Consider the following 288,358-nt stretch of genomic DNA (forward strand, 5'->3'; position numbering starts at 1 on the left):
ATTGTTAATGTAATCTTGACTGTGTATATCATATATACTTACTGGATATAATTTTTCTTGTATTAGTTATAAGCTTTTTTAAATTTTAGACAAAAAGAGAGGAAATGTGGTATTGTATTCCCCCAAATATTGTGCATTCTAATAAACTTATCTGGGGTCAGAGACAGAGCAGCCACAATATTAAACATAAAGGATAGGCAGTGGTAGCACACGCCTTTAATCCTAGCATTCCAGAGGCAGAAATCCATGTATTCAAGGATACAGACAGGCATGGTGACTCATCACGCCTTTAATCCCAGAAAGCAAGCCTTTAATCCCAGGGAGTGGTGGTAGAAAGCAGAAAGGTATATAAGGCGTGAGGACCAGAAACTAGAAGCATTTGGCCTGGTTAAGCTGGTTAGCTTCAGGCTTTTGAGCAGCAGTTCAGCTGAGACCCATTGGGATGAGGACACAGAAGCTTCCAGTCTGAGAAAATAGGACCAGCTGAGAAGTTGGCCAGGTGAGGTTAGCTGTGGCTTGTTCTGTCTCTCTGATCTTCCAGTGTTCACCCCAATAACTGGCCCCGGGTTTGATCTTATTAATAAGAACTGTTAAGATTCATGCTACAGTTTTGTATCAATGTGTTAGCAGCAAAAGTGTGTAAGTATTCTGCACTTAACCTGTAATTTGGAAGGCATGAACAGCCTACCTTTACTAAATCAGAGATTTTACTGATGATATTTGGAGGTAAACTACTGAACAATCGCCATAACTTAATTGTTGGGGTTTAAGTTTTTGTTGGTGTGTGGCTTGTTTGTGTGAGACAAGGTCTCACCGTGTAGTCAAGGATAACCTCTAACTCTAACTTGTGATCATTCAGCTTTAGCCTCCTGAGTGCTAGGAGCATTGGTGTGCACCACCACAATTAGGGTGGTGCATCTCTCTCTCTCTCTCTCTCTCTCTCTCTCTCTCTCTCTCTCTCTCTCTCTCTCTCTCTCTCTGTCTGTCTCTCTCTTTCCCCCCTCTCTCCCTCTCTCTCTTGTAGGTGTATCTTATTTTTTTATTTTTAAATTTTGAGATAGAGTCTTGTTAAATTGACCATGCTGGCCTTAAACATTCTATAGCCAGACAGGGCATGAAATAGAAATCCCCCTGCCTCAGATTCTCAAGTAATTGGGATTACAGGCCTATATCAAGTCTGATTTTTTGAGGGAGGGAAAAAGGGAAGGAGAGAGAGAGAGAGAGAGAGAGAGAGAGAGAGAGAGAGAGAGAGAGAGCTGCTGTGTAGTTCTGGGCCTTCCTACAACTACGTAGCTTAGGCTCACAACAAACTCAAGGCAATTCTCTGGCCTCATCCTTGCCAATGCTGAGATTATAGGCCCAAACTGGGGCCATGCTAAGATTTAGACTCAAATAATGAAACCCTTGTCATTAATTTCTTTGTAGGAAATACACACGTGTCAGTGAGGATAAAACAGTGGAAAAGGAGACAACCATAAGCAGAAAATGTAGCATCACAGACATTCAGAGAAGGAAGAGGGAACAGAGATGGAGATGGGAAACAAATATTCAGAAAGTATCTCTGTTTCAAACTTCCTCGGTACTTAAAGCCAAAGTTGCATGTATCCACTGAGTTCTAGATGAAGAGAAGAGGTTAATAATTTTTCAGGAAGAAACCATTACCTAATCCACATATCATACTTTTATTTATTCTTCCATTGTGAAGGATACATATTTGTTAGCTTCAGTGAGGTCTCCGGCCTTCCACTTACATTTTTTCCCTGTGGAAAAAATAATATTGACGAAACCACAGATCCTGCCTGACATGAAATTGATACACACTCAGAATCATGGAAAATTCTGCTGGAAAGTACCTTTGGGTGGAATGTAGAGGCATTAAAACCAATTGTGACCTTCACATCAGTTATCATTTATAGGAAACGGTGATAAATGCATTGAAGAGAGAATGTTTAAACTGTTACATAGATCGACAGCATGAATGGGGTCCCAGGGGACGTGCCCCAGATGGCAGTCTGGTTACAGGATTTTGCCCTGTAGGGAACTGAGGCTAAGAAGGGATTGCTGGCAGCACAGAGATTTTGAAGTCCTTTGGTAACACAGCCAAGTTCAGCACACACACACACACACACACACACACACACACACACACACACACACACACAGAGAGAGAGACACACACGATAAGTCTTCTGCAAACAGGACATCAAGGCCTCATTTCAGAGAAACAGATGTCTGCCATAGATCAGTAGGGCCCCAGAGGAAGGTGAGAGGAAGGATTGGAAAATACTGAGGTAAAGAATCCAGACCAGATCTGGCTCCATTTTGAAAGACTCCATGGAGGACCAGAATACTGAAGAATGATGCCAGACAGCTGTCTCACCCTCCTCCACCTCTGTGCAAAAGCGAGACGCTGATTTTTTAGAGACAAAATCTGCCCCTTCCTGTCCTCCAGTATGTACGCACTACCAAAGAGAACAAAGCTTAACATGAAGACACCTTGAAGCTGGGTCTGCTGGCCCTCATCTGCAGTCTCAGCAGCTGCAACATCATCCACAGACGACACGTGGGGTTTAAGGCCAGCCTGAGCTACAGGAGACCCTGTCTTAAAAAAACCAAACAAACAGAACTGAAAAAAAGACAGCTTGAAGAAAGATATAAATTCACCAACTTTGCTAAGTTTATCTGACATTTGTTCTCTTTCCCCACGTAACTTCTCGTAGGTGTGCAAGATCCTTTTCCTCTGTATTATCGTACCAGTGAAAACGCAGTGCTTGTTGTTAAAGATGCTGTAGAAGCTGGAATTCAAAGTCATCACTCTGAAAACCACTCACTCCCTAGGAGTCTTCTGTGTATATATGAAACAGGTATGCAGGCACATGCCTATCATCCTAACACTCCAGCAGCTGAGACAGGAGGATTGACATGAGCTCAAGGCTAGCCTGGGCTACACAGTGACAGTGAGTTCCAGGACAGCCAGTACTGCATAGTCAGGTCCTGTCGCTAAAAGAAAAGAACAGCAGCAAGCCAATAATCAGCAGCTGACACTTGAATTGAGCTTCATATCTGTTATTCCCTGAATGCTAAAAATACAAACCACGATGGCTGCAGTTCGAATATGCTCCTAGGATTCATGTGTCTGAAACTCAGTTCCTGTGGTGGTTTGAGTGAAGATGGTCCCCAGAGGCTAATGTATTTGAATGTTTGGTCCCCAGTTGGTGGAACTGTTTAGGAAGGATTAGGAGGTGGGGCTCTATTGGCAGAAGTGTGTCTCTGGGGGTGGGCTTGAGGTTTTCAAAGCTTCCTGCCATTCCCAGGGTTCTCTCTGTCTCCTACTTGTGGATTGAGATGTCAGCTCTCAGCGGCTGCTCCAAACACCTGCTGCCAGGCCTTTGCTCTGCCATCATAAACCCTGACCCTCTGGAACAAAAATTATAAGTTGTCTTGGCTATGGTGTTTTGTCACAGCAACAGAAAACTAACTAATACAGTGTGTGGTGCAGCAGTGTGAAAATGTGGGCTTAGCTCATTCACAGATTTTATGGCTTAGCGTGTTATTGTCGAAATGGCTTTGTTATTAAGTTGTGGTAGTTTGAATGCAATTGGCCCCCATAAGCTCATAGGGAGTGGCCCTATTAGTAGGTGTGACCTTGCTGAAGGAAGTGTGTCACTGTGGGGGCCGGCTTTGAGGTCTCCTTTGCTCAAGCTATGTACAGTATGGCAGACAGTTCACTTCCTGTTGCCTGTCGCTCAAGGTATTCACTCTCAGCTCCTTCTCCAGCACCATGTCCACCTGCATGCCACCATGTCCCACCATGATGATAATGGTCTAAACCTCTGATACTGTAAGCCAGCCCCAGTTAAATGTTTTCCTTTATAAGAGTTGCTGTGGTCATGGTGTCTCTTCACAGCAATGGAAACCCTGACTAAGACAGAAGTCAAGCTCTGTCTTGCACACTTTCTCCATCACCGTGCTACCATGCAGGGAAAGGATCCTCACTCGAGGCTGGCACCAGACCCTTTGGCTTTCCAGCTTAAAAAACAAAACCAAGCCGGGCGGTGGTGGCGCACGCCTTTAATCCCAGCACTCGGGAGGCAGAGCCAGGCGGATCTCTGTGAGTTCGAGGCCAGCCTGGACTACCAAGTGAGTTCCAGGAAAGGCGCAAAGCTACACAGAGAAACCCTGTCTCAAAAAAACAAAACAAAACAAAACAAAACAAAACAAAACCAAACAGACCAATAAAACTTTGTTGATGTACTACCTGGCCTCACAGCTTTTGTCATGGTAACAGAAAACAGACCAAGACAACAGCAAACTTACATTGAGGGAAGACTTCCCCAACTTGGCCCTTGAGGGTTGATAAGATCAGGCCAGTTCCTGAATCTGATTCTCACAGCTGCTCAGAGCTTAGAACCTTCTCCGGGCTCACTATCAAATCCAGGCTCTCAACATGGCCATCACAACCCTTCAGAACATGGTCTTTCTGTCCTGTCCATGTAGTTTCACCAGCCCTGGCTTGTTCTTATTGCCAGATCAGCAACTGACTCTCCCGGGCTGGTCTTCCTCCTTCACGCCCAGTGTGTCCTCCAACCTGCGCCTCCACTCAGGTGCTCGCTCTGCCCTTTCTGGCACATGTGACTTTTGTTTACCGGGAAGTGTCCTTGAATGTCTCTAAGGAATCCTTGCCCTTCAAGTCTACCTCCACAGATGATGATACAGTCTCTGGCTCCTCCTTGTTAACTCTGAGCTTTGTCCCTATTGCGTCCAGTGTCTACCTTATAAAATCTGTCATTGTCATGAGTGAGTCCTTTGAGCTATGTCTCAGGGTCTACGAGCTTTCAGGGTCTACGAGCTTTTTTTTTTTTTTTTTTTTTTGCAAAATTCCCCAAGTCTTGCTCTGAGTTCTATGTACCACTTGTGTTGCTGTGTGTTTCATTACTTGTTTAGGTCTTCTGCATGAGCAAACAAAGGCTTATACATCTCCTTGGCCCAATAGCCTCAAACTCTCATATGTGGAGGTACTTGACGCATAGTGGTCAGGGATAAAGATGCTGAGTTCTGTCTTCTCTAGGTCCTATCCTCTTCCCACCAAATCCCACTCATCCTTAAGGTCCGCCTCTTCCATGAGGTCCTGAAGTGTTTGCTGTACACGTACACACATGTGTGCTTGTGCTTGTGTGTGTGTGTGCATGCATATACACACACACACTCACATATACAGTCATGCCATTTAAACTGTTCTATGTATATACATTTTTAGTACGTAAGGTTTTTTTTAATCAAAAAATTGTCTATGCCGGGTGCAGCGCACACACACACACACACATACACTCACACTCACACACACAGAGTCATGCCATTTAAGCGGTTCTATGTATGTATATTTTTATTATGTGAATTTTTTTATATCAAAAAATTGTCTACGCCAGGTGTGGCAGCTCATGCCTGCATTCCTAACAGCATTTGGGAGGCAGAAGCAGGAGCATTGCAGTGAGTCCAAGGCCAGCCTTGGCTGTATAGCAAGATCCTGACTCAGATGAGGAAAACAAAACGAAGCATCGTTTGTGCCTCATATTCTTTTAAATACACCCTTCCCCTGAGGAGGAAAGTCGTCTCCATCTTACACGTATCGGGTTCAAACAGTGTTGTCTGGACAGCGACAAGACAAAAACACTCTGCATCCGAATGTAAGGGAGAACTCGTCAAGTAATTATGATAGCTATTGTCTTAATGAAAACCCTTCAGGAAACTGATATAACATTAGTTAAAGGTAGGAACAGCAGAACATCCCTTTTCCCGGTGAAGGCAGTGATGTGTGTGATGGTTAGAACTGCGGCGTCAAATCATTGTCTCTTCCTTGTCACCCTAACCACTAAGGGAGCCAGGCAACACAGAATCCTGTCAAACCTCAGCTCTTGGAGCAAGGAGTCTGAGAGCACTTACCACCTAGGATTACTGTCGTGGCAGCAAAGGTCAGAAGCTAGCCCGGTTAAATCAAGGCTGCGGTAAACCAGCAATCAATGATGATAATGATACAAAGCAAGGATTAAGATGCCTAAGGGTAAAGGGTCAAATTCCCCAGGACTGAATGGAAGTAATCCCCCTGCCCCACCCTTCTGACTGTTGTGCTGGCAAGAGTGTGCCAGTGCACTCAGCTGAATTTTTCTTTCAGTTCCTGGACACGCCTAAAGAGATCCACCCGGTGGAACTGAGCTAGTAGCTTTCAGATTAGCTAAGGGTAGCCTTGACAGTTCAGCTTGCAGTTTTCAACAAATGACTTTGGAATTGACCTTCCAACCTGCATCATTTCCTGAGCCTCACCTTCATTCCCTGTGGCCTGGTAGGCAGCTTTAGTGGAATGTCCTACTAACACTCAAAATTCAGTTACGTCTACACGGAAACGCCCTGTCTTCTGGTGCTTCACCAGAGAGAGCACAGTGATGACCTGCTGGCCTAAGCTGTGGAGGCAGAGGCATGAAAAACCATGTGTCTGAGGGCAGCCTGAGCTACATTAAGACTGTATCAAACACACAACACACACACACACACACACACACACACACACACACACACACAATGGAATAATCTTTATGTACACTGTGAGGATGCATCATAGGCAAGGCACCTTCTGATTGGTCTAATAAAAGAGCTGACTGGCCAGTAGCTAAGCAGGAGGTATAAGCAGGACAGCCAGACACAGAGAACACTGGGAAGAAGAAAGGAGGAAATGCCACGAGAGGTGAGTAAATGAGGTAAGCAAGCCTCGGGGCAGCACATAGATTGATGGAAATGGGTTAATTTTAAATTATAGGAGCTAGCTAAAAACAAGCCTAGGCTATCAGCCAATCATTTATAATTAATAATAAGTCTCTGTGTGGTTATTTAGGAGCTGACTGCCGGGCCATAGAGAAATTCCACCTACACACACACACACACACACACACACACACACACACACACACACACACATAAAATTGGGATCTAGTTTTCAATCTCATTTCTGCTCTTTACTAAACACACCCCAGGAAAGCCCACTTTTCACAGTTATAAAATGCTGGGTGTTTGTACTTAACAGAACTACTGGGAAAGGTAAGAAATGCAATAGTACCAAACATACAGCATAGCATCCTTTGTACAGTACTTGTTATGAATTATTGCACAGGGGGACCCCTGAGGGTATCCCGTGCACGCAGGGAAACATGCTGGGCAGATGCAGCAGAGGGCTGAGCAGATGCATGCCATGCAGTCATGGCGGCAGCAGCAGTGGTCAGTCATTCACAACCCAGATGCTGCATCCACGTGGAGAGTTTATTATAATAGAGAGACGAAGAGAAATATAGGAAAGAGAGACAGAGGGGCAAAGATGGGCGGGGAGAGAGGTCAAGAGTGCACACCTTGTGGGAGGAAAAGCGGAAGAGAGAGAGAGAGAGAGGAAGGGCAGTTTTTCCTTAGAATGAAGCTTTTATGTCAGGACAAGGGCGGAGCCAAGGGGTGGGATTTCAAGGGTCGGGTCAGCATATTGACAGTCCTTAGTGTTATTAACAAAATCACTTAATGTCGTTTCCCATGCTTTCCTCCTTTCTTTTTTCCTCCCCTTCCTTTCTTTCTGTCTGTCTTTTGAGATGGCACCATGTGGCCCAGGCTAGCCCCAACCTTGATTTGTAGCTGAGGATGACCCTGAATTTCTGATTCTCCGCTCTCCCTCCTCCATGCTGGGATTAGAGGTGCGGACCACTGCACTCAGCATCTCTTCTTTCTTGCTCCTCAGATTCAACCAGTTGCTCATCTCTGAGGGACGTGGCACCACCACCCGTGCAGGATCCCTTGCCCTCAGCTGCTCCTCTCCCTGTCCTGCCACCAAATAGAGGGCAGTGGCTAATAATTTATGACCTCCAGGTGCAAATACCTCGACGGCCACAAAAATAGTTCCCCTCCCCTTCTCTCCCCTCCTGAGCTCTGAGGGAAACAGGATTCCCTCTGGTGGAGTCATCTGGATGGCATATCATTCAAATCGTTCCCCAGACAGCGCAGTGACGTATCTGCACATGGTGAGATGAGTCAGACCCACTTTTCTGCAAGATTCCGTTTGCAGTGCTAACGTCCACATTTAATTTGTTGCCTGATTTAACACAATCGTCTGCTTTCAGCCCAACAAACTCAAAAGAGAACATTTCCAGTGGGGAGAAAAAAAAAAACCCGCCAGCTAAATTGGTTTTGCTTCCCCAATCCCAGGTTGCACGTCCGTTTTTAGCTCATGTTTGCTTATTTGCAGAGGGGCTGCGGGTGGAAGATGTCCAGAATATTGTCCTGGTTATGAGCTCTCAGTTGCTAGAGTCCCTGTAATGTGATTTTCCACAGCGGTGCTGTTCGGGGAAAGGCTCCCAGATCAGCAACTCGACGATTTTGCCGCCTCGGCACTCAGTGCTCCATCTCCACCGCAAGCAATTTCCTGGTGGGAAAAAAAAGCACCGAGTCCAGCATTGAGGCTTTGAACAAATGGCTGGCAGTGAGTTTCCGAGATGATTTCATCTACCCTGGTTTTGGAAACAATCCTGCTTAGACTATTTCAGATAAATAAAAATGTATGCTGTTGGAGTGGCCTTAATCAGTGACAGTCTTCAAAAAATATTCCAACCCTTTAGACGAGGGTCGATCGCTTCCCAAGAAACCTGTGCAATATCTATCTAAGTCTCCACTCACTTTCTCTGTGTGGGAAAGATCTAAATTTAAGGACTTGCCCATCTTTCCCCTATATAGCTCAGAGATTGAATATGCATCTATCTTAGCTTGCTGGTGATTGGCTGGCAGAGGGCAGATTTATTTGTAGCTCTAATTTGGTGACACCATGGCTTGAACTCAGGCTTTGCACATGCTAGGCAGATGCTTGAACACTGAACTGTATCCCCATCCTGGTTTGAGGGGTTTCTGCCATAAAATATAGTGTGTGTGGGGGGGGGGTGGGTGGGCAGGGAGGGCTTCCGGAAAGGTTTCCTCACTCTTGAAAGACTTAGCCAAGTGTGCTGGTGCATACCTTTAATCCTAGTACTCAGGAGGCTGAGGCAGGTGAGCTCTGTGAGTTCAAGGGCAGCTTGGTCTACATAGTGAGTTCCTGGACACTCAGGGCCAGAGAGACCCTGTCACCAAACAAACAAGCAAACAAACAAAAACTCAACAGAAAAATCGGTACTTACTTTTACTTGGGCCCAATCCTAGAGACGAAGCAGCTTCCTTGAATCCAGGACATAGTTACTATGGTAACTAAAAGATTTTTTTTTTTATCCTGCTCCCCCCTGAGCCCCTAATAGGTTTCTGTGTCTATGAAGTAAGCCAGATCAAGCAGAATTGAAAAAGTATAACAACATTTATTTGAGCAAAACTGCTCCTGAGCAGGGTCTCCAGTCCCAGAGAACAAGGCTGGAGAAACCACGCCCACAAATGAAAGCAGGGAGACTTTCTAGGCTGTAGGCAAGGGGTGATGACGTGTCCACTGCAAGCTGGGTTTGTGCCCAAGTTTGGCCGAAATCTGAGTGCTTTAGGTGGGAGGAAGGTACAGTAGCTGTGGAACTGGGCTTTTTGGTGTCTTCCCTTTGTTCAGAGATTCTGAGCCAGTGGGGTTTGGGGCGGGGGAGGGGGAGAGAGAGAGAGAGAGAGAGAGAGAGAGGAATGGGCTTCCCCAGACTGTGCAGGGGTGAGCCAGAGGTTCCAACTGAGCAGCTGAGGTTAGGATATAGATCTTTGATAATAACATTGAGCTGTGGAATCTGTCCCCCCTGAAGCCACCCCCCATTTCCTGTAGTAGTAAAATTCTCTTATTTTTAATAGATTGGTGGCTACATTGGTGCGTTTTCATCCATTTTTCTTTTCTAAAGACGAATATTGAACATCTCCATAACCAGGTAAAGCCATCCCGGGTAGTGGAACAGTATCCCACAGGCAAGCACACGGTGCGAAGAAAACAGTAGCATTTGCTTTGTAATCAGTAACACCACCCACGCCAAGACACCCACATTTTATTCCAGAGGATTAGTAGATTCCATGTTAGGGGAAGTAGACATCAAATGTCAGGCGTGAGCCAACATCCGATTAAATCACTTGTGATGTTTTCAGTCAACACGATGAGAAACTGTTGAAGAGAAGACGTAGGGACGAAGAAAACCAAGAAGCTGGGGGACGATGGAACTGACTGACAAGCGTGGCATTTTAAAGGTTCTGTGACAACCTTGGGAAGAATTCTGTCGTGTGTGACAATGTGGATGGAACTGGAGACTGTGTGAGAAGTGAGAGAAGCCAGGCGTCTGAAGACGGTGTATGAGGAACCGAGTACCATCCACTGTATACATCCACTGAGAGGAGAGGGGTGCTTACAAGAGGCCAAGAGTTCAATGGGGAGAAAAAGTTAAACATGCAAATAAGGCTTGTTCTTTGTTTTTTAAGTCTGTGTTGCAGGGTAAGGCTACAGGAACCCTGGCATTGCCCGTTGTCATGGTTTATCTTGGTTGTCAACTCAGTGGGAGCTGGGATCAATTGAATGTCATATTTCTGGGTGCATGTAAGGGTATTTCCTGGAAGGATTAACTGAGAGAGGAAACACCCCTCCCCAGAGTGGGCAACACCTCCCGGGGAGCGGGGGGGGGGGGGGCAGTCCAGACAGGAAGGCAGCTGAGGGAACAGCTGTGGCTTCTGCTTGCCCGCCTTTCTCCCTTCTGGGGTTCATAATCTACTCCATTCCTGACACCACCAGCGCCACCAGATTTGGCTGTCATCGAAACCCAGCTCGTTCAGCCTTCTAGTGTGGACCAAATCCTCCAGGCCTTCGTCACCACACTGGGGGCTGCTGGAGCCTCAGGGACTGAGCACCGGTCAGTTCTTAGCTTCTCTGGTGTATGGAGGGATGTTGTCACAGTACTCAGTGCATACGGTGTAAGCTGATCTGCTACATCGCCTCTGTAGTTCCGTCCTTCGTTCCATCCGTTCTGTTCTCTAGAGAACCTGACTAAATACACGTGTGATCCCAGCCCCTGTGGAAGCAGGAAGATCGCAAGTTCAAGGACAGCCTTAGTTATACGGCAAGTTCGGCAAGGAAGAGGTCAGCACAAGACCCTGTCTCAACAGTGAATGAATGAATGAATGGATGGATAAATAAATAAACGGCTAGGTAAGAATAAATGCCAGATATTGTTCTCTAGAAAAAGAGCACATATCAGAGTTGATAACTGTGACAATTAACTTAGCTCTTCTACATCGTATTCATAAATTATGATGACACTTTGTACTGCATAAATACATGTAATTACAAATTGTTATAAATGTTATAATAAAGATATTGTGACAGATCCCACTAGGTAGTGGACCACAAAACAAGGAGGATGGAGGGAAGGGCCTAACAAAAACACGGATGGTGTGCCTAGAGTCGGGTGCAAATGATTGTGAGAGGCCAGGGCACGCCAGTTGACAGTGTGGGAAAATCAGCAACTACCAGCTTCTAAGGTTCTCAACCTCCCTGACGCTGCAACCCTTTAATACAGTTCCTCATGTGGTGGTGACCCCGAACCATAAAATTATTTTCCTTGCTACTTCATAATTTCAATTTGGCTACTGTTATGAATCTTAAATGATATAAATATCTGTGTTTTCTGAGGCTCTTGGGCGACCCTGTGAAAGGATCATTTGACGTGCCCCCAAGGGGTCGCGACCCACAGGTTGAGGAACCGCTGTTCTAATGGTTGTCTTGTGACCTAGAGGGTTTCAATGAAAATATATATTAAAAGACCTCAAGCTTGAACACCTTTCAGTGTGCTCCAGCTGAAAGAGAAGGGGATTAAAGGGGAAAGTTTACGGGTAAGGCAATTTAAAGGAGGGCTTCGTGGCAAGAATCTGGTTGCTAGCTCTTACACGAGGGCCAGTGCTGTCTGGGAGGGGTCATGACCCAAGGCTGAGTTCCAGAGCTGTGTGTGCGGACCTTCAAATGCCTAGTATTGTTCCTGCACGCATGTGAGGCCAAGTCCATACATGGAGGGTAGGTGACTCCTGCCGCAAAGCAGGGATAGCAACGGGAGGAGTCAGGAAAGTGTCTTACCGAAACATGGTGGGCTAATCAGGGAGGCTGGGTCAGCTCAGTGGAAAAACTCTGAACTATTTGTGTGGGGGCTTTCTTCACGACCCTGACGTAGTCAAACATTTTCACATTGAACTTGAACGAAAACAAAACTACACTAACGAAATTCGCCAACAACTGACTTAGGGGAAAACAGGCTTAATAATAATAATAATAATAATAATAATAATAATAATAATAATAATAATAATAATAATACATTGGATGTAGTTAAGCTTGAGCATGGTTATCATGCCCTGAGTGGCTTTTCCTAACTTCGTAATAAAATACCTAGAAAGAAATAAAAAGCCTTGTCAGTTCACACACCCTATACTGGGACCATATGCAAAGGCTGTTCTATCATGAGAGCCTCGGAGAAGTTTTTAATGGATGACTAAGAGACAGTAATAGAAGAGGAAAACGTGGCCTTGTGTTCCATGTAGGAAGCCAGCCTGCTCTACTGGGTGTCTGGTTCCTCTGCTTTCTACCTGGATTAGCATCAATCCCATGAGAAACAGACCACACTGCAAACGTCTCTCCCCTTACCCCCGGGTTACTGGGGACTGAACCAAGGACTTAGTGGTTACTAGACACTAGGCAGGCGCAGGACCACTGCGCTACACCCCCAGCCTTCCTTTCGCTATTGGCTTTCGCTGAGTTTGTTGCCTGGCCTTAAACTCAACTCCGTGGCCCACACAGACTTTGACTTCCGACCCTCCTGTCTGCGTCTCCAGAGTGGCTGGGATGACAGGTCTGTGTTTTCCTGGTAGATGAGGGTCAGAGGCCGCTGAACTTCTTTGGATACCCTTGTTTTAGTTCTTCTCCTGATCTGTCACCAGATGACAGTGTCAACGGGGGATGCTCCCCCCTCCTTTAGATAAAATGTCTGTCAAAAGACAAATTACGACAAATGTAGTCTGAACTGTCTTTCATCGGCAGTTCCAAGCATCAAGCAACACACAGTACAAGATGAAGTGTATTCTGATGGCCTGAATGGAGGTAGGCTTTTACTGAAGGAAAGAGACTAAGGAATGGAGGTAGGCTTTTACTGAAGGAAAGAGACTAAGGAATGGAGGTAGGCTTTTACTGAAGGAAAGAGACTAAGGAAGGCGGAAAGAACAAAACTGGCCCTTAACAAAGGTTAAGGGCGCTGACTGCTCTTCCAGAGGCCCCGAGTTCAACTCCCAGCAACAACATGCTGGCTCACAACCATCTTCAGTGAGCTCTGGTGCCCTCTTCTGGCATGCAGGGATATGTGCAGGCAGAACACTATACATAATAAATAAATAAATCTTTTAAACAAATGGGCCTTTTAAACTTATTTTGCCCTTAAGATTAAAGAAGAGACTTCCTCATTCTGGCCATAACACTGCCTCCTGAGGCTTTGGCTGCTGACACTCGCTCTCTTTGTTTCTCAGAAGGTCAGATAAAGGGCTTGGTTGGGACTTGGTGTTGTGGGACTTCTGTGCCAGTAGCCCCACTCTGCTTCTGTCTGTTGAGGCTGGGGCATGAGCTCGGTTCAAACTAATGGCTCCTATAAATTTCAACTACTGTGTCTTAATATATGTGGTAGTTTGAAAGTGATTGGCCCCCAAAATCTCATAGGGAGTAGCACTATTAGGAGGTGTGGCTTTGTTGGAGTGGGTGTGGCCTTGTTGGAGGAAGTGCATCCCTGTGGGGGCGGGCTTTGAGGTTTCCTATGCTCAGGATACCGCCCAGTGTCTCAGCCAATTTCCTGCATCCTGCATATCAAGATGTAGCACTCTCAGTTCCAGCATCACGTCTGCCTGTATACCATCATGCTCCCTGGACCTCTGAAACTATCAGCAAGTCACTCCAATTAAATGTTTTCTTTATAAGAGTTGCCATGGTCATGGTGTCTCTTCAGAGCAATAAAAGCCCTAACTAAGACAATATGTGACCACAGACCACAAGATTTCCCTTCAGCCTGCTTAGGTTCTTTTTTTCTGAAAGTTCCCACTGTGTGTGTGTGTGTGTGTGTGTGTGTGTGTGTGTGTGTGTGTGTGTGTGTGTGTGTATGTGTGTGTATGCAAATTCAGCAAATATCCTTCACTTCCATTTTGCAGGGGGTTGATGTGTGAGTTATATTACAATCACAGAATAGTTTGGAGAGAAACAGAATCTTTAAAACAGGCAGGTCCGTCCACATGAACAAGCTTACATCTCCATCTACTTTTCATTCAGACCCATGCCATTCAGAGTGGTTCGTGGACCAGTTGCCTCACTGGGAGGTGTTTTGATGTTAGGTGTTGGTTTGTATTTATGTGTTTTGGGACAGGCTTTCTCATTGTAGTCCAGGTTGGCTTCAAACTTTCAGCAACCCTCCCGCTTCTACCTTCTACCTATGTCCACCCTTGGGCTCTGCCCTGCCCTAGAACCACTGAACCAACATTTGCCTGTAAACAGCATCCCTGGGTGATTTGTGTATATGCTAAAATTGGGGAAATACTATAGAATTTATTTCATTTTTTTTGTTGCTTGCTTGTTCTTTGTGATGGGGTCTTAGTAGATAACCCACACCCCGCCTTTGAATTTTCTATGCAGCCCATGATGACTTTGAACTTGCAATCATCCCTTCAGAGTACAGGGATGATAGATGTCCACACAGAACCATGCCTGTTTTTTCCCACAGAACTTTACAGAATCCCCCCCCCACACACAAGAATTTGGCACATTTTTTTTTTTATTCTTTTAATCCCTAGGTTAATAGAACCCATCCAAGCTCTCAATCCCCTTGCTAAGCTCTATTCCAAACAACTTTTCTGTTAAATCTCTTTTGAGCTTTCTGGGAATATAAACATCATCCATAAATAATAACTTCTGGGGTTGAGGCAGGCAAGGACAGGGAATAGCTTAGCAACCTGGGGCACTGATGGACAAGTGGGCATGCATATGATTAAACTTAGATGCATCAAGGAAGGCACATGTACAGTAGAAAAGGGACTTATGAAATCTACACTTGACAGTCAAAACAGAAAACCACCCAGGCTACACCTCTTAGCAACCAAACTCCTCCATCTCTTGAACCCTATACCAGGAAGCCTCAAACAATACTCAGAGCCCTTATGTACCCTCACTCGGGTGGCCCAATGTCACTCCTGACAATGTATTTCTCTCCGGTCTGTACTACCGCCTTGGTTTTGAAAAGTCTTCTTGCCACTCTGCAATCTGTTCGCACTTATCCCAGTTGCTTGAATCGGATGCCAAGAACCTGGAAATGCACAGCCCAGCCCCTGACCATGGCTAGCAGGCTTTCTTCCTCCTCTCCGATATCCTGATAGCTGTGCTTCTTCCTTCTCTTCCTTTGCTTTGTGGTACAGACTTCTAACATCACACGGAAACGAGGTTATTTAAAGGCATCCTCGTTTATGTTCAACCTTAAAGGAAGGGTTTTTCATTGTTCTCCTGTAAAGATCACATTCTTTTCTCATTTTAATCAAGTTAAGAAAAATGTTCCTCTCTTCCTCTTTTCCTTTCCTTTCCTCTCCTCTCCTCTCCTCTCCTTTCCTTTCCTCCCCTCCCCTCCCCTCCCCTCCCCTCCCCTCCCCTCCCCTCCCCTCCCCTCCCCTCTCCTCTCCTCTCCTCTCCTTTCTTCCAATACTGGGAAGAGAATCTCTTGTAAGTGGCAGGCAGGCAAGCACTCTACCAAGGGGCTACATTCTCCGCCCCCACCCCTTGTCTTTAGATAGGGTTTTCCTACATTGCCAAGGTTGGCCTGGGACTGGAGATCCTCCTGCCTCAAGCTCCCCTGCAGCAAGTACACACCACTGCATACTCAGCTTTTTAGAGTCTGTGATTGGTGCAAGTATGATTTCCTGCGTGTGTCAGAGAAAACCGTGGGATTTTCATCCTCTGGCTCATTAGTGTCGTGGATCGGATGGATCCACTTCGCAATTGTGAATGCATCTCACACCCCTGAAATAAATTGGATGCCGTCCTCATCTCCCTACAATGCTGTCTCTTTTATTAGATGGTGTGGCATAAAAGCATGCAGCTGATTATACTCATCTAATCATGAAAGCAAAAGTGCAGCTGAATTTTACTCAAAAGGCAATCTGGGATCCGTGAGATGGCCCAGCAGATAAAGGCAACTCAAGTCAAGGCTGCTGACGTGAGTTCAATCCCCAGGCCCCACATGACGGAATGACAGAACTATTTACTGCAAGTTGTTCTGACGTCAACACATGTGGCAAAGGGAAGGTTTGCTCCTCCCAACCCCCAATTAGGAGAGATAGTGATGGCGTTTTCAAAAGCCAAGCACAAAGACACTTGAGGAAAGTCTGGCCCTTTTCTGATGCTCTGGAGCACCCAAGATTGTAAAAGTGAGATGTTATAACCAATTAAAGATAATCATTGCTGTGGTGGTTTGAAAGAAAATGGCCCCCAAAGGGAGTGGCACTATTAGGAGGTATGGCCTTGTTGGAGTAGGTGTGGTCTTGTTGGAGGAAGTGTGTCACTGTGGGGGTGGACTTTGAGGTCTCATGTATGCTCAAGATACCCCCTAGTATCTCAGACCACTTCCTATTGTCTGCCTATCAAGGTGTCAGACTCTGAGCTCCAGCATCATGCCTACCTGCATACCATCATGTTGCACCATGATGATAAAACCTCTGAAAATGTAAGCCATCCCAATTAAATGCTTTTCCTTTATAAGAGTTGCTGTGGTCATGGTGTCTCTTCACAGCAATAGAAACTCTAAGACAGTTGCTAAAATGTTAACACTGCCTTTGTTGAGTTTCTGCAACCATGCAAGTACTGGGCAGACCAAAAAAACACTTTAATGGCAGGGAGGCACACAGTCTTTATTAATATTTACCTGCTTAAGTACTTCATTTAAAGAAATTAAATTTGAGGAGGCATTTGGGAATGGGGACTTACATATTATTTTAACAAAGAAAAAGAAATTTTGGCTTCAAGGGATGTTAACTTAGAGAAGTTACCAAGAAACAGATGGGGAACTAATAAAAGATGAGGCTGATTCAGAAAGGGCTGCTCAAACTTTTCTCAGGGTTGACTGCATATCTGTGATTATAAGATACAGTCTTCTCTTCCCGGTGTTGGGAGGGGGAGAGGACCCAGACCTTCACAAGAGAAAATGGAGCTTCTGTTTTTAGATAAATAAGGGGAGCATCACCTGTCGATTCTCAATGGTCTTCAGCTCAAAACAACCCTTATTCCAAAGTGACATGTTTGGGAGGGGTGCAAACTGCTTCCTTTCAATGACAAGTCCAAATTAAGATATGCTATAAGCACACACAAAACGTGAGCATAATTATTGTGGAGGAGTGTGAATGAGATGTCCCTCAATAGTTTTGGGCATTTGAATATTTGGCCCCCAGTTTTTGGTGCTCTTTGGGAGAGGCTTAGGAGGTATAGTCTTGCTGGAGGAAGCATGTCACTGGGGGCAGGCTTTGAGGTTTCAAAAGCCACATGCCCTTCCTAGTTTCAATCTCCGCTCCTGTTTGTGGTTTGACATGTGCTCTTAGCTGCTGCTTCAGCCACCTGCTGCTTACTATCCCTCTGCTGTCGTGGACTCTAATCCTCTGGTACCGTAAGCCCAAATAACGTTTCTTTCTTCTGTAAGTTGCCTTGGTCTTGATTCTTTATCACAGCAATAGAAAAATCACTACTATAGTTATGAATACTTTGAAGGAAAAAAGAATACAAAACATCTCGGTTCTGTATAATTCTATGTAACGTGTTACTTTTGATATACTGAGTTAAATCAAACACTTCACTAAATTAATTTTATGTGATTCTATTTATTTATTTTTAAATTGCATGTGTGTGTGTGTGTGTGTGTGTGTGTGTGTGTGTGTGTGTGTGCATGTGTGCACATGTCATAATGTGTGTGAGAATTTGAGTACCACCTGTAGGAACTGATTATTTTGAGCTTTCAAGAGTCTGTTGGTCAGTTGCTTGGTACGGTACTTTTCGCATTCTCTTCAAAGTCGGCCTCCAGTTGTTTAGAATGTAAGAAAGGGACAACCAATTCTGAGATGATATGACAGAAATAAGGTCAAGTTCAACCAAAGGAGGGTCTGATGAGATGGGAAGGTCAGAGCAGTCCCTCTTGTGACCAGCGTCCATACACAGAATGCCAGCACTGATGTAAACATAACCAATATTACCCCACAGGTCACATCCACCTAACAATTAAAATGGGAGTCCCAAGCAGCTAACAATGAAGAAAAGCTATTATTTCCCCCTCGCTTAGAGCTGCTGAGTTTTGGAACTTTTCATTGTTTTCTACATGATTTGAAATGGCCATGAACACGACTAAGTGAAACCCAAGGGATCTTTGGTCCCACGTTTTTTTTCTCTGCTCCCTCATCCTGAACTGGTCCCATTCCTTTCCAGGGTCTTTGGGGACCACAGATGGCCAGCCTCTGACCTTAAGTTAAACTCGCTCCCTTGACCTGGGTGGGGTTCAGGTCAGTCTTCAGAGTTGCATCCAGTAAACCAGGCCCACCTCTGAATACCCAGTGCAGCCCAGGCCTTCCCTCCGGGAAACCAGACCTTGCGGGTTTCTTGGCTTCCCTCTTTCCTCTGATGTAAACCTCGCTGTTGTTTTAAAAAAATATAAGCAGCGCTGGTTACTGTGCGGAAAGGTCATGAGCCATGACAAAACCCAGATCAGGGCTTTATTAGGAGGAAGTTGGAGGGGGGGCGGGAAATGACAGAAAAGAGTAACGAGGCCTGGGAAGAGGCATGTGCAGAAAGAGAGAGAGTTGGGGGGGGGGGGGGGGGTAGAGCAGAAGGAGGAGTCTGTGTCTGGCTTTTTAAGGATTCCCCTTCACATGCGCAGGTGGGCTTACAGAGCTACGCCATGCATGCACTGATTGCATGACCACGCTGTGCATTTGGGCAATCACGCAGTGCACTGATGATGTAATCGTAAGACCCCTTGCTTAGCTACTGAACTGCGCATGTGCAGTCATGCAGCTGGAGGAGCGGCAGAATCCTAACACACACTATCTCAGGTTTATGTTTTTGGTGTGTGTGTGTGTGTGTGTGTGTGTGTGTGTGTGTGTGTGTGTGTGTGTGTGTTTCCTGAAGGTTAAGAAAAACCCACAACCCTTTTGTGTTCTGGAAGATTCCCCATATGACTTAACGTCCCCGTACTTTACTGATGATAACGGCCAGACCAAGACTGTTGAACATCCATTCTTGGCCCTCTGCATGGCTATCTGAACAGCTTGTTCTAAATGATCAAACAAAATGTCTTGTCAATCATATTAGTCAGCTTCCAGCTTCCCCAGGGGGTGCAGCGTGGGCACACCCTGAGCCAGCATGCGGCCCTGAAGGACCCTCCCTGTAAACAACCTGACCTTCAGTAAAACATTCTTGGATCTTCCCTCCCATCAGGTGACTCCCTCATCCCACCTCTCCACACCCATTTCTTGTTTATTCAGCTCTCTGAAAGAAGGCGAAGAAGCTCTCGCCCTTTTCTCTCTCTCTTGCTCTCGCTCACTCTCTCTCTTTCTTACGTGTGCATGTATATTGAGACCAGAAGTCAGTGTTGAGTGTCTTCCTTTACCACACTCTCCATCTTAATTTGTGAACCAGAGTCTTACCCTGAATCGGAGTTCACTGTTTACACTAGACTGGCTTCCCAACGAGCTGCCAGGATCTCCCTGTCTCCATCTCCTGTTCTGGGGTTTCAGATGTGCACTGCCCTCAGCTTGCACACGGGTGCTGGGGATTTGAACTCAGCTCCTCATACGTGTGCATCAAGCAGTTGATCCATCGAGCCCCTTCTTGAGCTCCTGTTTTGTTCTGTTTTTTGAAGGTCGTTTGGCTTTGTAGATTTTGACCCAGGGTCTTACTCTGTACCCAAGCTGGCTTAGAACTCACTGTGTAATCCAGCCTGGCTTCAAATTCATGTTTGTGTTCCTGCCTGAGGTTTATGGCTTCTGAGATTCCAGGTACAACAGGACCAGCCAGGAATCTGTTTGTTTTACTTTTAAATGCTTACAGACTCAGGTGGCGATGCTTCCACCGTGCCGCGGGAGTACTCCCTTACCCTTTGTGACCCTTCTACTCTTTGTGACTATCCTTTTGGATGGTCTGGAGTTTGTGTTCGACAATTCCTTCAGGTATTTTCAAGGATCCCGTAGAGGAGTTCCAGCCCAGTCTAACTTGCAAAAAGTGGCACTTTTTATTTTGGTTTTTCGAGACAGGGTTTCTCCATGTAGTTTTGGTGCCCTGGATCTCACTCTGTAGCCCAGGCTGGCCTTGAACTCACAGAGATCCGTCTGGCTCTGCCTCCCGAGTGCTGGGATTAAAGGCGTGTGCCACCACTGCCTGGCTAGGAAGTGGCACTTTTGTGCCTGCCTCATACTAAGTTACAGCAGTGAGATTTATCTAAGAAAAAAAAGAATATTTTTATGTATACACTTGCATACATTAAAAGGATCTATTGATGTTGTTCCTCAGCAGCATGTATCAGCATATATGAACTGTGAACGTGGGGCATGCTAAACGCTGTGGAGCATGTGCTTCCTGTCACCCACCAGCCATGCAGCACGATGATGTCACCTTGTTGAGCTTTGCTTTCATCCCACTTCCAGACATTGCCAAGAGCATCTCTTGGAGCCTCAGTCTACATGTATTGAAACCATTTCTCTTAATTAGTCACCCCCACTTTTCAAATCACTAGGAGACATTTCTTAAGCCTTCTGGCTTCTCTTGGCCAAGTAGGGCCCAGGAACATGGTTTCATCTCCCGGTAAGGGGATGGTCCTCAGAACTTGCCTCCCTTGTTGCCTGCCCCATCTGCAGCCTCATGTTGGCTCTGGTCCATGGCGGACAGCACACAGTTCTCCTCGTGTGGCTGTTGTGCCTGGTAGAGGCAGAAAAATAGGGTAGCTGTCCCCGCTGTGGTGCGGCATGGTGGCAGACATGCCTATAACAGAAAGAAGTCTGCTGTGGATGATTGATTGATAAATAAAACACTGATTGGCCAGTAGCGAGGCAGGAAGTATAGGCGGGACTAGCCGAGAGGAAAACTGAGAGAACAGAAAGGTGGAGAGGAGGAGATGCCAGCCTGCCATCCAGGGAGCGTGATGTAAAGGCAGTAGGTAAAGCCATGGAACACATGGCGACATATAGATTAACAGAAATGGGCTGAGTATAAGAGTAAGAGCTAGGGAATGGTAAGCCTGAGCTAATGACTGAGCAGTTTAAATAATATAAGCATCTGTATGTTTATTTTATAAGTGGGCTACGGGACTGCCGGGGCTTGGCGGGACCCAGCGAGAAACACTCCAGCTACAGAAGTCATTAGCATTTCTCATTACACAAGGGCTTTCAGAACTGAAGATTCAAGACCTAGAGAAAATTTCCTCTGTGCCTAGATCATACATGTTCATATGCACATGAATGTGTGAGCGTGCGCACACACGCACACACACACACACACACACACACACACACACGAGGTTTACCGCAGAATTGACAGCAGTGTAGAAATGTATTGGTCTGACCTGGAGGAAACCCAGGAAGGCCTGTCCATTCTGACTCTCCTTGGTCCCTTTGGGTGGTATTCCTTGCTCCTGGGTGTAGGGCAGGATCCCTTTGGGACCCACTCTCAGACAAGGTAGGTTGGAGATTTCTCTTATTTAGTTTCTATGCAGGAAGGTCCAAGTTGCTCTTCTGTGCTTCGTGGCTGCCTTGAGGGAGAGATTTCTTTCAGTGTCTGTGGCCTACCTTAGTAAGAAGGAAGGAAAAGGGAAGGTGAAGGGGAAGCCTTTGAGGCCTTTTTTGGGAGGCCTGAAGTTCCAGGTACTCAGCAAGCCAAACCAAGGGCCTTACTTTGCGGTATTGTTCTTTTGAGTATTAATGTTATTCAAAGACAATAAAATGCAACGTGGCTCCAAGTAGATCTGAGAGATTCTACAGTTAGTATTTGGGCTTGTGGGCTACTATGGACTCAAGCATTTCAGTTTAACATTTTGAGTCCTTTGATAGTGGTTTAAAATACACAAGGAAGATGAGCTGAACACCTGAAATGAAGTGAATCCTTAAGGGAAAGAAGCAGAGAAATCTCAAGGGAAAAAAAAACCTTGAAAACGTGTTTGAAAGATAAATCCTGGTGTATGGGGTGTGGTATATGTCCATGTATGACTAGAAAGAAGAACTTTGGTGTCTCGCTCTACCTTCTGATTCCTTTGGTGCAGCTTCTCTCACTGTAGCTAGTCTGGATGTCTGTGAACCTGGCGGTCCTTCTGTCTCTGTCACCCACAGTGTTGGAGTTACAGATGTACACAGTCAGACTTGGCTTTTGTTGTTGCTGCTGGGACCCACACTTAGGTATTCATGCTTACACAGCAAATGCTCTTATTCACTGAGCCATCTCTCCAGCCCTGAAAGAGAACATTTTTTTTTGTAGGAATAAAATTTTAGGCTGTTATTTTGTTTTCAAACAATCAGTTTAATCAAGGCAATTCATTGGGAAAAGAGATGTTTTCCTACTCTGTAACAAAAAAAATGTGTTTTGTTGATTTTACAGGTAGTCGAGGGAGGTGGCTGATAGTTTTAACGAAAACATTCTTTGACCTTTGCTGAGTTTTTACATACCCATCTATTTATTCTGGGGGTGGAGTAGGGTGTCGTGGGTGTGTGCATGCCTGTGGAAGTCAGAGGACAATTTTGTGAGAAATGCTCCCCTCCATCTGCCGTGTGCATTCCGGGGCTTCAGTTCAGGTTGTCGGGTTTGGCAGCAAATCCCTTTACCCGTGAGGCCCTTCTATTTCCTCACCTGCAATTTACTGATTTTTGTTTAAAGTTCAGCCACTGAGCATTACAACAAGGTGACTGCCACCTGGAACTGACACAGAGGTTAGCAGGTGACAGTTCTGTGTGATGATAAGCTATGTCACAGCTTTAGGAATACTTGCCTCCAACTTTGAGAGGTGTGAATGTCACCCTGCACTGTGACGGCGGGAGTACATTTCCTGGTGACTTATTTGCTTCATTTCCTCTATGAGAGGTGTTCTTTCACCCTTGTAGACCTAGACATTATTAGAGCCAGTTTGTCCACGATCACAAGCCCCCTTGTCCCTTCTGTGACAAACTGCTCAACTAATCCTCCCCCTTTGTCCCAACGGTGGTCGAGGCACAAAACGTATCAGAACGAAAAAGTCAAGAGTTGGTTTCAGGGTTTCAGGGATGATATTCTTGTCTGAGCTGCAGCTGGGACACTCCCTGGTGACAGAGTCCACAGGCATCTCACACTTGGTCTTGAAGTTCCCGAGGTCCCCATTTCCCAGCATGACATCAGGACGGAATGTATATCACAGAGGCTTGTCAACCTTCTCTCCCTCCAGAACCTGCAACTTCTTGGGCCTCAGTCTCCTTGTTCACGGAGTGCTCCCCTCCCACCTCTCCCGAGACTTCTCTTCATCTGGCTTCTCCTTGCACTGAAAGACCCAGACCCGATGCGATTGCTTTTCCTTGGAGAGGGCTTCGTGTGTCTCTAATATCTTCACAAACTGCTTTATTATTTTAGTCTTTCATTCACTTTGGTTTTAAAGCAAAAAATGTGAAACTGTAAACCTCCCTTCTGTTGTTACATCTCTCTGATTGTCTTGCTCTTTCTTCCCAGGCTCCAGGGACAGCACCTCAACTTTTAGGGGTTTTTTTCGAAGGGGGCTAGCACCCTCTGTAGGCCAATCTTTATAAAACACCTCCAACCAAGTCAGGGTGGTGTTTCTAATTCCAAGAGTCTCCAGCCAACTGATCCCATTTATCGAAACTCTCCAGGAGAATCCATTCAGTTACTGAGGGACATAAAAGCCGAGACTTGGCTCTTTTGGTTCAGTTGTTGCATCCTTCTTGGAACGGTGGACCATTAACAGGAAAGAAGACTGACTAAATGAATAGCCTCCCCCTCTACCGTTCTGTCTCTGCTCACTTAATGCTCATGTTCTTCATTCCACCTGTGAGAAATTTATTCAGCACTTGTTTGTACTAGGGTGCCAGCCTCCCCCAGAAGTTCTGCTATGGAGAAATAGGTCCTGTTTGCATTCTAATGAACAACAACAACAACAAAAAGCAATGCTTGGTTGGAGACATTTTCACAGTAAAACTCTTTCCTAGCATGGACAAGTGTAGCTAGAGTTTTTCTCTCTGGGTCCTGCCAAGTCCCAGCAGTCCCGTAGCCCACTTATAAAATAAACATACAGACGCTTATATTATTTAAACTGCTCAGCCATTAGCTCAGGCCTACCACTGACTAGCTCTTACTCTTAAACTCAGTCCATTTCTGTTCATCTATATGTTGCCACGTGTTCTGTAGCTTTACCTGCTGCCTCTACATAATGCTCCCTGGATGGCAGGCTGGCGTCTCCTCCTCTCTGTCTTCCTGTCCTTTCCTTTCTCCTCTCTGCTAGTCCCACCTATATACTTCCTGCCTGGCTACTGGCCAATCAGTATTTTATTTATCAAACAATCATCCACAGCAGACGAGGCCCTAGATTTGATCTGTAATTTCACACACACACACACACACACACACACACACACACACACACACACACACATTTTATAAATAAAATTAGTAAGTACTCTGGAAATCGGAAGCAGGTGATGTGGAGAAAGCGAGTCATCAGAGTAGCTATGGTGGGACTCTGGAGGGTGATGCTGAGCAGAGATCCGGATGAAGGAGGGACAAAGTTATCAGCAACATGCAGTCCTGGGACCATGAGGAGTCCAGCCGCCTCCAACTTCTAATCTCTGTGCTTACTCAGCTGCATCCCATATGTTGTGTGCTGAGCTACACACGGACTCTAAAGGAGGAGTAAGCTGTTGCAGCTGCCCAGCCTGGCTTCTTTAATACTCTGGGGATGGCAGGCTGGAAATCTGATCAACTGGAGGCCTTATAGTGTCACGCGGTGGTGGGGTTTTGTATTGTCTCCTCATTATGCGGAAGAGTTCCTGCTGTTCACGATCGACTATAGAAGAAAGGAAATGGATTCCACTGTGTGAACAGTTCTGGGGGGAGGATCAGGCCCAGGGCTTTGCACATGTTAAGAGATAGTTCTGTCACTGGGCTAAAAACCTTGCCTGTCACCGTAGAACAACTGATGGTGGATTTGTTCCTTGTATTGTGAAAGGAATTTGGGTATATATTTCTATATAAATGCATACCTTTAAACTTGTTTATTTATTTCTACTATTGCTTATTTAATCTTGTTTCGTTTTGTTTTGTGACAGTATCTTATTTTGTAGCTCAATCTGGCCTGGAACTCTCTATGCAATGCAGGCTGGTCTGAACTAAAACTACAGTCTTCTCACTTCAGCCTCATGTAGATCTATCATGCCTACCTGTCTCTCTGTCTGTTCACACAACTACCCATTGATCTGTTTATCCACCATCTTTCTACCTATTATCTAATATCTATCTATCTATCTATCTATCTATCTATCTATCTATCTATATATCATCCATCCATCCATCCATCCATCTATCTGCTGTGGGATGGTCTGTATGTCAAGTGTGTTGCTGACTGGTCAATAAATAAATCACTGATTGGCCAGTGGCCAGGCAGGAAGTATAGGCGGGACAAGGAGGAGAATAAAGCTGGGAAGTGGAAGACTGAGAGAGAGACACTGCCAGCCGCCACGATGAGAAACAGCATGTGAAGATGCCGGTAAGCCACGAGCCACGTGGCAAGGTATAGATTTATAGAAATGGATTAATTTAAGCTGTAAGAACAGTTAGCAAGAAGCCTGCCACAGCCATACAGTTTGTAACCAATATAAGTCTCTGTGTTTACTTGGTCGGGTCTAGTTGCTGTGGGACTGGCGGGTGACAGAGATTTGTCCTGACTGTGGGCCAGGCAGGAAAACTCTACCTACCTACAATCTATCTATCTATCTACCTACCTATCTATCTATCTATCTATCTATCTATCTATCTATCTATCTATCTGCCATCTATTTATCTAGTCTCCTCAATAGCTCAGGCTGGCCTCATTCATGATCTTCTATCCTTAGTCTCCCAAGTGCTGAGCGTACATATATGTACTACCATGCCTGGCGTGGTTAACTTTTGAATAGAAGGAACGGCTTTGATTATTAGGGAAGAGACTCAGAATATCTTTCCCTACAGTCTCATTCTGCTTGAACTGCTGTTTAAAAGATAATATGATACTCCTGAACACAAATGGGACTGGGCGGTGTGAAGAACACTTCAAACCAGGTTCCTCCAAGATACTGCTGGTCCTATGACAGTAGATGGGGGCAGTGTTTCAAAGAGACATTGCTATCAGTTGGATGTTAACTGTCCCCCAAGACTTTATCAGCCCCCCAGTGCCTATGTGTTAAAGATTTGATCCCCACAGTGGCTCTGATGGGAGGTGGGATCTGGTAGAAAATCCTTAGGTCATTGTGAGCTTGAAGGGGATTGTGGAACCCTAGCTCCTTCCTGCCTTTCTGGCTTCCACTGAGAAAATTTTGCTTCAAGCATTCTCTATGCATACCATCCATCAAGTCCAATGGCTTTACCAGATCTTGCACCAGAACCTTCATATAAACTTTATTAGTTAATTATCTCTTCTCAAGTTACTTATTACAGTAATGGAAAGCTGAGTAACATTGGGGTAATCATTTGGGCATAAGGGGTACAGAGAGATCAGAGAGAGAAAACACTGGGAAGATCAAATGGAGTCTTTGAGAGCTTACTTCCATGCTCACACTTGTCCATTGCTGTTATATGATAGCATTAATGACTGTTGCCTACAGTCTGAAAAGACAGAGCAATGCTAGATACATGATAGATCACTAAAATAAGGCAAACTAAAATGATGGAAGGCAATGGGTTAGAAATAGTATCCGAGTCATTCTAGGCTGTGGATCCCAATTTCCGAAGGGTGTTTTGAAGTCATTCTTTGTTTTTTTGTTTTTTTTTTTTTGGTTTTTCGAGACAGGGTTTCTCTGTGTAGCTTTGCGCCTTTCCTGGGACTCACTTGGTAGCCCAGGCTGGCCTCGAACTCACAGAGATCCGCCTGGCTCTGCCTCCCGAGTGCTGGGATTAAAGGCGTGCGCCACCGCCGCCCGGCTTGAAGTCATTCTTTAATGTTCGTCAAATTAAGAGCATTGTGCTGGGTTGAAATTGTGTTCCTGGGGGCAGACAGCTGCTTCTGAGGCCCAGAGAGCATCTTCAATGCGTTATCTATGCCTGGAAGGTGTTTTGGTATTTTTCCATACTTCACAACACAGTTTTGAGATTATTTTTATCTGAGGATTTCTTGAACTTCTGGTGACTATATTCCAAATGAGCCCTGCCCTCATGTGAATCAGTATAATAATTGATTGCTGCTAGTGACAAATAAATTCTATGTTGTGGAACAAACTATATTGTAGTACTTAACTACAGTACCTAAATTATCCATTATCTTTCTATCTATCTATCTATCTATCTATCTATCTATCTATCTATCTATCTATTTATCTATCTATCTATCTTTTATCTATCAATCTATCTATCTATCTTTTATCTATCTTCTATCTATCTATCTATCTATCTATCTATCTATCTATCTATCTATCTTTTATCTATCTTCTATCTATCTATCTATCTATCTATCTTTTATCTATCTTCTATCTATCTATCTATCTATCTATCTATCTATCTACCTTTCTCTCTAGTGTTTGATTTCACTGATTATGCATATATTTTCCTGATTTCATTATTTTGAATTTGTGCAATATTTTCCTGAGCATATCTGATCTGTATTTGGATTTTTCCAGCAATTGAACTGAACTTTAAACCCTGGTTGTCCAGAGTGTGAATTGTGGTTAGTATTCATAAGGAGGCCATATTATTGCTGACTGTATGAAAAATATAGGTAGGATTGTCACCATGGCAAATTAGCAAATCTTAAAATTAGTTATCCTTTATAGACTTAAAAAAAGGACTTCAATGGTATTTATTTATTTGTTTGTTGTTGTTTATTGGTTCTGGAGATTGAATTTAGGGCCTTGCTTGTGCTAGGCAAGCTCTCTATCACAGAGTTACAACCTAACTATTCAATGGTAGTTTAATAGCAAAGAATATAAAGTATGCCATTGAGTCATCTAAGAATGTCCTTACTGTTAGGATCCTGCTCTCACTCTTCCAGATCAAACATCTTACATCATCAGGGGGTGAGGGTGACTGCATCCCCACCCTAAAAAGCTGGACTTGGACCCCCACCCCTCCCTTTCTGTTTCCTCTCTGCTCTCTACTCTCTGCTCTGCCCCTCTTCCCTCCCTCCACCAGGCCTGGCCTCTCTGTCCTATGTCCCCTTCTTTCTAATAAAGCCCATTCTAACTCTGGTAGCCATGGCCCGTGACTCTTCTGCCGACCAACCAGCACCTGTCCTATCACTTACCTATCATTTTTTAATTTACAATTTACTTAAAACTGGATTTCTAGATAAGATAAATTACTAGATACCCAGTTGAATTTGAATTTCAAAATAAAAACATATGAGATGTATTCATGCAAAACATTAGTTTTGTTAACTGAATTAACATACACTCCAGTTGAGTGTATGCAGTTCATGATTTCTAATCTAGCAACTCTACCTAAAAAGCTACTTGGTTGTGGGTAAAGGCACTTGCCACCAAGTCCGGTGACCTGAGTTGGCCATGTTGTCTTCTGACTTTTGCATACACCACAGCCTTCTCTCCACATACATAAAATAAACAAATGTCAGAACCTAAGAGGCAGAAGCAAGCTAATCTCTGTGAGTTTTAGGCCAATTAGTCTATATAGTGAATTCTAGGTTGTCTTAGTTGGGGTTTCTATTGCTGTGAAGAGACACCATGACCACAGCAACTCTTATAAAGGAAAACATTTCATTGGGACTGGCTTATAGTTCGGAGGTTTAGTCCATTATCATCATGGTGGGAAGCATGGCTGTGTGCAGGCAGACATGGTGCTGGAGAAGGAGCTGAGAGTTCTACATCTTGATCTGCAGGCAGCAGAAGCAACTGTGTTACACTGCATGAAGTTTGAGCAAAGGAGACCTCAAAGCCCGCCCCCATATAGTGACACATTTCCTCCAACAAGACCACACCTCCTAATAGTGCCACTCCCTATGGGGGCCACTTTCTTTCAAACCACCACATCCCACTCCTTGGTCCCCATAGGCTTGTAGCCATATCATAATGCAAAAATAAATTCAGTCCAACTTCAAAAGTCCCCATCGTCTATAATAATCTCAAACTTATTTAAAAGTCCACAGTTTCGAGTCTCTTTGAGATTCATGCCATTTCAACTATAATTTCCTATAAAATCAAAATCAAAAAGCAGATCACATACTTCTAACATCTGATGGCACAGGATATACATTACCATTCCTAAAGGGAGGAAAGGGAGCATAGTGAGGAAACACTGGACCAAAGCAAGACCAAAAACCAGTTGGGCAAACTCCGAAGTCTGCAGCTCCATGCCTGATGTCAAAGCGTTCTTCAGATCTCCAACTCCATTTGGCTTTGCTGACTGCAACACATTTCTTTCTCTTAGGCTGGTTCCACTCCCTGTTAGCCTCACTCCTTGGCCTGTATACCACGGCTCTGGCATTTCTAACATCTTGGGTTCTCCAAGGCAATCCAGGCTTCAACTTCACAGCTTCACTCAATGGCTTCTCTACTAGGCCTCCATTCAAGGACACCTTCGACACATGCCTGGCCTCATCTTCCACCTGATCTGAAAAAGTGTCCTTTAAGACTGTGCATGGCAGGGTAGCTGGCTTATCAACCTCTGGGTATTTTCTCTGTAGTTTTGGTGCTTGTCCTGGATCTCACTCTGTAGACCAGGCTGGTCTCGCACTCACAGAGATCCACCTGGCTCTGTCTCCCGAGTGCTGGGACTAAAGGCGTGCGCCACCACCACTTGGCTTCTGGGGATTTTCTTGCTTCTGCCTCCCATCTAGGAGCACAGACGTTATAAACATATGCTACTGCATCTAGCTTTCAGTAGGTGGGGATCTGAATGTATGTCCTCATGCTTACACGGCCAGTATTTCATCCTATGAGACATTTTCCTAGCCCTGACTTCTTTTTATTAAACATTATCCTTAGGCTTCAGGTGGTCCTTCCTGAGTATGGCTCTGGACATTCACGTTTGTTTACTTTCTTTTCAGAAGGTCGGGCCTTTAGTAAGATAAGCTGTAATATAAACTATACTGCAAGTTGTTATAGAGTTGTTATAGCCTTTTTTGAGCTTGTCAAAAACAGTCCCCAAGAGGGAAAGGAGTCCCCTTGTCCCAGACTTCAGCATGTTTAAGTGAAATATCCTCCAAGACACCCTGTTCTGTGTCAGACTGGGCCCCACCTCTGTACCTGGGAGAAAGGAGAACAGCAAACAGCTAGAGGTTTTTAGCTGGAGCTAAGAATGTTGCACCTTGAGAACTCAGAGAGACTGGTTCCACTACCCCGGTCATTTCTGCTGGACCTTGCAAGCCCGTAATGGCTGATATTGCTTTTGCTTGCTCTCTCAATCAGGCTACTGGGGTTGTTTCTGAGGATGTCGTAAGTGCCCGCTTTGATGTTTCACTCTCTGCTGCTTCTGTCTATCTGACACCTGCTCTTTGTTCTCTGACTTTTGCTTACTATATACTTAATAGATTCACTCATTTGAAATGGGAAAAAAAAGGCCACTATAGATCATTCTCCATATAGAAATGTGCACATGCAGTCCTCCACCTAGGAAGAAATCAATCCCACAGACCCTCTAGGAACGGCCCTCCACAGCTTGTACTCACTTTGAAAAATACATCAATTTTGTTTTCAGTCAGGCAGCTGGTCATCTAGGGCATTTTAAAGTCCCCAACACCCTCCCTTCCAACACAGCCAAATAAAAACCCTATGACACAAGCCAGGCACATGAATCTAGAACATAAAGACACACAGAGCTAAGGGCTGGGCTGAGTCACGCTGCTGGCAGCCTCCAAAGGGTGCGTACCAGTCCAGGAATCCCCAGGACCGAGATCCCTGGAGATCCTCTAGCAGGGCTCTTCCTGGGATGAGTTAATCCATTTATTTCTTTTTAGTTTTGCATTTTTTGGTATCATTCCAATCACTACTTTAAAAAAAAATTCTTACATTAGTTCTTTGACAATTCCATGCAATGTATTTTGATCGGATTCTCTCCCGATCCCCCCAACTCCTTCCAGATCCTCTCTCAACACCACAGTCCCCTAATTCCATGTCATCTCTCTCACACTTGCTTGCCCTGCTTCCCCAATCTAACTTGTGTGGCCCATGTGTACATGGCTGTGGCACCATCCACTGGAGTGTGTTCAACCTATAAGGGCCACACCCTTAAAGAAAAGAGACTTTACTCTCCCTAGAGGGCATCAGTTCTCAATAATAGCTCCTCAGCTAGGGGTGAGGAGCTTGTGAGGCCCCTCTTCTCCATGCTGAAATATTGATCGGCTTGTGTGGTGGTTTGAATGAAAATGGCCCCCGTAGACCCATAGGAAGTGGCACTATTAGGAGTTGTAGCCTTGCTGGAATAGGTGTGGCCTTGCTGGAGTGGGTGTGGCTTTGTTGGATGAAGTGTGTCACTGGGGGAGGCGGGGTAGCTGGGCTTTGAGGTCTCAAAAGCTCAAGCCAGGCCCAGTGGCTAACAGATTCTTCTTGCTGCTTGCTGATCCAGATGTAGAACTCTCAGATACCTCTCCTGCAGTATATCTGCCTGTATACCACCATGCTTCCCACCATGATGATAATGGACTAAACTACTCTGAACTGTAAGCCAGCCACCATTAAATGTTTTTCCTTTATAAGAGTTGCCATGGTCATGGTGTCTCTTCACAGCAATAGAAACCCTAACTAAGACAGCTTGATCGTGTGTGAGCAACCACAGCTGCTGCTAAGTTCATGAGTGCCGTGGGCCTGTCATGTCCAGAAGATAGCTTTCCCTCAGACTGCCCCAACCTCTGCCTGCTTTTCTTCAATGTTCCCTGAGCGCCAATGTACTTCGTTATTGATTAACACCGGAATATTGATTACTATGAAATTCCGGTGGTTATTAATTATGGGACTGCAGCTACTTCCTGAAGTGCAAGGAGGCTCTGTGGGATCTTGTACCTGATGTTGGATACTGTTACAGTCCAGGCAAGAAAGTTACAGACACCACACCTATAAAGATAAATTAGAATCCTTTACTGGCCGGGCGGTGGCGGCGGCGGCGGCTCACGCCTTCAATCCCAGCACTCCGGAGGCAGAGGCAGGTGGATCTCTGTGAGTTCAAGGTTAGCCTGGTCTACAGAGCGAGATTCAGGACAGGTTCCAAAACTACACAGAGAAACCCTGTCTCGAAAAACCAAAAAAAAAAAAAAAAAAAAAAAATCCTTTACTAGAGCTGGCCACTAAGAGCAGGCTTTTGCCATGACAGACTCTGAACCCTGAAGCTCAGAAGTACATTGTTTATAAAAGGAAAAGACACAAAACCTCCAAGATAGCCTAGGGCAATGGTGGTACAGAACTTGTGGGAGTAACTATATATATGTAACCCATGTCTGATGTGACTTAAGCCCCACTCCACAAGGTGGAGCCCATACCTAATACAGCTTGGGTGATGAACCAGAGACTAGATGGTCCAGAAACCTAGGGTAAAACCCAACACTACTGACTGGTATTTTTTTTAAAAAAAAAAGTATCAATAAAATGACTCCTAATGATATTCTGCTATATCCAGATCAGTGCCTTATTCAGTCATCGTCAGAGAAGCTTCCTCCTGCATCAGTCAAGAACAGATGCAGAAACCAACAGCCAGAAATGACACGAAGAGAGAGTCCTTGGAAATGTGATGTTTCCTTCAAATCCCTCCCCTCAGAACTCTGAGAGCCCCCACAGAAGAGGAGGCAGAAAGAATGTAAGAGCCAGAGGGGATGGAGGATACCAGGAGAGCAAGGCCTTCTGAACTGACTAAGCAAGGCTCCTAAGACCTCACAGAGATTGAAGCAGCAAGCACAGGGCCAACACAGGTCTGCACAAGGTCCTCTGTGTGTGTGTATGTGTGTGTGTGTGTGTGTGTGTGTGTGTGTGTATCCGCTTTCAGCTTAGTATTTTTATGGGGCTCCTGAGTGTATGAATGAGTGGGTCTTATGCTTGCTCTCAGGCCTCTGTTCCTTCTGTTGGGGTTACCTTATCCAGATTTGATGTGATGGTTTCTATTTTATCTTATTATATTTTATGTTGTCATGTTTGGTTGCTGTCTCTTGGAAGTCTGTTCTTTTCTAATGAGAGACAGAAAGGGAGTGGATCTGGAGAGGAGGGAGGGGAGGAGGACCTGGGAGGAGTAGAGGGAGGAGAAATTATCAGGATATACTGTATGAGAAAAGAATCTATTTTCAATAAAAGGAAAATTGAAAAAAAATCCATGTGTGATTGATTAAAAAAATGATTTCCCCTTTCCTGTGTTTGTGTGTATACACATATATGTTTGGTTGTGCATATGCCAAGAAATACATGAATATGGTGAGCTTTCCCACTCTGACGTCACTCTTAATTTAGAACAACTAAAAAGATATGTAACTGAAGCATATAAAACAATTGAAGTACAGTTAGTGTGGCCACTTTCAGAGCATGCTGACAGGCCTTTAGGAGACACTTCAAGATGTATACCCAGGCAAAATCCCAAAGGACAGCATGTGCTGAAAGAGACTGACACCCTTAAAGACTCCTCAGAGAATAACTAGGAAAGTTCATGGTACATTTGAAGGAGGAGCTATGATCGTGAGTACCACCCCACTGCTAAAGGGACGCAATGCCCCCAGTGACAGGAAGCAATGCCCCCAGTGACAGGAAGCAATGCCCCCAGTGACAGGAAGCAATGCCCCCAGTGACAGGAAGCAATGCCCCCAGTGACAGGAAGCACAGAGAAAGTTGGGGAGAATCCCACTCTTCTTCTTCCCTCAGCCTTCAAAAGCAACACTATCCACATGAGTTCTACAAAACATTAGATAGTCTTTGTTTGAGGTAGGGTCGCATTGTGAAGCTCGGTGTGGCTTTGAACTCATGGCTCCTCTTGCTTCTGCCTGTCCACTGATGGCATTAAAGGCAAGTGCCACAACCTCCTCACTTACAATGTTAGATTTGGCAAGGGGAGGGGTTGTCATGAGGAGAAACATGGAGGAAACACACTGGTCTCCTTGGAAGGACTCTTTCCTGTAGGTCCCTTATGCTTTATGACAAGATGTTGTTCTCTGAAACCCTAAGAGAAGGGGAAGCCTTTGATACCTTGTGTAATAATAACTGACATTTGGGGGATAGGGAGATGGCTGAGTCAGTAAAGTGCTAACCCCCCTATATATATATATATATATATATATATATATACACACACACACACACACACACACACACATACATATACCTACATATACACATATATGCATATACACATACACACATATACATATACCCACAAACATATATATGCATATACACACACACATATATATATATATATACCTATATATGTACACACACATACACACACACACACACACACACACACATACACATACACACACAATTATCCAACCCCCCAAATAACACTTTTTATTAGCAAGTATTTCGTAGACCAATATTCTACAAAACACACCTTGGAAGCCATATTTGGAAAAAGGGAGGACGTTCTGTTGTCAACAGAAAAATCATCACAACTCAGTGAAAATCAACATAACATATCTAAAGAGGGGGCTTTTGAAAAACCCAGCAGCCAAAGGTGAGTGCCACGTAGAGTTAAAGTAGATTTTCATTGAGTCGTGATGCTCTTCCTGCTGAAGCAGCAGAGACAGGCACCTGGCTTTCAAAGGAAAAAATAAGAATCTCCTGCAGAGCCTTTCACAGGGATGAAGGAAGACAGTTGTAGGCTGGAGACTCTGATTTGAAACCACGGCAGGAATTACCAAGCAGGACTCCAGAGCTCCATGTGCCTATTGGCCATGTAAATTTCCACAGCTGTAACTGGCTTACTGAAATACATCCCCCGCCCGTAAGTACGCCACAAAGGGCAAGTCCCTCTGGAGCAAGTTGATTCTCACGTCTGCCTCCTGGCCAAGGGAGAGGCTAACAACCACGAATGTACACAACAGGGAGACATATGTCCTCTAGAGTAACAGAACCGGTAAGCCGTGTTAACATAAAAGAGGAGATTTATTGTGGGTGTTGCCTCAATGATCATGGAGGCCGAGAAGCCCCACTGTGACCAGTGTTCTGGGCTGAGTGTTTATAGGCGCTTGGTCATCTTCTTTAAAACAATGGAAAGAAACTCACACAGAATGCAAAGTAGTAAGGAAATTTTATTTCAGAGCTAATCAGTAGTAGAGATCAGGAAGAAATATGTTGTCAAGAGTGAACAGCAGTCCTCAAGAGTAAGGCTATTCAAGGGTGCCAATTATTGTTTGGGGCTTCCTTTTATGGGCTTCAAGAAGAGGAAGTGTCTTGTTATTAGGGGATTTATTTGGATGTTTGTTTTTTTTTTAATTTTGGTTGACAGACTAAGTTATATAATCTCTTTATACTATGCATGTCTCTTCCCATAATGCATCTGATTTTAATCATATGCATCAGCAAAAGATGGTAAGTAGAGGCTTTCCCTTAAACTTCACGTTGAGGCCCTGGTTTGCCTTCTTGTGCATGCACAGCCTCTAACCAGTTCAGTCTGGGCCAGCCTCCCTACTCTTGTACTAGGACATACCTAGAGCATGATTGACCAGACATGTCTACATGTGATGGTTGCTAAGGGGAGGAGAAACTTATTCCATTACTCAGAGTGGGGTGTGTATGCAGCTTAATGCAGGTAGCCATCCTAGGTTTGCTTAACAGGGTGCTAGGTGTTCGGAGTAGGGTATGCATGAATAGTATGTACCGGTTAAGGGTCCTCAGGTCCCAAGGACTGTGTACACAGCCCATACCAAGTGGATTCCCAGGTTGCTAACTATACCCTATGCTTGTCTGTCTCAGTACCATACACTGTCTGTTAAGCAGAAAACCAGGAAATAGTGCCATTACTATAAGGACAGAGGATTGGGGGTGGTTAGGACCTTCAAAATTCAAGGACAAGAGAAGTGGAATGTCCCAGCTCGGCAAAAGAAAGTCAATTTTCTTTTCTTGTTTGTTTGTTTTCTGTTCCCTTCACTACACTGGCTTCACCACATTGGTGAAGGCAGGTCCTCTGTAACAGTCTATGGATTCCAATGCTAATCTCTTGCAGAATCATCCAGAAAAAAAAATATCTAGAAGCAATGTTTTAGAGCTATCTGGGCACCCCTTAGATCAGTCAAGATGATACATAAAACTCACAATCATAACGTATTACCTAAAATAAAATGGAAGATGGTAGAATGGGAAAACGGTGATTACAAATCACCAAACGCCTAGTTCATGATCAGTAAGAATAGGCATGTCCAACGAATTCAACTGCCTGGGGAAGCAAAGGCCAGAAGCGGCTTCAGTGAATTATATCATTGCTTCGTTATGTTTCTGTCATCTTTTTATCTTTAAAACTTCAGTACCAGCCTAGAAACATAAGGCACAGTATACAGTTCACCACGTTCAGTGGTCGGTACTTAGGACAAATATACACTCTTGTTTTCATCACCGTTTTTCTACTGCTGTGAAGAGACACCATGACCAAGGTGACTCTTATACAAGAAAGCATTTAATTGGGGGCTCACTTACAGTTTTAGAGGCTTTGTCCATTATCATCATGGCAGAGATCATGGCAGCATGTAGCTGCAGTGCTGAAGAAGTAACTGAGATCTACCTCCTGCTCCGTAAGCAGAGAGAATGAGACACTGGGCCTGGTGTGAGCTTTTAAAGCCTCCAAGCCCACCCCGAGTGATACACATCCTCCAACAAGGCCACACCTCTTAATCTTTCTAACGTTTTCAAGCAGTTCCACTCCCTAGTGACGAAGCATTCAAATACATGAGCCTATGAGGGCCGTTCTCATTCAAACCACCACTGCTCTTTAATGTGGCATTTAAGGTCCCACAGCATCTGGACCCCAGACCCTTCTGTTCTGCTTCTCTTGTCCAATCCACTCCACTTACCCTGTCCTATCTGATAGGCACATCCCTCTTTTCCTTCAAACAAGAATAACCTAAATGACTTCTCATCATGGGGCTCAATTAAACCTTCTCTGGCTCATCAGAGAAGCCCCCTAATCTCAATCCCCCCTATGAATCTGGTCTTCTTTCATAACATTTGCAACCTCCTGTTTGTCAAGTTACAAAACGATTTCCTTTCTCAGAAGATAGAACCTCTCCCAAATTTGAATCATACCTATTTTTCAATTCTTTTATAATGTAAAATACAGATCTTAAATGGTGTCAATACACAAGAAAGACTATCAATGATGATTCCTAAGTGTCTTGGTTAGGGTTTCTATTGCTGTGACGAAACATGATTACCAAAAGGCAAGTTGGGGAGAAAGGATTTATTTGACTTATACTTCAGCATTGTTGTTCATCACTGAAGGAAGTCAGGACAGGAACTCAAACAGGTCAGGATCCTGGAGACAGGAGTTGATGCAGAGGCCATGCAGGGGTGTTACTCACTGGCTTGTTTACAGTTTCAGAGGTTCAGCCCATTATCATCATGATGGGGAGTGTGGTGATGTGCAGGCAGACATGGTGCTGGAGCAGCTGCGAGTCCTACATCTTGCAGGCATCAGGAAGTCAATTGACTATCACACTGAGTGAGGCTTGAGAAAAAGAGACCTCAAAGCCCACCCCCACAGTGACACACTTCCTCCAACAAGGCCACACCTCCTAATAGTGCCACTCCCTTTGGGGGCCGTTTTCTTTCAAACTACGACACTGAGAGAATCTGAAATCTATTTCTATGGAGTCTGTGTTCTGTGCATAAGAAATTATATTCATCATGTTGTAAGCACAGCAATGAGGGGTATATAATGTGTGAAGAACCTGAAGGGAAAGGTGACTTTGGCCTGGAGGCAGTTTTGTGATATCTCTCTTCATGCCTATGTAGATGTCTCCAAGAGGGTGGGTGGGATGATAATATCACGTTGGTGTGATGGTCAACATTATTAATTTGACAGGATCTAGAATCGTCTAGGAGGTAAAGCTCTGGGCATGTCTATGATGTAGTTTTTGTTTCTGCTTAATTGGGGTAAGAAGGCCCACTCTAAACATGAGTCATATCATTCTACAGGCTGGGATAGCAGACTTGATAAAGAGGAAAGGGTGAACTGAGACCTGGCTTCCATCTCGCGCTGCTTCCTGGATGCAGATGAAGTATGAGTGCTGCATCAGGGTCCTGCCACCCGATGTCCTCTTCATGGCAGAATGTGCATTTGACTATGAGCCAAAAGGAAACACCTTTCTGAAGTTGCTTCTTTATTTGGGTATTTTGTAATGGCGACAAGAAAAGCAACAAACACCAGGGGCAGGAACAGCAGGTTGGTGAATGGTCCCATGCCAAGATGGATGGAAGTCTGAAGGACCTAGCCTCTTGGTGACCACAGGACCATAGCTGTGACCTCTGCTCAGGATTTTTCACCCAAGTCTCACCTGAAGACAAGGAATGATGTTAAAATATGCACATGAAGAATTATGAAGGATGATATTCTGTCTTGGGAAATTATGTCTTATGAAGTTTCTTTTAAACATGTATTCTATAGTATATTTCCCAATGGGCTGTCTGTGATCGATATGTGAATGTATTTGTGGTTAAACAAATTTGTAATTAAATCCAAATAACTTGGTATCTTAGCTAGGGTTTCTATTGCTGTGATGAAACACCATGACCAAAAAGTAAGCTGGAGAGGAAAGGGTTTATTTGGTTTACACTTCCATATTACTGTTCATCACTGAAGGAAGTCAGGACAGAAACTCAAGCAGGGTAGGAACCTGGAGGTAGGAGCTGATGCAGAGGCCATGGAGAGGAGCTGCTTACTGGCTTGTTCCCCCTGGCTTGCTCAGCTTTCTTTCTTATAGAGCCCAGAACCACCAACCCAGGGATGGCACCACCCACAATGGGCTGGGTCCTCTTTGATCAATTACTAATTAAGAAAATGCCACACGCCGGGTGGTGGTGGTGCATGCCTTTAATCCCAGCACTCAGGAGGCAAAGCCAGGCGATCTCTGTGAGTTCGAGGCCAGCCTGGTCTACAGAGCGAGATTCAGGACAGGCACCAAAACTACACAAAGAAACCCTGTCTCAAAAAACAAAAAACAAAAAACAAAAAAAAAAAAAAAAAGAAAATGCCTTAGAGCTGGATCCTATGGAGGCATCTCCTCCATTGAGGTTCCCTCCTTTCAGATAACTCTGTGTGTCAAGTTGACATAAGACTAGCCAGCACACTTGAAAAATATGATTTTTATAGGAAAGAATCAAGGGTTTGCTATTCTGCAATGTTACAACATTAATTCATAATGCCAGCATTAAAGACAAAACCAACACCAAATGCTCAGCATTCCTTTTCAAATGCTTATTAAGCTGCTATCTTTCCAGCTATTACCATAACATGTTTTTTAAATTAAATGCTCATTTTTACTTAATTTGCACAATTAGGCTGAAAGTCAATGTTTTAACCACACCATGAAAAGGCTATTAGCCGATTTATACTTACTCAGTTGTTGAAATTAGCACTAAAACCAATCTGCCTTTCCTCTCTCTATTTCGCTCTTATTTTTCTTTTCTCTCCTTTCCTTCCTTCATTTCTTCCGAGAGTATGTGGTGTGAACTGGAAACTGTAACAGGTGCACACAGTTTGAATGTACCACCCTTAACCTCAGGCCTGTGTAACCAGCCATGTGCAGAGTAAGTTCAGTGTGACCCAGGTGATTCATGATCACGCATGTCTGGAAGGAGAAACCAACACACTTACACATTTATTATGTATGTACATGCAAGCACACGCACGTCTCCATGGCCCTAGATCAGGATGGCCTCGGCAGCGGCATGGCTCTAGGACACCATCATGGTCTCAGGTGGCTGACCAGATCCCAGGCGTTTGCACCGCCCTCGGTGGCAACAAGAGCCACGGATATCAACTTAGACCCAGGCAGCTATAGTGCCACTGACCCAGACACCGCCCTCTGCAGCAGCCCTGGAATGGACAACACCATGGCCCCAGACAGCAGTGCGAGCCATTCAGATCCAGTGGAGGCATGGCCCTCAGGCACCAACATAGCTGTAGGTGTGTGGCCTAGATCCCTGGTATCCATGTGGCCTTTGGTGGCAACATAGGCCACAGACATCAATACAAAACCCCGCTGTGGTAGGACCATGGACCCAGACATGGTCCTAGGAAGGAGCCTGGGCTCAGGTGTCACCATGGCCCAGGTGGCAGTGCTGGCCACCCGGATAGGCATGGCCTCTGGGGCAGCCTGTCCCTTGGACAGCGACATGGCCCCAGGTGGTGGCTCAGACTACTGGTCTCTGCTTGGCTCTCAGTAGTGATAGGGGTCATAGATTTCATCTCAGGCCCCTTCGGTTGCTTCATGGCCTTGGGCCAAGACTTGGCTCTTGGCTATAATCACCTTGAACTTGGGTGGCAAGCAGGCCATTCATGTTGGCCCATTCCTAAGCATCCTTACCTCTTCAGATCTGTCTCTTTCCTGAGACTATGAACTGCTCCTCCGTCTCTCTCCCACCTCCCAACCCTTACTCATTCACCATAATGGGGCCCAGCTGTCTGGTGCCAGGCACCAGACTGGCTACTGGTTGGCACTCTGTAGCTGTAGAATTCTCACAGTCCCGGGGCAGCAAGGGTTCTCAAACACTGAGTCAACTCTCCAGTCCTCCACACATTTTTGCATTCTTTCGTTGGGCCCAATAAACTCAACTCCTCCTCATCCAGGTCTCTGGTTATTTATCTAAGTAGACTGTTTCATCACCTGGAGCTCTCGGTTTATTGTTTCTTCCCTCTCTGGCTGAGAACCAAATACAAATGTTTCCTGTCAACTCTTCAGTGAGTCCGTAGACTCCCTTGCCATTTCCTTACCCTGGTTCTCCTTAAGACCCCAGCAAGCAGCTCTTGACTCAGTCATTTTTGTTAAAACCGTCCGTTAAAGAACACATGCAGACCTTAACATATCAAATCTTAACATATTACAAATCTTTTAGGTTGTAGCCGACAAAACACAGAGGTAAACAAGTTTGCAGTCTTCCACACACATCTGGAATATTAAAGGACACAGCGATCTCATTTCATCCACGTTTGTGAAGAGTTAGCTGCTGTGCCACCACGGTCTGCTTCTTTGTCTTGTTTTGGGAAATGTTTTCTATGTCTTGCTTCTATTGGTGGTAGAATTTTCTAGGCCAGGTAGGCCTTCTTGAGAAGCACAGAGGATGGGAATCTTTTAGATAACATCCCACTGTTACCTGGCAAAGACTCCTACGGAGTTTTATGTCAGTTCGAGTTTCTCTAAGCTCTTTGCTTGAAAACAAACCAGGAAATTCTGTGTAATTTTCCAAACTGAGAGGTGAAGTCAGGATTATTTGTGTTTGGTTTGTCTTTTGTGTTTCTATGGTGCTGGGGATAGAATGCAGACCTTGCCCATGCTAGACAGTCTTTCTACCTACAATCATTCTATCTCAGCCACACCCAGAGGCCCCCAGGTCTTACTAGACTTATGTGGATATAAATTAGAATTTTCCAAGAATTTAGACTCCATCTCTGGTCATGACAACAGCCTGTAAGAATTAACCCATGTTTCAAAGAGGGATACCTTCTGGGCTGCATTTGGATTACTACAGCAGGCGAGAGAGTTTGGGGAAGAAGCAGAAAAGGATTCCCTGGACATTAAAGGCTCTAGAGAAACCTGAAGAACAGGTCGGAACTCCTCCTGCTGCCGGGGCGGGATGAGGGGTTGACATAAGGGCAGGTTACCACCTCTGGGCAGAACAGACACAATGTTTCCTGTGGGTCAAGAAGACATCATCATAGGGTTTGCTCAATAACTGGAATAAATGCAGGCAGGTCCCTTTCCTCCGTGTTGACCCCTGCCTACCGTCTGCAGCGTAACAGGGAGGAAGGACAGATCAAGTGAGGTGGCTGAAAAATTAAAGTTTAATTTGGACGGAACAGAAATGTTCCTCAGCTGAAAGCGAGAGTCTTCTTACATTTGAGAGTGATACCACAGTAGAAGGATGGGGCTGAAACACCATCCAGGAGTTTTAAAAGGGAGATCTGTCTGTGACAGGGTAGATGAAGAGAAGAAAAACAGTATACGGCCAGGACAGATTCAGCATGTTTAATGAACCACTTATAGTTTGTTTAAAACTAAGCGGTTGTAGCAACCCTAGCCTATCCGTGCCCTCCCCCAAGTTTATAAAATCGGAACCTGAACTGAATGAAGCCTCATACACCACCCACGCTGTTGTGTGGAGGCAAGATACAAATATACAAAGAACAAACCGGAAGTAGAGCCAGGGCCAGGCTCTAGAGCAGCGGTTCTCAACCTTCCCAACGCTGCGACCCTTTAACACAGTTGCTCATGTGGTGGGGACCCCCAGCTGTAAAATTATTTTCGTTGCTGCTTCATAACTCTAGTTTTGCTACTGTTACGAATCCTATGTAAACATCTGGTATGCAGATGGTCTTAGTCGACCCTTGTAAAAGGGTTGTTTGACCCGCCCCCCCAAGGTGTCGTGACCCACAGGTCGAGAACCAACGTTCTAAACCTTCATGGGTCACCCCCTTGTGACCCACTTCCTCCCACAAGGCTTCACTCCTAAAGGTTCCATGATCTTCCGAAACAGTGCCACTCTCTGGGAAACAAGTGTTCAGGTACAGGAGCCCACGAGGGACACTTTACATCCAAATCACAAGTGATAAATTGAGAGACTTATATGGTCTATATTTTGGGACATATACACCATGTTTTTTTTTTTATTTGAGCAACTCTAAAATGATACATTTTCAATAATCCAGGAAAGTTGAAAGTCAATTGCATACCTGTAATCCCAGCATTCAAGAAGCAAGTCTGGGTTACATCGTGAGATCCTGTTTCAAACGAGTAAAAAATGAAAAGCATAAAAAGGAAAGAAAACTTGAACTTGAATATTAACTATATTAAGGAACTGCTCATTTTAGGGACATGATGTTATTATTGTCTTGTTTCCTTTAAATTTGGATGCATTAAAGAAACATTGAATTTTTTTACTTGTAACTAATAAAATATGTCTCTGGATTAAAAAAAATACTCCAGGACAAAAATATTATGAATTTCAGGGAAGAATTCATGAAAAGAAAATAGCAAAGTATAAATAATTACTGAAGTGAGTTTGTAGGTATGTGAGTCATTTTATATTTTTTCTATAATTACATGTGGAAATTTTCACATTAAAAAGTTAAAGATGCATGAAAATAATAAAGCTGCTCAGATACTAGATATCTTTGTTTGCTTTTGAAGAGCGTCGCGTATGATGCAGTATGATGTCAAACTTAGTCAGAATGCTGTCTTCATGGCTTGCTATTTATGTAACCGTAGGAAACTCACTCAGTTCCATGTCTAGTAATAAGAATGGCCTCCACTGTTACCAGGAGGAACAGGAGGCGATGGGTGAAGACATTTAGAGAGGCGTGTGGCTCAAACAAGCGAGACAGCGTATTGGAATCCAACTTTCTTTTTTCTGCTGTTTCTATCTCAAGTGATTATTTTTGATGTTAGTTTGTCTTATGTTAAGTTTGAAATCTATAATTCAGAAGTGAAAAGGTACTGTATTAGGGATATCACAATTTTGTCTAACCCATATTTTATAACTATTTCTCACATTTGTATGTATTTATCTTTTGTCTTTTCATAGTCCTTCCAAATACACTGAATTTTTCCTATTCCTCGAAAGGCAAATACACCAGTTTTTCCTATGAACATATTTCAATAATATATGATTAGAAAATAAAAATCTCACTGGACAGTGGTGGTACATGCCTTTAATCTCAGCACTCAGGAGGCAGAGGCAGGCAGATCTCTGTGAGTTCAAGGCCAGCCTGGTCTACAGAGTGAGATCCAGGACAGGTACCAAAAATTACACAGAGAAACCCTGTCTTGAAAAATCAAAAAAAAAAAAAAAAAAGAAAAAAGAAAAAGAAAAATCCAAATATTTGTATATCCTTTCACCCTTTGAAAACAGTTGATAACAATTTGACGTGTCATTACACAAATGTATCAATAGTTGATGTATCTTCTGTTGCCTACTGTTCTCAGTCTTAAGTCTCATTTTGATCCATTCCTCTGTTCCTTTTTGCTGCAGCTCTTGCTGTACAGTCCAGTGTGGTGGTTTGAATGGGGTACCCTCCATACTCTCAAGCATTTGAATACTTGGTCTCTAGTTGGTAGAGGTCTCTCGACCAAACCATGGTCTCTGGGTAGGTTTAGGAGGTATGGCCTTGCTGGAGGCAGTAGGTCACTGGGGGCAGGCTTTGAAGTTTCAAAAGACCTTGGCCATTCCCAGGTAACTCTCTTGACATCTTGCTTGTGGTTCAGGATGTGAACTCTCAGCCTCCTCTTCCTGCCGCCATGGCTGTCTGATGACAACCATCCCCCTCTCTACCGTGATGGTGACAGACTCCTATCCCTCTGGAACGGTAAAGCCCAAATATACCCTTCCTTCTCTAAGTTTCTTTGGTCATGATGTTTTATAACAGCAGCAGGAATGTAACATAGGTTGGTCTCAAATACTCTCTCTTCCACAGCTTAATCTTAATGCATTTATTTACTTATTGATTTTGGATTTTTGAGACAGGGTTTTTCTGTGTAGCCCTGGCTGTCCTGGAAAGTGCTGTATGGACCAGGCTGGCCTTGAACTCACAGAGATCTGCCTGCCTCTGCCTCCTGAGTGCTGGGATTAAAGGCATGTACCACCATGCCTGACCCTCTTTTTTTTTTTTTTTTTCTCATTGAGACATAGTCTCATGTAGCCCAGGCTGGCTTAAACTCTTCAGGTAGCAAAGAAAGACCTTGAGCTTCTGGTCTTCCTGTCGTCTCCACCTACACAGGGATTATAGGCATGACTCACTGGGCTGGTTGAATGCATTTTAACTGCAACCTTAAAACAGAAACAGCAGCCAGCATAAAAGATAGTGTTCAAAAATGTGCGTGCATGTAGGAAACCCCACATTATAGTGAGCGGACAGGATTTACCACACTGAGGCTGTTGACTTTTCTTATCTTGGGTTCCTGTCTTGCACTAAGAACAAGTGCACAGACAGCACAAGAAAAACAAAGGGAACTTTTGTTTCCCATGTGGGAGAAATTGTAATGGGAAAGTATAAACTTTAACAGGAAACTAGAAATAAGCTGCCAACTGACTGAGAGATGGGGAGTGTTACAGACCTACATCCTCAGTAGACTTTGGGCTGCCTAGGTGAGAGACCATCAGGAAGTGTTACAGCTCTATGCTCTCAGGATTCTCAGCAGCAGCCCATGGCAGACCCTATCAACTCTGTAGATAGCAGCTCCCCAATAAAAGTAGTGAGAGTGGTAGGTAGTGGTGGTTGGGGGTGTCTCCTGTCTCTGGCAGGTCTCAAAGGCCAAGAAGGCAGGAATGGCACATAAAAGAGCAGGGACAGTCATCCTTTGATGTGGAGGCAAATTCTCTGCCTGGAAGGAAGAGCAGTGTCTCTTGGGGGCAGGAGTTGTGGGCACTTGAGTGAATTCCCCTGCTTGTGGATGGTGTCCAGCAGGTCTGTCTTTGGTGGGTCTTAGGAGCAATCTTCTTTCTCCTAGGAATACCTAGAACCAACCCCAGAGCTAGGTGCTGGCTGGGAGCACCAATCTTGCCAGGAGACTGATTGAAATCTTCAAGCATCTTCCTCTGAAGACAGCAGGAACATCCAGAGTGGTTCCCATCAAAGAGTGCCAGAGAAGCTCTTTAGATAGTCTCAAGTGGGTCATGATTGGCTCTGTGTGTGTGTGTGTGTGTGTGTGTGTGTGTGTGTGTGTGTAAATAAGGCATAGGATAAGAACAGATTAGGAGACAGCTCTGAGTCCAGAAAGGAAAAGCAATAGCCCACCAAGACCACAAAATGTCCTCAATCAAGACCACTGTCCTGTTCCTCATCAGGTTATCACAGAAATGTGGGGGGGGGGGCAAAGAGAGATGGGACATTCCTCCTGTACCCCACTCCCACAAGCTTTTTACATTCCTTCCAGCTGTGGTCGTACTGCAAAAGCAGCCTGTTTTTCTTGTGTGGGTTTAGCACCTGTTGTATTGTTAGTTCTTGTGTGGGTTCGGTGCCTGGCTGTCAGTTTTAACCATCCTTGTGACCATCCAATGGATTCTGGTGGCAGGCTCTCAAGTGCAGCCCCCTACCTTCATCTTCTGCCCTTGGGTCATGAGTTCTTGATCCCTATAAAGGTCCAAACCTGGAGCTCCTTCTATCACATTATTCTTGCCTCTGAAGATGTAACCCTAAAATTCAGAGGGAAGTGTGAGAAACTCAAGATATCTGAAGTAATTAGGAAAAAGGAGCAATACCAGAGGGAATCACAATACCTGCTTTTAAATTATACCACATAGCTGTGTTAACAAAACCATTTAGTGCTTGTAGGCAGACTTTTATGTCCCATCAGCCAGTACCACACTGAAACTTATTATTAATTATAAATGCTTGGCCACTAGCTTAGGCTTGTCTCTAACTATAGTCAACAACCATTACTATGTTGATAGGATTGGAAAGAAATGTGCCTAGAGTAATAATCTTTATTTCAATAATGCAAGAGGGCAAGGAATAGATGTAGTAGTGTTTGTTTCTTTTTTAGACAAGGTCTAACATTGTAGTTCAGTTTGGCCTCAAAGTCATAACCCTTCTGCCTCAGCCTCCTGAGTGCTGGGATTACAGGATTGTGGTACCCTATTTGCTTTGAGCTGGGTTTTGATGGAAATAAGCAGGCCAAAGAAATCACTATAGTAGGAAAGTAAGAGAAGTTATTGGGTTGGAGGTCTTGATGGTTATCTAAGATGTGTTTGGGGGAATGTTAATGTAAGAAAAGTGAATGGATAGGAATTAGTGGTCACATAGGATAAACAACTGTTATGTGTAGGATTACTGAAGGCTATTCTTACCTGACTATGTACTTATTATACTTATTTTCATCTGGAGCAACTAAACTCTGTACTGTATTATTCCACTGATGGAATTATAAACCATGAAAAAATACAGAGATTTTTGAATGACCAATCTAGCTAAACACTAGACACAAGCCTATTAATAAAAGATTCTACCTAAGAATTATTAGCAAATTTAAATTAATTTTTTATCCTTAAGTCATTTTTATCACCCTGTGTCATCAGGAATGTTTCTTGTATTGTCTGAAATACAATGTGGATAAGGAGATGGAAGTGTGCTTGGCACATGTGTTATCAATAATGATTAATAATGTGTTCGTTATAAGCATGACTGTTCTGAAGCACTAATACATGGTTATAAAGGGAGGGGGACAAACATATATCTTGTTCCACCTTACTAAATACTTTGTCACTAGTATTTGAAAATAATAGTTTCCTGCATTTTTAAAAGTTCTGCACTTAATTTCCAATAAGCATTCTAGTTATTGCTTGGTATAATTTAAGGTTGGTGTGTCTCCCTGAATTCCCACCAAGGATGAGGTTAATTTTGTGATTTCCCAATCCTTCCCTACTTAAGCATTATTAAATAGTTTCCACCCAGGGTGAAAGCTGAGCCTCTTGGCTAGTGAATATTGGCAAAATAGTAGGACAGAGGATTGCTGACTTTCAAATTTAAATAATGACATTATGCCTGGAGGCCAGTTCCAGGTTCACATCTTGTGTAGAAACACAGCATTAAGGAAGAGCTATTACTTCATTTATGTATTAATCAGAATCAGACTTAACACTTTTTAGCACAAGATAAGGCTTTACAAAGTGCAACATGTAAATGACGTCAATTCATGAAATAAGGTTAGGCTCCAAAGTGTCGAGGGTAGAGACCCAAAGACCACCCAGCATGACAAAAGTCTGAATTGAGGGTCTTTATTAAGCCAGCCTGTGACTGCCTGGATGGAAACACTTCTCAAAGAGCCATCTCAAATGTATATTACAGGAGTTTTTAGAGACAAAGAACACAGAAAAACTACCTCGTGGTTGGCAGTTGCAGGGGGAAGCAAGCAAGCGGTTTAACAGAAGCCAAGAACCAGCATTTAGCTTGGGCATTTCAACCCCAAATTTCTAGCTGGAACAAGATGCAGAAATATTTGCCCTGTCACATTCCTCACTGGTCTTAGGGAACGAGTCAAATCATAGACTTTTCCTACTCTAAGGAGGTGTTGTTGGTCTAAGTATCATTGATTTGACTGAATTAACCTTTGTTTTACATAATTGGCCATGAAATTTATAATGCAAAGCCCCACTCAATCCAATCAAAATGAGATTTAGAGGCCCAGCCAGTGCTGATAGCAGAATAGTTAGCCAGGGGGGTCAAGAGAATAGAGGCTGTCTTAGTTAGGGTTTCTGTTGCTGTGATGAAACATGATGAGCAAGAATCAAGTTGGGGAGAAAAGGGTTTATTTGACTCACACTTCAGCATTGCTGTTCATCACTGAAGGAAGTCAGGACAGGAGCTCAGACAGGACAGGATCATGAAGGCAGGAGCTGATGCAGAAGCCATGGAAGGGAGCTGCTTGTTTGCTTACTTCCCATGGCTTGCTAGGCCTTCCTTATTATAGAACCCAGGACCACCAGCCTAGGGAGGGCACCACCCACCATGGGCTGGGCCCTCCCCTATTGATCACTAAATGAGAAAATGCCTTACAGCTGGATCTCAAGGGGGCATTTCCTCAAGTGGGGTTCCTTCTGATCACTCTATAGCTTGTGTCAAGATGACACACAAGACCACCCAGTACAGAGGCTAATACCAATTGCCTGATTTATATCTTTCTCTCTCTCTCTCGTTTAAGTTTTCCCCAACCATGCAAGACTTTCTCTAATTACTCCTGATCGATTAACATAGAAACAAGATTTCTCTCAAAGTCATGCAAAGTCCTCCTTGTTTCATGAGAAGTCTAAGCCTCTTGGACTTTGTAGGACCACTTCTGCAAGTGAGTCTGTTGTTTTAATTCAGAAATGGAAACTTTTAATACCTCTAGGTCCTGATCAACATGTCTACTTAGGTCCTTAAAGTTTTAATTTCCCATGATAAAGGCTAGTGTGCTTATAGCGGTTAAGCCAGCTTTGCTTGCTCCAAACAAGAGTGGAATGAGGACTGGTGAGCTCTTTTTTTTTTTCTTTATACTCCAGGGGCCATATTAAAATATATTTCCCCTTCTTCCCTATTCTATACCTGTACCCAGGGCAGAATGTGTACAGAGATACATAAGGAGGGTCTCTTAGTTTGGAAGCACCAGAAAAGGCTGATTCAGTCAAACTGTTAGTACATGCCCACCAACTAGTCTCAGGGGCTCGGTAACATGGCTGTTTTCCAGATGAATTAACCTGGAAGGCAGAATAGCAGGCATCACAGCCAGGGTAAGTGCAAGGCTAAAGGTTTTGGATATTAGTTCTATTCCCTTGAAAGTCCCCTCATGATTGAGCTGTCCCCAGTCACAATGGGTTTTGTAAGTCAATGGGCTCATGGTCTGGTTCGTTCTTATCACTATGTAGTATGGGGGTCAGGGGTTTAAGTACAACCAGAAATCCTTGCTCATTTCTGGCTGGAAATGATTAACAAGTGCTGGATCTTTCCAAGAGTGGGAAATAGGGGTGGGGATTTCCCAGCTCCCTGGACAGCAGGAGGTGAGACTCTGGCCCTGGATTTGAACTCTCCATCCCTTCTTTTTGCATCCTCTATTTCCTCTTGGTGGTACCATGGAATCTCAGGCAGCACTGGATCAAGGTCTGTCACCAGAGTATCAGGTCACTTTTGGGGCAGCCAGGTCAGCAGCTCAGTTACCTCTTGCCTCGGGGGAGTAATCTTTTTGATGTCCTCAGAAGTGGAGGATGGCAACTTTTAGGGGAAGCCAAATAGCCTCTCGGAGGGCCAAGATTTCCTCTTTGTTTTTAGCGTCCTTTCTCCTAGCAGTGAGGAGCCGCCTTTCCCTATAGGTCATACCATGCATATGTGCAATAGCAAAAGCATAGAGACTGTGAACATAGAGATGGACTTTCCTTTTCCTCATCTGAAGGCCTCGGTTAAAATGATCAGTTCTGCTTTCTAGGCTGAGGTACCTGTCCCTAAGGCTTGGGTCCAAATCGTTGCAGTTGAAGTCACTCCTGCAGCCCCTGAATACCAGGCTCCATCTTTAGTGAAACTGCCCCCATCCGTGCAGAGTACTACTCATCAGGATCCTTCAGGAGGGTGTCCACTAGGTATGGATGGATGCCCTAGACCACCGTGGTTACCTCAAGACAGTCATGGACGAGCACCTGCAGGTCGTCCTCAGGCAAGAGGGTGGCAGGATGGAGGTGGCTTTCTCAAACTGGACTTGAGGGTGGTACAAGAGCAGGGCCTGTTACTGAGTCACACGGGCAAGACAGCTAGCAGTCTGGTGTTCCTGGGAGAAGGGCCTCAACTGTGTGAGGTGCTGTGAGTCTAGGATTCTGATCAGAGCTGACTTGTTGGCTTCTTTCACAAGACTAGCAGTAAGTAGGCACTGCAGCTCTTAGGTAAGTGGGCCATCCTGAGGCCACAGGGTCCAATCATTTGGACAGCTACGCCACAGGGAGTTTCCATGTCCTGAAGCTTGGGTTAAAATTCCTTTTGCGGTACCTTTAGTTTTGTGGACAGATAAAAAGGTTTTGAGACATCTGGAAGGGCTAGGGCTGGAGCCAAAGACAGTGCTGTTTTTAAAGTGTTAAATGCTTTTTTGTTCAATCTCAGTCCCAATTAGGGGCTTGGTGTCCCCCCACCCCACCCCCGCACACACACACTTTGTGCTGGTGTATAGAGGCTTTGCTATTTCTGCAAACCCTCGTATTCAGAGGTGGCACACCTAACCACAGCTAAGAACTCTCGAACCTGTCTCTTGGTCTTTTGGAGTTGGGATCTGAAGGATGGCAGCAACCCTACTCAGAGACAGGATCCTTTTGCCTCCCCTCAGCTGGTAGCCAAGATAGGCAGCTTCTGAAGCAGGAAGTTGGGCTTTCTTAGCTGGCACCCTGTAGCCTAAGGTCAGTCACCCTTGCAGTGGTCCCCCAGTGGCCTCTTTACAATCTATTGCAGTTTCAGAGGCTAAGAAGAGCTCACGTACATACCGTAAAAGTACGATCTCGGAAAACTTCTGATAGAAGGACAAGAGCTCAGTACTTAGTGACTCATCAAACAGGGTTGGAGAGTTTTGAAATCTTTGGGGCAACTGGTTCCAGATGAGTTCCCCACCATAACCTCTCACTGGGTCTGGCCATTCCAAAGCAAAGTTGGGTTGACTCACGTCTCATTTTCCAGGTCCAAGACAGTGTGAATCTGTTTTTTTCTGGAGGAATCAGCCATGCGAGTGTATGGGTTTGGGACTGTATGGGTGGATGGTATCGACACTCTTACTCACTTCTTTCAGATCTTGGACTGGTATATAATCAGAGGTCCCAGGTTAAGCCACAGGCAGGAGAGGTGTATTCCAGGGTGAACGATGGCACCAGGATGCCTGTCTCTCTAAGCTGGGTAAAATGGGCATTTTCCCCCTTTGTTCCTAGAGTCACTGGGTATCTGGATGGGGGTAGCTGAACTAGTGAACAATTATGGGAACCTGGTGTTGGGCCAGTCCCAGGGGTGGGGATGGGGGTGGGTTTTTGCCCAAGCCCTGGGAATCTTCGTTGCAAATCTGAGAGGGAGTGTGACTGTTTGGGGGTAGGCCTTTCAGTTAGAAGATACTTTTCTGACTAACGGCAAGACACCAAAATTTTGCTGGGTATTTATAAGTCTCTGTCTCATCATCAGAAGTGACCGCGGCTTTCAGTTTTTGCAAGCGGAGGTTGAGTCCATCAGGCATGACCAAGAATAAGTGTGTTACCTTCCCCTTTCCTAGTGTTATGGGTCTGGGGTTGTTCAGAGAATCACCAGTTCGGCCACGAGCAAATTTAACAAAGAAGAGGCTTTATTCAGATATTGGGCTAGGACTATGCCTGAGATTCGGGATTCTCATGATGTAACCCCAAGTCACATTAGTCAGGAGTTTATAAATGCAAAACCCACAAGGTGCATTCTGGTCACCTGTCAGCACATACCTGGCCTATGTGCAAGCATCCTGTGTGTGTAAGCTGGAGCTCAATTTAGCAAACTTTGGTTATCTTGAACAAGAAAAGCTGGTTTACAGAAGTGTAATACGTGGTAAGCATTGTGACCTGTTATCTTGCAAGAACAATAGTTTCTGTTCAATTGTACAAGACCAGCAATTACAGGAATAGCCCTTAACATTCTGGGAAGTTATTTGTTTTTGAGCAAGCTGGCTGAGTACAGCTTCTACAGGCTAGAGGCTTACAGGCTGGAGGTATTTTTATTTTTCAAATACCTTAAGCACAGTAATTTTTTTTAAAACATAAGCAATCACATTTCCCCTTTGAGTTGTATCCTGAGTCAAACTCTTGACCCTGTGGTGGGTACTTGTTCATATTGGGATCAAATGTTCCACCAGTACAACAGAGCAGAAGGGCTATGGGTCCTGTGATGGTTGACAGTAATGTTGTTAGCCAGGAGGACCCTGAAAGTGAGAAGGGGAACCATTTGTTTTTCCGTTTCAGGCCCTTTCTCTTTCTGCAACGTTTTCAGAGTGTAGTCAAATTATCTCTAATGACTCCTGGTTTGCATAGAAACATTTTTTTTTCTAAAACCATACAATAACCTCCTTGATCTGCACAAAGTAGGTCAAGTGCCCTGCCATGATGTAAAACCACTTCAGCTAATGTTTCCACTTGTTCTTCCAACTTGTTAATAGATTTTCTAATATTGAATGGCTCTGGTTAGTTTGAAGTCTTAGGTTTTGAGTTAATATCTGCCATCGCTGTACCCGATGGCAGATATTAATTCCTGAGCTTATTAGGGGAGGTATTGGGGGTGCTGCATGTATCTTTCTGAATAGGGAGGCTGGAAGAGTTTGTGAATACAAGTGCTGTCTTCCTCCTGGACCATCATAAACACACATCCAGGGAAACATAGATACCAGGATGCAAAATTTCAGGCTTTATGCATATGCCAGATAGATAAGCAAGGAGACAACCAGTTAGCAATGCAAGCCCAACAACTTCTGCTGGGCAGTAAAGGATGAAACTGTCACCTCAGAGTGGTTCCTGGGAGGTTTGAAACCGTGATGGTGGATCTGCATTTACTTTTAAAAGGGGAACTAGACTTATCATAGCTCTTTGAGTAAAAGCAGGTCCCTTCACTGTGGATCCAATCTAGGTCAAGGGATTTGATAGTTGAGTGAACTATCCCCATGGGCAATTTTCCCAGGCCGAGGGAATGATGGAAGCTGGGTCCTGATATACACATAAAAGGTAAGTCCTACATAGGTCGTGGTTCTTTTTTTTTGGGGGGGGGGCAATGCAGAACCAGCAGCCAAGTGTAATATTTGGGTTAGCAGTGTTTAGGAGTTGGTATACCGATGCTGTCATCGTCATTAGGGATTCTGGGGAGGTCAGAAGAGGAGGGTTAGTGAGAAAAGGGAGAGGCGGTGCCTTGGTGGGAAGTTCCCTGAACTGGTGAGTTCTGCTGATGGGGGCTGGAACAGGAAACACGGCAGCCATGGTGGAAGCAGGTCTGGGGCAGAAGAGTGCTGGTGAGAGGAATTGTGGGTAAGAGGGGCTGGGGAGGAAAGGGGTAGGATCAAAGAAAGGCATACACTTAACCAGGTTCTAAAGCTCAGTATTTTGGATCCTTCCAGAGGCCTATTCCCATCTCTATCAGAAACACCAATGACCCATTTCCCATCTGTTGTCTTAGGGGTCAAGAACTTCATCGGTAACTCTATTACATCCATCAACCAAGGGAGGGTGGACTTTCTCCCCGCCAAGTGAGGGGGCAGGTACTACGGTACTTACAGCCCCAGTGTGGACACCCCTTGAAATTAGGGTCCTTGTAATCTGGGTGAGTTTGTTCATACATGAAATCGACACATAAAAGGTAAGTTTCAGTACTTTAAGTTTTGGGGTCGGATATACATTTCTGAGGACAAGCGTCCCTGATATTAGAAGTGAGGTGTATAATTTCCACACAGCCTGCTACAGGACAGAAGGTACAATTATAGTCTTGTGGTTTCCTACAGCATTTAGATGAAACTGCCATGCTATATGGGTCAGCTTTGTTGGTATAGGGACTGAGGATGGTTATTCGGATCCCAGGAAAAAATAGGAAATATAGTCAGATAAAACAACATCATTAGGTTAAAACCCATGTCAGTCTTATCCTTAGTGGATCCTAACAGGTCTTGGTGATGGTCCATTTCTCTGGAGCTGTGTCATCATTTCCTGTGACATGCTTGACCTGGGAGTGATGTATCCAGGTATGGATGCCATCTACCTTGACAGCAATGAGGGTAGTCAGGATGATGAGATGTGGTTCCTTGCAGCTGGATCCCAATGTCTCAGCTCGATGTCTCTGGATCTGCATCTTATTTCCTGGCAGAAAGGGGTGTGGATGAGGCAGTGGAGTCTGGAAAGCAGCCTTTATTGGAGGGAGCCATGGCCTCCAGCTTCTGCTGCAGAGCCTGCATGAACTGAAGTAGTTGATGGTTTACTAATTTCAGTGGCTAGTTCTAACCCTTTTAGAGGGAGAATGGGAGGAGGTCTCTCAAAAAGAATTTCAAATGAAGTGAAACCTTTTACATACAGAGTACACTGAGCTCATCTTTCTCCAGACTCCAAGGTTAATTCAGTCAAGGTTTCCTTGAGGGTCTGATTTATCCTCTCTTTACCTGTCCTGGATTTTGGGGACGATAGCTACAATGCAATTTCCAATTGATCCTCAGAATGGCAGAAAGGCTCTCAGTAATTCTAGATATAAGGGTTGGTCCATGTCTGACTACTGCTACGGACAGTAGCAGTCCAAACCTAGGTATTATGTCTTCAAAGTTTCCTGTCTGTGATCTCAGCAGTCTCTTAGTGGGAAACCTCCCACCCATCCAGGAAATGCATCCACAAAGACAAATGAATACCTGTATCCACACTGTCCTGTCTTCATCTCTGTACATTTCAGCATCTACCTGGTCCTGAGCCTCACTCCCTGACCCTTGGGGGGTGTTTGTCTGTCGACAGGTTTGACATCTGGAAACAATTTCCTGTATTGTCTGATCCATTTCCGTGAAAAAGAATCTTTTCCTTGTGAGTTCAGTTCACTGGGTTTCCCTAGGTGAGTCTCTTCATGGCACGGACATGCCAATAGTCTTACTATGTTTGTGGGAGCACTGTTCTCTCATCAGTTAGTTTGAGCCATGCTTTGGTGCTCAGTTTTTCAGCTGCCTTTAAGCCATCTTCCGAGTGTTAGGGACTGTCAGGTAACATGGGTTCTGGGATGGAAGGCAGGCATTTTACTGCTTATGGGGCAGGCTTCTTGGCTGCCTTACTGGCCATCCCGCTTCCAACGACCTCATCTCCTAGCTGATGTCTGGGACAGTGGATGATAGCCACAGATTGCAGCTAGTAAGTCCAGGATTTGAGTTTTGTGTTAAAGAGCTTTGCCCTCTGTTGTCAGAGGGCCCCTCTCCCTGTAGTTGGCTCCATGCTTATGTGTGGTGGCAAAGATGTATCTAATGCCAGTATGCACAGTTATCGTCTTTTCATTCTCCAATTTGAGAGCTTCATCGAGGGCAATTAGTTTAGCTCTTTGAGCCAAGGTCCCTGGGGGCAGGGCTTCCACCCAGAGGCCATGTTCTACAGTTACTACAGCTGTCCCAGTATACCTGGTGCCTTCCTGGATAAAACTGCTACTGTCTGAGAACATTACCAAGTCTGGTTGTACCCACCGGTTATCTGTCAGGTCTGGCCTCAATCCTCAGAATGTGGTGGTAATCTTGAGGCAGTCATGTTGGATGGTAGAGTCACTGGTCTCTGGTAACAAAGTGGCTGGACTTAGGGCAACTATTTGAAGAATCTTGACTCTCAGATGGTCTAAGAGCAAGGCTCGATAATGAGTTATACTGAAGTTAGTCATCCATATATCTGGCGTGGTCTTCAAGAGAGTTTCAACTGAGTGTGGGGCCATGATCAATAGATCTTGCCCCAGAGTCAATTCATCAGCTTCCTTTGTTAAGAGGGCTGTGGCCACTATAGCCTTTAAGCATGCTGGCCACCCAAGCTGCCACAGGATCCAGTTTTTTGAAAGGTAGGCAACAGGCCGCTGCCAGGGCAGAAGTCTTTGTGTTAGGACCCCCTGGGAAATGTGTTTCACCTCATCCACAAACAAGTGAAATGGCTTGGTAATGTCAGCTAAGGCTAATGCTAGAGCTGAGGCCAGGGCCTGCTCCAACTCCTGGAAAGTGTATTCCTTTGTTAGAGACCAGTTGAAGTCTTGTTCAGTGTGCTGGGTAGCTGGGTATAGGGGCTTGGCCAGCTCCAAAAACCTGGGTATCCAAAGCCTACAATAACCTGCAGCTCCAAGAAATTCTGGGAGCTGTCTTTTTGTCTTGGGGTTGGGATCTGGATAATCACCTGGATTCTCTGAACTTCCTCCAGGTATGTTGCTTTACAGGCGCAGAACTGAACTTTCTTGGCACAGACTCAATATCCCTGATGTTGTAGTGTCTCTACTAGTTGCTCTGTGACATGGAGACCATCTTCCTGTTTCAGCTGCCAGCAGGTCATCCACATACATTCTCAGCTGTGAATGCCTACAAATCTCTGTGGAGTGCCCATCAAATAAGGTTGGGGGGGGGGGTTGAAACCCTGAGGCAGTCTAGTTCAGGTTAATTGGCCACTGGTCTCTTTGTCACCCATTCAATACTGAGTACCAGCTGACTTGATCTGGCCAGGAGCATGCTGAAGAAAGCATCTTTTAGATCTAACACAGTATAAACCTGATTCTTGGGAAGGACTGGAACACAGGAGGGTATATGTGTACTGGCTGGTTTTGTGTCAACTTGACACAAGCTGGAGTCATCAGAAAGGAAGGAGCCTCAGTTGAGAAATGCCTCCATGAGACCCAGCTCAGCTAGTGATCAATGGGGGAGGGCCCTGCCCATGGTAGGTGATGCCATCCCTGGGCTGGTGGTCCTGGGTTCTAGAGGAGAGCAAGCTGAGCAAGCCAGTAAGCAGCCATGCCTCCAGAATCCTGTCATTTGAGTTCCTTCCTGACTTCTTTGGTGATGAATAGCAATGTGGAAGTGTAAGAAAATAAACCCTTTCCTCCATGACTTGCTTTTCGGTCATGGTGTTTTGTTGGAGCAATAGAAATGCTAAGACAATGTGGGTTTGGAACGTTAGAGCGGCAAGGGACTAATATGCCAGCTTCAAGTAGCCTATCAATTCGAACTTTAATTCCCTGTTTTGCTACCAATGTCATGGTGTTTACCTTGAAAGTAGTGTTTTTCAGTTCCACTATTACTGGGGAGACTAGTGGGCTCCAAGTCCTGGGGTGGGTTTGTCTGTGCCCAACAAAAGGAAATGTCTGTTGTAGATCTTGTAAAAGACTTAAATTTCTTCTCCAAAGGAGGACTGTTTAATAGAATATATTCCCCTAATGGGACAGTCAGTAAAATTTTGTCCATAATTTTAGGGCTTTTAAAATCCCATGTAATGTCATCCTTTCCAAAACATTTTTCTGCCCTTAGTCTGTGTAGTAGGTCATGCCTCAGCAGAAGGCATGGGCTTTAGGCATGAGTAGGAGAGAGTGGGTCACAGTACACTTAGTGGTAGATCTGTGACCAGGAGTAGATATGGGAACCAGTAGCTCCTTACATCACAGTCTGTTTCTTACTCCGTGGCCCTTATGTCTGATTTACAACCAAGTGGCCCCTTATCCACAATGGAATTGATGGGAACACCCCCTCTTCCCCTTTAGAGTAATCCTGGGCTGGGGTGGTGGCTGAGGTCAGACGCCATCAGTCTGTGTCTATCTGGAGCACTGACGCTCCTCTTGCTTTTTGGTTTGGGTATTCATCTTTCCAATGGCCAGTCCCTTTGGAGTGGACACGTTCATCGTGGATGTTTGTCTCTCCTGTGGCCAGTCACTTTACAGTGGGCACACTCATCTTTGTACAAGAGGGTCCTTTTCTTGGTATCTGTGTCTCTTGGCTTCTTTCCTTCTTTTACAAATCCTGTACTCCGAGGTCTCTCTTCCTGGAAGGCTGCCACCATTATCTTAGCTAATTTCTTGGTCTGCCTATCCTCCCGGGTATTTCTATTGTACACACGGGAGGCAATTTCAACTTCAAATCCTCCTATGTTTCCAAATCTTTGTTTTCCAGAGTGTAAGTCTGATTAGTCCTGAAGGCATTCCAAAAAAAGCAGACAGGTCTCATTTGAACCTTGGATTACCAGACTTACCTTACTCAGACAAATTTGTAGGGCACTTAGCAACAGCCAGGAGATCTGTCAACAGTCTGGTGAAAGAGATTAAGAGACTCCCTACCTTGTACTGGGCTCCAATCTGGTTGCTTGGAAGGAAAAACTTTCTCAACCAGTGGCAGGCCTGTCTTGGACTCCTGTCTTCCCCCAAGACTAGCTTCTGGGCTTCCCATCAAGTTCTCTCCCTCTTTGGTGGTAAAGAGGGTCTGAAGTAGCTGCTGACAGTCAGCCCAAATTGGTTGGTGTGCATGAAACACCATTTCTAGCGGAGAAATTAAACTCTGTAGAGATGGCCCAGTGGTTAAGAGCACTGATTGCTCTTCCAGAGGACCCAGGTTCAATTCCCAGCACCCACATGGCAACTCACAACTGTCTGTTACTCCAGATCCAGGGGACTCAACACCCATGGCAAAATACCAAAGCACATAAAATTAAAAAGATAAAATAAATTCTGAAGCTTCTTTGAGAAAGAGGGGTTCTGGAATCCCCAATTATACAAATCAGTAATAGAGAATGGAACATAAATCATCACAAATTAAGGGTTTTTTTTTTTCCCACCTTTCCTATCCTGGGAGCACCCATACTAAGGGCCTCCCTCAAGGAGAGAATGGCCAGAGATGAGGCCCCTGAGGAGGCTCATGAGGCGGGTAGGCAGGGAAGGTGTCCTGAAGCTGGTAGCTTGAGGGAGGCCTGGTGTGCCCTTAATAGAGGAGCAGGTGGGGATGAGGCCCCTGCCCCCTGAAAGGGAGTCAGGAGAGGACTGGGGGTCAGAGTCAGGATGAACAGGTGGTTGGGGTTGGTAAGAGGATCAGCCCCAGGTGTGGGCTGGGCTTAGGAGTGCCTCCATGGATCTTCACCAGGCTGGTGCCCCAGGTGTATAGGGTGGCAGTACAACTTCTATTGTGGGGGCTGCTAGGACCAGAGGCCGAGACTCGGCCTGCCCCTTAGTTTCATTTTCTTCCTCTGAAACAAAAATGGCGGTGCAAAAGGAAGGACCAGGTGTAGGGCAGCTGGTCCAGGTGCCTGGTTAATTAAAGACCACGTGTTACACTTGGTGCATAAGAGAAAGGTTTAAGGATGCTTCGGCTGGCCAGCCCATCTGAAATAAAGACCAATCAAGGGAACAAAACGTAGTTATTTTTTCCTGTATAGGCCGGTTCTCCAGACTCCTGGGATTGTCTCTGGAAATCCTTAAAAAAATGAGACTTCATCAGGTTCAGGGGGGTTGTTTGGGTAGAAGAATTTTGACCCATCGTTTCACTTTTCTCAAGAACGATAAACAACTCAACAAACAATCTACACAACACATAAAAGACCAAGTAGCCACCCAGAATCCTGACCAAACAGAGGGGCCAGTAGTGTCCTGGTGGTCCCACTGACTCAGAATTTGACACTGTATTCGGCTTTTCCACAAGTCCTCAGAATTCTGAGCTACAGCCAGAGGTGTTCAAATGCCTCTTTTTGCACAATCTGGGCACTGGGAACCTGCCCCAGATCCCCGAAACCTGGGCCTATCTCAGCTCCCAGGTCACCAGGCACCGTCAGGATCCCAAGGTTCCCTTGTGCAGTCTAGGAATTGAGAGCCTGTCAAGGGGCCTCCTGAGCACTGGATTTAAAACAGAGCAACCTTGAACGTATATTACAGGGAGGTTTTAGAGACAACACACACACAAAAAAACCCAGCATCCCAGTTGGCATTTGCAGGGGGGATGCAAGCAAGCAGTTTAACAGAAGCCAAGAACACGCAGTTAACTGCGGGCATTTGGACCACAAGTTTCTACAACAGGGTTGGGTGCTTTTCCCACGGGAGGGAGTAGAAAACGGGGCGGGGTGGGGAGGGTCAGGTTCAGTTTAAACCCAAGATGGCTCCAGGTGAAGTAAGATGAAGACACCTTTGCCCTCTCCCCAAAGGACAAACCCAGACTCTCTAGCTCATTCCAAACCCGACCGCCTCCCATGCTTTACGGTGGGCCTGGCTGCAATCCGAGGCAGGAAGGAAGCGGGTAACCTGGGACTGGAAAAGCAGAGGGAAGCCTATCGCAGCTAAGCAGGCCTCGGTTTCTCCGGCCCACGTTGGCCTGGTCGAAATCAGCCTTTCCAGCCAGGATCAGGATCAGGATCAGGATCCGGCTCCGGGTCAGCACAGCGTCTAGAGCGCCAGCAAAGTTCCATCCCAGGCCGGCGCTCGCCCGAAGGCTGCTCGGGGGCCGGTTTCTCCACCCCCCGGGAAGAGACACCTCCCGGCGGGACCCCGGGGTCGCCACCCAGCCTCTCCGCTTGGATGCAGCCCTCTTAAACGCCCCGAGCGCGGTCCAGCGACCCGGCGTCCACGCGCTCGCCGGAAGAAGCCCAGGGACCCGCTTCCTGTCAACCTGTCTGTCACGCTAGTCCCGCTTCCGATTGGTCGGAGCTTCGGGGCCGGCCCTCCCCCCCCGGCCCCGCCCTCCCCGCGGATGGACAGGCCGAGGGGGCGGGGCGGCGGTGACTCCGCCCCCCTCGGCCAGGGGCGGGGCCCGCCCAGCTGTCAGTTACCGGGGGCGGCCCGGCAGGCGGGCGAGCGCTCCTCCTCCGCTGGCTCGTGCTCGCACCGTCTCGCCCGCCCGTGGAGAAAGTCCGGGCCGCCGCAGCCGCGTCCCCCGCCGCCTCGCCCCCGCCCTCGTCCCGGCTCGGCTGCCCGCCGGCCCTCCGGTCGTGAGTTACCCCGCCTAGGGGCGCCGAGAGTCCCCGCGGCGGCGGCGGCGGCGGCGGCGGCGGCGGCGGCAGCGGCGGCGGCTGGCCACACCATGTTCAGGAGGATCTTGCAGAGGGTGAGTGTGAGCGCGTCCTTCCGGCAGCACGTGAGCGCGAGCGTGCCAGCCACCGACCCCGGGGCAGCCGAGGCGAGCCGTGGGGCTCCCGGGCTCCACTAGGCCTGGGAGTGGAGGGCTCCGAGGCCTGCTTGTCCTGCCGGAGCCCGGGCCGCGGGTGGGGCGGGGCGCAGGCTGCAGCCCGGAGGCCCCGGGGCCGGCTCCCCGCGCCCGGCTGTCAACCGCGGGCTTTGGAGGGTGTGGTGCCCGCGCGTCCCTCCTCCCCACTCCCCGCTCCCCGCCTGGGGGTGCGCGGCTGCGGGGCCCTTCCCTGCCCTGGCGTGCCTCCACCTCCCCACGACACTCACTGACACTCACCTGCCTCAAGCCGCTTTTGCCTCCTTACACCTCTACACCGCCCCGGGAGGAGGGTCATGGGGGACCCGGCCTAGCGCGGCCCGACTCCTGGGACTGAAGCCGCTGAACTGGCAAAGTCAGCGGAGAAGGAAGATATTACTCACTGTTGGAAACTTTGAAAGAATTACAAGTGCATTTTCCTCTCCAAGCCCCAGAAAAAAAAAAAAAAAAAAGAAAAAAACCACAAAAACCCTTATTTCAGTTTTCCAAGAATAAATGGATCGAACGGCAAATGCGCACTCCAGTTTAGTTTCTCCCAGGGCGATCTCAATTTAAAATCTGGAAATCTTGAGGGTTAAAATAAAAGGTGAAGAGCATTGGAAAGCTGTAGGTGTTTTGTTTAGGTACCAGTTCCTAGAATAACATAATTAAAATCTCTTACTAATAAGAGTTGCCTACTCAAGTTGTTGTTTTGGAGAGCTTCTTCCATCGGCTCCCTTCTGAGACTGGTAAATGTGAAGAGATGCTACCCAGAAGGTAGGAGAAGAAGTTCAAAGGACAAGAACTTAGTGAATTTGTAGTATTTAGTCAAGGAATGTGCCAAGGAGCGTTGAGTCACCCGGTATACAGGAAGGGAAGGATTCCTGCTTAGACAGCTTCTGTGAAAGGCTCAAGTCGTCTGACGCTTGGTCCTGTATCAAAGCAGAAATGTTAACTCCCGTCTCTGACCCTCTGCGTTGACATTTGATTTTCTTTTTTTTTTTTTTTCTGCAGCTGTTTTGTCAGTTTTTTTTTTTTTAAATTTTTACAAAGCAGTGATTTGGCAGCAAGCAAGGGCATGCCCTCTTACTTCCCATCAGTTGCTGTGTTCCACAGTAAAGGCTTCTGTGCATGATTGATTCCTTGGTTTACTTAAGGGACGTCGTCTATCAGTCCTGGAGGCGCTGATTCCCTCGTGCCTCGGATTGTATTTTTGACATAGTTGCACAAGAGAAAAGGAGTCTTCCTGGGGTTGTTTTAAAGTTTCTAGACAATGTTTTCTGATTTGGGAGTTGTTTCTGGTAGCTACAGTCTGGCTTTAAAAAAAAAACAACGCGGGATGTTTTGCGGCACTCTTGATGCTGTGGAGTACTGGGATTGGGTGAAGGTCATTTTTAGTGTTGTTGTGTGTCTGTCTGTTCAAGAAGTTTCTGTCAAAACTAAAAAAAAAATAGTATTCACTGTGGTTATTGCTGAGATGTTACTGTATCGTCGTATTTGACAACTGGGCTTCCCAACCTTGGAAGGAGAGATTCTTGTAAGTCAATCACTCTTTGTTGTAGGGGGGTGCATTTGTTGGTGGCTAACAAATTGTGTAAATTGTTGGTGGCTTCTATTGTGTAAATGATAGCCATTCCTTCCAGTATTGTACCTGCTTTGGGGCAACCAGATATAGCTCCAGACTTTAGCAAATGTCCTCTAGGGGCTAAATTGCTCCTGGTTGAGATCCACTCTGCTAGATGTATATATTCTTCAAGAGAAAACTTTGAACTATTTCTCATGGCTTACTTTGTCTTCTCCAGTTTGTATGTGGAGCTTCAGTAGAATTCAGGCATTATGCTGGGTGCTAGGAAATGGAGTAATAAGCTGTGGCCTGCCTCCCTTTAGAACTCAGAACCTGGTTGGGGAGGTGCTCATCAAAAAGTAATTAGAGTGTATGAACCAGAAGAAGGAGGAGTGCTCTGGGAGCCACTTTGGAGGAGGGTGCTAGGCAGTAACGATGATAAGCTTCAGGAAGGAGGGCGTATTTATAGCTTGAGAGGGAAGGACATGTCAGGCTGAGGGAATAGCCTTTATAAAAGTCTGGAAGCATAAAAGGAGCAAGTGACCCTAGGGGGAGAAGAACAGTCTAAGAAGTGAGATGGTTTTCAGAATGGCCGGAAAACGAGGCTACTCTGGCGGGCAGAGAGACCAGGTTATATATGAGAGGACCTGTATCTCTTTGAAGGAGTTTAGGTTTGTCTTGTAGATGCGTCTGTTTTAATGCTTACCATTTAATTAGGGTATTTTGATGAATCTTGAAGCTTGTGATTTATATTACTAATTTAGATCCTAGAATGTGTGTTTTTATTAACTCTACAGGTGGTTTTTGCTAACAGGTATAACACGAAACTTTAAATGATGTAAATGTCAATCCTTGTATTTCCCTTACCCTGTCAACCTTTTGTCTCAGCACTGGTGTTAAGATATAAAACTAAAATTACGCTTCCTGATTTAGAGGTTTGTTTGAAACAGTTTCCATGCTTTGGGTTATATTTTACTTTTCTAACATCTGTTTTTAGATGATCTTTCATTTTGACTATTATAATTTTCTTCTGATTAGATTTAGATAACATTTTAAAGAAGAAGAAAAGGACATTGCATGTAAAATCAGTCACAACTCAGTCTTTGAACATTACCAGTAAGGCTTTGGGTACTTTGCAGAAATTTTATTCCCCCTCTCTCTACTTTTCCCTCTTATCTTTTATTAGCTTCCTAAAAGAGAGGGCTGGGAAAACAATAATGGTAAAAAGGCACTCCAATATGAATGTATTGAATATTTTGATTAATGATATTAGCCTAGTTACATTTCTATTGACGTGATAGAACACCATGAACAAGGAACTTACAAAAGAAGGTATTTGATTTGGGTCTTATGGTTTCAGAAGTTAGAGTTGATGATGGTGGAGCTAAGGCATGGTGGCAGAAACAGCTAAGAACTCAGTCTTGATGTACAATTTGGAGGCAGAGAGGAGACACTGGAAATAGCTTGAGTCTTCTGAAACCTCAAAGCCTGTGCCCAGTGACACACCTCCTCCAAAAAGGTCACACCTCCTAATCCTTCCCAGACAGTTCCATCAGCCAGGGACCAAGTATTCAAACCTATGAGTCTGTGGGGGCATATTCTTATTCAAACCATCACGGATACTTTGAGAAAGACTTGAACTTAAGGCTCTCAGTAGCTAGAAAGAAGGTCAGTGTTTACTACATTAGGCAGTTTGCAAACTCTGTGCCATTTCTTTATGAAAGAACATAGTATGATTTAGTAATAGATTATTAGATTTTCTTTTGCTGATAAATATAAAAAATTTCTAAGGAAAGAATGGATTTAATTCAGAATTGGAAGGGCTGCTTTGCTGGTCATTTGGTTTATTTCTTTGGTTTTATAAATCAGAACGTAGAAAGTGAATGAGATGCTATTATTTATCTATATCAGTGAAGTTAGTAGATTCCAAAGGCTACTAGAGACTAGACCCAAATTAAAAAAAAATACTTATTTTATTTGTACGTGTTCTACCTGTGCTGTGGAATAATCCTCTTGTACTGTAAAGATTTGTCACTCAAATTGGTTTAATAAAATGCTGATTGGCCTATAGCCAGGCAGGAAGTATAGTTGTGGTGACCAGACTAAGGATGATGGGAAGGAGGAGGGTGGAGTCAGGAGATGCCAGCCAGCCTCCAAACAAGCAGGATGTGTGAAAAATGAGGTAGCAAGTCATGAGCCAGCCACATGGCCAAGCATAAATAGAAATATTGGTTAGTTTAAGTGTAAGAGTTAGCTAGCAATAAGCCTGAGCTATCGACTGAGCATTTATAAGTAATATTAAGCCTCCGAGTCAATTATTTGGGAAGCAGCTGCCAGGTATTTGGGAACAGGTGGGTGAGAGAGAAACGTCTATTACATGCCTGCATGTATGTCTGTGCATGACTTCATACTTGGTGCCAGCGAAGCCAAGTGAAGGCGGTGGATCCCCTGGAACTAGAGTTAATAGCCAGTTATAAACTGCAATGTAGGTATAGCAACAGAACTCTGACCCTCTGCAAGATCAGCAAATGCTCTTGACTACCGAGCCATCTCTCCAGTTCCTGCAGCCAAATGTTATAATTTCACAGTTTGTCCCCTTCTCCTGGAAATTTGTGTCCTCTCCTTACTGCTCATTTGGTGTGGTTAGCACTGTGTAAGATGCAGGAGAAATGTGAGACCCAGTTTCTCTTTCAGGGACTGTCTGTGAAATGCTAAAGTAAATGATAGCATCACTAAAGGCTCTAAAGTAGTACAGAGGAAAGGTCACCTTGGAAAAGACTGTCATTAGAAGGGGTCTTGAAGAATGCTTGAGAGGAGGGGATGTTGTTTTATGGTGGGAAAGGAGTTACGATGTAAGCAAAGATTTAGAAACTGAAGATTCCTTCTCCTCTTGTTGACATTTCTCCCTTTTCACACAATAACAATAAGTAGCAGTCCTTACAGCACTTGCTTTGTGCTAGATCTCAAGACGGCAGTGAATGGGCATAGTCTTTGTAAGTTGCTTGAAACCAAGTGTCTTAGTGATAGAGGTGTGTTTAAAGCAAAAGGCACCGAGACAGAGTTGTAAAGTAATGTGAAACCCCACACTGAGGGTTGACTGTCTGGTTCAGCTCTGTCCAGGGAAAATGTGAGTCATTCGTAAGCCAAGATTGGTAGTAGTCATATAAGCTGAAAGCATTCTTTTAGGCTAGTATATTTAAAATATTTCCATGTGTGAGCCATATAAAATTATTACGATTTTGCATTTTTCGTTCTCAAGTCTTTGGAATGTTGTGTGTACTTAACTCTAATGGCATGTCTTAACTTGAGCTAACCGTATTTCAGCCATTCAGGGGTCTCATGTAGCTAGGGGCACTATTTTGAACAGAACAGGTAGTTGAATGTCTGCATACTACACTAACTTCTTATTTGGAGCTAATTTTGAACCTAGAGAAAGTTGGGAGAATAGTAATCCAAAGACCACTCTTATATTCCTTAGTGTAGTGGCTTGAATGAGAAGGGCCCCACAGCTAATAGTTTGAATGTTTGGTTCCCAGTTCGGGGAGTGTTTGGGAAGGACTAGGAGGCGTGGCCTTTGGAGGAGGTGTGTCACTGAGGTGGACTTTTAGGCTTCAAAAGACAACACCAGGCCCAATCTCTCCTCTCTGCCTCCAACTTGCTGACGGGTTGTAATCTCAGCTGTTGCTCCAGTGACATGCCCACCCACCTGCTGCTGTGCCACCACGATGGCCATGGTCTGGCTCTCTGAAATCGTAAGCCGGTTCCCCATTTAAATGGTTTTTTAAAAGATAAGTTGCCCTGGCTGTGGTGTCTCTTCACAGCACTGGACAGTGACTAAGACAAGCTGTAGCTTCTGTTGCTGATATTTTACTTGGTTTGCTTCAACACTTGCATATTTCTCTTCCTTCTTCTTTCCTCTCTATTTTTTCTCTTATTATTTTTTTTTCTGAGTCAGTGGAGGATCATTCTTGGCTCATTGACTCTGAAAACTTCAACAAAGAAAAGAAATATTTCCTAATATTGATTCTCCTACATTTGTTACTGAAACTAGAGTTAGATTTTATGTTTTAATAATATAATGACTTAAAAATATTTGTCACGTTACTTTGATCTCTTTTATTTAATTTTTACACTTGTTTATTTGGTGTGCCTTATGTGGAGGCCAGAGGACAGCTTGTGGGAGGTGGTTCACCCCTTCTACCCATGTGGGTCCCAGGGTTTGAACTCAGGGCATCAGGGTTGGTGGCAAGTGTCTTTATCTGCTGAGCCATCTTTGCTGGCTCTACTTTGAGCTCTTTTAATCTGGGATGTCTCCACAGTGTTTATTTGTATTGATAACACGTTTTAAGAACAATTTCCCATCTTAGTTGTTTTGTGTTGCTGTAACAAAATAGTTTATAAAGAGAAATGTACTGACAGAAATCCTTGAAGGTCTGTAGACTGGAGTCCAGGAGGGAGGGCTTGAGTGCTGTCCTGTCCCGTGCAGACGTGGAAAAGAAAGAGAGTGACAGAGAAGGAGTGAGAGGGGGACATGCATTTGTGACAGCCCATTCTCTTGCAGTAGCGACATCAGTTCCTCTGACCTGTTGGCCTGGCCTTCAGGTATTGCTGCATTGGGAGGGGTGGAGTTTCTCTGTGACCTCTGGGAGCACATTCAAGCCATAGTACCTTCCTGCATGGTTGTCTTTTCCTTTCTCCTCTTTTTTTTTTTTTTTTTTTTTTTTTTGGTTTTTCGAGACAGGGTTTCTCTGTGTAGCTTTGCGCCTTTCCTGGAACTCACTTGGTAGTCCAGGCTGGCCTCGAACTCACAGAGATCCACCTGGCTCTGCCTCCCGAGTGCTGGGAATGAAGGCGTGCGCCACCACCGCCCGGCCCTTTCCCCTCTTTTTAACTGGAATGTTTTCATGTTGTGTTCAGTGTTTGCCCGTGCTTAGAGTAAAAATCTGCATTCTTGGCAAAGATACTGTTATGCTAAGGAATGCTGTGTCCTCAGGTTGCCACGTTTGGAGGTTCATGATGTCTCTTTGACGTTCATAGGTGATGCTATTTTTTTTTTTTTTTTTTGTTTTTCGAGACAAGGTTTCTCTGTGTAGCTTTGCGCCTTTCCTGGAACTCACTTGGTAGCCCAGGCTGACCTGGAACTCACAGAGATCCTCCTGCCTCTGCCTGCCGAGTGCTGGGATTAAAGGCGTGCGCCACCACCAACTGGCAAAAGTAACCTTTATTCCTCTCCGCTTCTTCCGATTTTGTCCCCTCTCCTTTCTGCCCCCCTTCCCTTCCTCCGTCCCCATCCTTCCTCCTCCTTCTTCCTGATGTGAACTGCTCATTAATACTGTAGCAATCCATATGTGAGTGTACTGTTTTCATGCTTATCCTGCTCTAGATTTGAACATTTGGGCTTTCCTTTTCCTGTGCAGCCATAACACGTTTTTGAGGACTTTGACTTTGTTGGCACAGAAAAGTATCCCAAGTTTTTCCTGTGCCTATTCTGAGTGCTGAAACTGAGGATGCTCGTTTCTTTCTGTCTTTATTTCTTCTTTGAGTTCAAGATCTTGAGTTTCTTTGCTTGTTTCTTCCAGCATACAATTCTAACTGAAACCTTCAGGTTTATTCTGTAAGAAGAGGAAGTCAATATCCTAGGAAATGGGAAAATATATTGGGATATAGTAGGAAATTAATATTTGTTGAGTAAGCAGTGAGAGGATTCTCTTAGGATCACGAATTTGCCAGTGTTGTGTACACACTAAAGCTATAGGAGAACAGAAGCAGAGGAGGACAGGAGGGATTCTAGCATTTTAGGGACAAGTATTTATCGTCCCTTTAGGACGATGACTGTGTGAGTAGAAAGGAGGTGAACTGGGGAGGCCTTCATTCAAATGCAGCTGTTTTCTAGACATCTGTTGTAGGCTGCTATGTGTGCCAGACATAGTGATGACTAAGACAGATGCAAACCCTATGGGATCTGTTGTGCAGGGGAGGATGGCTTGCTCAAAGATTCACCAGCTACGGGATTACATTTGGAGAAGGCAAGGAGGGAACTCATGGGAAGCCCCAGGAGTACACATTTGGGGGTACCATATTTAAAGTAATATGTCAGAAGGAGTTTCTCAGAGCAGCTGGGGCTTAAGTTTGATGAAGTTATTACTAATTTATTGAGGTGAACTTTTAACTACAGAGTTTTCCTTTTGTGTAGGTTTTGGTATGTGTATGTGCACCATGTGGCTGTTTTTTTGCTTTGAGAGGGTCTTGGTCTGTAGCTCAGGCTCTTAATCCCTCCTTACATGTTCTTTCTCCTCCTCTTCCTCCTCCTCCTCCTCTGTATGTTTAGAATACAGAAGATATTAAGATAGAAGAACCAGGGCTTTAACAAGAGAGGTTTTCTCTTCTAATCCCAGCGGTCTGTTTGAGTTAAAGGTGCAGTATGATTCAGTGCTAAGAATGGGAAGTCTGAACCAGGACTTCAGGTCCAGTCTAGACAACATAGACAGTATCTCAAGTAATAAAAAAGGTATTTGTGGGGTGGTGGGGAGGGATAATATGAACTTTGATGTCAGCCTACCTGGGTTGATATCTCCACCCTACTACTTAACTGCATGGTTTGGAGCAGGTTCACTTGATTTTTCTGGAGCTCTTTGTAAACATTAGCTATTGCTAGTAAAATAGCTGCTTGTTGTTATAATTATACTTTCAAATGTCCTAGGGAACACTTAAAAAAGTGTTCTGTCCTGTGGTTTGGATGTGCTTTGTCCCTACCCAAACTCATTTTGAAATTTGATTCCTACTGTGTTGGTGTTAGGAGGTGGGGCTTTGGGAAGGTGATTAGGTCACAGGAGTACTGCCATCATGAATAGGATAGTGGCTTTCTCAAGAGGCTGGGTTAGGCAATGCTTGCAGGCCCATGCAGGAGGTCTGAGTTTTAGGTCAGCCTGGGTACTAAGTTAGAGGACAGCCCTGTGTTACCTAGTAAGAGCTGTATCAGAAACAGAACCCAAACCCAGGAGAATGGAATTGGTTTTCCTAGAGTGAGCCTAGAGCTTCCCTGACTGGAGTGTTCCCACGGGGCCTTTGCTGCGGGCAGGTAGGCATCTTCTGCTGTTCTGGTATACGTAGGGCAGCAGGGGTGCTGACCTTTCGTTCTTAGACTCCCAGAATCTCAGGACAGATTCCAACCTTACCTTTTTATTAAAATATTTGTGTGTGTGTGTGTGTGTGTGTGTGTGTGTGTGTGTACATACGTACATGTGTACTCAGGCAAGCACCGTAACACATGTGGAGGTCAGAGGATACCTTTTGGGAGTAGATTCTCTTTCCACATGTGGGTTCCTGGATGGAACTCAGGTTATGAGGCTTGGTAGCAGGCACCCTTACTCTAACCTCTGAGGCATCTCTCTGCGACCCCAAACCCCTTTAAAAACAAGTGTTGTTGTTGTTTTGTACCACCCTCAAGTATAACAAAACACACACATTATCTTTTTTGTTGTGTTTTAGGTGAGCCCTCAGACCATTGCATTTCTGTAACATCCTGTCAAACATTCACTCTTTGCTCCGATAACGGTGCTAAGGCTACTGATAAACACCTGAGATGAGGAAGTTGATTTTTAATGGAGGAGACAGTTTAGTAGTAACAAAGCAATGTGTGCTAAGTGAGAATACTCAGGAAAGGTTTGAAGGCCGGAAGACAAAGTGATTCTGTGCAGGGTTTGGGGTGGGCAGGGAAAGGAGTGGAGGTTGTGAGGGCATCCCTGAGGCTGAGAGACTTAGGAATGGAGAAAAGAGCATTTGGAGATAGAATTGGGCATTTTCAAGAGCCTCACATAGCCTAGCACAGAATAGAAGACTGTGTTTTTGCATGTAGATGGAAGTTGTTGTAACAGTTTAGCCTGGGAACATGGATGAAGGGTTTTTGATCTAGACTAGGCAGTAAGGAACCACAGGAAGTTATTTAAAGGATCAAATTTGCACCAAGGAAAACTTTCCAAGTTGTTTTTCCTAGACAGTATTTATTGCAAGCAAATCATTCTCTTATTTAAAATTACGTGACTCTTCAGCACCTATGTTAGTCTTCTGTCAGGGTGGCAGATTGCTAAGGAAGTCCATATGCAGGAGGGAAGACTTATTTCAGCCGCCGTTTCGGGCTTAGTTCTTGTCAGGCGACCCACATCATTGTGCGTGGCAGAGATGGCTTGTGGAGCAGCTGCTTCTTCACGGTGCTCAGGTCAGAATGCCAAGAGAAAGTGGGCTACACCTCCTGGTAGACCACTCAGCTGTCAGTCAGTCCACTGAGGAAGTTAGTGAGTGACTTGATCTGATCACCTCTAAATACTGCCACCACCTGGGACAGCACGGTCAACACATGAGTCTTTTTGCAAGACACTTCATATCCAGATCCGTAGCATGTCGTAGGAGATGTCTGCTTTTAATCTTGTGCACAGAACCTTAGTGCTCCGGACCCTTCGTATCGCTTAGGACCTTCTTTCTGCTTCCCTCTGTACACATACAGACCTGACCATCTCTTGCTAATCATGTTTCTCACAACTTACATGTTTTCTCAGATATCCATTTTCTTTTCAGTCAGGTAATGCAGTAGTTATTTGCTTTGTGTCTTATTCTCCCAAAGCATCTCATAGTACTTAACTATAATAGTAATAATTTAAATTTTGGGTTGCTTCTCATGAGGGAAAGCTTGGTGTAAAAGTTCAGACTATCTGATAGCTAACTGATGTACTGTAAACTTGAACATACTATCTACTTAGTTTTATGTAGTATTTCATGACATAATGTTCCTGAAGTGCTCACCACACTGACACTTCGACAAATATTGTGTGATCTTGATTCTTATGTGTCTGTAGCAGCTACACTTCTATTTCCCTTCCTTCTCCCCCACGTCCTTCATGTCGTCCTTCTTATGGTGGTACAGCCAAGCCTGCCTTTCTTCTGGAGTCTTTCTGCCTTGTCTACCTCAGTGCTGGCTTACAGCTCACACCCAGTGTGACTGCACTACTTTTGTGATTTCTTTCTTTCATCTCTCCCTCCAGATTCTGGAGTGCCCTAGTCTGGAGATTTTTCTTTCTTAGTTCCTGTGGAGTTCAGCAGAGTGTGGTGCTTAGGGTTCAGTAATGTAATGGGATCATTTGTTGGTTGTGTAGAGAGGATGATTTCATTAAGGGCAGGGCCAGCTAGAAAGTTATACTTCCTAAAATGGGAATCCTTTGGGTTCTTAGAAAAGTCTTTCCCTTCCGTCTTTCCTTTTACTGCTTTCCTCCTCCTCCCTCCCCTCCCTCCTCCTCCCTCCCTCTCCCTTCCCTCTTCCTTCCCACTTTGTGATTTTGTAATTCTAGGATCAAATTCCAGACTTTTGTTCATGGTAAGCACTTGCCAAAAGATTCTAGTCTCTCCATTGAATAAGAACTATGGACTTCTGATTGTTAAGTCTAGTGAATTCAGGATAGAGAAAGATTGACTTTTTAAGAAAGTTAAGTAGTAGAATTGATAGTGCTTTTAATATTATATTTTACATTATTACTTTAGTTATATGTATATGTCTGTGTAGGTTTGTTGCTTGTGAGTATAGTACCCACACCCAAACCAGAGGGAGCATTGGATTGCCCCCTGGAGCAGCTGTTGTGAGCAGCCTACATGAAGGCTGGAACTCAGGTCCTCTGGAAGAGCAGTATAAGCTTTGATCCTCTGACCTATCATCTCTCCAGGCCTGGTAGGACCTCGTGACTTAAAAAAGTAGTTTGAATAGCTGAGATGATGGTTGAATAGGCACAGGTTAAAGTTAAAAACTAGGGAGAAAGATTTGAGAGGAAGATGAGTGTAAATTATGGGTCTAGACATACTTGTGAAAAGATGATCTGTGGACAGCTGGAAATCCATGTCTTGCATTTTGGAGACAAGTGGAGGCAAGTGTTAGATGTGTATGAATGAGGAAGAGAAGTCAATAAAGTGACTTTTACTTAAAAGAACTTTGGAAAAGTTTTATTTATTTGGGTGTGCGTGCACGTGTGCATGTGCATATGTGTATGTATTTGTCTGTGTGAATGTATATGGCTGATCCAGAAGAGAATGATGGATCTCTTGGAGCTGGAGTTACAGCTGTTTGTGAGCTGCTCAGCATGGGTGCTGGATCTGAACTCTGGTCTTCATGATTGAGCAACTAGTGTTCTTCTGAGCTGTTTCTTCAGCCGTTTTGTTCTGTTTTTAAAATTTTATTTATTTATTTAGAGAGTGAGAGATAGAGAGAGAGAGAGAGAGAGAGATAAAGAGAGAGAGAGAGAGAGAGCGCGAGCGAGCGTGTGCGGATGCCCTGCTGTGGACCGCATATGGAGATCAGAGGACAACTTCGAGTTGAGTCTCTGCTCTCCCTCTACCGTGTGGGGCTGGGGGTCAGACTCAGGTCGGCAGGCTTGGTGGCAGGGGACTTCACCCACCGAGCCATCCTTCTGTCCCGTCTTGCTGTTCTAAAAGATGGTTAAGTATGATGGTTAGTACTGTCGACTGGACACCTAGGAGGCAAGCCTTCCAGCACAGCTTTGAGGAATTGTTTGGATTACGGTTAGCCTTTGAGAATCATCTTGATTCAGTTCATTGATGTGGGAAGACCTATCTTAATTGTGGGTGGGACCGTTCACTGTGTAGGGGCTCCTGGACTGTGTAAAGTGAAGATGGGAAATGGAGCTCTCCAGCACGCATGTATTCATTTTACATGAGCCATCCCAGTAGATGCAGCTCAGCAAAAGTCAGACCATGGTTAAGTTTTATATAAGTATGCAAATGTGTATGTTTTCCAGGTCTATGTTTTTCAGTAGTACTTTGAGCTTTCATAGGCAAATAATATTTTAAAATATTTTTAAGGATTCACAGCTTTATACCATTTTATGCCAAAATACAATTAAGTAGTAGGTCATATTATTAATTAATTAAAAAAAACCCCTAAATCCCACTTTGTAGCCTAAGGTGGCTTGGAACTCACCATGTTGTCCAAGGTAGCCTCAAACTCCCAGCAGTCTTCCTGACTCAGATTCTGAGTGCTGGGGTTACAGTTGTGAGCCCTCACACTGGCTGCTAAAATTATTTTAAATAGTAAAACTACACTTTTTATTATAACAATAAATGACAGGGATCAATGAAATTTGAAAAGTTAAAAAAACTTTAGAAGTAGCCTAGGGGTGTGATATAGAGGACATTTAATATTTCAGCTGCAGATATTGAAACCAAGTGGACTCTAGGCCTGCTTATTATTCCGTGTGTGATCTTTATTTTCTTGGGGGAGTCGATGGAAACTTTGCTTCCACTGTGGGTTTCGGGGATTGAACTCAGGTCAGCAAGCTTGGTAGCAAGCATCTCTATCAACTGAATCATCTCTGGTAATTGAGGTAGCTTCTCCGACCTTACATTTTTTCCCCCTTGGCTAAGTGAGAACCACCCTTTGTCTTTACTCAGCATTGTGAGAATTCAGTGCTCTACAAGTGTTTGGAATTGTGTTTGTTATAAACTTGGTATATTAGCTGTTAATCCTCCCTCCAGTCAACTACCCCTGACGTTTATTTAGTGTAGAACTCAGTTTCTTATGTAAATAATTTTTGAAAATGCAAATGACATAGAGGAAGTTGATATGCTATGCTTTGTAATAACAATCTTGCTTCAGAGTTACTTTGATTTCGTTAAGCTTTGAGTTAAGATCTTAGAGAAAGCAGAGAAATCACCGAGTTCTGGTTTTATCTCTGCTACCAATATGATATTCGAAAAATTTTCATCCTTTTTCTTATCTGTCCAGTGAAGGTACTGCCTGGCAGATCTCCAAAGTAGTTTTCAGGTTAAAGGTTTTACTTGAAAACCAGGAAGAACAAGGATTTTCACCGATCATTTGCAAACCCACAACATAGAAATTTTGGTATGTTATATATACAACTCTTGAAATGTTTTCTTTTCTGTCTCCTTTACTGAGAAAAGGCACTGTCTTCAGAAAGCAAGGCTTCACTGAGAAAATTTGATAAGTAATGTAAGCTGACTGTTACAGCACCTGCCCTGTAGTAAGCTCCAGAAGATATGGGACTCCCCATGCCCAGGATAGCTCTCTATGGCATCCCATGATAGTGTGACACCTACCTGTTCGTTTAGACCAAGGCACACCCCCAGTTGCCCAGAGTTATGGCTGCTAATGACTCATAACTGTCTTTTCTTCCCCCTGGGGTCTGTCATTGCAAACCAAAAGCTGCTGTCCCACCCCCAAGATCATATCGTCTTTCTGGAAGCAGCCTACATTTGTTATTGGCTGATGAGGAGGACACAGAGAAACATCCCTTTGCTTAGCCGGGACTGGATTACGCTCCAGCCACCATGGCAGCTCTGTCCCATCACTGTTCAGTACTGTGCAGCCTCTCCCTTCACCCAGTCAAACTTCTGCGTCTGTACACACAGGTGTTGCCCTCAGGATCATGCCCCGGTGAACTTCCTGCATGTAGAGTTCACTCCAAGTCTGTTTCCTTGGGAACTGGAATTATGACAGTCACCTACAATTTGGGTAGATGCTGATGAGTTTTGTGTTGTATTTTTTGAGTTTCATCCTTTTTTTAAATGGAGATCCTGGGAATTGCCCAGGCCTCATGTATTTGAAGAAGGTGTTCATCACTGAGCACCTCACTCCCATGTTGAAACTGATAGTCCATGTGTCTTTTATACAGGTGTCTCTAGCCAGGAGATTAGAATTGGTTAGGTTGTAAAGTATTGCATACGAGTTTTTCAGTTCCACTAGCTGGGCCTTGAAACAGACACAAGCATGTCATATTCTGAAATTTTTACTCTTAGGATCTTTCTCTGTTTCCTTTGGTGATTTTTTTTTTTAAAGCATTTATTTAGACATGGTCTTACTATGGAATCCAGGCTGACCTGGAACTTAGGATCCTCTTCCCTCAGTCTTATGAGTGCGGGTAGTGTGTACCACTTGCCTTAATAAATTTAAGTCTTTTAAAAAATTTGGCCTCTCAGAACCAGACTCTGGATCCTTACTCTGGCTGTTTTGTGTCAGTTTATACATATTCATCTGCTCTCTTTGCTGGACTGTGCTGGCGAGGTAATTGCTTTCCTGTAACTCTTAGTAACACTAACTTGTTCTAAAGATTTGAAAATGACTATAAGATAACTAGGCATGCATAGAGACTGGGCATGTATTTAGATGTAATGTCTATGAACACAACTTTAAATTACTAAGGGCTCAAACGAGTCATGAAATGAGGCTTTTGGAGCTGAAGGTCTTAGGATCTTGCCCCGTCCTTAGTTTATTAATGAAGCTTATTAGTGAAGAAGCTGAGATCACAGAAATTCAGTGCTCCAGTTGCTGTGTTGTTAGATGAATGATGAGAAGTGGAAAATTATGGGGCTCAGAAGCCTGAGTTTCAGTGGCAGCCTTATCATTAGCAGCAGGAGGCCTTCTTTCCAGGCGACTAGTTACTCCAGCAGACAATTTCTATCCCCCACTCCCCCAAGTTTGAGACCTTATTTTACTATTGAAACTTAGCATGTACCCTAGGCTGGCCTCAAGCTCACAGTGATCCTCCTGCTTCAGCCTTCTCCAGACCAGATTATTTCTGAGTGCTTTTCTAACTTTCATAATTTGACGAAATATTTTGGGAGGGAGAGGTGGCCATCATATTAAGTGTCTAGTATGTAATTTAATCTGTCACAGCAAACCAACCAGGCGCTATCTTAAACATGTTATATCTTATATGCACTTACTTGGTTTTGGTTTGTGTGTGTGTGTGTGTGTGTGTGTGTGTGTGTGTGTGTGGTGTGTGTGACAAGGTCTCATTAGCACGGGCTCGACTAGAGCTCATTATGTAGTTAAGGTTGGCCTTGAACTTCTGATCTTCCTGCTTCTAGCTCCCAAGTGCTGGGATTGCTAACATTTTATAGTTACTACTTTTTAAATTAATTTTATGTATGCCTGAATGTCTGTATGGGCACCATGCACATGTAGGTGTCTTTGCAGGCCACAAGAAGGTGTGAGGTATCCTGGAACTGGAGTTAGAGGTAGCTGTGACCATCTGACACGGTCATGGGGGAACTGAACCTGTGTCCTCTGCAGTATCAGCAACTAATCCTAACCGTTCAGTGGTCCCTCCAGCCTCTTCCATTTGCTTTACTGACGGAAAGTGAGGACTTGTAGACGCTAAATAGGTTTACAGAGTTCTAGGTGGCTAGCTAAAGTTCAGTGCAGATCCATGTGAGTTCAGCTTCTGTTTTTGAGTCTGTTCCTAGGTTTAGGTAGACTTCTGTTTGTTTCTGGAGCGACCACTTGCCTTGATGAAAATGGAATCAGTTTCAATTAGACAGTTACATATATTTGTGTTATTTTTACATCAGTTTCTTTTCTATTATTGTGATAGAATACCCCAAGAAAGGCAATTTAAAGTTAAATTGGAAAGGTTTATTCTGGCTTGTATTTGTGGAGGGGGAGGGGGAGGGGGAGGGGGAGATAGGGAGACGGGGAGACCGGGATTTGAAGAAGTTTGCAGGCTGTAAGACATTAAAACCCACCCCCAGTGAAGTACTCTAGCCAGGGTTTACCTCATGAAGATCCCACCAGCTGGAGATAAAGTGTCCAAACACACATGCCCTTTGGGACGTTCACACTCAAACTCCAGCAGTGGCTGATCCCTTTCTCCTGGACGATACAGTGTCATTTCTTTATAGGTTAGGTGGGAAGGAAGGACTCAGGAGCTCACAGGGAGATTTTGAGGAGGAGTGGCTGGAGAGATGGCTCAGCCATTAGAGCTAGCTCACAGCGGAAACCCAGTAAGGGACTATCTTAGGGTTTGCTGCTGTGGAGAGGCCATGCAGGACCACAGCAACTCTAATAAAGGAGACATTTAGTTGGGGTGGTGGCAGCATGGTGGTATGCAGGTGTGGTGCTGGAGAAGGAGCTGCTTCATGGTCACTCGAAGGCCACAGGAAGTGGTCTGTGTGTCACACTGAGAGAAGCTTGAGCAAGAGACCTCAGAGCCGTCCCCACAGTGACACACTCCTCCAACAAGGCCACACTCTTAACAGTGCTGCTCCCTTTGGAGGTCATTTTCTTTCCAGCCACCACAGGTCCATAGGCTCCTAGAGACCACTTTGAGAGGCAAATTGAACAGGGATTGCATCCAGCTTAACATTAATAATTTAAAAGTATTGGTGGCTCTGTTAGCTTGATTATAAAGTTGTAGGTGACTCTTAGGATAGGTACAGTTGCCCACAATTAAAACAATAGAGATTATGTTTAAATGAAAGTGGATAGAAATGAGTTAGGGTAAAATGAAGTGTATTTGTGAAGATGCTTACTATACATGCTTCATAATGGGCTATAAATGCGTCTGTGGAGTTCTGGTACTGTTAAGTTTTCTGTATCAGGTCATATTATAACAGAAGCTGAATAAGCCCTGCTTCAGGATGCGATGTTGATCAGGATGTATTTAGCTCTAAGAAGAGAGAGAGGAAGGAGCTTTGTATGAAAGTTATTAAACAATTTAAGGGTGTTATAAATATAATGATTAGCTTGAAGAGTGTTAGTTTTTAAGGGGGAGATTTAGAGAGGAATCAAAGGATGTAAGCTTATAAACATTCGACCTTAAATGCTGAGATCTAGGAAAGGAGTTAATTGCTAAGCACTTGCTAATGTCTTTTGTATCTTTCCTAACTGTTAGTGCTAGCATCCATTAATGTTATACAGACACGATCATGTCGTTTTGTATGAGATTTTCATTCCCTCACTTGTGTGAAGGCCTTTGGTGTCAGTACTTTCAATAGCTGTACTGTTTAATTTAGTAATGATATTATATTATATTGTATAGATCATTGGCTCTCAACCTTCCTAACACAGTGCCTCATGTTGTGGTGACCTCCAATCATAGAATTATTTTTGTTGCTACTCCATAACTCTAATTTTGTTACTGTTATGAGTCATAATGCAAATATCTGTGTGTTCTGATGGTCTCAGGAAACCCCTGTGAAAGGGTTGTTGGACCCCCCAAAGGGGGTCATGACCCACACACAGGTTGAGAACCACTGGTATCGATTTTTGAAGAGCACTTAATTCATTCCTGGTTGTAAACAACTTCGAACACAACATGCTTGTTCAAATGTGAGTTTGCTGTTATGTAACTGAATAGCAGGAAGGACTGGAAGTGTGTTTTGTTTGTATTTGGTTATACTCTCACTGGAGAATTGATTTCTAGCATCTCATAAACAAGAAATACAGCTCGATTTTACTTAACTATGCCCCAGATGAGATGGCTGCTTGTCGTTTAGCCTTCCAGTTTTTTATTAACTTAAGTTAACTTGTAGAAACAGTTTCTGGAGTAGGTCATTCATCTCCTTTTTACATTTGTGTGTGTGTATGCGTGCATGTGTATGTACATACATGTGGGCATGCACATGCGTGCGTGCCATGGTGTGCATGTGCAGGTCAGAGGACAGCTTGTAGGCGATGCTTCTCTTCTTCCGTATTGGACTCAGGTTGGTAGGTTTAGTGTCAAGTGCCTTTGCTCTCCACGCCCTCTCGCTGGCTCCTTGAAGCCTTTATTAATATATGAAAGCAGGTTGGAGCCTGGAAGGAGCTGCAAGGGTGAATTCCCTTCTGCAGCCCGGTGAGCACAGACACTTGAGGCCCTGGAGGAAGCCCCCTAACCAGGGCAGCAGCTTAGGCTCAGGGACCCTCCAACAAGTCCGCCTGGCCAGTCTGTAAGGCAGTCTTCCTTCTCCGCTGACAGGCCTGGTGGGAACTAGACTCTGATGCTTCTGAAGAGAGGACCTGGCTGCAGCGGAGAGCTTGGTTTCCCTCCCTCCCTTCGTTCCTCTGCTGGCCCCTGCAGCAGTTCTGGCTCTGTAGCTCTGGAAGGTCCAAATTTATGGCATTACCAGGCGCCAGCCAGGCCTTGTTTGGTTGCATGTGGGTATACAAATGGGAAAAAGTGGGACTAAGCCGGGAAGAATTGTCAGACCTGATGGGGAGGGAAAGACCCTGAGTTGGCCCAGAGTTACTGGAAATTTACAATGCGGTCCTGTGATTTTTGTCTCTGCAGAGGCAGAGACACTTGTAACTTGTTAGAAAGTTTCAGATTGTTCTTGGTTGCTACAGTGACTTTTGCAGGCAGCTATTGCTTCCCTGCTTCCTTCAGCTGGAGGATGAGAGAGAGAGAGAGAGAGAGAGAGAGAGAGAGAGAGAGAGAGAGAGAGAGAGAGAGAGAGAACATGTGCGCATGTGTCTGTGTACTTTTTGTGGCTGCTGTACTAACATTTATCAGCACTGCTTCCTTCAGCTGGAAGATTTAGTGTGTGTGTGTGTGTGTGTGTGTGTGTGTGTGTGTGTGTGTGTGTGTGTGCCTATGTGTCTGTATGCTTTTTGTGGCTGCTGCTACTGTACTAACATTTATCAGCACTTTGCTCTCCTTAGCTCCTTTGCCCTCAGAACTTAAGCCTGCTAGTTATCAGAAAGCTCTGTATGGGGCACACACATACATACATACACACACACACACACACACACACACACACACACACACAGCCTATGAATGTACAGTTGAAGTCTTCGCATGTCTCATGGACAGCCTTGAATTGATAGGAGAGAGCATTGCACACGAGAGTTACAAGGGCGTTAAAACACTAATGAGATCCAAACTCCAACACCACTCTTGGCTTTGTAGTTAAGTATGTCTGCCGAGAAGTATAAATAAAGTACACAGTGGAATTTAAAGAATGGAAGTGTTTCTTTTTTAATTATTTTTATATGCGTAAGTATTTTGCCTGCATGTGTGTTTGTACAGCATATGTATATGTGGTATTCATGAAGGTTAAAAGATTGGGGATAGTTGTGAGCTGCTGTGTGAGCCCTCTTGAAGAGCAGCCAGTGCTCTTAACCACCGAGCCATCTCTCCAGCCCCTGGAAGTATTTCCTATCTGAGGGAGAGAATCAGAGGTTTCTGATGTCATTTGAGTCAGAAAGACTAATTTCACCATAGTTTGCATAGTGGTGAGTTTTCTAAGTTTTCATTCTGAAAGGTTTTGGCACCCTCATAAGCAATCCAAATCAGACCAAAGCAGACCGAATTAGAAAAAGCCCCGGTTTAATGGGTAAAGCATTCCCAAGTGATTCTCCGGCCCCCAGAGAGGAGACAGGGATGAGAGACCGGAAAACCACGTGTCTGTTTTCTGGGATGCAGCTTAAATACCCTGTGGGAGTGGTCTTGAGCCTCTCTGGGGGAGGAGCTGTGTTTGGTGGGCTTTGAAGGGGCGGGTTTGGGGAAAAAGATGGGGAGGGGAGTTGAGGTGAAGCTCCCACCCAAACATTCCAGACTCTTTGGGTATAGGGGTGCCAGGGTGCCAGGGGCTGAGGTGAAGCTCCAACCAGAACACATTCCTTCTATACATATCAACTGAAAACTTTTAGCGAAGACATTTTTAGCACTTAGGACGCTAAACCAGGAGTGTCATAATACGTTGACTTGCTTCAAAACAAAAAAAATGAAACAATTTTTATCAAATGCCAGAGCTGCCTATTTATTATGAATTTCACTGTATCCAGGAAGACAGAACAAATGACTGATTTTCTTTTAACTATTAAATTTTTGATAAGAAGGGTATATTAGCCTTTTAGTGCTGATCACCTGTTTTTCTACTAAGAGAACTCATGAATTTTTAGGATAGAATACTTTTTAAAAGAGTACTTTTAGATTCATAGTAAACCTGGGCAAAAGTTACAGTGATTTCCCATCTGTACCCCTCCTGCATATGGGATGCCTCCTTTATTATCAGCGTCCTCACCAGGGGTCGTCCCTTCGTTACACCTGATGAACTGTCATTTCTCCGTTACTGTACTCCTACAGTCTGTAGTCTACATTCGGGCTCATTCTTGGTACTGTACATTGTGTACACAAATTCGTGACGGTATGTATCTGTTATACTGTCGTCACATAGAGTTTTGCTTCCCGAAAACTACTTCTGTGTGCTGGACTTACTCTTTTTCCTTTTTATTGAAAATAGATGTTTTTCCTTCTCATAATGTATTCTGACTTCGGTTTCCCTCATTCCAGTTCCTCCCCACCTCTCTCCCATCTGGATCTGTCCCCTTTCTGTTTCTCACTAGAAAACAATTGGTGGCGCACACCTTTAATCCCAGCACTCGGGAGACAGAGGCAGGTGGATTTCTGTGAGTTCGAGGCCAGCCTGGTCTACAGAAAGAAACTCTGTCTTGAAAAACAAAACAAAAGAAAAACAAAACAAAAGAAGACAAACAGGCTTCTAAGGGATAATAGTAAAACAAAATAATAAGATAAAACAAAAACTAACACAATGGAATAGGACAACAGAAGGAAAAGTGCCCGAGAAAAGGCACAAGACGCAGCTATGGATGCAGAGACCCACTCATTCGCACACTCAAGAGTCCCATAAAACATGAAACTGGAAGCCATAATATATATGCAAAGAGCTGTAGGAAAAAAAGAGAGGAGAAAAAAATATAGAGATAAAATTAAAAAATAAATAAAAATGGAAAGGAAAAGCCCTGACATGACATATGAGACAAAGGACCTCCAAAGATGCCATTGAGTTCTTTTTCTGTTGGTGTCTACTGCTGGGTGTGGACCCCACCCTTAAGATGGGGGCATGTGTCTACTTTTCTTTGCAGCCCTAGGACCCCATCTGGTGCAGGCTGCCTCAGTCACTGTGAATTCTTATGTGCACAGGTCCTGTTGATTTAGAGAACCTTGTTTTCTTGATGTGCTCCATCCCCTCTGTCTCCTTCTGTCTCCTCTGCCATGGGGGTCCCTGAGTCCTGAGGGGAGGGATTTGATGGAGACATCTGTTTAGGGCTGAGTATCCAAGGTCTCTCACTCTATGCGTTATACCGGGTCTCTGCTGCAGGACAGAGCTTCTCTGAAGATGATTGAGCGGGTGTTGATCTGCTTCCCTGGCCAGAGTGCCTCTTTCTTTCTTCTTAATTCCTAGCAAACACTAATCTTCAACTGGCTTCATAGTTTCGCCTTTTCCAAAGTATCATGTAGTCAGAATCATAGAGTATGGAGTCTTTTCATACTGTGTAGACCAGGCTGGCCTTGAACTCACATAGACCCTCCTGCCTCTGCTTCCCAGTCCTGGGATTAAAGGCATGTGCCACCACCAACTTAGTAATACCCATTTGCTTCCTCCATGTTCTCCCATGTCTTAATATCTCATTTTAAAATAATGAATATGAAAGACATTGTAGTTGATCCTAAGTTTGGGATTATTCATTTTGAATAATAGACACCTGTGTTCTGATGTGGCGAGCAGTTTTCAGATCATCTCGATGAATACCAAGGGTCCAGTTGCTGGATCATGTGTACATGCTGTGAGTCCCGCTGGAATCCAGTCGTCTAAGCTGGCTGCATTGTTCTGCATTTCCCCAGCAGTGGACTCCTAGTCCGCTTTGTACTTATCTGCATCCACATTTGGTGTCGTCAGTGTTCAGACTTGCGTCTTTTGTACCAGTCCAGTGGTGGGATGTAAAGCGGTTTTTCTTATGCCATGGTTAATTTGATATCTTGGTATCATTTTATTTATTTATTTTATTTTATTTTTAAGTATCCCTTTTCTTTTGACAGGTGTCTCAGGTTAGCTTGTAAATTTCCTGGTCACACTTATAGTCAGTTTTTTTTTAAAGTGTTGGTTCCTTGTTCCTTTAAATGATGTTCAAAGATCATAGTTAACACTTAGGGTGCTCATAAGCTTTTTTGGGTTGTGCTGACTAATAAAATCAGTCTACTGGAGAACAGAGAAATTACATTTATTTGAGGTTAATTAAACTAACAACCCAAGAAAACACAGATTCAGTCAGTCTTAAAAATTTAAAAATGTGCCTGGGTGTTTACAAAAGTTTTTTTTTTAATATATATTTTTTTTTATTTATGTTTCTCTCCCCTGGCCCATGTGTCTGTGAGTGACTGAAGAGGCCAGGAGGAGGTATTGGATTTCCTGAAGCTGGTTACAGACAGTTATGAACTGTCCGAGTTAATTGTCTGATGTGTGTGCTGAGAACTGAACTCAGGTCCTCTAGAAGAGCAGCAAGTACTTCTAACCACGGAACCATCTCTTCCAGCCCTTCATTTAAGATCTAAAACTGCAAAGGGAATGATGGTTATATATGTCAAAGAAATTATGACTGAATGAAAAATAAAAAATAAAAGCCAGCATAGTATAAAATGTTTTTGTCATTTTATGTACAAGACTCAGCAACGTTAGTTAAATTCGCATTGTTGTATGATCATCGCAGTTATTCAGTGGTAGAGTTGTTCCGTCTTCTCGTGAAACTCGGTACAGATTAAACAGTTGCTTCCCAGTCCTCCTGCCTAGTCCAGCGCTGGCCACCACTGCTCCACTGTTCCGGTTTCTGCCTCTCACAGTGACCAGCGTTGGGCTGCCTCATGTAAGTGTAGACACGCAGTCTCAGTCTCTGTGTCGGACTCATCGCATGCAGCGTGGTGCCTGGTAGCTTCGTGCTGGAGTGTTTCAGGCCTGCCTTCCACAGAAAGCCTGAGTAACAACCCACTGAGTAACAAGTGTAGACTCTATTTTGTTCTCCACTCTTTATTGGGCCGTGGATTGCTTCTGACATTTAGCTGTTTCTGGTAGGGCTGCCTTGAATCCTGGTCTAGAAAAATCTGTGTTGCAGAGTATTTATTTAACTGTGGAATGTATGCTGCATTTGTTTATGTTGTGGAATATTTGTTTAATTATGTAAAGATGTGTTGCTGTTTTACCTTGTCTGCCTAAGGCACCTGATTGATCTAATAAAAAGCTGAACAGCCATGGTGAGGGAGGAGGGATAGGAGGGACTTCTGGGCAGGGAGATGCTAGGGGTGGGGCAGGAGGCCATCAGCCATGGAGGAAGCAGGAAAGTAGGACATACAGAATGAAAGAAAGGTAAAAAGCTCTGAGGAAAAATGTAGATGAATAGAAACAGGTTAAATTAAGTTAAAAAAGCTGGTGGGACAAGCCTAAGCTAATGCTCAGCTGACTTGGAGGTTCAGTGCTTTAGTTCATTATCATCATTATCGTCATTATCATCATGGCAGGAAACGTGGTGGCGTGCAGGCAGACGTGGTGCTGGAGAAGTAGCAGAAAGATCCACACCCGGATCTGGAGGCAGCAGGAAGGGAAAGAGACACTAGGCCTGGATCGAGCATTAGAAAGCTCCAAGTCTATCCCACTGAAACACTTCTGCCAACAAGGCCACACCTCCTAATCCTTTCAAATAATACCACTTCCTATGAGCCTGTGGGGGCCATTTTCATTCAAACCACCACAAATGTCTACTTCCCAAGGTCTGTGTATAGGAGATGGCTTTTCAGGCTTTTTGAATTTTAAATTAGTTTTTTTCTTTTTTGATTTCTTTCATTTTGTCTTTCTTGGTTTCTTTCCCTCTTTTTTTTTTTTTCCCCTCCTGAGACAAGGTTTCTCTGTGTAACAGCCCTAGCTGTCCTGGAACTCACTGTAGACCATCTCCCCCTCTTTCTTGACCCTCCCCTCCCCCTTTTCATTGTTTGAGAAAGTGTCTCACCATGTAGCCCTGGCTGGCCTGGATATGCACACCAGGGTGGACTTGAATCCACAGAGGTCTGTGGTGTCTCTGTCTCCAGAGTGTTGGGATGCGATAGGCGTGCGCCACCACACCCAGACTTCTAGTTAGTTTTATGGTGGAATGAAGGAGAAATAGAAGTAGAACATTATTGCTGAAAGTTATATTTTCTAAGAGATCCTTATGTCATTCAATTTCTTTTTGAGAGATTTATTTTTATTTTATGTGTGTATTTTGCTTGCATGTATCTGTGCACACTAAGTGTGTGTCTGGTGCCTGAGGGTGTCAGAAGGTGGTGTCCAGTCACGTGAAACTAGAGTTACAGACAGTGGTGAACTGCCATGTGGGTGCTGGGAGTTAATCCTGGGTGCTCTGAAGGAGCAGTGGCTGAGACAAAGTTTCTAGTCTTCTTAGAACACTCAACCTCAGATATTTTGTTACAGCTCAGGTTACTAATTCATTCCTGAAGACCACCATCATGGCTTAGTTATCACCCAAAGGTCCTAACTTTTTAGATTTTTTGAGACAGGGTTTCTCAGTGTAGCTTTGACTCTCCTGGAACTCACTCTGTAGACCAGGCTGGCCTTGAACTCAGAGATCGAACTCACTCTGTAGACCAGGCTGGCCTTGAACTCAGAGATCGTCTGACTCTGCCTCCCAAGTGCTGGGATTAAAGGCGTGCACCACCACAGCCCAGCCAAAGGTCCTAACTTTTAACCCCATCATAAGTTTCAGCATACAAAATTTTAGCTTATCCATTCAGACCACAGCAATATCTGACTGTGTTTTTCAAAGATTTTTTTTTTCAAAATTGAAAATTTACTTTTAGCATACTTACCTTTTTCTGTGAGTTTAGTCTTCCATTAGCTTGACTTTTGCTGGTTTATTGTTGTTTTAGATGATATGGGTTGTGAATTTGCTTAGCTCATCTCTTGTGCACGATAACACTGTTCTAGCTACCATCTCAGGCAGTCTCATTGCCTTCAAGGTGGGAAGATTCACCGAGGCAGTCCTAGATCCAGGCAATTCTGTGTCGGTTCTAGTAATTAGACTCTGCGAGTGACTCAAGAGTAATTTCCCACTGAAGAGTTTGCTTTTCTCTGCTTGACCCTCTCTAAAGCAGTGTCATCTGCAGTTAGGGGTTGTGGGAGAATAGGAAAACATGACTCAGAATCACCTTCCAGTGGGAAAGCTCTTGTTAGTTATCGATAAAATATTTGTATCCTATGCCCACATACTACTAGATGTTTGCTTTATTTCTGTTTGAACTCTTTGTTATTAGATGAAGATTTTCAGTTATGGTTGGAAGCTGTTGTTATGAATTATTGTGTGGGGAGTGGGTGGGCAGCGAGGGTATCCTGGGTGTGCAGGGAAACATGCTAGGCAGATGCATGTCATGCAGGCATGGCGGAGGTGGTGACGGCCACTAATTCACAGCCCAGAGGCTGCATCCACGTGGAGAGTGTACTGTAATAGAGAGATGAAGAGAAAGACAGGAAAGAGAGACAGAGAGAAAAAAAATGGGGAGGGGGAAAGAGAGAGAGAGAGAGAGAGAGAGAGAGAGAGAGAGAGAGAGAGAGATCGAGATCAAGGTGTGTGCACCTCGTGGGAGGAAAAGCAGGAGAGAGAGAGGGAGGAAGGGGAGGAGATTTCCTTAGAATGAGGCTTTTATGTCAGCACACAGGGCGGAGCCAAGAAGTGTGATTTCAAGGGGCGGAACAGAATATTGACAGCTATAGCTTGTTGCTAGAGTTTTCCTGCCTGGCCCACAGTCAGGACAAATCTTTGTCACCTGGCAGTCCCACAACCGCTCAGACCTGACCAAGTAAACACAGAGACTTATATTGGTTACAAACTGTATGGCTGTGGCAGGCTTCTTGCTAACTGTTCTTATAGCTTAAATTAATCCATTTCCATTAATCTATACCTTGCCACATGGCTCGTGGCTTACTGGCATCTTCACATGCTGTTTCTCATTGTGGCGGCTGGCAGTGTCTCTCTGACTCAGCCTTCCACTTCCCAGCTTTATTCTCCTCCTTGTCCCGCCTACACTTCCTGCCTAGCCAATGGCCAATCAGTGTTTTATTTATTGACTAATTAGCAACACATTTGCCATACAGAACATCCCACAGCAATAGCTATGGTTTATTTTTTTATTTTTATTTTTCATGATAACTGCCAACCTACATAGCAGGCAGAGAAAGAGTCTCCACAGAATCCTGATCACTTCTGTGGAGCAGAATGACATTGCAGTGGGAAGACTTGTGCTGCAGTAAACTATACATACCTTCCAAGAGTTGAGACAAAGGAGGAGTTTGAAAGGCACATGCATTAGGAAGATTACAGAAGATATTGTGAAATAAGAATTATTGACTACAAAGATTAGTCCCAAGGGTGATTTCTGTCAAGTTGCAGGGTATTTTTGTTTGTATAAAGTTGTGCTGATCTTTGTGCAAGGTTGTGGTGCTGGCAACCTTTTTGATAATTACCACTAGGTGTGTGAGAATTCGTCTTTAATAATCTCACAGCTTTATTTTTCTTAGGTTGATATAAGTGACTTCATTTTGATTCTGATGACTTTCTCATAGTGGTGCTAGTATGATTCTGACGTGGAGGTTGTGTGGGTATATATTTGCAGTGCTGGGACCTGGAACATGCTTAGGCATGGTATCCCCAGCCCAGATTTCCATGAAGTAAACAACTATGCTAAAACAGATCAACAGTTTGTTTCAAAGAAAACCTGTGATTGAACTTTTCAGGACAGTAGTTCCTCTTAGGTGTTATTTACAGCAGACAATGATAACAGTCCTGTTTCTTTTTGTCTAACAAAGAGCTGTATTCTGTTTTGTTTTGTTTGCTTGTTTTTGTTTTTCAAGCTTGTGTTTAACCGATAGCGGTCTTGCAGAGACTAATGCTGTATTATCTTAGTTTTTATCAATACCAGCCAAGTGTATATTACCAACAGTCTAGGGTGTTCTGTGTATCGTAGTCACTTGTTATTTGTTTGGATATCATTAGTGTTTTTGTTTCCTAATTGCAGTTATTGATGTGATGTTATTTGTAAGAAATGCATGGTTGAGTTCATTCTAGTTTATAGCACAGATTGTTAAAACCTTTGGGATTTCCTATAATAGGAGTGAAAGCAGCTTGCTTATTCCCTGAGTTATAGTAAACCCTTTTCAACTTCACCTTAGTTCACCTTAATGAGGTGACACACTCTGTAGCTAGAGTTTTCCTGCCTGGCCCGCAGTCAGGACAAATCTCTGTTACCTGCCAGTCCCACAGCCGCTCAGACCCAACCAAGTAAACACAGAGACTTATATTGCTTTCAAACTGTATGGCCATGACAGGCTTCTTGCTAACTGTTCTTATATCTTAAATTAATCCATTTCTATAAATCTATACCTTTCCACGTGGCTTGTGGCTTACCGGCATCTTCACATGCTGCTTGTCATGGCGGCAGCTGGCAGTCTCTCTCTGCCTCAGCCTTCCACTTCCCAGAATTCTCTTCTCTGCTTGTCCTGCCTATCCTTCCTGCCTGGCTACTGGCCAATCAGCATTTTATTTATACAAAGCGATATCCACAGCAACACTCACATACTCTGTGTGTGTTTGTGTGCATGCACGTGCATGAGTGTGTGTACTGGGGATTGAACCTAAGGTATCTTGCACATGCCAGGCAAGTGTGCTGCCACTCAGATACATCTCCAAACCCTGCCCTTACTTTTTGAATTTTTATTTTGAGACAAAGTCTTGCCTAACAGCTCAAGTTGGCCTTGAACTTGGGACAGTCCTGCCTTGTTATCAGGTATAGCATAAGATACTAATTGATGCTTCCCTAATAGCTTAAGATTAGGGACTAGTTCTGTTATGAACACTAGTATGGCCCTGGACACAAGGCAGGCTGGGTGGTCAAGTGAAAGCAAGGTGTTGGCAGGAAGGCAACTTCAGTGGGAAAGCTGCTCAATGAGAAGATGAGCTCTTGTTACTCAAGTCTTGATGCAGGACTAGCTGAGAAGCTGATTTAGGGTTTGCATGGGGTAGTTAATTTGTTTCTCATGGCAGGTGGGCCTCATGAGGCATGTCTGATCCTTATCACCTAGTCATAAGATAAGTTTCAGTTTTGCAAATTTCAGGAACAAAGACCATTATTTCCTCCAGCTATCCCTGTCACCGGTTAGTATGCCCACTGTGCAGTTACATCTTAGACAAGGGGTAAGTTGGAGTGGGTAGTTGCCCTGAGGCTCTCCTGCTGATCACCAGACTAGTGAAAACACCCATAATTCTCTGCTTCAATTGCCGGAGGAGCTAACCAAAGCTTCTAATTTGAAACTTTGAGCTGTACATTCCAACCTCAGGATGAAGAAAGGCTAGAGGTTGAATTAATCAACAATGACAGTGATTTAATCAATCATGCTTAAATAATGGAACCTCCAGAAAAATCTTCAATCTGGAAGTTTGAAGAGTGTCTGAGTTGTTGAGCATGTCCATTACTCGGTAAAGAGGCATATTCCAAATCCCACTGGGACAGGAATGCCTTTGCTCAGGATTCACCCAGATCTTGCTTTAAACCCCTTTACATTTCGCTGTTCATTTGTGTCCTTAGTAGAAAAATGTTTCTCTGAGCTCTTGGAGCCCTTACAACAAGTCACTGAACTAGACGGTTGTGGGAAGCCTTGACAGAAGTTTGGATAACGTAGGTATCTGTTACTTAGTGATGGCATCTGAAAGGGATGGGAAGTCTTATGAAACAGAGCCTTTAGTCTGTGGGGTTTGCAGAATGTCCCAGCAGGGCCAGATTTTCGTGAGCTGTAGGGCATGGCATTGGTGCCCAGAGAGAACTGAAGCTTGACATGGAAAATCCACCCATTTGGCTCAGGTCAAGAGTGAATAGGAAAACAGGTTTGTTTTAGTTTTCTTTTTCTTAGTCTACTTGGTATTAATGATAGATGTTTGTTAACTATAATTATCTGAATCTTTTTATCAGGCTCATTTTTGCGGGAAATTATTTTTAATAGACTTTCAGAAGTATTACAACAATACTGATAGCATGTTGGAAAGAGGTAGGTAAATGGTTAATAAAAACATATTAACCCACTCTTTGGGTAAAATGGGGGATAGAAAATAACATCCTAACATGAAGATTGTCGTCTTATGGGATTACCTTTTAATTTCTTTGTATTTACATTTTTATATTGTTGAAGCTATGATGTATTAATTTTGTACTTTATGCCTTTTATAAAGTCAGAATTGTTTCATCCATTTTTGTTTTTGTATAATCTTTATATTTGTTTTTAAAATTTTAATCATATCTTTGTTTTGAACATAACAAAGAAAAACAGAAGTTTTTTATTTTTGTAGATAATTCACTGTTTGGATTGTTCTTTCTCTGGTTTCTGGAAGAGTTTCAATAAAACTTCAAGCCCAGACATGTACTGAGTGGACTTACAGTGTTTCGAAAAGTGTCTGCTTATGGCGAAGAGAGGCAGTACTGTCCACTTGCTGTGTTCCCAGTGGGTTGACTTCTTTCTGTCTACACCTTGTGTGACACTGTTTGCCCCAATGTAGATTATGATTGCTGTTATCTGTTTTTGGTCCCAGAACCCTGTATACTTGCTGTTTGTGTTGTATTTTTGGTGAGCAGGATTCTTATTTTGAAAATAGTTTTTCCTTTTTAATATTTAAAATCTTTGCATTATTGACCTGTATTTGGAACAGAACTGTCTGGTTTTGTATGAACTCTAAGTCCTGTTTGGATCACAGTTCCGAACAAGCTTTCTTCCCCACAGCACTTTTGCTAGTTTTCCCCTCTTTATTCCATTCCTCACACTCCCCAGTGCTAGAAAGACAGGCATGCATGCATCACCAAACCTGGGAAAGAATCTTATGTTAGTTTTTGTATGAGTAACATTGACAGAACATAAAATATAAAGTTAAAAGCATATAAATAATAAGTTAAATATAAATATTTCATGGGCGTTCAGTGAATACAGTAAAGACATACCATGAATAAGTTTGGAAAGTTAGGTTTTAGAAGTTTTAAAGAGACTGTGGAAGTCAAGGCCCGCGCTCCATAGTACCAGGAAATCAGAGATTCCCCAAAGCCAAGTGTTAATCCAACCAGATGAGAATAAGACCACTGCCACAATTTTTGAGCCAAACTTGAAGCAAGATTTATTAAATACTAGCCAAGACAATGTACACTGGCCAGGTCTTTACCCAGGTTCCCAGAGAATGGCCGTGAATTATGTTAGCCATGTGCTCATAAAAGCAAAACCCACAAAACTACATACTTCCTGCCTTTGTCCAATCAGAGGCAAGCATACATCTTACATACTTCCTGCCTACATGCTTCCTGCACATCTTGTGCAGTTGGTGCACCCAACCTTGTTTATGGCACTGAAAACATTTGGCTTGTTATCTTATATAGACAACAGCTTCAGCATTCCAGGCAGTCATCTGTCCTTGGGACTTACAGGTTAGAGATGTTTTTGTTTTAAAGATCTCTTAAGCACAGTGATTTAAACTTAAAGCACAACTTTAGCCCTTACACAAGAAGAGCAACCTGAGGATTCTACTTCTGAAGGACATCTAACTCCTTTATATAAGTCCACACACAGAAATCCTAGATACATATACCATTGTGTCCACGATAATTAAAGATAGGTCATTGGGTCATTGGAAAGGAGCTAGGATAGTGATTGTTTTACATTTGACTTCTGATCCTTTTTTACCTCCAAATTTTCTGTTTGAGATTGGTGTAGTAGATAAAAACCAAAATCCCAAACCCAAAACAAAACCCTCAGTGACAAAGACTAGGAATCACCAATCTCCTTCCCCAGACATGTACTGAAGATTGGAGCCTGTCATCAGATACTCAAGACATAAAGGATACATGTCTCCAGTGGGAAGATGATCCTCTGAAGAGAGGCTTGGGATCATTAGAGCCATTTGGGAAATCACCAAATGACAGTCATGTGGCTGAGGTTTCACAAGAACCTGTGTCTCAGCCAGACAAAAAAGCTTGACCCATCCTCCTACAGACACAGACATCTCGGAAAGGTCGGTCCTAAGGACAAAAAGAATGTAACAAGTGAGAAGAAGGACAAGTGCAGACCTGCTGTCCCCTCTCCCATTACTTCACCTCTGCACAGTGAAGACTAGAGCTTCAGAACTGACCCCTCTCCAAGGACAGATTGCAGAGCCGTCGTGATGGAGTGTCACGGTGACAAGCAGAAATACCAGATTGAGCCCTGTGGGCTTTCGAGAGTCCTAGGCTTCTTCTCCAAAGTGACATCATTGCCATCAGTACCACTCCGCTTTGGTCATTTCCTAAACTCTATTTAGCTGACTTTCTCAGGATAGTTCCCAGTAGAAAGGACAGCCACAACACTGGGGACAGAAGGTGATGCTCAGGTTCCTAGACCTGGCCTGCAGAGCCATGTGGGCAGAAAGAAGCGAGTAGATGGAGTAGATATGGATGTGCTTTGTGCTTAATTTTACAGTTTTTTCAGTGTGTTATTATTTTTAAATAGGTGAGATCTTGTCTGTCAAAGAGACAGCTGTTTTTGTTCTAAGAAATTCAAATCTGAAGAGAAAGTGAAAGCACAGTAACTGGGAAACTTTAACTGTCCTGTGGGGGAACCGTCTCTGCCTCCTTCCATGTGTTTTACTTGCCCAGTTGGCCTGACTGGCCTGCAGCCGCAGAGCCGTCCTTTTGGACGGCTTTCTTGGTGCCGCTGACTGGATGTGCTCCTTGTGTCCAGCTCCTCTCGTTTCCTTTGGCCTTTGGCAGAGATCAGCTTTTACATGTTCCATCTTTACCTTTTTATCAGAATCGCTTTTCCTCGATCAGTTGGATAGGCCTCAGGGTCCAGTAGCAGCTATTCTCGTGCGGCCTGCAAATGCCCCCTCCGTCTGGAAAGAACGCTGGCTTCCTACTTGGATGGTTTTCTGAGTTGTGCTTCTGGTATTCTCTAGCATTCTGTGTTAAAACAGTAGTTATACACAAGGTGATGTTTCTTCCTTGTCATTCTTGAGCCACTGGCACAGAACTTGGCATTTTTACTGAGGAGACTAATGAGAATAAGTACCAGTTGAATATTATCTCTTTTTGAAAATGCTTGGGACTGGAAGTATTTCAAATTTCAGATTTGCTTGTGTGCAAATGAAATATCTCAGAGGAGAACAAAGCCTAAGCAAGTTAATTTATATTTTATATACCCATTTTATATATACTTAAACTGAAGGTGGCTCTACGTAGTGTTTTAAATAACTTTATATACACATTGTACCCTTTAACTGAAGGTAGTTCTATATAGTATTTTAAATAATTTTGTGCATGGGACAGTTTGTTGTGAAATTTTATACTTTTCCTTATCCCTTTTTTTTTTCAATTTCTCTTTAGACAGGATCTTATATGGCCTAAGCAGGTCTCAAACTCATGCCCCTCCTGCCTCAGCCTTTCCATTGCTGGGATTATAGGCTTGTACTATCAAGCTTGGTGAACTTTATGCTTGTATCACGTTGGTACTCAAAAAGTATAAGATTTTGGAACATGCTACATTTTAAGATTAGGGGTGTTCAGCTTGTGTTTTTTTTTTTTTTTTTTTTTTTTTTTTTTTTTTTTTTTGGTTTTTCGAGACAGGGTTTCTCTGTGTAGCTTTGCGCCTTTTCCTGGAACTCACTTGGTAGCCCAGGCTGGCCTCGAACTCACAGAGATCCGCCTGGCTCTGCCTCCCGAGTGCTGGGATTAAAGGCGTGCGCCACCACCGCCCGGCTCAGCTTGTGTTCTTTTAAAATTCAAAGCCATCCATTTCCTCCTTGTTTATTTTATTTATTTTATGTGTATGAAGGTCTGCATGTATGAATGAATAGTCACCACATGTATGCCTGATTACACATGGCTGTGAGCTACCATGTGGGTGCTGGGAACTGGACTCTGTTTATCTGCAAGAGTAGCAAGTGCTCTCACCTGCTGAGCCATCTCTCTAGCCTCAGTTTCCCCATCATTTTCTGGTATGTTTGATTCTGCTTTCTCCAGCACAGGAAATAAAATTTTAACCCTATATTCTCCTTTGAGTGACTGTGTTTAAGAAGAGCTTGGGATTTTCTTTGTAACTTTAGTTACTTGTCTTGATTTCCTACTTGTCCCAATTTCCCAGTTTATATAAGAGCAAAAACTATAAATAAATGTGTACAGTATATAAATAAGGAAGTAAAAAGGACTGTGGTGTGTCTGATTTGTCTTATTTTAAGTATGTTTTTAAGTGTAAAAGTATTTTTGTATGTTGAAGCAAAGTGTAGTAAATCGTTCTCAATCTTGGGTGCGTGTGCGTTTCCTCAGAGATCTCTAACAAAGAAACAGTATTGACCAGTGACTCAGACCCATAGAATTCCAATGAAAACCTTTCCTCTCTTTTATTAGTCATGTGGCTTTGGCAGGTTTCTTAGCCTCTACTAAGAAACAATGATGTTTGAGGACAATTATGGAGTTCTTGTGCTTTGACTCTCTTTTTAGTGTCTTACTAGACTTCGGATTAATTTACTCCAACACGTAGGTATTAATAAACAATAACTGCTGGGCGGTGGTGGCGCACGCCTTTAATCCCAGCACTTGGGGAGGCAGAGCCAGGCGGATCTCTGTGAGTTCAAGGCCAGCCTGGGCTACCAAGTGAGTTCCAGGACAGGCACCAAAACTACACAGAGAAACCCTGTCTCGAAACAAACAAACAAACAAACAAGCAAACAAAAAACAAAAACAAACCTCCAAAAAACCAATAATCTTAGGGGATAAATGCTGCTGGAGCTAAAAAGACATTTCACTTTATGCTTGGTGGTATCATAGCAGGTTTGGAGATAGACTGGTAATGGTTGCTCTGAACGACAGACGACTGGAGCGGGTGACTAGATGGTTTGAGCAGCATTCTCTCCACTCCTGTACTCAGAGCTGATGTAGCAAAGAGGAATCAGAAGGTCGGCAGTTACTTCTGCTCCTGGTTTTCTGTGTTTGTTGTGGTTGTGGTTTGGGTTGTGGTTGTTAACCATTGCAAGCAAGTATCATAAGCAAGTCATTGAGCGGCTTTAAATACTTTCTCTATAGAGACAAGATGTCCTACGTGTCTCAGAGATATCAATCACTGTGATTAAATATGTTTTATGAAGTGGATTGGAGGTTATGAAATGTTGTATTTAAAAGCTTTATTTAAAAAGAATACAAATTGAAAATGCATATAGAGGTCCTGATGTGCACAGAGTGAAGGTCAGTATTCCAGAAGGGCCCCTGCTGCTGCTGCTGCTGCTGCTGGCTGTTAGGAAGACACGTCCTTGTTGTGCAGCTTATGACTGTGGTCTTTTTCTCCTCTGTTTCAGACTCCTGGGAGAGCCGGCTCTCAAGGATCTGATTTAGATTCGTCAGCAGCTCCTATAAATACGGTGGACGTCAACAATGAAAGTTCCTCAGAGGTATGAAAAGATGAGAGAGAATAAAATTAGCCAATATTTATAGTAATGATTGGAAACTTAAGTTATGTTCATAGGGAAAATCCTCGTAAGCTGTCCTGTGAGAATGTGACTTTGAGTTAGTTATACTTATACAAGTACACCAACATTTGGTTGTAATATTGAGAACTGTATATTAAGATTGAAAATGGAAACATTATTAGTCTGTCTTTATGTTGTCATGTCAATGAAGAACGTTCTCGTCATTTTATAAAGAACTTGCACTTACTGTGCATGAGTGGCCATCACAAACTGTGTTAATTAAGCAGTGTTTTCTGTTTTCATTTATGATCTGTTAAATTTTATTTTATCTTTGCTGAATTATTAAAAACTAGTGAAAATGTAAATAAGCTTAATTTTAATTACAAAGGCTTTTAGGTTGTATTACTATTTTTAAGAAGCAAGTAGTATTTGTTCATGATAGAAGAGAGAAAGAAAGCCAATGGGTACCATCACTTATAAAATGGTAGAATAATCTTCCAAGTCCAGGAACAAAGCAAGGTGCTGCTGTCCACAGTTTCACTGACTGTCACGGTAGCGTGTGTGCTGCCTTGCTGTCTGCCACCCCCCTTCCCTCTCCCTTTGAGTGAATCTTGCTGTGCACAATGCTTTTCCGCATGTACTGACATGTTGTTTGATTTTTCCCTTTGCTCTGTGATGAAGTACATGCATTTAAAATAATATGGTGTCCCTGGAGCATTTGTGTTCTCACCTGACAGTGTTGTGTTGGGATCACTGTTTTAATATAGTGTTGGGTTTTGTTTGTTGATTTTTGTAAGAGATGTTTACATATGTTCAAGATATTGATGCACTTTCTATTTTTTTTTTTTTTTTTTGGATACAGACTTCACTCTGTGCCCCTGGTACTTGCTATGTAGGCAGTCATAAAACAAAATAATCTAAAAATGTACCAGGATAGATAAATTGGTGTTACTGAAAAAAACACAGAGTAGGAAAGAAGGTGCAGAACATCTCTGTAGGTTTGTCCAGTGGAGAAGGGGGTGGTAGCATGCCTTAGACCTGAAGAAGGTGAAGGAGTGAGCCAAGGACGTTTCTGGGGCAAGTGATGTTCCAGACATGGAGGAGACACACACACACACACACACACACACACACACACACACACACACACACACACAGGAATTCCTTGAGCTGAGAGCATGTCTGCATGGTGAGGACTGGCTCCGAGGCTAGTGAAGCTCCAGAGTAGCGAGCGATCACAGACTGACTTGGTGAGCTGTCAGGCCCACCTCTCGCAGACCGTGCAGATGTTATGCACGCTGTGTGGTTAAGTCTCTGTGAGGCAGCAAAGCCACTGGAGAACCTTGAGCAGGGAAGTGATAAGATTAGGTAATACGCTGGTCATAGACTACTCTGCGTAGCTTCTGTGTTGAAAATAAACTTAGTGGGGGCACAGAGCCACCTGTGTGCAGCCTGGTCATCGTGGTGTCAGGGTGTGACACTGGAGGGGCTGAGACTCTGGCTGTGTTCTGAATGTGGGTCCAGTAGATTTTCGGGTTTTGTGAAAGCTAAGATAATTTTCTTGGTAATTTTCTCAAGAAGCCTGTAAGTTTCTTGAGATTGGAGAGTTTGCTTCTCTGTGTTTTCAACACCACATCTAATAGCCAGAGCAAAATAATTATACAGTAAATGTGTCTTAATGATTAGATGACTGGGTGTGGACATTCATCATTGACAGTTAGGAGTGGAGTAAAACACACTCTAAACCTTCAGTGGCTGAAAGAAAGCAAGACAGACAAGAGCCATCTTTTAAAGAAGTGCTGTTCCCTGGTTCTAGTACTTGGGATGTGGGTGTCTATAACTCTTTGACCAGTTAAAAAGAGGTGAATTTATGTTTCTTGCTTTTGCCCCCTGGATAGTTACCTTTTAAGGGATATAGACAGAGGAATAATGGAATTTGTAGAGATAGCCAAGCTGGTAAGTACGTGCAAGGAGGAACTGAGTTCCATCACCAGAATGTTAAATTAAACTGTGGTGTGTACTTGTAATTCCAGCAGTGGGGAGGTAAGACAGGTAGTCCCTGGAGCATGCTGGAGAGCCAGTGTGGTCTGAGTCTGCATGGTCAGGTCTAGGCTAGTGAGAGAGCTTGTCTCCAAAAGAAAAAAAAGAGGCAGTGCTGGGGAATGACCCCTAAGGTTCTCTTCTGACTTCCATGTGCACTTGTACATACATATATGTGTGCCCCCACACATATACTACACATGCACCCTTACACACACACACACACACACACACACACACACACACACACGTGTGCACACATGCACACACAGAATAATGGTAGTGGAACTAGTTAATGTTTACCAAACACTTCCTTTGTACCGGGTAATATGTGTGCTTCGCATGTTCTGTTAGCTTTTCATCACCTGAAATTCAACAACAAAAGAGAAATGTCTTAGTGGTCTATTGTTGTGAAGAGACGCCATGATCAAGGCAATTTTTACAAAAGAAAGCATTTAATTAGAGCTGGCTTATAGTTTCAGAGGTTTAGTCCATTATCATATGGCAGGGAGCATGGTGGCTGAGAGCTCTACATGCATATCCATAGGAAGAAGCATAAAGAGAGAGACACTGGCCAGGCTTGGGCCCTTGAAACCTCAAAGCCCACCCCTAGTGGCATACTTCCTTCAACAGGGCCACACCTCTAATTCTAATCCTTCTCAAGTAGAGCCGCTCACTGATGACTAAGCGCTCAAATATATGAGCCTGTGGGAGCCAGTCTAATTTAAACCACCACAGACTTACTTAGCCCAGAGAATTGGAAAGAAGCATCATGCATTGGGGATGATGGATATGGGAAGTTGTGATCTTTGCTGAATGGAACACAATAAAGACTAATAAATACTTGAAGACAGTTTCTTTGTTGAGAACATAATATCACATGAAGGTATTTGGTGTACCAGCTGGAACTTCTTGATCTAAAATAAAACCTAACTTGCCGGTACTGGGTTTCAGGTAAACTATGGACAAAGTGCCATAAACAAAAACTATTTAAAATACATAAACCAGAGTATTTGAGCCAAAGCAGCTGGGTACCACACTGAAGAAACGAGGCAGAGGAAATTTATAATGTGAAGATGGGAAGTAACCTTGACCGTTATGCTGTAGATGGGCCTTTCACCCTTTGCAGCTACACCTTGGACCGTCCCTGACCCATACCAAAAAAGGATTGTTTAATTTCTTGTTCTGTGTGTTTGCATGCTCGTGTTTATTAACAACAAACAAACTGAAGGTTGTTATTTCACAGGGTTTCATCTGCCCATTGTGTATGAAAAGATGTGTGTCTGCTGCTGACTTGTCCGGACATTACCAGGAGGTGCACACTGAGCCTGAGACAGGGGCACAGGGACTTCCTAGTGACTCCAGTGTGACTGTGGGTCCTCTGCATTTTGTTTGCCAGCTTGGTTCTGGGTCGCTCAAAATAGCTTTGTTTTCCCTGTCCGGTGTTGGTTCCCTTTTATGCTATGCGGGAATGCGAATTGCTTTAATTATGCATGCTCAAGAGAAGAATCAGTAAGGAAAAGGGCTCTTGGACAGTCCGCTTGGTTTCTCCTCTTGGTTCCAGCTGTCCTTTTGTGGAATTTGTAAAGAAATGTAAATGCTTAATATGTGTACGTACACTTTGCCGTGATATTTGAAATATAAAGTGGCATTTCAATATTTGTAGGATTATCCATTGTTTATGCTTTATTAATGAATTATTAAGACATTTAGGTTAAAATGATTCTTGCATAGAAAGATTTTGTGTCATTAGACACCTGAACGAAGACTATTTCCATCTTTGTTTCGCTTCACTGGAGGTGACGAAATGCACATCATCACCCATAGTGACATGTAAACAGTCCTCTACAGCAGTGGTTCTCAACCTTCCTAACGCTGTGACCCTCTAATACAGTTTCTTGTATCATGGTGACCTCCAACCATAAAATTATTTTCATTGCTACTTCATAACTGTAATTTGCTACTGTTATGAATTGTAATGTAAATATCTGCATTTTCCAATGGTCTTAGGCGACCCCATGAGAGGGTCGTTTGACTCCCAAAAGGGTTGTGATATACAGGTTGAGAACCACTGCTCTGTAGGGTAGGGCTGGTGCATATCTAAGGCTGGGTGGGCAAAGTATTAGGGGAATTATTTTTAAGCTGCAAAGAATTTCTCTGATGATCTTGCTAATATGCTTCTTTTTAAAATTTGATATTAAAAAAGCATAACTTTTTGAGTTCTTTTACAAATCTCCTAGAAGAGTGAAGCTTGGTACTATGAAAGCCTACAAAGTATGACTGTTTCTCCATGAGGCAGTCCTAGATCAGAAAACAGCCGAGCAAACTCACTTAGCATGTTAATAAAGTGCTTCCCATAGAGCAGACGTTTCAGTTGTAAAGGACAGGAGAGATGGAGTGGGCACAGCAGGCATTCTGTGATAGATGTTGTCTGTGAGAAGGACAGCTGGCCAATCCAGGTGGGGCGCTCAGAGGAAAGCTCACAAGAACAGTTAGACTGGTGCACTAGGATACACTGGCTAACTGAAGCAGGGCAAGAAGCAATGGAGGCAGAAGGAGCTTGGATGCTGAGGATGTTCTTGTTGTCTAGGAGATGAGTTACTTTCTTCTTTGTGTTTAAGCGAGAGCGACAGTCTCTTAGGCACTTGCCATGTAAGCACTTTCCTTAGGAACTAAAAGGAACTTTTTCACCAGGAGTGCCTTGAGTCAGGGAAGTTCTTAGCTGCATCGGATCTGAGAAAGGGATTGCAGAAAGCAACTCCTGAGCAAAGAATTGATTGCTTTTAATCGTAAACTAGGTTTTGAAAGTTGGTGACAAATTTGGAGATGTAGTTGGCTATTTTTAGCACTTTTTTGCTTGTGAATATTTCTCTGCAGTGTATCGGTCTAGCAAACTTGGTGCCTTGAGTATGGATTAGAAAAAAAAAATCACCTCTTACATTGAGGGTTAGTATCAAACTCCATGAGCTGACAGGTTCACTTGGTTCATTCATGGGCAATTAGCAGAATTTAAAACTATATTTTAACATGGGTATTATAGCTTTAATAAACTTTTTTATTACTCTCTATAAGAGATTAATATTACTACATATATCATACTAATGAATTGTAGAAATGATTTTGAAATATAAAACAAGGTAAAGTAGTAACAGGAATTAAAGAATCTTGCTGAAATTAAGAATGGAAGATACTAATTGACTGATTAAATACTTATGCTGTTAAGACTTCATGCGAAGGTTTAATAACAGTTAAGAAGGGGGTAAATATATGTACTTTACAAACACTTATTTTTCTTACAGCTTTTCCAAAATTAAAGTTTTATTTAAATATTTAAGATCTACTCACAGGAAAAAATGGATGCATTGGGAATATTACTTGTAAGGGTTTTTCTTAGGAACGAATTAGTTCTTTCTGAGGTACTAACCTGGCATGTAGAAGTTTTAGGGGTATAATGCCATACTTCAATGTCACCATTAGTCTCCTGGCATACATGGGTATCTATCATCAAAACTCTTGATTAAAGACAACAGTCAAAAATCTATGGTTCACACATGTAATCCCAGCATTCAGGATGCTGAGGCAGAAGGATTGCTGTGAGTTTAAGGCCAGCCTCAGCTACAGTGTGAGAATTTGTCTCAGCAATAACACAAAGCAACAAAACTAAATTTGTAAAGGGTAAATAATGTAATAGGGATGTAGTTTTTGAGGAACACTCCATAATGTGCTTACTAGTTATTAGTAGAAGTTATGATACAAATATGATATGAAATGACAGGTTAAATATTATTGTTATTCACGTCTTATTTTATACCACAGGCATGTCAGCTAGTGTTGTTCTACAGTTATTGGACAGATGATAAGCAGTGTGAAGTAGAAGCATGGTGGTAGACAAGAGTCAGTTTCGAAGAAGAATAATCCCATCTAAATTATCATAGGTTCTTTCAGAGTTCTATACAAAAAAAAAAATCTAAATACATTTGAAGCCTAATTGCATTATTCACTTTCATTCTTATTCTGTCTCTCTGTATCTGTGTGTGATGATCTAATATATTGAACCAAGTGGTTTGCACATGCTAGATGAGTGCCCGTCACCCATGCCATCAGCTACTGATAATATTAGTTCAATGTCCTGAAGAGGTACACTCCCAATGCCACTTACTGTTTCTGTTCATTTCAGTAGCTGCATAGGGGATCACTCATTTATTCACCCATTGAACTCTTGCCCTTCACTCTGGATCTGTGACTAGAGTACTCTAGAGGCCCTGCCTTCTAAATAAGTGTGCTGCTGCTCCAGAGCCCTTCCTCCATCTTTGTTAATGCTTCTTCATTTCCTCGGAGGGCCTGTCTTTTATTTCTGTCAGGGAACACGCACTCACTTTTTAGAGCCTGATTCTAAGATCTCATGGAAACAATATCTCATAGTATATGTGTTAGTACATACTAGATGAAGGTTCAGTAGGGTAGAGATGAGAAACACATATACATACAAATATATGTGTATATATTTTATTAAGTGTGATGAATTGATACTCCTTCTCTCGTGTTCTTTACATAGTTCTTTACATGTACCTGCTCTATAGAATTACCTGTCGGTATTTGTCTTCTTTCAGTGAGCTTTGATTGTGCCGTGTGTTATGCATAAACTGTATATGTGTATATATGTTTAGAGAGAGATTGAGACGACAGGGTCTTGTAGCCTAAAGTGAACTCACACTTCTGTATCTGCCTCTCAAGTGCTGGGATTATAGATACGTGCTTCCATACTTGACTAGGAGATATATTGCTTTTGCATCAACACTCAAGAAAAAGTAGAAATTTTAAAAATCTTTTTAGTTTCCATGTGCTCAGAGTGCTTACTGTTTAACTCATTTTGTTTTTGGAAGGTTTTATGTTTGTAACCTATTAAAGACCTATTGTTCAACTAAGTTCTTTATTTTATTTAATAAATTTACAGTGTAGAAAAATATATATGATAAGAACACCACTAACCCATATAGGGGCATAGAGGTGAAATGACCTAATATATTGTTTGTTGGAGTCAAGTTGCTTGACAAGTCAGTGGTGGTGTTGAAGGACACACAGCAGTATATGTAATGGCTAGAGAGTTGAGATAGCATGTTGTGCTCAGGGACAGAGGCATGTTAGTATTGTTGAAGTATGTGGTGCAGATGGAGAGGGATATGGACATCAGATTGTATTGGTCATTAGGGGAATGACCATGGAAGAACTTGTGTGCCATGTGGATGATAAAGATTAGTGAAGAATCCTCAAGAGTCTGTTTTAGGAAGAAGCTCTGGCAGCCATGTGGGACATCCATTAGTGAGAAGAAAATAGGCTACCTGTAGGAACACTGTTGGAATGGAGCTGCATCTGTCAGTACAACAGATAGTAATGAACAAGACAAGCTGCAGAGAGGGCCGGGAGGAAAACAGGAAGGAAGAATGGTTAGGTGTGGCGGCGTCTCACCAGGGAGGTAGAAGAGCAGATCATCATTTTTAGGTTTACAGTTCATGACGAAAGGTGAAAGTTGGTAAAAAAGGAAATTTGGGAAGTGAGTCAAGCCTTAGATTTACTGCATGTGAAATGCCTATGAGATGCAGGTCGGGGTATATATCTGTAGATGTATAGATCCAGAAAGGTCCTGCATAGTATTGGCTCGATACAGATTAGCATGTAAGTTACAGCTGAAACCACTTGCATTATAACACAGTAGGGAAAAATGGAGTTGTGCTGGGAGAGTCAAGGAGAGCATATTGGGACAGCATTCTTTGTTGTTGTTATTATCTTAATTTTTTGTAATGTGGGAAGGACACTTTCTTCAAAAGTGAAGTGGTAGTTCTGATTAGTTATTGTGAAGAGAGCCGTGCACTGCTTGAGTGAGCATACTCATGGACAACTGTGGTCTCTACAGGGAATTGCTTTAGTTTTTATAGAATGAATAAAAGGTGGCATTTCTATATCCCCATAAAACAAATGTTAGCAGAATCATATAAATGTAATAACTCCATGATATTCACTGATATTTTATCTTTGATTCAGTGAATTTAAATATTTCGAGAATATGACATTCCCCTGCAAAATAGATTGCATAGGGTAGTCTTATAGTTTAGAGTGAAGGATAGGTTGGGTTGGTAGAGGTTGGGAGTGTTTTTAGAATTGACATCCTTTGGTAGTTTTTAAAAGAGTAAGACAGCCTCAGAGCCCTTAGTGGAGAGTATGTGGTGTGCAAAGTGTGAGGAACTATTTCTTTGTTATTCATAGGAATATTTGAATACAAAAATTTCACATATTAGAAGTTGAGTGGTATTTCTTTTGTATATTAATTATGCTGAAATAAAATAAATGTAACACTTTGAATGCTGCTAATAATTTATGTATATACCTCAGACAAATAATTCTTAGAGAACCATGAGGCTGTTGATTCGAGTTCTTGCAGCCTTTGATTGCTAATACAGTTTGCAGTTAGATAATCGTACAGTGGTAAATTTAATGCTGTTTGGTTAATCATTGATTCAGCTACATAAAAAGATACGTTAACATGTGTATCATTGATCTTTTTTTTGTGGGCTGGTACAATATTTTACAATTTGTGCTTTCTACAGATCTATTATTATTATTAGACTCAAAATGATGAAAATGCCTGTTGAATAGAGTCACTTGGAAGTTAGAAAATAAAAGGACTGTTTTAAGGGTTAGGCCGTTGAGACATGGGAAATGCCCAGCAAATTCATAGATATCTTAGTCACTTGTGACCTCAGGAAAGATACTTAGCTTTTCTGGGTTTCCTGGTCTATAAAGTAGGGGTGGTAACACTGTAAATAATAAATAGGCATGAGCTTCAACTAAGATTGTGTGGGGCATATATCTGTACTTTGTTTGGATCCAATAGAAAAACAGTTTTTCTTATTCCAGCTACCTTTAACAGTTAATCTATAAGGATGCTTCTCAAATGTCTTTTTTAAATGACACTCACTGTAATAAATATTTTTTGTCATTGCTCAAAAAATTTAATAAAATGTTGTTTACTGTTAGTAAAATAACCTCTAACGTATTCTACCGTGGAATAATAAAGTTACAACCTAGTATGTTGATTTCACTATCCATTCCTGAATTGTAACCCCAAACACAGAAAACATGGACCTATAGCAGCATCTTTAACACCACTATTGATGATAGCCTTAATCATATATTAATTCTGGGATTATAAAGATTTTATGTTATTTTAGGCTTTACATTAGCTTTGGGCTTTTATCATGTTAGCCTCATGCTAGCAATTTTTATTTTATTTATTTATTTTGAGGCAGGGCCTCATGTAGCCAGTGCTGGTCTTAAACACACTATGTAGCTGAGGATGACTTTAAACCTCAGATTCTCCTGCCTCTGCTTCCCAAGTGCTGAGATCACAGGTGTCACCATCACTCAGTTCACGACGTTTTCTGACTACAGCACTTCTCTAACAGATTTGTGTGAGACACTTACAGTCTGGAATTTTTCCTTGGGTGACAGGATTATTTCATCATCTTACTGCTGGGGGATGTCTTTCTGTATACTCTGAATATATGTTGTTCCCATTGGTTAATGAATATGGTGCCCAACATGGGGCTCGAACCCACAACCCTGAGATTACGAGTCTCATGCTCTACCGACTGAGCTAGCTGGGCTCTTGCCTTTTTTCTTTTTCTGTTCCTATGAACTAGATTAGAACAAATGTGACTTTACTACTGGGAATATATAGAGAGTGAAAGGTTGTGATGGAAAATGTTCTCAACTAATCTAGAATATAGAGTCAACATCTTAGCTGGGTGTGGTGGTGCATGCCTTTAATCCCAGTACCCAAAAGGCAGAGGCACGTGGATGTCTGTGAGTTTAAGGCCAGCCTGATTTACAGAGTGAGTTCCAGGACAGCCATGACTACATAGTGAGACCCTGTCTTAAAGAAAGGAAGGAAGGAAGGAAGGAAGGAAGGAAGGAAGGAAGGAAGGAAGGAAGGAAAGAAAGAAAGAGCGAACTAGTATCTCATACTAGAATTCATTTCTTTAGCCATTAGTTGATGCAGCCTAAAAGGTGGCTGTGTTTTGTGAAATATCTTTGCTTGATATCAGAATTGGGACTTGACATTATAAATTACAATTTATTTAGTGACATTTGACCATATTTCATAAATGCAAAGTGTTATTCTTCAAAATTAAATATTTTAAAATCTTTTTTTGTGCCTCTTTTTATAGGGTTTCATATGTCCCCAGTGTATGAAATCTCTTGGCTCTGCTGATGAACTTTTCAAACACTATCAGGCAGTTCATGATGCTGGTAATGACTCAGGTCATGGTGGAGAGGCCAATCTTGCTTTGACACGGTATATATACTAGTTTTGAAATGTAGTATTGTCATGGAATGTGCATGTGATATAATTGCTGTGTCAAGATTAATTCTTTTCTGAAAGTTGCAATGTTTCACATTACTAATTTAAAGCTGCCCTCATCTGGCATAGTCTTCCTCTGTTGCCTAGCCTGTCTTGCTCACCTTCTTGTCAGCTTGAGTCTTAGGTGAGAGTCCCAGAGAGTGAGAAGGAACAGAAGCAAGTCAGTGATAATCCAGCCAAGTGCATGGAGAGGGAGTGACAGTCAGGGCCAAGACTGTGCACAGTTCATGGTCCTGCCAACAGACTTTATGCTAACTGCATTAGGAAGCCATTCTTGCTTATTGTTGGAAATTAGTAGAAGGCATTTTCTTTCCAATCCAGGCACTTGACAATTATCTGATTATCTTCATGAGAATTGTTTTTATTTGTAAACCATGTGCTTTAAGAATAAAATTATTTTTTCTAAAAGCTTAGATACATAAAATTTTCAGTGTTTTTAAAGTACTTGAGAAAGCTATAACATTCGTAGATAGTTACTGATTACCACTTGTTAAGCTTGTAAATTAAAGGATGTTTCCTCTCTCGCCATGCACCTTTAGAGATGATATAACACTACTCAGACAAGAGGTCCAAGACCTACAGGCTTCACTTAAGGTAAGAATAAACATGATAATGCTTGTTTATTTTCAGAGTTTCAGATTAAAGACTTTTAAAATTTACTAACTAAAATCTTTCTTATTAGGAAGAAAAATGGTACTCAGAAGAATTAAAGAAAGAATTAGAAAAATATCAAGGGCTACAGCAGCAAGTAATTGCATTTTAAATTCTTGAAGCATGTTTATTAATTGTTTATTTTCATTGTTGAAAATTGAGCATTACACTCTTTTGTAAGGGGCTTGATATAAATAACTTCCTAATTTATTTCTTTGTTTAATAGCCTATTGGATAGTCTGTGCAATTTTAATGAATGGAAGCAAATATGGGAAGCACAGATAAAGCTTCTTAAACATGTTCCATTAAGAATTTGTTATGTCAGGTGTGATAGTACTTGTCTGTAGTTCCAGCACTTGGAAGGCTGAGCCAGAGACTGTTAGTTCAAGGACAGACTAGGCTACATAACAAGATCCTGTCTCAAAAAGGGTGTGTGTGTGTGTGTGTGTGTGTGTAGAGATGGCTCAGTAATTACATGTGCTTGGTACATTTGCAGAGGACCCAGGTTCACTTCCCAGAATTCACATCAGGCAGCTCACAACTGCCTGTAACTCCAGGTTCAGGAGATCTATTGCACTCTTCTGGCCTTTTGCACACATGTGCTCGTGCATACACACAATCTTAAAACATATCTGTCTCTCTGTCTATTTATCTATCATCTGTCCATCTATCTATTGGTCTGTCCATCCATCCATCCATCCATCCATCCATCCATCCATCCATCCATCCATCCAAAGCTATGTATATTATTTTAAAAAAGAAGCAGTTACCAGTTTTTAAAACATCAAACTTACGTTATTCTATTTTTCTGACAATATACTTAAATGACTAAACATTTTAGCTCAGACCCAAATCTAGGCCTCAGTTCTACATCTCATCTCACTGGGAGTGTTATGAGGGCAGTAACAGTGGAGTTCCCATGGCCTGTGGTAACAAGGCCTTCTGGGGATGTTTCTCAAGATCTGCCTGGTGCTTTTTCACTCTAAACTTTTTTTTTTAATTAGTATATTCTGAAATACCAATAAAATATAGTATAAAAACACATATACTAGACACAGTGGCTTGTTAGAATTTTCAAATCTTAATTTGCACACATAATTGCATATCAGTGGGAGCACAGTAGGATCATAAACAAGCATGGGCAGTGCATGTCACTAAGATGTTACTTTGTCACTGGGTCCTAGAGAAGCTTCAGCTCCGTTATCTTCCACACAGTCAGTTATCCACTGAAATGATATGTGGTGTGGAACTGTTGTATTCTATATATGTTTATCTGCATAAAAATACATATAAAAAATGTTGATACAAAAAGTGATATCTGTGGGTTCTAGGTACCTTATCAAAATGTGATTTTATATAATAATTCTATCAGCTACATCTTAGAAAGAAAAGGAATTACAAATTTTTTTAAGTCCAGGGATAGTCTTTGTTTTTAAAAACCAAGTAGATGTCCTTCAACACCTTTATAAAATAATTAGTGATCTGCTTCCGTACTGTCTCATCACACTGTGACTTTGAGGTAGGATTTTACTTGTTCTTTTTTAACTTTTGCATTTTAATCTTTGTACCAAGAATTACTACCTGGATTGAAAAAGAGAGAAACAAGTCAGTGAATAAAGAGTTGCCAGTCTTAATAGTGTTTAAAGAGGCTTTAGTATTAGTCAGTATTTATAGTTCATTTGCCTATCTTACATGGAAACTACTCTATTTGAGATGACGTGTGTGTGTGTGTGTGTGTGTATGTGTTAAACAAGGTCTCAGTCATTTAGCCCAGCTGAGGCTAGCCTTAAACTCCTGATCCTTCTGCCTCCCATCTTCAGAGTGCTGGGATTACAGGCATGTGCCAGTGTGCTGTATTTCATAAATTTAAAGAAATTCTCGATAGTGTACGTTATAACTTGTCTTTGCAGTTACTTTCCATTCAGAAGCAAATACATTTTAAATATTGATTATTTGTAGCAGTCAATGTGTCTAAATCTAGTGTATAGTGAAATTTTTAAAAATCTAGTTTCTGGGATAATCTTTTATTCTTTGAGATGGGTTTAACTCTTTATGAAAATAATTTAAAAGAGATTTTAATTTTTGTTTTTAATCTAGTTGCTGGATGACTTTAACCTTAAGGGTTATAATCTTTTTGTTGTTTGTTTTCTATTTTTGTTTGTTTGTTTTTTGAGACAAGGTGTCTCTAAATAGCCCTAGCTCTCCTGGAACTCACTGTGCAGACCAAGCTAGCCTCAAACTCTCAGAGGCCTGTCTGCCTTTGCCTCTGCTGGGATTAAAGGCATGTACTACCATGCCAGGTTTTCTAAGGGATAAAGTCTTTATTGCTATGATTTACATTGTGTGTGTGTGTGTGTGTGTGTGTGTGTGTGTGTGTGTGTGTGTGTGTGTGTGCATGTATGCATGCATACATGTATGTGGGTACCTTCTTGCATGTGGAGGTCCGTTAACAATGTGTGAGAGATTTCTTGGGTCCTGGGAATTGATTTCTGGTATTACTGTCAAGTGCCTTTACTCACTGAGCTGTTGTGGAATATTAGTTTAAGATGTGTTACATTTGTTTATGCTGTGGAATATTTGTTTAATGATGCAAAGATACGATGCATTCTTTTATGTTGCTTTTGTTTAACTCTGTGAAGCCGTGTTACTTAACCTGCCTAAAACACCTGATTGGTCTAATAAAGAGTTGATCGGCCAATAGTTCAGCAGGGAGGGATAGATGGGGTTGCCAGGCAGAGAGGATGAATAGAAGGAGAAAAGGAGCAGAAGAGGAACAAGAAAAGGAGAGGAGGATTACGCAGCCAGCCACAGAGTAAGAAGGAAAGAAAGTACATAGAATAGAGAAATATAAAAGTCCAGAGGTGAAAGATAGATAGGGTAATTTAAGTTAGAAAAGCTGGCTAGAAACAAGCCAAGCTAAGGCTGGGCATTCATAAGTAAGAATAAGTCTCTGTGTATTTATTTGGGAGCTGGGTTCTAGGCCCCAAAAAAGTAAGAAAAACTAAGTACATTTTGGCATGGGTGCCAAAATGTAGTTGGCTTTTTTTTTAATGCCCCCAACCCTGACACACACTACCTTTTTGGTTGTGATAGTTGATGATATCTATAAGCTTATTAATTTTCAAATATTCTAGGTGTTTTGAATGCTTATAGTAAGGATATGATTGAGGTCATGATCTCTTAAATCACATAGTTTTTTTTTTTGCTATGTATTTTTCCCTTTAAGTTCATAATGCTTAAAGGAGAGAATACTTTGAACAAATGTCACAGGGAATGCACTCAATAGATGGGTTACATTAAACCACAAAGTGAATGCCACAACTATTAAAGTCTATTAATAATTTCTCAACTATTGTAGAATCAGGCTCCCATGGTAAGGAAAATCTCATTAAAATTTGAGGTGTATTTTTATGAGTGGTTTCTTAAAAGTGATGCTTTCCAAAGAGAGCTGTTAGGATGAGGAAAGCACTTCAGGTGTTGACGGGCAAGACTTGAAAGTTCAAAGGCTAAAAAGAGTTTGACCCTGTCACAGCTTAGCTGTTGGTCCTGGAGAAATAGTCAACTGAGTGCTGCCTGCAGTGACTAAACCTGTCACACGGTGAGGCTTGTGTGTTTGCAGGCTAGCAGTTGATGCCAGTAGCCTACATGCGGAGTGTGGCAGAGCACTGGTGCTGCATGCAGGTGGGGAGTTCTGTCTTTAGTTTATTACTGAATTTATGGGATACTGCATGTTACTTAACACGACACTAAGAGTTTTATACAAACATACAAAAGTTCTTGGACTGGCCAACTGCAGTGAAATTATGCTAGCCATCTGATGACACCTTACAGATCTGAAAGTAGAAGAACCTCCAAATCCTGCTGCTTAACTAGACAGACATGGCGATTGTACAGTGTTTTCTTCTCCCTATACCACATTTACCTGTGTGTTCTGTTTTAATCAAGGAAGCTAAACCTGATGGATTGGTGCCTGATTCATCAGCAGGTAATTAAGGACAGATTTAATAAATTCCTTCCTGATAAAGGAATTTTGTTTATGTTTATACTTGATGTCTGTAAAACAGTAAAAATATTGTTTGTGCTTGGGGTTTAGATAGTTACCTATGCCACAATTTAGTCAGTTAACTAGTTCACTATATTCTGAAGTTATGAATAAAATTCTGGAATATTACCACAATTATGATTCTTTAAAGAAAATCTAAGCCTATATTAGGAATTATATGTCTGTACCATTTTTTCTTTTAAAAATAATTTATTTTTATTGTATGTGCACTGGTGTTTTGCCTGCATGTATGGGTGTCAGGTCCCCTGGAACTGGAGTTACAGACAGTTATGAGTTGCCATGTGGAGGCTAGGAATTGAACCCGTGTCCTCTGGAAGAACAGTCAGTGCTCTTAACTGCTGAGCCATCTCTCCAGCCCTATGTCTGTACCTCTTGAAGTAAATGATGACACTAGCATCTTTGTAGCTGCTTTTAAGTGGGTGGATGCTCAGTGAATAGTCCAGGTTAGACTCTGTGATTGTATGTTGCATTTAAGGAACTTGTGTAAGAATGAAGTGGTAACAGGCGTCTACTGCACATTTTGATAATGTGTTTAAGGCCATTGCTGTTCTTAGTTACCTCTAGATTCACTTTATAACTTTGTCTGAAGAACATAATATATTTTAAAGTGGGGTTGATGGTACATGTCTGTAATCCTAGCACTCAGAAGGCTGAGACAGGAGAATCACAAGTTCTGCTCTAATCCTTAGTTGTAAAGTAAGATCTTAATTTAAAAAAAAGCAAAAACAAACTTCTAAACAAATATTTATAGATATTGGAGACGATTCCAATTATTCTTTAATTTATAAATTATATTTATGACTTGTACTCTAAATGAATCACATATGCTCCATAATTTGAAATGTGAAAATACTCTTAGAATTGGATTCACACTGATTGTCTTTACCACCACATATTGTGATAGAAGTAATAAAAATTTAGTGTCTGTAATTGACATCACGTCTAACACGTGGCTTTGCTCTCTTCTAGAGCTCCAGTCTTTAGAACAACAATTAGAGGAAGCCCAGACGGAAAATTTTAATATTAAGCAGATGAAAGATCTATTTGAACAGAAAGCGGCCCAACTTGCTACTGAAATTGCAGGTATAGTAAGTCTGAATTTTTTAGCCAGTAAATATATTTTTCACCACTATATGCCCTAAAAAACCATCTAATATTTTAAGTGTGATAAGACATTTGGTGTAGACTATGGAAATGACTAATGAACTTTAATAATATGAGTTTCTATGTAAATTATTTTGTTTGTTTTTCAATGTTTTTTTCTTTGGTGGATTCTTCTTGAAATTTAAAGAATGTAAATTTTCTTTTTTGATATGCTTGATTAAAAAGTAACATTTTAAATAAATTGATTATACAGTGTGTTAAAGATTTAACATTTGGTTATGCTATCAATTATTCATACTGTATTTTTTTTAAATTATATGTTTTTTGGTAAAATATGTATGTACATTAAGATGCTAAGTAGCATAGTGTTAGGTAGAATTTAACAATCATAATTTTATTGGGCATATTTATGGGTACTTAAGGAATGTAAATTAGACTTAAGTATGTATAAGCTTGCAGATTAATATACGGGAATTTAGAAACTTGCCTTCTTATGGAACTAATATTTGTACTGCTATCTTTAATTAGATATAAAGTCAAAACATGATGAGGAGAAGAGTCTCCGAGAAGCTGCTGAGCAAAAAGTGACACAGTTGACAGGAGATTTAGACAGACAGACAAGTGTGATTCGGGATCTGAAAACTGAACTGGTAATTCAGGGACATTTGTTACAATGTTAATGTATAGCTCCTAATTAAAATGAAGTATATATGATGCTGGGTGTGTAGTTAAGTGATAGACCACTTGCCCAAGATGTATAAAGCTTTGAGTTCCATATCCAACTGAGGAAATATTTAAAAAATAGTGTAATGAACTGGAAGCAATAAAAATTTCTTTATATCCCTCCAGCTACATATATACTCTATTATAATTTGTAAAAATAAAAAATGTTATAAAAGTTGTGTCATTTAACTCCCTTAAACATTATTGTGTCTGTCTAAATGTGATTGTTTTGTTCTTTAATTATTCCCTATACCCACATCTCTGGTGCTATCATTTCCTCACACTTTGTTCTGTTGAGACAGGATCTCACTATGTAGCCTGGGCTGGCCTCTGACTCAGAGAGATCCTCTTGTCTCTGCTTCCTGAGTGCCAGACTAAAGGCATACATCACCATACCAGACATTTCCTCTCACTTCAGTTGTGTGAATCCATCTAGTTTTAGGACTACCTCCAGTTGGGTTGCTTGCTTTCATCTCAAATTCTACAAGTATAAAATCCAAGTCGTCACATTTCTTCCATGACTCTATTTGTCATTGGTACCATGGTCCAGTGCTCTCCGTAGGCTTTGCAATCCTGGACCTATCTGTGGCATCTTTCTTTACTCAGTAAATACTTTGATGAATTACTGAACCCCAAGCATCTGGCTGAAAACCCTCAACATCTTGCATCTTTTCTTCTTCATTTAAATTTTGTTACAGCCGTGCAAAGGATTGACCCATGGCTCCACCCTAGGCAAGAGCTTCACCAGCTGTAGGCCTCTTTATTTCCATCGCCACTTCCTTAGTATAGAGAAGAAATGTGCTGTTTATCAAGTCCTTGTCAAGATTGATATGCTGCTAGAGTGCAGCTGGATGATATTGTTACATAGAATGGAAAGAGGGGGTTGACTTGGGGGGATCGTATCAGTGTTCGATGTTTGGAGTCTAAAAATTGTTAATAATGATTGTTTTTATTTTGATCTTTTTAGTGAATTACTCTAAATTGTATATTATTTTAGATTTTTATTGTAATACTTAATTAAAATATGTTTCACAGCTCCAGAGACCTGGTATAGAAGATGTTGCTGTACTAAAGAAAGAACTGGTCCAAGTTCAAACACTAATGGATAATATGACTTTGGAACGTGAGAGAGAATCTGAAAAACTCAAAGATGAATGCAAAAAGTTACAATCAGAATATGCTAATTCAGAGGTAATGAAAACACTCAGGGAGGGGTGTTTCCATCATAGATGACTCTTTTGCCTAGTCAATGATTTATATAGTTAAATATTTAAGGCTAGGTGGTAAGTGATGATTGAATTTATCTTAATTTGGTAGGAGCAAACGAAATATGATGTCATTTCCCACAGTTACATTAACAGTGTTATTTTGGAAAATATTTAGAAATAATTTCTTCTTTCTTTTCTTTCTTTTTGGTTCTTTTAAATTTTTTTGACATGCAGTCTCACTGTGTTGCCCTGACTCCTTTCACCCTCCTAGGCTCAGGTGAGACTAAGTCTCCTGAGTAGCTGAGATGACAGGTGTGTACCACGGTACTTAGCAAAAGATTTATTTTTTAATAGGCTTATTTCTAGTTGATAGACATTGAATAGTATGGATGAAAATTGTCTCTACAGTGTTCTAATTGGGGCTGGAGAGATGGCTCAGCAGCTACCGTACATGTTGCTCTTGCAGAGGACCAGGGTTTGTTCCCAGCACCCACACGATGACACATGATTATTGGTAGCTTCACTTTTAGGGGATCTGATGTTCTCTTCCTAACCTCCAAGGGCATCTGGCACACACGTAGTACACGGTCATACATGTAGGCAAAACACATACATGAAAAATAGTAAACAAATCTTTAAAAAAATGTTCCAGTCTACCACCATAATGGTCTAGTTTACCACATGTGGTCACACACACCTAGAATTCCAATGTTTGGAGGCTGAGACAGGAGAATCATGGGTTTGAGACCAGTCTTGGCTAGATAGTGAGAAACCATGTTTGAAGAAACAGCAAAAAACAGAAACAAAAAGAAAAGAAAACATTTGTTGTAGTGACAGTTCATTTTCTGTCATTTTTTAACTGGTGATCAAATGCCACTCTCTTCATAAATAGTAACATGCTTGTAAACAATGCAGTAAAATCACTACAGATGCCCTGTACTGATTCTTCCTTCCTTTTCTCTTTGTCTCTGTCTTAGCGGTGGGGACTTATGAAAGTGTATAGTTTTAACATGCATGAGACTATGAGGCTCTATGATGCTGGACACTAATGTATGTTTTCATGCAGATTTTCTCAAAGTGGAACTTCATAACCCTTAGCACACAATTTTACAAATTTTCAAATAATTTCAGGGGGTTCATAAATTTACCAGTCAGTTAAATGTCTAGAGATATTACTAGTCTGTAGCTATAAGTATGTAATCAAGAAGATTAGGGGCTGGAGAGATGGCTCAGCAGTTAAGAGTGTTGGCTTTTCTTCCAGAGACCCAGGTTCAATTCCCTGCACCCACATGATGGCCAACAACCTCTATAACTCCTCTTCCAGGGGATCTGACATTGTCTTCTTGACCTCCATAGGTACTGCACATACGTGATGCATAGACATACATGCATGCAAAACTCCCATACACATAAAATAATAGTAAATAAATCTTAAAAAATAAGATGCTGATAATGTGTTTTAGATTACTTTGAATGTGCCCAGTCATTTATTTCTTTACTTTAGTAAAGAACTTGTGTTAACTAGATCTGCCTGTTGACTGATAATTTCTCAAATTAAAAAATTAATCTCAATTAAAAAAATGCCATTGAATGTTATTTGACATTTCCATATAAATGAACATGATGACTAAATTTTCATTAAAGTGGTTTTAGAGTATGCATATTTCAAACTGTAGTCCCCTCTGACTTTTTCCACTTGAGCATTATGGGAGTCATACTTGTTAATTAAAAATAGCAGAAGCTGGGCAGTGGTGGCACATGCCTTTAATCCCAGTACTCAGAAGGCAGAGGCAGGCGGATCTCTAAGTTTAGGCCAGGTTGGTCTACAGAGGGAGTTCCAGGACAGCCAGGGTTACACAGAGAAACCCTGTCTCAAAAAAATAAAACAAAACAAAAAACAACAAAAAGAATATTATTAGCAAAGAAAAGAAATCTTTATATCTATATTTGAAAAATATGTGGAGGAACATGCTACAGTTTGATAATGGAAAATATTTCTGAATCATATTTCTGAATTACCGTAATTAAAGGGTTTTTATAAATTTATATTTTTATTCATTTAGATTAAAATAATCTGGAAAGCTGTGTAGAGAGATAACTCAAGGTGGAAATGTTTATAACTGAAGTTAAAAAATTTGGGGTGAAGGAATTTAGTGTCTCAGTCCTTTCCTCAAGTAAACAGGGATAATTGTAGGAACCAATGAAGTTACTTTCTAGAAAAGATGAGCCTGGAGTGAAGGGAAGATGGAACTGGGGGGGCATGTGGTAGCGCCATCTGTCTTTAACCCTAGAACTCAGGGGCAGACAGAGCTCTCTGATTCTGAGGCCAGCCTAGTCTATGTAGTGAGTTCCAGATCAGTCAGGATTACACAGTGAGACTCTGTCTGTCTATATAAAAATAAAATTCTAAACAAAGGAGGAGGAGGAGGAGGAGGAAAATGACATAATTCAGTTCTTTGCACTCAACTCTGCTCAGGTTTTTCACACAAATGACCTTTTTAGGAATTTTGAATAAATTTAGAAGGACATTTATTCTTGTTGATTAACTGAAGAAGTTATTTACTACTTAAACTGTAATTTAGAGAATCAGCTATAACATTTAATCTCTACATAGTTAATAGATACACAGTGATGAGTAGGACTCCCAGGTATGTCAAATATTTTTGTTTTCTTCTTTTTTTTTTTTTGGTTTTTCGAGACAGGGTTTCTCTGTGTAGCTTTGCGCCTTTCCTGGAACTCGCTTTGGAGACCAGGCTGGCCTCGAACTCACAGAGATCCGCCTGGCTCTGCCTCCCAAGTGCTGGGATTAAAGGCGTGCGCCACCACCGCCCGGCCTATATTTTTAATAACTTTAAGAGTCAGACTAATACTACCATTAGACATGGAGTTTTGAACACCACTAGATTTTGGATACTGTGTTAGTTTTAAAATATCTAATTTGATTCTGTAAAGTTATTCGATCTGTTTTACACATTAGGAATCTGAGGGTAAATGAGGTACAACTTGCTTTCAGGTCACATGTCTAAAATAAAGAACCTAGGTCTTACTCAGATCTTCCTTCTGTAGCATCCTGTCTTCCATTTTAATTTGTCTCATAATGGCCTCATGAGTGACTTTGTGCTGCTAATTTTTTTGTTTGCTTGTTTTTTGTTTTTATCTTGAGACAGGATCTCACTTGAGGCCAGGCTAACCTGGAACTTACTATGTAGCTCTGGTTGACCTCAATCTCATATGTGACTTTCCTTGCCTCCTAAGATGGAGTTAGAGGGAGCTACCATGCCAAGCTTTTTGTGCTACTAATCTTGTCCCAATGTTTATTATTACTTTAGTGTTTTGCCAAAATTGTATGTTGTTTAGTATTGAATAATAGCTGAGAATATATATTCGCTTTGTAGACCAGACTGGCCTCGAACTCAAAGAGATTTGCCTGCCTCTGCCTCCCTAGTGCTGGGATTAAAGGCATGTGCCACCAGTGCCTGACTAGCTGAAAATGTTTTGAAGTTGTATCCAATACTATTTTCATATGAAAAAAATTAGTATAATTGTTTCATCTCATATGTTTGTTTGTAACTTCATTTGCTTTTTGGTGTCTGCTTACTATGAATATGTGGCATGTTTTATTAAAATTCAGTTCTGTTTATTCTCAGCCAAGTATAATAATGAATTATGACATTTACTAGAAAAAATTAATGTAGATGTGGTTATTTTTACTAAGTCAGAATAAAAACACATTACAAGGCCATTAAGGAAGCTAGAAGGACAGAGATTTAGCAGATGTTCTCTAGTTGGGGTTGATGATCTGTAATCTGGAATACATATTATTACTATGTATACCTTTGGTTCATTTTCATTGAAACCTACATACTATGTAAATTCATTACATTTTTGTTTATATATTTATGAAAGTGTGTTTTTCATTCTAAAGCATAAGTAGTTGACTATTTTATAGATGGGAGATTGAAGGTTTAAAGATTTAAATTGTTTCTAAAAGCATTCATCAAAGTAAATATCAAAGAAAGCTGCAATGAACTTAGATATGGTGTGGTGTTTAATGGAAATGTTTTTAAAGACTCTTATTTATATTCAAAAAATCTTATTTGAATCCTAATTTTAAGAGAAAAATGTTTATTCAGGTTTGGAATAAGTATGATTATAATCATACATAGCTGTTTAAGAGTACATTTAATATTAAGTATGTTAGTTTAAGAGATCATATTTGTATGTATGTTTGTGTAGCTAGAGTTTTCCTGCCTGGTCCACAGTCAGGACAAATCTCTCTCACCTGCCAGTCCCACAGCCGCTCAGACCCGACCAAGTAAACACAAAGACTTATATTGGTTACAAACTGTATGGCCGTGGCAGGCTTCTTGCTAACTGTTCTTATAGCTTAAATTAATCCATTTCTATTAATCTATACCTTGCCACATGGCTCGTGGCTTACCGGCATCTTCACATGCTGTTTGTCATGGTGGCGGCTGGCAGTGTCTCTCTGACTCAGCCTTCCACTTCCCAGCTTTATTTTCCTCCTTGTCCTGCCCACACTTCCTGCCTAGCCAATGGCCAATCAGTGTTTTATTTATTGACTAATCAGCAACACATTTGACATACAGACCATCTCACAGCATGTTTGGGCATCTCTACTGTGTTCTCAGTGTGAAAGGATGATTATAATCATACATAGTGTTTGAGTACATTTTATATGAAGCATTTGTAAGATCATATCTGCATGTGTGTTTGGGCATCTCAGTGTACACTTTTGTGAGCACCATCTTCCACCTTTCATCCATCATTTTATTGTTTTTTTTTTCTGCTTTCTAATGGAGATGCATACATTTGAGGTAACGTGCTTTGGAAGACGTCTTACTTTGGTCATGTTCTTATCTGCCACCGTCTGTTGTCATACACAGTTTGTGTTTTAGGCAATCTTAGAACTTCACAGACATGCTCATTTTGTTTTGTCCATCAAACAAGTTTTCATCCACTTTAAATGATTATTTCTTCATAGTAGTAGACTATTCCAGCAATAATTATAATTCTGTAGCACTAACAGACTGTCAGGTCAAAATATCATTCCTTAATTATTTGTAAGTTGAAAGTTTGAAAAATTCAGTGTTAAGTTCAATGACATGGCATCAAGGAAAATTAAAATTTTATTAGGGTCTTGTACTGTCCTAGTGGGAATAAATATCTATTAAATCTTTTAGGGGATGATCACTCACTAGACAATATATTTTTTAATGAGTGCTAAGCAACAGAAATAATTTTAGGTGTTATGAATACACCATGAAGTCAGTCCTGCTCTCCTAAGCCTTGTATTCCTCTGTAGGAGTCAGATAATGTGTGACAAGCTGATCTAGATTTGTGTTAGTTAGCTTTTTATTGCTGTGAAAGCTGCTTGAGGGAAACAATTTCAAAGGAGGAAGATTCATTTTGGCTCATGGATTCAGTCTAGTTTTGTCTGGACCCTTTGCTTTAGAATGTCATGCCAGCTGGGGACTATGGCAGAGGCTGGTAACCTGGAAGCCCAGAGGGGAAACTGGGTCAAGATGCCCCTGGTGACTTCTTCCTCCAGCTGTGCCTCACCTCTGAACATTTGCATCACCTCCTCCATCACGATCCAATCCTGAATTAATCAGTGGATTAGTCATTTGATTAGGTCAGAGTCCTCATGATCTAATGACCTCTCATTGATTAGGTCTCCTTAACCACATGAGCCTTTTGAGATGTTTTAGATGTTTTTATATCAAACCGTACCATGGTAGGAAGGGAAGTGACAATAAGTTCTCTGAAGAAGGAGAAAAAAGCAGGGTGTGTGCTGTGGGAGAGCTGGGAATAAGTGGGACAGTCAGCTGGCATGGTCGGGGAGGTCGAGGATATGAATAAGGAGAGTAGAAAGCGGGAGTCAGATGAAGTCTGTAAAGCGGAATCCTGGGAAGTGAGTCCAGCAAGTGCTGAACTGCAGCCATAGGTGACCTTGGGCTGTGAAAGGACAAGGGAACTCAGCCAGGAGGACAGCGACCTGGCTGCCAACTGTGGCACTATCTGGAGAGAAAATAGACTTATGCACCACTGAAAATGCTTCAGGATCGAAGTTATGTGTGCTCTGGGTTCATAAGAAAGGAGTGAAAGGGTCTGAGCAGAGGTACTACTGCCACAGCAAACCAAATCCTCCAAAGTTTCTTCTTTATGATGCAAGGACTAAGGCTGTTGATATGTTAAGAGCAAAAATTTAAATTTATTTTATACATATTATAAAGTTTATTCATCATAAGGAACATATGTAATGGAAATGACTAACTTTAACTGTATAAAAAGTAGAGCCAGCAAGAAATATTAGAAATAACAAATTTCCTGTGCTAATATCAGCATTCTGATGTTTGGGTTTTTGTGTGTTACAGGTGTGGCTTTTCAAGATATTTGCCCATCTGGTTTTTTCTTTTATTATTTTTAAGTGATCAAACTGTCTGAGCAATAAACATTATTTTTGTTATAAAAATGTTTAAATTCACTATGACAAGTTTTTATTCAACTGTTATACTTGACCATAGAGTGGTCTGGCTTAATGAAACTGTATAGACCTTAGCTTGGTAACTTGTTTGGATAAATACGCTCTTATTATAATCAGAAAGGTGATTCACCCAGATCAAACCATATTGTATGTTTGAACACACATGTCTTAAAATGGAAGGAAAAGTTTCTGCCATGGGAGCCTGGAGAAACTCTGGACATAATTGGTTTTCCTTTTTAAAGTCAGGAGGCTCACAGTATAGATTTAAAACCATGAAATTAAAAATTGCAGTTTGATGTTAACTCAGACAGATAGAGATGTCAGTATTTCAGTTGATACATTATTAAATAAATGAACTGATGCATCTTGGGTGTATTTTAAAAATTAATTTTAAGCAAAAAGTTTTAGGTGGGAGTATTAATGGTACTGGAATCAAGAATTAAGTTGGAAAGTCTCAAGTATTACTTGAGTTTAACTGCACCAGCAGCAGAGAACACACACTGTCTTCAACCTTGTGTGCCTCCATTTTGTTTGCATTCATTTTCTTTTTCAGGCTACAATAAGCCAACTAAGGAGTGAACTTGCCAAAGGCCCCCAAGAAGTTGCAGTGTATGTTCAGGAAATACAAAAACTTAAAGATTCAATTAATGAATTAACACAAAAAAACCAGGTAAGAATTTTATAGCTGCATATAGTGGTGAATGGATTCTATCTTCATTAAATTTTCATCTTCTATGTTTTATTTATACCGTAGGACAAGATGTCTCTCTCTCTCTCTCTCTCTCTCTGTCTCTGTGTGTGTGTTTATGTGTGTGTTGTGTGCAAGTATGTGTATGTATGTGTGTTGTGTGTGTGTATGTGTGTGTGTGTGTGTGTGTGTGTGTGTGTGTGTGTGTGTGTGTGTGTGCGCGCGCGCATGGGGTACAGTATAACCTGAAGACAAGGAGAAAGGTGACCTGTAAGAGGTGGGTGTAGACTGAGTACAGGTACAAGCCTATCTGTGATGATGGGGTCAAATCCTCATGAATGCAGTACTAGGCAACTATTTGGCCACAGAGCTGTATCCTAGCCTTATTTTTAGTTTTCTCTTTTGAGAACTACTGTATTGATTTCAGTTGACACTCCATATGTCCTTTTACAGTCCCATCTACAGGTCACACAGTGTCATCAGCACCTGTATAGGTTTTACACTTTCACTTTTTTTGCCTGTGCTTTAGGTAAGAAATTGAAGAAATTACTGATAAATTCATTGTCATGAATTTTTCCTCTCTATTTTCTTTAAGAATTTTATCATCTTAGGTGTTAACGTTTATGTCTTAGATTTGCTTTGCACTAATTTTTGTAGACACATAAGACAAAAGTCCGGTGTCATTATGTGGCATGTGGGTACTCCCTTTTCCTGATACCGTTTGTTGAGACGGTCCCTGCCGTGTTGTGTGATCATGGGGCTCTTTTAAGTCATTTGACTATTGCCTTAGTCGGTTTCAGCTCCTGTAACAAAACACCATAAACTCTAGCTTACAATGAGCAGAAATTGATTTCACACTGTTATTTAGACTAGGACATCCAAATTTAGGGACAAGATGTTATATCTTGATGGAGTGTGCTGTCTGGTTTATAGATGGTGTCTTCTTGCTGTGTCCTCACAGAAGGAAGGACGGATCTTTCTGAGTCACTTTTTCTTTTTAATAAGAACAGTAATCTCATTCATGAGGCTTTGGTCTAAACTTTAATAACCTCTCAAAGGCAAAATCTCCTAATACCTTTGCCTTGGAGGCTTAGGATTTGAAAATATGATTTTGGAATCGCAGGGGATACAAAGCTTGTGACCTGCAGGGTGTTCTCACATGTGCAGGGGGTGCTCACATGTGCAGGGTGTGTTCACATGTGCAGGGGGTGCTCACATGTGCAGGGTGTGCTCACATATGTAGGGGGTGCTCGCATGTGCAGGGGCTGCTCGCATGTGCAGGGGCTGCTCTCATGTGCAGGGGCTGCTCACATGTGCAGGGACGCTGCTCTCATGTGCAGGGCCTGCGGCCATCTGCTGGGGCACGGCAGTCTCTCAGTAGTCAGGCACCCAAAGGAGAGTGACTCTCCCTCAGCAGCTCTTAACTGCCAACAGCTCCTCATCTGGTAGTGTGGGCCCCTGGAGGGCCCGTATAGATCCATGCTGGAATTTTGACTGACTTGATCCTGTGCAGGTCTTGTCCTGGGAACCGAGGCTGCTGTGGCTGATGTGTGCTTTAAGCTATGCCGTATCTAGAAGGCAGCCTTTCACTGCTCCCCTTCCCATTCTTACATTCTTCTTCTGCCCTTTGTCCGGGAAGTTCTGATACAGGTGACCCATCTATAGCTCAGCACTCAGCTCTTTATACTTGGCACATTGATCAGTTATGAGCCTCGGCATTAACCACCACCCACTGTAAAAAGAAGCTTCTCTGACTAAAGTTGGAATAAGCAAAATCTTTGGGTATAAAATAGACTGCTGTTTGATAACATGACCGTTTATTAAAACACTAACACGTACCACCATAGGACCTGTGGTCTCCTCGGTCATAGGCTTTTTAATGGGATTATAGTACCAGGCATGAAGTAGTTCTGTGGAGCAGGCCTTCTGTCTAATCAAGAAGTTGTTGCCACCCCCATAACTGTCCTGCTGTTGTTGGACCGGTGAGCACATCCTGCCGTCAGGTCATTATAGTAGTTTGCAAGAACCAGTGCTGTAGAAGACCAGTGATGTCTTTTCTCCCCAAGTAGCCTGCATAGTACCTTCCAGCATGTGTAAGCTCCTTAGCAGGGAGTGTGTGCAGACCAGTTATAAGTGGGTTTCTTTATGTCTTCTTGCACAAGAGTGAGTGGTGTCTTCAGCAAAGGGGTCTTGCCATCTAGGTACGGTGGGTAACCCAGAGTGTTGTGATAGCTTGTGCTGTCTGTCCTGGGTCCCCGTCCAGGGAGGGATTGTGTGCCTGACACTGTAATTCTCAGTTACCAACAAACCAGTAGATTTCCTTCCGGCTTCCTCCTGCATCCTTAGTTTTGGCTCTTACCGTGTGTGTGATGTGGGCAGAGAGTGTCTGTGTGGAGGTCAGAGGACAGCGTGGTGCCTTAGTTCTCTGCTTCCACCTTCTTGTCAGGTCTAGGGAGTCAGCTCAATTGCTCTGGCTTGGCAGCAGTGCTTCTACTCTGAGCCTTCTTGCTGGCTCCTCCACCTTATTCTTTTCATTCCACTGAACCTGGAACTCATCAGTTCAGCTACATCAGCTGGCCCATGAGCCGCCAAGCCCCTCCTGTATCCACTCCCAGTTTTCGGATTACATGTGTGTGCTGCCACAGCCAGCTGCATGGGCGCTAGGTTTCCACACTCAGGTCTCCTGCTTTGTCCATTGACCATCCCCCACTCCTGTTAACGCCCCTCCCCAACCAGGTCTGTAGATGTAACCAACCTTCTTATTAAATAAGAAACACAGAACCAATGCAAAGAAGAAAGCCAAGAGGTCAGAGCTAAGAGCTAAAACCTTACCCTTCCTCCTGCGGTGGTCCTACCTCTTCGAACCAGAGCTACCCCTGTGTTAAAGTCTTTATATAGAGTTCCTGTCCTGCTTTCTCATTGGTTGTAAACCCAACCACATGACCGCCTCCTCACGGCCTGTCTGTATAGGCCTCTAGGTTTTCCATGATTGGTATTGAGATTAAAGGCATGTGTATCCAATACTGGCTGTATCCCTGAACACACAGAGACTTACCCAGCTCTGCCTACCAAGTGCTGGGATTACAAGCGTACGCCACCACTGCCCTGCTTTCCTATGGCTTGCTAATAGCTCTGACCCCCGGGCAACTTTATTTATTAACATACAAATAACATTTTAATACAAATAAAATATCACCATACAGGTCTTTACTTTCTTATACTAGGGGGGTAGAGCATGATTAAGTGCTTGTCTTTAAAGATGTGATGAAAATGTTGACTTTGATGTAATACCTTAAATCTACTGTTTTTGTGAACTGTAGCAAGAGAAAAGTCAAGAAAAAATAAAATTAGAATAAGGAAAAAGATCATATAATTGGCTGTAACTCTTAAGACCCATGCCAATGTCATGTGAATGAGCTTGGAAGCACATCCTCCAGCCCGAGCCAAGTCTTCAGGAGCTCTGGTCAGCAGCTCATTACAACTTGAGGAGAGAGCTGCTGAGCCTCACAAATGATGGGGGATGATAGATGTCATTGTAGGTCCATGCTGCTAAGACTGAGAGAAATGTCTGCATGTGCCCTTTACGAGCAGCTCTGTTTTCCGATCTCAGAATCATTAAGAACTCCATAGAGTTCATGTTGGGGAGAGGTGAGAAAGAGAGCTTTCTTTCATCTGTGTATCATTACCATACTAGACCTTCAGTTTTTTAAAGAATTCACAGATTTAAAATTTTTAACCTGATAAATTTTAACATAACTGTTCTTAAAAAATGGCTATTCACCCAAACATGTGAATTCATTAAGAATGGTGGTGATATGTTTACAAATCTCTTTAATATCTGGCTTGATATAGGACAGTTTGAGTCTCTATAGTCATAGATCAAGAGACTTTACTCTCACACAGTTACGCAGTTGAAAAAGGAGATGTATGTGATTTTTGTAGTCATGGCAGTTTTTATCTCATACTAATACTTGGTAAATGGTGGCTTCTCAAGAGTCAGTTACCATGTGGCATCTTAAACCAGACCAGCAGACGTTCTGTATCCGTGACATCAGAAGTCACTGGTCTCTCCTGCCTTGGAGCAGATTTTCTCGTGTATGTGATGTCCTGCATCATTCATTCGTCATGTTGAAGGATCTCCCAAGTGTGGACACATTGCATTGTATAGTATATAAGCTGTCCATTCATCAGCTTTATTTCAATGCCAGAATAGATTGGAGTGTGAGGAAACTCAAACTCATATAGTGGAGCTAATGAAACAAAACAGAGCTGAAGGTTCACTCATCTGTCTTTATCTATCTACCTGTCCCTCTTGTCCTTCCTGCCCAGTCCTCATCAAACCGTAGTTATTGGCAATAATTGTACCCACATATTTTAAATTTGTAAATGTCTACAGCTAATCTGTTCGGAGGTTCTAGAGATTACAGCTAAGGCCTTGTGCATCTGCAAGCGTGCTCTGCTGAGCTGTGTCGCAGGCCTTCCTCTTTTATCTCCTTGAGACAGGGTCTTGCTAGGTGCTCATGCTGAAATTAATATCCTCCTGCCTCAGCCTTCTGAGTAGCCAGGACTGCAGGCCTGTGCCACCTAGTGTGACTTGTATATTACCTTTTGATGGATGTTATGTACAATAACTTATGCTGCTTTTATGGACCATTGGCCTCATCAGTGTAGATAGGTAAAATGTATACTAGATGGAAAGTACTATTTTTTGCTGTTTAAATTTTCAGTTTCAATCTTGTGTTTATTAATTATTAGTCTTAAAATATTAAAATCAAAGTGACAACTGGAAGAAATTGCCTTGTTATGTTTGAATAAAATTGTATTTAAACATAATTCTGCACCTCAGATTAATTATTTTCATATAAATTCTGAACAAGATCACATTGTTTATTTAAGGCTACTTATATAACAGGAGGTTGAAAGAGACAGAGTTATTTTGGAGGGTCTTATCTGTCATCTTATCTGTATGTACTGCTTTCCCTTTGAGCAGTCTCAGCCTTAAGCTGTACATAGGTCAAAGTGAGGGCCAGATAAGGCAGATGCCCAAAATACTGCTGTGTGTTACCGTCCTGCTGTGTAACACAGTTGACTCACCGTGTCTGCAGATTCAGAGCCGCAGATTCAGGCAGCTGTGCATCGAATTTTTTATTTTTTTCTGTGTGTGAATATATGTCTGTATGTATATACCAGTGTATCACATGTGTACCTGGTGCTCTTGAAAGCCACAGGAAGGTGTTTGATCCTCTGGAACTGGAGTTACAGATGGCTCTGAGTTGCCATGTTGATGCTAATGTCCAAACACTGGGTCCTCTATGAGAACCGCAAATGCTCTTAACTGCTGAGCCGTGTCTACAGCCCCAATATAACAGTTCTTTATGACACATTTACATTGTTTAAACGATCAAGACATGATTTAAAGTGTATGGGAGACTATGCATGGGCTATGTAAATACTGCACGATTTTATATATAGATTTGAGTGTCCACAGATTTCTGTCATGTCTGAAACATCTTGGAACTAATACCGAGAGCAGGACAGTATAGCAGACAAAGCCATGTTTATAGCCCAGCTTTGCCGCTTATTGACCAGTCTCTTCTGCTGGAGATGGTACTACGTGTTTCTTAGAATAAACATGGATAGTAAACCAACTAAGAAGGTGATAAGGGTTTCACGAGCTTTTAGTAAGTACCTCAGTGAATTTTGATTTAATTGTTTGTTTTAGCAAATGTTGGAATAACAGTGTTGGATCAAGGCCATGGTCAAAGTTTTCCTAACTTACAGTCTACTAAATCAGAAAAGACCTGTATAGAACACATAACTTTTAACTGAGTCCTTACATACTAAGGAGGATTTTGTAATGGTAAAGGAATTAATAGAACCTCAATTTCAAATGTTGATGTAAAAAGGTATGGAACCATGTAAGAGAACATGCAGTTCATAAAATGTAAGATGTCAGTTATCTATAAACAATTAAAAATGTCACTCTTTTTCATTCATTCCTTTTACATGGGCAAATATCAGTTGGATAACAAATGAAACATGTTATAGGGAAATTGTTATTTTTAAGAAACTATGGAAACAATTGATGAGAAAATTAAAAGGGAGGACAGGGAGGCTTTTATTACACAAATGATCATTAGCCAGGCTTCATACGCACCTCATAACTTAAACTGGAGTAGGACAGATTTTAGGAATAATGAATTGATTTACTGTCTAAATTATGTATTTTAAGAAAATAATTTGATTTAGAATCATAATAATGACTCTGTCCCTAGGTTAAATTGCATTAGGTTCTTTCGACCCCAGATTTCTCATCTGTAAATAGGAATGATATCTATCTCAAAATTTGTTGTAAGGATAGATATGGAGAGTTGAAAGACATCGCTGTTTTCTTTAAAGGGTTGCTTCCACTGTTTTTAAACAGTATTAGAAGTTGAGTGCTGGGATTATAGGTTTGTGCTGCCACACCAGCTTGGTAGAGTTTGATTCATATAGGACAAGTGAATGTTAAATAGTCACTGCTTGCCCTGTACTTTTGACTCTTTAGAGAGTCAAGATGTCCAGAACATGTGTAGAAGGGGTGGATTACTCAGTCACTTTATAAGTAAGCCCATGGGAAAGAACATTGACTTAAAAATAGCCTTAATTTTATACCACATTTAAAACTTACATGTCACTCAGCAGCTCAGCATCTGTGAACATGGTTATATTAGGAATTTCAGTAACTTACAGTCTTTAAAAATGATTATAAATCAATATGCAGATTTAATTTAGTGTATGAATCTGAAATGTTATTTTTCTAAATGTGAGTTCTAAATGTGCCGTTATATAGAGACTATTTGAGTTACTAGTTAATAAGATGTGTGTAATAAAAAGATTGTCCTGATACACTGCTGATGCAAAGTGTCCTTCCTCCTCCACGCTTTTGTCTGCCCCTGGAATGAATGTTTTTGTTGCTTGGTTGAAACATCTGCCTGTTAACTGACAGCTGCAGACTCCCGTTTCCCCTTTCTGAGTGATGTTCACCCTCATCTTAGTTGTTGCTGTGATGAAACACCAGGACCAAAAACCAAGTTGGGGAGGAAAGGGCTTATTAGGCTCACACTTCAGCATTGCTGTTCATCACTGGAGGAAGTCAGGACAGGAACTCAAGCAGGGCAGGAACCTGGAGACAGGAGCGGATGCAGAGGCCACGGAGGAGTGCTGCTTACTGGCTTGTTCACCATGGCTTGCTCAGCCTGCTGTCTTATAGAGCCCAGGACCACCAGCTGAAGGATGGTACCACAATGGGCCCTCCCCTGTTGATCAGTTATTTAAAAAAATGCCCTACAGGTGTTCCTACAGCCCAACGTTAGAGACATTTTCTGAATTGAGGTTCCGTCCTGCGAGATGACTTTAGCTTATGTCAAGTTGACAGAGAACTGTCTAGCACAGCTCTCATTTTCCCTCTTCTTAGATACACTTGCTGTTCTGGGGCTGCTTTTTGTGATGTGTCCCTGATAAATCATCTTAACTTACTGTGTCTCAGGTGGGCGGTCAAGAGCCTTCCCTGTGTGCTGGTACCTAAGCTTTCCCCTGCTCCCCACCGAGGCTTCCAGGTTTGCTGTTAGCCAACCTGTTCTTGCTTCCTTCCTCGGGACCTTTAACATACTCGTACACTTCCTAAATTACTCTTCAGTTTCTGAAAACTACCTCAGACTGTTGTTTTCCTACTTTTAGCTTTATGTGATTTAGCTCACTTTTAAAAATCAGTATTTGGCAATCCCCAGTTGATACATTTACAACATAACCCCTGTACCTAAGGCTCAGGGGACATTGTGGAAGAGACGGCAGAAAGATGTAAGAGCCTGTGGACCAGGGCATCTGCTGCAAGGTAGTGAGTGTCCTCTGATTATCACAGTGACCTGCATAATGAATGACCAGCTGACAGCCGTCGTGGATGGGGAAGTCTCACGAGACCCCACTGCAGATAGAGGAGCTGCAACCAAGTAATAGCTGCTGGGAGAGGGACTCAGTCTTTTCCAGAGTCAAGGGGCCAGCACCAAACACATGGGCATGCAAGCGACAGGAAATGTACTCGGTGTGTGTGTGTGTATGTGTGTGTGTGTGACAGTCATGAAGAAGAGGTCATGGATTTGAAAGGGAGTGGGGAAGTTCTTGGAGGACTTGAGAGGAGTAGGATGGAAACAAGTGATGTAACTACAGCGCTCATAGATTAAATTCTTAAAAATTGTAAAATCAAAAATTATTCTATTTTCTTTTCCCCTCCTGCTAGCCCTTTATATCCCTCTTTTCTTCCTTCCCTTCCCTTGGCAATCAAACTCGGCTTTCTGCATGCTAAAAAGGCGTTTGGCTGCTACTGATGACATCCCTAGTCCTTTCAAACCTCTCTGTGAATTATCTTAGCTGTTTTAGGAAGGCTACTTTACACGTGCTGTCTTGTCTATACTATAGCTTCTTTACGATGTGGAGGGTCTGGTTGTCCTCTCTTCCACACCGTCCCTTGTTGCACAGTGTGTTAGTAAATTTCCCTTGTTACACAGTGCGTAAGTGAATGTCCCTTGTTGCACAGTGTGTTAGTAAATGTCCCTTGTTGCACAGTGTGTTAGTAAATGTCCCTTGTTACACAGTGTGTTAGTAAATGTCCCTTGTTACACAGTGCGTAAGTGAATGTCCCAGTGTCAGGTGACAGACAGATCAGGTCGTGTCTGGGGTGTCTTCTCGGCGTGTGCACTTTTCTTAGGGAAGTTAACATTTTTGTTTGTTTTTCACTTTAAAATATTCCATGTCACCTGTAGCAACATCTGAGATCAGCCTTTGAGTTCAGGTTGCTTGATCCAGATCTGTGATTGATGGTGTTATTTTTATGTTTATTTTGCTAGTTTGAGTAAAATAAAATATGAGGCCAATAAATACCATCTTTAGATCATTACTTTTTATTCCCAGAAAGAAATTTGAGCGCATTTTAGCTTGTAACTAAACTAAATGCTCGTTATCAGAAGGGAAGAAAAAAGTGCAGCCGTCGATCAGACACTAGTGAGGCAGGAGACACTGAGGCCGTCACTGCCCGGGAGCTGCCTCGCCCAGGTCAGAGCGTCAGCGCACCCCAGTATTCAGAATAATGTTTACTGGATGAAAAGTAGTTTTAACTTTTTCACTTAAGTAGGAACATAAACATGTATTGCCCCTAGTCCCCAAAGAATACAGTATATATTCTCAGGTAATGGCAATATTTTCCTGGTAATTTTTGTTTTGTATCCGTACATTTTAGTCATGATGACCAGTAATAAAATTATGTCAGTATGTCATAAATCTTTTCTGAAGTATTTTCAGTTTTACACTGTTTTATTGACTGCTACAAAGCTGGTTTGAGAAACGGGAACAGTTAAAAAGTATTAATGTAAATGTTTACATTGGTATTCCAGAACTTGACTGAGAAGTTGCTGAAGAAGGAACTGGACTACACGCACCTAGAGGAGAAGCACGGTGAAGAGTCGGTGAGCAGGAAGAACACACAGGCAGCCCTGCATCAGAGGGACCTGGACTGCCAGCAGCTTCAGGCCAGGCTGGTTGCCTCCGAAGGCTCCCTGCAGAGGGTGCAGGCCGAGCTCCATGAGAAGGGAGAGGCTGCTCAGAAGCTCCGAGAAGAGCTGCGGGAAGCGGAGAGCAGGCACCAGCACCTTAAGGCCGAGTGTAAGCAGCTGCAGCAGCAGCGTGAGGAGAAGGAGCAGCATGGGCTGCAGCTGCAGGGGGAAGTCAGTCAGGTGAGCGCTGCGGCCGCCACAGCTCCTCAGGCCGATAGGGATAGGAGTCATTTCTGTTAGAAAAGTGGCCACCTTAACATCTGGCTTTTACAACCTGTAGCGTTAGAACCCATTCCTTTTTTTAAAAATTTTCCTTATGGAGGGCGGGACGTGTGGGGGAGGCGATACCATTCACATATAACACCCTTGTGAAACTTTTATTAACAAAAATTGCTTAGAGTGGTGCCCAGTATGGGGTATGTAGTAGGCTTTATCTGTTACAGTTAATTCAAATTGTTCACTATTCTGTAATTAAAAATTCTTGGGGTGCTTGAGACCAGGCTGCTCTGTCTGAGCACTGGCTGCTCTTCCTGAGGACCTTGGTTGGATTCCCAGCACCCACTTGACAGCTCACAACCACTGTAACACCAGTTCCAGGAGATCCAACACCCTTTTCTGGTGTCCTGGGCACCAGGCACACATATGGTGCATAGATGTACATGCAAGCAAAACACCCATACAAAGGAAATAAAACTCTAAATAATAAATAATAATTTAAAAATATAATAAGTTTGAAGTCAAACGTGGTAGTTCTTAACTCTGGAAAACTTGGAAAAGTCATGGTGGGAGGTTCAAAAGACTGTCTGTGTGTGCCTTGAGTGTCTTAATTTTTTTTTTTTAATGTTTTTTTTTTTTTTTTTTTTGGTTTTTCGAGACAGGGTTTCTCTGTGTAGCTTTGCGCCTTTCCTGGAACTCGCTTTGGAGACCAGGCTGGCCTCGAACTCACAGAGATCCGCCTGGCTCTGCCTCCCGAGTGCTGGGATTAAAGGCGTGCGCCACCACCGCCCGGCGAGTGTCTTAATTTTTAAGTCTCATTATTTTAAACTCCTCACCTTGATCCCCTATTTTTTTTTTAATTTATTATTATTTGTGTGTGGGTGTTTTGCCGGCACACGCATGCCTGGTACCTGCAGAGTCCAGCAGAGGGTGTCAAATCCCATAGAACGGGAGTGACAGATGGTTCTGAGCTGCTGGGGACTGAACCTGACCCCTCTGGGAGAGCAACCAGTGTTATTAAACTGCAGACCCAACCCAAGTCTCCTGTGTGTGTTTTTTTTTTTTTAACTGAGGATCGAACCCAGGGCCTTGCGCTTGCTAGGCAAGCACCCACTAGGCAAGCGCTCTGCCACTGAGCTAAATCCCCAACCCCATGTTTTGTTGTTTTTTTTTTTTTTTAAGGGAAAATAAAATAGGTACAAAATATGCAATGCTTACTCATAATCTTATATGACTCATTATAATTTACATGATGAAAATTCAGTTGTAGTTTAAGTTATTCTGTAGTATAAGGTATGAAGGGATATAAAATGAAAGGTGTGTTTAACTGGTGACAAATACAGTTTAGTACTTATACCCACGTGCATCCTCCCTTTCTGTCTTGAAGTTACATAGCAAACTCCTGGAGACGGAGCGGCAGCTGGGGGAAGCTCAGGGCAGGCTGAAGGAGCAGAGGCAGCTGTCCAGTGAAAAGCTGATGGACAAAGAGCAGCAAGTGGCTGAGCTCCAGCTCCAGCTCTCCCGGCTGGAAGAGCAGGTGAGCCAGCGTCTGAAAAGGAGCTGATGGCAGCACTTCAGCTTTGGGTCAGAATTGTAGTTCTAATTGTTCTTATTTAACATTGACGCATGTATTTCTCCCCAGTTAGAATATCCTGCTTATTCGCCACATTTTAAATTTACTACATTTTATTGTTATTCTATTCCTCAACATTCTCACTGGAAATGCACAGAGTACATTTTAGCTTTCAGCAGGAAGCCTTCTTGGTTTGATTCTACCCGAGGCTGCTGGACTCTTCATACCCAGGAAGAGCTACTTCCTAATGAGATTAACACACAGCTGGTGTGGATCATGAGCAGCATGTAAACATTGAGTTTATATGTACTTGAAGATTTCAGTTTTAATGATAAATCATATAGGGCATATAATATAGCTCAGTGATTCAACTTGCCTAGCATGTATCAGGCCCTGAGTTCAAGTCCTGGTGCCACAGAAGAGATGGCTCCAAGCCATCCCATTGACTGCCACCCCGGAGAAATGCCTCCAAGCCATCCCATTGACTGGAGAAATCAGAGTTGCTCAAAGTCAGGTGCTCAAATGACACCTTATGTGGTTAAAAGAAATGTTATGATTGAATTGAACAAATACTCTGGTTAAAATCTGTTAATTCAGCTGTAGGTTTTCTTTTAGAGGTAATGTCTTAAATGTGGTAGCAGATTGGATTCCTTCCTCATATGCTGTAAATAAAACTACTAAAAAGTAAAAGAAATGCAGATATTGTGGTTTAGATTACTGTTACACATAAATTGTATATCAATTGCTTTATCATAGTGGGATACAAAACTACGATGATGATGAACTAATGCCAGTCTGGAGAAAGATTTTTCTATTTAGGATGAGATTTAATGGGTAGAGGATGACTTCTTAGTCATGAAATTCAGATTCTATAAGTAATAAGAAACTGCTAGTCCCCATATGCTTTGAATTTACTTTTTTTCAATTTGAGAACTGAATACCAGATACTTATGCATGATCACATTGTGTCTTAAGTTCTCAACTAACAGTCTACATTTTTTAAGTTGAAGGAAAAGGTAACAAATTCTACTGAATTGCAACATCAATTAGAAAAATCCAAACAGCAGCATCAAGAACAGCAAGCTCTCCAGCAGAGCACCACGGCCAGACTCCGAGAAGCCCAGGCAAGTATACTGTAACCATTAGAAGCCCAGGCAAGTGTATTGTAACTATTAGAAGCCCAGGCAAGTGTATTGTAACTATTAGAAGCCCAGGCAAGTGTACTGTAACCCTTAGCTTCTAAGCGGAGGTGAAGAGCGTTGTCATCCTGTTGTGGTAGAGCCATGGAATGCCAACACTGGATGATGAGTGCTTTTCAGAGTTCTACATCAGCCGGCAGCAGTGGCGCACGCCTTTAATCCCAGCACTCAGGAGGCAGAGCCAGGCGGATCTCTGTGAGTTCAAGGCCAGCCTGGTCTACAGAGCGAGATCCAGGACAGGCTTCAAAGCTACACAGAGACACCCTGTCCCAAAAACAAAAAACAAACAAGCGCAAAAAAAAAAAAAAAGAGTTCTAAGTCATGGTTAGAAAATCTTACTTTGATTTCTATGAGGAAAAAAAGTACTTTAAAATTTATTGCAAACACATTTATTTTATATATAATTAATAAAGTATTCAAATATATTCATTAGATAAATTTATCTGTTAAATGGCCTAGTTAGATATAAAGATGGGGAAATGGCCTAACTGGTCAAGTGCTGCTTGTGCAAGCATGAAGCAACTCGTGAAACTTGAGCTCGTGTCTCTGCTACCCAAGAGGAAAACTGTGCAGGGCAGCATGCAATCCCCCATAATCCTGTGGAAAACTATGCATGGCAACATGCAGCCCCCCATAATCCCTTGGAAAACTATGCATGACAGCATGCAATCCCCCATAATCCCGTGGAAAACTATGCATGACAGCATGCAATCCCCCATAATCTTGTGGAAAACTATGCATGACAGCATGCAATCCCCCATAATCTTGTGGAAAACTATGCATGACAGCATGCAGTCCCCTATAATCCTGTGGAAAACTATGCATGACAGCATGCAATCCCCCATAATTCCAGTGCCGAAGAGGTGGAGGGGCATGCCTGCCTGCCAGTCATTAGTTAAGAGAGATCATGTCTCAAAAAATGAAGTGGAAAATAATGGAAGAAGACTCCTAGTGTTGATTTCTGGCCTCCAATTGCATATGTAAACATGTACATGCATACTAATACACACACTATTTTGTACAATATAATGTAGTATTCGGTGTTCATATCTTCTACCTCTCAGTATTTCCCGAACACTAGAATTATAGGTATAGAAAATATAATTGATTGGGTTAAATTAATACAGATTCTATTATTACATGGCCTAGTGTTGATGTAGGTAAGAGAAGTTAGTTTTGTTGTGTAAGAGCAAGATACATGTTTGCAGTGAATTTGTATTTGGTTCTTTCATTTATTGTCTATCACTGAGCACTGGGTGTCAAGCGTTGCTCAGCACTGAACGTAGAGACCCGATGTCTACCCCCTGGAAAGCACAGTCTAGTGATACGTGCATAGGAATTTTGTGGTGTCTATGGGGGACAATAAGTCATTTCTTCAGTAAGTAATATTTCCTTCTGAGTTTGAAGAATGACCCAGGAATCAGACAAATAGAGATAAAAATACTGGACTCATTTATCATCTGTTTTGTTCAATAGGTGAACTGTATTATGTCTAGTCTCAGCCAAGGAACTAATACTGTATCTATTTATGGCAGTGAGTAGAACACACAAAAATGTCTGCTGTCACAGAGTGCTTACTGAGGAGGCAAACAGTAACTGTGGTAAATAACAAACACACAGTTATCTAAGTGTGTAGTCGTCTACAAAGGAGGACCAAGCCAGAAGCATGTCTAGTGCTGAAAGTGTTGGGGTTGCGGTGCTAGGGGAGGTTGCTGGGGGGAGGCTTCTATGAGACGAGAGACTGAAGGGAGGGAGGGTGTGAGCTATGGCAGCATCAGGGGTAATTCTCAGAAGCAAGAGGAGCTGGTTGGAGTGGTGTGAGCAAATAATTAAAAGGAACATGGTCACAGAGATTACATGGCTCAGAACATGTAGAACGTCACAGGTAATTTTAAAGTCTTAATTTTACTTTTGTCTTTTTGAATAAAATGAGAAATTGGAAGGTTCTAAGGAAAGGAATGGCATGGTCCAGCTGACTTCTCAGGATTCTGTAGCTGCTGTATTGTGCGTAGACTGAGGAGAACATTAGGGAAGACATGGAAATTAGCTGGGAGATTACAGTAATGAGGACAGAAATGTTGTTTGACCTGGAGTGGGAGCAGGACAGATAGTGAAAAGTGGTCAGACTGTGGGTAAAGCTGACTGCTTTGTTGACAGACGATGTAGAACCTTGAGAGAGAAGGTAAGCGTGGCCAAGGGGTTTTGTCTGGGCACAAAACTAAATAAAAACTGAGGATCCTGTTGGATTTGTCCACAGGGAGGTCCTTGACCTTGGTGGGAGACATCTGGATAGAGAAGGTGGAATGAGCCCCAGACAGGCAGGTTTCAAGAGAGAAAGAGGAACTAGATTATGTGACTGTAGCTACCCTGGGACTTCACGGGTAAGGGAGGAAAGACATGGAGCAAGAGGCTTTCTGATAGTCTCTCCAAGTTAGTGGTGTTCATCTGGATGTGTAGACCTGCCTGGAACTCTCTGGGGAGAACAGGGTTCAGGTGAACATACTCAGTCCCTCATTCCCCACTTGCAATGCATATAAATACATCTTGTAGCACGAATTGTTAGAAGGTCTTATTAATAAAATAAACCCGGTACTAGGTATTGGGATGAATGCTGGAAGATCAGAGAAGCAGAACAAACCACAGCCACCTCACCTTGCCAGTTCCTCAGCTGATCCTGTTTCCTCAGACTGGAAGCCTCTCAGTCCTCATCCAGAATGGATCTCAGCTGAACTGCTGCTAAGAAGCCTGAAAGCTTAACCAGCTCTAGTTCCTGGTTTTCAGGCCTTACATACCTTTCTGCTTCTTGCCATCACTTCCTGGGATTAAAGGCGTGTGGCACCATGCCTGGCTGTTTCCACTGTGGCTTTGAACTCACAGAGATCCAGAGTTCTTGTTTTGTTTTTTTTTTTTTTAAAGAAAAAAAAAAAAGAAGATATAGAAAAGGGTAGCCAGGCGGGTGGCGGTTGCAAGCCTTTAATCCCAGCACTCAGGAGGCAGAGCCAGGTGGATCTCTGTGAGTTCAAGGCCAGCCTAGTCTACATAGTGAGTTTCAGGAAAGGCGAAAAACTACACAGAGAAACGCTGTCTCGGAAAAAAAAAAAAAAAAAAAAAAAAAACCAAGAACCCTGTATCTAGTCTCCTTTGTTTAGCTTTTTTTTTTTTGACCATTAACAATTAACTTGTAACCAACCATCGTAAACAATAACAATTATCCATAAGCCATTGAATGAACGACCAAAAAATACCCACCCCACCTCTTGGGAATGTGGGCGTCATTTTCTTAAAATTACTTCCTGCTTTCTGGGGGTGAAGACATCTTTAGGGAATCCTGAAAAGAAAATTTTTGGTTAATTGTCACGTTCTGGGAGATGTAGCTGTATCATTTGTCCAGTATCTGCATAATGGGAAAATGTAGGGCTTGTCTCAAGTCCTTGCTCGATTTGTCTTTGAATCTGGATCATCTCAGCTAGTCAGCTCAAAATTGTCCTGAGCAGTTTGTAGTCCAAAGTCGATCTTTCTGTGGTGTTAATCGGCTTAATGGCTTTACCATAGTCCATGTGAAATCATCTTTGTAGGGTCCTGTCTTCCTTTTGAAGATTTTAAAGTTGCTGTTAGGTGTGGTCATGGTTCCCTGCAGATTTTTTTTTTTTTTTTTTTTTTTTTTTTTTTTTGCCTCCTCTGTGGTTTGGAGCAATCACAGTCTAATAAATGTCTGCCTCTGGGAACCACAAACGTTCTCCCCTAGAAGCAAGTATCTTTATCTTGACAGCAGTTTCTCCCCACCATTTGTCTTGCCAAACATTTCCAAACTGACCTTTGCCGATGTTTTCTTGTAACGCGATGGCCCTGTCAATTCTTCTCTGAACAAGCAGTAGTAAACCCTTCATCCCAGGTAGCAGCATCACCGCAGTCACCAACTAGATGAGAAGGAGCCAGCAACTCGGAGCAACAGCCACTCCCTTCATGGTCCCCCCCGACACCTTTTGTGGCTCTGCCCTGGCCACAGCTTCTCCGTAGCAAGCCTCCCAGGCTGGCCTCAAAGTTGGGATCTTCCTGCCTCTCCCTCCTTCAAATCCTACCAGTGTGCACCACCACAACCGGCTGAGGGTAGCTCGGGTCTGAGCTGGGCCACAGGCAAGCAGCTTTTTCTCGAATTCGTACCACGAACATTGTGCACCAGATGTAGCACGAATTGTTAGAAGGTCTTATTAATAAAAACAAACCAGGAGCCAGGTAGTGGGGTGAATACCTGGAAGATCAGAGAAGCAGAACAAGCCACAGCCACCTCGCCTCGCCAATTCCTCAGCTGATCCTGTTTCCTCAGACTGGAAGCCTCTCAGTCCTCATCCATCCAGAATGGATCTCAGCTGAACTGCTGCTAAGAAACCTGAAAGCTTAACCAGCTCTAGTTCCTGGTCCTCATGCCTAGTATACCTTTCTGCTTCATTTCCTGGGATTAAAGGCGTGTGTCAACCATGCCTGGCCTTTCCACTGTGGCTTTGAACTCAGAGATCCAAATGGATCTCTGCCTTTGGAATGCTAGGATTAAAGGTGTGTGTGCCACCATTTTCTGGCCTCTATGTCTATCTAGCTGCTGTTCTGTTCTCTGACCCCCAGATAAATTTATTGGGGTGCACAATGTATCAACCACAACATCTCTCCTGAAGATTATAAGTAAAGGATGGGCAAGGGGCCAAGAAAAGTCTCATTGAAACGGGAAAAGTTTGAAGAACTAAATACAGTAAGTATAGTTCTATATAACACGAATCTTTTTTCTTCGAGAGTTAAATTGTTTATTGATTACACAAGATAATGGATGATCCACAAGCTTCATTCCCGTCTGTTATTTTATCTGACACCATCGTTCAATTTTGATGTTGCATAGGGTGTGCCCACAACCATTTTATTGTAACCAAACTGTGACTTTGCTTGGATCCTTTTAATGGTAAAGCTCATTAAAGTCACAACAGTAACTGGCAGTTTAACTACACCAAGGATTTTGAAGACAATGACTTCTCCACCCAAGCAATTATAAATAAATCCCACATGGAACTGGGCACCACCCTGAGCGAATTCTAACTTCGCACTGTTGGGGAAGTTGACCAAGATGGCTTCAGAGCAGACTAACTTTACACAGCACATTTAAAAAGAAAAAAAAAAAGACATTTATTCAACGTCATCACCAGACTATTTATATTTAGCAATCAAGAGTGTGGGTGAAAAAAGGTCTACGGTAAAACCCTTTGTTGGAATGCTTTACACTTTCCACAGAACAGAAACTAAAATAACCTGTTTTACAATGAGTCACAAATACAGTCCTGGAGGTTTTTTGCCTATTCTCTGGCTCTTCTCTCCTGCTAAGCTTTGTTTCCTGGCTGTAATTAGAACCTCCTGCCATGGTCATAGCTGCTGCTGCTGCTGCTGCTGGAACCACCACAGCCACCTTGGTTTGGTGGCTTAGCAAAGTCCTGGCCACCACCTCCATACAGGCCAGGACTTCTGCCTCCAAAGTTTCCTCCTTTCATTGGTCCAAAGTTTGAATACTGATTGTTGTAAAAGCCAAAATCATTGTAGCTTCCACTACCTCCAAAATTACTTCCATCATTACCAAATCCATTATAGCCATACCCACTGCCACCATATCCACCACTACCACAGCTGCCACCGAAGCCACTATGACCACTGAAGTTTCCCTCTTGACCAAAATTGTCATTGCCACCAAAACCGCCTCTATGACCACCACCAAAGTTTCCGGAACCACTTTGACCTCTTTGGTTGGATGAAGCAATAGCCATCTCCTGCTTTGACAGGGCTCTTGTGACTTCACAGTTGTGGCCATTCACAGTATGGTATTTCTGAATAACCACCTTGTCCACAGAGTCTTGGTCGTCAAAAGTGACAAAAGCAAACCCCCTTTTTTCCACTGCCTCTGTCAGTCATGATCTCAATCACTGCAATCTTTCCATACTGCTCAAAATAATCTCGCAGGTGATGTTCTTCAGTGTCTTCTTTAATACCGCCAACGAAGATCTTTTTCACAGTTAAGTGGGCACCCAGTCTCTGAAATTCTTCTCTCAACACGGCTCTCAGGTTCCACAACTCTTCCGTCCACCTTGTGTGGTCTTGTGTTCATAGCGGCATCCACCTCCTCCACGGTGGCGTATGTGACGAACCCAAAGCCCCTGGATCGCTTGGTGTTTGGATCTTTAATGACCACGCAGTCCGTGAGTGCTCCCCATTGCTCAAAATGGCTCCTCAGGCTCTGGTCGGTCGTTTCGGGCCTCAGCCCTCCAATGAAGAGCTTCTGCAGCTGTTCCAGCTGCTTGGGAAACTCGGACTCAGACATGACGGCAGGGAGACCCTTCAGCGATGCTTCCTCCGCGTCAGCAGGCAGAAAGGAGTGAGCTGACGAACGTACCCTGTAACACGAATCTTAAAAGGTCTTATTGATAAAAAAAAAAAAAAAAAAAAAAATTCAGAACCATATACTGGGGTGAACGCTGAAAGGTCAGAGTCAGAGAAGCAGAAGGAGCTACAGCCAGCCTCACTGCGCCAATTCCTCAGCCAGTCCTGTTTCTACGAATCCTCAGGCTTGAAAGCCTCTGAGTCCTCAACCCCAGGGTCTCAGTTGAGTTGCTGCTAAAAAACGTGTAGTTCCTGTCTCCTCACGCCTTATATACCTTTCTGCTTCCTGTCATCCCAAGTAAGACATGAGATCTTAAGTGCTGCAGGGATTAAAGCTGTGTGCTACCACACCTGGCTCTGTTTCCAGTGTAGCCTTGAACTCATAGAGATGCAGATGAATCTCTGCCTCCAGAGTGATAGGAATAAAGGTGTGGGTGTCACCATTTTCTGGCCTCTTTGTCTATCTAGTGGCTGGCTCTGTCCTCTGATCCCCAGATAAGTGTTATTTGTTAGAGCACAAATAAAGTATCACCACAGTTCTAGTCTTTCATACATTTATAAAATAATTATGGGAACATAGGTGAGAGTTACCTGACCCAAACAGAGTTTGGAAAAGAGAAGTTACAGGAGACTTCTTAGAAATGGCAGCCTGAGTCACTGTGTGTGCGTCTCTGGGATAGGATAGGGATGATGTAGAAGGAGATTCCAGGTAAAAACTTCATGGACAGGGGGCTGGAGAGATGGCTCAGGGGGTAAGAGCACTGGCTGCTCTTCCAGAGGACCTGGGTTCAATCTCTAGCACCCACATGGCAGCTCACAACTGTAAGTCCAGTTCCAGGCGATCTGACACCCTCACACAGACATACATGCAAGCAAAACAATAATGCACATAAAATGGAAATAAATTATTTTAAAAGTTGCATGGGGGAGGATACTGTAGCTAGTATGAATTAAACTGTTAAGCTTTGCTGGAACTTAAAACCTAAAGAAAATAGCAGGGTGGTGGCGCACGCCTTTAATCCCAGCACTCAGGAGGCAGAGCCAGGCGCATCTCTGAGTTTGAGGCCAGCCTGGTCTACAGAACGAGATCCAGGACAGGCTCCAAAACTACACAGAGAGACCCTGTCTCGAAAAAAAAAACCATAAATAAATAAATAAATACCTAAAGAAAATAATGTGGACGAGTAGAGATATTAGATAAGCATTTAAAATAAACTGATAACTTTGCTCAACATAATTTCAATAAAGTGATAGAAATGAAATATGTATAACTGATGAGTAAATGAGAGATATGTGAGACAGTAAAATAAGTATAAATTATTTTTGAAATTTCAATGTGAATTATATGAAGAATGGGTAGAAACTAGAGGGAAACTTGGTTTAGGGAGGATTTTGAGAAACAGATCTGAATAGGTTTCTTGTTCATGATAAAGACTGACATAGAGTATTTTTTCAAGAAGAGAAGTAACTAAAGGAATTAGATGATAAGAAGCTATGGTACCACACAGTGGGAAATATATTTGAGCTTCTCCTCTGAAGGAAGGAAATATGGCACATTCAGAGAAAGGAGGTAAATAACAGGAAAAGAATGTGAAGTCAAGGTGGATCACGTGTGAAGTACTACATGTCAGGGTATAATTGTAGAAGTCACAGCTCTGTGTCAGGCAAGCGGGGATTGAGAGTTTGGGGAGAGTGCGGACGCTCTAAGGAATTGTGGAGAATGTTGCAGGGGAGGGCCTTGTTCCAACAAAAAAGATTGAAATGGAGATTGGAACTCAGGTGCTTTTAGTGGCACAACTCTATGGAGATTTGTGCTCTTATTCTAGAAACATTCAGAAATACAGGAGTGAAGAAACAGATCGAAGTATGATCTAGAGGGGCTATTTTGTGGGGTTACCTGGGATATTTTGAGGTGACAGGAAATGAAGGATGTGAGTGCAAGAATAGTTTGTCTCCATTATGAGGTTTAGAAAGAAAAGCTAGGACAGTGGAATGTGGTGATACTGTGTTCCCCAAAATATTGTGTACCCTAATAAACTTAGCTGGGGTCAGAGAACAGAACAGCCACTAGATGTAGAGGCCAGAAAATGGTGGCACACACGCCTTTAATCCTATCACTTGAGAGGCAGAGATCCATGCGGATCTCTGTGAATTCAAAGCCACAGTGGAAACAGCCAGGCATGGTGCCACATGCCTTTAATCCCAGGAAGTTATGGCAGGAAGCAGAAAGGTATGTAAGGCGTAAGAACCAGGAACTAGAGTCTGGTTAAGCTTTTAGGCTTCTTAGCAGCAATTCAGCTGAGATTCATTAGGGTGAGGACACAGAGGCTTCCAGCTGAGGAATTGGTGAGGTGAGGTGACTGTGGCCTGTTGTGTCTCTCTGATCTTCCAGCATTCATCCCAATACCTGGCTCTGGGTTTTTTTTTTGTTTTTGTTTTGTTTTTTTTATTAATAAGACCTTCTAACAATCCGTGCTATAGTGGATCAGCTAGAAGGACATTGAAGTGACAGCATTGAAGATGAGGTCATGGAATGGGAAGATGGGAAGTTGTGGTCAGAGTAAGACAGTCATAATAGTTTTCATAATTTCAGGTTATCACAAAAATCTGTGTGTGGGTGATTGCAATATAGAATGAGTTCAGCCCAGGAATGAAGGTGATGTGAGTGTTGAGGCTGCATCCTAATTCTGTATGCATTTTATATTTTGTAGAAAATTGGCAGAAATTGAGATTAAGACAGTGACTAAACCGGTCGGTGGTGGTGCTTGCCTTTAATCCCATCACTCAGGAGGCAGAGGCAGGTGGATCTCTGTGAGTTCCAGGCCAGCCTGGGCTACAGAATGAGTTCCAGGAAAGGCGCAAAGCTACATAGAGAAACCCTGTCTCGAAAAACTGGAAAAAAAAAGGGGGGGCAGTGACTAATCAGGTCTCAATCTTTCAACGAATCAGGTAGGGATTTACAGATAACAATAGATTTACAGATAACAGGATAGAATAAAGGATAGTGTCCTTCCAAACCAGACAAGGCTTTTCTAGAGGTTGATACAGTAAAGAAGCATGAAGAGGCCAGCCTCCTGTCCTGCTCGGGGACAGCCTGACCAGGTACCGAGGGAGACGGGGAGACAAAGTCTGCACAGTGAAAACCAGATCCCAATGCTGAGTGGGATCAGTGACCTCTGCAGAATACTGCCGTGGACCAGTGAAATGTGAGGGGTTCTTGGTGTCAGGAACAGGAGGTGAGAGCAGCTAGACCATGTGGTTTGTTATGACCGAAGCTTAGAGGAATGAGAAGCGTGCTTGAAAGTGACTGAGTTTAAATGTATTAGTACTGGCACAAATCATTAAACATGCTGGGTGTCTGCTTGTCACTAACATTGGGAGGGCTACTGTAAAACTAGGGCTTTTATTCTGGGCAAAAACTGTCTGACTGTTAAAAAGATGCAGGCAGAGCCAAAGGCGTTTGCCCGGGTGCCTGAGAGAGTGGATATTGTGGATGCGATCTATTTTAGGAGGGCGTGGCTGATTTAGAAGAGTCCTGCTGGGTGTAGAAGTGAGCTTGCATGAGTGGTCACATGTGACAGTGCAATGATCTGCAGGGAGGGGACGGTTCAAGACAGGGTTTCTCTGTGTATCCCTGGCTGGCCTGGAACTCACCCTGTAGACCAGGCTGGGCTCTAACTCAGAGATCCACCTGCCTCTGCCTCCCAAGTGCTGGTAATGGAGGTGTGTGCCACCACCACAGCTGCAGTGGTTTTTCACTCTAGAGCATCTGTGTGATATGTCTTGGATATATATCAATGAATAATAAAGAGAAGATGCTCCTTTATGTAGCCTATGTTCTAAGAGGAGGTGGAAGGAGATGAATAAACATGAGATAAATAAGTAAGCTATGTGTGTTAGAGGTAAGTGCAGTGCAGTGGAAAACCAGTGTGTGGAGTAGCGGGAAGACTGCAGTTGGAAATGTAATGCCAGGGCACCTTGATCTAGAAGGTGACAGTTGAGCAAACGTTGAGGAGGAGGGAGGGAATCATTTGGCTGTTAGGGAAGCATTTAAGGCTGCAGGGTCATTAGTGCAAAGGCTCTGAGGTAGGCGTGTGCATGGAGCAGTCATTGAGTAAGCCCCATGTGTCTGAAAAGGATCAGAAGCATAGGAAATAAGACCAGAGTATTGGGAAAAGTGTGATGTGAACTTTTTTTGTTAAATTCATGCTTGTAAATAATGTAGATTTATGTTATTAAATATGTGCTTTTAATTAATTTGCCACAATAAAGTGTAATCATTTTTTAAATGTAGGTCCAACACTTTGGATGATTAAAATTATTATCAGTCCTTTCATGTTTAAGGAATAACTTTTTAAATTTTTTCCATCATTAAAAGAGTAGTTTTAACTCTTTACAGAATGATTTGGAACAAGTGTTGCGTCAGATTGGTGATAAGGACCAGAAGATCCAGAACCTGGAAGCTTTACTGCAGAAGAGTAAAGAAAACACTTCCTTACTAGAAAAGGAAAGAGAGGATCTTTACGCCAAAATCCAAGCTGGCGAAGGAGAGACGGCTGTTCTTAACCAGCTGCAAGAGAAAAACCACACACTACAACAGCAAGTACGCTTGTCAACTATTACTAGTTCTAAACTTTACTTAAGTCCCTGGGGATTGTAGTAAGTGTTTTATCAAAACAACTCATGATCCTGGCCTTTCTTGTTTTAAAATTTTATTTTTATATCATCATATTTATCATCAAGGTCATTGTGTATTGAAGGCAGCCCCTGCTTTGACAAAAGATGTCCCAGGAGGGACATTATTACCTGTGTGACAACAGGTGAATCTCTTCACCTCGGTCACTGGAAGAGTAGAGATGTGACTGATGGAATGAGTAACAAATTAATAAGTCAAATATAGTAATCAAATGCTAGTTATTACTGAATGTTGCATAATATTTCAAACTCAACTGTTATTTATATTTTGATAATGTATTTGTCTTTGAATAATATATAGCTTTATAATACTTTTAATAAATTATTATTCCAAAATTCATATGCGGTTTAAGAGAAATGTACAAAAAATTTAACTGAGGCTGGGTGCAGCAGTGCACGCATTTAATCTCCACACTCGGGAGGCAGAGACAGGCAGATATTTGTGAATTCAAGGCCAGGCTGGTCTACATATCAAGTTTTATGCCAGTTAGGGCTATACAGTGATATTTTGACCACAAATAAATAAATAACTGAAAATAATTTATAGCTGCTGATTTATGTAAATAATAAAGTGTTTGAGATAAAGAACGAGTAGGTCATACCACTTTTCTAATTGGGGAGTTAGAGTATAGCATGAATTTCTACCAAGTGTCTGGCTAGCTGTTGCTTCTTTCCTGTTTTGTTTGAGCCTGGGGTCTCACAGACAACCAAGACTGGCCTCCAGCATGTTCCTCTCTGGCCCTCACCTCCTGAATGCCACTGTATCTGGCTACCTAAGACATGGCTTTGTTTTCATTTTGTTTGTTGAGATGGGGACTCATTATTGTGGCTTTAGCTGGCCTGGAACTTGCTTTGTAGACCAAGCTTACCTCAAACTTGTTCTTCCTACTTCTGCCCCCTGAGAGTTGGGATTTTAGGTAAATGCCACCATGGTTACCTCCAAGTTGGTTTTGAAGAATTCTTGTAAGGATTTCAGTAGCCTAGTTTTTATGAAGCATTCTTTAGTTATCTACAACGTTACATTGCTTATTATAGAAATACTATCAGAAAATATGTACATACCCACAATATAAATACCCGTACCGCAGTAATAAACAATAATTTTTAAAGAACTATGGTTAAGAAAGCCACACATTTAAAATGAATAAATTAAAACCAATCTTTGTACCTTTGGTTCTGGTCACTTGGAGTAATTACCTATTTAGACCTCCTTCCAATGAACACCAGAAAAGTGGGAAAAGTGGATACAAACACTCTAGTCAACCATCAAACAACAGGTAAAGCACAGGACTGTGACCTTTGGAGTAAGAGAGCCGAGACTGGAAGCCTTTCCTCTGCTGGCTTTTGAGCCAGGGATGTTTTTCCAGGCTGCCATGTAGGTTGGAGAACCCAGGAAGGCAGTGATGTCGTTAACTGATGAGTGTAGGTTAGGGAGCTTCTTGGAGGTTAAGGCAGCTTAATTTGCAAGGCTAAGTGTGAGGGAGGAGTTAGCATTGTAGAGAAAAGCACCACAGAGCTCATTAGGGGTCTGCTGGGGGCTTTGGGTGAAGTCTAAGTTCTATACTTAGCAGTGAACCGAACTCACAAAGAGGTGCTCAGGCTCGGCAGTCCGAGATGGAGGGCATGGCTGACTGACAGACCACACCTTACATGAGAAGTCCACAGAGTGAAGCTCCTATGTGCCACTTCTAACCGGAAGTAAAGGTACATCCTGATAGGGTCCCGGGGAGCCACAAAATCATGACCTGCTACTGGAACACAAAAGCATTTTTGAAGACAACACAGTTCAGGTTAGTCCCAGTATGAAGCAGGAAAGTGTGAAGCACACCAGGAGAAAATCACCAGTGGGGACATGGGCCCTTCTGAACTCTTGAGCCCACCTCCACCCTTGAGCACTTCTTTCTTCCCAGTCAGCAGCTGTCCTCCTTTTGAGGGACTTGGAAGGCATGACTTCCTCTTTATCTTCTGGTGGTTGCTGGGATTTCCACCTCACCTGCATTATATTTTTCTTTTAAATTCTAATAAAACTAGCGTTGCTCTTAAAAAACGAAACAAAACAAAACAAAACCCAAAAAACTTGGTGGAAATAGACCCTGAAATGAAAGATGCTGTAAATCACCAGACGAATACTTTAAAATACCCCCTGGTGCTTATGGGTGTAAAGGATCAACCGTAATAATGGGACAAGAAGTGGAAATGATACAAAACACCCTGAGAGAACTCCCAGGATAACAAAGTTATGATATTTGAATTGAAAATTGACAGTAGGAAAAAAATCAGTCAACATAAAACGATTGAAACCCTTCAAAATGAAGCCAAGAGGACAGAGAACAATGCCTCTGTGAGCGGTGACGTCTTGTAGACTGGCAAAGAGTCGTGAGCATCAGCGGGAGTCTATTAAAATATAAAACTGTAGATTTAAAGAGCTCAACTCCATGTACGTGAAAAGAAGTATCAAATGAGTTAGATTTCTTCTAAATTAAATGTTTGTTTTTGAAAAGTTAACATTGCAAAAGTAAATTTAAAAAAAGTATAACTTGTCTGTCTGACAACTTAGAGGTACCTGTAGTGTGCAAAGAATTCTTTGTTAATCGGATCAGGGAGAGCTGGGAAGCAAGAATGACTACAGGGTGTGTGTGAAAATAGTTTTGCGTAATGAAGATATTCTTTACCTTGATTGTGTCAGTAATTAAATGTGATACCTTTATCAAATCAAATTTTATACTTTAGTTAGATGAATTTTATTGCATATAAGTTTTAGTTGAATAGAGATGATTTAAAAATAATATATCTGAATTTGATGTTCTTAGGATTTGGGATATTATATAGACTTGTTATGAAAGAGATGAATATTTTTACTGGAAAAGCTTCAAATTACCTATTATAGAGCAGTTTAGTATTCTGATGGTGCTTAAACCTGAGTTTCTTCCTTTTTGCTGTGATTTGCAAACGTTGTAATTAGACTCTCGTATATGTAATAGCTGACTCAACTAGCAGAGAAGCTGAAGAATCAGTCGGAAAGCCATAAGCAAGCCGAGGAGAATCTGCATGACCAGGTACAGGAACAGAAGGCACATCTCCGAGCCGCACAAGACCGCGTTCTTTCCCTGGAAACCAGTATCAATGAACTGAGCAGCCAGCTGAATGAGAGCAAGGAGAAGGTCTCTCAGCTCGATGTCCAGGTAATCTCTTGTTTGATGATCGTGCATGCCAAGAGCATCGATTTTAGACCATACGTGTCGCACATTCTTTTCACTTTACCTGTCAGTGGAACATGAGAATACAGAGTAAATTCTGTAGTTTCCTGAGGGCTCCTGTGCCCGCAGGTAGATTTGTCCTTTCTCTATGCAAAGGAGATTTCTGTAATGTAACTTTTGACTCCTACTTCCATGGTACTCCCTAGTAGGATGGTCCGCACAGTGAGAAGGTCAATCCACACATTCAGTGTCTACGAGTACATCGTGAGCCTGCATGTCGTGAGCCTGCATGTAGTGCCTTATTCTTGTAAGGGCTTTCCTGCATAAGCTGCAACCATGAACCGTGTAGGCTGAGGCATGGCAGGGTCTCTGATCTTCGTGCATTTAAAGGGACTGGAGATGGGCTGCGCTGGGGTTTTGGTTTTTGCAATTGGACCCCTCAGAGGTAATAGTGGAGCTATTACTCCCTCAAATCTTCACATATTATGTGACTTTGGAAACTGTCACATATATTTTGAAGCATTTCATGAATTTTCAGTTCCTCAGAAAGACGAGCTGCTATACGTAAATGAAGCTGATTTGCACAAAAGTAAGTTCTTCCCAGGCTGGTATATGTGTGTGTCAGAGAATGGTTTACTCCTGTTCCTTAACGTGGAATTCACTTTGAACTCAGGATAGAGTTACACCTTATCAAACATTGGTTCTGTGAAGATCAAGATTGAGTTACGGGGAAATAAGTATTTGGGGATTTTCCTTTCTGCTTGAAATTACAGTTACCGTGTATATTTTAGATTTTTTGTGTTTGCTGATCCTCTCTTGACTTAGTTAAATGAATATCATTTTAACTCTTCTAGAGTATTTTAATTTCAAATGTATTTGTATTTTTTCTACTTTTTGCTTTTTTTACTAGGGGTGAATTGTGCTAAAGTTATCTCAGTACTTATAAATGCCACTTTTGATAAAGAAGGTACAACTTTTAGCTCATTTGACCCTTTCAAAACTTATTATGGAAAGCCTGAGGTTTTAAATGTGTAATTTTTGGCTTTTAATGAGCATCAAAAATAGAACTCTTTATATGACAAGTTATCTGAAAAGGGTGAATGTTAATCATACTTCTGATTTGTGTTTATTGTTTGGACTCCATACTGAAGTCCTTGATCTGTGGAGCCATTATTTTCTATGGCATAGTTCAGTTTATTGTAATACTGGTAAACGTTGACATTTCTTTCTGAAAAATACAGTGGCCTCCCCGAGGAAAACAAAAGTATACAATTTATGTGCCTTTTTGAGATAGGGTCTAAGCATGTAGCATGGTCTGGAACTCACAGACCATTTGCCTTTGCCTCTTGCATGTTGGGTCACAGACCTGTATCCCCAGTCCTGGAACCATTTTTTTTTTTTTTTCACAAAGGGGCACACCCGATGTTTTGGTGTCCCAGAGGAACAGCTTTTCATTGCTGTCTGCCAATTCCTAGGAGTCTTCCCTCACCCATTTCTCTTTGGGGGAGTTTCACACATGCATTCTTCAGTGTCTCAGTTATTACTTTTCTATTAAAGAACCTAATTTTTGAATAGTTTTGTGACAAAACTAATGTGTCTTAAGGAAGGGAAAGACAGCAGTTAAATATGGAATTTAGTAATTTGTAAATTTTGTTTCAGATTAAAGCCAAAACTGAATTATTACTATCAGCAGAAGCAGCCAAAACTACTCAAAGAGCTGATCTTCAGAATCATTTGGACACAGCTCAGAATGCATTACAAGATAAACAGCAGGTAGGGAATCTGGTCATGTCACATTAAAACCTCGTGTGTTGTAGTTAAATTAATTGCTCACTTGTTAAGATGAAGACCGGCTTTATATAATCTTGGGATAGGCTTTCATACCCTCTTTTTCGGAGTTTTTAGAACCAGTTGAGCAGGTCAGAGAGATGGATGTAAAAATACCATCTATTTTTTATAAAACTAGTGTGCAGGTGTGTCTGGGCTTCCTAATAGGGTATTGTGTATTCCAGCTAGCCGAGGCCATAGTCAGAGATGAAATGTTACTTCCATGTATGGGATTGTGCCTTTTCACATGAAGGACCAGTGGTTGAGGTAGACGATGGGCTGCCTGTGACCCAGATGTACTTTTACTGAAGAACAGGAAAAGGATGCTGCGCTCCAGCCCAGTTCTAAGAGTCGCTCCTTTTCTTGGCGGTTAGAGGGAGTGAGGATGCTTGGATGACAACAAGTTTCCTTAATGGAAACTTCTGCTTTAGGGTCAGTGTCCAAGTGCTAGTGGCCTTCCTCACCCTTTGTTAGGGGGGAGTTCTTAGAATATACTTACTAAGAATACTACTGAAGGCCCATTGTAAAAAGAGAAATCAGAAATGTATCAAATTCCAAAAGCAAAACAGTTTCCTGTATTTACCCTTTATTCTAATTCAGTCTTTCTCCTTAGGTAGAAATGTTTTCTGTTAGATTTGTTATGTATCATTCCAGACCGTTGTAAGCACTGAAAACATGTATAGTTACGTGTTTGGGTTGTTGTCCACACACTAATATTTTCCTTCATACACATGAAATCACACGTAAGTGGTTCTGGTACTCACGTGTACTTACATCTGGAAAAAAATGTGTTTTGCCAAGTATGTGGTCAGAGTTGGGAATGATACCATGAGAATATTTATAAGAGCAACCACATAATGGTGCAGTCTTTATCTGTCTGCATATTACCAAGAACATTTGTGGGCAACCAGAAGAAGATGAAACAGTAAGCAGTTTCTGCATGTGCTTGATGAGGGGCTAACATCCTTGTTATTTAAAACACTGTAAGAAGAAAGTGAACTGCCAAGGAGATTCGGGCTGAACATCATGTGTCTAAAAATACCCCATACAAAACTTTCTGAGCAACAGTGATGGATTTAGAGCATATAGAATCATAAGTTTCTAAGTGAAGATTATTAATCTGTGAGATCTGTTTTCCGAACCTGAAGTCTCAAAAATTCTGGTTGTAAGCATTTCATATGTAAGGAATACTCCACTTGTATACAGATATAAAACTGTATTAGAAAATATTCAGGTTTCTTAAGAATCAGTTACAAATTGAGACAATAGATACATTTGCCACTATAGAGGGAAACTCGTGTGTGTATGTGTGTGTGTGTGTGTGTGTATGTGTGTCTGTCTGTCTCTCTGTCTGTATGTGTGTGTGTGTGTGTGTGTGTGTGTATATGTCTTTGTGCATGGGTGTTTGTATGTATGTATATCATGTGTGTGCGTCTGTCTCTGCCTGTATGTCTGTATGTATATCTCTGTGTGTGTGGGTATCTGTATGTCTGTATGTATGTATATCGTGTGTGTGTCTCTGTCTCTGTATATCTGTATGTATATGTGTGTGTGTATGTGTGTATGAGTCTGTATGTCTGTCTGTATGTATATCTGTGTGTCTGTAAGTCTGTATGTATATCTCTCTCTGTGTGTATGTGTCTGTAAGTCTGTATGTATATCTCTGTGTGTATGTGTCTGTATGTCTGTATGTATATCTCTGTGTGTCTATGTGTCTGTATGTCTGTATGTGTATATCTCTCTGTCTGTATGTGTCCGTATGTATATCTCTGTGTGTGTGTATGTGTCTGTATGTCTGTATGTATATCTGTGTGTGTGTGTGTGTGTGTGTATGAGTCTGTAAGTCTGTATGTATATCTCTCTCTGTGTGTATGTGTCTGTATGTCTGTATGTGTCCGTATGTATATCTGTGTGTGTGTGTATGTGTCTGTATGTCTGTATGTATATCTGTGTGTGTGTGTGTGTGTGTGTGTGTGTGTGTGTGTGTGTGTGTGTGTGTTTCAAGAACTTAAGAATTGGATGGGAAATGGAGAGCAAGACTGGAGGGATGATCAAAACAAAGTATTTAATAAAATGCCATAATGAAACTGTTACTTTGCAAATTAAAAGTAAAATAAAATAATTAAAGAAAAACTTCAGATTTTCCATATTTTGTAATCTTTTATCCTAAGGGAATAATAGCTATAAATATTGTTTTTGCATCTCTAGTATTAAATGCAGAAAGTGTAGTAGTAATCTAAGAATTTAAAGTAGATTAGTAATAAGTAAATTGGCTAAAAAATGAGTCATACCAATAAGGTGGCAATTTATGCAGTTAGATATAATCTAGAAAACAGTGTCAAAAAGTTTTATGGTGAAGTATTGTGATAGAAATAAAGAATTTTAAAGTAAAACAGTGTGCAAAGTAGGATCTATTTTTACTTAATTTATATAACTATTTGCTCATTTATTGTAGTGGTGGAGATTGGACCCAGGGCCTCACACATGCTAGGAAAGCCATCTCCGTCTGAGTCCCACCTCAGCCTGTTCCTATAAGTTCATAAAATAAATAGAAACCAAGTTAATGTGTGGACAAGATGAGAAGGAAAGTTATCAGAACATTGACAGTGACTACCCGTGGACAGACTTGCTAGTCATTTTTATTGTTATTTCTGTGAAACTGGATCGTCTAGAGATTTTGGTAAATGTTACAGATGTAATAACTACAATGTTTTCAGAAACAATTTACAAATGGTGTTTTGAAAATTGAAAATATTCAACTACAGTGTAGTAGTTACTGTTATTAACTTATTCAATGATCTGTCGTATATTTTAGCTTTTGGATAGCATTGTTAACTGGCTAGGGAAGTAGCTCAGTGGCGTAGAGCCTCCCTAGCATGTGTGAGGCCCTGGGTCTGATTCATTTGAGCCCTTGCTGCTCTTGTAGAGGACCTGGGTTCAATTCTCAGTGCCCACATGGCAGCTCATGACTGTCCATAGCTACAATTTCAGTAGATTTGATTCCCTCTTCTGACCTCTGCTGGCACCAGACGTACGTGTGGTGCTTCCAGGAAAAACACTCATGTATATAAAGTAATAAATCTAAAAAATGCTTAAGTTATTTAACTGTTACACAAATAAGCTTGGCATCTTACGTTATGTACAATTTAATTTTCTTGTTAGTGGATAAAGATAATATCTGATAAGTCATTGAATGTATCTGAAGTCTTACTCCAGATATTTTCTTATATAAAATTACAGTTTTCTGTTTTGCTTTGACTGAATATCAGGGTGCTACGGCTTTTCTTCAAATGTGTTTTTCTGCAGGAGTTGAATAAGGTCACTGTGCAGCTGGATCAGGTCACTGCGAAGTTCCAGGAGAAGCAGGAACATTGCAGTCAGCTAGAGAACCATCTCAAGGAATTCAAAGAGAAGAATCTCTCTTTAGAACAAAAGGCTGAAGACTTAGAAGGCCAAGTTAGGGTTTGTATAAAAACAGTTGAATTTGTCATATTTCCTACTCAACAACTTTGGAGTCTGATCCTTCACAGAATCACAGACTTGAAGTAACAGAGAAAGGTGGAGTGGTGTAACTTCAAAGATTATTCTATCAGTTAATCTTGAATTCCATCTTTATGTTCCATTCCCTTGTTAATGGGTGACTTTTATAAATAACAATTAACATAGTACTGGTTTTATTATAAAGTGTAAAATATTTCCAGAAGACACCAAACAGTATAATTCTGTTGTTCTAGAATCTCTTCTCCCCTTTGATTTTTCCATTTCCCTACATGTTATTCCAATATAATATCACATATGGTGGCATTTTTTCTTTTTAAATGTTTATATACCCTTTGGATTTTGCTTCTAATTTAGCAATGTATTTAAATGGTTATAAGCTGAACCTTACTTTAAGATAATTTTAAGTGAGATGTTGATTTACTAAAAAGATGAGATAATTAGACATATCAGAGAAAAATTTGAGTTTAGAAATTACCAGCAGTTAAGCAAAATATTCTCAGGTCTCATGTTACCTATACTTCCATAATCAGTTGAAGGCTGCTGTGTGATTATAGAATTATGAGGTGACTGTTTTCCACGGACATCTATTCCAGTATAACATGAGAGAATGACCACAGCTCTGCAGTTCTGTTTATGACTGTTTGTTTTAATGCCAGCAGTAGTAGTAGTGACCCATCAGATGTGGTTGGAAAGAATAGGTAATAATGTGTTACAGAAAAGTGAGCAGAGAGGACTGTTTGGGGCCTTTCTAAGATAGTTGTCATTGGAACAAGAATCTGTCAGGTGACTCTGGGGTCTGTCACATGATACCTGATTTTACATAACACCTCATACTGTACACTTCAAAAATCACAGAGAAAAGGCAAACGAGGAGATAAGTCTAACTCGATTTAAGCATAGCATTAGGTACCCATGGCATGTATAATGTCTATGCTTTGTGTTTCGTTTAAGAAAATAATTAAATGAGGGTGATGGAGATTGCTGAGTCAATAAAATCCTGCCATGTGAGCAAGAGGACCTGAATTTGGAGACTTGGCATCCATGTAAAATGCCAAGCGTGACAGAGAGGGCTGGGAATGCTTGCTGGGCAGACAGAGAAAGAAGGGTCCCTGGGACTTACTGCCTGGCCAGCCTAGCTGTATCTGCAAGCTTTGGGTTTAATGAGACACCCCATCTCAGAAAATGAGATGCAGAGTTATTGAGACGTTTGTCTGCATGCACGCGCACGCACACACACGCACACACAGGAACATACACACATACATACATACACACACACACACACACACACACACACACACACACACACACACATACACACAGAGGAACATACACACACACACACACACACACACACACAGAGGAACATGCACACATACACACACATTCATACGCACACTAAAGATAAGAGAAAGCACATTGCTTCTATTTAAACCTATGTGTAGTAGTTTGTTTTTATAAATTTGAAAAATAAGAGACATAATAATATGTATGACCTGCCTAGCACACTCTAAAGAACAGTGATAAACTGTAAACTAAGACACTAATTAAGCCAAGTCAGGAATTTTAAGTGCTGTGTTTTTAGGGTCAGTGGATATCAGTTCGAGGCCTACATGACAGATCCATTCATTTTTATGTGAAGCATCTTGTTATTGCATGGTTGTTAGCTGCACATGTGTAGGTAATATATTTTAGTGGGTACAGGAATGACCTGTTATTTGGAGTTTTTTCAAACTTGAGTTAACAAACTTTTGCTTTTTTTTAATAAATATTTGTGTTTAAGTTGATTCTCTCATAACTAATGTAAATATGTAAGAAGCCTAATCTAGATTGTCTGACAGATAACAGCTTCCTCATTCAGTATTGGCTTCAGAAAGGGGTTCTGTAAATACAGTTATTTTGTCAATAACAATGTTATAACATTTAATAATAGACAGTTGCTGTTCTTCACCTCAGAAACTAGAAGCTGATGCTCTTGAAGTTAAAGCAAGCAAGGAGCAGGCCTTGCAGAGTCTGCAGCAGCAGCGGCAGCTGAACACGGAGCTTGAGCTCAGAACCGCAGAGCTGAGTAAAGAGCTTGAGGAGGAGAAGGAAATGTAAGCCGGGGGTCCACTTTATATCCTACGGTTCTGTGTGCTCTCACGGCTTAGAGACTCCACTGTGCGTGCGCGTGCGCGTGCGTCTTGGTTTTATATACTACTAATGTTAATGTCAATGGAAAACAAAGCCATTATTACTCAAAGTTAATTTCATTTTCCATTGTTCACTTGGTTTTGTAAAATTCGGTTCAGTCACTTTTCAGCAGTAATGTGGCACCTGTTTCTCTCATGTTCATTTCACGTTGTTCACCGTTTGAAATAGTTAATATAAGATTTTAAATATTGGAATGTGTATATGTGTCACTTAAGAACAGGCAAGTTTCTGCTCTCAGATACTTTACTAAGTACACAATGGGTTTTTACTCATTAGGAATGATTGTTTTCTTCAACTTTGTAGTGAATTTTTGCAGCTTTGATATTATTGAGTTCTTAATTTCCTTTCTCTTGCTGTGATGAACACTAAAGAATTTGGAAAGGAAAAGGTTGATTATGTTTTATGGGTTAGAGTCTGTCATCCAAGGAAGCCAGGACTAGTGGTTAAGGCAGGAACCTGGAGGCAGGGACTGAGCAGAGGCCATGGAGAGTGCTGCTCACGTGACTTGCTCAGCCTGCTGTGACATACCACTCAGGACAACCTACCCGGGGCTAGCATGGCCCACAGCGGGCTAGGTCTTCAGTCAGGGACGTACACCACAGGCTTACCCACTGGTCAGTCTGATGGGAGCGTTTTCTCAGCCAGTTTGTGTCCCCCCGACAATGAATGAATGAATGAATGAATGAAATGAATGAACAAATAAATAAATAAATGACCAGCACGCTGAGTATGAGGAGACACCAGAATCAGTGCACATTCTCAAACTTGGATTTTCACTTCCTTGTGTAGCTTATTCATTCTTGCATTCAAAACCTGTATAAAAGGATCAATGAGGCCCAGCACTCGGGAGGCAGAGCCAGGCGGATCTCTGTGAATTCAAGGCCAGCCTGCTCTATAGAACAGGACAGGCACCAAAACTACACAGAGAAACCCTGTCTCAAAAAAAAACAAAACAAACAAACAAAAAAAGGTTCAATGATAAAGGATCACTTGATAATCTGATATAGTTGAAGTTAGATAAACCATTTGTCTTCATTTTTGAAGTAAAACGATTCCTTTAAAAATATCTTACTATATATTATGTTTTAACATAATATGTTTTGATATTGAGATTTCTCAACATAAAGTATGTTTTATATTTTTAAGGGAAGAGGCAGAGTTCTGTGCATGCTTAGGAAATTACACACTGACTAGGTACTTTAGGGAGCTGGAACACCTTTGCTGGTTGTTGTAGACTCTCTAGGATTTATTATCTGGATTTCTCTGATGACTCACTGTGGTGGACAGGACTGGAGTAACTTAGAAATCATGTACATCTGATGAGATGTTTTAAGGCAATTTTCAGTGGTTTAAATTTTGTTAGTGATAAGTAGAACACAAATAACAAATTTAAAATAAACATATGAGCCATTACATTTTAGAGAAATAAATATTCCCTTATTTCCTGGTTCTTTATATTATTTCTTTTGGGACACATAAAAAATTCAAGACTTGCCGGGCGGTGGTGGCGCACGCCTTTAATCCCAGCACTTGGGAGGCAGAGCCAGGTGGATCTCTGTGAGTTCGAGGCCAGCCTGGTCTCCAAAGCGAGTTCCAGGAAAGGCGCAAAGCTACACAGAGAAACCCTGTCTCGAAAAAACCAAAAAAAAAAAAAATTCAAGACTTAGTAATCGCTTATGAGTAATTTTGATTAGTGAATTTTTATATTAATTTTAAAAATTCTTTTTTAATATCCAGAGTATCTAGTACAAAATTAGATCTGCAGAATAAATCTGAAGCCCTTGAAAATATTACACAAACTCTTACCAAGAAAGAGAAAGAAAAAGTTATTTTGAAACAAGAATTTGAAAAGTTAAGTCAAGATGCAGAGAGGCAGCGCAAGGAGCTGGATGGCCGAGTCCAGGCAGCAGTCGCGGACCTGAGAACAGTGGAGGAGCAGAAAGCCGCTCTGATGGCCGAGCTGTCCTCAACAAAGGAGCAGTTGTCCCAAGTTTCCGAGTCTTTAAAGAACTCCAAGAGTGAATTCGAGAAGGAGAATCAGAAAGGAAAAGCTGCTTTATTAGATCTGGTTAGTTGTTCACATTTACTTTCTTATCTGAGGCCGTCATCTTATTAAGGTGCCCAGCTGCTGTGGGGGGGGAGGGGGGCTTGTGTATTTATTTCCTTTATATTTTCTTCCTAAGCTGATAAACCACTGTAGGTTATTACAGACATTTTCTGTGGAATGTTCCTTTATTAGGAAAAAGTTTGTAAAGAATTAAAGCATCAGCTGCAAGTACAGACAGAAAGTTCACTCAAGGAGCAGAAAGAACTGAAAAAGTCACTTGAGAAAGAGAAAGAGGTACAGTTTTCTTTTCTTAATGTTAATATGCAAAATATCATAGACCTTTGTACTTTCCAGTTGCATTCATCCTGATCGGGAATGTTTATTTCTCTAAAATTTAATGGCTCATATGTTTATTTTAAAATTGTTATTTGTGTTCTACTTACCACTAACAAAATTTAAACTCGTTTAAAATGTAAGGGCCGAATAAAGGAATGTAAGTAAGAAAAGGAGGAAACGGAGTCAACTAACCCTCAGAGTTTTAATTAGATAGGGTTAAAGAACGGTACAGTTGAAAAGATTAATAGCTTCTTAAATATGACTTATTTCATAGACTGCCTGGTTTCCTTTTTTATTGCTGTGATAAAACCCTGACCAAAAACAGGGTGGGAAGAAAAAGATTTGTTTGACCTACGCATCCTGATCACAGCCGGTCGTGGAGGGAAGCCAAGGCAGGGACTCCTGCAGAGACTATGGAGAAACGTTGTTACTAGTTTATTCCCCAAAGCTTGCTCAGTCACTATCCTACATCCCGAGGACCACCAGTCTGGGGTGGCGTGCCCACAGTGGGCTGGCCCACCCTCATCAGTCCCCCACAGGCTTGCCCACTGAAGCTCTTCTTCCCAGATGACTCCAGCTTAGGTCAAGTGGACACAAAACTAGCCACCACATAGACAATGATGTTTGATGATGAGTGTGTAGAATAAAGGCCATTTTTGGACTGCTCACTACACAGTTTTCAAGTACTTCACATCATTAATTGTCTATGAAGTAAGTCATGTTTGGAAGGTGACCAACAGGTTCAGTAATACCGTCAGAAGTAGTGTGTTACTATAGCAGAGACTCAGAGAATGTGTTCTGATGAATGAACGAATCAGACAGGTTTCGTTTTCTCATAGACTTCTCAACAGTTGAAGGCAGAGCTCGGCTCACTCAGGGGAGAGGTTGCACAGGCTCGAAGTGCATTGGAACAGAAGGAGAAAGAGGGGCAGCAGCTTCTGGGGGACATAGACCGGCTAACGCAGGCGACCGAACAGAAGAGCAGGCAGATTGAAGCGCTTCAAGGGGAAGTCAAAAGTGCTGTTTCTCAAAAGGTACCCACAAAAATTGTTGACCTCTTTATAGGAAGAAAAAATTGGACCTTAAGATAATATCAAAGTGAGTTTTATTATACATAAGTTGATATATATTTAAATTTTTGTTAAATCTATAGCTCATATTTGATATATGATTTAAGTCTGAATGTTCATTCATTGAAATTGCCAGCTAATTTATTAAAATTTTGATACTAATCATTTGTCTACTAATTCATGTCTCTGTACGAAAATACATGGAAATAATGTTTGCCATTGGGGCAGTTACGTATGTAACACTTCTTCTGTTGTAGAAAAATCTAAAGGAATTCACAATACATCACCTTTACTATGGGAAAACAATGACAAGAATCATGAAGTGACATGTATTTTAGAAATTCAGCAATGTCAGATTGTGTATGGTATCGTTGACATATTATATCATAATGTTTTTATTTCCAAGAATAAAGGGACAATTTATTGTTAGTCACCTGGTTTATGTTCTTAAACACAGTCTCATCTTCTCCAGAATGAGTTGAAAAATTGGCTGTGTTCAGTATGAAATATTTGAACAACATAAGGTCTTTTTCCATTGTCAGTTTTTGCTTATTAAGTGGTCTTCAGAGAAGCGGGTACAACCCTGAGTCTGTAGAAAAACCTAAATATGTCATGTCATAACAGTTGGCTGCCGGAGAAACTAGAGTAGAAAGAATACACATTAAAAACAGTACACAGGAAGTTTTATGTTTACCAGTTTTTCTGTTATGCTATATTACGTAAAAATAACTTGATAAAAATATAGGCAAGTGTGGAAACATTTGTCCTTTTGTGCTTTCACATGGAATCAGAAATTAGGATGTAATTGTCACAGGGTATGTTTTGAACATTTTTTTTCTGAATCGTTTTAGTCTTTCACAGCATCGCACATGTAGATAATATATTTGGTCATGCTTGTCCCTTATTCTTATTTTTCTCCATCTTACTTCTGAATAGGTCCCTATACTACTTAACCTTTTTTCCTTTTTTAAATTATTTCTTTTATTTCTTGAGATTACAATTACATGGTCTATCCCCTCCATCTCCCCCCACAAATCCTCCCATATAACCTCCTTGTTCCTTTTCAAATTCATGGCCTCTTTTTTTCCACTAATTACATATAGTTACACAGCTATACACGTAACAACAGTTCATGATAAAAGGGGATCATGTCCTCTCTTAAAAATAACAACTGAGTTTAATTAGGTTCCCGGCATAAACGTGAGTGTGGACTTACTTACTGAAGCACGGCCACTCACCAGTGTCTAGTCCACTGAAGAAAAACGACTCCCCAGCATCTGTGATGGAATGTTGAAAGACTCCATCTTGTGCAGGTCTTGTTAGTTGCACATTTTAATGGTTTGTTTTGGTTTTTTTTTGAGATGGAGTTTGCTAGGATACCGTTAGGGCTAGAAGATGTCATCTTGCTATCTAAGCACTTCAAATAGCTGAATTACAGCTATTCTTAATTTGTACACATTGATGTTTGAAGTCTTTTTCCCCCCCAGAATTTAGTGTCACATCCAAGTATTTCTGGAACTTCATCTTTATATCATCATAATTTAATGAATTAAAAAATAGAACTATTTTGCATGTTTTTCTCTTTATTAAATGATTATAAGATTTCTTTCAGATTTAGGGTTAATATATATTGCATATGTTTTGTACAGCTTCACTAGATAATGCCTAAAATTAGAGAAGGCACTGAGAACCTGCTGCAATGAGCAGGCAGTGCTGTGGTGGCAGAGTATGGGCGAGAATGGGCTGCAGGTGTGGTTTGGAAGGGCAGTTACTGCGTCTTTTTGAGAGACTAGATGGGGAGAGGCACTAGAAGAATCCAGGAGAACGCTAGGTTTACAGTTGCGCACATGGATGGTTGACATTTATTGGAATGAAGTGGTGGTTTTTTGGTTGTTGTTTTGTTTTGTTTTTTGGATGGGCGGATTTGCTCTCAAGAATCAAGAGTTCAGGTAGAGATAGTTGCCCATAGATTGTTCAAGAGGAGATGTCATGGAAGTCCTTCATAATAAGAGCTCAAAGTTCAGGTGGAGAGGTTAAAGCTACTTGTTAAATAAAAGGTATTGAAAGCTATAGTTCTAGAAGAGATCTTTTAAAAAAATTCATAATGAATTTTGGAGTTCTATAATATTGAGAGATACAGTTGAAGAAAAGCAACCAGTAAAATAATTTGAGGAGAAATGACCGGCAAAATAGGAAGAGAACTTGTAAGACATTTATTTGTCCTGGAAACTATGTGGAAGAACATTCTGTAGAAGGGGACCCAGTTAGCTATCAAGTGCCACTGAGTGACCAGTGAGACGTGGATAGTGGCAGGTTTGAAACTGAAGGACACCGATGACATCAACTTCAGATTCACTAAACTAATAGATCATTCTATTTTTATAGAAGTTTAATTGACACATCGTAACTATACATATTCATAGCATGGATGCAGGGATAATTCTATGCATGTGTACATTCTTTTCCTTTTATTGAAAATAGCTTTCTTTTTCACATACTATATCCTGATTACAATTTTCCCTCCTTCTGATCATCCCAATTCCTCCCCACCTCCCCTGCCATCTAGACCCACCCCTTTCTGTCTCTTATTAGAAAACAAACAAGCTTCTATGGAATAATAATAAAATAAAATATTATATAATAAGATAAAAACTTAGGTATATTTTTTGGTGATCAAATTAGAGAAATTAACATTTCTGTTTCCTTTAAACATCATTTACTCATCTTGAGAACCCCCAAACTCTTATCTTCTAGCTCTTTGTAAAACATACAGTAAAGTACTATCAATCACTGTCTTGGAACTTTTTCCTCCTAGTAGTAAATACTACTTGGTACCATCCTTGGGTCTCTTTATTCTCCCAATGTCCGTACCCTTGTAAGCCTCTGTCAGAACTGTCTTACTCTATGAAAGATACATATTTATTTTAAAAGCCAAGCATATTTTACTATTATGCAGACATATTTTAATTACATCATATTTTTATATATCTCCTAAATATTCTTAAAGATAAGTTAGTGTCTTAGTTAGGGTTTCTACTGCTGTGAAGAGACACCATGACCACGGCAACTCTTATAAAGGAAAACATTTAATTGGGCTGGCAGCTTACAGTTCACAGGTTCAGTCCATTATCATCATGGCATGACATGGTGGCATGCAGGCAGACACGGTGCTGGAGAAGGAACTGAGAGTTTTACATCTTGATCTGCAGGCAACAGGAAGTGAACTGTCTGACTGGGTGTAGCTTGAGCAAAGGAGACTTGAGAGCCCACCCCCACAGTGACACACTCCTCCAACAAGACCACACCTCCTAATAGTGCTGCTCCCTTTGGGGTCATTTTCCTTCAGAGCCGTACAGTTGGTTTTAGAGTAGTTTGAACTTATGTAAAATTTTCATTCGGTCCTGTTATTAATAATGATGACTTATAGAAGTTCCCAGAATTACTCTTGAGTTTTCAAGAGTAGAAACTACATACTCATTTCAGCACAGTAATGGCTTCTTAATTTCTTTCATGTAGACATTTCTCTTAGTTCAGTCTTAAAATGTCATCCAGGAAACCCAGCACTGTGTTTCTGCTGGCATTGTTACAGGTCCCTAAGGTCCCTCTCCTCTCGCGGAATGTCTCTCATTCCCTTTGATTGCTTTTGCCCTTTGAATTGGGACTTGTTGGTTTTGTGATTCTTTGACTTCATACATTTATTAAAAGATAATTTTAGGACGTAAATGCAGTTTCTCTGGTTTTCCAGAATTTGAGTTGTATGAATTTTGACTTATATCTGACTGGCTTTGGAGTGGCATTCCCTTAAGCAACTGCTGCATGTTTTAGACAGAGCTGGAGAACGCGCTGCAGCGGCTCTCATCTCAGGCGGCCCAGGAGCGCGCGGCAGAGAGAGAAAAGCTGGCCGCCTTGCAAGGCACCTACAACAAGTGCCAGGACAGCCTGAAACAGCTGCAGTCTGACCTCTACGGCAAAGAGTCGGAGCTTCTGGCCACCAGGCAAGACCTGAAGGTACGGTACGGTGAGCTGTGGTGTGTTAGAAAGCCAGGAAGCTGTTTGTCCATGCCCGCTAAACAATTCCCTTGCCTGATGGGCAAGGGAAGGTAGTATTTGTGAAGTATCATATTTTTTCTATCAAATTATTACTTTGATGTTCTTTTTTAAAAGTTAAGTTTTATGACAAAAATTGTGGTATATATAAATAAAAATACATAAAACTCATGTTAAAATAAGTTACAGTGAAATAATTTGGGATATGTTATTATACTACTACCTTTTCGAAGGATTTTGAAGCCTTTATTTAAAAATAACTGCAATCAAGCAGGTGGTTTTCCCAGGGCGAGGCTCACCCATTGCACTTGGGGTGTGTTGACCCCTGCGATTTTCCCAAATGCGGGAAACTCGACTGCAAAATTTATGGTAGTGGGGGACTGCGTGCGCGCTCTCCCCTGGTATTTGTTTTAAGTAAAAATAGACTAATAAAAAAATAAATAAAAATAGCTTCAAAGGTTGACTGGTTATAAGCCAGTTATGAGAAATGCAAGGGGTTTTACTGTTGTCCTGCAAAACTGACTTTTACTGTTATGTATTTGTCGACTTCCTAAGCTTCTAGGAATGCCTGATGATTATAATTAGGCCAATTAAATATAGCCTCAATTAATAATACTATGTGATCAAATAAAGTACCATGTTTATTAAAATGAAGGGTGTAAATAAAAAGGTAAGCAAGTTTTATACAATAGTGGCATATTAATTCTCTAAAGGGAAGCAAATAGTGTGCTCTTGCACACACACAACATTCAGCCAGCACCCCACCTCTCTCCCTCAGACCCTATCTCTGTCTCTGGTCTTTTTTTTTTTTTTGTCATGGTAAAATATGCTATCTCTTTCCTATATTTGGGGGTTTTATTTAAAGTGCACTACTGTAAAATTTTGTTGAGAATCACCAAACATTAAAACATTTTATTTATAGATATTGTATACATGTTGTATTTTATTCATGGGCTCTTGTGGGGATGGATTTATGAGGAGAGCTAGGCCACTTAGGTATGTGAGTAGATCCTGAACTATAGGTAAGATTTGGAAATGCAGTCTTGACAAGGATCGTTTGGTACTGCAGAGGAGGTGAGCAGAGCCGACCAGGAGTGCTGGTTTATATTTGGACTTCGGTTTAAAAAGTAGGATCCAGCCGGTGGTGGTGCACCCCTTTAATCTCAGCACTCAGGAGGCAGAGGCAGGGGATCTCTGTGAGTTTGAGGCCAGCCTGGTCTACAGAGTGAGAGAAACAGACAGAGACAGTCAGAGACAGAGAAACCCTGTCTCAAAAAAGAAAAAAAGTATCCAAATTGTGAAGTATATTAAGTGCTTTGCAAAAAACAATTGGATTTTATATTTGTTCTTTTTTTTTTTTTTTTTTTAAAAGAGAGAGTCAAGCAGAGGGGAAAAATGAAGAACATGCTGTTTTAAGAAACCTAACCTGGAGCAATTTTAAAGAAGCTTGAATCACTTAGTGAGGAGATCAGTTAAGAATTTTTCTCTCCTCCAGAGGGTCTGACACCTTCTTCTGGCTTCCTGTGTGCATGTAATGCACATTAACTCGTGCAGGCACACACACACACACACACACACACACACACACACACACACACACACACAAATAAAAATAAATTAATTAAAAAAATCTCTCTCCATAAATTCTGGTAGTCAGATGCTGGTTGGTTAGGACTAGCATTAGAGTTGAGGAAATGCCAGGGGTAAAGGAAGGGCAGAGTTCACAGCAGGCCCAGTGGCAGGGATCAGCCACAAAGACTTGACACAGAAACAGAAAACTGAGGAAAGAATTTTCACAGTGATAAGAGGGGGAAGGAGGGAAAAAGAGGCTGATTAGTCCCCATCCTCCCAAAAAGGCAAGGGTGCTGGAGAGAGAGCTCAGTGGTTAGAAGTACTTACTGTTTTCCAGAGGATCTGAGTTCGATTCCCAGCACCCACCTGGCAGCTCACATGCCTGTAACTCCAGTTCTAGAGGATCTGATGCTTCTTCTGACCTCTGTGGGCACCGAACACATTTGATGCACAGACATACATATAGGCAAAACATACGTACACATAAACAAAAATAAAAAGATCTCTAAAGAAAGAAAAAGTAGAACTGGTCCTTTTATTTGTGTTAAATTGTTTGTTTTACAACATGTTGGCAGACCTGTGGGGAAATTTGGATTTAATCTGAAGGCCGTGAGGGGACAGTGAGGCACTTGCGTGTGATCTGAATGAAAGAAAAAGCAGAGGGTGGGCCTAGGAAAGGCATCACAACAGAGCTCCATGGAGCCTCTCAGGAAGCGCCTCTTGCAGGTGAGGCTGGCCCAGCAATGCAGCCCAACAGAAAGAACCATGGTTGGAGCTGCCTTTCCTACTCAAAGCTCACTTCTTTTACCACCACTTCCAGAGGAAACAGGTTCCTAAGGAAGCCTGAGTATTTACAGACCAGGAAGAGGATGGATGTCAGCCATGACTGTCCTTGGCATCAGTGAGGTGGTCTCACCTGTAAGAGGAGGAGAAGAGTGAGAACATTCTCTAACAGGACACTTACCTGGGGAAGGCTCTCTGTTATAGCTGATGTCAGTGTGGACATGGTCACCAGTAGGGGAAGAGCCTGGTTTGATCTCTGTGAGCCCCATCTGCTGGATCATTTATGAAATGCTTTGTTCGTTGAGTATTTCCGTTGGCTGCAATCTGTGCTCTTTGTCTACAAAGAATAGAAATGGAATTCACTTATAAATGTATGCCCGGGTAAAGTGAAAATTGTAGGGCTATGCAGAATTAAACCTAACTCTTCTCATCCCTGTACTTTCTCTTATGCCATTTTATCAGACATCAGAAAGAGTAAGACTAACATCGTAAAGGTTTTAGTTGAAAGAAGTATGGGAAAGTTTGCTTCATAAACAAGGGGATTCCATGGGCCGAAACTTTTTTCCACTGGGATGCTACAATTGGTGTAATCAGTCCGGGTTGGTGGGTGATGTGCTCAGGGATAAAGATAAAGACAAATGATCCAGGAGGACCGTTCCAGGGGAAACAGTGCTGAGCAAGTGAGACATGCATGGCAGTGCTTTGTGGGAGTGTATTAGTGGATGTTCCAACAGAGGGTGGAGCAGTAGCCCTTGGCACCTTCAAAAAGGCTTCATGACACAGTCTTCCATCTGGATTTCAAAGAGCTGATTAATGGGTTCATAAGTTTTAGAGGGCCTGCATTTGAAATCTTATAAACTGATGACACTGGAGGGTTTTGTGGGCATTTTGACATTCTTCCAGAACTTTGTAGGGGTACTACTGCTTTCTTTCTAGGTTTTAGCAAGCCTGTTGGACCAGAGTATCTGTTACCTAATATAGTTATAGTAGATTTATGCAGTAGGCTTTGAAATTCATTTGTTTATTTCAGTGCTAAGATCAAACTCATAGTCTAAATCCATGTCAGGCAAGTACTCTACACTAAACTAGCCCCCTGGCCCAGTAAATTTTATTCTTTTAATAAGAATTCTTTTAATAAGAGGATTCTTGATGACATCTAGGCCAGTGGCCGGCCACACGCCTCACTTTACACAGGGTCTCACGCTGCTTTCCTGTGTACTGATGGTGAGCATTTGCTCAGCTTCCCCACTCCCTTTCTGTTCTCTCGGCCGCTCTTCCATGTTAAGGACCGTTTTATGCAGGGTACTCAGCTGATGACTGGCTGTCTGATTATTAAAAAAAGCAACAGCAAGGTGATTCTGGGTACTACCTGACAAAGTGAGTCTGAAAGGCTTAGACTTCTCCTGGCTGTTATTAAAAATTGAGCTTTATATCTGAAAGAATTCTGAACTGAGTTACTGGTAAGAAGTAACCTTTTTTAAGAAGCATAATCTTCAAATTAAATCTTACTTACTTTTGTATTTATTCATTTGCTTAGTTGTTTATGTTTGAGTCAGTGTTTCACAATGTTTTCAAGGCTGCACCCAAACTCATGTGCAGTCGATCCTCTTGCCTCACCCTCCTAGGCACGAGGTTATAGACATCCATGCCTGGCTTCACTTATATTTTATTAAGTATGTGTTATATATAATCCTAACTGGCAGAGATCCTTTCTTGAGTTGCATTATCTGCCTCCTTTTCAAGGGAAGTGTTTCTCTAGTGAGAACTGGGTGCTTCTGTGAGGTCTGGTGAAGAGTGTGTTAGCCAGCCCTCACTCCTGCAGATTCTTAGCCAAAGTCCTGAGGATGGCAGTTCCCCTTTCCTAGGACTGTATCTACAGTACCCAAACAGGCACTTTAGCATTCTTCCACTTCTGCTTCTCAAAACATGGTGTCTGTAGAGCCCCGCCCCTTTCTCTTGTCCCTGTCATTCACTTCAGGACTCTAGCCCTCATGGAATGGGACTGCCCACATTTAGGGTGGGTCTCTCTTCCTGAATTAACCTAATCTAGAAACTCCCTCACAACATACTCAATGGTTGGTTTCCATGGTGATTCTAAATCTGTTAACATGACAGAATTCACCACCACACGAGGGACTTAGAGCAGTCGGGAACTATGATGTTAACTTTGTCACTTGTTCCACCATTGAGACAGGCAGCTCAGAGGATGGATGGGCTGTTGGCTGGTCAGAAGAGCTTTAACTATAAGGCTAAACTTGTTTCTTTAGATTTGTTGATCAGATTGACAGCTGTGAAATCTAACAAAATTCTGTCTTGTTTATCAAGGTGTTTACCAGGTCAGGGAAGGTCGTAGATCCTAGAAAATGTATGTGTGCACATATATAGCACTCAATTGTATTTCTTTTTAAATTATTTTCTTTCATGTCTCATTGAGATGTGATTATGTACTATTTGCTATTGTGTTTTTATTAACTGTTATGCTTGTTGAAATTTACTAATCATATTAACTTGAGGAACTAACTTTTTATAAGTCTATAGAAGAGAAGCTCTCTCTGGCACAAGAAGACTTGATTTCAAACAGAACTCAAATTGGAAACCAAAATAAGTCAATTCAGGAACTGCAGGCTGCCAAGGCTGCTCTGGAGCAGGACTTGGCAAAGCGAGAGCAGCTGCTGAAGGAGCGGAGTAAAGCCCTGCAGGACGCCCAGAGAGAAAAGGTACCTCCTTGGACTCCAGACACCGCTGGGCTGAGGACGGGGAGAGTGTGGAATCCATGCTGAGGCTCTGAGCTGGGAGCTGCTTCGTCACCGCGTCTTGTGGTGTCTCCACCAGCTTCCTTAGTGGCTTTTGGAGGTTTTATAAAGATGGTTTGCACACCATAGAATTTTTTGTATATTCCAGATTGAAGTTGTGAGTGTCTTTAGGAGTTGGGGTTGATTGTGAAGCAGGGACGGCATTCATGATTTATGTCTCAAGTTTAGACAGTTCTGACAGATGCTATTTATTGGTGCTTAACTGCAAGGGTTTTAGCCCAGGCACATCTTGTTTTAGTGTTAACTCTATTCCTAGTAGAGGATTTAATTTTTAAAAATTTCTGCTTATTTATAAACTGTGGATTGAAAGGTCTACCCAAAACAGAGACCCTTACATAAAAGCAGTGATAGTAATAGAAGTTGTAGAAATGAGTAGTATTGCTGTATTTCTATGTAGCCTTACTCTGCCTGGGTACTGTTGACTTTATAGTGACTTTGTATGTAACTTTAATCTCAGTGGTGACATTGTCAGGTTCAATGGGAAGGGGACATGCATATTCTGCTCTAGTTAACTCCACTAGAGAGGTACAAGCCAGGGTCATAAACACCAACACTTTAGCACACGAATTTTCAAGAAAGTGGGTGCTTTACATTTATTTGTAATTTCTCTCCAGTCAGCGAAGGAAAAAGAACTAGTGAATGAAAGGTCTAAATTGGCAGAGCTGGAGGAAATTAAGTGTAGACAAGAAAAAGAAATGACGAAGCTCAGTGAAGAACTCAAGTTGCACAAGGAAGAAAGCGTGAAGGTGGGTGAGAACTCCTCTTCCTCTGTCTGTGTCGCGCATTAATCTGTGAGTGTGTTAAACAGAGAGACTGAGAAAGAAACTCTGTGCGCCGGACAAGTTATTTGATTGTTTTTGGCGAATGCTATGACCAGAGCGTTCTTTATTGCATGATTCCCCTGTCCATATGGAAACTGCTTCTGCTCTCTGATTACTGAATGAAGCAGAGTAGCTACAGGGTAACTCTAGATTTGAAATGATGATGTGGGACAGTGATTTAGAAAGTCATGTTTATAAGTAATAAATCTATAAACATGTAAGACTTTAGATGGAAGGGAGTCTATTTTTTCAGTTATTTTTCTTCTTTAAATTCCTTGATAGTCTTTTGGTTTTAACACTTTACCCCTTAGAAGCACAGACAGGGTGCCCGTTGCCCAGAGTTTCTACCATTTGCTTTGTAAAGCATGACGCAGTTTTGTGGAAAAGCTTAGACGCTCTCTCAGGGGCTCCTCCCAGGTTCTCCTCTTCTTCCAGTGTGTGTGTAGTTTTGTAACTCAGAATGATCTAGTCCAGTCTACACTCAGAGTGTAACGCCGTGTTCGATAACTAAAGGAGCACCCAGTAAACACATTAAGGGAGCAGACTGAAAGGAAGCTCTAGGGTTCTTTTTCAGATAATGTAGTTAAGACACGTGCATGTAAAGTATCACCTGAATGAAATGCTAGTGAGTAGGAAGTAAACAATCTTGCACTTTAAATCAGGGGTTTCAAATATTGAACTTAAAGACTTGGATCCGGTGTTGTGAAAAGTTGCATAAATTTCACTGTCATCTGACACATTGACTCAAGTTCTTCGTCTGCTTTCTGTCACTGTGAGGAAACACCAGGACCAAAAGCAGCCTGGGGAGGACAGGGCTGTTTCATTTTGTAACTCTCAGGTCGCACTCCATCACTGAGGGAAGTCAGGGCAGGCACTGGAGCAGAAGCCATGGAGGATGCTGTTTAATGGCTCGCTCAGCCTGCTTTCTTAGAGCACCCAGGGGTGGTATCACAGTCAGCTGGGCCCACCCGCATGAGTCAAGGAAACACCTGACAGCTTTCCCACAGGCCACCTGGTGGTGGCATTTTCTCAGTTGTGTTTCCCAAATGAGTTTAGCTTGTGTTGTCGCGTTAACAGAAAATTAGCCCATGCATGGGGATGATTTGTTTGGCTTTTTTACTTTCAACAGGAAGTAGCAAATCTCAAGGATGCCAGACAACTTTTGATTCAGCAGAAGCTAGAACTTCAAGGCAAAGCAGACTCGCTGAAGGCAGCCCTTGAGCAGGAGAAGGAAAGTCAGCGGCTGCTGCGGGAGCAGGCGGCAAAGGAGGAAGAGAAGCGGAGGGCCGAGTTCTCTGAGAAGGAGGCCAGGCTGGTCAGTGAGTCAGCTTAAGAGCAGAAACGTGCTCTAAAGTGGGGCTTGGATCAGTCAGGAAGATCTTCTACCCAGAGACTACGATGGATGTGGTGTTCCCTGCTAACGTTAGAAAAGACATCACATTTGTTTAAATAGCTGGTGTAGTAGGAAATATTCTATTCTGTAATCACATTAGTTAGAAAGGTGCAAATCCAATTAGCTGTAATAGTAAAGCATTTTTAGTGGAGAGACAAATGGGTAAGCCACAGCCACAGACTGGAGATGCGTGAGGGAAGCTGGACTTGTGAGACATGTTCTTTGGTCGTTTGGTCAAAGTGAATGTTAAAAACTGGCGACAGAAACTGGATTGGAATTACAATGACTGATGTCTGCTTTTCTTTCCCTGCCTTGTGTTTACCTCATGGGAAGCATCTGGCTTCCCTTTATTGGACTGACTCCAGATCTCACCACATAACTTTGCCAAACGTTTAGTCGATCGGAGGGTTTGTGTTAGGGTTTTGGGGGGTTGATGAGAGACAGAGGATGCACTGAGGCAGGAGATTGTAGCTGTGTCCACAGGACCTCTGCTTTCTCTTAGCATGAACACGTCCCCTGTTCTGGTAGACTGCAGAGTCTCAAGTGTGTCACTTTGCTGATCCTCATGAACTGCACTACAACATTTGAGCAAACCTATTTAAATTACACATATTTGCAGAATCAGGATTGTAATGTATGATGAAATATGTTCTTCCTCCTTTCCGGGAGAAACAATATGATTTCTGTCTTTGGTATTTTAATTTCAGTAAGTAGACATTTTATTTTGCACTACTTAGGTAATAGCTTCCCCCTTCCCTTTTTCCCTCAGCATTCGGAAATAAAAGAAAAGGAGGCGGGAGTGAAGAGACATGAAGAGAACGAGGCCAAGCTCACCATGCAGGTCACAACACTGAATGAAAACTTGGGCACTGTGAAGAAGGAGTGGCAGTCTAGTCAGCGGCGAGTTAGCGAGCTGGAGAAGCAAACGGATGACCTGCGGGGGGAGATTGCTGTCTTAGAAGCAACGGTTCAGAACAACCAGGACGAAAGGAGAGCATTGCTAGAAAGGTGCGTGATGCCTGGTGGACTAGTCTGTGTCTGCTGGCAGCGGAGGTGCATGCCTTTAATCCCAGCACTCACGAGGCAGAGGCAGGAGGATCTCTGTGAGTTCTAGGCCAGCCTGCTCTACAGAGCGAGTTCCAGGACAACCAGGAAGGTTACACACACAGAGAAACCCTGTCTTGAAAAAAAAATTAAAATTAGTTTGACCCTATTGTAAGTAATACAGAGATTGTCATACGCCACATTTTCCCACTAGACATAGAATGGAGAGAAGTTTGTAACCCTGCAGGTTTTTACAAAGTCAGACTTTAAAGGAAATTAAATAACCAAAATCAATGTATTGCATTTAAAATTACCAAAGTGGTCCATTACCTCTATTCCAGAAAGGTCCCTAATGATTTCTTAAATAGTAATGATCTCTTTGCAATCTATTCCATAAGATGCCTTAAAGGAGAAGGTGAAATAGAAAAGCTTCAGACCAAAGTTCTAGAGTTGCAAAGGAAGCTGGATAACACGACCGCGGCTGTGCAGGAGCTGGGCAGAGAAAACCAGTCCCTCCAGGTAAGGCGCCTGCAGATGTGGGCTGCTTCCATATTCTCCAGTTTCTCTCCTAGTGACAAATACAGTTTCGCCCTTAGAATCCAACCGTCAGGGTGAGAAGGTAGCTCGGTGGTAGAGGATTTGCATGCCACCCGCACAGACCTAAGTTCAATCTCCAGTGCTGTGCACCACCCAGAGAACCAAAATGACAGCGAAACCCGTGTTCACAACTGTTTTCAGATCAACACCATCCATGTAGATAGCTGAGAGGTTTTATGGGTAGTTATATGAATTAAAGGTTAAAGTGAATAAAATAAAGATTTAAAAGGTCGTTGTTTCAGACACCTCTTCTTTGAGAGTGACATCACTCATGGATTGTCACAGAGAAGAAATGAGAACATTCAGGAATACAGAGCAATAAGTGGGTTGGTAAGTATGTAAAGAAGTGTTCTCATACAGGCAGGCAGTGCAGACCTTTAATTCTAGCACTGAGAAGGAAGAGGCAGGGGGATCACTTCCAGTTGGAAGTCAGCCTGGACTATATCAAGACCTTGTCTCAAGGAAGAAAACAGAAAGCGGAAGTGATGGAAAATGAGGTGGTTTAGGTTTTTCTCACCGTCAGGAGGAAAATGGATTGTTGGGACACAGTGACTGTGAGGCTGCCAGAGCTCTGTGATGGCCAGTGCCTCCTATTCTGTCATTCACATAGAGGAATGGGGCTACTCTGACAATGGAAATTGACTTTTATAAAGTCAAAACTTTGTAAATATCTGGCAACAAATTAGAAATAACCAATTCATCATTCCGTGAAATGTTATATTTTAATGCATCGAAATTTTTTTAAAACAGATTAAACAAACGCAAGCGTTGAACAGAAAGTGGGCGGAGGACAATGAGGTGCAGAACTGTATGGCCTGTGGGAAAGGCTTTTCAGTCACAGTGAGACGGGTGAGTGACTTCCACACCAAGCCGCCTGTGCAGATTCCTTGTCCTGGGAGATTGGTTGGCGCTGTCTCCCGAAACTGTGATAAACTGAACCTTGATTCAGAGGACTAGCATAAACCAGACAGTTTTTTGGCGGACCCAGATGGGAGAGAGGGACACAGGGAGGAAGGAGGAGGGGCTTAGGAGTTTCTGGCCCTTTGGGATCTTGGAAAAGCAGAGAGGAGGGTCAGCTGGGCTTTTCTCTGTCACTTTTTGGAGCTACCAGGTTCATACCCTACTATCTCAAGTTTTTATTAATAACAGATTAATTTAGGTAATCATTACAATTCCGTTTCTCAGTGACAGATGTTTTAAACATCAATCCATGCTTGCTAGTTTCTGGTTATCATATGTACTTGAATTTTAGTTTTAAATTCAGTCACTTTTTTCCACTGCTTATTCTTGGGAACAGTTGTTTTCTGAAGTAGTGGGCAGATATTAAACTCAGGTGTTTCAGTTATATTGGAGGGGGTTTTGTTTTGTTTTTAAGACAGGGTTTCTCTGTGTAGCCTTGACTATCCTGGAACTAGCTCTGTAGACCAGCATATTTGAGTTCTTCTAAAAGAAGCAAAAGCAGCCGGGTAGTGGTGGCACACACCTTTAATCCCAGCCCTCAGGAGGCAGAGACAGTCGGATCTCTCTGAGTTCGAGGCCAGCCTGGTCTACAGATCGAGTTCCAGGCTCCAAAGCTACATAGAGAAACACTGTCTTGAAACACGCCCCCTGCCCCCCCCCCCCCCACAAAAAAAAAGAGAGAGAGAAAAGAAAAGAAGCAAAAGCAGAAAGATTTAATGAATTGTATTGTAAATAACTGTTATGTTTACGTTCTAAGTGAAGATAGAGTTCCTGAGACTTTCGGTGACTAGAAATAGGTTTTCATTTGATAGGAGTCCTTTAACACTTTAAAAGAAGTTCTTTTGGGAATTTTAGGATCGAAGCAAAGGTGACCTAAAATTTTACCATAGTGTTTGACCAGTTTAAGGGTTCAATTACCTAGGGAGTAAATCTGCATACTGAAGTCAGTTAGCCCAACTTCACAGTGTGGTTTGTAACAGTCGTAGTTTTGTGATGTTCCTGAAACTGTGTAACTTCTGTCTCCACAGCATCACTGCCGACAGTGTGGCAATATCTTCTGCGCTGAGTGTTCAGCCAAAAACGCCTTAACTCCTTCTTCGAAGAAGCCTGTTCGTGTCTGTGATGCATGTTTCAATGATTTGCAAGGGTAGTGGGGGATCACAGCTGCAGAGTAGTGTCACACTAACATTAGACCTCTAATACATTGGATGTGCTCTCTGGTTGCACACTAGCCAAGTTGGAATTCATATATTTTGGAATGTTACCAGTGTCAAGTAAAACTTCTATTTTTGTGAGATTGGCTTCAGTTTTGATGATGATTGTCCACTTACCCCCTAAACAGCTTTCATGCCAAGGTCAGAATTAGCCAATGAAGTGTAAATAATCTTTGGATGGAAAATAGCACTGTATTTTTTTAATATAATTTAATTATTCACAAATGATGAATATACTTCCTTAGTTTCCTCCTCTCAAATTATATGTACAAAATGTATGGCTGGTTGTTATCGTTTGCTGTGGTTTCTGTTGCACAATGACAGTGATTATATCACGTATTCTCCTGGTGGAGTCATGCACAGGAGTGTCACACCTGTTTGTCTCCTGTATAGATCTGTAGCTCAGTTACGGTGTGATGTCATACACTGATTACTTGAGTGTTCTGAAGCAGTTGATGCTAAAACGATGTGCTAACCATGAATTCAAGCATGGTTTTTGTTTTGGCAGTATTGATTAAATTCTCAAGTAGATTTGATGGACTCCTATGTAAAATTAAGTGGTTCACTTTATGGTACTTCTGGGATTGTATTTCCAAAACTAGAGTGAATTTATATTTCTCTGTCTTATTTTAGACCCCCATGCACTGTCCCCTAAGCTATTGTCTAAAACTTCCCACTCTGAGCTGGAGGGTGAGTTCTAGAACTGTGTGGTGGCCTGTCTTGTCTTCTGACATGAGCTCACATCACAGCCTCACTCTGGCCGTCCAGCGTCTTCAGGAAGCTGGTTTCTAAATGAACCTCTGTTCCGTGTCTGCCTCCGTCCTCGTTAGTATAGCTCAGCTTCACTGTAAGTGTGTCTACACTTTAGCTTTTTCAAGATAGGAACCGATCCTCCTCTTGTCCTGTCTGTGAAGACAGTATGAAGTGGTAAAAATATTAAAATTCCACTTCCACTTTCTCCAACCTAATAGGAAAGAACACTTGGAGAGGTGGAAAGTCAACTTCATGTTTCTGATGAGGGCTCCACGTTCATTGGGAAATCTTTTAACTTTGCAGGACTAGTGCTGTGGAATTACAGTACAGCTAAAGAATTGAGTGTGTGCAGCCGCGCACACATGTACTCCAGAACTCCTAAATCATGACACAAATGGAAGCAAGGTTGTTAGCCCCGTCAGGGTCATTGGTGTGTGGGGGAGGGGACTGAGCTTAACAGAGATTGGGAGAGCATCCAAAGACTGAACATACTACATACTAATTTTTCAATTACCTTTCTGAAGAAATGGAAAGTTACACATTGAATCAGTGCAATCATTTCCTAACAATAGCAGAGAAAGATAAGAGCTAATATTTCATTTACAAGAGAGAATTTATAATACACACTTGCTGTCAGGATTGTGCTGGAATTATCATGTTTATGACATACTTGCAACATATACAAGTGACTGATGTGTATTTTTAATTGTTAAGCAAAGTTAAACCCTGCTGCCAGTAATTACTAAGGAGAATAAGTCCCAGGACTTGGGTAGATATATATCCTTGAACTTATATAATGAAATGATACAATGGCTCCTTATTAAAAATAATAGTTGGATAATATAAACTTGAGCTATTTATGCATTTTGTATCATTGGAAATCCTCTCAAGTTGTCCTACACTTTTGGTTTTTTGCTGATAAGTACTTAGAAGTCTGTTTTCAAAAAGCAGATACAGTTCTGCTTCATGAAAATTCTGGATTAACGTGTGTGTTCATTTCATCCTTTAGTTGAAGACATTGAAGACTTCCCTTGGTTCACCTCCACTTCACAAAACTTGGGGGGTGGCAACAAATAAGACCAGTGGTGTTTTGAGGTCGTTGTCTTGTTCTCCCCCAACTAATCTTATGTCCTGAATAATGTCCCCACCACATGCTACTATACTTGTAACACAAATGAAGCCAGACCATTTGTTCTTAACTGTGACCAACTTAGTGTGGATCAGAAACAAACATTTGAGATTTTTTTTCCCATTTAAATAAAAGTCCTCTACTGAGTTCTTTTTGGCTGTATATTTTAGATGTTTGCTAGAAGTGTTGTATTGTCAGTGGGTCAGAGCTGGCATACACAGAGTCCCAGCTCTTGGCTGTAATGCAAAACATATTGGCATCAGGCATTGGCAAGCTGCAGACCCCAGCACAGAAACGTGAGTTAAAACCAAGTTGTGCTGGGTTTGTGTACAGTAAACCGTATGTGCAGAATTGTTATAATAGAGAGCGGGCAGAGCTGCTGATCTAGGAGGTCCTCCTTTTGAAGAAAGACAAGAAGGAAACACAAACACCTCAGTGCAGTGTACAAAGAAACATTTTGTTCAACTACCTCTTAAAGTGGAATTAGCTAGTTTAATAGTTTCCTTATGCTAATATTAAAAAGCAATTGCCAAATTTATGTTTCCATCCCTCTAAAAACGTCTTTATGATTATTTTATATAGTTTTGAGGTCTTTATGGCGACTTTTTTACTCTAGCATTTGCATAAGATGGTTAGCCTAAAGTGGAAGGCAAATGACCGTTGTATACTTTGATATTTGTGACCTGTTTAATTCTAGCAGTTTTTTTTAATGCACTTTGGCTGTGAAAACCATGGATAACTTATCTATAAGATTTCAATGTGCCATCAATTTAGTATTCCTAGACATAAGCTTGATGAATGATCTTCTCTGATTATACTGTGCCATGTATGCTGTGTCTTAATGCCCTTTGCCTGAATTTTAATGATGAAATTGTTATTGTTGCACATGTGAATACTGTGTATAAACTTCCTGAATTTATGTAAAATTGTATAAAGTAGGATTGAAAAACCACTGTGTTCTTTGTGTAAGAAGTAATGAACTTACTGTAACTTGGTCCAGCCACAAGTCTGACAGTCTAGGCTTCTCTGAATTGGATCATATATCCACAGCCTTTGTACATACTTTTGCATGAGTAATTTCTCCTTTAGTTTGTGGGGTCATTATGTTATTGTGTTTACTACTTGTGATCATGTAGTCGTGCCTTATTTTCTGAAAGAGTTTGGCTCAGTAAATACTGTAATTTCTAATCCCAGTGATTAGAAAGTTACTGATTCTAACTATGACTGGTATATTACAAGACAGCATTTAAATCTGTATAAAGAATAATGGAAGGATCCTTATCGAATTGCCACTTCTGTTTTTTAATATGTTACAGATGATATTAAAGACCATTTCTATCTAGTAGATGTTATCCTATGACTATGATTGTTTTGCTTGCTTTAAAAGAGAACATGCTCTTAACTGTTTTTTACAAATTCACCAAATGTTGGGACCTTGCACCTGGATACAGAGAGTGGCCACGTTTTAATGCTGTCCAGCCTAAGATACTGATGAGGTTTGTGATCGCAAGAGAATGCATTGATGTCATTTTGGTTGAGAAGTTCCCTCTTTATCCTTCAGACTAATTTGTGGAGAATTAACAAAGCCAAAATGAAATATTAAAAAAATATATTTAATCCCTCTTTTCATCGTGTATATACATTTAATAACCACCTAGACACTTTGTCGAGACAGGGTTTCTCTGTGTAGCTTTTCGCCTTTCCTGGAACTCACTCTGTAGCCCAGGCTGGCCTCGAACTCTCAGAGTGAGTTGCCTCCTGAGTGCTGGGATTAAAGGCATGCGCCACCACTGCCTGGCACCAATTGGGTTTTTTTGTAGTTGTTGTTACCTTTTTTCCTGCATCCTACTGTTCCAGAATGAATTATTTATTTCCCTATTTAATTCAAATGTTCATTAAACTCTGAGGAATTTAATATGCACATTCTTAAGCATGTGATGTTATTATGTGTGCTATATAGAATTTATATTTCCATGTGACCTGTCCTTGAGCTATTTTTATCTTTTTTCCTAACTCTTGTGCTAACTTTCTCCTTAATGATATTCACAGAGAAAACTTACGCATATAAATGTGTGGTTTCTGGGCTAAAGTTATCCTGAAAGTTCTCTCATCTAGTTTATTGCTAAAATTCCATGAAGAGTAAACATCAAACTTCCTTCCTAAAGCCAGTTTATATAACCAGAAATTTCCTCACAAATCTTACATTGCAAAAAGTTTTTTAGCCTTCTTTTGGACATGATTACTCTCGGTTCCATCCAGATGCTGTCTCTAGATGCTCACTAAATGTGTGTTCTCCTCTAGAAGCTCACTAGATGATGTGTCCTCTAGACACTAGATGATGTGTCCTCTAGACACTAGATGATGTGTTCTCTAGACACTAGATGATGTGTTCTCTAGACACTAGATGATGTGTTCTCTAGATGCTCACTAGATGATGTGTTCTCTAGACACTAGATGATGTGTTCTCTAGATACTAGATGGTGTGTTCTCTAGACACTAGATGTGTTCTCTAGATGCTCACTAGATGATGTGTCCTCTAGACACTAGATGATGTGTCCTCTAGACACTAGATAATGTATTCTCTAGACACTAGATGATGTGTCCTCTAGACACTAGATGATGTGTTCTCTAGACACTAGATGATGTGTTCTCTAGATGCTCACTAGATGATGTGTTCTCTAGACACTATATGATGTGTTCTCTAGATACTAGATGATGTGTTCTCTAGACACTAGATGATGTGTTCTCTAGACACTAGATGATGTGTCCTCTAGACACTAGATGATGTGTTCTCTAGACACTAGATGATGTGTTCTCTAGACACTAGATGATGTGTTCTCTAGATGCTCACTAGATGTCTCTTTGCTCCTCTTTGCCTTTACTTCCCTCATTCTTTTTTGTTGTTTAATTTTTAAAGCTAGCATGGAAATTAATGGGTTATTATGTGTTTTCATACAAACATGTCCTCATTCTCTGTTCTTACCCATCCGTTCACTCCCTTCCCTTGCTTCTCTAACAGGTTACTGTTTTCTTAGTGTTGCATCTGGCACTCCTGTGAAGAGACTGCTTCTCCTCTGTAACAGTGCCTGGCCTCTGCTGCACCTGGCCCAGGAGAATAACAATGCAAACAATTTTCTCAAACATCATCACTCTAGCCTTTACTTTAGCTTAGTTAAATAAATCAGCTCAGGCTTTGGCTGTCCTGCAACCAAATTTGACAAATGTGTTGTTTCTGCTCTGCAAATTACAAAAGACACCATGCCTGAAATTGAAACTTGTAGACTTTCGTTGGTATATTCTGACCCTAAGACTCACTTCCTTGAATGAAATTAACAGTATATTCCTTCACAATAAATATATTAGTTCAAGTTGTTTTTCTTGGTAAGTCTAATGAAGTTTTCAATCCTGTCAGGTGCAGGAAGTGACTGCAGTGTTAACACCTGTATGCTGCTCAAATCCAGAAGATCATTTCCTGACAAATACTGTTCTTGACAGAATGAAGTTGAGACAACATTACCTCACTGTTTCACCTCTCAGGGGAAAGTGCTAACTGATAAATGGAAAACAAATGTTTATTTTCTTTCTTAAAACAGTTTAGTTTTCCCTTGGAGGTCTCTGCTTCCAAGTTAGAACATTTTAAATATAGCTAAAGTAATTCAACTGACTTGGAGAATAGGAATTTTACAACTGATACTAAAACATATACATTTGTTTCTTGAAACCTTGCATCAAACATTCCCTTTGTGTTTGAGGTAGGGCTACAAAGTAAGAGATTTACAAGTGATGTACAAGAACTGGCATCGTTCATGTCCATCTACAGAGTAAGATACTGGAGTCTGTCCTGGACACAGCGGGGTGTATGTTTCCTTCTGATACTTCACTCACCATTCACCCTTTATATATCGAAGTACCGTTCTTCACTCAGGCCTCAGACTAAACCAGACAGAAGCTTTGGAAGACAGTCTGGATAGCAACGTACATTTGACCAGAGACTCTGTGCAGAGTTCTAACTTGTTGCAATCATTCCTCTAGACTTAGGACTCTCCTGGCTCAAACTCTCAAGTTGTAGAGTGCATTGAGAGAGAGAGAGAGAGAGAGAGAGAGAGAGAGAGAGAGAGAGAGAGAGAGAGAGAGAGAGAGAGAGTTGTCATCACTAGATAGATAAGTGTCAGAAAAAATAAGTTTGAATGAATGAATACCTTAATGCCTAACCTGTAAAAACGTTTACCACTTATTTTAGATACCTGAATTTCAGTGGATTCAGAAGGTGATGTCAATAAACAGGAAGCTCCCCTGGCTCTTTGACTCTGGGTAAAGCCAGTGGTGCTGCCAAGTTGTGCCATCATGTTTTCTGTGGGAAAGGGAAAAAATGTATAAACACAGATTTGAACTATAACTGAAAATGACTCACATACTTATTAATGGTACTTTGTTGGTTGTACTTGATGGTTTTTTTTTTTTGATATCTACTATAAACACTGATCAGATAGGAAATTTCAAATGGAGTAAACTAGTTTGACGTGCAAGTTGGATAGACAGACTTGGGCAATAAGATAGGAGCTGCAGTATTCAGAGACGAGAAATTAGAAAAGCTAGTACTGAGAACATAAATCACTAGAAGGCTGAATTTCTTGGATGCCAATGAAAAAGTAGTTTGTTAATTAATGCTGTAATTTTTAAAAGACTCTGGTGTGGGTGAAATTGCAGATTGAATTCTTAGGAATAATGCAAGGTAGGAATGATAGGGCACATCTTTCATTTTAGCACGTAGGAGTCTTAGGCTAGAGGATTGTGAGTTTGATGCCAACTTGGCTATGTAGCAAGTTTCCGATCACTTGGGCCACATGGCGAGACTAAGTCTCAAAAACCGATAATCATAATCATAATCATAATAATATTGCACTTATTATCTGGCCATACTGTTGCCTTGATGGAGAACTTAACAAGAAAGACAATGACAGGAACCTTTGGAAGATAGTCAGGGTCAGGCAAGTGCTCCCTTCTCCACAGCTGTAGAAACAATGGTCTAACTTCTGGCATAGCTCCTGACCACCTTGGAGCATCACATGAACTGATTGCACATTATTTTCACTTAAGAATTGATTGTGGCCTTTAAAAGTGAGTTATGTGATCCAAAGCATTTATTTCCCTTAGGAAAGAAACTGAGGAACTGAGTCGGCTGTTGTGTGGCAGGAGAAAGAGCCTATGTGCTCTGCAAGTGAGGTTTCTGAGAAGGAGATGGACTGGATGTCTTCCCCTGCTCCTCCCAACGTCTGCCCTCCCCAAAGTTGAGGAGGAAATGCACAAAAAGCCCCAGTTCACAGCCTTTATACAGGGGGAGGAGCTCAATTCTACCTCAACTTGATATGTCAGGCTGTGTTCAAGCCCATGTAGAAGTCCCTGGTAGAAGGGAGTCAGGGGGAGGGAGCAGGAAGAGAGGAGGGAGGGGAAATTGTGGTCCATATGTAAAGTAAAGGAAAAAGTAATCAAAAACTTGCCAAATGAAGATACATGCTCTGATGTTTTTCATTTGGGCTGTGATAAGAACGCTGCTACACACTGTCGCTATCTGTTCTCATATTGTTTATAAAAGAGCATTTCTCGGCCCAGAGACTAGAAAAAGATATTACAGAGACTTGCAAATCATTTACTATGAACTCCAAGCACTTTCTTAGTATAAGATCCTGGGGTTTCCCTTTTATTTGGGTCTGTTTTGTTTTGAGAGTGGGATGCACGTAGGATGCATAAGGGTTATCCTTTAATTTGGTATTTGTTTTAATGAGAGTAATACTTGATAAATCGATTCAGCTGGACTCAGGGTCTGAAAATGGTCTCATAGAACAAGCTAGGCATGATCAGGTGAATTTCCTGTTTGCGTGTGTAAATTTATACAGTAGAAAGATGGTTATGTTCCAAAAGTTAGGAAAACTCACTTCTGGGAATGAAAAAAAATGTGTTTATTTGGTTACAATATTACTTTTCTAAGATTGAAAGAAATTTGGAATCACAATCTTAAGTCTCTGGGTTGAGCCAGGACTCTGCTGCAGACCTGACAGGTGACTTTTCACCATATGAAGCCTCCCTGAAGCTAGGTTCTTCACCTGTAATGATTGTAAATGGAACATCTCTGTATTCCTCCCAGGAAGGAGACAGGTATGGAAACATCTCTGTCCTCTGTATTGACAGTGGCCAGGTACTGACACTGACTAACTCTTGTGCTAACTATCCCCAAATACAACAGACCTTCAGTGCATGTATTGAAGAAGGAGTTACTTCCAGAACCTTCTCACAGGAGCTCATAAATAGGCACCATTGTATCCCTGAAGGCTTCACTAGTCGGTGCCAAACCAGGATTTTGTACAGAAACGAATAAATAGAAAATACGTGTATTTCTGACAGACAACCCTCTCTCACCATCACACTGCTTATGGGACACAGACTTCATATTCATAATTCTTTGAAGTGTTTATACTTTTATGAAATTACTCATTCCCCACAACAAAGAGGGAGACCGAAGAAGGGAAGGGCCCTGTGATTGGCACAGGTTAGACCAGCAGAAAGGCTGAGGTATGAGTGAACGGGGCCGGCAACCGTGCGTTCCTGTTCTAGGCACTCTGCTAAGAGTCTGGCCTTGGCTGGCATCTGCTGAGCATCTTCTGTGTTCCTCATCTTCCGTCTTCTCTCTTTCTTTGTTTTTTTGTTTTTGTTTTTGTTTTTTTTCGAGACAGGGTTTCTCTGTGTAGCTTTGCGCCTTTTCGGGAACTCGCTTTGGAGACCAGGCTGGCCTCGAACTCACAGAGTTCTGCCTGCCTCTGCCTCCCGAGTGCTGGGATTAAAGGCGAGCGTCACCACCCGCCCGGCCTGTCTTCTTTCTTGTCTTTTGACCAACCCCATGCTTTGTATTCCCAAAGCTCACCTCTACCTCACGTTTAAACCTAAAGCCTTTGCCAGGCATTCTAAAGACTCTTGCAGTTAGTTACACTGTAGTCTGATAATTCGGACAGACTTCCCAACCAGAGGTAAAGGATCACATAGAGTCACTATTTTATATTTGTCAGAGGTTTCTACTCAGTCCAGTGTGTGGTATTTAAAGGGTCCTCAACAAACACTTGGTAGCTTAATTGCCTCTGTCACCAGGGGAGGAAAATGATGCAAGTTGACTATATGTCAGAGCTTGAGGTGAGTTCTCCATGGATGTCATTCTCTTTCAGCAGTGATTTAACAAACGAAATATAACGATCTTGCTTTACAGAGTCAAAGTGGAGTGCACACAGCTACAACATGACGTGACGTCTTTTCAAGCTGGCCTTTGTCCGATTCATGCCTTTCATCACCTTGGAACAAGGTGTAGATACAGCTTCTCTTGCACACCAGCCTCCAGCCATTGAATAAGCTATAAGGTGGCAAAGATGTTGCATTTTAAAATGAACCATTTATTTACCTGTAAGAGTTAGTTTCCCTTCATAGAGAAGGTGCCTGTTGGTTGGTGACAAGAGGTTTTCTGTTGGGTGTTCTTTGAAAACATGCTTTAACCCCTAACAAAACAAGGGAGAAAATCAAAGAGATTGTTAATAAATGAAAATGAACATGTCCAAGGAGCTGGGCCAGTGAACTTCATCTGGGAGTCCAAGATACTTGGATATCCTGGCAGGTGGACATGGAATGACGCAGAATGGGAACCTCTCAGGTCTCTCCCAAGAATGGCATGATGACATCACTGTCCCTACATCTAATACTACATGGATGAAGACTTCACCTTGGATGAGTTAAATTAGACTGTTCTTCAAAGTGGACAGCTGAGGACTTCCAGAGACTATTCTCACCTGAATGCCAGGCATCAGAACAAGGACAGGAGTTCTAAGTGACCCTTCTTGTACCTCTGGAACGAAAATCTTTTATCTCTTTCCCAAAGTGCAGGCCATACTATAATCTGTAGTAGATGTCTACATTCTTGGAAGTGGTCAGGCCACTTCACTTTTCTTTCAAGAGCCCCTGAAAGGCAGTGCATTTCCAGCTATTTTTAAATACATACAATGTTGACGCATAAATTCTCCACATATGCACAGCCATTATTTAGAAGCACTGCTTGCCCCTAGTGACAACCCACAATTTAGGTTCCTTAGCATATTCTCTGTTGCTTGCATTTCTTAGGAAACTGAAGTAAAGACAGCTGCTCCTGGAGAAAAGCAATACCAAAAAACCTTTATTGATATCTTTATATACCACGTCACAAACAGCCTGAAGGGGTTAAAAAGTGGACTAAGAGAGACAAACAGCATTCTTTATTAGCCTTGAAGACTCATTATTCCCTTTATGACAGAGTGCTCTTTTTCGGTAAGAACTCAAAACTTTGCATTTATTTTCCAAAACTTCTAACAGAAGGTTGCTTAGAGGTTTGATTCTGGAAAACATAGGAGTACGCCATCGATCCTTAGAATCCCAAGGGCAATGGAAGCCTTCAGAATTAGTCACCTTTAAGACCACAGACTATATTAGGCTACCTACAGCTTACCCTTCAACAATGAGAATCTTTCATTGAGAAATATCCAGAGAACTTGCCTTTGTCTGCCTCTCAAACATAACCAAGTGCACAATAATGACATTATTGTATTTCTACAAATTTAATTGAATTTATTGTTTATTAAAAATGATAAAGTCAATTCCAAAGTCCTTAGATCATCTTGAAATTTGAATTAGAGATTGGAAAAGCGAGAAAAATCCCCTCCCTAAGTAAGTGGTCATTTTACTTTTAAGTTTGCAAAAGGACATAAATGGTGTCATTTCTATCTACTGATATTTATCAAGTTGTTCCCTTTTGATGTGCAATAAGAAATGTTGCTTTATGGGTCTAAATTGTCAACTTCTTGAGTTTAATTTATGCAGAGATACATAAATAAGCTGTTCATCATAGGGCTTACTCAGTGCCTGTCCCCAATTTTAGTCCTAAAGCTTGTAGTTGGCATTATTTTTACAATGACCCTTGATCCTAGAGATTGTTTTCAAAAGTGAATGGCAGTTTGTCATCTGAATAGACTGTAGTGATATTTACTCTCATTTGCTCTTTATGGTTAGTGGGCACTGATGTTAAGACAGAGTGCCTTCAGTCCCATTACAGGTCCATTTTCCTCCATGAACTCGCCTGTGAAAGCCTTGGAGATGGAGCTAGGTCCTGTAGGAACTTGGTGCTAGTGTTTCATCTAATTGCCAAGATGTGATTAGAATCCGTTGTGGTGATGTTTGATTTATTGTGGGAGAATCTTTTTGTACACTGTGAAGATGTGTCTCTGCTAAGGCACCTTCTGATTGGTTTAATAAAGACTGAATGGCCAATAGCTAGGCAGGAGACGGTAGGCAGGACTTATGGGCAGAGATAGGAACTCTGGAAAGAATCTGAGGCACATGAGTTTCACCAGCAAGAAGTGGAGGGAATCGGACATACATATGAAGGAGAGGTAATGAGCCACTGGCAGAATGTAGATTAATATAAATGGGTTAACTTAAGTTATAAGAGCTAGTTGGGAGCAAGCCTAAGCTAAGGCCAAACCTTCATAATTAATAAAAAGTTTCCATTTCATTATTCGGGAGCTGATGATCCAAAGGACTACAATTTATAATGCACTTAACCTTGAATCATGACCTCACAGCAATGGAATTACTTTCTGGGATAGAAAGCCACGTGGGTTCCAGGAACCACAGAGCACCTTAACATTTTTTTCAAGTTCACATGTCACAGGGACTTCCGGATTGACTTCTTCACCGTTTCCTTAATGAAGTAGATCACGATCTCGGCTGGTCTGTACTCCTTTTCCAGAGTTTGCTCAGCAACCAGGGTTATCCGTTAAGCCTGTGACGTGGAGCCACTATCAGCTCAGGCAGATGAAGCCATCTGCGTTGATCTGTTCACACCACTGGGAAAGGCAAAAGAGGCTCATGAGAACATCACTTCTCCTGCAGAGGCATGGAGAAGCCTAGTCAAGCCTATACCTGCTCTGTAATCCAGGGTGACCTGGAATTTCTCTAGACCAAACTGACCTTGAATTTAGGACAATCTCAGCTCTACTTCCAGAGATTCCAGAGTTCACCAATACACCAGGCCAGGAGAGGAGGGTCTTCAGATTTAACAGGATGCACCTATGAGCTTGCTGAGAAAATTTCCAAGCCATAGACTCACTTTTTATATCTATCTATCTATACCTGTCATCTATTATCCCTACCTACCTACCTACCTACCTATCTATTGAGAGGAAGGTTTCACTGCATAGCCCAGGCTAGCTTTGAACTCTCTAGGATAGCCCTAGGATCATCACTGAGATCTTCCTGCCTTGGGCTTCTGAGTGTTGGTGTTACAGGAGTGAGTTACTGTACCTGTCTAGCCTTTGATTTTGAAAATTATATACTTAATATTGAATTCAGAGTTTTGAATTGGGTCCTTGGGTGTGATCAAGAAGCATTGATGCTTTAAAGGTAAAGAAAGAATGTTCTTCAGCTGCTCTGTCTTCATGAATGATTAGACACTTACCAGCACTACCTCTGATTCCACCTTTCAGTCCCCATGAAGGGGGACATCAAATCAAGACTTAGATGCACAACAGAAAATTCTGTGAATCCCCCAAAGGTATTCTTTATGTGTGGTAGTAATGTGACTCATTAATATACAGGTGCCAGCCTTGTGTTGTTTCTTGCCAGCTTTCCTTAAATTATCCCGTCTAGCTTTTGCCTCTGGGCTTTTACCTTTCTCTATTTCTGTATATCTCTCATTGTTTCTTACTCTGTGGCTTGCTGTGTTTGCTGGGTGGCTGGCCCCTAATGTCCTCTTTTCCAGATTTCTCCTATATATTCTCTCTGCCTGCCAGCCCCACCTATCCCTTCCCCTGCCTTGCTATTGGCCATTCAGCTCTTTATTAGACCATCAGGTGTTTTAGAGAGGCAAAATGTCACAGCTTCACAGAGTTAAATGCAACATAAGCAAAAGTATCACACCTTAAAATCTTCTACAACAGCCTTGTTTCCCCTCCACTCTGAGAGTTCCATTTGCCTCTGTTTACTCCTTGGTCCACAGGAGGTTTCTGGTTCTGCCAGCTTTGTTCCCACCCTTCCTGTGATGCACAATTAGGAGAGGTGAGAACTGGGGTTCCGAGGTGAGAAGGGCAAGAGAAGGAAGTCTGCTCCATGGATTAAGTCCTCACTGGGGAGAATGAGGCTGATGATAAAAAGACAAGGAGAGCGAAAGTCCAGGCCAAAAGGAACACCTTCCCTTCTCTGGATCTTGGGTTCTTCTGTGACTTGGTAGAAGGTACTAGAAGATCTCACATTGTGATGCCTCTGTGCGTGGCTGTGCTGCTCACTGCCATTGAAAAGGATAAAGGAGGAGCAAGGGCTGGGAAGACTGGGAGGGACAGCGGTGGAGAGTAGAGCTATGGCTTTAGAGGCTGGTTTTAGGGTGACTCCTCAGCTGCATTCTGGTGCTACCTCTACATCTACAGGCAGGCTGAGGCATTCTAGTAACATTTCCACCAGCATCTTGAGATTCCTTCAAAATACTCAGCCCAGAGAGTCAGGACCCAAACTGTCGCATGCCAAGGGACAGCTCCAACTTCCAACATTCCTTGGTAGTCAGAACATACGTGAAAACACTCATTTCACTTAGTTATCAACCTGCAAGAAAACAGTTGGGATGAAGATTCAAATAGGTACCAGAAGCTCTTGGTGTTTTGGAAAGCCTCAGAACAGAGCCAATAAAACTGGGCGACAGTTAGGAGAGTGGAGCCGCATGGCTTTTCTTTTGGCTCTCTATTGGCTTTATTTCTCAGTTGCAAAAGGGAAATCAAAGAACATCTCTATCAAGAAAGATTAGACACAAAAGACCTTTGCATTGGTGGAATTGGATCAGTGGAGACTATTTTTTATTTTATAATAAATATCCAGTGTTAGGGGAACAGTGAACAGTTTTTAAAAAGTTTAAAAAAACAGAAACAAAAATATTCCTATAACAAATTTGTCTTACTGGGACACAGCATTGGGGTGGAGAAGCCAGTCTGTGGGAAACCTTGGGAAATTTACTTAACCCTTTTCTACCATTATTGCCAAATGTAGACAACAGTAAAGGTCTCATTAGATTGGTGAAAGGCTTTAATGAGGCAGACCATATGTTTATGTACCTGTGGTGAGCAGATAAAATCACAAGTGAATGGGTATTATTGACATGAGCACAGACAACCATGTCAAGGAGCCCAATGCCTCAGACTCATGGAAATGGCCACGTCTTCCCATCTAAATACCGGTGTATAGGAATGGCTGACCATGAGTTAAAACTGGCATTCACAGAAACTATCAAGCACAGCTTCCTCCTGGAGAGCTGCAATCTAAGACTGCTCTCCTACTGAGATTAGCAAGCCTGCCTCCTGCACTTGCTGAGTTTCTGGAGGCTGCTGATGGGGTGACAGCGTTCCTGTAGGTGTGTCTGTCCTTTCTTCATCCCCCGCTCCCCATCACCACAGCTGAGTCAGTCCCTAAACCATGCAAACACTAGTGCCTGTGATGTCTCAGACACTTAACATTAGCACTCCAGATCCCTAAACTCTGGGGATCCCAGCTACTGCCAGTTGAGCTGTACTAACTGGCATGCTGCGGAGGTCCCAGCCTCTTCCTCTGCACTGTTTGAATTGATTCTGAATAGTGGGAAGTGGGAAGACTGACTACCATCAGTGTGAGCCGGATTGACATCATAGAGCCCAACTTTACTGCATGGTGGGAAGGCAGACACAGCTCAGTGCATTCGTTCAGTCCAGTTGCAGGCAGGCAGTAATGTGACCAGCTTAACATTCTCTTAGAGCATATCAGCTTCAGACAGGGCTGAATTAGAATTCTTCCTGTGCCTCATGTCTTATTGTTACCCAAATTTATCTAAACTATAAATGAGGAAGCATCAAATTCCACAGAGCTCCCATGTAGACAGAGTAACAGATGCCTGGGATACGGAAAAGTGCATGGCCCGTAGTGAGGGTTCAACACCCAACCACATTTAGTATGTATGAGGATGCTTTTGTTCCATGCGATGGGGTGGAAAAGGCAATTTACTTCCAGGCCCTTCAAAGCCTCCTCTTTTTTTGTTTCCTGAAGCTAACAGTTCCCTAGTGATAGAAAATAGTCCTGGGAAGTCAGAGGCAGTGTTAGTTAACCTGCAGTAGAGGTCTTGGTGAGATAGTTCGGCAAATGGTGCTTGGGGCCAAGCCTGAGGATCTGATTTTGATCCAAGCACTGGCATGGTGGAACAAGAGAATGGACTCCCACAAGTTGTCCACTAACCTGTACCCACGCACATGCTGTGGTCTGTCCCCAACACATACATTTCCATACACATACAAATAAATTAATATTTTTATAAAGCAAAATGGGTTTTTAAAAATGTAAACAGAATTTGGGTTTCCAATCCATATATTAGAAACATAATTCAAGTCACCAACAAAACTTTCATTTTTATCTTCTTTAAATGAACCCATTTCTACCATAAACAAACCATTGAGCAACTAAAACGTTTTAAAAACCTAGCCAAAAATCTCTCATCCCTGTGATAGCAGTAATCCAGATATTTACCATTAGCAGGCAGACAGTGGAGGTTGCATTTATAAGGAAAGCAGAATTACAGTTAAAAAATACTTCAAATTGCTTATTTTGCTACCTGTCCTTAATTTGGGTATAATGATTTCCAACATTTGTTAACCCTCAGAGCTTGGGGAAAATATTAAAGCAAATAAGCTGGGGCTGTGCTTTTAGGTAAATGCAAAGAGAATTTCTCTTTGCCTCAGGATCTCAAGGTAAAACATGACAGCTGAGGAATTCAGGCAGTAGACAGGGGGTTCCCCAGAAAGACAGCAGGAGAAGAAGGGATGGAAGCTAACAAGAGCTCTGCCCCTTTGTCATTAATGAGATAGGGGGAAAAACACAAAAAACTGCCATAATCATGCAGGGGCCCTGTGATCATAAGGATGCCATGACTGTATGGACCTATGCAAGTAACCTCTACTAGAGACATGCTTCTGAAGAACATAGTATTGGGGGATGGAGACATGCTTCAGTGGTTAAGACTAGGGGCTACTACTACTAAGGACTGGGGTTTGGTTCCCAGCACTCACAAAGCTTCTCACAACCATCTGTAACTCCTGTTCCAGGGGACCCGGTGCCCTCTTCTGGCCTCTGTGGGCATGCATGGATGTGGCACACATACACACATGCAGGCAAACACTCACATACATAAAAATAATAAAATGAATAAAAAATATAGTGCTCATATAATAAAAGCAATGCCTCAATCAACTCTTTCCTCCCGCCATGGAAAACAAACTCTGATTAGATGAGATTAGACCATGAAATGGGACAATGCAGTTCTCAGCCTCGGTCTGCAGTCCACATGGGAGACTGGGTTCCTCAAGGGAGGGATCTCGCCTAATTGTGTGCTTTGTGCACAGACCATCATCCTCTCATTCAACACTTAGTAAGTGCTCGATAAAGAACACAGTGTTTTGAATGTAGTATAAAAGGAGAACAGACAGGGACTGGGTTACAAAGATCATAGCGAAAGCCCTGAGGGAGGAGGTGTTAACAGATATGGAAGAATAAATAGTATCCATAAACCAGGGCTGCACATTTCCTCTTCCTTCCTCATCCATCCGCAGGAGTGTCGTCAGGTGTTGGTGGATTTGGAAGTTTTATGTCTTTCTGAGAGACTAGCACTTTTTCTAAAAGAACCACGGAATTGGCACACTCGACACCGATTGCTAAGAATGCTGCTTTAAATTAAAATCACGTAAGAAACAGATTTGGAAATCATTTCTCCGCCCATGCAGGGTTGTGTGTTAAAAACCGAAGCCTGTGATGGTTTAGTGTGGCGAGGCTCCTGTGGCCAAGCCTGACCACACGAGTCCAATTGCAGGCCCCACATGTGGAAGGAGAGAACTCACTCCTGCAATTGCCCCACACACAGGGGGGTGTGGGGTGTGGGCCCTCTGCCCCTAAATAAAGGAAAAAACGTAATTTTTAAAAGCCTATGGGAGATGCAACAGCTAACAGAATTTGCAGGTTATTTTTGTAAGCGTTGATTGGCAGAGAGAGGTGATTCCTCTATGGGGAGGGGGTGGCAGGAACTTCCCGGGAATCTTGGGAACAGAGGAAATGATGCCCAGCTCTGGGGTGGGAGAATTCAGATGTGCAGAACTGAGGTCTCCCAGGAGGATTTACCTTCGTGAGCACGGAACAGAAACCGGTCCATGGAGAAGTGCCGGAAACACTTACGTAATCCTTGATGATGCTGAGAAGGCTGTTCACAAAACCAAACCTTGCTCTAGGTCAGAGAAGAAAACAAGCCGGTGTTCACATGGGGCCAAGAGCCAAAGGTGATGAGATAAGGCACAGACATACCTCTGGGAGATGTTTCTTATTTCAAATTTATTTCCAAGTAAAATGCAAAGATAGTTTTTTAATTTCCTCTTTAATGTTGATTTTCTTCTAGGCTTTTTTTTTTTAAGAAGTTTTTTCTTCTTTCTTTCTTTCTTTCTTTCTTTCTTTCTTTCTTTCTTTCTTTCTTTCTTTCTTTCTTTCTTTCTTTCTTTCTTTTTAAAAAATGGTGTTTGAGATCCGACCTATGGCTTCATGCATGTCAGGCAAGTACTCCACCAGTATGCCCAGACCAGATGAAGAAAGCTTTTGGTGTTTTAGTTTTTTATGTTATTTGGTTTTAAGATGGGTCATGTTATATACATTTGGTTGGTCTCAAACTCCAGATAAATACATCTTACTGCTGCCTCACCTTCACTTGAGAAGAAAGATACTCATTTGTAATGTATATAAGAAAAGGTCATTCAGTTGAGCTAAACATTTATGAAAGTAATACTGTAGGAGTCTATTTCTCTCTCTGCCTTTTATACAGTTTCATTATGTAACCAAGGCTGTCCTGGAACTCACTCTTTAGCTACAGATCTGACGTCTTCCTGCTTCATCTCCCCAAGTATTGGGAATACAGGCAGAAGTCACCATGCTGGACAAATGTGCTTTGTGCTTTGAGTGAAGGCAACTCGGATAACTCCACTCTGGTGGAGAGATGACCATGGATGTTTACATGTCCCCTCCTGCAGACCTGAACTGACTGCTAGGTTATGTGACGAGAGAAGAGTATTAAATTGTCACAGATCTGTGTAGCTGGAGAGCTTCTTCTCCAGGTTCTGCCAAGCCCCTGCAGTCCAACAGACCACTTATAAAATAAACACACAGATGCTTATATTATTTAAACTGTTTGGTCTAATGGCTCAGGCTTCTTGTTAACTGTTCTTATATCTTAAATTAACCCATTTCTATAAATCTATACCTTGCCACGTGGCTCGTGGCTTACCATCATCTTCACATGCTGCTTGTCATGGCGGTGGCTGGCAGCGTCTCGCTCACTCAGCCTTCCTGTTCCCAGAATTCTCTTCTCTGCTTGTCCTACCTATACTTCCTGCCTGGCTACTGGCCAATCAGCATTTTATTTATACAGAGCAATATCCACAGCAGGTCTGAGCCAAGCAAGGACCTTCACGGGGAGGCTTTCTAATGACTTTTAACACATCCTGGGGACATCAGCTGACTTTAGCCCACCTGACTTAAGGCCTCCAGATTTGCAAAGAGCCTCAACAAATCCACATCCAATAGATATTCATAAATTTGCAGCTATATTAATGTACTCATAAAGGTCTTTTAAAAACACAATGCAAACACATTCGTTTGGGTTTTAAATATCGAAGCATGCCCTTTGTAAGAATATTAAACATAAACCTCTGGGTATAATTTTACAAAACAACACAGGAGTCAGTATTCCCAAGTCTTAAGCATCTTACGTAATATTATTTGTGGCATTTAAGTTTCATAATACACGCTGGAAATGAACTCCTCGGCATGAGGTCGCTGCTGCTTATGTTAGCCCTAAGAGGGTGCCTCTTGCTAACATTCCCTCCAAATGGGCCTTCTGTGCTTCCCAGTGCCAGAGAAATCCCAAAGGTTCTTGTCTGCCAGCAACACTAACTTGCAAACAAAACAACACTCATGCTGTGTGTTCTCATTTCCACCTTCTTCTGCAAAGATCCCGAAGCCCTTTACTTCTCGAGAGTTCCAAACAGCGAGTTTGTGAGTTAATAACTGATAACGCAAATGTTTTGCTGGGGACAAAAGTGTTCATGAGTCACAAATGCTGAAGGGAGCCTTGGCTGTTAGGATAGATGTCATGCTTTTTTGCACATCTGGGGAGCTAGACTGTGAGAAGAAAAGGACACCCCTCTTGGGCTGCTTGCTCCTCAGTCTATGAACTGAAGAGTGAGTGATCAGCGGACAGTGAAGGGGTAAAGGGGCCGACTCCTCCCAGAAGCTGCGGACTTTGGGGGTCAATCCTTCTCCACCTCCCAGCCTCACGTGTACTGAGTGCAAAGAGCAGGCAGTTCTTGGACAGGCCTCAGAATTTCCCGGACGCCTTGCTAAACCAGAGTCTATGAGGCCCCACCCTGGAGCGGCTCTGTCAGAACGTCCAGAACCTGGTCTAGGGATGTCTATCTTAGAAGCTCCCAGGGATTCTGATGCCGCTGCTGCTGCTCTAAAGGCTCCAGGCTGACTGAGGTGCAGGAATCTCTAACATCCAAAACACATCCAATAGACAGTGGGAAAATAACAGCCATGGCCACAAACAAAAGAACAGCAATGAAACAAACACACAAACCCCGGAGCCCTTGACTTACTTGCAACAATTTAGAAGAAATGCTCTTTTTGCCATAACTGCTTTAGAGACATGTTTTCCATTTTTAAAGATACTGAATTCTCCAGTGTATTTATTTTACTATCTGAATTATGAGTTTTCAATTTACAAGCAACTCTGGGAAACTCATATCATTTGGGCAAGGGGAGGTACATGACAGACTTAAATCCACTGGAGCTTATGCAAATGAATTCAATTTTTGTGAGTTCGAGGACAGACTGGATTACATCGGAAGTTCCAGGCAAGTCAGGGATACATAATGAGACACTGTTGTAAGACGAAAAGCAAGACAAAACAGAAACACAACAACAGAAAAAATGAGATTTTAAAAGCAAGACTGAGGGCTGGAGAGGTGGCTCAGCAGTTAAGAGCACTTACTGCCCTTCCAAAGGTCCTGGGTTCAGTTCCCAGCACCCATGGCAGCCGGCTCACAGATCACCTGTATCTTTAATTCCAGGGGATCTGACATCCTCTTCTGGACTCCACAGATCCTTCACACATGTGGCTTACACGCATGGCTTACACACATGCGCGCACACACACACATATACATTCCTATATAATTTTTAAAAATAATAAATCTAAAACAAAAAGTGAAATTGGTTCTCTTTTGATTTCTTCTATGACCTCTCCATAAAAAGCTATCTGTGATGTTGGACTATTTCTAGAAGACCCTTGCCAGAGGCAAACCCTCTATCTTAGACTTCTCATCCTCCAGAATCATAAGCCAAATAAATGTACTTTCATTATCCATACTGTTAGTTATTATTATGTGGCGCTGTTTACTGTGTGAGAAAAGCCATGAGGCACGACAAAACCCAGTATAAGAGTTTATTAAGTCGGATGATGGTGACGCATGCCTTTAATCCCAGCACTTGGGAGGCAGAGCCAGGCGTATCTTTGTGAGTTCAAGGCCAGCCTGGTCTAGAGAGCGAGATCCAGGAAAGGCACAAAGCTACACAGAGAAACCCTGTCTCGAAAAACCAAAAAAAAAGAGTTTATTAAGAGAAGGGCCAGAGGGGAGTGTTTAGGCCTATGGGAAATGATCATGCAGGGAGAGAGAGAAGGGATAAGATGGAACCCGATGTTTATAAAAAATCATATTTTTTTTTAAGATTTATTTTTATTTATTAAGTATACAGTGTTCTGTCTGCATGTGTCCTTGCAGGCCAGAAGAGGGCATCAGATCTCATTACAGATGATTGTGAGCCACCATGTGGTTGCTGGGAATTGAACTCTGGTCCTCTGGAAGAGCAGTCAGTGCTCTTAACCACTGAGCCATCTCTCCAGCTCCAGAACCTGTTTTTTTTATAGGTTCCTCCCTGCACATGCGCATATGGGCTTACACGCGATGCGCATAGATTACGAGATCGCGCTGCTTGAAAATTACGAGATCACACAGCACGGGGATTACATGAGGACGTGAGACCCTGGAATGAAGAAGCCTCTTGCTTGGCTACTGGACAGCGCGTGTGCGGTCACGTGGCTGGAGGCGTGGCCAGGAATTCTCTCCCTTAACTCATGGTGCTATTCCAGGACAGCCGCAGAGACTAAGCCAGAGCTTGACTAAAGACGTTTGTCAACACCAGCGTTAAACACAGAGGCCTACAAGTTCCTAAAGTCGGAGGTAGAGACAGGGTTTGAACTCAGGTTTACTCAACCGATACTTTTTACCTGGAAGCACCCAAGGTTTAAAAGCACTACAGGCAGAGGTAATTTAGGGTCCCAGATGGCCCAGACTCCTCTGCAGTCCCTAGGAAATGGCTCCCTTCTCTCCCCCCCGATGTGTGCATCTTCTCTCTAAGAAATCAGGGCTCTCCAGATCGGGGCTGCAGCACTGGCCGTACTCCTGAGCCTTGTTTCCACAGAGAACAGTGTGACTGTCCCGTGACATCTGAGCCATACTGTAGGTGCTATGGCTCCAGGAATCTGTTGACAGGGAGCCTAGAGGAATCAGAGGGAAGGGGGTGTGCTTCCGTGATGGAAGCCGTGAGATCCTTGGCCCAGGAGGGTGTCACTGTAGAGAATGAGAGAGAGGAGAGCCACGCAGCCGCTGGAAGCTGTTCTATCCAGTTCTGGGAGGCTGTTTGAAGAACTGAGAGCTGTGTGTGAGCCTGTAACCTTAGCACTCAGGAGCCTGGGGTGGGAGGCTCCAGAGTTCAAGGCTCACATGTCCTACATAGTGAAGCCCTGCAGCAGACAGACAGGCAAACACAATAAAGAGTTTAGTGCCTAAATAAAAATAATGACATTCCCTCCATGAGCTCCGAAAGGGGGTCCATTCTCTGAATTTCTTTTCGTCTGCATGGAAAAGTCAAGTACCCAAGGAACCCTATTAATATTCCCTGTGAACTACAAAATTAAACACCGCATTACTATTTTAAGAACCAATAAATGTATTCACTGATGAAAAGTTTCCACACGGGCTCTTGCTGCCTTCTCAAGTCCATTTAACCGGGGTGGGGGTTGAAAGGGTGTACGGCGCTGGTGCGGGAAACCGTGGCGCGCTGGTTTGGTTGGCGGCAGAAAGGTCACAGTCACGACAGAACCCAGTGGTACCTTTTAGAGCTTTATTAGGAGGAAGAGAGAGAGAGAGAGAGAGAGAGAGAGAGAGAGAGAGAGAGAGAGAGAGAGACAGAGACAGAGACAGAGACAGAGAGACAGAGAGAGATCGAGAGAGCACGTGGGGGTGCACGTCCGGCTGTTAGGCTGGGACGCAGTCACCGCTGATGATGCAATAAGGCACCAGACAAGACCCGGAGATGCACATATACAGAATCCTAACAGGGGTGAGGGTGGGGTTTCTGACGGGTTTCCATGACTTCACCCCAGGTCTTGCACACGTAGAAGAAAGAGAGAACAGCACATCGCCTGGGTTGGTTGTCTGTCTGCTGTTTGCTTTGACTGACAGTGTGATGGGTCTTTCAGCAGACTCCTTGTCCCTGTGGGCAGTGGCTCCTCATGTTACTCAAACCATAGCTTCTCCCTGAGGCTGCGGAATGACAACTACTCCCTCCCAAGGCAAAGCATTTGAGTGTATTAGGAAAAGAAATTCGGGTTGGTATTTGGAATTGTGCTTGAGGATTTTGTGGATCCTCTCCGGTGTGTTTCAAGCCCTAGAGAACTCAAATCCAGCAATAGGTCTGATCCAGGTCCCACTGGCAGAAGCTTGTTGAAATTAACTGCTCAAAAACTGTGATAGATATTCAGAACGTGAAGAGAATTTTCAAAGTCATCTTGCCCCAAACAGTTTATTTCTCAAATTCAAGAGTGAGGCCCAGAGAGGCAAACAGTAATAACAGACACTGTTACTCATTGGTTAATGCCGGGGTAAGTTCTGAGAAATGGACTTAGAGAAACCGAAATGACTATGATGTCACTAGGCCATCTCATTTCAGAACCATCGTAGATGTTCTCTGTGATTAACTAGATGCCATCCTATGGTATTGGCTGTTCTGGCATTTCTGTAGGTCGTCAGAGTCTACAAAATGCTCTCCAATACCTTAGTCAGACAGGGCAACTGTCCCCAGACCCGTGTCCTACCCAGGCCTGGGCTCCCTCCCCTGGCTTTCATGATGAAATAAGGCAAGAATCTGACAGACAGCTTAAAATAAGGACCACATTTTTCTTAACTAAGAAAAGCAGAGGCAGAAAAGGGAACACAACTCTTCAGCAGTGAGCAATTCACACCATACCTTCAGGCTGTAGAAGTCATAGCCCAGGAAGTCTGTAATCGTCAGGGAAGGACAGACAGCTTTCTGGGTGAGACATGTGCTTGTGTCTGTCTTTGCTCGGCATAAAGAGATGGGGTTTTCAAGCATGAACTCTTGAATATCGTGGGTCCCTTGGCCTCTGCATCTTCTGTTGATCTCTGGCTGTCACCAGAATAAACTGAACATCTAACAGACCCGGCACTTGAAGCCACGGACAGTTCCCAGACTGTTTCTTCAGCTACAGTCGGACAGCTAGAACTGCAGAATGTGGTAGCTGCAAGGCGGAAGCTGATGAGAACGTGGACTCTGAACCCTTCATTTTACTAACAACAGAAAACCAAGTCACAGAACCGTCATACAGCAGATGTGTGGATGTGACCCCACAGCCTTCTAAGTCTCTTTTATTTTTTTTTCCAGGCTGGGATCCTCAGGACTGTAGAATAAGAAAGTGCTTCTGGGTGTATGAGTCCAACCCCTCACAGTTGAAAGAGACTTGCTCAACATAATTATCTTTGCCAACAATACTAGAACATGCAGCAAACTTGAGTTTCCTTAGCATGGAACTACTCATTTATTGCTGTCATAACACTATTAATAATACTAGTTTAAGTTTTTTGATTAGGGGCTGGAGAGATGGCTCAACAGTTATGGGTATGTGCTGCTCTTGCAGAGACCTGAGCTCAGTCCAGCACCCAGGCCACGTAGTTTACAAGTCCAATTCCAAGGTGATCAAATGCCTCTGGCCCGTGGGTACCTGCACTCACAAATATGTATCCACACACAGGTCCAGACACATGTACACATAATTAAAAATCTTTAAAAAATTTGATTACTGGATAACATATAATGATTGCTAAAAATTTGAGGAGCAAGGAAAAAAATACAACAAAACTCAACTATCCTACTCAGACAACCATGGACACATTTTTTCCTGATATAATTCATAGTTTTAAAATATTGTGTTTACAAAGCCTTCTGCAATTTGCTCTTTAAACAACATATTGAGAGTAGTTTAAAGACGCATTTAGTATTCTGTCGCAACAGTGCGAACTACCCACTTAAAGAGTTCAGATTACCAACCCTACCCAGAAGGAACCGTCACAGAACAGTGTGTAAGGCTTCCTAAGTCAACTTGGCAGCATTTCAATAGAATATTATCACAATTTTCAACTCATCCTGTTGTTTTCAGGGCCCACGATGCTGACACGGATCTGAGTAGTCTGGAGCAAGTTAATCATTGTTGTGGAGGTAAACAGGGAGTCCCAGACCATCTTCTATCATGGATAAGGGGTCCCAGGAGGAGAAGATTCTGTAACAGTCTCTGGGTGTGCGGAGGGGCTGTCATGAGTTTTCCTGGTAGGATTGATGGACTAAGAGAGGAAGCCTATTGTCAGCAGGAGCCTTCACAATAGCAAAGGCATCTCGGGGTCAGTTGGGAACCTCTACAGAAATCGGGACATATGCTTTTTGTTCATGACTGAAACCATAGTGAGTGCCCACTGTGAGGAAAACCGCCAGCAGCCAGCTGAAAGAGAGAAAAGGACAATGCGGGCAGCGTTGGGGTTGGGGGAAAGTGTGTGCCGAATTTGCAGCCTGAAGTGTGCTCACAGTGGCCGCCATTGGTCGATCAACCTCCTAGTCAAAGCCAGGGGGATGTTCCAGGAAGAAAGGGTGTCGGTCCCCAGGGGTGACATTAACTTTTAAAGTCACAGGCTCAGCGACTGCTGCTGCTTCCACAGTGATGGTTTCAGTTAGGAGAGGTAATGGGAAGAATTTGGTGGGCATTGGCCAAGGCACAAAGGAAGAAGAAAAGTTGATTCTGGGATTTTAATTGAGCAGCTAAGAACTAGTGGTGCTGACCTTGCGGTAGGCATTGGTGGCACAGAGCCGGAGTGAACCAAGTTAAGGCTGAATGCGAACCTTTTGTGGTGAACCACAAAGAGATGTCGAGAACTTATGAGTCCATGCACTCAAATTAAGACTCACATAAATAAGGAACACATGTAAATGGTAGCAATGCCCAGTTGTAAAATAGTATTCTCTATATTAATTTTGTCACTAATATTGTTATTGATATTGGGAAGCAAGGAAGGAAGGAAAAATACCAAGTCTGTAACAGGGTACAATCTACACACCAGTAGTTTCGTGGGAATGGGTGGGGGTTATCACTTATATAGACAGAAATTATTTAAATAAGATTACGATGAAGAAAAGAACTACACACGCAGACTTAAAAATGTGAACACCAAGACATGGGGCTGCAGAAATGGCTCAGCGGTTAAGAGCACTGGCTGTTCTTCCAGAGGTCCTGAGTTCAATTCCCAGCAACCACATGGTGACTCACAACCATCCGTAATGAGATCTGGTGCCCTCTTCTGGCCTGCAAGCATGCATGTAGGCAGAACACTGTATACATAATAAATAAATAAATCTTAAAAAAAAAAGAAAAGAAAAGAAATGATGTTCTCTCCATTGCTCAGACATTTGACAGAAGCATTTCATAATTTCACTGCAATCAGACCTCCTCCGTGTGCAGCCTACACACTTATAAATTCAACAAGCCGCAGATCAGAAACATCGTACAAACACAATTGCCCATATTGAACACGTGCAGGTCTTTTTTTCTTGTCATTACATCATAAATAATACAACGTAATAACTATTTTCAAGCATTTATATGGCACCGGGTCCTGTAAGTACTCTAGGGATGACTGAAAATGTGCTGGAGTATGTGTTTAGGTTATATGCAAATTCATACCATTTTAAATGTTTTTTTTTCACATTTTTCATTTATTAAATGTGTGTATTCATATGTACTGGAAGTGTGGGGGTCAAAGGATAATTCTAGGTGGTTTGGATTAGAACGGCCCCTATAGGCTCATACATTTCAAAGCTTGGTCACTACTGGAACTATTTGGCAAAAACTAGAAGTGTGGCCTTGTTGGAGGAGGTGTGGCCTTGTTGGAGGAGGTGTGGTCTTGTTGGAGGAGGTGTGGCCTTGTTGGAGGAGGTGTGATCTTGTTGGAGGAGGTGTGGCCTTGGAGGAGGTGTGTTCTTGTTGGAGGAGGTGTGGTCTTGTTGGAGGAGGTGTGGCCTTGTTGGAGGAGGTGTGGCCTTGTTGGAGGAGGTGTGGCCTTGTTGGAGGAGGTATGGCCTTGTTGGAGGAGGTGTGGGCTTGTTGGAGGAGGTGTGGCCTTGTTGGAGGAGGTGTGGCCTTGTTGGAGGAGGTGTGGCCTTGTTGTGGTTTCAAGAGCCCACATCAGAGCCAACATCTCCATTTCTATGCCTGCCATCTGTGGATTAGGATGTAAAGCTCTCAGCTACTGCTCCAGTGCCAAGCCTGTAAAAAAACAAAAAACAAACAAAACAAAAAAGTCAGCTTGCTTGAGTTGGCTTTGTACTTCCACCATATGGGTTCTGGAGACAGAACTGAGGCCATCACACTCGGTGACTGGTACCTTTATCCTCTGAGTCATGATTTCCACTTGATGCCATTTTTCATAAGGGAGTCCGTCTTTCTTCCTGTGCCTGTCACTACCCTTCACCCCAGAGTGCAAACGACTTAGCATCTTCCCTGCTATTGAGGAACCAGCCTGACCTTCCCACACAACACCTTGACACAGGCCAGCGCTCGCACAGACAGCATCCAGCACACGCTCTGGGATGAGCTGCTTCCTCATAGGGAATGATCAAGCCCAGCAATTCGCAGGGCACCCCTTCCTTAGTTAGGTTCTGTAGCACGAATCTTAAAAGTTCTTATTAATGAGACAAACTCAGGGGCTGGTATTGGGGTGAACGCTGGAAGATCAGAGAAGCAGAACAAGCCACAGCCACCTCACCTTGCCAATTCCGCAGCTGATCCTGTTTCCTCAGACTGGAAGCTTCTGAGTCCTCATCCAAATGGATCTCAGCTGAACTGCTGCTAAAAGCCTAAAAGCTTAACCAGGCCTAGTTCCTGGTTTTCACGCCTTATATACCTTTCTGCTTTCTGCCCTCACTTCCTGGGATTAAAGGCATGAGTCACCATGCCTGGCTGTTTCCAGCGTGGCTTTGAACTCACAGAGATCCAGATGGATCTCTGCCTTCAGAATGCTAGGATTAAAGATGTGTGTGCCACCATTTTCTGGCCTCTATATCTAGTGGCTGTTCTGTTCTCTGACCCCAGATAAGTTTATTAGAGTGCACAATATTTTGGGGAACACAATACCAGCATAAGGTTCTTTCCTGTGACAGCACAGCCTGGCTCTGTGCACCCCTGAGAGCTCACTATTCTGGAGGAGGCTTCGGTATGTCTGGGGAAAAATGACCCTCCCCTTTATGCTCACCCTGATTTTATAGGAGGAAGGCACCGGGAGAGGCCACCTTGTGTCAGACCTGGCAGAAAAAAAAAAAACAACCCATATCTGTGAAGGACTGATGAACAGCAGCCCCAGTGACCGTGGAGTCGCCATGATGCCATCAACTTATGTTTTCAACTCACAGTAATTGATCCTGTCCCATACACACTGTTTATTAAAGAAAAAAAAAAGTGAAAGTCAATCAATCAATCATATTCTCATGGCTCTGAGAACAAGCAGTTTTCTAAGTTCTAATCAAAACTACCACTGAATCAAGTGTGGTTTTATCACCACCCCAGCTCTGGGGACAGACCCCTTATCACAGCCACTCTGTGTCAGCCATGATGACTATTTCCCATTTTGGAGGAAAAGACTGGCATCTGGGAGGCTGATTTAGGTGGCCAAGGTCATGGATTGGAGCCCAGAAGGCGTTTATTTCTTCCTTTGAATTAATTAGCAGAATGGGGTACAGCACCTTCCCGTAAGGCCCTGTGGTGTGTATATTGCAAATGGTATCCACAGGTGAACACAGCACTGTCCCTTCTCTTGTCTCCAGAAAACGAGAGGGTGGAGTCCAGCTGTGAGGCTGCACATTTCCTCCCTCTGCCCACAACGTTCAAAAAGGAAATGTGTGGTTTGTCCCGGGACCCCCAGGTCTTACACCATAAGGACTCGGGGACCACTGATTTAGACTGATTGCTCTTCACTAAGTGACAGCATCATGAAAGAGCCAGAAAATCCTCTAGGATTAATCTGATTATCTCAGAAATTCACGTGCACTTGTGGAATCTGCTTTCGTAATACCTCATTAGCTTTTTTAATGTTCACCACATACATGGGGCTGGTTGCAACCCGGGGTGTGTACGCTTATGCAAGCTTACTCCAAGCGAATGCCTTCTATGCCACTTTATATCAAGTTATACATTTCATGTTGCAAAGCGTCCCTGTGTTAAAATTGCTTCCAATTTCTGCAGAACTCATTACCCGCTGGCAATTAGCCATGTTTTGCTGCGTGAAATGGCATTATTCAGCGCGTTCTGGAACTGGTACTATGGATAGGATGATGCCATTTACAATTCTCCTGCCATCTGCCTTCACGAAAAGATAAAGCCTAGTGAAGAGAGTGAAGAGGGGCTTCACCAGCTCCTGCTGTCTTAGTTACAAGATGTGCAGTTAAAAACAAAATGACAATGTGTGACACTTACCACTCCTCTATTGGAGAAAGGCCATCTTGGTTTTTTGGAGTCTGATGGGTAACTTGAAAGAAAATACAACATTACTTATAGTAACGGGGGAAGGACCATTGCAGGTCTTTACCAAAATTCCTTTTGGGAAAGGAGCTGAGTGGGATCTACCCTGCTGCTTCTCTCCTTTTCCTGAGAATTCCAGCACGAACATTGGCACTGGTGAATGATGCAGTGTCACAAGCTCACAGCTCGTGGTCATCCACCTTCAGGGAATGTGGTATCCTGTCTTTATTGGGCTTATCTGCTCATCTTGTGTCTCCATCAGTGGTCGAGAAGTCCATGAACTGCAGGAAATATGTGAATCATTCATTTAAGACAAGAATTAGAGCAGGGTGAGCCTGAATGAACTGACCTTCACTGTCGCACCATCCCACCGTGAACAATCATCAGTCCCTGGCAATGGCAATAGCTTGATCACACCTAGTCATCCCCAGAGGCTCCTCCACAATGCTCCTGAAACAGGAGACACCAGCATGCCAGTCACCTTTATGGTGTGGCCGCGACTGGCCACCATGCCAATGTCGTTAGGTATTTCTGTTAGTTGAGGAGGAGTTCAGTCTCCAATCATTCATTCCCTTGATGGCCAGATTCCATTCTGGCCTGATGGGTTTTATCTCATCTATGCTTCTGAAAAAAGCTGGGCAGAGCCGTTCACCCTCTCGCAACGAATGACTCATCGCCATGGCTGCATCTCCGATACATCTATCTGTCAAGGATTGCTTCTGCCTCCACATGATGCCACCCTGGCTGGAAGACACTGCTGTGGGGCTGAATATCAGGAGCGGGCAATTTTCAGTCTTATGGCAACTACAGAGAAGCTGCCAACTGGCCCTACAAGGTCATTCTGGTCCCAAATAGTCGCCTTTCCCGGTGTACCTGTTCCAGGGGCTGCTGGACTTGGGAGGAATAATTTGACAAAGAGCATCCTGCGGGGAGACCCAGGCCTTATCTCTGCAACACAACCGTGTATAAAAGACCAAGAGCTGGCTGCAGTAACTCTGTCTTATGACTGGGCTAGGGGAGGCTTCCATTGAAGTAGGTCCACACCTGAGTTCTACCAGATCTTAGTCACTTGGAAAGTCCCTTTTACTTAGAACAATATCTGCCGCACGTGCAATGAAGGTGACAGAATGAATAGGACCCGATGCAGCAGCAGCAGCGGGTGACACAGATAATCAGTGGTTCCCCGCCGGACACTAGAAGATCCCCGGGAACACTTTAAGCCCAGACAGATTCAGCACCACAGCCCTCCATCTGCGCGCACAGAACCTGTGTCCAGAGAGGAAAGGAGGGAGCTGAGAGTCCTGGGGCAGGCAAGTCATTTTGCAGACCCCTCCGGTCATACGGCTATCTCCCTGCTCTCTCAGGCAAAGCCAGGCTACAGTCTCGAGGCACAGGAGGGCCAGGAGAACACAAGCCTTTTCAGTCTTATTAACCATGCATGCTCTTAACTCCTCCAGAGCAAAAGGGGATTTGTGGAAATGTCAACACAAACACACCCTGTTTGTTCTGCCTCAGACGCTGGAAGAAAGTCTTCAAACCCAGACATCTTTGCAAATGGTGCACACACTTTCTCAGAAGTAAGCAGGATGCAGGGGGCGCTCGGGGTGGGGGTAACCCCAGAGCACCCAGCAATCCAAAGCTGATTGTTTGAAGTCGGTAGTTTTTATTTATTTTAGAGAAAAATGAGAATTGCTGGAAACAATGAGGCGCTTCTGGGGCTCTTTCTCTTCTTCAGATAAGCTAAAATTACAACCCAGGTCTTCAAGTCTTACATGACCCAGCCCCATGTGCCTTCTGCTACTGTTACTTGGCAGTTCACTTCCTGAGAACAGGGGCTGGACTGTATGTAATTCATGGGGTTTCATACCTCCATGCCTGAGCAGAGGGGCACTGGCCCCGCCTTACCACTGCTTCTCCAGGAGATTCATGCCCATGTGTTGCCAATGCTAGGTAGTTTAAATGGGGAATATGCAAATAACATTAGGCTCAGATTTCTTCAATTAGCTCCACTCCCTGGAGTTTCAGGGTCTGTTTTACCTGCCCTTTCTCCATGTCTCTCAAGCAGATGAACAGGAATAAATGAGATAATCCTCTCATGTCATTCTCCCTGGTGGAAAGCGATTTACTTTCAAAGGTCATTTTTATAGAGTCCTGCCTGCATTCTGCATTATCCTAAGCTCCCAGCTTCTCTAAATCCTCCCATTCAGTAAGGGCTCAATAAACATTTGTTAAGTAAACGAAACAATAACCAAGCCCGCACGTTGTGCCCTGGTGATAGCTAGCTGCTTTGTACTAGTCTCCAAACTCTGCATTTTCTATTTCCACTCCTGTTCATATCCTCTGCCTAAACTCTAAACTCCAGCCTGGACATTTCTTTTAGAAGTCTCCCTGTTCGTTCCAGAAGGTTCTCTCCTCCCTCCCCTTCTCCTAGTCCATCCCTTTCTCTTCTAAATACTTCTCAGGAGACTGTACAAGGACTGACACAAGACAGAGATTTTAATCATTTAGCATGGGCCAGAGCAGTATCAAGTGAGCTTATTGAATAAATAGAAATGTTGGCCTACATAATAAAATGCTGTCAGTCTTTAGAATTTGGTTTTACATCCTGGATCCTAAATGAATAATTATATGTATATCCAAAACCAAAATACATTCTGATATTACTTCCACCCACTTCTCCCCTTTATGGAGTTATTTTTAATGTAAGATATCCATTTAGAATGACATGGGTCATGATCAAATTGAATTTGTCCATAAGGGGCAGAAAGGGGGCTTATGCAGGTCCTGAGCTATGACCTCGGCTTTTCATCTTGGTGGTCAAAGCACAGCAATGCTCATTCTGGGAAGTAGGGATGCCTCTGGGTGTAAGACTACCTGTGGGGATACAAAATTGTTTTGAACATTAAAAATGAAGATGGGCAAATAAAAACATCACCACCGTTGTAACCAAGTAATGATGTAGGGACGCAATTCGAAAGAATACTTGTGACCAGTAACACGAAGACACATAGACCATTACAGAAAACACTGCCTTTCTTCCCTCAAGCTGGGCAGTTCATTAGATTTCTGGGTGCTCTAGAAAGGCCTGGGGGTCTGTTTCCTTAATGCAAACAGCTGCAGTGAGATCAGTTGAGCTGAAGGTCGCGTGTGTATCATCGTTGGTTCGAAATTGTTTTCTCATTTTTGCTGGCCTAAACACTAGGGTTTCTTCTTGCACAAAACAGAATGGTGCGGCCATGGGGCTGTGTTGATGCAAGTGGCCTGCACTGCCGTGTGAAGCCATGGCGATTGATGTCTGTTGCCTGAGCTGCTGCAGAGGGCCATGGTGGGGTCGGTGGTCCTGCTGCAGCCAGGGGTTGTGTGGATGTCCATGGCCCATGTTACCACCAAAGGCCATGTGATATCCGTGGTCTGTGCTGCAGTCTGAAGCCATGTTGGTGTCCATGGGCTGGGCTGCCTCTGGGGACCATATTAGTGTCTGTCTGTAGCTAGAGTTTTCCTGCCTGGCCCACAGTCAGGACAAATCTCTATCACCTGCCAGTCCCACAGTCGTCAGACCCAACCAAGTAAACACAGAGACTTATATTGGTTACAAACTGTATGGCCGTGGCAGGCTTCTTGCTAACTGTTCTTACAGCTTAAATTAATCCATTTCCATTAATCTATACTTTGCCACATGGCTCGTGGCTTACCGGGATCTTCACATGCTGTTTCTCATCATGGCGGCTGGCAGTGTCTCTCTGACTCAGCCTTCCACTTCCCAGCTTTATTCTCCTCCTTGTCCCGCCTACACTTCCTGCCTAGCCACTGGCCAATCAGTGATTTATTTACTGACCAATCAGCAACACACTTGACATACAGACCATCCCACAGCATCTGTCTGTGGTCTGTTACCCTGGAGACCATGTTGCTGTCCTTGGCCGTTGCTGCTGCTGAAGGCTATGATGGCATCTGTGCCCATGCTGTCATCAGAAACCATGTGGAAGTCCATGCTATGAGCAAGGAAGCTTCTTGCAGTGGTGTTGATGACTGCAGACTCACAGTTGAGAAAGAGGGACATAGAAGACTTCTGTGACAACCTCTACCACCACTCCTATGCCTCCATAAAAGTAACACCCTAGACAGGAAGCCATGGAAGAGAACTTTTAAAAACTGTGACAAGGATGCTGAAGTGTAGCTCTCCCCAACTGATGGCTTCTGGTGGGGGTGGGGAAGGACCCAGCTTTCTTTAAGAAACTGGCCACTGGGAGTTTGACCATGTTCCAGTGAGTATATGGGCGACGCAGATCGGACATATATTTATTTTTTTTCCTTCTGTTTTTGTGGGGTGGGGAGGTCACAAGGATGTGGGGCACACTTGGGAGGACCAGGAAGTGAGTGCAATTAGGGTGCATGATGTGAAATTCTCAAATAACCAATAAAAATACTATTTTTTTAAAGCAGCATGGATGTGTTTGGTTCTGAGTTGATTTCTCACTGGAAATAACCATTAAAATGAACTCCAAATCTGTACTTGCTTCCCCCCAGTAAGCCATATCTATCCAGGTAGATGCAGTCTGTATAAAGAAGTAGAAAACTATATTCTCAGATACTCGATTTCCTCATGACAAGATTAAGCTCGGAAATAATCTAATTACTAAGCACAATACATGCTGGCCAATAACCCATTTGGTTTTGTATGTTACAATATAATTTTGTTGTTGTTGCTGTTTGGAAAACCACAACCAAATGGTTTGGGTTTTTTGTTGTTGTTGTTTTTGTTTTCTTTTTTTCGAGACAAGGTTTCTCTGTGTAGCTTTGCGCCTTTCCTAGAACTCGCTTTGGAGACCAGGCGGGCCTTGAACTCACAAAGATCCGCCTGCCTCTGCCTCCCGAGTGCTGGGATTAAAGGCTTGCGCCACGACCGCCTGGCTCCAAATGGTTATTTTTGAGAAACTCATTTTGTTGTTCTCTCAGATACTTGGCTATTCTGATTTTTGGCTTGAGGACAAATTCTTGGATCCAGAGAGTTGTATACCCAGGTGCCTCACCCAAACTTGACAACCCAATATACCTTAACATCTCTTCCGTGTCCTGCTTCGTTCCCCACCCAGAAAACCTGATTTAGCCACACATACACTAACCCTGAGTTACCATGCCCCAAGCTGGTCAGATCTGAAAGTTCTAGTTCCATGGCTGCTGGGATAATCTTGCCTCCTTTCTGGTATCAGGACATCTCCTTAGTCGGTCCTCCACTGCAGATGGGAAGATTCATAGTGTGGGTGGACAAGCAGTAATTCAGAGAATCCCAGGAATTTCCCACACTGCCCCGCAGGCCCTGCACTCATGAGTCAACACTCAGCAGTAAAGCTGCTCTTGTATTTTGGTGCTAGAGCTAGAAAAGTTTCTGGCTGCTAGAATTGTGTCCCCCATGTGAGCACCAATCACATGCACATTGTGTAAGCAATTGATCAGTCTCGGTGAATAGTCTTCTAATTTAATTATCTGGCCGTATGGAGCCTGACTCCCCACAGAGATCCTGCTGACCATCTTAAATGTATGATCATATTGATTTTCATAAGCACCTTCGCATTTTAGGCTAGTGGAAACCGAAGCTTAGAAAGATGGGTGAAGAGTTTCTCACTGGTGACTGACAGAGCCGGAACTCAGAAATCAAGTATATAGGTTGGATTCCCATGATGTGTGTAAAGAGGAAAGATTGTCAGTCATTATAATAGAGAAAAAAAATGTTTAAATGGATATAGTTCCTTATACCCACAAATATGTATAGTCCTCATTCCTCATCAAGGAAAGTTCTCTTTGCAACAGATGGAAACCATTACCGAAAACCACAATCAACTAAAATGCAGAGCTGTGGAGTCCAGTCCAAATAAAATATCTAAGAAAAAACTCCTGTTCCCCAAGGCTCAGGGAACATTGCAGAAGGGGAGGCAGAAAATACTGGCAAGAGCCAGAAGACCAGGGAGTTTGCTGTGAGACACAAGGATGGAGGGCATCACTTTGTGAGGGTCCTGGACTGAGCAAGTAGGAGGTACAAGCAGAGCACCAGAATGTCTTTCCCGCCATGATGGACTGTGCCCTGGAACTGCGAGCCAACCTAAGTGCTCTTTCCCATGAATCATTTTGGTCAGAGCACTTTAGCACAGTGTCAGAAAGAGAAATGGACACACAGACACTATCTGTGCCTCCATTTGGTGGTGAATATAACCCAGAGCGCTAGAGAACAAGACTTGAGATCTGAAGATCTTTGCCAGAAAGATCTGGAGACAGAATCCAAGCTTAAGCTCTGGATTCCAGGAGTTTAACTCGGGGGATGCTGCCCTCTAATGGTGACCCCACATGGGTCTGACTTTGGGGAAGTATTAGCAACAATTTTGTCTGTTTTCTTCCTCAAGATAGATTTTCAAATGCCTTGCCATTTGGTTATGATTTTAGCATTGACCTAGTTAGTTTGGGTACAGGTCACTTTCTTCTACTCCTTTTGATACTGATAATTAGTGTTCATTCTCATGAAATACAGTGAGTGTGTGCTTCCTTTTCGGCAGCAGGGCTGGACCAAAGATGAGTTGAGACAGTGCTCTGTGAATATGGACTGTAGCTTTGCCAAGGGGCTCCCTGTCCATGTGATCTCCCTGCTTGCCTCCTTTTGTTTAAAATGTCCTTAACACGGTGACATGTGATTGGCCATAACCTTGTCCTTTGTCAGAATACACATTCTCTAAGGATAGTCAAATGACCCTATAGTAGAGACAGCCTTGCATCCTGCTTGTCTTCTTTCTTCCGTCTAATTTTTCCCGAAATAAATTGTTTTATAAATAGATTCTAGCCAGGTACTGGATACCAGTGTCTTGGGAAAGCTTTGTGAAAGAAACGCACCAATAGGAATCTGTTGACTGTTCTTGGGGAAGAAGAGACTATGTATTGCTTAAGCATAAAACCCTTCACTCATTAGAAAGGAAGTGCTGTACAGATTTATTCCAGGGGCATATTTGGGGACAGCAGACTTGGAGTGAGTGTGAGTTCATGCTCATATTATCATCCAGGGAGAATAGGAATGCGGTGAGGAAGAGTTCTCTCTTCTGTTAGACTATCTCAGTGAACGGGAACATTAACCACCCAGGCGTGCAAGTAGAAGCTTAGAGATCATTTGCGCCAACTTCTTTCCTTGCAGTTTTTCTGGTCTGGGTGGTTGTCCTAAATATCACAACCTGGGAAATTTCTTGGAACTCCAGTCTTTTTTTACAGCCTTAAACACAACTCACATTTGGTCATTCTACGTGTTCTCTTTGTATCCACTTTTCTAAAGTGGATATCCACCCTCTACCTACCTGATCCCATCATCACGCTCACTCAACACCATCCAGACAGGAAGATTTCCAAGCATCCTACTCAGCTCTGCACGATTAGACTCTATCCATCCACCTCTCAGTGGGTTCTCCTCTTGCCTGTCCCCGACACCGCTGTTCTTTTTATTCTACCTCACACCTATAGGGGATTAGCACATGGTGCCTCTGTCCACTCTGTCTTGAACCCACACCATTGCCACACACTTCTTTTATACTCTCCTGATGTTAGTGACACATAGTCCCTGATCTTGATTCAGCCAAGTGGCTTGCCTTGGTCAATAAAATGAGATTCAGGGTCAGGCTGAAAGGAGCATTCCAGGTCTCCACTGTGCCCTTAAGCCTCTCCCATCACTGTAGGAAAAAGATGCCCTTTGGTCCAGGAAAAAGGACAAGGGACATAAGGAACTGACCTGCCCAGCTGAGCCCAGCATAGACCATGGAAGCCCCAGTGGCTGCCAGGCTTACAAGAAATAATCACTGGCTATTATTTCAACATTTAGGGGGTGATTTGTTACATTGCAATAGCAAGCATACACGAGACACAATAATTTGCATTTTCCTCCATTTCCTTTTATACACGTGGGCTGATGTCATCTTGACTGTGACAACTAGGTGACAAAGTCCCCTGATTCCTCTGTATTTTTTTTTGTTCTTTTTTCAAATGAAATGGGGTCTTTCTTGCCAGTCTGATTAGTCAAGTGGGTGAAATCAGGCACAGAGCTGTCTTTCCCTGTCACAGGAACTCTTTCTGCTCGGGTGGGAAGACACAGCAATGGGGACATGCTGCAAGTCCAGAGCTGGCTGCTCCACACGAGTCGCTATTGTAGGTGAGGGCACACTGTGTCATAGGAGGCATTTTAAAGGTCAAGCTCATTTCAACAGCGCGACTTGTTCCTCTTATTCCCAGCCCTTTGAATTGCCTTTTGAAAGGCAAGTGGATATTTTTGGCCATTCTGCTTCCTCCACCAGATAAAACCATTACTAAAAGGATGCTAATCAAGTCACAGGGCCAACACATTGACAACGCAAAACAAAAACCGTGAGCTCTTGGGACTGTTATACCCTGTCCCCGAGGAGCATGGAGGAATGTGGTGCTCCAAAAGGGAACTCCAAAAGTGAAGATCTTTGCAGCCACACATGTGGAGTGATTGTTCTTGCTTGGTTTGGGTTTTGAAAGTGCCGGAACGGGCTTGTGTGTTGGGTCATAGACAGAGACGGGAACCTAACCAGCCAATACACGTCACAGCTCTGATAACAAGGGGTGTACACACCTGGACTGATGTGGCTCTTCTCCCTGAAAGAAATTTTAAAAGTAACTGTTTCAGTCTTGCTCAGACTCATCCCGAATTCCAAAGCAGACACAGTGAGAGAGTCATTTCACTCTTGAAGCTAAAATGCTCTGGCTTAGTTTTGGGTAGAAGTGGGTTGAGGAGTAAGAACTTTGACTAATGGACTCCTTTTCCTCCTCTAACCTTTTAGTGGTGTCCATTTGCAAGAGGACCATTCACTGCTATCCAGTGCCTTAAACACGATCAGGGGCCTTACTCAAAGTGTCTTCAAGGACACGGGAGAGTGTGAGCTAGATTTGACCTGTTTTCCTCCTACCTGAAATGCTGCTGTTTCATTGGAGCAGGCAGCACTGCTAAAAGGTGGGTGTGTCCTGACATTCACATCTTCCTGCCCTCTCCCATGGTAGGGCCTCCTGTCTTTGAATGTTGGGGCAACCCTGAGGTCTTTTCAGTTATAAACCAGAGGCTTTATCCGAGAACCTATGTATTGTAATATAAGGCTGGGCAGTGTGGCTCCTTCCTCCCTGGGAGAAGAGGCCTGATGGAGGGACACCTTATTCATGGGCTGAGAGGCAGGAAGGGCCTCAATGGGCTTTGTTAGTGGCCAGATGGTGTTGGCTGCACTGATGTTTCCTTTAGAGTTTGAAGGTCACCTTGTTTTGGATCTCAAGGGTGATCATAAGTGAGAAGTAGCCTTTGGACTTCCAGATAGACTGTCAGGAGTCTTGAGGATCCTTCCAGCTTTTCCTGGTGGACAAGGTCAAGGTGTTTTGCTGAAGCACTGAGTGTGAAACCTCCCAGCCAGTGCCTCTCAATCTTCTCAGAGTAGGGTATGTTGAAATGCAGCTAGGGACTAGCCTGTAAAACTGGAGACGTTTTCCTCGGCTCTTAAAGTGCTTCTTTGACAGGTTCTGGGGGAGCTGTGCCCCTGGACAGGGTGGCTCTATCTTTCCCATGAGTCTAGGAGGACCCATTTCTGGAAGCTTTCAGAAGACCAAGGTGCTATTCTGTGGAATCCCAAGTTGTCTCTCCAGTGTCAGTGGTCAAACGCCACCCATCCTGTGGCATTTCTTTGTCCTTTACAAATGGGAATTACAAGTGGGTTGTTATCACAAGCAGGCCTGTCCAATCTGAGGGAACAAGGAGACTGAGGTGAGAAAAGGTGTCTGAAATGTCAAAGGGAAGCTTTTAATCAGAGGAGCTGGGAGAGCTCAAGTTTCATTAGTGCCCTTGACATTTTGAAGATAATTTACCCATGCGACTTTGGTATAGTGAATAGTATTTAAATCCATCTAAATAGTAGACTGATATTCACTTACTGTCTACTTACTATTACCAAAAAAAGACCTTTAAAAACTTGGGCAAGAGACTTCAAAGCCACATAGCTAACCTTCTTTGGATGATTCTGTTTGAAGATAATCAAACATACATTAAATTCCCCTTATATCCTGCTTATACACATGCGCTTGTGTATGTATGCATGAATTTAGTGCATTCCAGGGATTCCTGGACAGGGAAAACAAAGGCCCTTTCCTCAAGGTTTAAATAATGAGATATGCTTTCAAAGATAACTGATGTGAGCCATGAATGGCGGCCCACATCTATGATCCCAGGAGTACTGCAGACTCACAGTCAGCCTGGGCTACATGACAAAGAACCTACAAGACATCTTAGGGAAAAAAATGACTGTGAAAACTCCTGATGTCATCAGGTGCCCATTTCTCTTGATGACAGGTGTTCTTCAGGATGCACCCATCAGAGTTCCCCTCACACAAATCCTCTCTCCCGGTGCAGAAAGCTGATCCTGCCATTTGGCAACGTGACTCATGGGAATCTGGGAATGACCTGTGGCATTGGGGCAATGCTAGATCCTACCCATCCTATCAGTGACCACATCAAAGTCAGTTCTTGATGATTCACGGGGAGGGGACTCTGGAACAGATGCTAACATGGTGGCCCACCCCCACCCCACCCCCACAGGAAACTGGAATGTGGGTGTTGATTATACAAGGGTTGTTTGTGGATGAACATCAGCACTTTATCACATACTCTGAGATGCTCAATAATTTCAGTGCCACCATCTGGAACCCTCTGGCAACCCATATGTTTGGACAGGACAAATTTTATAGCGGCTAATCATTCACTTTTAGTACACTATAATTTTAATTTCATTATTAGCCCTTTTTACCATTTTCATGGAATATTGTTTACTTCCTTGACTTAGTAATAGTGACTGCTGAAAACCAACAAATGTTTTTCCCGACTTGACCTTGTCCTGACTGTGGTTCAGCAGTGGCTGAAATGTTGTGGCTATGTCCCTGTTCATTGCAGTTCTGTGGAGAATTACATGCTCCCGTTATGTTATCACACAGGACTGCCTCCACACCGAAGGGCCCCACACTCCCCACTTTTATATCAAAGTGTACCTGTGTGCTCATCCATGGCAGGCATTTGCTCCCCTTCATTTCATTTAATCACTTCTAGGCATCAAAGTCCAACAACTGTGTGGCAAGAATTAACAAACTCTTAGGTTTATTCTTATCTGCAAAGAGGAGGAACCCAGTGTTGTGACATTGTCAAGGCAATATTATGATATTAACTCTGGGGAACTTCATAATCTCTCAATTTACTCCGACTCTTCATTTGATTAAAGGTCAAATGAAGCGAACAGATCCCGGAGCATTGTTTAAAGAGAGCTGCTGAGTTATCAACCAAAGTCAACTCAATTCATATTTCCACAGAAATCTGAAACCGTGGTGGGCTTTGCTCTAAGTTTTAGAGCTGAGGGCTTAAGCGTTGTGGAACTTCACGTGTCAAAATAGGATACGTGCAATGTGTTTTCTGAAGAGTGAAGGAGAGGCCAGCAGAGGTGGGGCTATCCTTGTTTGGTTGTGAGACTTTTTGTGTGTGTGTGTGTGTATGATTGCTATTCTAGAAACTGATGTTACCTTCCTTGGGAGAAGAATGAGAAAAGACGGACCTTCTATAACACTTCAGGTCCTGAGTCCCCTGGCTGGAGGGGCTGGCTCATCATTTCTCAACGAACAAAGGCTGGGCTGAGGACTGGCATTCTAGGTACTTCTCCATGTGCGCACACTCCCAAGGATTCTGCTACTGTCTCCTTCAGAGGAGTTTTCAGGTTCTAGGCAACATCAAAGTTACCCAGATCCAGGAAGCATACGTGGGCTCTCGTGTAAGAACTTCATTAGAATTGCCAGCTTAGGAGTTTCCCTTCTGCCCTTTTAGCTTTAGGGCATAGCTTTGGAGATGGAAGCCATCATCTGATGCAGGTGTAGGGCTGTTGGTAGGAGGTTTTTTATGCCCAATAGGACTTACGGTTCATTAAGTGTTCGTCATTGGGGAATGTCTCAGATATTGAAACTGCAGCGATAATATCTGCACACAGGCCAAGGCAACAGTCACTGAGCAGGGCTCACTGCAAGACTGGGGAGAGTTCAGATGCAGTAGGGCTCTGGGGTGGATTGAAGGAAGGGTTCAAACTGGCAAACAGATTGTTAGCTTCACTTCCAGCCTCACTGCCAACTTGTGCTGTGACCTTGGGACAGACCATTTCAGGCCACTTTGCCTGATTCTGGGCTACATTTACAAGAAGAATACCAGCAAGTCTCCCCACATCAAATGAGATAATAACTCTGGCTCCTATGAGGCCCTCCCCAGAGACGTCCCCTGTGCAGCTGATAGAGTCAAACCGAACAATAACCCTGTATTTGCTGTCTCTTTGATGAGCTCTCTACAAGACTGGGTCACTAGGAGCTCATTATTCAGAAGACTCCCCAGATTTTGATCACCCCAGGTTTAAGATCCCACAAATACCCAGGTGTGGTGAACACCCAGAATCCCAGCACTAGGAAGTTAAAGGCAGAGGTATAAAGGGTTCAAGGGCATCTGCCACTATACATTAAGTCTGAGGCCAGCCTGTGCTAAGGATTCTGTCTCTAAAGCAAAACAAAATCCAACAGACGCACCCACCTTGTTGGGAAAGACTACCTCTGTACTAGGAATTAAGTCCTATAGAGTAATGATTCACCTGTTCTGTTAGATCTGGAAAGACCAGCTGGATGGGACCATGTAGCGTTAACAGGATCTCAATTGACAGAAAATGCAGAAGGGAATCCAGAAAGCAGCCAATGTTTTAATGCTTTTGGGATGGTCTACCCCTGAACATGACACTGTCTGGTTGGGTTCCCAGCAGCCTCAGGATGAGCACAACTGCACATCTGGCTGCCTGGCCAGAGCTTGGCAGCTGGATCCACATCTGTGAGGTGAGATGTACCCCCTCTCTAGGCTCCCATTTTGCTTGTTTTCCTCAAGGCTGTTGTCATCAGATTTTTCTTTAGGCCTCCAGTTCACAAATAATGACATAGACACTTACTATTAATTATGAAGTTTGGCCTTAGCTTAGGCCTGTTCTCAATGAGGCCTTAAAACTTAAATTAACCCATTTGTATTAATCTACATTCTGTCACGTGGCATTACCTCATCTCTGTATTGCGATCCTGCTTCCTTCATGTCTGATGTCGACTCCACCTTTCTTTCTTCTTCTTTTTTTTTTTTTTCTTTTTTTTTGGTTTTTCGAGACAGGGTTTCTCTGTGTAGCTTTGCACCTTTCCTGGGACTCACTTGGTAGCCCAGGCTGGTCTGGAACTCACAGAGATCCACCTGGCTCTGCCTCCCGAGTGCTGGGATTAAAGGCGTGAGCCACCACTGCCCGGCCTTGACTCCACCTTTCTTCTTCCCAGAATTCTCTCTGTTCCTGGAAGTCCCACCCAACCTCTTCCTGCCTAGTCATTGGCTATTCAGCTTTTTATTAAACCAATCAGAAGGTGTCTTAGCAAAGACACATCTTCACAGTGTAAACAAATATGCTGCAACAGAATGTTGAAATCATTCCTTAGAACTTTACCCGTCCCCCCCCCACACCTTCTTAAATTTTTTTTTTGTGTGTGTTGATCTAGTTTATTGATAATATGGTTTGGTGCCATTGAATTATAGAAGAAAGGATCATTGTCTTAGGAAACAAATTTGTAACCACTGATCTTTAAGGAATTAAAATACAAGTGTATCTCTTGGAATTTTTATTGGATCACACCCTGAATATTTACTTGTTGCCTATGCAGAATTTTTAAATGTGTGCAGCATTGAAAAATTAGATTATTCATAAAAACAAATTCAAATTAATTTGGACCCAGGCCAGTTTACCCTCCGCATAGACACCTTTGGTAATCCCCTCTAACCCTTGAGATCATCAAGGGTCATCAAATTTGTGTGTGTGTGTGTGTACACATGCTCATGTGTGTGGGTGCACCTGCATACGTGTGCATGTATATGAAGAGGCTACAGGACAATGGCAATATTATTCCTCTGGCACTGCCCATCTTGTTTTGTGAGATAGTGTCTCTCACTGGCCTAGAACTTGTCATATAAGCCAGGCTGACCAGTGAGCCCCAGTGACACTCTTCCACACCACGTTTGGCTTTTGTTTTGACAGGATGAATTCTGGGGATTGAACACTCAGTTGCTTACAAAGCATTTTTACTGGCTGAGCTACCTCTGTTATCTTGATGCTACCATATTGTTGACAAATTCAGTGTAGACAATGAATCAATACAGCACACTACAGCTCAGAGCTCCTGGACTCCAAGGCATCCTCTTGCCTCAGTTTCTATGCAGCTGGGACTAGAGGTGTCGCCACCGTCCCTTGCCCAGACATTCTAATGCCTAACTTCGTAAAGTGCCCACCTGCTGGGACCACGACAAGCACTGAACGGTGAAGTGCTTGTGGCTTAGTGGTTCTCAAATCAGGGTTCCACCACACATCTCCAGTGTACCCACGTTTCTGTGTTGTAATAAAAAGCCCATCATGCTTTTCTTAACTGGGTCAAAATCTGAGACCCACAGCCTTAGGAAGAAACAACTAAGTTATCGATGCTAGCCTGTCTCAGACTCTGTGTTATTCTTTACTTCTCTTCCATCAGTGGGAGTAAAAGGACATTTACCACACATACTTTGCACATGGAAAGCACCTGGTCACCTCTCCTTACCCCATGACCATCACTGCCACCCTTAAGCCCAGCGTGGAGTCTCAAGGACTATCCAGTTTACTAACAGAGCTGCCACGAAGCGGTCTGAGTTCCTGCCAAGGCTGCCTAGAAGTGAATTGCTTCACTCTGGGAAGAAGGAAAAGTGAATAAAGTTTTGCAGCTTTGGGTGTGCGGAAGGAAGGTCATACTTCATTTGTTAGTGCCCTCACGTTCAAACATGGGATTGTAAAACGGCCTCTCCTGGGGATAATGATAATGGGATGCTCACTCTCGATAAAAAAAAAAAAAGCTCAACCTCTGATTGTAATGTAAGAAAATTAAGGGGCTAGAGAAAAGCCACAAAGAATGATAAGGGAAAAAAATCGTGCCTTCTCTACATGATCTGTCAGGGAGACTGGACCAAGGAAGTCTGTAGGGGCAGGGAAAGGGCACCCAGAAGGAAGCACAATTTCAGGACCAGCTTCTCCATGAAGAAGAGCTTGGGGAATCACAGTGATCTTGAAGGTGGCCCTTTGTTTCCAGAGTGACCCACAAGAGTCTCTCCATCCTGAAGAGGGAGATGCTTGCTCCAGCATGTTAGCCTGTTCTCTAGTTTCTTGTCTGGGAGGTTTTGGGTTGGCTGGCAAGCTGTTTTGTTATTATGAGTAAGTAGCTCCTAGACCAAAAGCTGTGGAGCGATGACTGGTTCTCCAGATTCCCTGGAAAGGTCAATCCAACATTAAAAACCAGGCCAACTTGTTAAAAACTGGGCTGTAGGATTTTCTTTCTCTTAAGAATATCAACTAGGCTGGCCACACTGTATTCACATGGCCCTACTTCCATGTGAATCAAAGAACTATTTGAGGACAGGCTCCTGGGTTCAGATAGGACAGAGAGTATGAAGTTCACCAGAGTTTCTGCCACTCCTCACTGTCTCCCCAACACAGGGTGAAGTTGTCACACTTAGTACAGTTGCAGAGTTTTATTTGTTTTAATAGCACTATAAACAATTAGACCCACACTGGAAACAAGCCCAGCATCCCTTCCGATAGACTATCCATCATCAACAGATAAATGCGTTGACGTGTTCCTAGGATGGATGCTTTTCAACAGAGGAATAAGGAAAGGCTGTTCTATTCCCAATGATGCTAGACAAAAGAAGTCAGGCTGTGGGATTTCATTTTTATGAATGCCAAGAACAGGCGGAAAAGATGATCAGAAATACACATTGCTTCTGATGTAATCTACAGTCATTGTGTTCAATTATTTTTTAAAACTTTATGACTAATCCTCTGCCTGAATTTGTTTCTTATTTTCCTTGCTGGCTAGAATATTTCTCAGATCGTCAGTTAAGGAATTATAACAATCAGACATTGATTTGTACTATGCCTTCAATGCATGCTGAGAATGATCACTGTGCAAGGCTAGTTATAGAACATTAACCAGTTACATAACCATTTATACTTTATTAGTCTTGTTTCTTTCAGTGGATGTTACTATACTCAGCTGCTGCTCTACATTGTTCAACCTTTTGTGGATAGTTAAATTTGAAGGGTCAACCAAATTAGCCAAAAATGGGGTATATTTTCTAGTATTGAAAAATGAATAGTATGAATTTTTACCTTCTGATTTTTATTGATAAAGAGCTTTTTTAAAAAATGTGGTGGAACATGAATCTTAAAAGGTCTTACTAATAAAAAAAAAAACAAAATTCTGAGCCAGATATTGGGGTGAAAGCTGAAAGATCAGAGAAACAGAACAAGCCAGCCACATTCTTACCTCTATGAAATCCTCAGCCTCAAGAGAGAGACTTCCTGTTTATATATACCTTTCTGTGCCCTGTAGCTAGAGTTTTCCTGCCTGGCCCACAGTCAGGACAAATCTCTGTCATCTGCCAGTCCCACAGCCACTCAAACCCAACCAAGTAAACACAGAGACTTATATTGCTTACAAACTGTATGGCCGTGGCAGGCTTCTTGTTAACTGTTCTTATATCTTAAATTAATTAATTTTCAATAAATCTATACATTGCCACGTGGCTTGTGGCTTACCAGCATCTTCACATGCTGCTTGTCATGGTGGTGGCTGGCAGTGTCTCCTCCTGCCTTCCTGTTCTCTCAATTCTCCTCTCTGTTAGTCCCACCTATACTTCCTGCCTGGCCACTGGCCAATCAGTGTTTTATTTATTGACCAGTCAGAGCACATCAGACCATCCCACTGCAGTGCCCTGCCATCTTCCTTCCTTTCCTAGTGCTGGGATTAAAGGAGTGTGCCACCATGCCTGGCTCTGTTCCCACTGTGGCTTTGAACTCACAGAGATCAGGATGGATCTCTGCCTCCTGATTGCTAGGATTAAAGGCATGTGCTACCACTGCCTGACCTCTATGTTTAATATAGTGGCTGGCTTTGTCTTCTGATCCCCAGGCAAGCTTTATTGGGGGACACAATATATCACTACAATGTGGTATATTTTTGACTTTAATACCTGAAAATTATTCCCCTGACATTTTTAAGGAAGAGGGGAGTAGGGAGATTAGTAAAGATCAATTGTGTCTCAAAAGGGCTCATCATGGTGAGTGTGGAAGGTGAGCTAGAGATGGCATCATTATTTCTCAGGGCACTGGTATTTAACTCAGAGACTCACGCATGACGAGCAGGCACTCTACCATTGAGCTCCACTCCCAATCCTAGAGAATATTATTTATAAAGATGATAAAATAGCTTACATACCATTATGCAAATTCTTCTTACATTTAATGTATCACAGGAGTTATTTGGTACAATTAAACATAACTTACATTTGAGAGCTATCAATCAAATGTGTGATTACAATTACCCAATCATGCCTCGATAGATATCATGGTTACCTAATTTACAGCAACACATTCCTAAACCAGAGTGATTTTCACCCATCCCCTCTCGCTCATTGTAGTCTCTCTCCTTAGGTTTAGGCAGGGCAAACACCCCTTCCTCTTCCTCCAGCACAGACCAAGCCCAGTGAAGCAGTACCACTTTAGTTTCAGGCGACCAGTTGAAAGCTGGCATCTATCCCAGGCTGGAGCTATCTAAGCTTTTGCTGGCATCCAAAGAAGCAGGTGCTCTTTCTCTTTGATCACAGGCTGTGCAGATGATGCCTGCTGGGGCTTGTGCATCTGTGACCCCAAAGGGGTACCTGCCATCAAGTGGAGTTCAGGTAGGAGAAGGAAAACACATGGATGCTGAAGCTCATCTAACCCCACATCTCTCTCAGATGTGTGACATATTCTCCCTGGTGTGTGTGTGTGTGCATATGTGTGTGTGTTTGTGTATGTGTGTGAGTTTGTGTGAGTGTATGTGTCTGTGGATGCATGTGTGCATGGACTTGTGCATGTAGAAGCCAGAGACAGCTGTTGGGTGTCTTCCTTTGTCCCTTTCCAGACAGGGCCCCTCATTGAACCCAGCACTCACCAATTGGCTCAGCTGACTGGCCAGTGAGATCCAGGGATTCACTTGTCTCTGCTCTCTTGCCCAGTGATCCAGTGTTGGGGTCACAGATGTGCGTGAGCAAGTCAGGCTTTTTTTATGTGGCTGATGAGGATCTGAGCTCAGGTCCTCATGACTTCACGGCAGGTATTCTACCCAATGAGTCATCTCTCCAGCCCCAAATCTCCCCCTTTAAACCAGTGTCAGATCTGTGTCTATACCAGTAACCAAGAGTCCTCATTAATGCCGAAGTTAGGTGTAGTCACAAGAAATGGAAACATTTAACTTGTAGAAGAGGCAGCAAGTGGTGGATAAGAACCATTTTCCTACATTTAAACAATTATTTGAGGGGATTCTAGGAGCAGCCTTGTCCTGAACAGCTTAGCCTAGAATTAGGTTGCAATTTGGAGGCAGGCAGATTTTACAGACGCTTTCAACACTGTGGGAACGAAAGGCCATGTCCTAGGCCACAGTGGGGCACCTTACGAGTGGGATGCAGTCACTAGTCCTCAGATAACTAAAGCATAGAAAGAGGTCTCTAAGAGGGAGGCTGGGCTGGAGAAACTGAAGAGCTTCTGACCACTGAAGTGTGTGTGTGTGTGTGTGTGTGTGTGTGTGTGTGTGTGTGTGTGTGTTATTAGACTAGACTGGATGTGGTGGTTTGAATGAAAATGGTCCCCACAGGCTCAGGGAGCAGCACTATTAGGAGGTGTGGCCTTGTTGGAGGAAGTGTGTCACCGTGGGCGGGCTTTGAGGTTTCAGATGCTCAAGCCAGGCTCTGTGCGTTCTCTCTCTTCCTGCTGCTGGTTTGCCCTCACACCATCATGCTTCCTGCCATGACAATTATGGACTAAACATCTGAACTGTAAGCCAGCCCCAATTGAATACTTTCCTCAGGAGAGTTGCCATGGTCACGGTGTCCCTTCACAGCAATAGAAACTCTAACTAAGACACTGGGTCTCAGGATGTAATTCAGTCTAGCCCAGAACCTGTCATTCTCTTGCCTCAGCACTAAGATTTAATGTAAATTATGAGTTACAGATGTTATCAGTGGAGGAGAAGGAGCCCTTGGCATCTTGTGGTTACCTGCTGTGGACACTGGTCTGGCTCCAGTCTCCCTTCTCCACAGACTCCACACCTGTGCTCCATGTGTCTGTTACATTCATTCTGTCATTTCCAGCTTCACCCCCTTGAACTTCGGGGCTTGAACTTGGAAATTTTTTCCTTAGTCTCTCTTTGATTTTCCTAATTCTGTCTTCGACCTCTAGTATATTGTCAGTCTTATCTAAGGCTTCTTAAGTTTCAATATCTTATTATTTTTATTGTAGTTCTAGAATTTCATTATAAGATTTTACATAAATTCTAACTCTATATTAAAACTTTTTCTGGGGTTGGGGATTTAGCTCAGTGGTAGAGCACTTGCCTAGCAAGTGCAAGGCCCTGGGTTTGGTCCTCAGCTCTGAAAAAGAAAAAAAAAAGAAAAAGAAAAAAAACCTGTTTTTCTCTCTCTCTCTCTCTCTTTTTTTTTTTTTTACTTTTGTGATGTCACACACATTGTATGTTCTTGTCCTTTCCTGTTTGGGCAGCTTGGTTGGAGGGTTGACGACCACAATCTTGTATGTATTAGTATTATATAGTTCCCTAGTTAAATTCAGTCTATGTCTGCTGTCAGACGTCCAAGGGATAATATGCTTATTACAAAACACTCCCTCTGGTGGTGTTTTGTATATGAGACAGGGGAATCTCATTGTCTTTTCAGACCACCCATGTCTTCCACAGTCTGACCGCTTTATGGGAAAATTAGTCAGGCTTGGGGACTGTGCTGGATAGTTTCAGGTCAGCTTGACACAAGCTAGAGTCATTTAGGAAGTAGTCAATGGAGAATGTCAATGGAAAGTCAACAGTCAATGGAGAAAATTCTCCCACCAGGTTGGTGTGTGGTGCATTTCCTTGTTTGAAGAGTGTTGTGCGAGGGTCCAGCTCACTGTGGGTGACATCAAAAGCTAGGCTGGTGGTCCTGGGTGCTATAAGAAAGCAGGCTGAGAAAACCACAGGGAAGCAAGCCAGTAAGCAGTCTTTCCTTCCTATGTTGTCTTTGAACACGCGTTCTATCATAGCAACAGAAACCCTCACTGAAAGAGAGGCTTCTCTAGTTTGCGTGTGCCATCTCAGCCTACTGGACCGCAGGAAGCTGTCCTCATCTCCTGTCCCTTTACCTGTCCTGCTCGTCCCCAGCTTAGATTAGATAGAGCCTGTGTCTTCAGAAAAGAAAGTAGTGATTTAGGTTCACATAGGAAACTTTCCTGTTTTTCTGATGTTGCAACTGGACTGCTTGATTACTGTTATTTGATAGCACCCCCTGCCTGGATGGAGAGAATGTTGTGGCTCCCATCATTTGTTGGCACTTTGCTCCTATGAATAGGAATTATATTGAGATACTGTGAATTCATACAGATCTAACATGTTTAAAATGCAGTAGGTCATTTGAACAAGTGGATGTGCCAACAACTTTGGTGTGATTTTTTTTTTTTTTTTTGACTGCCTCTTAGGACCACATACCAGGCAGATCACAAAAACAGTGCGAGGGCTGGAAAGAGTGTATACTGCTTTTGTAGAGGAGCAGAGGTCGATTCCCAGCCCCCACATCAGTCAGTTTGCAAGGCTTAGAACTCCAGCTTCAGGGGATCTGATGCCCTCTGCTGGTCTCCAAGGGAACCTGCACCCATGTTCATATACCCACAGGCACACGTGCATACATACAATTAAAAATGCAAAAATAAGCCTTAAAATACCATAAACTACTTTGTTTAGCAGATGCTATATTTTAGGCAATGCTACTTTAAGCCCAAGATGGTAACAGTACTGTTTTATCTGTATGGATATAGAAGTTGAAGTCTCAAAAGTATATGGTTCAAATAATCAGTGACGGAGCTGTAGCTTGATCTAGGTTTAACTGACTTCCATTGCTCTCAATTATTTGACTAAAAGCATTTATCAAAAGGAGACCAGAGGCGATCAGTCAGGATGTGTAAAGGTGGTGCCTGCCGCATACAGGACAGCCTGTCCACACTAAGACTTGGTTGTGCTTTAATGGAGATTTAATATCACACAGTCCCTCATTTAAAGATGGCCAGTGAGGAGCATGGACTGATGCTCTAACACTTATCAGGACAGATGCTTGGCATTTCTGGTACTTCTTCCAAGTTAGTAGATGTCAAAGTGTTTAAGTCCAATGTATAAACATCAAAAGCTAATTTTCCTCATACTTTCTCACCAACAGACTTATCTGGTTGTGAGGTTTGTTCATTTTTTGTTTTGTTTTGTTTTGTTTTCGAGATAGGGTTTCTCTGTGTAGCCCTGGCTGTCCTGGAACTCATTGGCCTTAAACTCAGAGATCCACCTGCCTCTTTCTCCAGAGTGCTGGAATTAAAGGCGTGCAGCACTATACCTGGCTCTGTTTTTTGAGTTCTTAAGGGAAAGTTAAAAACAAATTTTAGATCAGGGCATCCTTAAGAGTTAAGCTAACTTTGCTAAGACCTGCATTGCTTTAAACCATTTTTTTTCCAGACATGAGTATGACACAGTGATTAGGCAAATGGAAACATTTCTTCTCATTGTTTTTACATGTTTTTTCTAGGTCTTGCAACGTGGTTGCATTTCACCGCTTCTCAGACACAAGTGTCTAATTAGAAGACCCATGAGGGTGTTATGCTGTGCAGATTATATGTGTGTTTTTCTCTTATTTAATTTTAGCTTCAGGAAGGTTTAAACTCCCATGATACTTTTCTCTTCCCCATGGCTTCTGCTTGCAGCAGAATTAGTCCCAAGAGTTCCCATCTAAGTAGAGACAGAGTGTACTCAACAGAAAATACAGGGATGACAGTAGCTGCCACTCCTGGTACAAGCTGCTCACAGGGAATTAATCTTTTAGGCTCTGTCAGAAAATCAGAAACAATGTTACACAGAGAAATCCTGTCTTGAAAACCAAAAAAAAAAAGAAAGGAAGAGAGGGAGGAAGGAAGGAAGGAAGGAAGGAAGGAAGGAAGGAAGGAAGGCAGGAAGGAAAGAACAAAGGAAGGAAGGGAGGAGGGAAGGAAGGAAGGAAAGAAGAAGAAAAAAGAAAATGAAGAACAAAACCAGAAAACCTAGAAGGCTGATAAGGGGTCACCATTCCACATACCTTAATTTTTCTCTTAGAGACCAAAGCCCAGAAAAAATGAAATGATTTGCCCAAGGTGATTTATCTTTTAGTGAGCCTAAAATAAGCCTGGAACAGAGTGGTGTAAAGATTGAAAACGCCATCTTCCATGGTTCAGTGTTGTTTCCAAAGCCCTTTCTAAAGTCCGTCCCAGAGGCCCTCACGGTGGCCCCTCCCTGTGAGGCTGAGGACGGTGACAGCATGGTCTGCCCCTTCCCAAACACCTTAGGAACCCTCGTTCTTACCTCCCGGCAGCCAAGATGAGACCCCGAAGACCTTATAACCATCATCTGTGATTTTGGGGACCCGAGCGGCAATGTTTGTACCAGATGCAACTGTTTCAAATGAATTTCACATCATGTGGGGGTTTGCGCAAAAAGGCCATGAAAGAGGGACCTTTCCAATCACGCTTTGGGACTACTGCCCCATCTCCAGGCTTGAGTAAGTGACTGGTACCCCCTGGGTGACACAGTGCACGTGGCTCAGTCCCAAAGAGGGGTGAATGATTTGCGAAGACAACATGGTGTGCTAACTCAAGAATGGGAATTGTTGGTCCCTGAGCCCCGTTCCTTGGGTAGCTGTTGCCTTGCTTGCTGACCTTGATCAGATGTCCTCCCTATGCTAATTCCCTGCTGGTTTCCTTCCTCCTAAACAGCTTACCTGAGGTTCCTTGTTGTGTATCCTGCATATTGGTGTGGGCAGCTGGGATGCAGGAATGTAGAACATCTATGGTGAACTTCTGCCCTCCGGGGTTCTCCCACTGTCCTGTAAGCCTGTATTTAAGGCCTCTTCCCTCCTTCAATAAAGGGCATTCTACTGAATGACCTGCTGTCTTGTTTCTGCTTTAATCCTCAGCCCCTCGCTCAGACATGGTGAATGGGCACTCCAGGGAATTCCACCTGAAATCTAAAAGTAAGAGATAAACGATGTTCAGAGAAAGAGAAAGTGGCCTCTGTGGAGGTGGTGGTCCAGATGGCATTCTGATGAGCATTTCACAGCCAGAAAAGCCCAGATTTCTGCTTACCGTTTGTGTGAACGTTTCCATGATGGCTGACCCTGCCCCTCGGGTGTAACATTACAGTAAGCTGACATGGATGAAGAGTCACGGTACTGGCTTTCTGTTGCTTGTGCAAGCGATTGCATGAGCATCAACAGAGAATGTACTACAGGCAACGTGAGAATTGTGTATGGGATGCATACACACGTGCACGTGCACGTGCATACACATACACACACACAAACACACAGTCTAAATGTAGTAGGACATTCTAAGAGAAAATCACAATGGCATGGACATAAATCCTCATAATAATATAATATGAAAGACATGTTCCTATCTTTTAAATGACCCCGAACGCTCCTGAATTTATATACAGCTAATCAACCACATAAGTAATAACATCATTTTCATAAAGACATTTCATATAGTTGAGATTCTCTTTCTTAACCAACACCGAATGCAAATGCATAGGACGTAGTTGTCAATAAAACTGAGATTACTTTCTGTGGGCACTTTATTGATTCTATAAATATCTTCAGGATGAAAAGAAACACAGAATGTTTGCAGCCTTAGTTGTTCATATTTACTGACTGATAACTTCAGATTTTTGTGAAGAAGCTGGGATAGAATAGAGTAGGACTATTAGTTTTCCAACTTTCTCTTATCCTGAACAAAAAAAGAATTTACATAGACATATACTTTGAAGATTACCATAATAATAAAAATTTGGGAGAAGCCCCCGGAGTCCAAGAATATGGGATGGTTAAGTGAGCTCTATGCTTATACATTTAAATATGTTATGCTGCATTAAATGGCCGTGTAATAACATGGAAGAGGTTTATTATATAATATTTAATGGGAAATAATAGGACAGAAGTTTTCTTAGACTTTGAATGGTTGGGGAGGAGTAAGTTATCATGTAATTATTACCATGTTTCCATTTAAGTAGATGCTTAATATATTTATGTTACTGAGATCTCAAGCTCAGAAGATAGTATTTGAAAGTGTGAAATGACTAAGGCCAACAGATGTGACTTTTTGTCTGGAGAGCATTTGAAATGAGGGTGTATATCAGATCTAGCTAAGTGGTTCCAGAGTATGTCTCAACACGTGCAGGGTGGTCTCAGCTCAGGGAAGCTCTAAATTGGGCCTGGGAACAGTGGCTTAGGGGCTGCTGAGAGAGGACGCAACCCAGAGGCTGACATTTCTAATGTGTCTGCTTTGGGTGAATCATACACTGTTCAGACTCTGGGCACCATGCTATCTGCCTCTTCCACCACAAGGAAGGGGCAGGTCACATTGTAGGCAGGAAACAAAAAAGACCCTTTGTTCTCTGATCTCCCTAGAGACCCAGTCCCTACTGACATTGCCCAGGTGTTCCCCAGAGTTATAGGATGCTGTCCGTCGAGGAGGTACAAGATGTAGCCCCGAATGGTCAACAGCAGGTTTCTATAAAACCTCTACTGAGACGTTGTAGAGACCATCGGCATTCTCTCGGTTCTGCCCACCTTGGGGGTCTCAGCTTTCAGTCCTTACACATTATTCTCCATCTCTGTGAGAAAGCATGAAGTAAGTAAGACCTTCTGGGTGGCCACCTACCACCCTTCCCTCAGGTTTCCCTGTAGAGATTCTGCAGAGGGACTTTTCATATCCTGTATGTTTGCTGGCCCTTTCCTTGCAAACCCTGGGAGACCAGTGATGGAGCTGATCAGCAGGCTGATGAGCTCACTGTTTGTACCTCATTTGCATCAAAGTAACCTATTAGAACGTCCCAGGATCTGTTACAGCTCCTTCCTTCCTCAGGCCTGCATGCAACAGTGTCTCTGTGGTCACATCAGCTTCTTCGGGTTGATTTTCCTAAATTTTACACAGGATGTGATTGCTGGGAGCAAATGCCACGTCTCGCTGACTCTCATTTTCGTTTATTTATGATAAGGGTGCTATTTTTTATCTCTGTATCGCTGACGCTGTTATCTCCCGACGGGTTGTTAGCTCAGGCAGAAAACAGACACATGGACACTGATTCCACAAACCTCAGCATGAAGCGACAGCTGTTTCCCGAGCAGGGAGTTCTTACAGTAACAGGAGTGAGTTAACCGGACTAGGTAGGGAAGAGTCTTTGGACTCTGGCTCAGGGCCCACAGCTTAAGGGGTGCTTCTGGAATAGAAGACAGAGACGCAGCCAATGCACAAACACCTCAGGTTAAACTGTCAGGGCATGTGGTGGCTGAGTGTAAAATGACAGAGATGTGACATCCTGCCATGAAATAAATACATGGGCTGATTAAATTTTTTAAAAAAGAAAGGGGCCTTTTGGACAAAGTCCTCGATGATTCCTAGGCCTGTCTGGCTGTCCTGAGTGGCCTCTACCCGACTCTTTGCTCAGCCTCTGGCCTACTTCCTGTTAATAGTGGAACTGAGACTTGACTAAGCACACAGGGGTTAGAATGGCTTCTTAAAGACAGTCAGGGTTTAATATGAACAGAGTGTTGAGGGAGGAAGTGATCAAGGGTTGGGACCGGACGGAAGGCCAGTGCTGCTGAGGAGTTTTGAACAGAGGTGGAATCAGATGTCATTCTTCCCTGGCAAGGCCAAGGCAGGGCAGACACACAGGTGATCAGCACGGAGGTCAGATGCACTGAGGCCATGGGTGTGCTGCCCCTTCCTCAACCCAAGTATCCAGGCCAGAGTAGAAGACAAGACATTGCTAATATTCTGACCTGCCCCTTGGCGCCGCCCGGCATCCTGATGTAAAAGCCTCATTTTAGGGAAAAACTCCTCCCCTTCCTCTCTCTCTTCTGCCTTTCCTTCCATGAGGTGTGTACCATTGACCACCCCCCCCATCTCTTCCTCTCTCTTTCTCTTTTTTCTCTCCTTCTTTCCTGTGTGGATGCAACATCTGGGTTGTGAATGACTGTCGGCCTCCGTCCGGCCTCCATGCCCGCATAGCATGGGTCACCCACCAGCTGCATCTGCCCAGCATGCCAGCATGGTTCCCTGCACTTGTGAGATGCCCTGGCCCAGCCAGCTGGGGATTCCCCCATGCGTGCAGATTCATAACAGATGTGACATCTTAGCACTACTTTCTGACACCTTGGATTAAGAAAATAAGGCATTGGTGATGACAGGGATAGCTTTTGTTTACGGAACATTTCAACATGATCCAGGCATTTCCCCATGTTGTATCTTTGAGTCTATTTGTCAGAGGCAAATACAGGTAAATTTGGCCATCTTACATTTTGTTTCATCTTCAAAAAGAAGTTAACTGACTTTCTCAGAGTCACACAGCTGATAAATAGAATTGGTACTCATCTATCTGATTCCAAAGTCCATGAATAAGTAGCCAGATTATATGCCCATTCTACAGATCTCCTTGAAGACACCTGCGCTGTTCACTGAGGAGGGGTGTCACAGCAGTGAGGTCCTCTTTTCTACCCCAATTTAGAGGGAAACTATCAACCCCAATTCAAAGACAATCAATCAGTCTTTGTGAAATTTTTGTTCCCAGGAAGGATAATCATTTTATTCTAACAAATGGAGTCGGTGGAGTGTGTTCTTGCTTATCAAAATAGGCAAGTGGGTTTGTAGTTTCTTTATTGGTGTAGAAAAGCATGATGCAGACCATGTGATCTCAGTTTAGGCAAGAGGCAAATCTGTGTGTACCCACGAGGGATCTAGAAGGACTTGACCAACTGGAGTGTCTAGACTGCAGAAGGACTTGTTCTTTACTTCCTTTGTGTTTTCCCTGTATTTCACAAGCTAATTGAAAAAAAACCATTCTTTTAAAAACAAGAGGAGAATAAGGAAGAGGGGAAAGGAAGAGAGGAGGTGGAGGAAAGGATGAAGAAAAAGAGGAGGAGGAGGAAAAGGAGGGAGGTGAGGAAGAGGTGAGAAGGAGGTGGACTTTGCCTCTGACTGACATCAAATGGTGGTGCTCAGGTTTACAGGCAGCCAGACCATCTCTGAGCTCCCTTCCCTGAAGCAAGCCAGAGGGAACGCCTTGCTTCTCCTTTGATGCTCTCTGGCCACGTCACCAAGGTCTTCCTCAAGAGTCTAGGAAATGGATGTCTCAATCTCGCGCTGGTGCCCTTTAGTCTTCATTCATTGTGGGCGCACCTCTCTCTAGTGTGGAGAGCCGCTGTGTCGTGAATGGTCTTCTGTATTTCTCTTCTCCACGCCAAGACCAAAGTTAGCTTCTCATTTTCTATAAGACACAGCTAAGATCTTTCAAATATTTCCATATTCTGGGTCCAACACTCTTTCCCAGCTTTGCCTCCCTTTCTGACTCTTAATCTCCATCCTGGACCAAGCATCCTTCCACTCACACCCATCCTCATCTTCATTCTCTCCTGTTGTTAGAATACTTTCTAACCCAGCATCCTCACTCAAGATGTCATCGCTATCTTCACCGAATATAATCCTTTTTTCACAATCTGAAAAGCCTTTTAAATCTCTCTTGACTTTACAGGACCAACCTGGCAAATAATATAGCCATTGCAGGACTTTTGAGTGGGTTGTTTTAGCAATAGATGCTGCCATAACGCCTATGAAGAAACTCTTTGGTAGAAAACCACATGGATAGGGACGTAAAGGTAAAAGATGGTGTTAAGTTCAGCAAAAGCTGAAAGAGCAAATGTGATAGCAATACTCTTAGGAAGGACACAATCAGAATGAGGTATTTGTGCTTTGAGGAAGAACATGGAAAGGAGAGAGATGAAGTGGAAAATAGGCTGGAGGGCGTGTGTAGACAGAAAGGAGGCAGCTGGTGACGTGGCTGGGATTACTTGGAGGGAAGCCATTAATACAGATTCCTCAATCTTGATTGGCTGAAAGGTGTCTTAAGTACAAAGAACTCTCATGTCAGAGACAAGGCTGAAGTTGAATTTGGAGTGGCGTCCACTGCCACAACAGCCCTCAGTGTGGACCTTCAGTAAGTTTCATGATATCCTTTTATGGTTGGGAATGCATCACAGGTGTATTTGGATCTACGTGTGTGTTTGTGTGAAATCAGGCAAAGGCCAGGGTTTTATGTCCTTGTTGCCATGATACTAGTTTGAGCAAGCACAGTCAGAGCCTGGGGATCAGGTGTGACACACGGATGGTGGAACAGCACCATCACAAACCTTGAAAGGTAACTCAAGCGAACTTAGGTTCCAAGAGGCAGTTACTGCCATGCTCCTGGAAGGCACAGCTCATACCTATCATGTTCATCTTACAGCTGGTGCCTAGCTGGGCCTGCTGCTTTGGGAAGTTCTGGAAACTTAAGGAGGAGGAACTGGATCACTGGGGATATGGCTTTGAAGGTAATACCTGATACCTGGTCCTTCCTTCTCTCTCTTCTTCCTGTCCACCAAGAAGTGAATGGCTTCCAGCCCCACACGTTCCCACTGTCAGGCTCTTTAGCCTGGCCTTACTGGGAAAGTCATAGAGCCACCAACCACAAACTACATTATGAAGCACGAGCCAGGCACTGAGCAGTTGGGGAGAGGCTACGATCTTTCTGTAACCTAATATCATGTGGGGCACCCTGTCCCTTTCATTCCATTCCGTTAAGGTTTACAAATTCAGGTTGATTCCACACTCACAAGGAAGGGATTACACCAGAGCAGGGACACACGAGGTGGTCACGGGTGGGGGGTGGGGGGAGGGGCACCTAGAAGTCACTCGCTATACCCACAGGCATATCTATCACCTATCTCCTGTGATCCAGCAGGGGAAACTCCAGGAGGAGTAGGAACCTCAGAACACTGTGGTCCCGCTTTGTGCCCTGGTCATCATCTGAACATCTGAGACATTCCAAACTAGGCAAACGTGAGATTCATATCAAGCTACTTGCTGCTCACATCTCTAGCTTTCTCGTGTCTCATGCCTTGGCTTTCACAGTCACACACCAGGGGTTCATGTGGCAGCCCACCTCACATCGGGCCTGAGTGAATCATGCTCTCAGTGTTAGTGGTTAGGTTATGAGCTGTGAGAAGTTTCTTCATACAGGGCCAACCCACTAGAGGCATTCCTGGACCCTGGGAATCAGAAGTGCTAACTTGTAGGTGTGGTTTTCTGATGATAGCCTGTAATGTGCAAACAAGTATTTCCAAGGCAAATTGACTAACTTTTATGGAAACCAGATCCTTAGTTTACTCTCGGGCCTGATTTCAAGGCAATGTAGCAGAGTGCTCGACATTGAGTTGGGTTTAAGTGGTAGCTTATCAGCTGGGTAATTGACCTCACAAAGTATTTTTTTTCTGACCTGTAAGGTGGAGGTGATGCCTGTGATACCCTCCTGGGATTGACTGGCACTGATCTCCGTCTGTGAACAGCTATATCAAGAGTTCGCCATTCTTGCTACAGTCACGATGGGTATGACTGTGGGGAACAAGTCCCACTCGTGTTCTTAGAGAAGGAACGTGATCTGCTGCAATGTCATGAATGGCAAGACTAGGAAAAACCCTTCTTCCTCATCTCCACTCTCCACTCACGGTGCTGTGGAGGGAGAAAAAGGGCATAGTCACAGTCAGTGTTCTATTGCTGTGAAGAGACACCATGACCATGGCAACTCTCACAAAAGAACACATTTAATTGGGGCTGCCTTGCAGTTTCAGAGGTTCAGTCCATTATCATCAAGGCAGGAAATATGGCGGCACACAGGCAGACCTGGGGCTGGAGAAGCAACTGAGAGTTCTACATCCGGATCCACAGGTAGCAGGAGAAGAGAGAGACACTGGACCTGGCTTGGATCTTTGAAACCTAAATGCCCACACCTAGTGACACACTTCCTCTAACAAGGCCATATCTCCTATTCCTTCTCAAGTAGTGCCACTTCCTGATGACTACGCATTCAAATATATGACCCTATGGGGTGGGGGACACTCTTATTCAAACTGCTACAATGACCAAGGCAATTCTTATAAAAGAAAACATTTAACTGGGGACCCGCGTCCAGTTTCAGAGGGTGAGTCCATTGTCAACGTGGTGGGGAGCAGGGCAGCAAGCATGACTCTGGGGTAGTAGCTGAGAGCTACATCCTGATGTGCAGGCGGGGCGGGGCAGGGGGGGGGGGCGTGTGTTGTGGGGAGGGAGACTTGGCCTGGGCGTGAGCTTTTGAAAGCCTCAGAGCCCACCCCCAGTGATGCACTTCCTCAAATGAGACCACACCTCCTAACCCTTCTAAGCTTCAAACAGTTCCACTCCTCGGTGACTAAGCATGAGCCTATAGGTGCTTTTTCCTGTTCAAAAACCACAGCATCTTTGGCTGGGGTTGGAGTGGGAAGCTGAGCATGCTGAGTCTCTTCGATCAGGGTCCGCAGAGGGAGTGTGCTTCCATTTATTTACTCTGCACGATACTGAAAGCTCCCGCGAGCCCCAGGATTGAGGGGAATCAGTTCCTTATGGACATAAATGTTACGGAATCTCATAGCGGTCAAACCCTCTGATCCAGCTACTACCAATAAAACTGCCAATTTAGCCGTCTCTCTGCCCGTGTCCTTACTTTCACACAGACAGAAGCAGTATTGTGTCTTCCCCCTCTAAGCCCCTAACAGGGGCCATCGATCCTGTTCAGGCAGTGCTGTGAAGATGCTGCTGTGGCTGAAGAAGCTGATTTATGTGTCTTGTACAAGGCTAAATGCTCCTCCGGAGGATCCTGGCACCTTTGTGGGGGATTCAGACCAGATTTGGGGCTTGACTCTTCCAGTGACACTTTTGTCCATTTTCTGTTTGAAGTTTCCAGGAAGGGATTGACTCCTGGAGGTAGACAATGTCCCCTCTGGCTTAAGCCGTACCCAAAGAAGTGTGAAATGTCTGACCACTGCTGAGAAAATTGTCACTAGGAGGCTGTGCTGGGAAGGTTTCCAAAAGGCATTTTATCGTCTTGCTATTTTTTTTTTGAGACAGAATCTTACTACATAGCCCTAGCGTTTCTCAAATTCATAAATAATCCTCTTGCCTCTCTGACTCTCAAGTGCTGGGATAACAGATGTGTACCACTGCACCTGGCTTCAAGAAAGATTTTAGGGAGTTGGGGATGTAGCTCAGTTGGTAGGGTATTTACTCAGTATGCATGAAGCCCTGGGTTTGATCTCCAACACAGTATAAAACCAGGCACAGTGGTATACAATTGTCATCTCCACATTTGGAACGTGGAGGCAGGAGGATCAGAAAGCTCGAATCATCTCATAGTTATCTTTGGCTATATAGTGAGTTCAAGGCCAGCATGAACAACATGAAGGCCTGCTCAAAACAAAACAGAACAACAACAAAAATAACAACAACAACAACAACAACACACACACACACACACACACACACACACACACACACACACACACACACACACGAATAAAACAAAAAAGAAAAATGGAAGAGATGTTAAAACCTGGTAATTGAAACTTCCAGCTTCTGTTTTGTCAACTAAGAGTCTTTTGTAGATTGAATCATCTCATCCATCATTTGTGGACAAGCTACCATTTCACTCCTACTTCATGGAAGAAATGTTTTCTAAAATTAGCCATTCCAGTTTGTCATGACTATGATTATAATATCAGCCAAAAAGGCATGCCTGACAGGGGTGGAGGATGTCACACCGACCTTTTACAGATAACTTTAGATCACTCTGTCCCATCTTTCCAAAAAGAAAAATAAACACAGCAGAATTAACTGCTAAGAGTTTAAGAGTCACATTAGGTGGCTTCACCATGTCTTGCTAAAACAAAATGAAAATTTGTTTTCACTTCCTAAAGCTACATAAAATTCAGAGTGATTTGGGGGGCGGATATAATGATAGAAAATCACGAAGTGCCTGTTGGCAGGCTCCTATGTTGGCTTCAATATGTAGCACAGTATCTGTTAACCTGAAGATCGCATACAAACAGGACAGAGAACAGAGCCTGTCGCTGGCTGTAGAAGAAGCCAGGGAGAGGTCTGTTCACAAGGAGCCCAGATAGGAGTATATTCCATACCTGCATAATCCTGGGAAGCCACAATCTTAGCTTCTACCTGATCAGGGTTCCTCAAAATGGTATTCCAGATGATGGAATTTGGGGATCATATAGGGGGTGGTGGAAAAAAAAAAACCCTGAAGGCATCCTGTGGTCAATGAGGTTGAGAAAACCTGCCTTTGTCTCTCAGCTCCACAGAGGGTCTCCGTGCATGTCCAGGAGTCCCACAGGAAAGAAACTGCTTCCCTTGATGTAACTCCAGTTCCCCAAACACCTGAGCATACGCCCATTCACCACTTTGCTACCAGAAAGATCCATGTAGAAACAGCCTCGGACTTTACAACCTGTCTGTGCTCAGCACCCCCCACCCCCCCAGGGGCTCCCCATGGTGGTCAGGAGAAAGTAAAAACCCCTTGACATAGCCCAGGAGGCTCCATCTAAATGGCCCCACCATTTCCAGCTCCTGCGTGACCACATTGATCTTTGCTTTCTGGACTTCCTTTCAGATCCTTGAATGTGCAGGGTCTTTCTCACCACACTGGGCGCAACTCTTCCCCCACGTCAGACCCCATTGTCCCCTAGTCTGCTTCTCACACTTGCCCGTTAACCTCAGGTTTGCTTTCTGAGGCTTCACATTCTGTGGTTTCACCAGCCGAGGTCAGCTGTTCTCCAAAAATAGCAAATGGAAAGTTCCAGAAGCAAACAATTGGTAAGTTTTAAGTTACAGTCCTTTCCTAGCAATGTGATAAATCTTGCTGTACTCTTTGTCCAGTGAATCCACTCTGTGGATTGTTGTTGGTTGTTTTTATACTCTTTACCCTTTTGGCTTTTTAGCTCTTTGGAGGGGCCCACCACCCAGCTCCCAAATAAATCACACAGAGGTTTATTCTTAATTACAAATGCCTGGTCAACTTTTCTTAAATTATCCCATCTACCTTTTTCCTTTGGGCTTTTTCCTTTCTCTTACTTCTGTAAATCTTACTTTCACTCTTACACTGTTCTTCTTTCTTCTCCCCAGATTTCTCCTTCTATATATTCTCTCTGCCTGCCAGCCCCGCCCATCCTTTCTCCTGCCTTGCTATTAGCCATTCAGCTCTTTATTAGACCATCAGATGTTTTATACGGGCAAGATAACACAGCTTCAGAGAGCTAAACAAATGCAACACAAACAAAAGTAACCCACCTTCAAATAATATTCTACGACAGTGGGCCTTACCCAGTCCAGGCTGTATCCACCAGGCACCTGGTGGCTGTCTTAGTCATCAAGTCAATGGTTATGGAATGGCAGTGTGCATACATAGAGCTTGGTACTATCTGTGTTTCGAGTGTCCCCTGGGCATGGGGGTCTATCTAGCTCCTGTAGATAAAGAAAGCATTCTACAATTTGTGTTCTTGTGGGAGCCCACAAAGGTTTCCTGGCGAGATCTGAGCTTGTCTTTATTCAGCAGGGCTGCATTAGGGGATGGCTTGACCATGTGCATGGTCACCAGGTGTCCTGAAGGGTTTGCACTTGGCTGTGCTGTGGGGAGGTCTTTTGCTCCACCCCTTGGCATTCCTTTAAAATCCCTTTAGTAGAGACAGAAAGGGCTGGTGGGTTTGGACCCAGGCCCTCCTGAGGCTATCCTGTGTTTCTATCTGTCTCCCTCCTCTATATTTATATCTACATATTCCTTATTTCTCCCTGCTCAAGATTACCCTGGGGGAATGAGGAGCTGGTCCCCCTCATGTTCTTTTTGTTTTATTCCCTGTCATCCAAGCAGTTTTTGCATATAGTTTAAATACTTACCAACTCTCTTTCTCCCTTACTCCCTACCTCTCCCTCTGTCTCCACAGTCCTGTGGAAGGGATGTGCTTTGATGCATTAATCCTTAAACCTTATGCTTGCCTACCCTTCCTCCATAGCTACTGCAGAGTCTCACCTAAGAACAGACTTACAGTGAAGAGTTGCTTGTAGTCTTGCTCATGACCTCTTGGTTGAGGTTTCCTGCCCCAGTGTCCTCAGGCTTGTGGGTGCTAGCCGGTCCTTACAGCAGCAACGTCCTCATGAGACTGATATAACAAGTTCTCCTGGGGACTTCTCAGAAGAGCCAGTGTCCCATCTGCCGAGATAATTCAGTGGGGGAACAGAATGCTAGCCCAAGTGCTACAAGCCAGAGACTAGAATGTTCTATGCATTTCCAAAGACTCTGGGCCTCTGAAGCATGGTAGAGGTCCCATTTCAAAGGGAGGCTCTTCGAGTTCAAAGTCAAAGCTAATTTTGTTAAAAAAATATATTTCTAGGACTTACTTATACTCTAGATTTTAAAAAATTATCACTTTCATTTCCCTTTTCTACATTTCCATTTTATCAGCAGACCACAGCATTTCTGACATCTGCACAGACCATTTTGACACACTGGAAGACAGCAGAGCCTTCAAAAGCTTTAGTGGGCCCTAAGCCCACTCTCAAGTTCAAAGCCTCTCAGCTCCTTTGCAAGTACTTGTTCCACAGAAATAAAAATGGGTTTGCCTCAATCTGGTTGCCCTAATCTCTTTGCTTTTTAGCTGGGACAGAGACAAAGACCCACTCCTTATTTAACAAAGGTGCTTACAAGTTTGTATTCGCTAGCTCTGTGGCCAACAGAAGTAAAAGAGGCGCCCTTAGCTCCTCCTAGCGTTAGAGATCAGTCATTACAGGGAAAACAGACGCTAACTGGTGCTTAGCTGGGTTGATTGGGGAGATTGGAGGGGCAGAAGCCTGAGGTCTCCTCTGTGGCCCTTCTTATCCCTCTCATCCATCTGTGCTGTCAACCATGTTCTGGCTGGGAGGTAATTTCATCCTTGCTGCGCTTTCTAAAAGCTATCAATTCTTCTGACAGTTAATAATGTCACGATGAGATGGCATTCAAGGTCAAGGCTCACCAATATCCTAAAATATACCGCTGGGGAGGGGGGCATCATTAATAATAATGAAAATAATAATAGAAAAGTATTCAAATATTCACTCATCTTCAGCCTGGTTTCTTTTAGGCTCTTAATATCTTCCATAATTTAAGACCCATTAGTTTATGTTAATCTCAATATAAATTCAAAGCCGATTTCCTTTGCAGGACACTTGGAAGGCAGACCCAAGGATTGAATTCTAATCATAGTGTGACGGTAGGTCAATGCATTTACCACCATATAAAACACTTCCCTCACCAACACAAGGCAATAGATCATTCTTCATAGATGTTGCACAAAGCATTGAAGGTGAGTGTACTTAGGCGGGTGTAAAAACCACTTACAACATGCCATGTTTTACCTTTGTCCTTCCTTGTCTTATCCTGAAAATGTTTTTACTCTAAAAAATTCACTGCAATTTCAAACATACAAATCAAGCAGGATTTTTTTTTTACTGCGGGTTGGAAAAGACATGTGCACACAATGTGTAGATCTCTCCCTTTGCAGTCTGGGACAGGAGCTGATGGGCTTGTGGGAGGGGCATCTGCTGATAGTGGATGGTTGACCACAGCAAGCACAGAGGGAGGCCCCTTGAGCTTGTCCTTTTCTATAATACTTCCTTTACATACCCTCCTGTGACGACATTCAACACATCCTAATGCCAACGTGTTTGTATGTTTGGTTAAGACATTTTGAGACTGTATCCATGTGAGATGGGTTCTTAGTGAACGAATGGCGCCTCCTTCTGCTGTGACCTAGCCTGTCCCCAGCTTCTCACATGGTTGCATCCTTGCTCTGACTCATATGGAAAAGGACATTAGCCTGCAAATGGGCAGCTCCAAAGAGGCTGTGACTCTCCCCCAGTTGAAGAGGCTCCTACACCAAACCCTTTGCCACCCAAGAACTTCTAACAGTCTGGTGTTCCCATGGGCCAGGTCTGTGTGAGAAGAGAGATGACAGATAACTGGGAACAGAAAGTGGAAGGGATAGTGTTGGAGATACAGCCCTAATAGGAAAGGATGGAGGGAGAGTCCCTCAAGTCTTCAGTCTACCAGGGGAGTCACTTCTGTGGCTAGGGGCTGGGGCTCAGGAGGGAGGAGGGAAGGAGGCAGGGATCTTTGAGAAAGCAAGTTTTATCTTTAGTGGCCTCATACTTAATCATTTAATGAACGATTTAATGAATGATTAAAAGTGATACAAATGTTCAGAATTCTATAACTAATTACTGAAGCCATGAGCAAATAGCACCATTCAAGCCAATAAGTGCATGTGTTCTGTGGGTTTTGAGGATAGTAGAAGCTTTATGAGTGCCTGATTCAAGAGAAATGAGATTTTCAAATGCCTGTATTGCCCCAGAAATGTTATTTTCCCACTAGAATGAAGACAATGTATCCCTTGGTGTGAGATATTTACATTGAACTCATTCCCCACATAACCATTTATGCTCTTTAATAGAAAGACAAATGAATGAATGTTCTCGTAATTGTAAAGTTGACAACTTTAAAAATTATCAAAATACCCTCATCTATAAAAGCATGAACATAATAATGAGAATTTAGCTGAAAAAAGAACTGGATGGTGTATGTAGACCTTATGCGTCTAGTCATAAAGGTAAGTCATTAATGGCAGTCTGGGTTGTAATGTGTTTATCTCCCAGGTCACTCAACAAAGTTGCATGAATTATTCTCTTGATTTCCACAAAATTTTCCAAATTACACACTGTGTTAATTTTCAGGACTCTATGGGATATAGTTTAGTTACTTTGACTCCATTCTTGTGTGAAATATGAATAAAAAGACAAGATAAGAAAATCAGTCCATGTAACAAGTAAGCCATTATGCATTTCCCACATCTGAAGAACAAGCCTACACTCAAGTGGACCCCAAATCTCTGCAGACTGAGGTAGATGGAGCCCAGGGGCCATTAAAGGTGACACAGGAAGTGACTGTTACTATCTGTATAGTAACTTCTGCTGCTGCTGGGACAAAATATCTAACAAAAGCTAAGTACAAAGAAAGGGTTTATTTTGGCTCACAGTTTGATGGTACAGTCCACCCTGGTGTGGGAGGCATCATGGGGTGGTTGGAGTGCGATGCAACTGGTCACGTTGTCTCTATGGTCAGGAAGCAGAAGAAGATGCATGCTGGTGTGGGGGAGCCCACAGAGGGTCTCTAGTAAGGCCTTACTTACACAAGCTCAGAAAGCCTGAGCTTGCTTTGCCCAGCAGGGCTGTGTAATAGGATAATTTGGCCAAAGGTGTGGTTGCCAGGTGCTTTGAAGGGTCTACACTTGTTGCTACTTTATACTTCAACCTTGGGACGGGGAGGTCTTTTGCCCCTCCTCTTGCTGATGTATAAAAGGTCCATTATGAATAAAGTCAGGGCAATTGGGTATTGACTCAGGGCCCTCCTGAAGTTATTGTGTGTCTCTGTCTTTCTCTTTGTCTAGGCCAATATTTCTGTCTAATACTGCTTCATTCCTCACTCCTCCCCCCAAGAGCCCTTCAACAGGTCAGAGCTGGCTTCCAACACTGGTGCCCAACCCTCGAAGGATCCCTTCCTCCTCCTCCTCCTCCTCCTCCTCCTCCTCCTCCTCCTCCTCCTCCTCTTCTTCTTCTTCCTCCTCCTCCTCTTCCTCTTCTTCTTCTTCTTCTTCTTCTTCTTCTTCTTCTTCTTCTTCTTCTTCTTCTTCTTCTTCTTCCTCTTCCTCTTCCTCTTCTTCCTCTTACTCTTCCTCTTCTTCTCCTTTCTCTTCCTCTTCCTCTCCTCCTTCTTTTTTCAGTCTCAGACCTGATCTTATGAAATGATGCCATCAACATTCAGGGTGAGTTTCCTCAGTTAAATGTTTCTGGAAATACCCTCATAGCTACACCTGAGATATGTTTCCATGGTGATTCTAAAACTAGTGAGGTTGATAATGAGGGTTATCCACCACACTATCTGCTAATGTATGCATGCTGCCAAGCCCTCTGCTGGGTCCACTCACACCTTTCTCAGAGGACTAATGCCAACTCTGCCAAGTTGCCATTATTCCCACCTACTGTCTGACCCTTAAGGGTGGTAAACCTGAGGCCCAAATGACTCAAAACTTATTGTCTCAAGAGTCAGTAAGAATTTAATCAAAGTATGGGTAAACAAACTCTTTTAACCGCAAGCCTCATTTCTTTTCATAATTCAGTTGGTCAATGGCTGCAGGCCCTGAATGTTTTGATAGTGCTCTGGACTCATAATGACTCAAATGAAAATGAAAGAAATGAAATTCAAAAGTAATGTGATATTATTTATCTCAAGACTTGTATAAGCATGCCATATTGAGGGATATAACTGAAATTCTGAGGCTAATATAAGTGTCATATTAAAGACAGGAAGTTGTTTCAATGTGCTTCCAACTCGCCACTACACTTTTTTTTAACATAATAAAATACAATGCAGACAATATCAGTTTAAAAAAAAAAGAAATTAACCTTACTCTTCAATTGAGCTTCCATGTCAGAGGGGAGAAGAGTTGGGTGATAACCTAGCAATCCATCAGAGGCTGTGGCTTCACCTGGTGATGCTGGAGGGTGGCAGACTCTTAAAGTGGGGTCTGGGGCCTGGCAAGAAACGTTCAGGGCATTTGGGGGGAATTTGGCCACAGAGATGGACAGTGCTGGTCACAAGAGAATGTGATGTTCCTCTGCCCTGGGAGTTTTCCATGGAGCATTTAGAGTTGGTAACTAAGTTAAATGGTACCCTATTATGTCCTTTTGTTTTCCTCTGTAGCTAAAAATATAAAAAATGTTTATGTGTTTGTTTGTGTTTGTGTTTTTTTAAGACAGAATTATCTGTGTAGTTTTGGTGCCTATCCTGGATCTCGCTTTGTAGACCAGGCTGGCCTCAAAATCACAGAGATCCGCCTGGCTCTGCCTCCCGAGTGCTGGGATTAAAGGCATGCACCACCACCACCCAGCAAATTTATTTTAGGCAATGCTTCATGTAGCCCAGACTGGTCTTGAGTTCTCTATGTAGTCAAGGATGACCTTGCCTTTATGATCCTCTTGCTTCAATGGTTGGTTTGATTTCAATCAATATCCAAAGAGAGCCATGTGCATGTGGTTGATGAAGCTTTTGACTTTTCTCTCATCTACTAGTGACTTTGTTTATCCGGTTCACCTGCTAACCTAACGCTTATAACCGTCTGTTGCTCACATCAACAGCCTGGTGTGTGGTACAAGAACCCGTAATGGGCTGGCTGCTGGTGTGATCGGGTTCTGCGGCAGTTCAAGTCGGGCAGGTATGCAGGGGTGTTAGGGCCACTGGGACCATCTTAGATGTCTCATGTTTGCTTGATGGGTTCTGGGTCTAAGGAAGCCACCCCAGATTTGTCCCCTTGTGGTTGTGGTTTGTCGTAAACAGCAAGTGGGACGTTCTGTGATGTGTCCTGAAGCACAGACTTCGATTGAACACCCTGCTCTGATACATTGCACTGGCCAGAGAAGTCACAAGGAAAATCTGGGTTCAAGAGAAAGGGATACAGAACCCACGTTTTGATGGGAGAAATTTCAGAGCCGGAGTGTAAAGGGTACAGCTGAGCACGGAGAATAATCTGCCACGGTAGGAACCATGTTGTGGCAGACTAGGAAAGCCAAAATTGGTGAGAGCTTCTAATCCCAAATTTGGTAAAGCCACATCAAGAGCTTGATATCAGCCAGAGTGGGAGTACTCATACCATGGCAACCAGCAAGTGCTATAAATGAATCAGTCACTAATCATCTACAGCACAGAGCTGACTGGCCTTTATTCATATAAAACATGATGAACAACACTGCCTGGGAAGAGCTGAAGATTTCTCTCATGATGGAAAATAAATATTGCAGGGGAGGGGAGAGGTTCCCCTGGCATCCTTTCCATCTCCAGTGTCTCCGGGATGCTGACAGCTAAGTTGGACAGAGGAAGAGACACGTGAGAAAAAGAGAAAGTGGTCCTCAACTTATTCTACAGCTTGTGACGTTTATCCGGTTCAGACCTGACCTGCTCTCCATCAAGTTTATAAATGTCTCGCCACCTTTTGTGGCTTTAGCAAGATGTTAGAAACGGAAGCCACTCTATGTTCTGGAATGCTGCCCCTCGCCTTTCTGTTCTGGGTCGATATTTACCACTGTGCCTGTGCAAGAGAGACCTGTTCCCCCACTGTGCACGGTGATGGTGGAAGCCACATTGCTTTTCAGCATGGAGTAAGAAATGGGATAGAATGAGATGATTCTGAAGAGCATGTTCTGCAAAGGAGAACAGAGAGAACACGTGGAAGCCTGCAGAGCTGCTCTTGCTGGTATGGTTCATGCTATGCAGTACTCAGGGCTCCTTGGAGCTTGTGGAATGCAAAATCCCAGGTCCTACCGAGATCTGAATTCCAATCTACATGTAAACAAGATTCCGGGTAGTTCTGTGGACATTAGAGTTTGAGAGTGATCTATGTGGTGGTTTATTCATGGAGCCAGCAATTATCATTTTCTTGTAGAGTACGCATGTTGATCTTTTGTTGTTCTATGTGTGTGTGTGTGTGGGGGGGGGGGTACCTGCACCTGTGTATGCATGTAGACACATGAAAGTGAAGGCCCGAGGCTGACAGTGGATGTCTTCATCTCTCTCCATTCTACACACTGAGACAGGGTTTCTCACTTAAACTCGGAGCCGATCAATCCCACTAGCCACCTTGCTTTGGGGATTCCTTCTCTGCCTCCCAACGGCTGGGATTTCAGGCTGTCTGCCCACTGGCCCAGCCCTTACATGGGTGTGGAGGGCAGAATTTCCATCCTCTCACTGCATGGCTGATGCTTCACTGGCTGCATTGTCTTCCCAGCCCCACAAGTCACTCTTGTTTGTACTCCCTTTTAATTCCTAGTCTGTTTTCCACTTGTAGGTTTCCATTTAAGTCCATGCGTCATGAATAGCTCTGCCTTTCCGGAACCACATTTTCATAATCGCTGTATTAGAAAACTATATATTAATGTGTCTAAAATAGTGATATGGCTCCATTGGGTGCAAGGGACAGTGAGAACTAGCACCTCATCCACAATGGCAGAAACATCTAGACGTAAAATGTGGGGAAATCCAATTAAGCTACATCAGCATGCTCTTGGGTACTGTGGTGGTTGAAATGGGAATTTACCCCCTAGGCTCATATATTTGCATGCATAGTCAACAGGGAGTGGAATTGTTTGAACATGGTTTAGGAGGTGTGGCCTTGTTGGAGTAGGTGGGGCCTTGTTGAAGGACGTATGTCACTGGGGGTGGGCTTTGAAGTTTCAAAAGCCCACACCAGGCCTAGTCTCTTTCTCTCTTCCTGTGGATCAGGGTGTAGCTCTCAGCTACTGCTCCAGAGCCATGACTGCTGCCATGTTTCCCACCATGATGACAATGAACTAAGCCTCTGAAACTGTAAGTAAGCCCCAATTAAATGCTTTCCTTTATAAAAGTTGCCTTGGTCACGTACCTCTTCACAGTAATAGAACAGTGACTAAGACGGATATTTAAAGGCAATTATCAAAACTTGAAAAAGAAAAAGTTGGGCCAGAGAAATAACTCAGCAGGTGGAAGTCCCCAAGAACAGTGACCTGAATTTGATGCCCTGATCCATATGTAGAAGGAGAGAATGGACTCCCATAGGCTTTCCCAAGTCTACACAGGTGTACTGTGCCATACACTCCCCTCTCCTGATATACAGATAAAAAATGTAGCAAAAAATGTTTTTAAAAGAAAAAAAAGCTAAACTAATTTGTTTTGTTTTGTTTTTGTTGTTTTGAGACAGGGTCTCCTGGAACTCACAGAGATCCACTTGCCTCTGCATGGGATTAAAGTTGAGGATCACCACGCCTCACTCATAAAACCCATTTTAAAGCAGCTGCTCCTTCTGGCTGCTTCTAGAAGGAGGCCCTTTTTCCTACCATCATTTTTATATCATTTGAAGGATGTTTTGCAAACTTACATTTCCTTCATTCCTATAAAGCCATGTGGAACCCTTTCTGAGGATAATGTGCGATGTAAACACGCCAATAAAACAAAGACTCTTTCCCAGGGAGAAAATATCATCTTGGTAGTGGCTACAATAGGAAACAGAATCATTTACTCAAGGAAAAATAAGCAAGGCTCATGAGCCTGAAGACCAAGACTGGGTTAAGCTTTTCTTGGCTGTGGGATACTTGGCATGCGATCGGCCCTCCATACTTATTTGTTAGCTAAGTGAAATATGTACTGTCACAAGCTGGCTGAACTTCTTGATGCTTTTAGAGAGTGAAATGGGGTTAAAAGATGTGAAGGGTAGTTAATTTATCGTCTAAGAGTCTCTTCTCCAGGAAGAGAGCTCAGTTCCTTGAAGATAAATGATTACTATTTTTATCATCTCAAGCCTTACATGATTCTTTCAGCAGCTCTCTCCGGCCAGCTACTCCTCAGCCAGGGAGTTTACACTTATTTAGAGTTAAGATCTGTTGGTTTTCCTGTCTCTGGATATCCAAGAATATACACATATACACAATATTCACATATTATGCATTAATTATGCAATTATATAAGAGAATATTTATACAATTGTGCAATAATTATAATATAATTAACTATCTGATAATTATATAATCTATAAATACAAATATGCATAAATATAATATATAATATATATTTTTTTTTATATATATACTGTGGGAGGCCAGTTTCCACCTTTTAAAGGGTTCCTATGAGAAGGAGAGACAGATAAGAAACATTTTAGATAGAAAGACAGCAAAGAGGAGAAAGACAGAAACACAGGATAGCTTCAGGAGGACCTGGACCAAAACCCAGCGGTTCCTTCTGCCTCTTCAAAAGGGCTTTTTATAGCAATGCCAAGGGGTGGGGCCAAAGACCTCCCCCTTGCTAGACACAGCCAAGTTCAGACCCTTCCAAATACCTGGTAACCACGCCTGTGGTCCAATCATCCCCTTAAGCAGTCCTGCTGGGTAAATCAATCTCAGATCTCACTAGGAAACCTCTGTGGACTCCTACAATATACACATATATTTGTGTGTGTGCGCACATATGTATGTATGTATGTATGTATGTATGTATGTATGTATGTTTGGGTTGTAGAAATATAGAAATGAGATCTTTTTGCCAGGCCCACAAGTTGAATTAATGATTTCCCAGCAGTGGCATCTGTTGGAAAAAAAATCTTCATTTGGCTCAAACCAATTCTGCAGCCTTTATTTTGCTCAAACCCGATAGCTGAGGCAACACCCTACTATAATAGTTCAGCTGTGATCACTCCTGGTAATTGTCTCTGAAAGGCTTGTCTTCAAGTCCTGCATGTCTGTCAGACCTTCCTTAGGTCAGCCAAGGACAACTGTCTGATGATTTCCGTCTGGGTCTTAATAAGCGCCACCTACACCCAGGTGTTTGGCAGTTATCACTGAACAAACACCCCCAGGAGAGGGGTGTAGGGAGGAGAGAAAGCCATCAGCTTTTGAGACAGGACAGAGCTCAGCCTGGCTGCTAGAACACTCCCGAAGGCCCTCTGTCCAGGCTGACTTTGCTTTCCTTTGGTAGAGTTAGAAGAAGGAGCTTGTTGGCTGGCCCGTGGCTGTGCTGAGGGGAAGCAGCCCGCGTAGGCTGGAGTGAAGCGGTTAGTCATTCCTCCACCTTTCTTAGCTATCCCTGCACTGAGGTTACCTCTTCTAAGAGCAGAGACAAAGATCATGTTATGTTCGGTGCCAAGGGCTGGACCCGGGAAGGTGCTGGCGAGAGGTGATGACTGGCTGGTTTTTCTGTAGACAAATTGGCCAGGAGGATTTTTACAAAGTTGGCCTCGGGAATTACGTCCTTTCTTCTTCCTTTTTTTTTTTTTTTTTCTGACGATAATGAATGAACCATGTTGAGCTTGTTTGCAATCAGACAACAAGTCCCCATTCATTAGCAACCAGAGCAGGCTCCCAGCTCTGGGACCCTGAAAGTGCTGCTCCCTGCTCCATCCAAGGTTGAGCAATTTTAGCGTTCAGCCTCAGGGCTGCCGACTCAGGTGTCCTGGGAGTCCTTGGATGTTGATGCAGGCGGCAGAGAGAGAGCCGACTGTCTCCCTTGCTTGAATTTATAGAGCTCATGGCTTGTCATCTGTTTCAGGGATATGGAGTAACTAAAGACACAGGAGTTTCAATTTTTATCTTGTGTTATAAGGGAAGGGAATTATCATATAGCTGCTGGGCCCTGGATGACTCAGCCTTCAGTCTTCTCATGGGAGTTGCCCCAGAGGACACTTCTTCACCGAAACAAACAAGAGTCCACCCATGATCTGGCCCTGATCTGCCTTGAAAATAAAGGATGTGAATTCGGATTTTTCAATTTTTTTTTTATTTTCAAAAGCAAAAGTCAATTTATGATTTGGGTTTTAATTAATTTATTATTATTGTTACTTCTGCTTTGTTGAGATAAGGTGTCACTATGAAGCTTAAGCAGGCCTTGAGCTTGTGACCCTCCTGTCTCAGGCCCGCAAGGACTTCTGGGGTTATAGGCACACTCCACCATGCCTGGCTCTGAAAGAAAAATGATGCTCGCCTTGACACTGGACATGGTTGTTGCTTGTGTGCTTGTGCTTGTGAAATGGGAGATGTAGTGTTTGGGGGACAATATGGCAGAGACAGTGTGATGGGGTGTGGTGGGGACAGTGTGGTGAGGACAGTGATGGGGATGGTGTGACGGGAACAGTGTGGTGGGGACAGGGTGATGGGTGTGGTGGTTGTGAGGAGCCTGTGGGGTACTGGCACTTAATTGCTGTAGCCATCAGTCAAAGCACATTTGTGTCCCCAGATCCTCTGATCCGCACTTGGGCCCAGATGGCAAAGGTGTAGAAGACCCTAGGGATGCCATGCCGAGCCGAGCCAAAGCCAGCGTCTCTACACCAGCTCCATGAACTGTCTGCCATATTGTGCCTGGATTTCCTTGCCTGCCAAAGAAATTCCCATCAGTGTTTACTTCAGAGCCTGGCTGTGATGGTTAGATGCATTAAGGACTCTGACACATGAATGTGTTTATGGAATATAATTTCATTAGATTTAATGCATTCAGTGGAGAGCTATCTTCATAAGTACAATGTAAGAATAAATTGCATATATATTATACACGTCCATATGCGAGTTTGAAATGAACGTGGGTCTTTTATTAAATGATATTTTCTTAAACATTTGGAATTTTATTTAAAAATTACAACCATGTTACATTTAGAGGTCCTCCTGGTCCTCCACAGCCATCTCAAAAGAAGGGAGAAACCTCGGCACACCACCATTTCATTTAATCTTCTTCACAAGTGATCAACACATACATGAAAATGAATATATGAAAATAATAAAGTATAGATAAGGTATAGCCGCCAAGGTATGGCCAACATTATAAATATGGAATTAGAAATTGAAAACATTTTCTGACATAAACATAAACGTGCGTGACTATCAATGCAGCTCTGCAGCTCTATCTAGTGGGGCTGGTTTCTGGGTTCCTGCCCGGGTTCGACTTGGCATTTTTCCAGGTTCTCCACATTCGCCTCTTCTCCCTCCTTGGGCCCCAGGAGCACCTCATCATCCCTACCAAAGCCACCTTGGTCCATGCCACGGCCATCTCATAAGCCACCTCTGTCTCCACTTTGGCCACCTCTGAACCTTCTTCCAGGACAGTTTTGGTCCACAAGTCCATCTCTTCCTCTCTGACTGTTCCCAGGGACCTTCGGCCAATGTCACCACCCAGAGGTGGGAAAGGTTGGGGAAGGAAGCCCTTGAGTTTAGGGGCTTTCACTGGTTGCATTCTGTTCTCCAGGTGAAGAAGCTCTGATTTCCACAGCCTGGATTGGGAAATTGCCAGTCTCCACCTCATTTCTTCCTCCTCCAGAGCGATTCCCTAAGGAGCTTCGGGACCCTCTCGTGAGGAAGCACCCTCTCGTGAGGAAGCCCCCTCTCTCCTCTTTGGCCTCCAATGTAACTCATGGGTCCTCCAGGACCTCCTGAGCATCCAGGACCTCCATGGGGTGGTAGTGGCATCCCTCTGTCCTCACACAGTAGAATGTCACCTCAAATACTATTCATGGGAGGCTCTTTTTTGCGGGGGGGTGGGGGCGGGGGGAGAGAAACTGAATTTGCTTCCTTGAAAATCTTTCCTATCAAGCCATTCTACGGAAGGCAGCCCTGGCGGTTGGTGGATCTTCATAGAACACTGCGAAGGATTTCCTGTTTCCCTATCCAGGCAGATGTGGACTACGGGTTGCCCAGTTCTCTTGTTCACAACCCCACACTGCTTAAAGAGGTCAGCCAGACCATCCCATCACATTGTCACTTAATCCTTGCACATAAATTGCACCGTTCTCCAAGTCACATCTGGATCCAGATCTGGGCCTTCATCCACGGGTCCACCAGGCTTATTGCAACCACTTTTGATTTCCAGTCCACTGCGTCCTCTCCTGGCCCATCCCTAGTCATGGGTCCATGATCAAATCCCCCTCCCCTCCTGCCTCAGTTATCAGGGCCACTCATGCTCTGATCCACCCTCCAGACATCTGCCTGTAAAGACCCACACTACTGCGATGGTCTTGTCAGAATTAACTCTGCTGTGCTTGGCTGCTGTTCGTTGGCAATATTGACTTGAAGCCAGGCTTTACGACCCAGTCTGGGGAGGAGGAGGAGGGGGGGCGGGTGAGCCAGCAGGAGGCTGCTACCCATAGCTGCTTTGTCGACCGAAGCTACTCTGCTATCCATGGCTGCTGGGTTGCTCATTCGTGCTCTGCTGAGGGTGACTGCTCTGATCATAACTAGTCAGCTGTGAAGAGGAGTAGCTGGTAGGAAGACAGGATGGAGGTATGGTGACTGGCTGTATGGGTAGTTCCTAGATGCCTGGGGATAACACTCTGCTCATATCCCAGGCTGGGCTGGTTGTTACCCCCTGTGATAGTTTGGGGTTGACCAGTCTTGGTGGCCTTGTTAACCTCCTATGGTCTTGCATGTATGGTGGCTGCTGTCCTCTGTTCGTCCATTGGGTAAGCAGGCTGGGTACCATATGCAGACTAAGCCACCTTGGAGGCCTGGGTTGTGGTGACAGTAGTAGTGGTGGTGTCACAAACACTACTTGGACAGCCTGGCTGTGTGCCTGAGAGCCATTGAGTAGATTAAGCTCCAGGAGGCTGTCCGCAGAGGTCGTATCTCCAGTCTGCCTGTAGGTGGCGGTGGTCTGAGCCTGAGTATAGTTGGCATCAGTAGGTTGCCCATAGGTTCCATAGCTCTGTGGCCCATCTCTCTGGGCAGTCTGTGTATATCCTTGGGTTGAATGAGTGGTGTGAGTACTGTAGCCTTGTGGGGCTGCGGCTTGTCTTAGATACCGTAATCTGTCAACTCCCGTTTTCTCTCCTAAATGACCTTTTGCCCTGGAAAAATCTGTCACTTAAGGAAATCCTATGAGATAGTTTTGGAAGAAAGAGATGATCTCTCTCTCTAAATATATATATATATATATATATGCATCTCTTTATTATACATGTATAGTCATATATTATTAGAGATTATATAGCTAAACCTAACCAAGACTCCAGTGCTGGGGGCTCACCATTTTTTATATCTTAATGGAAAGAGAAAGGAGGCGAGTGGCTGAGGGGGGGATGTTTAAGGAGAGAGACAAGGAAAAGGGGCAGGTGTGGGAGGTGCCAGCGGTCCCTTTACTGGTTAGAAGGCTACTTAGAGCCTACTGGAAACAGTGCAGCAGGTTGGTGGCAGAGTCTGGGAAGGTAGCTATGAGACCGTGACGTGATTAATCCACGGTAGTGGGGGGTTAGGTGTGGAGGAGGCTCACAGCCCATGCTCTCCCCTCTAGGCTGTATGAAACATTCCGAGGATCCCCCCCCCCCCCCAAGAACTGGAGACTTTACGGCATATAGCTAAGGTCACTGTGGTTGTGAGAGTTGGCAGTAGTCTGCCTGGTGAGGAGCACCCAGGTGTCACTGTGAATCTAGACTTTCAGAGTTTGTGGGGACTGATAGTGGTGAGTTCTTATCTGCATCACTTCTAAATCTGTCATCAGTTCCAAGATTTCCAGTGATTAGAGGGCACTGGTTTTGGGGTCTTGGAAGATGAAGATGTGTACAATAAACTAAAAATACATGAGTATTAGCCTTGACGATAAAATACACTTTAATATTAGCAACACTGAGATGTAAGTTGTGAATAGCTGCATTGTTAGCCTTGAGAAGATAAACATATGGTAAAATCACAGAAACTCAGCTTTCTGAGTGGTTTAAATAAACAGACTACAGAGTTGCTTCCTGTCACTCAGTAGGTCTTGGATGCTGAGGTGAGCTCAAAGGTTTTGGTTCTGGTTGGAGGACGAGGTGAGGACTGAGGACTTGTACTGTCCTGTAGTGAGTCATGACAATAACAGTGATTGCCATGGACTCATGGCCGCCACTGCCCCTGAAGCTTTGACGCTATCAACTCCAGTTCCTCCTGTATCCGGGAGACCTAGGGGTCATCAGCCCCATTTTCCAGATGTGGAAACCAGGCTTCAGAATTTTGTTTTGTCATCTATTTTCATTTTCTTGAGACAGGGTCTCATGAGTCCATGCTGGCCTCTAACTGGCTATCTAGTGGAGGATATACTTGAACTCTTGTCCTCTTGCCTCCAAGTCCCAAATGCTGGGATAACAGGCCTGTGACACCACACACAGCTCTATGACTCAGGAGGTTTAAATGCCCCAAGGCCACAAAGCTACATGACATTGGAGATGAGATTTGAAATGCACTGTTGGATTGCTCCAAAGCTCACATTTCAAGGGCCAGGAAAGGTGAAGGTTAAGGTTAATTGGTTAAGGCTCAAACCAAGGAGAAGACACGGAGAAAATGGGGATAGTCCTAGTAAGGGACTGAGGCTTTGTGTAAGGCTGTGAAGCTCCTGTCTCAGCTCCATGGCAACAACCAGAATCACCAGATGGCAGGCCAAGAGCACTGTGTCCACACTGCCTATCAGTTCTAGCAGCTGCCTGGAGGAACTGTCAGTGTGCCCATTATACAGACAAGGAACTGAGGCTGGAAAAAGAACTACTCATTTGCTAAGTTTCAGCTGATGTCTGTTTGGCTCCAAGTTGTGCTCACGAACATCGTTTGTCTTTTTGATCAACGTGACTTTGGTTTTCCCCGACAAATCAAGACATCTTTTCAAAATCTGAGTTTCTCTTTCTGTCTCTGCCCCAAGTCCTCCAGGGTACCTGAAACTGCTTTAGTGACCACAGTTTTCTTTTCCAAGTTCACATTGGACAATCCACATGGTGGCAGTGTAACCTCATGCAGTTCAAACATGAAGGGGGAAAAAAACCAAAAAAACCCAAACACGTCTTCCCACTATACTAGGTAGGCCAGACCCAAGTCTGACAGACGAACATGGAGAGTCAGTCTGGCCTTAATTAGACTGACCTTACCACTCTACTCTTCCTGGGTGCAGGTACTTGGAATGCGTTCCCCGCCAGCTACTCCCAGGGGTAAAGATTCCAGAGACCCCACGCCCAACCACAGTGGCAATTCTAATACCACAGCATGGTGAGCACCCCATCAAGATCTCCTCGGACCCAGGAAGTGCGAGGCTGCGAGGCTATCCCTTTCCAAATAGTCTCTAACTGGCTCTCCCAGCCCCTCCCTCTCCAGGTTTTCTGTGTGAGGGAGTTGGTCTAAAAGTACAAAAGGAAGGAAGCCAGCAAGACGGTAAGGAGAAAGGAAGAGGGTGGGCCTAGGCTTCAGAGCACAAGGGTCCCAGGAGCTCTCTGGCTGCATGGCGTTAACCACAGTACCCAGCATCTCTGACACAGTTCCTTATGTGTGGGACAGCTTAGCCAGTGTTTGACTTGGAGGCTGTGACGTACACTGAGCTGTAAAGTCAGGATGAATCTTTAGATGCTTCGTCAGAGAAGCGGTTTCTTCAGCAGCTTGCTTTCTTTACTTCCAACTAAGAAAAAGACTGAGATAGAGCCTTCCATCCGACAGGAGGCAGGAGGACCTGACAGCTAGGGCTGAAGCCAGCATCTGATCTACAGACGAAGATTCTCGTCTGTGCATAAGGCTGAGGGAACAGAGATGCTTTGGTTTGTATCTTCCTGAGTCATTTTGGAGTAGATGGTGACCAGAGAGAATCATGGTTTGTTTTTGTTGTTGTTGTTGTTTTTTCCAGATAAGTGGCTTGGCTCACACTCGTAACAGCTTGACTTCTGAAGAATCTTCAGGACCAGTTAAAGTTTTAGAGATGAGAGAGAGCCACGAGAGCTCCTTCTTCCCAGCTCCCTGAGCTGCCGGCACACAGCCCAGCATAAGGAGTCTGCATGCTTTCATTTGAATCCCAGCCAGCTAGTCCCTGCCTTTATGATTTAGGCCCTACAGCTGTCTCCAACCCACACTCCATGGGCCACACACATCCCAGGGTAACTAAATGTGACCCAGCACCAAATTATGAACTTACTTAAAACATGAGATTTTTTTTTTACAAGAAATATACAATTTCATTGTGTAATTCGTGAGAATGAACATTATGGATGAGAAGGTCATGCAACACTGTCAAGAGGTTGGAACCATCTCAGAAGGCTGGCTCCTCAACCTAAGTATTCCCATCCAAAAAATGGGGACAGTCATAGTAGGTCCCATTCTACAGGTTGATGGACAACTGTGTAAAAGCTGGCATATAGAGTTGGCCCTTGTAAATACTGGTTATTCTTAATAACTGTGCTTCCCTAGGATGTCAGGGCTGCTTTTTAGGGGCCAGGCCATGCTAGATACTGCTCAAAGGACAGCAGACAAAAGAGAGGGCTGATTTGATTTGGTGTTCCATCAGAAGATGGCGCATGTCCCTTCAGGGCTCTAACTCTGGGCCTGGTCTCAGGGATCAAGGTGACGTCCTTTGCGCCTACACTGCTTCCCTGGTGACCACCTGGCTACCTAGGGACACTCTGAATGATGCTTCCGCAGGACACTGAGGGCAGAGAGTCTGGCCTCCATGGGTTCCAGAAAAGATGTTTTGGCAAACCGTGGTGTTTCTTGATCACAATTTCGATCTTTCCGGCTTCCTGTTTCTTCCCCTTCAGAGGAATGCTCATGTTTAAAATGAAGTAGCCTACCACTGTCTTCCTAGCCATCCCCACAGAGCTGAGAATGATTACAGAAATCCCCATCGGTGTCTAGACAGTGGCTTCCAGACTGTGTCTCCTGGGAGCTTGTTAGAAAGACAGATCTCAGCACCCCACCTGAACCTACTGAGGCTGGGATTCTGAGGGAGTAGCATCCAGTGGTTTGTGTTTAACAAAGCTTTGGATGATGATTCTCAAATCTAACACTTTTTCTTCTTGCCTCAAAATGTCACTACTGACCACAGGAAATGCATATTTCCAGGAACCCAGTTATCCAGATCAGAATGCTTTCTTTCTTTCTTTCTTTCTTTCTTTCTTTCTTTCTTTCTTTCTTTCTTTCTTTCTTTCTTTCTTTCTTTCTTTCTTTCTTTCCTTCCTTCCTTCCTTCCTTCCTTCCTTCCTTCCTTCCTTCCTTTCCTTTTTTTTCCTGATGGTCTTGTCTATATTTGTAATGTTATGTCATATTTTGCCCATAGAGAAGCCGTTAGGATTTGGAACCTTTCTGTGTGTCTGTGGATTTGGAATCTTTCTGTGTGTCTGTGGATTGGAATCTTTCTGTGTGTCTGTGGATTGGAATCTTTCTGTGTGTCTATGGATTGCAATCTTTCTGTGTGTCTGTGGATTGGAATCTTTCTGTGTGTCTGTGGATTTGGAATCTTTCTGTGTGTCTGTGGATTGGAATCTTTCTGTGTGTCTGTGGATTGGAATCTTTCTGTGTGTCTGTGGATTGGAATCTTTCTGTGTGTCTGTGGATTGGAATCTTTCTGTGTGTCTGTGGATTTGGAATCTTTCTGTGTGTCTGTGGATTGGAATCTTTCTGTGTGTCTGTGGATTGGAATCTTTCTGTGTGTCTGTGGATTGGAATCTTTCTGTGTGTCTGTGGATTGGAATCTTTCTGTGTCTGTGTTTGTGCAAATGTTTGGCTTGTGGCTATTGCTCGTTACTGCAAACGACAGGGAGGAACATTAAGTGAGATCCTCTCCAAGCAAGCAAGCAAGCAAGCAAGCAAGCAAGCAAGCAGAGAACACACAACATTTCATTTCCTAGTGATTATTACCATCTGGTGTGTGTGTGTGTGTGTGTGTGTGTGTGTGTGTGTGTGTGTGCACACATGAGCACATATGTGCTTGTTAGGGAAAAAATGTAGTCTGTCTCCATGAGAATGTGACAATGGTCAGTGCTGTTTGGAACACTGTAGCACAAATATCATTAGTTACATGGCCAGGCCGGCACAGTAAAGAAAGCACCGCGTGTAATTCACAAACTATTTCACATATATTTTCTTAATTCTTTTATATTGGGAAACAGGTTCAGGAGTTTACACCTTTGCCACTGGCCATAGCATCACAGAATTCAAACAATTCTTTTTTTTTTTTGGTTTTTCGAGACAGGGTTTCTCTGTGTAGCTTTGCGCCTTTCCTGGAACTCACTTGGTAGTCCAGGCTGGCCTCGAACTCACAGAGATCCGCCTGGCTCTGCCTCCCGAGTGCTGGGATTAAAGGCATGCGCCACCACCGCCCGGCTAATTCAAACAATTCTTAAGTAACAATGAGTAGCAAGGGTGGATGGTACAAGTGGTTGTCTTCTCTGTGGCAGGCACTGTACCAGGTGTGTTCTGCATCTCTCTCGATCTACCAAATAACTCTAAAAGGTAGGAAATGAAATGTTGCTATTTGAATTGTGCAGCTTTGGTGGCTGTCTTACAAAGAGCAGGTAACTTGCCAATGTCAACACAATCTCAGGATGTAATAAGCCAGGATTAAGATGTATGTTGGTGTATTACAAAAACTGAAGTTATGGTACATAGCAGGATGCTTTGATGCACTGTAGAATGCCCAAATCAGCACTTAGCATACATATTGTCTCACATACTTACATTTTTGTTGATGTGAACACTTAAAATACACTCTTGTCAACTTTCAAGCTCATCATGTTTGGCTATTAGCTGTAACTACTATGATGATCAATAGCTCTTTTGAAATCACTCCTCTTGTCAAAATAGACTTGGGGTGTTCTGATCAACAGCTTCCCAATCCTGTCATCCCTAGCCTCTGAAAAGTACCATTTCTCTCTGATTCTGTGAATTGCACTTTCTTATCCTCACGTATGGTCGAAAATGCTTGGTCGTCCATCTCTGCTCCTTGCTTGTTTCATTTAACATAATGTTCTCCAGGTTCCTCCAAATCATTTACAGGGACGGATTCCATTTTTCGCCAAGGTTGAACATAATCTCATTGTGTTTGCTGTCATATTTCTTTGTCTGTTCATCAACTCATGGGCCCTTGGATTAGTCCCATCTCTCGACAATCATGAATAGCACTGCAATGAAAATTCAGAAGTGCTTTGGCATGCTGGTTTCATTTTCTCTGCATCTGTAGCCTGTAGTGCAGTTACGGGATCATAAGGTAGTTCTGTCTTTAAGTTCTTGAGGAACCTCCATACTGTTTTCCCGAATGTCTATAATAATTCACATACACCCTCTCTAACATTATGTAAGGTTCTTTTTTTCTCATCCCTACCAATGCCTATTCCCTTCTGCCATTTTAATAATAGCCTTCTAACAAGCACAGGGCACTGTTCCATTGATTAGTGGTTCCCAGGAATGTTTGTTTCCCTGTGGCCATTTGTTTACCTTTTGGAAAAATGTCTATTTAATTTCAGATTTTAATCATCTTTTTGCTTTTCTTACTCTTGCATTATCTATCTGACTTCCTCATCTAATTTGGATGCTAACTCTTTACATCCTGAGATGTAATTTCTACATTTTCCTAGTTCATTACATCTGGAGATAGTGTGGAGCAGGCTAGATAGCCTGAAGAAAGAGGGGAGGGCAGGGACACAGAGGCAGAGCTGTGCGATATAAGGATGTCATGTGACCACTTAACCAGTGAAAAACAAACCAGTGAAGAACCACCTGGGCCAAGGACTGGCTATTAACTGTCCTTACCTTCATTAGCCGATGCTAGCTCATTAGTCTTACAGAGTTGGCTGTTCCCACCAAGTAGCTGATGCCACAATGCATCTGAAAACCCCACATAAGGAGAGCAAAGGGCAAGGTGTCAATTCTGGGAAAATGCCTGACCCATTCCAAAAGTTCTCTGCCTTTACTCCTCCTATTAGCCTGACCAGAGATGGGCTTCCAAACCTCCAGTGGGCATGACTTCCTCTGGGGATGTCTGCACTTACTCTGAGTATGTACTTGTATTTTGTCATAAAATCTCTCTAGATGTCTCACTTTGCATGTCTCCAAATTCTTTCCCGGATGGTAATAAGAATGTGGAAACACTACATAAAGGCCTCTGCCCTCCCTCCCCCTCAGGCCTCCTGGCACTTACTACTGGCAGCATCTTCAAATGTATGATGTGTATACACATTCTTCCATTCTATAGGTTCTCTGTTCTGTAGGTTGTCTTTATTGCTTGTTTTCTTGGTTGTTCAGAGGCCATTAATTGTTTGATGTATGTTTGTCTACTTTTTCTTTTATTACCCATGCTTTTGGGTAATATTTCCAAATCATTATCCAGATCAGCATCACGGAGCCTTCAACCTATTATATTCTTCTAGTATTTTTAGGTTCACGTCTTGGGTATAAGCTTTTCATTCATGGAGTGTGAGATGAGAGTCAAAATCAGGATGCTCTGTTCTTTGCCTGCAGGAAATGCAAGAAAAATCAAATAGGACTCAATCAAAACTTGGCTTCAAGACACAAGTTGGAGGATGATTCCCCATCTTTTCTGTCACACTGGATCCTATTGGTGGTTTATTTGACCAATATCTTATCTCATTCCAGAAAAAAAAAATAGACTGCTATGTTGTTGTGGGATATTCCCTTACTCTGTGTGAAGATATGCCACTGTGACTGGTTTAATGAAAAGCTAGGTGACCAATAGCTAGGCAGGATTTGGGGAGCAGAGAGAATACTCATCAGCCAGAGACAGAGGAAGCAGGAAAGCAGGATGGACAGTATGTAGATGAGGTAAATGAGTTCCTGGGTAGCACATAGATGAACATAAATGGGTTAATTTAAGTTATAGGAGCTAGCTAGAAACAAGCCTAAGCTATTGGCCAAGCATTTATAATTAATAATAAGTCTCCGTGTTGTGATTTGGGAGCTGGCTGGAGGGACAGAGAAAGTCTGACTATACTATATCAATCTAGAAAAGACTTCACATAATTCCATGGTAGTTTTACCTAACACTAAAAAGGGTGGACCTTTCCTGAAACAGGTTCTAAGAATCCAGACTCTAATTGGTTGTTTTAGTTTAATTCAAGTTGTTGTTACCCTACAAAGCACCAAGGTTCGATCCCCGCTTAAGATGTCTCCCACCTATCTAGGGGGAAAGCATTTGGAGCGAGAAGAACAGACAGATGTTTGCAAATTGCTTTGCCAGTGTTTGAATGGTGCAGAAATAGACACAGTGAGGAAGTCAGAGTCCTTTTAGGTCAGACTTTAACATTTCAGTGCTTTCCAACACTAAGCATCGACCAGGAGGAGAAGAGAAAGTTCACTGTCTCTCAACCTCTCTGGATCCTTGTTCCTTTGTTTCCAATGCAAATGGTCCATTTTCCTCCTTACTCTGCGCTAGCCCGAGCTCCTCAAAAGGCTGAGCTCTCCATGTGGGGCTGACCCTCTGGGCAAGCAGTGTATCATCCTCCCTCTAATTGGGTTTGCTGGTCTTAAGCCTCAGCCAAGTGCAGGCTAAGGCTTTAATAAGCAACCACCCCGCCCTCGCTGTTATCTGTGGTGTCAGAGAGATTGTTCCTAACTCTTGAGGAGTATTTGTGCATAAAAGAGTTATAGCCAGAGTGCTATTTAGAAACTAAAGTTTTGAGCTTAGATTTCACTGGTAAATTTTGGGTCCCATTAAGAATAACTCTATTGAAATACAATTTGCACTTCATATAATTTACACACTGTACAATTCACCCACTTAAAGTGTATAATTCCATGGGTTTTTAGTTGTAGCTAGCATGGTAATCAATTTTAGAATACTTTTTAATTACTCCTTAAATAACTCCTGTACCCCCCAACCCCAGCTCCCACCTCTAGGCAGTCAACCATGTGACTTCTGCCTCTGTAAGATTCGAATGTTTGGGGGTTGGGGATTTAGCTCAGTGGTAGAGCGCTTGCCTAGCAAGCACAAGGCCCTGGGTTTGGTCCTCAGCTCTGAAAAAAAAAAAAGATTCGAATGTTTGGAGTGTTTCTCATGTGACTGAGTCATTGGGCAGGCAGTAGGCTGTGGGGACTGGATGAGGGGCAGAGCCGGACTCTGCTCCTTGCTTGTCTGCCTATTACCTATGCAACCTCCAGCAGCACTCAAGCTCATCTCTAGTTCCTGTGCTTGCCAAATGAGGAGTTTTCCACTTCCCTTCATTAAAAACTTCTTAAATTCTGCAGTCATTCGAGTTTTATAGCTAAGTTGAAAGACTAGGACCAAGACCCCTGTGTCCTTCCCCATGTACGCTCCAATTGTGAGAATTCATTCTCTCTATCTCCCTCCATCCCCCTCTGTCTCTCTCCGTCTCTCCCCCTCTGCCTCTGTTTCTTCGCACCATTTGAAAATGATTTGCAGATGCGTTTTTATCCCTATGTGTGCCAGTGTGTATTTCCTCAAAACACATTTGTTGTCCATAACCACAGAATAATGCTTGAAAGCAGGTCATGAACACCTACGAAACCCTAATCTACAGATCGTATTCAGATTTGCCAGTTGCCCCAGGAATGATGGGGGTCCCTTTGGTCTTCAGTAGTCTTTTCTCTGCCATAACCTCTCAGGAGCTCTTTGCTTTTCTGACCCTGGCATAACTTGACGGAATGGCTCTCAGTTTGGGACACTCCGAGGGTTGTTTCCTTGCGACTGGATTATTGAGTTTTTGCACTGTGTTCTTCTGAGTCTTTCTGTCCGTGGCAGTCTGTCCCGTTACTAGGATACACTTCATCACACATCTGCCAGGGGTTTCTATATAAAAACCACCATTTTTATTTCTACAAAGGTTAAGTGTCTTGTGGTGAGCTCTTAGGGGAACTTTTACCGAAACATTTTATTTTTCAACAAAATTCACTCACTAGTTTTAGGATCCTTCAACGATGTATAGCGCCCAGTTACCATTGTGAAGATTGCCACATGATACGATTCTAGCTTCTCTTTGCTCTTTCCGGGTTCATTGATGTGCTCTACTGCAGGATAGGACCTTCCCATCAGGGCAATGTCTGTTGTCATCTATGATATCATTATTTTTGCTCAGATCATTCCAGATGTGGCCAGAGGTGCCTTCTTTACTCGGCGCCTGTGTTATTTTTCTTTCTTTTTCTTTCTTTTTTTTTTTTTTTGAGACAGGGTATCTCTGTGTAGCTTCGCGCCTTTCCTGGAACTCACTTGGTCGTCCAGGCTGGCCTCGAACTCACAGAGATCCGCCCGGCTCTGCCTCCCCGAGTGCTGGGATTAAAGGCGTGCACCACCACCGCCGCCCGGAGCGCCTGTGTTGTTTTGACATGCCCCTCCTCCTGGTGTCAAATACTCCCTCACTCCCAGGTGAACAAACGCTGCTGAGAATTATTCCACATTCGTAGTTCTCCAGCTCTGGGGCCAGCCGTTTTCTCCAAAGAACTCGGACTTCTTTTAGTGAAGACAGAGTGTAGAAATTGATATGTGAGTGCCTGGGGTATTTGTTGTTCCTAGGGCCGGCTGCTTCGAGGCTCTTCCAGAATAAAGAGCTAGGAGAACCAGGTATTGACACATTCAATCTGCATGCCATTTTCTATTCCCTTCTATCTGGCTATAGAAGAAAGCATGAGGTCTCTAATTACAGCACATGCCCTTCGGCTCACGCAGGCCGTTCCCTTTCGTATGCTTGGACAGTTAGAAATCTGGCTCCTCTTATTTGTTCTAAAATATGAAAATTAATATAATTAATTATGCTTTTTTATTACTCTTCCTTTTGTCTTCTCCAGAAGCTATGGTTTTTGAGCATTTCCACCTAGAATTCTACATCCTGAACCCTCTTAGTTACTCTCTGATGTGCTGGATGGGTGGTCCCTTTCTGGAGATGAGGTTAGCCCAGGCTGTACCTCACCCCTAGGTCCTCTCTCCTCACCTCTGCAGTTGTAGGTTATCAGGCCTTACACCCAGCTGAGGCTTGTGGAGGGAGCCTGGGAGACCCCTGAGACTTGATGCTGCATTTTTTTTTCAACTTTCAACTGAATTTGAGGTTTGAGTATATTCTGCTCTCTGTTTCTGCTAAGGCTGTGGGTTTCAGTGAGCTTCATTTGCTCTTGTTTCTTGCTGTTCTGAGGAATTATGGGGTGATTTAGAGCAAGGGGTGAACTCATCCTCAGCTTCCTGGAAGGCATCCAAATAAGAACATTGTGCCATGAAGATAAAGTACCAAAATCTATGCATAAAGGGAGTTCAGAAGGCATGCTGCACCCATGAAATCACAACAATATGGCTGCCTAAACAAGACCATACCAGTTGGCATACTAACACGGATGGACAAGGCCCCATTCCTAAATGAAGAGCTACATGCAGTTAATTGACTTTGGGTGTATTTGCGCTGTGGGGTAGAGAATCAGTTCTCTGATTCTGACAGACTCTGACCAGTCCACTGATAGGTTACCCAGCCCCAAGTGGTCAGACCTAAACATACATACATAGGAGCAACACTAAAGGAAATTAAAGAATGGTTTGTGTATATATAGATGGTAGTTATGTGCGTGTGTGTGTGTGTGTGTGTGTGTGTGTGTGTGTGTGTGTGAGAGAACAGTAATTATAGAAGAAGAGGTAATAAATCCAAGAAGGAGTTGGGAGGACATGGAAGAAGTTGGGGCAGGGAGTCAGAAGGAGGAGTTGAAATGATATAATTACAGTATACTCCTGTATGAAATTCTCAAAAAAAAAAAATTTAAAGGTTAATTCCATGAAGTTAAAAGCATAGTGTCTCTCACCAAGAGTCACTATTAATAGCAGAAATGCAATGAAAATTTCCTGACAAGGATTTGTATATTCATTTAAAAATTTTTTTTTAATCAAAGTAATATGCAATACCATTTCAAAATGACCACACAGCTTCTACAGAGAAATGGCCATCTCCAGATCCACCCTTCTTGCCCTCTGTCTGTGTCCCAGGTCATCTCTCTTTACTTTCTGTTATGTCTTCTGCTGCTTAATATTTCATTGCTAGACAACACGCTTATGTTTCTTGTTTTATCTTTTTTAAGTAATAGAAATACTTGGTAACTCAGCCTCAGCCCCACTCCACTTCCATGTTTGGTGATTGGCGAGGAAGCTTTTCAAGTCTCGTGATAACAGTGCTCACGAGTTTTCGTCTGCCTTGTGCTACTGTAACAAGGTGCCTGAGTCTGTGAGGTTTTCAAAGAACAGACATTTGCTGGCGTATAATTCTGGAGCTGTGAAATCCCAAATCCAGGTGAAGGCCTTTGTGCTCTGTCATTCCAGGGGAGAAGGCAAAGGGGCAGGGTGGAGGTAGGGTGGGCAGCAGAAGCAGTACTGGCAGGCAGTGAGTACCATGAGCAGGGAGAGTACAGGATGGATTTGTGCTATATGGAAAGCCTACTCCCAAAACAACAGTATTGAGCTACCCATGAAAGCAGAGCTCTGTCACATAATCAGGTCTTAAAGTGTCACCTCCTACCCGCTGCATTGGAGCTAAAGGTTTCAAAACAGAAAAGTGGTGAACACAGCCAAACCATAGTTTCCTGGCTAAACATTGCCTTTTTCTTTCCTTTCTTGTGATTTTTGTTTTGAGTTAGCTCCAGACTAGTACTGAATTCACGGCGATCTTCTTGCTTCATCTTCCCGAGTACTGGGATTGTAAGTGGGTACCACTGTGCCTGGCTAAGTATTGAGTTTTAGTAGCAAAGGGATTCATGACCAGATCAGCAGCAGGGAAAGGAATTCCCAGTGAAGTTCAGAGGAGGCAGCCACAAGTTCCCAGAGTTCTCTCCGGGGGGCACACATGCCGTATGTATTTATTTAGCATACATGCAATTCTAGGCTTCTAAACCAAAAACAGGTGTTCAGGGCAAACCATATTGGTGGTACAGTTTAGGCATCATAAATCACTCAGAACTTAGCCTGCAAGCCAACATGCCAGCCAGAAGCCAAGGGGCAGACATTGTAAGCAGAATAGTTGGCTCGTTATGCTAATGTTTTTCTGCACAATAGTTTTGTTAAAAAAATTTTCATACTTGAGCCAAGTAATATTCCTATGATTAATTCCAAGAAATATGAATAGGTCTTTTTCTTGGACAACTTTCCCCTGAAGTCAACAATTGCTTCATTTAGGTTATTGTTATTGTGTCCAGTTGCTTAATTTTGTGTGGTGACTATTACTAATTATTCTCTAAAAACTCTAAAAGAATTGTTAAGAGAGTTGCAAGCAGTGTGATTGAAAGGTAATCTGGGGCCATATTGTAAGAAGTCTTCTGTGCCATGTGCTGCGATTGAATGTCAAGTTCATGCAACTGCAGTCCTAACCATCAATATATTGTTATTAGTAAGGGGGTGCAGACTTTGGGAGGTAATTGGGTCACTTTGAAGAAGAAGAAAGGAGCATGAGGAGCCCCATTCTCACAAGTACTTGATGCTGGGCAGTCCTGCCAGAATTGGAAAATTTGGTGTTTAGAGCAGCAATATCCCTTAAAATTTAGGGTTCATATCCCTTGCCTGGGAAAACCTAGACTTTATGTCATATATAGTATATCATGAAAATATGATATATATGTTATATATGAGCATATGCATATGTCATATATATGTGTTACATATGACCAAAAATATATAAACAGTACCTCATATAGCCTATACTGGCCTCAAATCCATTATGTAGCCAAGACTGACCTTGAACACCTAATCCTCCTGTCTCCAAGAGCTGGAATTACAGGCATGTACTACCATGCCCAGGTAATACAGTGCTGGCATAGAGCCCAGGCCATGCCAGGCAATCCCTTTACCAATGGAGTCACATTCCCAGATCCCTTTATACCATTCGAATCGCCCCTGAGACTTAAGATCAACTCCTAACTGGGAGTCTCTGGATAAAAGAAAATTATATGCTTCCAAGTTCATAGAAGATGGTGCAGAGTGGGCACCCCAATCTGAAAAGAAGAAATACAGGCACAGGAAGGAGAATTGGAAACAAAAGTAAGACCCAACAGCAGCAAAAACATTTAATCCTTTAACTCTATATTGATATCCAGGCCATATGATATTGTGGTGTGAGCTGCGATCTGCTTAGGCAACCCCTCTGTCCCAGTCTTACCATTTAACACACAGCCTCTCTCCAAGGCTGGCTCCTCTCATTGCCCGGGGCTCCATAGACGTTCCGTGTTTCTGATCTTTCTAATATCCAGGGTCTCCATTACAGCTTCAACCTTACCATCGTAGTTTCATTCATCGTCCACTCAGGGGAAGCCAGCACAGACACTGGCCTACTCCACATTCTTTGCCTGGTCTCTGAAGTTTTCCATTGACACCTGAATAGAAACCTCCATGATCCATAACACCTGAATTCTGCATTCTCTAAAGCAAGCATCACATGGACCGGCCACTACCTTGAGCACTAGCCTGCCCCCACTTGGACTATGGCTATTATGGCCTCTGGGTTCCTAAGCAGTTGAACATGGTGAAATAAATCACAAAGAAACAACTTCCTGGGCAGTCTCAAGCCAGCGGAGTACCAATGGGGCTCTCTTCTCAAGGGGGTCTTTTAAATGAGTTTATACTTTTATGCCTTTGAGGCTGCATGTGGATGGGGTCTTTGTTTACTACTGACACACCAACTCATCTTTCTGGTTATCCCCAAAGAATGAGGCTTTTTTTGTTGATGATGCTAATCTCTTCAGAAACCACATTGTTCTTTAGACCCAACTTGGTTTTAGTTTTTCTGTTCAAGCTGCAAGATTTAGAAAACTTTCTGCTCTGCTTTTGTTCCCATTATCAATTAAACCTGACTAAAAGCAGCTAGCAATGGCCATGCAAATGTCCCAATCCTGGTCTGCCTTGAGATTTCCTTTGCTGGATCTCTAGTTTGTCACCTTTAGCCTAATAAAAGCCTTGGGAGAATGAATGAAATGTAGACAAGTTCTTTGCTGCAGTTCAGAATTCAGCATGACCCGTAGTAAGATTCTCAACAGAGTCTGTAGCTAGAGTTTTCCTGCCTGGCCCACAGTCAGGACAAATCTCTCTCACCCGCCAGTCCCACAGCCGCTCAGACCCGACCAAGCAAACACAGAGACTTATATTGGTTACAAACTGTATGGCCGTGGCAGGCTTCTTGCTAACTGTTCTTACAGCTTAAATTAATCCATTTCTATTAATCTATACCTTGCCACATGGCTCGTGGCTTACCGGCATCTTCACATGCTGTTTGTCATCGTGGCGGCTGGCAGTGTCTCTCAGCCTTCCACTTCCCAGCTCTATTCTCCTCCTTGTCCCACCTACACTTCCTGCCTAGCCAATGGCCAATCAGTGTTTTATTTATTGACCAATCAGCAACACATTTGCCATACAGAACATCCCACAGCAAGAGTCTTCATTCATACCAGAACCCTTAGAGGCACCATCCTTATGTATATATCCTGTCAACCTTTTCATCTTCTGAGTTCTGCAAGAATTGCCTATCAAGCTAAGCGTACAGCATTCCAGGGATTTTCTAGCTCCCATGCCCAAATCTCCCCAAATTCATCTTTAAGACTCATTTCAAAGGTGTTTGGACCACACTGTTGGGAAGAATCACAGCATCGACCCCAATTCTCGGCTGCCGGTTTCTTATGTTTGTTGGAGTTTCTGTCGCCCTGATGAAATGCCTGAGAGCATCAACTGAGGGAGGAGGAAGCACTGGCTTTGGCTCTCAGTTCGAGGAGGTTCAGTCCATGGTCTGCTGGATCCACGGCTTTGAGGCTGACGCGTCATAGTGATGAGAGTTGCCGGCAGAGGCTGCCCACCTCATGGTAGCCAGGAGGCAGAGAGAATAACAGGAAAAGGCTAGGATCAGGGGCCAAGATATGCTCTTCAAGGACACATCACGGCCACCTTCCCACCATCTACTACATCTTAGTTATCTATCCAAATTTTGAATCTATCAATAAGTAGACTATTGATTAGGTGAGGGCTCTCATGACCTAAATGTCTCTGAAAATGCCCTTAAGACACATCCAGAAATTTCCTTTTCACACCTCCTGGGGTTTTCCCAATCCAATCGATTGATAATCAATATTAATCATGATACCACAACAAATCAAGGAAATACGATATTATAAATACCTTCCTTTTATAAAGAAAATGTTAAGGAATTAATTTAGTCCTAAGTCCCTAGACTGGCAAGTGTCAGAGCTTGGGTTTGAACCCAGGTGGCCATATCACAGAGCCACATGACTCTCTCTGTGGCGTTCCTCATCAAATCTTACTAGAGTCATGACTGCTTGAACTATGAGTAGCAAACCCATAGGTCTGACAGCAGTCAATGGAGTGGTAGAAACAGCTGTGCCAAACCAGGACAGAGGTCGTTAGGAAGGTTACAAAGAACATAGTAGAATTCAGAGAAAAGAGTGGACACCTGAAGTCATACAGCCTGAATTTGGCTGAACTGAGGCCATAGCATCATGGAGCTCTAGAAGGGTTTGTGAAGGAGAGAAATGAATTGTCAGCCAAGAGCATCGGCTGAGGTGCACAGAGAAAAGACAGAGAACATAACAAAGTAGATTGTCATGGTGGAGGGTGTGAGGGGACAGCTCAGGTGAGTTCTAGGGGCAAGAATATAGAGACCCCATTTGGTTTTATGGTCCTAGTCCTGGATGCTTAGGAGTCACTCCACTAAGGTTGGGATGTTTTGGATAGGAGGACAACAACCCATACAAGGTGTCTGGGTTCTGTTCATGGCAGCCCATCTGAGGGCATTTCGAGAACTCTCTCAAGGAATTGAGAAGGTTGTTTAGAATCTAGAGACAAGCACATTTCAGGGAAAAGTCCCTCTCCCTGTACACCCCCACATCACATCTCCCTCCCATGTACTATCAAGAAAATATTATTTCAATAAAAGTTCTTTTTTGGCAGAGGGAAGCAAAGCAAAGTTCAGTGTCTATGTGAAAAAAACATTTCTTTTTGAAAAAAAATCATTTTTGTGTGTTTGCATGTGCATATGCTTGTGCATCACAGTGTGTGTATACGTGTGTGTGTATACGTGCATGTGTGTGTGTGCGTGCGCATACATGTGTGTGTGTGCGTGTGTGTGTGTGTGTGTGTGTGTGTGTGTGTGTGTGTGTGTGTGTGGTGTCAAGGTTCTTTCTTTCCATCATGTGGGTCCTAGGGATTGAACTCAGTTCACCAGGTTTGGCAGCACTGAGTCACCTTGCTGACCCAGAAACATTTAAAAAACACTGTCTCCCTTTTTCCCTTCCTTCATTGAAGAGAGAAATGAGACCATTCAATTCTACCTGGAAACGATATCTTTTTGAAGTCAGAGCATGTAAACAGAAGGGTCACCTACATCTTATGCCTAGACCTTGAGTCTTACAAATTTCAAATTGCCTTTCCGTGGTGAAGGCTGATTTGTTTTCTCCCCCTTGTAAACATTCAAGGTTAACTATGCGTGTGCATGGATAATCTAGGCAATGGACTTCAGCTTATTAGAATAATTTATAAAGTCTGCCTGGTGCATTCTCCTCCGCTGTCAATTACATGCCTCAAGAGTGGAGCTCAAGGACGATTTGACAGAAAGGTGTCTATCTGCTGATGTCCCCCTGTGCCCAGCCCAGAAATGACTTTGAGGGATCCCTTGAGCAGCCACAGGGCACACTTCATGGGGACAACCCAAGATTTCCACTGGCTAGACAAATTTCTCTCCCCTGTTTCAAAACGTTTCTGTCAAGTAACATAATTTTTCTATGTCCTGTTAGAATCCATTTTCTTATCTGTCAACTAGGGAATGTGATAATAAGCTTAGAAATAGCTATTTAACAGGACTTTTACATTTTGATGGCAACCTCTATGTGAAAGCGTTAAAGTAACGGCTATTTCAGACTTTCCATTAGCATGGAGTTTGGGGTACAAGGTGTTTCACTTTTGACTTTATTGGTCTCTCCCACACTCGTCTTTATTGTCCAGATAACTGTGAGCAAGCCATTGAGTATCTCCATCAATGTTCCTAAGACATGGACCTTGTCATGGCTTACCTGTCTGCTCCAAGGTCAATCCCTTCTTCTGTTCTCAGAGTTCCAGACACATCAGCCCTTCCCAAGTTTGAAGGAAGCTGCTTCCATTGAGGCCTTGTGCGTACGTTCTCTGTTGACTCAGTCCTTGTTATGGGCATCTCTATCACCCTGTCCTTTGTTCTTGTCTTCTGGGAAGATAGCCTGCATGCATCTTTGTATATGGCATGATAATTGCCTGCCCTTCCTGAAAGCAGATGCAAGGTGTAAGCCACTTTTGCGGGGAGTCCCACCTGTACCCTGACACGTGGGTAGACAGACACTCGGTAAATATTTGTTGACTGAATAAAGGAAAAAATAACTTGAATCCAGTGAACAAAACCCACAGAGCAAAGAAAGCAATAAAAATTAAGATATACCAACAGCCATATCGGGTGCTAACGACAGTCCCCAACAAATGAAATAACTATTTGCTTTACCTGTGGATTACACGGGAATTTGGTCCATTAGAACACATACATAATTTACAAGCTAATGTAGAAGTGTTGAAAACAGTGCTTGAGGATATATGAATATATATAAAGGGAAGGTCAGGTGAAGAGCTAGAATTAATATTTAGACCAGAGGTAGCTTTAAGGTTAATGTAAACAAACTGCAAAGGTAATTCTATGATTGCCAGAAGCCCAGGGAAAAATTACAGTTTGATCAGTTCCATGATGGTCGTCACCCTGGGGGAAAATCACTCTAGTCCTCTGGAGGTTGGGAACAGGAGAACACACTTTTCATAACCTCTTTTTCCCCCCAATGAAAGAGATTTCTTTGGAGGGACTGTCCTTATTTTCTTCATGGCTCCTTGGGCAGCTTGGCAACCTTCCCAAACCCACAGCATTAGAAGGTCAGAGGTTCTGGTTCCTGGTTCTCCCCCGCTTTTCTGAAAGTCCTGTCTCCCTGCAATTAAAAGATGAGTTATAACTGTGGTGTTTCTAAGGGCTGGAGTGGTGGTGGGAAGCCTAAATCTGATGGGTTCCATTTCAAGGTGTCTGGACATTCCCAACAGAGCCTCCTCTTGTTCGGTCCACAACAGTACCCCAAGGTCCAGAGTGAGTCACTCAGTCTCCCTCAAGCTCAGCTTGTTACTTCAGGGGTGTACAGAGGCCTACTTCAAAGCATAGCTAAGAAGAATCAGGTGAGCTTTGCTCAGCAGAGCCCGTGGTCCATGAATGATTCCCTCTGATGATGTTCTCCCAGAATGACATGAGAATCTCTAAAGACTATGCATTTGAAAAATTCTCATATGTGCAGCCATGTGAATATTCTAGAGGCCCCAGAGAAGAGAGTGACCCTGTTTTGTTTAAGAAACCAAAGAGAAGGAAGAATTGAATTCTCTTACCAATAATTTTCCCCTTGAATTTTATTTTTACATGCCTGGAAACTTATTTGTGCCTTATCAATGGACTAAAGATGGTTTCATAGCCTCTAATCTTTCTATCTGACATAGACAGGTACATAAAATTTAAAAGTGTGTATGCATATAATTTCCCAGTGAATAGGACCTTTCTACACTTATGTAAGTTAAAAATGGGACATGAAATTATAGACTTCATTGTCAAGAGTCAAGAATGCCTTAAAAGTTGACCCGTGTTGTGTTTCTCACCTTCATATTCTTTACCCTGAGATTTCGGGGCCACCTCTCAGTTGGCTTTAATTACTGTTAGAGATTTCTCCATGTAGATTCTCAGAGGGTTTGACTCCTGTCAAAATTCTGAGTTAAGAAAAATAGTAACTCAGATTGTAAGTGTTGTGATGCCTGAGAAATGTCTCCTTGCCTCTCTAAGTCATTCAAACCAGATCCATCTGTTTGAGAAGGTCATGAGAAATGCATAGCAGCTCCAGAGGCCACTGCATGTGTGGTGGCTTCTGGGACAAAGTCACAGGACGACTGAAGTGTGTTTATTGTCTGTGCTCTTCAACATTGTCATCAGAGGGGTGCAATTAATGGGCTCTGTTTATTTTTTCTTTCTGGAAGAAAATATCCCATTAGTACAAGGAATCTAAAATTAGAAATTCTGTATGTGTCTCATTATGGTTTGTGGGACAAGGGGACTAAAACAATGGTAGTTTAAAAATAAAGTTGCTTCGTTTGCTCTGGCACTGTCAGAAATATGGCTCCTCAGAGCAGTAAAAAAGGGGGTTATAATTATGTGGTTGTAGCATACTAGCAAAAATATATCTACCCTTGACCATCTTAACTTGTAAAAGGTGAGCAGAATTATACAGAGAAACGTAGGACGTTTGCTTCTGTTTCAGATGTTCAGATTTACTAGTCCACGGACATTAAATTAGGAAGGTTTCAATAGCAATGCCTATCTAGAGGTGACGCTAGCTTGGCTGGTAGGACATTCTGTTTTGAGCACTGGTTTGTTTATATTGTCTCCAAGGATTTTTGCCTTTAAATGTTTGAAACTTAGGATAGTAACCCCAAGGGGAGTTCCTCAAGGCTATAGTTTTTGCTCTGTGAAATACTAGTGCACAATCCTCCCCTGGGACTAATGAAGGGACCTTCATAGCAGCGTGGCACCAACATATCATGTATTATATTATCTACATAGCATTTGTACTGAGCAATAATATGAAGGTGAACCTGCCATTTTCTTTTCCTGGAATATGGGGGAAGTGGAAGAAGTCTCGAGTTCAATGTGTAAGGAGTGGATTAAGTCCTGATTGAATGTGAGTTGTTGACATGGGCACGGTGTGTCAAGGACTCCAATGCCTCAGACCCATGGGAGTGGCAAAACCTTCACAGGGCGGGGCTCAGAGACATGGCCAAACCATCCATCTTCCGGTGTAAGCCCAAGTGTTTACAAATGATTGACTACTCAGTTCAGAAGTCATCAACCACAGCTTCCTCCTGGGGGATGACTGCAACCTGAGTTGGCTCCTCTACAGAGACTTCCTACCAAGATTAGCAAAATGCACCTCCTTGTTCATCTGTATACCATAAGCCAATCTTCTTATCCAGTAAGATACACTCCCCCGTTCAGATGTATAAAACAAACATGCCGAGGTACCAGGCTGCTGTTGCAGTTGGTGTCCCCCATCAGAGCAAGCACAACCCCCCTGACCTCAGCTTTTCTTTATGTGTGTCTGTCCTGTCTTCATTCCCCCACTCAACCTAGTTAGGTCAATCCTGGAAGCTGTGCAGAGTGCAGCAGAAATACTTAGAATATTAGGTCAGACACAAAACACTTCTGTTACTTCAGCCCTTCAATTCTTAGAATTGTTATTCTTACTCCCATTTTTAAGGAAAGACACCAAGGCTCATGACACCTGTTAAGTTTAAATGACACCTGGTATGTATGAGGGGACATATATCCTAATCCAGAATGGTTGTGGTGGATTATTTCTTCTCAATGGCCACTTCTGGACATACGTACCACAAATGTGAGGGTCACAGAAGAACTTCCCATCACACAGTGAGGGAAGAGGGACACTATGACCTTTATGATTGTTCAGGTTTTGGTCTTCTTGGCTCTGTTCTTATGCTAGAAGGTATATAGCTGATGATGGCTGGGGACTCTGGACTTGCTTATCTAGATATCTACATAGATTGCTTCCACGCCCTGGGGTTGACCTGCTCATGTGATTCTTTGGAGTATGAGCTGAGCAAGTGGCTTGGGGATGCTCATTTTCATATTGTTGTGACAAGCCCTGTGCCTGTACAAAGTCAGTATTTGTTGAGTCTTGTTGGACAGACTGAGAGCCTTTGTGATCCATTTATGTCTATGTCACAATCAGAGTATCCTTAGCAGTGGACATCACTGAAGACATAAAAACAATGGGAGGAATGGTCGTTACTACTCACCCAGAATGAGGAACTCAGCTAAGGAAGAGTCATTATTTGCTTGCAAACAAGTTGGACTCATAGATTTGACCTTCCTAATTGTCTCTCCCAGGCTGAATTTGGACCTTTAGACATGCAATAACAAATTGATGTTTTCAATCTGGTCGCGTTTCTCAGCTGTGAGTCCAGTTCTGTTAATCTTTATAGAGTTGGGTTTTTGCAATCATTTGAGTTTTATTGCATTTCTGAATTTACTTGATAAAATTCGTGGAATGGAAAATGAAAGCACAAGAGTGCTGATTTTAATGATAAGTGATTTGGGTTCATAAACTTAATTCAATTTAGAAAAAGATGGAAATAATCAAGATGCCCAAAATGAGGACATTTTAGCCTTAATTGGACATATTGACTTTAAGCCAGTTGACTGTGATTTCATCGCCGAAGCAAAGAACACAATTTTAGAACATGTGTAAATTTTTAGAAATCTAGGTTATTTTCTAAACAGAATATAAATGTCATCATTTTTGTAGTACATTTAGTACTCTATGGAGTCCTGTTTAAGGGATATGTCATAATGACGTACCATCTTTAAATTTTGATTTTTTTTTTTGTACAATGCTTTATGTAGAGCAACCTAGAACTTCTTGTTTTCTTAGTCTCCAAATAAGTCTTCCAAGTAGGCAGAATCTTTACCATCATAGAGAACCCAGCTGCTTACAAAGTGGCAAAGTGACGTGTACTAGTTGGCTGGGACTGTTAGAACCAAGAGCCACAGGTTCTCAGCTTAAGCGACACAAATTGATTTTTCCCACAAGTCTGGAGGCTACAAGTCCAAGATCAAGTTATTGGCAAACTTTCTGAGGCCTGTGGACCCATATCTGTGTCACGATATCTTCATCTGAAAACACTGGTTATATTGGGTTAGAGCAAGCCAGATGACTTCATTTTGTCTTAGTTACCTTTAGTTTTCTTTTTTTTTTTCATGTTTGTTTTGTGTGGGGAGGGGGCACACAGGTCATAGCAAGCACATGGAGGTCAGAGGACAATGTGGTTGGCTTTCCTTCTCCTATGTGCATCCAGGGGATTAAACTCAGCTCATCAGGCTTGTCAAGAAGAATCCTTATCCACCGAGCCATCTCTCTGGCTCTGTAGTAGTGTAGTTGTTACCTTTAAAGGTCCTACTTCCCAATGCAGTCATAGTCCGGGGCTCCAAGGGTTAGGACTTCAAATTATAAAGTTTAGGGGCGTAATATTCAAGTGACAGCATTATGATAGGATCCAAACTTAGTGATTTAAACTGTTTTAAAGAAGTGATATGACAGAATGCAGGTGGCAAAGAAGAAGAACGTCACAGTTAGGAGACCGGGGTAGGAACAGGTGTTTCAAAGCACCGGAAAGAAAAATCCAGGGAGACGAGATGCTTCTTTCTTTGAAGCAATGGATTGCTTTCTCCACCACAAATAGAGTGTAATAAAACAAAACAACAAAACAGAAATCCTGTGCCACTAAGCAATGGGACTCTAGTCTGAGGTTGGGAAACTAGGCCAGGCACATATGAGCACTCTGGGAAACTGTATAGTGACTGCTCTGAGGCAAAATGGCGAAGGCCTCTGGAGAGCTTTAATCGCCCTAATCAGGTCGTCCCCGGGACCAAAGGGGTCTGGTTACACATCTTCAAAGGCCCTGAACTACCTTCTGCATTTGCAGGCTGAAAGGGTTATGAAATCAGTTGCACGGAGAGACAGAATTAATGCCACATCGTATTCTAAAAAGCAATTAAAATTATTCTGACCTTTTGGAAAGTAAATCACCAATTTTTTTTCTGTTACATTTGAATCAGAGGGAAGGCAAATAGTGAATTTAATAAGTATGAATGAGTTATGTCATTAAAGAACCTTTGGGAGATTTTAATATATTATTTTCTTTCAAGGGTAATTTAACAGCCACAGAAGTCCAGATTTTTACATTTCCTTTTATGTTGAAGAAGATAGGCATTTCATGTACGAAGTATACCACAAAGCATATATATTCACGCATCTTAGCCCGGATTTCATTAATCACATTTCTCCCGAGTGCTCATATGATCATTTGTCCTGACTCTTGAGTTGTCTACATGGCAAAACATGACAATAAGCAGAACGACCTCTGAGCAGCAGAAGTATTGGCTGGATTGGCTGGGTACTCGCCTGTTAGACTCTGAATCCTAGCAGAATCCTCGAGTTGTCCGTCAGGGCCAATAGACTGATTCCTTATGATCTTAAAAAGCCCGGCATTGGACATACGGGTTAGAAAAGAACTTGACAAGAATAGGAACACAGGAAGCAGACAAGGAAGACGGAGAGAAGGGAAAGGGGACAGGAAGTGCATTAAGAAAACACTCAATTTCTATCACCCTTGATAGACCCTAGAATGTGGAGGGCCGTGCGAGTATACAGCAGGTGACAACTGATGCTTGACAAGTCGACCCACCAGATGTATAATTCCCTGGTGGGGAGCCCCACCTGGCAAGGCTATGGGGTCACTGGCTGTGGAAACCAGTTGTTTTCTGTCTGTAACTTTCTCATGTGCCACTGCAGAAGGGCCCCCGAAACAGCTTGACCACACAGCTGCCATGACAGGCTTAGAGGCCCAGACACGGCTTCTGGCAGGCAACACCTGGACCCAGGAAGAGCCATAAGCTGACCCCACCCAGTGGGGCCTGCATCTAAGAGGAAATACCGGACATTCCAAACATTCCCTATATGCCTAGACAAATGTCAGCCAATCAGGGTCCTGAACCCTGGAAATCCCCTCACCCCAACATCCTCTAGGATAAAACCCCCACCCTGCCTGGGCTCAGGGATCTGCTCTCACCACTGCGTCAGATAAACAGAGAGAGACCAAGCTCAGAGCTTGAAGATAATAAAGGCTCTTTGCTTTTACATGTGGGATTTGGTCTCCATTCGGTCTCCGTGGTGGTCTTTTGGGGGTTTCCCGCGATCTGGCCATAACACCACCATTGTACCTCCCTATAAGAACAGCTGTGGGGTGCTTTCCACAGCCCTTTGGTAATGTATTTTACATCTCAGGGTACTCACTTAGGTGTGACTTTCTGTTTAAGCTGTATAATTCTGATGAACAGAAATATTACCAGAATATTCTTCTTTACTGACACAGGAAAGCAGCAGTATTCTCAGTCTCAAAGACAGCCTTTTAGACATTTTGCAAAGATCTTAGAACTAGTCCAATACAGACTAGCTGCCCCTACAGAATATAAACAAAGACTAATTCCCAGGTCTTGTTTAATGCTAAATCAAGGCCAGGCTGTTTACCTCAAGACATAGTCCTTGCAGTAGCTCCCTTTCTGCAGGTACCCTGACCGCTCAAGGTTCAGCTAATTGTTTACTGGTTGTGTGGAGCTATGTGAGAACTCATGACTGCATTCCTGCTGAGCTACTCCTGGCCTGGCTCCAGAGAGTAGCACCTAGCCCTAATCCATCTTTTGTTTAGCCAATGCCTTTTGTTTCTCTTGTGAATCTTGTCTCAGAGTCTCCTAGGGATACAAGACCTGTGCCAAACTTGGCTCAGGAAACCTGGCAAACAGTGGTACCTGATAAATTGAGGAATTTGCATTTGGCACTGCATTTTTGGGGGCTCCTTTCAGGTTGTTTTGAGCATATGGAAATTAACTGGCTAACCTGCAAATTATGAGAAAAGTAAAAATGCCTGGAGCAAAGGAAAAAGGGGTCAGCCCCTAGAGTCTTGAGTCCAGAGAGGCTACATTCTTAAGGTGTCTCTGAGGCTTCTTTCCATGGATCCATGTGAACTCACACACCTGTGCTGCGACACTCTGAGACAAGAGCTGCTGCAGAATGTGAGTGAAGTGTATGTATGTTTGTGTGTGTGTGTGTGTGTGTGTGTGTGTGTGTGTGTGTGTGTGTGTGTGTATGTGCTGGGTGAGAGATGAAAAAGAAGCATGTGAGAAACAAGAGGAAATAAATGGGTAAAAGAATGAATGAATAAAATGTGATAAATAGACTATAGACTAATACTTGTTCCTAATTACCTATCCTCAGATAAAAAAGTTTTCTATCCCTTGAGACTCTGAGGTATTCCTTTCATTACCCTGAGTAGATCATGGGAGTTGGTCTCTTCTGGTCAGTGATACTAGAACAGTGGTCTTCTGTGCTGTGGATATCATTTTGTATAAATAAAACACTGATTGGCCAGTGGTCAGGCAGGAAGTATAGGCGGGACAAGGAGAGAGGAGAATTCTGAGAAGTGAAAGGCTGAGGGAGAGAGACTCTGCCAGCCACTGTCATGACAAGCAGCATGTGAAGATGATGGTAAGCCACGAGCCACATGGCAAGGTATAGATTTATAGAAATGGATTAATTTAAGATATAAGAACAGTTAACAAGAAGCCTGCCATGGCCATACAGTTTGTAAATAATATAAGCGTCTGTGTGTTTATTTTATAAGTGGACTGTCGGACTGCCAGGGCTTGGTGGGACCCGGAGAGGAAACTCTCCAGCTACACTTCTGCTGTGGGATAATGTTCTTGTACACTGGTTTAATAAAACACTGATTGGCCTGTAGCCAGGAAGGAAGTATAGGTGGGGCAAGCAGACAAGGAGAATTCTGGGAAGACGAAGGCTAGGTCAGGAGTCACCAGCCAGACACAGAGGAAGCAAGATGTGAAGGCAAAACTGAGAAAAGGTACCAAGCCACATGGCTAAACATAGATAAGAATTATGAGTTAATTTAAGTGTAAGAGCTAGTCAGTAATAAGCCTGAGCTAATGGCCAAGCAGTTATAAATAATATTAAGCCTCTGAGTGATTATTTTTATAAGCAGCTGTAGGACCTTGGGGCCGGGTGAAACCAGAGAAAACTTTGACTACAGTTTCCAAGCTGTGGGTCATGACCCCTTTGAGGGTTGAATGACCCCTTTACAGAGGTCACCAAAGACTATTAGAAAACACAGATAGGGCTAGGTGGTGGTGGCGCATACCTTTAATCTCAGCACTTGGGAGGCAGAGCCAGGTGGATCTATGAGTTCTAGGCCAGCCCAATCTGCAGAGTGAGATACAGGATAGGCACCAAAACTACACCGAGAAACCCTGTCTCAAAAGAAAAAAAAAAGAAAAGAAAAAAATTCAGAGAGTTCCATTATGATTCATAACAGTAGCAAAATCACAGTTATGAAGTAGCAACTCCGATAATTTTATGGTTGGGGTTCACTGCAATGTGAGGAACTGTATTGAAGGGTTGCAGCCTCAGGAAGGCTGAGAACCACTGCCCTGAAGGCACCACTGTGTAGCCAGGTACCTAAGAGTTGGATTAGAGGGACAAGCCCATGACGTTTCTGGAAAACTAACTTCTGTAAATGACTCTCTTCATTCCCTTATTCACTGTAGATGACCGCCAAGCACCTGCTGTTTATTAGCCGGTGATTATTTATTGCATTCACTCGTTGTCAGGTGCTGTCTTGACTCTAGGGAAGCTGGTGGATGGAGACCTCTGCCCGTGTGTTGCCTGCATTTTAGTCGTAGGAAACAAGCTCCAATGGTGAGCATGTGACCTGCAGAATATCTGTGTAGAATAGTGACCACATTGACTGCCATGGAGAGAAATAAAGCAGAGTGTCATGAGGAAGATTCTACTTCTAAAGATTTCTCTAGGGAAGGGCTCAGCAGCTACAGTAACAGAATGGGAGACAAAGGTGAGCACTGAGCTAATGACTTTGTTAACCCCATGTGTAGCAGAGTGTTTCCCTATAGCTGCCCTACTCTAAAAAGGAAGTTTGGGGATTTATTTCTGACAGGTAAATTTTAATCATTTTATAGTATAAAATTATGGAAATCAACTCACTCAAAGTGTGCACCAGACAGCTCTGACATTCACTGTTCTGTCCTTGTCACAGGACACCAAAAATGTAGAACCTTCCCTTTTTGGGAACTTGCCCAAAATGTAGGTGTTCTGGATATGTTTAAAGGAATCCAGGCTAAGCCATGATATGTAACAGTTAACATGCATTAACAGCATCACCAAATGAGGATATAATTGGCCAGCTGAGCACCATAGACCAAGGCCCATCTTATGCAAGTAGTTCTTGGGCACATTCTCAGGTGTATGCCACTGACACTGAGGCTAGAATAGTCCACTGGAAAGCCTTACGTGGTTAGAGACCTGTAATCACAACTAGAATAAGAGTAAGGCTAGAGGAAGACCTTGGAAGGCCTTCAGGTGGATGCATCCAGAACAAGCAACATATAACGATACATTCCATTTACCCATCGTGTGGGTTATTTTTTTTTTTTTTATCAACTTACACAAACTAGAGTCTCCTGGGAACAAGGGAACCTTAACTGAAGAATTGCCACCCCCAGATTGGCCTGTAGGTAAGTTTGTAGGGCAATTTATTGATTAATGATTGATGTGGGAGGGCCCTGCCCACTCTGGGGAGTATCGCCCCTGGACTGGGAGGCCTAGGTATATAAAAAGGAAGCTAAGTAAGTCATGAGGACCACACCAGGAAGCAGTGTTCCTCCATGGTCACTGCTTCAGCTACTGCCTCCAGGTTCCTGTTGTGTTCCTGCCCTGACTTTCCTTTGTGAGGGACTATGCCCTATGACCTGGAAGTGTAAATGAAACAAACCCTATCTTCCCTTTATTTGGTTGTAGCTAGAAGCTTTCCTGTGTTGCGCCCAGTCTGCAGCTGCTCAGATCCATGTAAACACACAGAGGCTTATATTAATTAAAACTGCTCGGCCGTTAGCTCAGGCTTACTACTGATTAGCTCTTACATTTAAACTCAGCCCATTTCTGTTAATCTATATGTCACCATGTTTTCCATGGCTTTACCTGTGTGCCATTACATGTTGATCTCTGGACGGAGGGCTGATGTCTCCTGACTCAGCCTTCCTCTTCTCAGAATTTTCCTTGTCTGTTTATCCCACCTATACTTCCTGCCTGGCTACTGGCCAATCAGCGTTTTATTAAACCAGTGTACAAGAGCATTATTCCACAGCATGTGGTGGTCAGCGCTTCGTCACAAGCAACAGGAAGTAAACCAGGCTACCCATCAGTTCTCATGCCTGTTAGTTTGAAGTTGTACTCTATAACTGAATTCAGTAGATCTTTAATGCATACGGCTTTCTCTTCAACCAGAGAACTGTACTTTGAAATGTTGTCAGCCGATGATTTGAAGTAATTCTTCCAATAGTATTTTATCTTAACATACTGTTTCACGTGTGTGCTCTGCATGTCCACATATGTGGGTGTGCATGTATTCCTTTTGCAGATGCAGGAATACACAAGAATAAAACTAAAACAGAATCTGTTGCACGTTTCCATGAGCAAGTTCTTGGGAGAATGATTGGCAGACTGAATTACAGTGGTCTTATTAAAATTCATGAACCAGAGAATTTCCGGTGTGTAATATTCAAAAAATGCAGTGGGTACTAAGTATTTCTGACATATTCTCTGACGCTTTAAGCATCTTGCGGAAAATGTTAGAAATCTGTCAGGAACATATTGGATTTTCCCATAGCATATGGTGATGAAATAGAATATCATCTTAGGAGAAAATACTGCCATCCTGCCTTCCTGGCACACATACCATAATCATTTTATATTTCTCTTTTGTAGTTGACTTTCTTTTCTGCCCCTTGTTTGTTTTTACTAGCATGAATTTCACTCCTGGTTGCAGAAAGAAGTCTGTTTCCTTGTCTCTCTCTTCTGGCCATCTCTGTTTTGAGTCCTTCATCAGGGCCTTTTGTTTCTAAAGTGTTTAGCTGGGTCTCTGCTGAGGTGTGAGCTTTGATCAAGTCTTTGTTTTGATGACACCCAGAGTGTTCTTCTCCTGGAGTGGTTTGTGTGTGATCATCTCATCCTGACTCAGAAGTCGTTGCTTTTATCTTGGGCCTGACTGGGATGGCAGGAAGGGCCGTGGCTCTTCCCCAGCTTGCATTGGGGGAAAAAATGTCCATTTCATTTCAAGAAGATGATAACTAGAAAAACAATATAGGCCACGGGGCCTCTTACCACATTCTCTGTTTGGTCCCCTGGGGCTCCTTTTTGTAACATTGGACATATTCCCAGAGCTGGCCTAACCTACATCACCCAGTTGCAAGCTGTTGTGGGCTGGCATCCTCCAGGGATGTCTGGTTGGGAAGCTCAATTTACAAGTTCTTGGAACTGTCATATTAAACTGTTTCCTAAGGCTACTAAGGACTAACACACCGTCACCCAAGGGCTTTTATTGTCTTCAAATTTTAGAAGTCTTATAGGTGTTTCTGGTTGACTGTGAGTTTCAAATTCCTTGCTAGACTCTCTCAATGATTAAAACCTGGTGAACTTGAATAAACTGATCCTCAAGACAGCTTGTAAAAATCTGTGAGACAACACATAATTTTGTCCCCTCCTCAACCTCCGCCCCGCGAAAATGATGAAATTCTCTCCCCCACGGCACTTTCAATTCAGTGAAGTTTAAGTTTCACACTGGAAAATGCACTGAGGAAAATATGGCTGAAACTGGACCAAAGCTTCCTGTGTTTCCCCAGGGTAGTGAAGAGAGTTGTTATAGATTTGGCTCAAGGAGGTGTGGGAAGTCAGGGCCTTCCGGGGCAGTCAGGAACCCTGTGTCAGACCGACATTCCCTTCAAGACAATCACCAACCAGAGTAATAGTTTACATATATCCCCCCCAAAAAAAAGTTGAAAAAACATCTGTAAACAGTATTTCAAAGTTATCGTTATAAGGTCAGGCTTTGGAGGAGACATTTGGAAATGAAGAAATAAAAGAAAATGTTTGGACTTCACTTAAATTCACTGAAGACTTCTGTTGCAGATTCTATTGGCCTTTTTCTTGATTTTGAAGAGATTTCTATATAGGACAAACATATCAACACCTCCTCTCTTCCTAAAAGAAGTCAGCAGAAACTAAAATGCCTTCCTGACATCTCCTGTTCTGGGTCTCTAAAGCAGTGGTTCTCAACCTGTGGGTTGTAACCCCTTGCGGGGGGTGGGGGTGGGGGTGGGGGGTACCCATATCAGATATTCTGCATATCAGATATTTGCATTATGATTCACAACAGTAGCAAAATTGCAGTTAGGAAGTAGCAATGAAATAATTGTATGGTTGGGGGTCACCACAGAATAAGGAACTGCATTAGAAGGTCACACCAACAGGAAGGTTGAGAACCTCTGCTCTAAAGAGTTACTGCCAAAAATCAGAATCCAAGTGGGTCATCATAGCCAATGGTATCATGATAGTAGCGTGGAAGGAGGGAAAGTTGTCTTAGAAATACATACATGAGGTAAGATGACACTACCCAGGACTGTGACAGAGACCTTGGCATTCTTTCTTCCCCACTTTTCTCATGCCTTTTTTTTTTCTCAATTTCTGTGATTTTGGGGTTCAATCTGTTTTCCATAATAATGCTGACTTTGTATCTTTTACTTTGTAGTTTATCTATCTGGAACCTTAAATCTCTGGAAAAGTGCTTAGATCATCCTATGCATGTTATTGAAATATCTAAAGCTCGGTACAGTTGGTGCAAAAGTCCTTTTCTTGCCAAACATAATAGTGAATATTTACAATCCCAGCACTCAGGAGGCCGGGGTAGGAGCATTTTGAGTTGGAGGCTAGCCTGGGCTACATGTGATACTCTATCTCAAAAGTTGCTTTTCCATCAGAAAGGTACCCAGTGAACGTCCGCCAGAGTTTATTTTGTCATATTGAATACACATTGTTACCCAGTTATACTATGCTTAGAAACCTCCTTTTGAAAGAGCTGGCCCCTCTCTCTGGAATATTCTTTTTCCTAGTTCTGGCTAATTAGAACTTTTCTTATTGGTTAAAGCCCAACTCAGATGCAACTTCTTCTGGTAAGCCACCTTTCAACAATATTCCCAGACCCTATTTATGAAACTTCTAGAAAAAAATTGACATACAAAATGACCCTCCCAGGCTTAGCGGCTCCAGGGCTGGGAGGGTAGAGAGAGGGCTGGGACCATCTCGTCACCACAGTCCTCACTGTGGCTTTCCATGTCTGTCCCCTAGCACCTTCATTTTTTAAAGACGTGTTCTGTGTAGAGAATAAAGAACCTGGATCTTTTTATTCTGCAGTCCTGAGCCAGCTGCATCCTGGGAGCTGAGTGACCTTTAACTTTTTTCAGTGGCCACCTTTTGGTGATCACATAGAAGGGTGTAAATTAGATTATTTTTCCTTCTGGAAACCAAACAACAAAAGAAAAAAGAATAAATAAAAATATCAACACAGGGTTTGTTTTTTTTTTTTTTTTTTTAATATTCAAGAAGTCAATTATGACTTTGTTTTTTCCCAGATGTCAAAGAGGTATTTTTTTCTACCTTTAAGTATTAATGAAAAGACAATTTAAGACAGATCATTATAATTTAAAGGAGTAAATAGGTCCTTAATTTCATAGTTCCTATTTATTGTTAGCAATTGAAATCACTGTTCAAGTGGCTCAAAGCCACTTTTCTATGTTTGTTTTCTCTTCACCCCCCTGTACTTTGTGAATGCTCAGGAAGAGTGATTGAGCTTTGGAGAAACCTAAGTGATCACCCTAAACTTACAGAGTTGGTCATAACATTCTGGGCTTGGAGAATTGGGGTTGGGAAAACACACCAGAGCCTTTCCTCTGGCTTTTTATTTCATTGCATTTTCTGCTGGCTCACGAAGTTTCTAGAATATCTCATGCGTGTATGGAAGTATGGATTCCTCAGTGTGTCTTTTTCCTCCTCTTGACTCAGATTTCCTTCTGCTTTCACAGAGGGGAAGAGAAAAAAGTGAACTCTTAGAACGGAATATGGGATGAAGAAGACAAGGGAGGATTATCAGTCAAGAAGTCTCAGGGCTGGAGAGATGGCTCGGTGTTTAAAGACCCCGGGTACGCTTCCAGAGGACCCGGGTTTGATTCCCAGCACCCATATGGGGATTTACAACAGTCCACAACTCCGGTTCCAGGGCATCCAATTCCTTCTTCTGACCTCCTCAGGCAACTGCACACACTGTGCACAGGTGTATATTCAGGCAAAACACTCATACATAAAATAATAATAATGAAAACATTTAAGAACATTTTTTCCTAAAAACATCTGAACTATGCTAACTGGCTTTAAATTGTATTTGATTATCACAGTAGCTTGACTTTTGTAGAAACAAGTTATTCTCTAGTCTAAAGAATGCCATATGTACTGGTTATATGTCATTAATAGCAAAGGTTATTTTTTTTTTCACAATTGAGGATGATTCCTGGACTTTCAGTAGATAGGGTCCCAATCTCACATGTTCTCAAGTTTTCTGAGTGAATTAAGAGAATGGAGTGGGTTCGATGTTAGAGATAATAGTAATTTTCTGGGAGTGTGGAAACTTCCAGAGCTCATATCCCACTTGAAGGTGGTCTGTATTGTTCTCCCCCGGGGCTTCTCAGTGAGAATTTGTGCCTCTGGCAACGTGCAGAATCCTTCAATTAAAAGCTGGTATTCATTTCAACATTTGGAATCTGGCCATGTAAGATAAAACACCCCCAGTAGGGGCTGGGTTTTACCTCAGATAGTGGATGTCATTGCATTTTTTAAATTTTCATTTCCAAATCAGAAATGACACCAGTGCTCTGAGAACACAAGGGCATCCTAGGAAACATAATTCTTCCACTGAAGTCTGTCCTCAGATGTCTAAAGGACATCATTTCGGGTGGCAGTCACAACAAACCCCTTCATAGTCAGCTGCCCTGTGACTGTTGGAGGCAGGCTGGAGGCAGTTGCTATAGATACAAAGTGTTCTTCCTAAGGCTCACAGGTAGGCGGCATGGTGCCCAGTTGGTAGAGCTAATCATTGAGAGGTGAGTGAACACTAAGGGCTCTGACCTAAGCAATGGATTCACCCACTGGGGGATTCATAGTCTGATGGCACTACTGGAAGGTGGTGGAAAGTAGTGAGTGAGTCCTGGTTGGAGGAAGTAGGAGACAGGGAGCGTGTCTCTGCTGACAGGACAAGTACATCTTGTCCCCGATCATGTTCCTTTTGTCTCTTTGCTTCCTGGCCGACTTGAGGTGAGCAGCTCTCTTCCACCACAGCCTTCTGCTATCATGCTTGTATCATGTCACAGGCATAAAAGCGAAGGAGCCAGGTGACCACAGATTCAACTCGGAAGCTTTCTTCACTTCAGTTTTTTTCCTCGGGCATTGGTTATTATGTCATAAAACTGATGTAGGAGTAAGGGACACAAACACATGAGAATGTGTCAAACACCACTAATCTTCCACAGCTTCTGGTAAATTCTACTAACCCTTTGACCCAGCCTCCTTAAAATCAGATGGAACAGCGACACTGTTCAACACAGCTCCGCAGGACACCTGTAGAAAGATACTCTCCCACTAGTGTCCTGTAGCTGCTCAGATCCAAGTAAACACACAGAGGCTTATATTATATACAAACTGTATGACCTAATGGCTCACACTTCTGGCTAGCTAGCTGTATCATCTTAAATTAACCCATTCCTATTCATCTATGCTTTTGCCATGTGGCCATGGTGTTAACCAGTCTCCTAGCATCTTGCTTTCTCTTGGGCGGCAGGCTAGCATCTCTCTGCTCTGCCTTTCTCTTTCCTGTTTCTCTCCTTTGATTTCCCACCTGCCTCTAAGCTGCCTTGCTGTAGGCCAAAGTAGCTTGTTTATTAACCAATGGGAACAACAGATATTCACAGCTTATAGAAAGACATCCCCCAGCAACACTTGGACAATGTTATTGGCAGAACCTGAGAATCTGTTAGCATCAGGTTAATTGCAAAGCATCAGAACTTTATATACACATTGTCACAACGAGATGAACGTGCCTCATGAGCCATTTCTTAGATTTGAGAATTAATTAATGTCTTCTAATAATTTACTTAGAAATTGACATGAAATCACACATCTAAGCTTCCATAATTATCTCTTCAGGTAATAAAAAAATTTGCTCAATTTAAAGTCCTGCCTTTGGCTGATTAGAAAATCACATTTTCTTATTGAACACTCAGGTAGCTTAAATGACTGCCTCAAATACAAAAATATCATACTTTAAATTCTGTCTTGGCAAGTAGAATAAAAATCTATAATTCAGATATACAATCACTGACATCACAAAAGTATATATTTGAAGTCTGTGGGTTTTTTTAATATGAAGTTTATACCGTTGGTGCATATTTAACTCCAAAAGCATTATGTGTATAAAATACCAAAGGCTATTGAATACCTTCTTTCTATATAGAGGGACTACTAAAATGTCTTTACAATCAGTTTTCCACTTGAAGAGAGAGAAGAGCCATGAGTGTCCAGCCCTGAGGAGAGACTCTCCCAGCAGTGGAGGATGGACCCATCCCTCTTCAGATCTAGACCACTTCCTCCCTGGAAATCACAGTGTTTCCAGAGTCAGGCCCAGGACTGGGAGAGGCTCCAGCTCTGGAGGTTGGTTTGGGATGACTCTAGTCATGTGACCCAGACAAATCATGTGAACTTGCTGTGCTCTGCTTTCACAGTCTGTGGAAGGGATAATAAATCCCATCACTATGATAAGAAAATTGGGGTGGATTAAGTGAGGTATGGGACCTGACATGATGTTCTATCAAATAAATGCTCTAAAACACTTAGCAATCTTTTTTAAACACTTAGCTATTAATAGCAAGAGAATAGGACTCACTGTCTTCATTTTGTCATTAAATCAATTTAATTATTAACATTTAACTTTATTTTTTAAAATAACTTCTTTTTTATTCTCTTCTTTATTATAGGAATAAGACATAGTCCCTATAGTTACAAATTATCAGTACACACAGTAAGACATAGAAAAGGCTCAGTCTTACCCCCAAGTATCATCTGTCTTCACTATATCAACTCCTCCATATATAAAAGGAAGCATTTTCCCTGTAACTATGCATCTATGATGTATAATCTCATTTAAACCACCGTAAGATTAATGATTCTACCTATGTTTTGTATTCCTTGGTTTAAGTTTTGACTTGGCCATTCAGAATCTATGTGTCTTCATACAAATGACTGTCAGTTTCTGTATCTGCCAAGTGGGGAGCAACTTGGTGATTCCTACCAAGTGCTGTGAGGATGGACTTTGAATTCTTATAAAGTGCAAACACACTTTATGATAGATTACCATATCCCAGACAGCTCGGGCCCCTGGAACCCTGGTCAGTGGGAGGGAAAGACTGAGGAAGGGTCGGACGCTGACACACGTATGATGGAGCTGGGACCAGGTGGCTTCTCTAATGTCACTGCTACTACAACCTGGGACCTGAGCATGTTTATAGGTATAGCCCAGTGGGTGGGGTCAGCTGGTCTCTGGAGGTGAGAGTCTCGGGCTGTAAACATTGGAGAGAAGAAGTTACTGTATACAGCCTTCACACACACTGGCCAGTCCTTTACAAATATGTGTGCTCAGGTGCCAAAGAAGAGATTTATCATTCCCCCTTGAGCCTGGTCCATATGGGTAAAGACTTTGCCAATTTCCCATGGGCCAAGTGGTCTAAGAGGCCATGCCCATGTCAAGATAAAAGTCCACTTAGGACTTCACTCACTCAGGGCTTCCTCCACTCCCTACAATAGACATCACTATATAGGAGTCATCTTCACATTAAGGACCCTTGGGTGTATGTGTGTGTATGGTGTGTGGATTCAGGTATAAATGCCTGTGAGAATGGGTAGAAGCCGGGGCGGGGGGGGGGGTAGTTGATTTTGGGTGTCTATCTCTGCCACTCTTCCTTGTTTTTTGAGATACAGTCTCTCATTAAACTTGGGGCTCACCATTATAGCTTGAGTGGGGTGGCCTGCAGGCTCCTTGAGATCCATTTGTCTCCATCCTGAAATGGTGGGATTATAGGTACATGCTGCCATGTCTGGATTTTGTCCTGGGGACCTGAACTCAGCCTTTCTTGCTTGCTCAGATAGGATTTTTACCTACTGAGCCATCTCCCTAGCCCTTTAAGGACCTTGGCAAATGGGGATGTATTGGGATGGAGTGTGGATCTATTCTCATTTCTAATCTTTCTCTGCTACTCTGGTTTGTGCTTTTAATTCTTCTGGTCAGCACTGGCATCTCTGAAGTGCATATGGTTTACTAAGATTCCAGCTATGCCAAGACAACACCCAGCAGAAGACCACTTTCCTGGGAAGAATTTGATCACCCTGGGAACAAGAACTGTATCTTGTTCATGCTCCCTTTCCACCCACATCCTATGCTTTGAGCTTTGAAACTTAGATGAAGTGAGCCAACTCTGGAGGAGTCCATGTAGTAACGCCCACAACCCGGGGAAAGCTGACTTGGTGTCCTAGATGAATTCATCGCTCTCTTTTACTTAGAAGAGGCAATTGATAATTTTTTAATGTATTATAGCCTGAAGTAGATGAGAAAAAAAAACTTGTCTTTGCTTTTATGCTTTCATGGGATTAAGCATTTTTCATCTCTCTGGCGTGAGCCGTCTTGTTGGTGTTGGTACAAAGCATGTTGGAGAA

At 42.8% G+C, this 288,358-nt stretch overlaps 1 protein-coding gene, 1 long non-coding RNA gene, 1 other non-coding gene and 3 pseudogenes across 4 annotated transcripts; 3 read left to right on the plus strand and 3 right to left on the minus strand.

Moving 5' to 3' along the window:
- The first annotated feature begins 60,705 nt into the window (after window positions 1-60,705).
- Eea1 (early endosome antigen 1) lies at window positions 60,706-177,804 on the plus strand. The gene is made up of 29 exons (XM_052753183.1): window positions 60,706-61,346; window positions 95,969-96,061; window positions 106,345-106,472; window positions 107,078-107,132; window positions 107,221-107,286; window positions 111,135-111,174; window positions 112,222-112,335; window positions 112,885-113,006; window positions 114,115-114,270; window positions 121,349-121,465; window positions 130,909-131,247; window positions 132,671-132,820; window positions 133,861-133,980; window positions 144,860-145,063; window positions 148,137-148,337; window positions 150,012-150,125; window positions 153,486-153,641; window positions 155,637-155,776; window positions 157,611-157,941; window positions 158,113-158,214; window positions 159,096-159,290; window positions 163,152-163,334; window positions 168,260-168,445; window positions 169,156-169,287; window positions 170,492-170,677; window positions 171,525-171,763; window positions 172,198-172,318; window positions 173,147-173,245; window positions 174,385-177,804. Exons 1-29 carry the CDS (start codon window positions 60,993-60,995, stop codon window positions 174,505-174,507), a joined length of 4,566 nt encoding a protein of 1,521 aa, XP_052609143.1. The 5' UTR covers window positions 60,706-60,992; the 3' UTR covers window positions 174,508-177,804.
- Trnat-cgu (transfer RNA threonine (anticodon CGU)) lies at window positions 105,708-105,780 on the minus strand. The gene has a single exon. It is a non-coding gene; the product is annotated as a tRNA-Thr (tRNA).
- Window positions 137,725-140,485, minus strand: LOC128119712 (heterogeneous nuclear ribonucleoprotein A1-like; annotated as a pseudogene).
- On the plus strand, window positions 163,620-163,774 carry LOC128120114 (uncharacterized; annotated as a pseudogene).
- Window positions 177,805-243,428: 65,624 nt separating the features above from the next.
- Window positions 243,429-248,830, plus strand: LOC128119713 (uncharacterized). Of its 2 annotated transcripts, XR_008221639.1 has the most exons (3): window positions 243,448-244,020; window positions 245,046-245,129; window positions 245,500-248,830. It is a non-coding gene; the product is annotated as an uncharacterized LOC128119713 (long non-coding RNA). The 2 variants fall into 2 exon arrangements; XR_008221638.1 differs by having other exon boundaries at window positions 243,429-244,020; window positions 245,046-248,830.
- Window positions 248,831-249,180: 350 nt separating this feature from the next.
- On the minus strand, window positions 249,181-254,811 carry LOC128119542 (RNA-binding protein EWS-like; annotated as a pseudogene).
- Window positions 254,812-288,358: the final 33,547 nt, after the last annotated feature.

Source organism: Peromyscus californicus, unplaced genomic scaffold (genome assembly GCF_007827085.1).
Source record: "Peromyscus californicus insignis strain IS unplaced genomic scaffold, ASM782708v3 Scaffold_24__1_contigs__length_46423439, whole genome shotgun sequence".
Taxonomy (NCBI): Eukaryota; Metazoa; Chordata; class Mammalia; order Rodentia; family Cricetidae; genus Peromyscus; species Peromyscus californicus.

Excerpts from the sequence above, each read along its gene's own strand:
- Eea1 (XM_052753183.1), top strand. The coding sequence starts at position 60,993 with ATGGACAGGCCGAGGGGGCGGGGCGGCGGTGACTCCGCCCCCCTCGGC. Across the intron at positions 113,007-114,114 it reads GGGATCTGAAAACTGAACTG|CTCCAGAGACCTGGTATAGA; the intron begins GTAATTCAGGGA and ends TATGTTTCACAG. Across the intron at positions 145,064-148,136 it reads ACCACACACTACAACAGCAA|CTGACTCAACTAGCAGAGAA; the intron begins GTACGCTTGTCA and ends TATATGTAATAG.